At 39.4% G+C, this 288,358-nt stretch overlaps 2 protein-coding genes across 2 annotated transcripts; one reads left to right on the top strand and one right to left on the bottom strand.

Annotated features, from left to right (window-relative positions):
* Positions 1–1,225: 1,225 nt before the first annotated feature.
* Positions 1,226–120,873, bottom strand: LOC133212426 (ras-related protein Rab-3C). The gene is made up of 5 exons (XM_061353816.1): positions 120,723–120,873; positions 112,372–112,599; positions 73,049–73,167; positions 18,499–18,623; positions 1,226–7,976 (listed from the first exon to the last, which is right to left on the bottom strand). The coding sequence occupies exons 1-5, from the start codon at positions 120,744–120,746 to the stop codon at positions 7,789–7,791; spliced, it is 684 nt and encodes a 227-aa protein (XP_061209800.1). The 5' UTR covers positions 120,747–120,873; the 3' UTR covers positions 1,226–7,788.
* Positions 120,874–168,061: 47,188 nt separating this feature from the next.
* PLK2 (polo like kinase 2) lies at positions 168,062–173,874 on the top strand. The gene is made up of 14 exons (XM_061353817.1): positions 168,062–168,385; positions 168,869–168,976; positions 169,152–169,268; positions 169,463–169,592; positions 169,868–169,955; positions 170,355–170,450; positions 170,668–170,866; positions 170,963–171,110; positions 171,520–171,617; positions 172,271–172,394; positions 172,658–172,898; positions 172,992–173,121; positions 173,210–173,320; positions 173,435–173,874. The coding sequence occupies exons 1-14, from the start codon at positions 168,167–168,169 to the stop codon at positions 173,624–173,626; spliced, it is 2,001 nt and encodes a 666-aa protein (XP_061209801.1). The 5' UTR covers positions 168,062–168,166; the 3' UTR covers positions 173,627–173,874.
* Positions 173,875–288,358: the final 114,484 nt, after the last annotated feature.

Consider the following 288,358-nt stretch of genomic DNA (forward strand, 5'->3'; position numbering starts at 1 on the left):
GGGGAAGGAGGCACAGATTGAGTCTCACCCCCTCACAATGTATTCTAAGCAAGTACTTCAACTTTTCTTCAAGAACAATTCAGTAAGTAACCTAGTTGAGGGAGCCAGAACAGCTACATATTTTCAAGGCAAGCATTTATCTTTAAGTATGTAATCACAAGTCTGTAAGGAATAATAGAAATGCTAGGTAAAATAATCTGCCAGCCCTTGAACACTCAGGTCAGTTAGCAATAAAAAGTTTAGGTTAGGCATCATCAGTCCTGCAGCGGTCTGCATATCTGTATTTAAGTGGCACATCCTATTGTGACTGTTACTTGTCTGCTGCTCAGCTACAAAGCTACCAAGAATTACTTCTTTTTTTTTTTTTTTTTTATTAAGCAATCCCAAATTTCTCTCCTCATACATTTTGATTTCACTCTGGTCTAATTTTGCAGTTTTCATGGCAGAAGATATAAAACCAGGGAGAATTTTGTGGGCTGCTCAGGTTACTTCAAGTACCATCCTGCGCTACTTAATGCAATCTGGCTATACTTTCTCAGAGAAATCGTGGGATGACAGGAAAGGAAACTCATTGTACTGATTTCCAGTGGGCCTTAAGAATTTAATTCTTTTCCTGACTAAGCTAATCTAAAAAAAAACCCAAACAAACCTAAATCAACTTTGTATACTGTCATAAAAATGCACCAGATAAAACTGAAAATCTACTTATGTATTCTTTAATATGGTACTAACAAAAATAATTTGTTGTCAAGATTGTTAAGCAAAATCAGTTGCGCCCCTTGGCCTTGACTCAGTGGCACATCTCTACTTAGCAAAGTCCCAAGGCAGATAACACTTCCCTTTGAACCAGAGATGGAGCAAGAATTAACAGAATGAGCTTCTCTTCTGCAGGGTCAGTGGGCACAGCTGGGAACTCACAGCAGATCAGTGAGTCAGGGCTTAAGATGTCACATGTACTGAAGGATTTTGCTGAACAGTAACGTACTTAGAGAACTATTACAAATATGCAAGGACAACAGGGAAGGAAAAAAAAATGCTTGGGTGTCTCCTTTTAATTTTATGGCAAGATTCTGGGCTGCAGAGTTTATACCTCAGCTTTACTGCTAATAGTAGAGTCTACTGCTAACAGCAGAGTTCTTCAACACTGAGTTGTGTGAAGAGTCTGGGTCAATATATTTAAGGATATATCTTCCATCTTTAGGAATAAGTTAAGCTTTTTTAGAAAAGTTAAGAAGTTTAACTGGCAGAAGTGACTGATTAAGGTCACCATACACTATGATGGCCCATTTTCGCTGTGACCTTTAAGCTGTTCCCAAAAATATTAACTCAGGGCATCAACTGAAGTTTTCTGAGTCATCTGCAAGAGCACTGAGTACCCCTATTTAACATTTCAGGAAATTATTATGAGTTAACCGTGTCAGTTTAGAGAATACATGCTACATGATATGAAACACCATCAGAGGAAAATATAAGTGATTCTTTAAGAATAAATAACTCATGACTGCTGAGCTATAGAAGGTTCTTCTAATGCTTCTAGAGAACATGCTTTAAACATGCTTTAAAAACATAGGTAGAGAGTTTATAGCCATCTTCTTACTGAAAGCGCTATCCCCAGTTGTGTTGGTATAACACGGTAATATTCAAACAGGACACAACTCTAAAAGTAAAATTGACATGCACTTGCAGTAAACATACAAATATCTTTAACCACTGGCTCATATATGAAAAATAGTTTAAATGACTTAAGGTTATTTTTACACTGCACTTGTAAAGTGTTTACTATACAAATTTTACTACAAGACATGTATATCTACTGGAAATCTTAAGTCACACAGACATCAACAGCTCATCACACATACATGACACTTCTCCCATTCACACAAGTTTACATACACTGAGTAAATAGTTAAATATTGCACTTATTGGCCCATAATTCCTCAGTTTTGAGGTATTAACAAATAGAAAACTATTTTTATAACACATTTTCATGCAACATTGAAGACATGTGAATTCCACAAACACTAGTATATAGGTTACACATACCGACCGTACAACTGAGCCACAACACATCTGACATTACTGACAAAATATTAAACAGGAGTTACAGCACAAACATTTCATTTAACACGAGTTGCAGGTACATGTCAGAATTACTTGAGGAAATTTATCACCAGAAGTGGTGAGCTATCACTAGCTTTCCTTTCTGCATGTTATGCATGATCCTGAAGTCACTGAAAGATTAGGACTTTTGCTTCCCCCCCATTCAAATATGAGGTACCTTATTCTACAAATGACAAGTCATCTACATCTGCTGGAACCGTGCATAATAAATCTAATTTGGGTCTGGAAATGTTACCCAGGTGGTTTCTGGTGCTAATGTGAATTTATAAATAAATATAGATATATAGATAAATTCCACTGTGGCATTTAGGAAAGTCTGCACTGAACACAAACAAGTAACAGTGGGAACAGAATAAGCACCACAGATGCACTGCTGTGTATATATGTATACTATGCATGTGTAGTTGCAATTTCTGCTTCAATGAACATCCATTGATAAACAAAGTAAAAAAAAAAAAAAAAAAAAAAAAGAAAGCTCATATTTCAAAGGTTAAATATATTCACCCCTCATAAAGAAAACTGGTAGAAATAATTCAAATAATTGAAACAAATTGCCTTTTTAAATGAGACTTGACAAACAATGAACCTTGGAAAATCTAGAATTAGAAGGTTAGGATTAAATGGTGCAAATCAACACAACTCACTCCTCTGCTGGCATAAGTGAAGACATGTTGCTTTATATCACTTGAGGATTTATCTATGAGGATCTACGTACTCGTGGTCTCATATTCCCAAATCTGTTATCCTAAAGAAGAACTAGGCTCATGCAGTGTGTGTCTGTCTATATGAAACAGGACAAAGAGGAATCTGTCCATCAGCAGAACAGTAATTTGGTTGATGCCCTTAAAAATGCAAGTATTAAAACTTGCTTCTCAGAAATACTGACATGGGTAGCTGGGGAGGGGTGGAATTTGAGAGGGAGGCTTCTTTTGGAATGCAGCTGCAGCATCAGTCATCTGCTATTGGAGAAACAAAGGCATCATCACCATACGTAGAATTTGTGCCACTTTTTTTTTTTTTTCCTAAAAATGATAAACTCAAAGCATTCTCAAAGTTAGGATCAAATTCCGGGAGATTTTGTGCACCCTGAAGTAGTACTTAGTTCCTAAAATAAAGAACATGCAGGTGGTACGGCTGAATAGATAGAGTTGAGCAGACTGGAAAGAAAACTTAATCCTTCAGACTGGTGCTCTGGAAAGGCCACATTGATGTAGTTGATCAGGTAGTTTCTCTAGGCATTATATTAAGTATAAGCAAGAAGGAACAAACAGTTTCAGGTAACAGCCACATTCACAGCTGTTCAGAGAGGAGGAGTGATTTTTTGACAGAAAGTCAGGCTAGCTCATATGTATTTCAAACACCAAACAAAACAACAAAAAAAGATACAGTATTAAGTTAGTTACACTATAAGGACCAGTACACTTGTGAACATGAACCCTTATCAGAAATAAACCATGCATCTGAAGGTTCAAACAGCATGGCTTGCTAGCTGTTCAGCACATTGATCAGTGCCAGGAGGCACTGCAGAAATCAGCCACATCCCATGCACTTCTGTGCTCCTGAAGCATTTCCTGAGCCCTAGGCTGACCATACAGCAAGCAAGACACTGTCAGAGCATAAGGGTGGTGCATTACCCATGCACTGGATTAGCCTGCTGCTAAAAGCTTTAGTCCAGGTTGTAACTTGTAAAATGGGTTGCGTAGTATTAATTCAGCTGGAACTATGGAGCTATGAAGCCTCTGCCCAAAGGCATCTAATCAATCAGAAATTTAACGCGGTTGGTGTGTCACCCACTATAGCTCACCATTTGGCCTAAATCTGAAGAGGCTGTCTGTGTCTGGACCAAGGTTCCACGACATTCAGTATTATTTCTGTGCTGAGAGCAACAAAAAGTTAGTACAGTGTGCAAGTACTTTTTTCACCAAGAACTGTGATGAAATTGAAAGTAGTTTTGGATATCCCCGTTTTCAATTTGATCATGCAGTCCTCTTCCATTGCTAGAATACAATGCTTTTTAGCCTGTTACTTTCTCTTGATAGAGCTATGCTGCACCAGTGGATAAACCACGGTTCTAGCCAAATCCTGCTTGTCTCCTCCAAAAATTCATAATCAGTGACTACTGGATATGTGTAAATAATGTGCCATTGATTGACTAAATTTTGGTCCTTGATTAGGGATAGGATTTCCAAAAGTGTTCAGCCTAACTTCAGGTGCACTTAAGAAAACTACAGTTCTACCACATAAGCCAAGAGAAGCCAGCCTAGACTGGCACAGGCTGCTTTTGGCCTTTTGCATTTGCTAAAAAGGCCAATACATCATTTTTAACAGAATGAAAATCCCAACCCTGCTAGTTTCCTCAGCATTCAAACTAGACTTTAAAATGTCTGGGGAAGGGATAGTAAGTTACTCTTTCAAAGCCTGTCTTTTTTTGTTTCTGCAATGCCCAGCTGAGAGGTACATGATCTACATGTGACCAAATTTTTTAGCAGAAATCTCAATATTGCTGTGAGACACCTGGCTGCAAAAGCCAACCTGTAACAGAAATCAAAGCCTACTTTTCAGTAGGTAACTGATTGTTAAGAAAAGTTCTACTTAAAATTCCAACTTTTTCTATTTGAGATGAAGAGATAATAGGATAAATTGTGTTTGATGCGACATCAGCAGGTCATCCTCCTCAACCCCTTTCTCAAAAGTGTCACCTAAGAGGTCTGAGCAGTCTGCCCAGGGCTTCAGCCAGTCTGGTCTTGAAAATCTCCCAGGATTTGATGTGAACACTTAAGTTAATCTGACTAATTCTGAACTCTATGAGATGTCTGAATGCCAATACAAAGATCCTAGGTGTTTTTAAATACTGACTGGTTTGTACTTAGGATGAGCCTTTTCCTTACAACACATGGCTGGCACTCTAATGAACAGTATTACTCCAGCAGCTGCTTCCCTCATCCTCCCCATACCATGCAGGAGACATATTGAAGGCTGGTTGTCTAAGAAATGCGAAGGAGAGATTCTCCCTGTTTGATTTTGCTGATCCTCTTCTGCCCAGGCTCTTGATGCAAAATTAAAGCAGTTAATTCATCCTATTTAAGTAAAGAGCTATTTATCTATTACTCAAATTGTTTAAAAAGATACATGTTAACACGGCTATTGCCATCACTAATTAGAGACTATAGGGTCATAAAGAGGCATGGATGGCCCGGAATTCATTGCATGGTCACCAAGTGGGGTCTGGAATTCATTGCAATGCAGTATAAGCAAGGTGTGGTTGTAGCAAGAGGCATCTTGGAGTCTTTTTTCTTTGTTACGAAGTGCACAGAAAATGAACATTTTGCAGCAAGCACCCCAGAGAAAAGCTGGCTGCATTTGTAGCCATGCTGCATGACCCAGGATATGCCCAAGCTCATGTAAGATGTGACTATGTTCTCCTCTCTCCTTGTCTTGCCTGAGATGGCTCAGACCAATAACACAACCTAAACATTTTCTAAAGGACTTGAGGGCTGAACTTGAGTGCTGTCTCAAGACTTCCCTGCTCCTTTCCCTCGAGCACCAATAACTGCACATAACAAGAAAAGGATGGAAAAACGCCTACACAAAGTTTCCTCAGCTTCCTATAACTTCTTTTTCCAAAGCAGCTGGTATGTAGTGAGTGAAAACATATTGAAGAAAGTCTCTCAGCATAGTTATCAACATGCTGCCTCAGATGTTGGAAAGAAAAGCAGCATCCCTGGAGAGAGACAAAGTCACAGTTGAGGCGCCTCTTCTACCTGGCTGCTCACCATCCCCAAGGAGGACAATGCTTTCTCTGCATGGAAGTAAACAAAGACCAGCCTCCATGTCTACTAGGAAAACAAGTGCTTAAGTAAACTAGCTAACAGGACAGATATGGTTTAAAACCACAGACTGAAGAAAGAACATGTATTCATTTAAGTTAGGTAGCCAATGTAGTTCCCTGATGGTATATCCATTTTACATGGGTCTATAAGCCTTGTTTCAAAATCATTTTTACTGTGTCAAAAGTGTATATAGGTTATTTAATCAGTAAAAAAAATTGGCCATTTCCTCCTACTGTGTTTCAGGAGTTATATAAATTATGTTCAAAAAAAGTAATTTGCGTAGAAGGATTTCTTTGCAGTTTTGAGCAGTTTGCAGTACATTGCGTTACTTCCTTTTCTAATTTGTCTTCTGATTTTTCCCACTGCAGACAGTTTAAGAAATGTCAGCCTTGTCCTAAATTCTGTCTAACTGGAACAATAAAACGGTTAACGCTTCTTCAATTATGCTGTTTAGTTAGAAAAAGTCATTATGACGCAAGTAAAGGAGTTGTACAAAGTACTTCAGGGTACAAATGTAAGAAACTGTCACCAATTACTAGGACTACTTTTAAAAACTGTGAAATATGACTGGTTTTGACATGTTATTAAAAAAGAATTTGTGTACTTTGCTGTCTTCACAGCCTTTTGCTGATCTTATGGATGTATTCAGGCTAACACCAGAAATTGTGATAATTTCTTATTACTTCTGAAGTTTTTAAAATTATTGTGAAACTCTGATTGTCTTGTCAAAATAGATATCCCCAAAGTAAAACTGAGGTCAAACTCCAGTTCACTGAGACCAGCAGCACTTTTGCAATAGGTCTGAGTAGAATACAGGCAGTGTGTTGCCTGTGTTTTGGTGGTCATTGTCTCAGTGACTGAATGACAGGTAAAATTCCTGAAAACTTAATATGCAGGTTTGACAGCAATGTGACAAGACAGTTTTTGGCCATGAACAACCAAGCATAATGGATTTGACTCTGTCACGGGGTAATATAAACCTGTGTGTTTAGTATGTCATGCAGGTAGAAATGGAAAGAGCTACTCAGCCCTCCAGTACTAGGTAGGTACTACCAGAATCTTCGTAATGATGGAATGAGAAATTAAGTTCAGTATCAGAAAGTTGTTAGATAACACATGCAGCTCCCATAGAAATGTAAACATACTAGCTACAAAAAAAGGATGAAATACCTAATATCTGAGTGTCTGCACTGAATACCCATATACAGTTGGATACTCACAGGAAAATCTAGTGGTTTTGGGTGCAGGAAACTGACTTCTAATGCAATTCTGGAAATTCTTCTGCCATTTCCAGTCATCCAGGACGTGTAACATAATGAGTGTAGATTTGTCGAGGCAATATCCTTCAGGAAGTGTCCCTTATACAAATAAGCTGGACAGAATGAGGGATTTTCTCTCTAAAGTAATGTTTCTAAATTGATTTTCAGTCAGGAGAAAATTTAAGTGGCATCAGGAAGTGTATTGTAAGCCATGCTGGCCACTGCCATAAGGATTCAATTATATAATCTGAAACTGATTAAGCAAGAGTCAACTCTAGGCAAATGTGGTCTGAGGACATGGCACCAGCTGAAGTAAGTGTAATGTGAAACAGTAAAAAGAAAAGAGAAACTAATAGCCATCCTGCATGCAAAAGCCAGATGCTAAAAACTGGATCATCCTTTCAAACTAACAACCATTCCATCACCTCCATACGCGTTCTCCACTAGCTGCTGATGTAAAAGAAAAGGTTTTTCTCCCAAATAAATTAATAGGACAGTATAAATAAAGGCATATAGACCATTCACAAATATTCTGTTGGCCACTGAACACACTGGAGCTGCCTTTGCTGATAGCTGCATTAACAGCTGCAGTTGGGCTGCTGTGGAGGAGGGGTGTCCTTTAGCCGTGTGTTCTGCTTGCTGGCAGCAATGCTTGGATCCATCTCCAGGCTTTCTGACATCTTTTCACAGATGATATCCACGAGTCGCTCAAATGTCTGCTTGACATTAATGTTGTCCTTGGCACTTGTTTCAAAAAATTCAAATCCTAAGAAAATAAACAACATGTTTATGTTCAATGCATATTCCAGGGTCTCCAAGAAATATACAAACCTCTGCTGGGCAGGGAAGAGCATAGATACACTCAGAAAGCAAATGCGAGAGCACGCACAAGAGAGAGCGGTACTGGAAGAGCAGTTAAAACTGTAGCACAACCAAAAGTAAGTACATTAGTGGTATTTGCTTATACCAAGCCAGTCAGGAACAGGACAAAAACATTCCCTTAGACAAATCCTACTTAAAAATAGTTTAATTAAAAAATTGTCACCAGCTTAAGAGCATTATTTTTTTTAGAAATGCCCTATGTACCCAGTCATTGAGAAGGAATAATCTGCTGTTCCATCTCTATTCTGAACATTATTCAGCTGAAAACAGACACTTCCATTGTATCATTAACCTGGTGCCAAAAAACCCAACTGTATTTGAAAATAACCAGGTAAAGAAACAAACAAGAAAATTAAAAACTGCTCCAATTTAATATCTACTTATGTTAGAGGTGAATCCATGGGAGCAAAGGGACTCCCAATGCCAGAAACCAAGCTAAAAAGAAAATAAAATACACAAATGCATGTAAGGAAGAAAACTTCCTTAGTTTATGTGGACAGACTTTTTATCTATTTATTCCCAATGACTACTCCAAAGGCAAAAATCTGAGCTATCCTTAACCCAGAAGGGACACTGGAAGCCTTTATGGAACAGAGCCAGCTCTTCTAAGCTCTTTTCTCCATGTCCATTCGTCCCATGTCTAATCTCCCATGTCTGCCTCCTTCCTCTGGGCAAGGTTTGCAACTTGCTGATCAGCCTACAATACAGCAGGCTTCTGCCAGTGCTGGCTCGTCCCATATTCTTGTTTCCCTTGCAAAATGTTTGCAGGAATACTGTTCATAATAAAAAACCGCCTAAAGAAATCATACTGGAAAGAGATTTGAATCTACCTGGCCTTTTTAATTAAGCTTGGCTTACACAAATCCTTTGTTCCAAACTGGAAGGAAAGTGGAGAAAGCCAGTGTAGCTTCACTTGCTGTGCTGCATGCAGAAGACTGTTCAGAATGCTAGGGGACAGCCTGTGGAAAGGAAGATTCTCAACATTTTCAGTGCTCTGTGTTGAAACCCAGCCTGCAGCTCTAGTACAGCAACACACTCAGATTCCACAAGTGCTAGTGTTAGTTCACAGGAAGCAGGAGGAAAGCAACCATTCCAAAGAGGAACAAGCAGGACCAAAGGGCAGAAGGGTTGAGGGACAGTGGGAGGATGCCTGAGAAACAGCACACAAAAGCATTGGAGAAGATGACAGGAAAAAGAATGAATTTTAAGGACATTTATGAGGGGAACAGTTTTTACAGTTAAAAGACAGAATAATAGGCACATGAGATGATCACAAAATGGTAGATATGACAGGTATATGAGTCACAAAGAAGGGAGGAGAGCCATGTCAGGAAATACTGTAACATGGACAGGATCAAGAAAAGAGACCCACTACCACAGTTAGGATGCTCTGCATAAAAATGCTGTGAAAAACTCAGAGGCACCCATTCTCCAAGTAAAATAGAGGCATGCAGAGTGCTGAAGCACAAACGTACCTATTCAGATAAAGACACTACAGCTGTGGTGAAATCCCAGTTTCACTGGAATTTCAGTTATGATTTTGATATAAGAAGGAAATTGCAGTCACAGTAGTGGTGTAGCTGAGTATACAGCTATGCCTGTATACAAATCTCATCAATTTATTTACTAATTATCTGAGCGATCCAGGGCCTCCCTTGCTAGACCCTTGCATAGGTGAGACAATGCACTGACCAGTGAGAAAGTGACAGAACTCCCAGCTGCCTCCACAACAAAGTATTTGCTTCAGTCTTCACAGGAACTGTACAGGTAGGCAGCCCTGGAGACTTCCCCCTCCCCGCGTCAGCCTCTGCTGTGCATAGACGATATTAAAGGAACTATTTATATGCTTAAATGTGCTGATAAACATCCTAAGTAGAGAATGCGTTATGCTGGTTGGCTTCCCCCAGGCAGCTCCTGCTGTGGAATGGATTCAGCTGCACATAGGTAGGACACTTCTAGTTGGTCTGTGGTCTTGTAGAGGCAGAAATGCTCACAACAGAACAGTCTTTTGAAGCCAGTTAAGACAGTTAAGAAATGCCTTGTGTACAGTTGAAAGTAATCACTGACAAATTATCATGGTATGTAGTGGGCAAGTAGGAGTAGCTAGATTACAAGAGTTAGCAGAACAAGAATTCACAGAGTCTCATTTGATGCAGCTGAAGACACCATTGCAAAGACCCTTGCAACAGAAGCTCATGTTGCCGGCCAGCCAGCCACTGAATGTTCTGTGCAGGGGATTCAATTCCTCACTGACAGTTACCTTATGCAAAAGATCCCAGTAGTGGTGTTTATTTTTAATTTGTTTGTTCAACATAAACTCTATCTGTTGAACAGTTTCAGAGCTATGGAACATTTTTTCCCAGCAGAGTGTGCATGTAGTAAATGGCTGAATTCTGATTGTTTTCCATTTTATGTCATATTTTGCAGAACTTGACCTTTCCTCTCCTCCTGACTCATCTTGCAATTATTTTACTAATAGTGCTTAGACACCCAAAGCTTTTAAAATGCATGTGTATGAGGGCCCCAGATCTCTGCCTTTTAATACTTTCTTCAGGTTTTTTTCCCACTGCTCGTTATTGACAGAGAAAAGATCTTCTGTAACACGTAAACCTGAAGTGAGGAAATCTGGTGATGCCCAGGGTTCTGCTCAAAGAACACCATGTTCCTACCACCTGTGATGATCTGTACTGTTTGATGTGGATGAGACCTAGCAGAGCTGAGTACTGCAAAGAAATGACAAAGCCCAAGAGGCAAGCAGGTAAGTAAGGCAGAAGAGAACCTGGTTTCAGCTGGGATGGAGTTAATTTTCTTCCTAGCAGTTGGTGCAGTGCTGTGTTTTGGGTTTAGTGTAAAAACAATGATAGCACACTGGTGTTTTTAGTTGTTGCTAAGTAGGGCTTATCCTGATTAAGGACTTTTCAGCTCTGCCAGTGAGGGGCACAAGAAGTGGGAGGAAGCAGAGACAGGGCACCTGACCCAAACTAGGCAAAGGGGTATTCCATACCATAGAATGTCATGCTCATTATATAAACTGAAGGGTTTTGGCAAAGAGGGACTTATTGCTCATTGGAAATTATTTGGGCATCAGCTGGTGGTGAGCAATTGCAATGTGCATCACTTGTTTATTCCTTCCTTTCTCTAAGTTGTTCTTATCTCAACCCATGGGAGTTTACATATTTTCTGATTTTCCTCCCCATGCCACTGGGGATTGGGGGTGAAGTGACTGAGCAGCTGTATGGCACCTAGTTGCCAGCTGTGCTTAAACCGTGACAAGCCAAAACTGTGTAAATCCAAAATATCAAAGTGCTTCCTGAACATATGAACAGTGTGGATGGAAAATGCCTCACGACGTTCTAATTTAAATGCCTTATTTGTGTTTAATTTAGTTTTCCCTTTGCTGTTCTTACACTATGTCTCTTTCCCTTATCTATCTTCTTCCCATAGTATTGACTCAAAGAAAGCTTGCAAGCTCTCAGCAGCCCCTACAGAGCACTACAGCAGCACGGGGCAGCCAAGACCTCAACAGGGTGCTGTTGTTCATCTGATGAGATATAATGCACACAGAGTAGTAAACACCCTGAAACACATAAACAGCATGAATTACTGACTTTGTTCTCTCCCTGCCTTGTGTTTCTCCTAACTTCAGAGGCTCCTCCATCAATGCTCATTAACTCTTGTTCTTTCAAAAAATAAAGAAGAGAAAAAATAAGGACACCTGTATGTACAGCAAAGAACATTCTGCACCCTCTCATCTTCCTGAGAAAATGTGACATCAAGAGGGCACACAAGACAGCAAATTTTAAGCACAATTCCACAGTCAATACAGACAAACTATGTTAATGTTTCACCAGCTGATTAGGAAGACCTTCTGGTTTCGGAGTGGTTGTCCAAAACCAAGACAATTTTATTTACCACCCCTGATGTTAGGTTTAACAAATGTCCTCAAGGGTGTGTTCCTGCAATAACTATCCTTTCTTGACGACAAGCCTGAACCATGATTTTTAGCACTGGTCTTTCCAGTGCCCAGTTGAACCCAGTATTTTGAGTAGTAGGAGACTGAAACATCAGAGCAAAAAGCAGCTGCTCCCTTCGTCACACGGTGGTGTAAAAAAAGGCAAAATCTAGGAACCCATGGGAATGAATTATTTAACAATGTCATAGCATATAAAGGGGAGGAGCTTTATTTTCTTGGATTTATTTTCTTGGATTTGCATCCTGTGGGTAGTTCTGATGGGGTGCCGGTAGGCACTTCTTGCCTGCTGTGAACAGTATCTAATAAGGTTTGCACTCACTCAGTCAAGGCAACTGCAAGCCCTTTCTCCCCTCCTCAGATGTCCACTTCCTCAGAACTGTTAATATATTTGAGACCTCTACTGCTTTCTCAAAGACAGACACACCTGGCGTGATTGCAAAGGTCAACTGGGAAACTCAGCTGGAAGTAGCCAGTGACTATCAATGTTCTTCAAAGTACCTCCTACACCCACAGCTGTGGTAGCAGACCTGGTTACACTGTGCTCTCTGTAACTCCCTAGTACCTAGTGCAGCATGAACACAACATGCATGGTTTGGACCTATAGCAGGATTATACTTCTGCAGCAACTTTAGGGACACTGGTACACTCTAGTAGCAGTACTTGTAGACCAGTTGGATGGGATCTCTGTGGTCTAACCAAGCCCAAGGGCTGGACTATGTTAAGTATTAAAATGACATTAAGCCCCCGAACTGGACTTTGCTAATATTACCTCAGCAAAGAGCAATGCTTTAGCACCATTCTGGGTAGAAGTAATGTAAAGGTTAACAGAAATGTTTAGATATTTATCCAACCTTTAGGGTGGCCAATTTATATATAAATTGATATATATATAAATATATATAAACCAATATATATTAAATGTATATATACCAATTTTTATATATACATATATATATTATATATACCAATATATATATACCAATTTTTATATATACATATATTTATATATATACCAGTTTATATATATACATATATATATATATATAAAAGGTAAAGGGGGACTCTCAGCTGTGGCAGAATGGACAGACCTGAGGAGCAGTAATGTTCTAATGAACACCTTCTTTTCTGCTCTTTCAGAACAGCAGGTTTCCATATAAATTCCGGTTGTACTAATTTTGATTGTGGCTTCCACGCACAGGTGCATTTGGGCAATTAATTAGATTCCTGCCAAAGCATTTTCTTTTGCTTGTTTACATGAGACTTTTGTGGAGCAAACACAATCCCTTTTTTCTCCTTCTCATTAAGTAACTTTCCTGTAATGCAGTTCCAAATGCATGAAGGCAATGGCAGGTTGGCATTTCCTCCTTGTAAAATGCCATCCTAGGGACTGCTCTGCTGTTCTAAACAAAAGTCTCTGGTGTATGTCAGTCTGTCAGTGTTGTCTGTCTGCTTCCTCTGGCACTAATATTTGCCCTTTAAAAAGAGCTAAAAAACAGTGAAGGATGGAACTATGAACACACATGTTCTTGCCCAACGCAATTATTTTCATGTTTAATGAAAAGTTAGGCGCAGCGTATGTCCATTCTCTGCAAGTTGCTGGTGACCCTGACTTCTGCACCACAGCCTCCAGCCAGCCATGAATGCAAAACAGAACTTGCTGTTCTAGTAAGCTGTGTGCTGAGGTGCCAACTCCCAATTGATTCCTGACTTAGATGCCAAAATTACAGCCCTAAAAATTCCTCAGTTGCTGTCTAAGCTCACAGATGCCTGATATGCCCAGTGTACCCACAAATGCCTAATGTACACATCACCCCTAGGGCTTTTACCCCAATGCAAATGAAGGTTCACTCCGGTCTTGATGCTGCAGAGCTGCTGTCTTGTCTATCAGCTCTGGCAGGATTCAGAAACGAGTCATGTTCCTGCCCTATCTCAGCAGCAGGCCTGGTCTTGCAGGCTTGGTCAGATCACAGAGAAGTGCTAAATGCTAAATTGCACCCTGTAGAAGCACACAGCACTGACAAGTACTTTATTTTCAGGCTTGCTGGGGTGCTAAATGGGTTTAATTTGAAGAATTTGGACCTATGCCTGCTTTGGACCTATGGCAGTATTGTACTTTTGCAGCAACCTTAGAGGCCCTGGTTTAATATAGATCCTATACTCTGTAAATGGGAATTAAAAACTGAGTGTTGAAGTAATTTGTAGCACACACATAACAAACATGAGTTGTGCAGAAGCACATGACCAACCAAAGAACACATATACAATTATGCAGCTAATTTTCATGCGCAGCAAAACGTCACAGAGAAACTCTATGCCAAACTAGATATGCAACTGTCCAGTTGCATGTGCAGTTAGTCTATTCAAAGCTTTGTGCACACTTCTGCCTGCTAATCCTTTGCAAGAACATACATCACAATATATCATACAGACCATGAATAAAAGGAACCAAGAAACTGATGCCATCTGTGAGTCATTTGTTTTATTTTTCTGACAGATGACACCACACTTTCATGAACATATGAAACTTTGAACTCAGCTGAGATAATATGAGATGAATATGTCAGAAAACTGTGTGAGTAATGCAGCTGGGAAGTATGCATATATTTTGCTTGTAAGTTCCAAGCCTGTTTTACTAAATGCTTTGAAGTACGTGAGTACTGACTATACTGGGATTACTCTCAATGGCCAGTGCATATAGTGCTCAGAGCAAACAATGAAGAGACAGGGCTTCCCACACTTTTTAAAGTAATGATTAGTGAATATAATTGTTTAAATGTGTTTGTTGTGATTCCCACGTCAATATTAACATTACATTAATTAGTTCTCTCAACTGGCTGATATGTCACATTTCTGTATTTTCTTGGTAAGATATCTCTATGAGGTAAACTTACATGACTCAGCTGCATTTATTTCATCCTGTCTGTTTTAATCTCATTGCTCTTTTAATGATGCTATTATGTTAATCAACCATGAATCAATTTCTTAAAAAAGCCTGTACCACTTACAAAAATACTGAATAGGGTGACAAGGAATGGCTAAGGTGTGAGATGTTCTTTGTGTCTTGGATGATGAAATAGTCTGGGAATTTCAGCCTGGAGAAAAAGCAGGGGTATGATAAAGGTCTCTGAAACCAATGATGTTACAGAGCAGGTAACAGCAAACAATTGTTCACTGTTTCTCAGAATATAACAGTGAAGAAGCATCAAAAAAGCTATCAAGTGGCTGAGTCTTGTGAATCTTGTGAAGATAAACTGCGTATTTAAAAGATATTGTGGACGGTAAGGTTTTATATGGTTTCAAAGACATTAATGGACAGTCCATGTTAAAAACCATGAAAGGGCAATTGAATATAAAGATACTGCCTTTGGTTCATGAGACCCATGAATATAATCTGCTACAGCCTGGTAAAGTATCACAGTATGTTTGTCCTATTATATCTTACACAAGGCACCTACTGCTTACTGCTATGATCTGTGATGGTATCACCAGCGTCATGCCCTATATTATTAACAACAAACTTAGGAAAAAAACAAAACTAAAGTGGAAAGGAGACAAATCCTGTCTTGATAAACATTCTACTAGTTTCCCCTCAAGGTCAGATCTGGTTTTCTTAACCATTCTTTTTTGTGAACTTCTGTTCATGTTATGATGAGTCACTTGACTAGTTTAGCCAGACTTTGGCAGGTAACGAGGCCCATTGCTGGTTGATCTAAACTACTTGTTTTGAGTGATACTTGAGAATTAAGCCAGCACTGAGATTCAAGGAAATGAGGTCAGCAGCAACAAAAGAGGCCCAATTTTCCAATAATGCTGGTCTCAGCAGGACACTGTGCTTCCTGGAGAGTTAAGTGCCCAATGCTCTTTTCTGACCTTTTGAAAACCCAGCCCAAAATGTACATGTATTCCTTTTGCCAGTGACTTCAAATAAACCAGGGCTGAAAATAAAATCACACTTGAGAACAGCATGTTTCACAACATGTTCTTTATACAGCAGTTGTGCGTTGTGCTTGCTTGTAATTGTGGCTGCAAAACGTTGCAGACCACGGTGTTCAAAGGGCCCACAGTCTTGAAATGTTTCGCTGGACACAAAAATCTATATTATTATTTTTAAAACTTATCCACAAGAGATGTTATCAATTAACTGGCAGAGAAAGAAAAGACAGTCCCAAGTGTTCAACACGTGTTCTTCAAACTGGTCAACATGGACAATTTGGTTCAGGGAAACCTGTTCTGCTTTTCCTGACACCATATCCCACAGCCTCTAAGCAGATTAAAGAAATTATTGCAGCTGAACAGAGAAGATATAAACATTTGTGTGTGCAGCCTGAGCACAGTAAACATGCTGGATCAGAGCCATAATTTATCTGATACAATTATCTGTCCTTGAGGTAGCCACAGAACATATATCTCAAAAAGGAAAACCGCAGAGAAGATAAAGACTGGAATAGAGGATAATCTGCTCCCATAAAGATTGAATTCTAAATCCCAGGAGTTTGCTTTAAAGCTTGAAACACAAGTTTTGATATCTAGCTCATTACTCTTCCTTTTTTGTTTTTGTTTTTGTTTTTGCAAGCATTGGTTATTACAGTTGCGGATTCTTGACAGCATGCAAAGTTCCTTCTTGTCTTGCTAAATTCATGACCTTGGGATTCCTTGTCAACTCACCGCATTAATTTTTCCATAGGATAATAGTTTAAGGAACAGAAATTCAGATTAGTTATGTCACTTTAAAATTAAATAAATATTCAAAATCTACATTGCAAATTTATGTTTATTGCCAGCCATTTTAGTGCCTGGGCTAAATAGGGGGTGAAAGTATAGAGTTACATTTTTTTTGATCTCTCTACCACTGAATACACTTTCCTTGCTCCTTACTAGGAGTGAATATTAGAAATGCTAACAAAGGGAAATACATATTAGAATGTTTAATGTGACAGGTATTTCTGCAAAGAAAACTATCGTCTATTAAAGCAGGTGCAATAGTAACCATTTTGGTTTTGTTGAAACAGTTTTAGAAATTCTGTTTTTCACAGACGTTGGCAATTTTTCTGGACATAACCTGCTGTTAAATCTTTTCTGTCACATTTAAAGGACTAATTTATGGTAATTTTTAATGTATATTTTACCTGTTACTCGTAATGCTGATTTAGACATAATAATAGCTTTTACGCATAATACGTATTTAGACAAATGAAATGGGAAGATATGTTATTCTGATTAAATTATTTACCAGAACAAGTTGTAAAACTAGAAAAATTATTTTAAGAAATAAGGTCAGCAAGCTATGAACATGCATAGGTTAAGAACCACCAGCATGGGATCAGCGCCAGCACATGTAGTATACTATGAAATGGCATCGTCTCTCTCTGTTTCCCATGCAGTTACTCTTACAACACCCTTTCCCCTAAGTTCCTATATAAGAATAATGACGACGAGATCGTGGTTACACTCATGTTCACCAGACTGAGCCTTTAGCACAGCCAGTTGTAAAAATACTAACAAACTTATGCCCAGTACAGCACAGAAATCAACTTCAAAGGATGACAGGGTTTGATTTGCACACCTGCTGAGAATGCTCTCCAGAGACAGCAAGTTTGAAGGAAAAAGAAGGTTGGTAGTAGTATTAAGACGATGCTCTGGAGATTTTCCATTACAGTTTGGCCAGTGTCACCTCAAGAACTTTTCATGCTATGAAAGAATACCACTGCTGGGCAGAAACAGAAAGAATGGAGATGTTCACAGCTCCATAGTTTCTGAGTGGACAACATTTGCCTTCTAGGCAGGGACTTTATGAAACAGAGGTTCACATTATTTACACCTGTGTGAATGTGCAGGAGTTGAACTATTAGCAGTAGGAGCTAGATATTGGTGCCATTCTGGTTTGGATTATTGGTAATCGCAACCCAAATGTTCTCAGCTTGCAAAGACGTGTAGTTCACACTCTCCTTTTTTTTTTGTTAGTTTGCTGGAGGGTTTTTTTTAGGGTTCCCCTCACTCAGCTGCATCTGCCTATAGCTATAACTATCTAAACATACTGTATATATACAGACACGTGCCTAGTCTTGCTGGTTATCACAAAGGCCATAATGTACTTCCTGTCTAAGGATCAGAATTAGTAATGTTTTATCAGATACGCCTTTATTCTAACCTGGCCTCTGAGCCAGCACTGGTCTTGTGGACACTTTTAGATGGCAGACATGTCACAACTCTGCATAAGGTCATCCCTGGACACATGTCCATTCTAATGATGTTACAGTATTAGTGGTATCAATAAGGACATTTCAGACCTCAGCCTGCAGAAACAAAAGGGAGGTGGTGACACATTCCTTTACAGGGAATGTGTCACAAACATTTCATTAAAAGTACTGTAGCAATTAGCGATGTTACTTTGTGATTTCTCACAAGTAATCATAAAGCTTTTGTAATTTCTTACCAAGTTGCTCTGCTAAATGTTTGCCTCTTTCAGTGAAGATTACCCGCTCATCCTCCATGTCACACTTGTTACCGACCAAAATAACCTGGGCATTATCCCAAGAGTATGTTTTGATTTGAGTTGACCTTAAAAAAAAAGACAGACAGAGAGAGAGAGAATGAAGCCAAAGCAAATTCCCCTTAAATCAATTTGAAACAGAATAGTTGCAAGTCAAAAAAAGACAATACTGATTTTGACATCCAGGTTAACATGATTCTGTTTATTTATGGATTTCAACTAAATTAAGGATTATCTGTCAGGAATTATTACTTCAGGAATAATACAATCACAGGTTTTACTTTTGCATGTTAAAACAAAGCAGTTTTTCAATATTTTCTCCTGCCATCAACATTCTTCTTGTATTTTTAGAAAGAAGAGGTGACACATTCACCCACACAATTAGAAGAATTTTCACATGCAAAACTGATTATATAAAACCAGAGCTTTGAAACAAAATCAACAGCTTATTCATTTGTCATCTTTCACTTTTTAAAAATCAGAATCTAACTTTATCATTTAAACTTCAAAACCATTCTGTCTTCCTTCTGTTGTTTCTCTCCAGCATGTTCCAGTATAGGTCTTTGGCCTATATGGATGACAGCAATGTTTACACTGTACATTAAGCCACGGACATGGGCTGAGTCTAAACTTTGATTTACCTCCCATTCAAACTATACAAGTGCTAAACATGACTACAGCTGAATTGGAGTATCTTACCATGGCACCTTCAGTAGTGGTGGTGAAACAGCTTACCGTACAAAGCTCTGTTAGAATCATAGAATGGTTTGGGTTGGAAGGGACCTTAAAGATCATCCAGTTAAAACCCCCTGCCATGGGCAGAGTAAAATACTGCTCTTCTGCAATTTGAATGAAATGAAGTTAATGGGCAACTTGGGAGAGCATTCGAGGCACTCCTCAGTTGCTGACTGCCACCATTCTGCTGATACACAGATCTGCTCTGCAGGAAGGAAAGCTCCATGTCCTGGCTCCAAGCTCAGCCAGGAGTGAAGCTGCTGACTACCACCTTCTAACAGAGAGCAGTACCCGCTCTAGAAGGTAACTCAGGGTGAAGCAAACTTACTCTAAGTATTTTCACTTTGCCTTGGACTTGTGACTATATCTGGCTTTAAGCTCTGAGTCAGCTGCTCAGTCAACTGCTCAATAACTGTAAGACATTACTATCTCTTCTGTCCCCATATGATGTAAAAATATGTAAAGCGTCTCTCACTTCTCCCCTTTTTGAACTATACAGGGTGCTTAGAAAAACTGCACTGAGATAGAAACCAACCTGCTACACGTTTAGGAGAGAGCACCCCGTTGTGTGTCAGGGCCTAGGTGAGAAAATATGAAATAGCTTCAAAAATCTGTCACTTGTTTTGGAAGCTGGTCTGTGTGGATGCTAAGTTCACTAGTGATCCCTTCTTGTAACAGCCGTTATCACTATACATTCAGATCCCTGTTTGTAAAATGCTACATGCACAAAAAAAGTAATGATGTTGAGAGACAGAAAATGGATCAAATTGACTCAGCTGGCTTTGCTTACTGCCAGACCAGAGGGATGAACATGGGTAAAAACTGCTACAGCTATCTTTGTAATCCTGGGTCCAGTGCCATTACACACAGTGCCAGAGCCACAGGGCATGAGTCAAAGCACCTTTAAGCCATGTGTGATGGGTTTGCAGTGCCAGGCAGAGGAATTTAAGGTGAAGGATCACACTGTCTTCAGGGTTGTTTTACTTCATCAGAATGAAGAAAAGGGAACTGAAGCAAGCCCCAGGCATTTTAGTGCTACACATTGTTACCTTGAGCAATCCCTGATCTGTCCTTTAAGAAATGAACACTGTGCTATTTTAAATATGGTTGATAGTAATTTGAGTAAGCCATCATGAGACGGAGCAACCAAAGCACCCTGTAGACTTAAATTTCACTAAAGATACAAGTGCTCAGAAAGAAAGGGCACTGTGCATTCATTTTGGCAGAAATGTTCTCTTGGAACCATGCTGAGTTCTTCTGGAATTTGTGGTCAAGCAAAAAAAGAATTACTACTTCTTTTTTAACCAGAACCTCATTTGTCACCATAGTAACTTTGCAAATACAAGTAGCTCAAACGTCAGAGGATGTTAGTCCATTAAGGTCTCTAAAAGAGCTTAGCTTTGAACAGTTATGAGTTGAGGATCAATTCATTCCTCTTATGTCAGGAGGAAATTTAAAATGTTTCGAAAGCAGAATGCACAGTAAAAATATTAAATTTTACAGAAGGAACTATGTGAGTAATCTGCAAAGGTGAAATATAAGAAATTGATGAAGACATACAACTTGAAGAAATATCATCACACCAGTATAAAGAGAATTCATGCAGCCTTGTTTTTCATACTTTTGCTCCAGAGCCTTACATGAGTCTTTGTTCATGAATGTAATCCTTTTCATTTTACTGCAGTCAGACATGACTTTTCATTCTCTGAACTATGTGCATTCAAATGCTTATCATTCCCAAAGCAACTTACTTTATTCTTAGAATTTTTTAATCTGGTTTCCTTATGTCTTATCTTCTAGTTATGAAGACTTTTTTAAGCAACAAGAGATCTTGTCCTTGATTACAATTCAAAAGGCTTGCATTTTTCATATTGCAAAAATACAACTGACTATGAAAACCAGCCAAGTGTACCCCCACCCAACCCCACATAAGTAGGAGCTTAGATACAAAGAATTTAATACTGTCATGTTTCCTTGTAGGCATTCATTTCCATTAATGGCTTCTGCAGATTTTGATTCCCATAATTCTCCACACAGGTCATTTAAAAAAGGTGTTCACACACTGTGTCCAGGTCTGGACTCCCCTGTACAAGAGAAACATGGAGCTCCTGGAGCAAGTCCAGCAAAGGGCTACTAGAATAATTCAGGGAGCTGCGCCTGTTCAGCTCATGGGAGATCTGATCAATGTTGGTAAGTATCTGAAGGGACAGTGTCAAGAGGATGGAGCCAGACTCTTCTCAGTGGCACCAGACTCTTCTCAGTGGCACAAGGCGATAGGATGAGAGGCAGTGAGCATAAACTAAAATACAGGTCATTCCACCTGAGCATGAGGGAGAACATCATTACTGTGAGGGTGACTGAGCATTGTAATAGAGCCCAGGGAGGCTGTGAAGCCACCTTCCCTGGAAATATTCAAAAGCTGCCTGGACACAGTTCTGAGCAATGTGCTCAAGGTGACCTTGTCTGAACAGGGAGGTTGGGCTAGATGACCTCTGGTGGGCCCTTCCAGCCTCAACCATTCTGTGATTCTGTAATCTATTCCCAGATATTTGCTTGACCCCTATAAAATAATCAGTTTAATAAAGAAATTGATTCTAGCAGGAAGACTGAATCCAACCATGAAAGAACAAAACGTTCTACAAAGCAGGAGGCTAACCTGAGTGCAGCAGTGTGACCCTGCACATGTGAACAGGTAAAGCTTCAAATTATTGGCCAGGCAACGCCAGGGTGCCTATGTGTGGACTAGGGTTCAGAAATATGCAGCCCTAGCTCGTTGAGGTAGCTGAGATGCTAGAAGCCAAAATGCCTAGCACAGAACAATATAGGAGCAATGGTGTGACGTTACCATTGTGGAAACTTCACAGTTCACATTAAACTATGGGGTAAAAGCTCAAAGGAGCTCAGAGACACAATGGCAGTGGAAGAGCCCAAATAACATCCTGGCCCTGGCTGCTTCCAGCTCTATCTCAGGAGACATCAAACTGTCAAATGCCCACATCCACAAGCCCAGAGGAGCACAGCAGCACAAAGTCAGATGACAACCCAAATTAAGGACTCAGGAGAATGGACACCACGTTGAGACCCCTCACAGGGCTGTCCCAGGAGAGCCCAAGCCCCACTCTCCAGGCATGAAACCCATCACCATGCGTCCACATTGGAGTCTTTTATGTCCAGGTGACAGCAACTCGAGAGAATGGGATTTCGGGGGCAGCTACAGGGTAGACTGAGCTGATGGAGGGACCTATGCTGTATGTGTATACACAGATGTGGAAGTAATGGAACTCCATGGTGCTTTGCCAGGGAGGGGAGCAGGACAAGACTGTTGGTGCTATTTGTGTTTGTGGGAGCATTCTGTGTGTCTGTGATGTGTGTGCCTGGCCATGTATAGATGTATATATATGCGTTGTATATGTGCACGTGTCCTGGGTTCAGCAATAGCAGTCACTTTTCTCCTTCTTAGTAACTGGTGCAGTGCTGCATTTTTGACTTTCAGACTGGAACAACGCTGATAAATCTGATGTTTTCAGTTGTTGCTCAGTAGTGTTTACTCTGACCAAGGACATTCTGAGTCTCATGCTCTGCCAGGGAGGAGAAGTCAGGAGGAAGCAGAGACAGAACACCTGACCCAAACTAGCCAAAGGGGTATTCCTTACCACAGCATGTCGTGCCCAGTATATAAAATGGGGGCAGTTACCTGTAAGGGCTAGATCACTGCTCGGATCGGGCTGGGTATCAGTCTGCGGGTGGTGAGCGGTTGTATTCTCTTCCCTTGTTATTTCCCTTATCATTATTATTATTGGTGGTAGCAGTAGTGGTTTGTGTTACACCTTAGTTACTGGACTGGTCTTATCTCAACCCATGGGAGTTACATTCTTTTGATTCTCCTCCCCACCCCTCCAGGAGCGGGGGAAGGAAGGCGGGGGAGTGAGCGAGCAGCTGCGTTGTTCTGGGTTGCCGGCCTGGCTTAAACCACGACAGCATGTTGTGTGCACATGCCTACTGGGAATACATCTTTATCCTTCATGCTGGTTGGAGGCACGGCATGCATTGCCTCTCTCTAGCTGTCAGATCCAGCATGACGTATTTTCCCCTAAGGGTTCAGACTTAATTCAGCTACACACGATAACACTGCATTGTAGTGTTACCCTGGAGAAACTGCAACAGAAGCCAAACCTGCACCTTGCTATACTCAATACGTTTCAGGTTGAACTTACTTGTTGGTATATCTTAGGGTTCACTCTGAACACATCTCCAGAGGATCACTTTCTTACTTACTCATGTATGTCCAGAACAAACATTAATCTAACCTGGAATTATCTCTAGTATATTTGCACCCACAGACAGCAAGGATAGCAAACAGATAAATGCTATAGAGAATTGCCCATATAGTAAACATATCAGGAATATGAACAGCTGCAATCTGCACACCACTATTTGGACCTAGAGCCCTCTAAGGATGCCTGTCATCCCTAGAAGTACAAAGCTCTAGTTTCAGAGAGCTCTTTAGATGAATTATGTAGTAAGTCAAATGCACTGACAGCAGAGAAGCACCCTAATGAAAACACTCCTGAGAACAATGTTTATTTCACCAAGTTCAGGAACATGTTGTACTGCTGATGTTCTGGTTTCAGAAAGGAGTACACAATTAACTGGAGTGCATCATAGAATCAATCATAGAATCACAAGGTTAGAAAAGACCTTTGTGATCATCAAGTCCAACTATAACCATTATCATCCTACCAGAAAAAAAAGAAAAACAAACAAAGCAAAAAAAGAAACCCAAATCAACCCAAAACCGAATTAACAAAATCTCTACCAAAACCTTTTTTTTTATTATTTTTTTATTTTTTTGAAATACTGTTGAGTTCACTGTTTGATCCTTAAGACTGTCATATCCCTGTCTATAGCATGATGCTATAGCAGATTCTCCTTGAAGGCATGCTAAGGCACATGAAAAACAAGGTGCTGGTGACAGCCAGCATGGCTTCACTGAGTGAAAATCCTGCCTGACCACTTTGGTGGCCTTTTATGATGGGGCTACAGAACTGATGGACAGGGGTAAAGCAGTTAATGTCATTTACCTGGATTTGTGTAAAGCGTTTGACATTGTCCCACATTACATCCTTGTCTCTAAATTGGAGAGACATCAATTTGATAGGTGGACCACTCGGTGGATAAAGAACTGGCTGGATGGCTGCACACAAACAGTTGTGGTCAATGGGTCAATGTCTGGCTGGAGACCAGTAACGAGTGGTGTCCCTCAGGGATCGGTGTTGGGACCAGTCTTGTTCAACATGTTCGTCGCTGACATGGACAGTGGGACTGAGTGTGCCCTCAGCAAGTTTGCCGATGACACCAAGCTTTGTGGTTCGGTTGATACGCTGGAGAGAAGGAATGCCATCCAGAGGGACCCTGACACGCTTGTGAGGTGGGCTGATGCCAACCTCATGAAGTTTAACCATGCCAAGTGCAAGGTCCTACACCTGGGTCAAAGCAATCCTAGGCTGGGCAGAGAAGAGATTCAGATCAGCCCTGTGGAGAAGGACTTGGGGATGCTGGTTGATGAGAAAATGAACATGAGCCGGCTTCAGTGTGTGCTCGCAGCCCAGAAAGCCAACCGTATTGTGGGCTGCATCAACAGGAGTGTGACCAGCAGGTCGAAGGAGGTGATCCTGCCCCTCTACTCTGCTCTCATGAGATCTCACATGGAGTATTGTGTGCAGTTCTGGTGTTCTCAACATAATAAGGACATGGATCTGTTGGAACAAGTCCAGAGGAGGCCCAAGAGTATGGTTAGGGGACTGGAGCACCTCCCGTATGAAGACAGGCTGAGAAAGTTGGGGCTGTTCAGCCTGGAGAAGAGAAGGCTGTGTGGAGACCTCATAGCAGCCTTCCAGTATCTGAAGGGGGCCTATAGGGATGCTGGGGAGGAACTCTTCATTAGGGACTGTAGTGATAGGACAAGGGGTAATGGGTTCAAACTTAAACAGGGGAAGTTTAGATTGGATATAAGGAGGAAATTCTTTCCTGTTAAGGTGGTGAGGCACTGGAATAGGTTGTCCAAGGAGGTTGTGAATGCTCCATCCCTGGCAGTGTTCAAGACCAGGTTGGAGGAGGCCTTGGGTGATATGGTTTAGAGCGAGGTGTCTCTGCCCATGGCATGAGGATTGGAACTAGATGATCTTAAGGTCCTTTTCAACCCTAACTATTCTATGATTCTAAGCCTCCAAAGCCCATTAGCTGATCAGAGGTCGCAGTATAGTGACAGGATCTGGGGTGGACTCCTTTCTAAAACTTTCTCAGTTTACTTAAGTAACTGGTGAGGGTGTCAAGAAACAGCTGAATTTGGACATGTGCCCAAAAGCATTCAGTGCTGACAGTTGAACATCCTCCCTTTATTTGCATGTGAGTGTGACAAATGCACTTCTGAGCAGGAAGGCTGGCTTTCCGGCATTTTCAAGAGACATAATTTTCCTTCTGTAATTGAGGGTATGTTTCCTCCCTTGCCCCAGTCCCCATCTTATGATATGGGAAGGTATGGCAAAGCCTTCTCCACCCCTTGACACAGACTGGGATAGCAAGGGAAAGCTTGCTATTGCCGTCTTTTTAGGGGATGGGATTGTGTCAGGAGCCCTTTCCTACCCTCCCTCGTCTGTTATGAGCTCTGGCACTCTCCCCATTAAAGCCATCCTTCCCATAGGATGAGTCTGAGGTCCCCCTCATCCTACCATAATTCTGTGTGTACCATATGCTCCATTTGTTTCCCCATGTCCTATATGTCTCCTAAAATCTTATTATTCGCAGCAATCGTGATAGGTTATTTGCCTTACGAATGTCCCTCTAGTTTTTCCATCTCCTCTCAATCCCATTTTTCTTGGGGATATGATTGAGATGGGCCCCATATAGGATTATTCTATACAGCACATTAAATGATTGCAATGCTCAATCTTGATGGCCATTTGGAAGTTGGCTTCATACCAGCTGCTCTGCACTTGGTGCTCAGACACTGCTGCAGGAAGGGGCAGGGAAAGTGGTTGCTTCAGGCTTTCCATCTGTTCTCCAATAAATAGTCCACTGTTAGTGGGAGACGAGCCATCCAAAATGTATGAACCTACCAACCAAAAAATCCAGCTCAACTTTTTGACTGGGATTTTGAAGACAGTGCTGAGGTTAAAAACACGAAGCACTCTGCGCAATACCAAGGCAGAAGAGCCCTGGAGTGCTTGAATAATAAACTTTTTGTAGCCATGGTTACTGGCATAGAAGGAATATACTAGAAATAATTAGTAATAACATCAATAATATTAAAAATAAGACCTTAACATTTGCCAGATACTTGTTGAAGTGATGAGCAGGTGGCACACAAAGCCCCAAGAAACAGAGCTTTGAGAAATAGCTCAGGATCTTTTCTCCCTTTCTGATGAAGAAGATCTGGATATCTGCAGATTTTAAACTCAAACTATTTTTATTCATTTCACCATTCTGGCACACTCCAGCTGAGGACCATAAAAGCTCAGTGATTGTGCCTAATACAAATTCTTTTACCTCTTGCATTCATGAAGCCCTTTATAATTATTGAAGCAATTAGTGAAGACCAAGACAAGCAATCAATAAAGGAAATAATTATCAAAACAGAAAGCCAAGGTAGATGAATATGTGACAATAGGGAAACTGCACTTCAGTCCTTCTTATCGAAAGAAGGACTAAAATCTAGGGGGTGTCCAAGTCTCTCCACTTCTATTCAGAATAGGTGATATATACTGAGTTTGTGATTCACATTTTCAATGACAGTACCAGCACCTGCTCACTGAAAGTCAGGTTTTTTTCACATATGATAAGAGAACAGACTAAGATGACCTAGCAACACAGAAGTGTCAAATATGGATAGAGGGGGACAACGAAGAGGAAAATTTAACAAAATAAGTTTCTTCCATCTTTAGTAACACAAAGAACAAAGGGAAATGATCTGGGGAAAAACGGATGTAATAGCAAAAATGGGATATACCAACCCCTTCATTATTGCAACAGGCTGTGATGCATGAATATTGGCCAGTACTGACTGTATTTGATGTGTCAGTTATTGTTTATACAATATTATGTTTTCCATCTGGATTAAAGGGCAAATGAATTGGAAAATGCCTTATGATTGTGAAATAAGCTGATACTGAAGAAACCAGAAAAATACCAATGACTCACCACTTCCTTCTGACAGACTTTATCTTTCTTATGCAGGGCAAAAGAGTGCACACCATGAAATGAAACGCTACACCTTTAACCTTCCCTTGGAGGAATATAAATCAGTGATGCAGAAGCTGCATGACTAGCGTGACACTAACAAATTTCTGGTTCATTTTCAGCCAGAAGGCTAGTCAAAATGCATAGTACCTAGTGCATCACAATCTTTCATTGTTCTGGTAGGAACTTTGTCTACTTTAAGGAAAATAAATTTAGCTTTGCCAGTGAATAAAAACCAAAAGCTACCTTAACAGAAGATTCTGATACAAGTTTCTGAGGCCATAATTTCATTTTAAAGGAAACAACTGCTACATTTCAGTTTTGACAGGTTATAATCAAAATTAATCCTGTTCTTCTGGAATATAAAACTGAGCTAATTGTTAATATATACATTTTTATAACACTATGTGACGAATATGACATATAATTTTGCAAAAGTTTAGCTACCCAACTAAAAAAAAAAAAGGGAGAACAGAGAAAATACCTAAATATGAAAGAGCTAACATTCTCTGTGTGTTTATGGCATCTATTATTCTGTATCTCACTGATAGTCCATTACCATGATTGTAATCAGGAAGGATACGCTTGCTCAATAATATCCACTCTGGGTCTGCATTTAACACAATGCAGTAAAACCTGAACATGGCATTGATAGCTGTGTAATTGTGTGTGGTACCAAAGATAGGAGGCAGGCATCACTGACTCCTCAATGAGAATTTTCTTTCTAATCAACCATTTCTATCTCTTCTTACCTTGCACAAAGAAGTATGCAGTTCTTTGCATACTTCTATGTCCAAAGAATCCTCTGCTAAGTATTTTATTGAATGACATTAAATTTTTATTATAATATACAAATATTTTAATAGTTCATGAATTAGATTTGGTGTCATTTCTGTACAGTGTTGTTTCAAATATGAGTACAAAGTGTCTGTTAGAAGATTAGTTTCTGACATTAAAATGCAAATCCACTTGATAATGGTATATGGTATCAAATCAATATATTGAGAGCAAAAGATAATAATGTTCAAACTGTACTTCTTATGTATGCTTTTTTACTTGGAGTTACAGTGAAGGACCAGCAGCCTGCAGGGCACACTTAATTTATATTAATCACGTTGCAGATGTCATTAATTTTTGCATCTTTGGCACAATCGTTGCATCTTACTTTCTTCCTTTCTGTCAAGTACACATTGCAACTACGTTCCAGTATCAATGTGGCAGAAGCCCAACTATGCACTTATTACATTAAAATAAATAAATAAATGAATAAAACTGCTCTCAGAGTCAGCATTATACTTCATATCCCTTCTCCCCCCGTAACTCCTATGCCTGAGCCCTGATGGCCATCTCTTCAGAAGAAAAGCCCACCAGTTGAGGTGTTTTCTTTTATGGGCACGTCCAGCACACCACAATTGGCACTTAAGCAGCTGGCAGTAAACCAAGGAACAGCCCTAGGCAGAGTAAGGTTTCCCCCCCACAGTATGCCACCATACTATGGCACACCCAGGAGGCTTTTTTGTCATGGAGGCAGATGACTTGTACGGAAGATTCTGATCTACTACTCAGCAAGGCAGACTTGCATGAAGGTGTGCAGAATTAATAAAAGAAAGTAAATTCCATGTAAAAGTCAACCATACTTCATTCATTTTCTGATGCGTCATATATACTTCTCTTCCAAGGTTTTTGTTTAGAGAAGTCGAACAGATGTTTACACAGACAGTGGAGAAGAGGCAACAACATGCTAGATATTGAGGGCAGAGAGACCTTCCAGCCTACTTCCTTGTATCTTGTGTCATGATATATATATACATTTCAGTATTTAATTATTATTCACAGGAGTACAAAATCTTTGCCTACAACAAGGTTTACTTATGAACAGACCAACTAACATAACACATTTTTCACACAGGGACACAGTAACGGCACATGTTAATGAAGAGTTTTTATGTCATGTATAATGCCGCAAGCTGTGTCATACTGTGGGAAGTGATTTAGCAACTCACCACACAGACAAAAGGCAGTACGTTTTAATTTTCTCCCTGCTGAGAAACCACCATTAAATTATCATCTTTCAAAGCTAATACTACACATGCACAGTGCCCAAAATTATCAAAAAATAGGGTTTGAAAGGAAATGGAAAAAAAGTATTTACAGGAAAATAATATTCATGGAAACAACAGAAGGCAACACACAGTCTGCACTTGCAAATCTTCTGACTATTGCTTCCAAATGAATGATCCTGTTTATCACCAATTTATGCTGATTGCACTGACTGTCATTGGAACTCTGAGTAATGATCCTAATCAATACAGCTGATCCTAACTCTGGTTATCTGAAAAACATAGCTGTGAAGTAAGGGAGTAGTGAAGTCATTTACTGAAGCAACAACAGCATCTGTTTGAGCACATTGCATGTTTAAATAAAGGAGAAAATTGTTGTCACTTAAAAAATATTTTTTCTTTCCATTTTGTATTCATATCTATATATATGCATATAGATATATATAAGGAAACAGATACAGACATATATGTATATGTCCTCACCTTTGCTATTTTTCTTTCTCAGAGTGATGTGCTTTTAGGTAAACCAGCAATACCAATGCTGAATAAGTTCTTTTGGTCCTACATGCTCCTATTTAACATTTCCCTCTTCACTGCACCAGCAACACTCCCTGAACCCTGGACTGCACTATACTTACTGCTGAAGAGCCTCTTATGCACTTCTGGGTCATCTATTAGCCTCTTGGCTTCAGCCCCAAAATGCACCTGCACAGCAATGGCATTTTAGAAGTAGCAAAGCTTTTACAATTGCAATCAAGTTATTCTGGTTTGTAATAATGTTGATAGTTTTGTCGCTATAATTTATCTGGGTCACACAGTTATTTAGTTTTCCTTTTTCTCTTTTAAATAGCAAATCCAGATTCATATTTGCAATATATATGGCAAGTATCTGGTAACAGGATGTCTCTATTTTAGAGAACTTCTTACTAAACAATTCTCTGGAATTCTGGATTGTCCCTGACTTTTTACTGTCATATCTTATTATGAAATTCATTGCCTATTTGTGGCTGCTAATCCTTTTCTGCCTGCTTTGCCAGGAATGCCTTCCAAGTTTCTCTCACTTCTCAAATCCAGTGGTTTGGATTTTATTTCCTCCATTGTTTTAGCTTTCATTTTTTAAAGTTTAAATCAATTCTGCTATTGCTTCTCTTTTGTCTGATCTTGTTAGATCCTTTTGGGTTATTTTTCTCATCTTTCACAAACAACTCAGTCCTATATCCACACATATTGTATTCTGAAATGCCTGTGTTCATGTTCTAATGAAGGGATTAAAACAATCAGACCTAATTTTAATCACTGAAAAAGCTTACTAGGTCATTGAAGCCACCTGTGATAAATTATCATGAACTGTCCTTGTTAAGAATTCATCCAGCTTGCAAGCCATTTGTTGGGGCTATCATGTGAGACATTTTACTTCTTGTTGGTAAGATAGACAGCATTGTTTTAGTAAAACATCAAGGGTATGTTACTTCTGTAATAGTAAATTTTAAACCAGAACTGGCATAAACCCTATCAGCATCTTGTAATCTCCTGGAAGCAAAGCAAAGGAAACATTCAGAGCTGTACTTGAACCCCAGGCACAGAAATGTGATTCCACCAATATCTCTTTGGAGGTAATGTCCTATATGGCTGTGCACCTGCAAGCACAAGAGACCTGAGGTCTGAAATTTTGAGTAAGGGTATGTGTGGCTTAGTTTTCATGTGAAAAGTTGAGCTTCCTTTTTTCATAGAAACTGGACTGACAAAATGGCAACTACCTTAATCTCACTGTTTACTGATACTGTTTAAACAGATCAGCATGAGCTGTACAATTGTAACTTCTTGCTTTGTTTTGTTTCTTTGAGGCCCTAAAGGTAAACTGTGAGTTAGTCTGGCCATACTTTGCTTTTGGGATACTGCTGATCGAAATCCATTTTGTGAGAGCTGCCGGGAGGCAAAGACAACAGTGAAAACCATTTCAGTGTCTACATCCTGCCTGGCACAGGGGGGCAGGATTGTCTTGCTGACTCACCGTGCAAGTACGTAAACTGCAGGTTTCCACTGACTCAGAGAGGATGACAGGAGGCCTTAGACTATAGATTTTATTTCTAGGATTAAAACTAAAGTAAGAGAAAAGGTTACAAAATATGAAAAGCTGAGTATTCGTTCAGAATGTCTGTAATCCTGCTACCTGATTCAGAAATAAAAAAGACTATGTTTATATATACATATATATATTTGCCTCTCAAGTCCTACCTATTATATACTTGAATTTTGTTTTTTTATCACAGTCTTAAACCAAAAGTAGAGTGCTTGTCCCTGACCCCAGAAGCCAGATTTAAAAGGAAATCCTGAATATGGTGACAACTTATGCAGGCATGAGTATAACTTTTTATTAAAAAATTTGGAGATTAGATTTAAAACTTCCTAACACTTTTGAAAACTGAACACAGTGGCATTTCAATATGATACAAACTAACCTCTCCTAGAGCTCATGTTGAACTTTTATAAGCTGAAGTCCATCTCACTCTGCCTGTGACCACTTTAAAGCATACTAATTATGACACATTAGCTAATACATTTTTAAGATTACAGCTTCTCTCCCTCTCCAGTAATCAAGAAGTGCTTAATATTGTCTTATTGACACTTCCTCACTAACTTCAGCAGGTAGACAAAACTGTCTACTCCTCCCGGAGGACGTAACTGTGCGCATAAAACAAGTGCTTGGGTAGGCAATAATCTTTGGATGGAAAGCTTGTAAGGGCAAACATCATGAAATCAAAAATTCATCAGTGAAATTGTTCTGTGTCCCCAGAGCACGGATCCAGATTCATATTTCCCATATATAAAGTAAGTATCTGGAAACAGGATGTCCCTATTTTAGGAAACTTTGTATTAAATTCTCTGGAATTCTGGATTGTAGAATGTAGAGTGAAATAACGTATTGGAAAATCAAACAAATAAAACATTTCCTACGCACTGTTCCAGAAATGAAGGTCTCTCATTGCAAGCAAGTATGAATGAATGAGCTGGATAGCAGGTCTTTATAAGGCATGGAGTAGAGGAAATGACTGCACTTTACTAGAAAGTGCTTCCAGTGTGAACATAACTATATCAACAAAGTGGTATTTTGCCCTGTAATGTAATAAACTATCATGCACTGCCAACTATGATTCTACAGCAAATCAAAATAAAGCAGTAAAACGTTTGACCATATAACCACATCCCTATTAAAGTTTCCTCTTGGCAGAGCTAGATAGATAGGTTAAGACTCAACTCTTCACAGCTCTGACACAGATGGGCTGGCAGAGTTCTTTTTCAGTGCAATTTATCTGGTCTATTCTAGACAACTACTTTAGAATGAGTAAAGGGTGAAAAGTGTCTCTTGCTATTGACTAGAAAGGATCCTCATGTATTTCATTTGGATATGGACACCTGCAGTATATCAGCTGAATTTATTTTGAGGGGTTTCACCCACAGCTTTGGATGTTGTCAAGGTCTCCAGGGTTACAGAACTCACTAATAGACTGAGATTTGTCAGTCAGCATCAGGAAGATTCCCCATACACCTCTAGTTTACAGGTATAAACTAGCAAACACCCAAATAGACTTACACCAAAAAAAAAGATTTCTGTGGGACTGTAACACTCAGGAGAAAATTGAGCTAGTGAATTTACGTAAGCTTTGCTGTTATGGAACTATTCTAACAAGGCTGATCCCTTAAGGCATGTTTGCTATTTGTAATTCAAGAAGGAAAAACACAGGCTTGGCTTGTGGCAGACTCTGAGGATACCTCTGTGTGTATTGCAGAACTACAGAAGGGTTACAGTCTGGGGCAAGATAGCACCATCTCCTGCCATTCAGCTTCCTTTCCTCCTTTCATTTATAGTCTTCCCTGTCTGATTTCTTTCTCAGAAGGAGCAGAGGACCTCTTTCATCTCTCTTCTTTCATCTGTGCCGTGAACAGAGTATTATTCCCCTCATATTCTTTTGTATCATTTCAGTCTAAACCAAGCATCCCCAATGCAAGTGGTAAAAAACACCTGACGGATGGACATGAAGAATTCTGAGGAGGTCTAGGCACATTTCCTAGTCTGAGCAGATGAGAAATGCCAATGTAACGCTACTTGATCATGTGGAAAGCTTACGAATATAATCCCAACCCTGGACCAAGCTGTAGGACCATCTTCGCCTTTTCCTTATGGTTAGAGATATATAAAAAACACCAGTCTGGAGACAGAAGGACAGCAGGTGCAGGGACCTATATTTCCCACAGATCAGAGGCTGACAGGCACTCTTGACTTGATTAGAAAAATGGGGTTCTGTGGATCATTTACAATCAGTAAGAATCCCTTGTGAGAATCCTAAATGCTGCAGTGATTAGCTCTGTATGTACCATCTATGTCCAGAAGGAGCTGCAAAATAAGCACTAAACATGCCTAAATGTAATCACATCTATTCAAGAAGAAGGCAAATTCTGTCTTCAACCCACAAACTAACCAAACTGCCACAAAACAGATCAGGGTTGGGGGTGAGTGGGTAGAGAGAAAAGAAGCAGCAACAGAACATACTGAAGTAAACAAACCTCATTTCTTCCACTGAGCTTAGATCATCTATATCAAGCCTGCAAGCACTACTCAAGAGGCAGTACTCCACTCCCTGTTTCTAAAGCTTCAGTTCACCACGCAGAATCTCAGCATTCATTATTTTCTCAAAAAGGTAAAACTTCAATCATGTTAAAACTCCTGACAATGTAAGGCAAAAGGAATGCTACTTTTTGTATGCACAGTGAACCAGAATCACAGGTGCCATTAACAGCCTTACTCACTGCTGCTAGAGGTAGCTCAGAAAGGCATATTCCAATGTCCAAGGGGAGGAGAATTTCTCATCTGACCATTTGTCTGTGAATGGCACTTATGTTGGACTATAAGTGTATTTGGAAAATAACCACATTTTCATCAGCAGGACAAGAAAGACTAAAAGGAAGGAGTAATGTATCTGAAAAACCTGATAATACTAACCACCAGGTCCCACAACAGAGGACATTACTGTCTTCATCTAGGAAAATTCTTGGGTTTCACTGAATCTAAATTCTGCACAGCAACATTTTAAAGTGAGGTCTCTATTGCTCACAGCTGAACTGGTTACAGCAAAGCTGGCTTCATTTATACATGTCAGGCATTTATACATGTCTTTTGTCATGGCACTAGAGCAAGAAATCAGTGGATATAAAACCTTTACACCTCAGAAACTTCAGGTAGCCCTCATTGCCTTCTTAGCCATGTGAGCTGCTCTGAGCTATCTAACCCTATAGGTATGAGGGCTGCTGGTCAAAGTTACAAAAAAGAATTTAAGGGTTAGTTCCTAGCCCTGCCAAGTTTTAGTGTGGTGTGAGTGTAGATTCTTCTTCCCAAGATTTGCCCAAGACAGCTAAATGGCTATCTCCATATTGCTATCTAACATGAAGAATTTACCGATAGCTCTCCTCACTGACATGAGGTGTCTGTAAGTAGGCTTTTTGTACTGTGGATTGTGGACTTGCAGACTGGGGAACTGCCAGTGGGACCAAGCAATTGGTAAGAGAAGGTCAAGGGTGCTGTAGTAACGGGGAAAAATAGAAGAAAAAGAAGAAATTTCAAGCAGGTGGCTCAGTCTCATTGGGACTTATGTCCAAAGAACACAAGACTACCTCTCAGATAGTCCATTAAAAGGAATGCATGCAATCCAAAGCCAACTTACAGGACAGATGTGGGAGGTTTGGGAGGGGAAGCAGAATGAACTGCAATGCGACTGCACTGCTCTCTTTTTCTTGAGGGCCATAGAGCCCCTAGGGAACATGCAGAGAGCTTCCAAAGAAACAGGGCTAGTCCCGTGGACCTAGTGCTTCACATGGCAATCCCATGACCACCAAGTGACCATTGGTAGCTTCAGTCTTCCAGACAGAAGTAGAGAATTTAGACAAGGTTTAAATCTATATTATCTTTTCCCATTTGTCATTTGTTTATTAGATGATTGATGAGCAGATCAATCATTTCATAAACAAATTTTAGCTCTGGACATCTGGCAGGGGAAAGACTTAGAATGGAAGAGAAGATGTGACTGAATAAAAATTATGAGTTATCTAAAACCTGTCCAGTTAAGTAAAGTAGGGTATGCATGAACAGATGCTAAGGGATAATCAAGTATCTTTTCTAATGTTTGTGGCAGATAATCTCTGAAGGCTGAAATGCCACACTGTCCTTAAACAGTTCAGAATAAGAAGGTAAATCAGATAAAAAAATAGAGAACACCGAAAGTGACATAAAAGGTCCTATTAATTTGTTGTAAATTGCATGCTACATTTTTATATATTGTGTGCGAGTGAGCGAGTCTGAGAGAAAAAGCAAATACCCTGGTCTTACTAAAGCTCAGGACAAATATGCTGCATTTTTGTTAATATAATATGTTTGCTACACTAGAAAATTTTTCATCCTTATATTCAATTATGCCTTGAAGGTTTTTCTAAAATTTTTGCATAGCATTAGAAAACCCTCATTGGATTCTAAACAATGGCTGCTTAAAAAGAAATCTAATGAACAATCAATATTAAACAAAAAAAAATGTCTAAAGGCAGAAGACACTCATAAATGATATAAACCCTTAACATAACCAAAACTCAGTTTGCTGATTCACTTCCTACTTAGTCACACAGAGCAAAAATAAATACACAAAAGCAAAATAAATTAAGAACATGCTCTCAGACAATGTGTAAAAAAAAGAAACCAAACCAAACAACAAAACAACTTGAATATAAGCAACTCACCTGAAGAGAAGAGATATATGAGAAGGAGTTAGCTGCTACATTGCACACCGAAAAGGAGTTGGGCCTATAGCATACACAAGCAATATGCACAAAGCCATCTTTGGCTGCTTTCAGAAGAGAGGCAGGGGTGCTGCAGGAAGATACCACGGAATCCTTATATGGAAAGAAGACAGTGTGGCACAGCATGCAAAGCAGGATGAATTAAATGTGCTGATTAAATGAACAGCTTGCTTTTTTGTACTTCAGTGAAGTTCAAAGCTTTCTGGCCAACCACTTTAAGCATACCTAGCAATCAAATAAATGACTTACGTTACAAAACCCTCATGCAGAGAAACTGTAGGTAATGCAATAATACAAAATTGATCTTTTTGTATGCCTCCATCCCTCACCTTTGTTCAGTGCTTTAAAAAAAATATGTAATATTTTTTCATGCAGGTATAAATGCTAATGAATGGGGAAAGGGAGAGACCATCCACAATACCCAGGGAATTACAGAGCAGTCAGTGTCACCCCTGTGCCTGGCAAAATCTTGGAGCAGATTCTCCTGGAAGGCATGCTAAGGCACGTGAAAAACAACAAGGTGCTTGGAGACAGCCAGCATGGCTTCACTAAGGGGAAATCCTGCCTGACCAATTTGGTGGCCTTCTGTGATGGGGCTACGGAACTGATGGACAGGGACAGAGCAACTGACCTTGTCTACTTGCACTTCTGCAAGGCCTTTGTCACTGTCCTGCACAACGTCTTTGTCTCTAAACTGGACAGACTTGATGGATGGACCACTCAGTGGGTAAGGAACTGGCTGGGTGGTAGCACGCAGTGTTGTGGTCAAAATCTCAGTGTCCAGCTGGAGAGGTAACAAATGGTGTCCCTTAGCAGTTGGTGTTGGGACTGATCCTGTTCAACATCTTCGTCCGCAACATGGACAGTGGGATTGAGTGTTCCCTCAGCAAGTTTCCTGATGACACCAAGCTGTGTGGTTTGGTTGATACACTGTAGGCAAGGGATGCTATCCAGATGGACTTGGACACGCACAAAGCACAACAAAGCCAAGTGCAAGGTCCTACATCTGAGTTGGGGCAACCCCAAGCACAAATACAGTCTGGGCAGAGACTAGATTGATATCAGTCCTGAGGAGAAGGATGTCGGGTACTGGTTGATGGGAAACTTAATATAAGCCAGCTTCAGTGTGCACTCTCAGACCAGAAACCAGACCAGAAAACAACCATATCCTGGCTTCATCAAAAGGAGCATGACCAGCAAGGCGAAGGAAGTGATCCTGCCCCTCTACTCTGCTCTTGTGAGACCTCACTTGGAGTATTGTGTGCAGTTCTGGTGTCCTCAACATAAAAAGGACATGGAACTGTTGGAACAAGTCCAGAGGAGGGCCACGAGGATGATCAGGGGACTGGAGCACCTCCCATATGAAGATAGGCTGAGAAAGTTGGGGCTGCTCAGCCTGGAGAAGAGAAGGCTGCGTGGAGACCTCATAGCAGCCTTCCAGTATCTGAAGGGGGCCTATAGGTATGCTGGGGATGGACTATTCATTAGGGACTGTAGCGACAGGACAAGGGGTGATGGGTTAAAACTTAAAACAGGGGAAGTTCAGGTTAAATATAAGGAAGTTCTTTACTGTGAGGCTGGTGAGGAAATGGGTTGCCCAAAGAAGTTGTGAATGCTCCATCCCTGGCAGTGTTCAAGGCCTGGCTGGACAGAGCTTTTGGTGACATTGTCTAGTGTGAGATGACCCTGCCCATGGCAGGGAGGTTGCAACTTGATGATCTTAAGGTCTTTTCCCACCCAAGCCATTCTGTGACTCTCTGACTTTATACCACTGTAGAAAGAAACTGAGGACAATGGCCCCTATCCTGACCCCTGAAAGATGTTGCAAACAGTTTACCCCAAATTATACCTGACTCATGCAGCATGCTCATTGCTTCTGTGCATGTTTTTAGCTAAGGAATTCATGGTAAAACTGTCAGTGTTCCTTGCCCTTTTAAGGGTACGACTCCAAGCAGCAGGACACCTGAGCTCTAACCCCAATTCTAACACACAGTCTTACTGCTGACTGTAAATCCACAGCAGGGAGTACAATGGCATAGGTGGTCCTGAGGACCCACTGTGAAGAGCAGTAGGTCTAACACCTCAGGTAGAGAGGTCAAAGCTACACATCACAATTTTTTATTTGCAGACTGTGGACAAGAGGAGTATTTTACTTGTAATCTGAAGTACTGATATATAAATCACTGATAGATCCTAATGGCAGAATCCTAGCAGATTTTTTTTGCAATGTATTTTGTTCTCTTAACAAGAGTTGATGACAATATTTAGAGAAAGGACATCTAAAATTTGGAGTCACACTATCCTGCACTTTGAATTCAGATGTTGAGCTCTATTGAGCAAGGTTAGTTGTTCAAGTGCCTCAATATGGATTTTACAAGTCTATTTTTGTACTGTCAACTGTAATAGCCACAATGGTTAGAACTATGTTCAGCTTGACCTCTCACAAATACACTAAGCGGATGCAAACACTAAACCATTCCGTTCTCTAAGCTTGCCCACAAGCCAGGAGAAGAACAAAAAGTCTCCCATTTTCAATGATTCCTAATGGCCTCCAGCATACTGTGTGATATTTGGATGTCACACATCCACATGTTTCACCTTGGGTAACATTGTCTAGGGTGAGTTGTCCCTGCCTATGGCAGGGGGGTTAGAACTAGATGATCTTAGGGTCCCTTCCAACCCTAACTATCTTATGATTCTATGATCCTATGACCTTGTGGTGATCTTGACATGACCTGGCCCATTCTTTCAGTACCAGAGAAAACAAAGTGAGGAAAGCTGCCATTTTTTTCTCTGAAATCCCATAGTACTCGTTCTGGCTAGAATAATTCTGTACAAACCCCCTCCTGTTCTCCTTATTTTATGATGCCATCACCTCAGCCTTACTGATAACCCCAATCATGCTTCATTATCCTAATAGTAGCATTCACATACTCTCCAAAGCTGTCCTTTGTAAAAAGCAACATGACGTTATCTCCCTTTAAATCTCTGCTGAAAAACAACCTGTATAGTGATGTCTGTGTTTAATGAATGGCCAGCTGGGATGCTATGAATGAAATTATTACACTAATCCTCACTGTTTCACTGTTATCCCATGTTTCTTCATGCTGTCTTATATCTTAATGTCTTATGCTTCTGCTCAAGCTTTACTTTCATTTTTTTGGCCAGGGATTTTTATTTTTATTTTAATTCAGGTATACTGACCAACACAACGGTATACCACATATTCCCTCAGACTTGACAATAACAAAGACAGCTCCAAATGCTGAAGGAAAAGCCTAAGGACTAAATCAGTAGGTTACAGAAAAGCACATGGGATTACAATATAGTATTAGTTTGCAGCTGTCTCACTTTCAGGGCCAAAATAGAGCCAAGTGAGGAAACCAAAACCAGACCTAGATGCAGGAGGAAGACATGAGAATTTTATGGGCTGATACACATGAAGAACTCTGGCTCCTGTTTGCGTCTACTGTGTTCAGGGAAGCAGGACATTGCACATGTATTTGTAAATGAAAAAGATATTATACCTGAATAATATAACAAATTTCTCCATCAGACAGAAACAGCTGTGCTAAAGACTGAATATCACCTAAATGTTTGCGCTAAGGAAAATACAAGAATGATACTAAAAGAGCAAAGCATCTATGCTTAAATGTTGCTCCTAATTATTGCTATAATGACAAAATGATGTAGGGCCCTTTACAGGCACCATGAAATACACCACACCCACCACACCCCCAATTCAGAGCATCTGAGGCTTTGGTAATAAAATATAACCAATATAAACTTGACATTTATTGCAGTTTCAAGGCTTTTATGTGTAATTCTGCAAGGTCAAAGAGGCTAGCATTTCTTTTGCAAAAAAATTATGAAGAAAAAATTGTACTCAGTTCAAATATTCACAAAAGTTCATAAATGTTTTCTATAAAGTTTAATATTTGTTTTCCTCTTTGTTATGAACCAGTTGGTTGACCAGATAGTTTATCTGAACTATTAAAAAGTTTGAAAATTTTTAAAGAAGCTTAAGGATTTGGACACAGGAAATCCCAGTCATATCTTTGCTGTTCCTGCTGGAGTTTTCATGTAAAAGACTAAACATAATGTAGTTATATCAACAGTATATTCAAGCTTGTTTGATGATGAACTGTGACTGGACTGTAAGATCATTGAGATGCAGGTAAGAGTTTTGCTCTGCTGAGTTGTGTTTAGCGGCAATAATATGGAGGAAGAGCAGTTACAGATAGCTGAGGCAGAAAAGTAATGTTTCTGGCTATTACAGCTGTTTGTGTAGTAAATAAAGCAGTTCAGTATAGTACAGGCACTATCATCAAAGGATAGGAGCTGGCTAAGAGACACAAGATGAAGAAGAAAAGAAGACCAACATTTAATTTGGTGAAAAAGGAGCAGCACTACCTTGCATTCTGTGAAACAGTAAAAATTCTGAAAAACCAAGTAATATGAGAACACAAGGAAAACCCATGTTAGATTATCAGGATGGAAGATGACTGAAAAATATCTGCAGGAGTAAAGGAATCTAAATGGATGGTCCTTGCTGCTAAAATCTAGTGTAGATAAATTTAAAACATGCACATTAGAAGGGACAATCTGTACTACTCATCTTCTCTAATGAAGTCTAAATTAACTACAATCACTTAGGAAAAACCTCAAGTGTCACTGCAATCTGCTTAATGAAAACTGGTGCTCAATATGCTGCAACAGTTGAATAACCAAGCAAAATGCTGGCTGCATGCATAAAATGATAGAGGAAAACACTAAAAAATTACTTACTGCCAAGTGTATGGTTTTATAGGCAGCCTTCTTTTGGGGTTTGTTGTTGGTTTATTTACATTTTTATTTTTGTAGTAGAGATATAAACAAGAGTTGAGCAAAAGTGTACTGTATGATATGGAAATCGCAGCTTTTATGTCCTGAACTGCCAGACCTAAAGCAAATGATGGCTTCATTTGTGTTTATTTTTGGTTCAGACAAGTGAATATATTAGTTTCACTGACAGAAGCATGTGATATTCTTTCTGCAAAACTGTTGCTATTTTTTAAATATTCAAAAAGGTACTAACAGTTACTCAGTTGCTTTAGAGTGGACTGAATAACTGAACAGACTACGGATGCGTGGTACTTGCATGAAAGCCTGTCCTGGCGTTTCAGGTGTCTTAGCTACAAGATAAAGTTATGACGATTAGGTCACATGAACACAGAAGATGAAAATCTTCGTCTATTTTGTTGTAACTGATGGAAAAAAAAAAGCATCTTTATTTAATATGTAGCAGATGGAAGCCGAACAGCAATAATTTGTCTGAGAAAAACACGTAACACTTACAAAATCATGGGCCTCAAAAAAGAGTATTTAAAAATATTTTTTTCCAGATCTCAGTCTTTTACATGAAATTAATTTTATCCTTCTAATTTTTTCCATTAAATCAAACAAAGTGGGAATGTCTTCTTGGGTACAGCACTAAATAAATCAAGGCCTTCTCATAAGTACAGATACTAGGGATGCTTTTAACCCTCTCATAGCCAAGTAGTTCTTACAAAAATAGAAAACACTGAAGAGACAAATTTCCAAATAATTGTAGATTAGTGGAACAGTCTGATTAAAAATCTTTGAATCCATACTCAGCAGAAACCTAATGTTCTCTGAAGATGTCAGGAAGGAGAGCTTGAACAACCTGTCATTATGAAAGAGCTAGAGGGAATGAAGTTAATCAGTGCCTTCTTCATCTATCTCACATAGACAGCTGTGGGGTCAGAGAAATGCAACAAAATCCATCCTGCAGGGATTTGTTCAGTGACAGAATACTTTTGGATAGTTTATAGCAAATAAATCACATAGTGGGAGAAGATCCCTCTGATTTAATCATTGTGTAAGTTGGTAAAGTATGGGTTGCTTTTTTTTCCAGATTGCCAATCCTTTCCTTTATAAATATTTGTAACAATATTGTGCATTGTAAACATATCTATTTGTACCCTTCCTTACTGTGGCTTAAATTTAGAGTGGCCTGAGGCAATTCAAAGCCTTCCTTGCAATTTTCAAACACACTGAGTGGCTTAAATAAAATTAATGCCTTTGCATATTGACAACTCTCTTTTGTCTTTAGACCATAACACTTACAATAACACTTGTTCCACTCCTTATGAATGCTGGAAAGGTTTTGGGGTTTTATTTGTGTATAAAAATAAAGGATTTACTCAGACCATCCTATTTTTCAGTTTTAACACTACAAGTGATTCTACTAATTATGTGAAGAATTAAGGAACAGACAAATGCCTAAATAAAACAGATCTTCTGTAGGAGGAGTAAGATATTTTGACATTAGCACTTGGATGTAACATATGTGGTCTTTTTTCAAAATTGTTTTTGTTTCTGTTATGGCATTCCTACTCAGAGAAACTGGGGGAGGCAGAACTGTTAAGTGGGATTAAGAAAGATATGACATTAACTTAAAGTCTGTCCTAACAGGTATGTAAAACACCTCCAGCCATTTGGCTGAACTATCTTTGTTAGATAAAACATAGATGGAAAGTTATGCAGAACTACAGATGACTGCTCAGAACTGTGAGCAACACACATTAGTCAAGGAATCATTGTCTTTCCCACTCTCAATAGAACAGCATTTTATGATATCCCTTGGCAAGAGGCTTTGAAGTCAGTCATATCCAAGGTTTACCCCTGTGCTAAGTGCTTCTGTACAAAGTATGACCATTTTGCCTAGTCTCAGTCAAAATTCAGTTTCAGTACATGCATTTAACCCATTCATATTTTTATGTGAAGAATACAGTTTACTGGTGGTGTTGGCAGTCCTGGGGTTATGGTTGCATTTGATGATCTTAAGGGTCTTTTCCAACATATTTGATTCTAAGATTCTATAAATGTTCAAGCAATTTAGACATATCTAAGCCAGCAGAGCCTGATGCTTCCTACAGTATTAAGGAAATGAAGTAATCTAAATTATTACCGATTATCTTTGAGAACTTGTGGAGTAGGTCCCAAGAAATTAAAATTAAATTAAACTGGAAAGCTTAAAATACATCAAAAAACCAGAAGCCAAGTAATTGTAAACTGATAAGCTCACTTAATGCCTGGAAATACTTAACACCAGAATGGTTTCCTGGCTCCTTAGGTGAAACAAGCTCATAAGGCATAGCCACCATAGATGGGTTAGTGACATTCCTAAGTCAATAACATAGAATGTCAGATCAATTTGGTTGCCTTCATTGATAGGCTAACTAACCTGGCAGGTACAGAGAAGAAAATCAATGAGATTCCTCTTGATTTTAGTAAGGTTAACATGTAAAAGGAATTTTCTATACAGCAGTGAAGGAAACATGCAGAAGAGAAACTGAAAAAAATTAAAATCTGCCCTCAGATTAGTTACAAATGATTAATTGTCAAGCTAGAAAGGCACCCTAAGCATAGAATAGTTAGGGTTGGAAAGGACCTTAAGATCATCAAGTTCCAACATCCCTGCCATGGGCAGGGACACCTCGCACTAAACCATCTCAACCAAGGCTCTGTCCAACCTGGTGTTAAACACTGCCAGGGATGCAGCATTCACAACTTCCTTGGGCAACCTATTCCGATGCCTCACCACCCTAACAGGATATCTAATCTAAACTTTCCCCGTTTAAGTTTTAACCTGTTACCCCCTGTCCTATCACTACAGTCCCTAATGAAGAGTCTATCCCCAGCATCCCTAAAGGCCCCTTCAGGTACTGGAAGGCTGCTGTCAATGCGTTTCTATCTGCTGCTGTATTAATGACTTGGATAACAGAATAAGGAAGAAACTGATCATATCTGAAGACACCAATCAAATCTGAAGACAACAAGCTGGAGGGAAGCATGTACAAGTGCTTCAGACAACAGGATCAGAATTCTAAATGGTCTTGATAGACTGATGCAGCAATCTGGAATCAATGAGATTAAATTTAATGCAGACAAGTGCAAAGTGCTACCTTCTGGAAGAAAAGTGCAAATGCATAAATATGAGCTTTGAAATAGCTCACTAAATGGAGTTTCTAAAGAAAAAAGAGTCTGGGTCTGCAGCAACGGAAAACTGAGTATGTGTAACACAGTGAGAAGACAAATCTGACTCTTGGCAGAGTTAAGAGGTGTTATAAAGAACAAAGATTATGCATTCTACTCAGCACTGGCAGGACTTCTGCTCTGTTTTGCTTGCTACATTTTAAGATAATGTAGGAGGCTTACTGAAACAATACAGATCAGATGTTTAGAAACTTGTGAACAAATATTAAAGGATGATAATTTTAATTTAGAAACAATGTTAGAAGTAACATAATAACAGCATTCTAATACTTAAAAAAAACCAGATACAAATAAAAATAAATTATTAACCTCAGCTGGAGACAAGTTGGATAGCCCATGAGGAACTGTAAACACTGACAGTGACGCATGGGGGATATCTAGAACAGGGCTATGAACCAGACACTATTCTGGGATTCCCAGAGTCCAGTTGGCAGGGAGCATTTTGATTTCATGCTGCATCTTGCTTAGTGATGTAGTTAACAAGTTTGGCTTACTATGGTTCTGAATATCAATTTCTATGGCATATCAGTTTGCTGTGCTTCTTATTAGAGTCACTCAGGCATAGATCAGCATTTCCCTTTGTGCTTTGCAGATGTGCTATGTACACTCTATTTCAGAGAAAATTCCTTCAAATGCATTACAGCACCACATTTGAAAACATGATGAGTCTCCGAATCTCCCAAGCTGTCAAAGCCCGTCTATAATCAAATTGTGACAAAAGATAAAACCAAGATAGCTGACATAAATTGACGGTCCATGTTCCAAGAATGAAATGATATGTTAAAGTGGATAAAACATCTCTGTGCCCCAAATCCACACAAAGTATCTATATCCATGAATAGCTACTAAATGAGTACTTGCTTAGCTAGCTAGTTAAATCCCATGTCTTGACATTTTGATTCTGAACATCCCACAGTATTTTTACATGACTTCTTCATGGAACAGTGAGCAGTCATGCTCCAAAGTAAAAAACAAAATACAGCAAGGCTAGGATTTGGCATTAGTAACTTCAGACTCAGAAAACCCAGGCATCCACTCTAATGGCTCCTGCCATAATCAAAGCAAAGGCACAGGACCTGTCAGACAGCAGCTGATTCACTGTATAATGACTTGTGAAAGTCTGGTAGATGAAATCCCCTCCTGGGTTCTTATTTCTCTTCTCTGACTATAAATAGAGCATTGGTGACTGTCTTAGACTAATCATTTAAATTAGGATAGATTGATTGTATTATAACTAACTGAGCATATTGCTTAATCATCTATATTTACACAGGTCTGAAGGTCAAAGACAAATGAACATTGATTAGTATGCAATAATTATATAAAGATACTTTTAAGAGTCTGAAAATGCTAGATATGAAGAGACAGAGAAAATTTGGACTAGAAATACAACAAGGTATCAAAGGTAAAAACAATCCAGAAGTAATCTGAGCAATTACCAAGACAAACATTCACTGACGAGCTCCAAAACTCCCCCAGAGTAAGAATTTTCTGAACACAGAATCATACAAAGATAGAATAGTTAGGGTTGGAAAGGACCTTAAGATCATCAAGTTCCAACCCGCCTGCCATGGGCAGGGACACCTCACACTAAACCATCTCAACTAAGGCTCTGTCCAACACTGCCAGGGATGGAGCATTCACAACCTCCCTGGGCAACCCATTCCAGTGCCTCATCACCCTAACAGGAAAGAATTCCTCCTTATATCCAATCTAAACTTCCCCTGTTTAAGTTTAAACCCTTTGCCCCTTGACCTATCACTACAGTCCCTAATGATGAGTCCAACCCCAGCATCCCTATAGGCCCCCTTCAGATACTGGAAGGCTGCTATGAGGTCTCCACGCAGCCTTCTCTTCTCCAGGCTGAACAGCCCCAACTTTCTCAGCCAATCTTCATATGGGAGATGCTCCAGCCCCTGATCATCCTCATGGCCCTCCTCTGGACTTGTTCCAACAGTTCCGTGTCCTTTTTATGTTGAGGACACCAGAACTGCACACAATACTCCAAGTGAGGTCTCACAAGAGCAGAATAAAGGGGAGGATCACCTCCTTCGCCCTGCTGGTCACGCTCCTTTTGATGCAGCCCAGGACACGGTTGACTTTCTGGGCTGCGAGTGCACACTGAAGCCGGCTCATGTTCAGTTTCTCATCAACCAACACTCCTAAGTCCTTCTTCTCAGGGCTGCTCCGAATCTCTTCTCTGCCAAGCCTGTAGCTGTGTCTGGGATTGCCCCAACTCAGGTGCAGGACTTTGCACTTTGCACTGTTGAACTGCATGAAGTTGGCATTGGTTCTATAAATTCTGTATGATCAAGATAAGTGGTTTATAAGCTAATACAATTAAGAGGTTTTAATTTAAACTAATACAATTAATTTGTGAGCTAAATTAAATAAGACCTAAATAGGATACTGATATATCAATAAGGAATATTTTAAAACATGTACTTTAAAAATAAATATGCCCATGTACAAAGGATGCATTTTGCTTTCATGCTGATGTAGGCAGAAACAACCTATAATGTATGTTATGCTGATTGTTGTAAGAAATTTTCCAGAAAAGTTTGTTACAGTATACAACTTTTATAACAGAAACATGAATCCATTTCTCTGCTTCTCTTTGAACTGTGCACCCTGTGCTAAGACTCTGGAGAACTTCCATTACACATAGTTACCTTTACTGAAGTTGCCTAAAGCAATTGCAAACCTTAAATTTACCCATCATAGTGGCTTTCTTCTCTAACTCTGTCAATAGAAGAACAATTACAGCACCCTCTCAAACTGAAGTTTAAGTAGACTGTTGGTGTTACAAATTCAATGTAACGCATGGCTATCTTAAGCAGATTGTATTCACATATACATGGAGGCTTTGTCAGAAATTTACTTGGTGACTCACCCGTTTATTTTACTTGAGATGCTGTCTGTCACAGGCAGTATCTTCTATAAGGTGATAAAACTGGGCTCCAGATAAGAAATTAGATTTTCAAAACCTAAACTGAAAATGTGCGTCAATCTGCAGGGAATTATATTATGAATTACTTAAGGCTGTAAGATATACTTTTATTAATGCCAGTGAATTAAATAATTAATAGAATAGTAGATCTAGAGCATTACTATTGGATTATTATATAGAAGATCATGGTTTATATCATTATTAAGTCCTCTGTTAAAAGTGATGCATAGATTTGATACATCTCATGTTGTATGAGATGTTTCCATGTTGCAGCAATTGCTTAGTTTTATTTTACTCTGAGACCCATTTACAAAATCCTAAATTGCCTGTGTCATCAATATTTAAATAAACCAAAAGAAATTATAATTGGTTATGCTTTCCGTAAAATACTGGCAACATTCACAGTGTACATGCTTTTTTCCAGATAAAAAAGGTATTTTGCAAGGCTTTTTTTCAGTCTCCTTCACTCTGTACTCTTTTGTGCTCTCCTTTCATACATTTTGTGTTCCAATGTTCCCAAAGGCTTACTGTCTCAATAGAATAAATGATTAAAAATAAAAAAAGAATTATCTTTCATACTTTTTTCAGAAAATATTTTAATGTGTGTAAAAGTGTGTGGAATGTGCAGAGAACTCTCTAAAGTAAGTCTTCTGCTTTTACATGCTATTATCAGGAGTGTGGAGCAACCACCTAATGCAACAGATAAGATGTCATTTTATGCATTAAATGGTATAATTGAATGTCATTTGCCTCTGTTGACACATCCTCATTACTCTCTATAAAATACAGGATCCTTCCTAGGTTGTGTAGAGAGCAGAGAACAAAGAAGACTGCCGTGACCTGACGTCCAAGTACCCAGGAATTCATCCAAAATTAATCTGCCTTTCCTGTAAGAGCTATTTGTTTGAGTGCTGCTTGGCACCACTTACAATACCTCTAAGCAAGATGCTACTGAGACACCTACATTAACAGTTTAAATATTAACCACCTCCTATTTACCTTTGTTGTCTCCTTCATCGTGGTGAGAAAGCAGCATGTGGTGTGTATGTACATCTTTGTGTAAAAGTACAAACTATATCTTTGGAAATGAAAAAAGCACTCAGCTTTGCAAAACAGGAGTAAGCATGGCAGAGATTATATTATCGAGTATGGGATTGGTTACCTTGGAAACAGGTTTGAATTCTTTAATCAAACAAGATGCTCAGTATTCACCTATTTCCAACTGCTGTGTATGGATTTAAGGTAGAACTTTTGGCAAAGTTTGCACAAAAAAGTCTTCCTATCAACACTGAATATTTGTAAACTGCTTAAATGTATTACTTTTGTTTCTTTTATGCTTTTAAGCCTTTACAGTCACAAATATAGTTGAAAACAGAGGGGGGGGGAAAGTAGAAAGATGCAATATTCTCCCTGACAAGAATTTGTTTCCAATGTATTTGAAGTACTCATGAACATTTAAATATACTTTGGCCAACATATTATCTTCTTTACAATAGCTATTTAATGAATATAGGTACACAATTGTTTATGAAAACAAGCCATTCCCTATTCTGTTATAGAACTTACAAACCTGAGATAAAAGTTCCATCGGATATTTAGCATAATTTTGTCTTCCATGTCCTCAGCTCCAAAGGTTTGTTTTATTGCTCCAAAGGTTTGTTTTATTTTTATAAGAACCAACATTTTACATGGCATTTTTGCATTAAGCCTATTACAACTGCCATTCAGTTCTGATAAGACCTTTAATGCAGAGCATTAACAATAGAGGATAACTGTGACTAAATCTACCTTTCTCATCATACCTTATTAAACTTCAGAGTACAGGAAAATGAAAACAGAAGATAATTAATGTAGGGATTATACACAAACAAAGATGGAAAGCATGTATACCACACCATGTATTACTAAATTAGGAATCCTCCTAGGTTATCTGGATATTTAAGTGATACAATGGAATGCAGCACCACACATGACATCACATCCTAAAAACAGCCAAGTTGCCAGCCTGGTATATTTACCAATTATCATCCAGTCTTAACTATTTTGAGTGAATTTTACTCTGTTCTTGACATCATGGAAAACCCAAGCTGGGGAATGAACAGAAATAAAGGAAAGCAAAAAAACTCAGCAACTGAATCTGAGAAAGAAAGAAAATAATTGTGAAGTGCATAAAGCAATACTGTGAAAATAGGGCTGGACTGCATGCCTAATGTACAGTTAGTTCATATTGTCATACCTAAGTGATAATGTGATTTTTAGAGCCATTTTTTAGGTTGTTGTATAGAACATATTTTCTGAAGTCATCCATTTTTTAGTAATTTCTAGGGAGAACAGATGGATTTGTTTGTGGTAGCGTATGCTTCTTGTAAGGGCATACATTAAAGCATCATTCCAAATATAAGATTTTATTTATTTTAAAATTTCTCATAAACCCCAGCATTTTCTTTGAAATATAGCTTTTGAGATTGTGTTATTAAATTTATTTTAAAGTCATTATCATGGTCCTGTGTAAAGGTCTGAAAAATTTTAAAATACCCAAAAAGGTGTAATAGTAACTCTGAACCTCAACCCATAGAACCCAAACAAAATGGAGTTTTGGAAATGGACTGAAATATTTTTCAGTCAGAATATTAGTTTGGCCACAGAAACAGGACTTGCCTAGCCCAATAATATAGCCAGCTGCAGGTCTGATGATAGGATATGCTCCCTGCCTATATAGAGGGACTTACTTCTCTTTAAAATGCTGCACACACTTCTGGCAAAGCATAGCTGAAAATAATTATCAGAGGATTTATTTCTAGGTCCTTCTTCAGTGTATAATGTGTACAGATCAGATAATTATTGACACTCTTACAATAGAGTTTAAAAATCCATTATAAAAATCATTCATATGGACAAAGTGTCAACAATTAGGCTATAATCTCTTTGCAGTTCATAATGCCCCTGAAGTCCAATCTTCTACTTTTTCTTTCATGTGTTAAGATGTAAGTTATATATTATACAGACCTCATTCTCATATCCTTCCATTATTCTTATTAAATCTGTCTAGTTGAAGATTAATACCTTCCTTCCTAGGACATTTGTCAACAGATGTATCATCACAGACCATATTTACCTAAAGCAGATGTCATAGAATCATAGAATAAATAGTTAGGGCTGGAAGGGACGTTAAGATAACCTAGTTCCAATCCCCCTCCCATGGGAATGGACACCTCACACTAAACCATGTTACCCAAGGCTCTGTCCAACCTTGCCTTGAACACTGCTAGGGACGGAGCATTCACAACTTCCCTGGCAGCTCATCCATATCCTTTATAAATTAGTACTGTCGTGTTTGTGACACCATTCTCCCCTTCTTTTTTTTTTTTCTTTTTTTTTTTCCTTTTTTTGGTCACAGCCTAGTACAAAGGAGCGACATCAAAAATCAGGAGGAAGCTGCTGCTTCAACTGAAGATCTGAAACTATTTCTTCAAGTATGAATACTGAAAAATGTTACTCTACTGGTAGCTCTTCCAAGTACTCCTATAACAGTCATACATATTTAAAAATGACAATAAAGTGCTCTGGACATATCATTTGTTGCTGTCTTCTTTCATGTGTATTAGACACCAACCGTTGGACATGCTTTGCTCTGCAAAAGGCACTCTGGTGTTTGTTATGTTTCTGTTTTATACTGCATTTGTCACCTGTTCACTATGTTACAGAGATAAGATTGTCTGCCATTTTACTTAAAAAGTGGATATTGTGAATTAGCTGCTGCAATGAATTAATGCACTAAAGACAGCAATAAATGTCTGAAGGAAGAAACAACCTCAGCTTCAGCCTATTTCATTTTAATTTTTCATCTCCACAGTTTTATACATGTCAGGAGGCATACATTTTGGCATATTTCTACTGTGAACATGATATTCTGTCTTAGAATTTGTCTGGAATTTATTTAGAACTTGTCAGGTTTATATTCTTGAACCACACCTCATGAAGGGCTAAAGCTCTTCTGATAATGTCAAGGACACTGGTGGTCCAGAAGCTTGGCCAGCCCTGGCATATGCCCTGACTGAGCAAACGGATTCCTGTCACTTTTAAATGCGACAACTTGCTTTGGCTTTAAATTGCCCCTGGCCTGGAGGCTGAGCAATACTGCTTTTTTGTGTCCTGGTGAGCTGGCACAAAATGTACACCCCTTGCCTGCCATTAGCGAAGATACCGAGAGCGTCCCAAAATGGAAAGTGGCTGGAATGAGTACAGCCAATACTACTGACCTGATGAAAACCCATCAGAACCACTTTATTTTTAATTCTCTTCCCTCAAAAAAGTGAAAAGATTCTTAATATTTTTCTTTATCCTTCTTAAGCATGGTTCTCACTGTTCACATTCCTAAGCCCCCTTATAGCCATTCAATCTGTGCCTTTTACTTGGCACTCATGCTTTCTCCTTTATTACATAGAAATCTCCCCAAAAGCCAAAGCCTGAAGAAATAATCTACATCCCTCAAATATTCTTTATGTGTGCAGAGAACACGAAGAAAACCACAACAAAATAGTCACCTGATTTGACAAAAAAGATTGGATATTTTCTTCATGCTTGTTGCTTCTTTCCACCTTATATAAATTCTAAGAAAAACTCTCAGACTTTCTCAGCAGGCTTCATTGCTAAGGCTGAGACAGAAACCAGGTACTCCACAATAAATCATATATACATTCCTTATACAAATACTCTCTTTCTACTCCCTTAGTTCCTTTGTTTTTTCTTTATGAATGCAGAATCTAATGTAAAAACAAATCACTAGGAAATGGTAATTAAAAGAAATGCTAAAAATGCTGATTAATGTCTGAATATTAAATAAGCAACATTCCATGTTCTTCAGGCACATAATTAAGAAGGATTGGCCGATTTCATCTTTGATGGTCTTAGCTGTAACTGCAAATGAGAGAGCAGAAGACATTTTAAACCTGACTTTTAAGAGTGTGGAGGACTTCAGCTCCCTCTGCAGCAGGTTCTTATGTGTATGATATCGTAAAATAGAAAAAAAAAATCGAAAAGGAAAGCAAACAAAGAAATGAATCAATAGTTTTCAATTAAGTATACCCAGGAAAGTGAGACAGTGCCTTCAGCATAAACAAAAACCCCCAAAAGCAATACAGTAAAAATTAAGGTAATTACAACTATATTGATTGATTGACTTAATAATGCTTAAAAGTGAATCCAAACACTTGTGTTTATGAGTATTTCTCTCCCTAGGATTCTCATGCAGAATATATTAAGCTTGTTTTTCTGTTCAAATCTTACCACATCAGAAAGGAGTGCTGCATTTCCTAGAGCTTTTAGCTAAGTCATATCAGTGATCCCTAAAAAAAAACCCTTAAATATATCCAAATATGAAAATGGTTACTTTGTGATGCCATTCCTCACCTTGTAATTTTCACTACTAGGTAAAAATGCTTTATTTAAAAATAGAAATCAGTATCTTTAGTTCAAGTAATTCCAAATCTAGGAGACATTGAGGATGACTCCTCTACAAAAAGACACTATTAATAGGGTGAATAAACACAGGAAATATGGAAACATATCGGGTGTGTACATACATCATAGAATGATAGAATAGTTAGGGTTGGAAAGGACCTTAAAATCATCAAGTTCCAACCCCCCTGCCATGGGCAGGGACACCTCACACTAAACCGTATCACCCAAGGCTCTGTCCAACCTGGCCTTGAACACTGCCAGGGATGGAGCATTCACAACTTCCCTGGGCAACATATTCCAGTGCCTCACCACCCTAACAGGAAAGAATTTCCTCCTTAGATCCAATCTAAACTTCCCCTGTTTAACTTTTAACCCATTACCCCTTGTCCTGTCACTACAGTCCCTAATGAAGAGTTCCTCCCCAGCATCCCTATAGGCCCCCTCCAGATACTGGAAGGCTGCTATGAGGCCTCCACACAGCCTTCTCTTCTCCAGGCTGAACAGCCCCAACTTTCTCAGCCTGTCTTCATATGGGAGGTGCTCCAGTCCCCTGATCATCCTCGTGGCCCTCCTCTGGACTTGTTCCAACATTTCCATGTCCTTTTTATGTTGAGGACACCAGAACTGCACACAATACTCCAAGTGAGGTCTCACAAGAGCAGAATAAAGGGGGAGGATCACCTCCTTCGCCCTGCTGGTCACACTCCTTTTGATGCAGCCCAGGACACGGTTGACTTTCTGGGCTGCAAGTGCACACTGAAGCCGGTTCTTGTTCATTTTCTCATCGACCAGCACCCCCAAGTCCTTCTCCACAGGGCTGCTCTGAATCTCTTCTCTGCCCAGCCTGTAGCTGTGCCTGGGATTGCTCCACCCCAGGCATAGGACCTTGCACTTGGCATGGTTAAACTTCATGAGGTTGGCATCAGCCCACCTCACAAGCGTGTCAAGGTCCCTCTGGATGGCATTCCTTCCCTCCAGCGTATCAACTGAACCACACAGCTTGGTGTCATCAGCAAACTTGCTGAGGGAACACTCAATCCCACTGTCCATGTCAGCGACGAACATGTTGAATAAGACTGGTCCCAACACCGATCCCTGAGGGACACCACTTGTTACTGGTCTCCAGCCGGACACTGAGCCATTGACCACAACTCTTTGCATGTGGCCATCCAGCCAGTTCTTTATCCACCAAGTGGTCCATCCATCAAATAGATGTCTCTCCAATTTAGAGACAAGGATGTCGTGTGGGACAGTGTTGAACGCTTTATACAAGTCCAGGTAGATGACATCAACTGCTCTATCCCTGTCCATCAGTTCTGTAGCTGCATCATAGAAGGCCACCAAAGTGGTCAGGAAGGATTTCCACTTGGTGAAGCCATGCTGGCTGTCACCAAGCACCTTGTTGTTTTTCATGTGCCTTAGCATGCCTTCCAGGAGAATCTGCTCCAAGATTTTGCTAGGCACAGAGGTCAGACTGACTGGTCTGTAATTCCCCGGATCATCCATTTTCCCCTTCTTGAAAATGGGGTTTATATTTCCCTTTTTCCAATCACTGGGAACTTCACCCGACTGCCATGATTTTTCAAATATGATGGCCAGTGGTTTAGCAACTTCATTTGCCAGCTCCTTCAGGACCCACAGATGGATTTCATCAGGACCCATGGACTCGTGCACGTTCAGATTTTTAAGATGGTCTGTACACTGTGCCTAAGGTCTTCATTCTCACAGTCCTTCCATCTGCCTTCCAAGACTTGGGTGGTGCGGTCAGAGCACTTGCCAGTGAAGATTGAGGCAAAGAAGTCATTCAGAACCTCAGCCTTCTCCAAATCCAGGGTAGCCAGTTCTTCCAATAGGTTCCGGAGAGGGCCCACGTTGTCCCTAGCCTGTCTTTTATTCACAGTGTACATATAGAATCCCCTCCTGTTATCCTTAACATCCCTAGCCAAGTTTAATTCTAACTGGGCCTTAGCTTTCCTAACCTGGTCCCTAGCTTCCCAGACAACATCCCTGTACTCTTCCCAGGCCGCCTGTCCTTCGTTCCACTTTTTATAAGCCTCTTTTTTTCATTAGAATTTTCCTCAGCAGCTCCTTATCCATCCAAGGGGATCTCCTGGCTCTCCTGCTGCACTTCCTTCTAGTTGGGATGCAACACTCCTGAGCTTGTAGTAGGTGATCCTTGAATACCAGCCAACAGCCTTGGCCCCACCTGCCCTCTAGGGCTATGCCCCATGGAACCTTACTAAGCAGGTTCCTGAAGAAGCCAAAGTGTGCTCTCTTGACAGCCAGGGCAGTGAGCTTGCTGCATGCTCTTAGAATCATAGAATAGAATCATAGAATAGTTACGGTTGGAAAGGACCTTAAGATCCTCAAGTTCTAACCCCCCTGCCATGGGCAGGGACACCTCACTCTAAACCATATCACCCAAGGCCTCGTCCACCAATCCCTGGGGGACACCACTCCTTACTGGTCTCCAGCTGGACATTGAGCCATTGACCAGAGCTCTTTGTGTACTGCCATCCAGCCAGTTCTTTATCCACCGAGTGGTCCATTCATCAAATTGATGTCTTCTCACTGCCCTGAGGATCTCAAATTCAGCCATCTCAAGATCGCTGCATCCAAGGCTGCCCTGGAGCACCACATTTCCAATGAGCCCTTCCCTTTTGGTGAGCATGAGGTCAATCATGGCACCTCTCCTTGTTGGCTCCGCTATTACTTGCCTGAGGAAGTTGTCTTCCATGCAATAGAGGAACCTCCTGGATTGCTGATGCCGGGCGGTACCATTGCTCCAACAGATGTCAGGGTGGTTGAAGTCACCCATGAGAACAAGGGCCTGTGAGCATGAGGCTTTTCCTATTTGTCTATAGAGTGCTTCATCCACAGGTTCTCCTTGACCTGTAACATATCTCCACAGTAATGTCTCCCATCACTGTTCTCCCTTTAACCCTGACCCACAGGCTCTGTTAACTGCTCACCAGTCCCCAGGCAGAGTTCCATACTCTTCAGCCTATCCCTAAGATAAAGGGCAACTCCCCCTCCCCGCCTGCCGGGCTGTCTTTTCTAAAGAGCCTGTAACCTTCCATTCCAACACTCCAGTTGTAGGAGCCATCCCACCATTTTTCTGTTATATTTATTATATCATACCCCCATAGATGTGCACACATCTCTCTTTCCTCTTTTTTGTTCCCCATACTACGGGCGTTTGCGTAGAGGCATCTGAGCCGAGCTCGAAACGAAGCCAGCTCATTGGCTAGAGAAGCTGGAATATCTCTACATTGCTCCAAGCATTTATTATAGATGCTGGCAACTGACTGGGATTGTTGGGGGAATGATGCTCCCTTCCCCAACACATCTAGTTCAAAGCTTTCTTGACCAGCCTGCCAAGCCTCCTACCAAAACAGCTCTTCCTTTTCATTGCCAAAACAGCTCCTACAGCTCCTCCAGCAGACCTGGTCTCCCAAATTGAGTCCCATGTTCTAAACACCCAAACCCCTGACTCTGTTTCTGTTCTAACACCACTGTTCTAACCATCACAGAATACGACAGATAATGATTCAAGTATTTTTCAAAATGAGAATAAACCTAAATTACATTTTGCCTTGAGAGGCTTTGCAGCTTGTGAAGCTTTATTTTTACTCTTTTTCTCCAGAACCTTCATTAAAGAAAATGAAATCTAGAAACTTGTATTTTGGAGACACTGCTGCATATCAGAAGACCTTTGCCTTTACAAAGGCAAAACCCATGTAATAAAGCTGTGACAGGGACCTACAGCATCTGTGGGATTCTACAATAACACTTAAATCCAACTTGCACAGACAGTGCAACTTTAGACTTAAATGATCCCCTACTTCTGCTAGACAGGAAGGTCTGTCCATGGTTGGGGAATATGCTGGCAGCATATGAGGCAGCTTTAGTCTGGAAGCCATAAGAGCAAATGTAAGTACTTCTTTTGTATACAGTAATAGGACAGAAGAGCATGGGAGACAGTATCCAGCTGTCCTCACTTTGCACACCTCATGGAAATACAAACTGCCTTAACCTACCCAGTAATTTAACATAAGCCTTTAACCTTCATGACCTTTCTGTAACTTATGGGATGAACTCAACCAGTGGAAGTTCTTCCTTCAGAAAGCAGTGTGAGTTACCAGCCATGCTCAGGTTGATCATCTCTTACAGAAGGGTGCTGCCCATTCTTGTGTGGATAACTGTCCTTTCTAAGCCATTCCAGCACTGCTTCTTGGATAGTATAGTTCCCTGCTGGTTTAAGCTGAACATGCTTTGAAAATGCATTCTAGCCCTTAGTGCTCAGGAAGCAATTTTGTGGAGAAAGGCCTGTCATTAATAGCTTCAACTTTATGCTATGACTATACAAGATCAATATTGAAATACCCTTCTTTGGTCTTTTGCTGCACTGCTCTCAAGATAACCTTTCCTGTCAGAAAAGTCAGCTTCAGCTGTTTATTACATAAATTCAGGCTGAAACGTAAGAAATCTGCTTCAGATACTTTCTGGCAGTATGTATGTGTTCAGCAGGGGGCTCTGGCAGAACCTAAGTGAAAAGAGAACCATTCCAAAACTTCTTTAAATATATTTCAACAAGCCTCCTTCTACTTTATGAAATGCTGTCAGTCTGCAGCATTCTCATCCTAACAAAAGCCTTTTCCCTTCCTCCCTATCCCTTCCCATGAAGCCTTTAGCCAGTTTAGTGAGGAGGGGATAAACCCTATTTTTGGAAGAGGAGTCTCAAGAAGATGCTGGTGTCCTGCACTAAGCAGAAAAACTAAGAACACCAACAAAAATGAATATGTCAGTAGGCTAGGGAGTATGGAAGGTAGAGAGAGAGAAATCAGCATGAGGTGATGTACAGATTAAATAAAGATCAGTAACTAGGATTCCAAATAAAGACAAGGTTACAACAGCAGTTCCCCTGTGATTGTGGTATGTGAGCCCTCCTGCTCCATCCCAGTCACAGTCAGAGGACAGGTGCTCAAACTGCAGATGACCACTGCTGCCTCATTCCCCAGCCCTCACTCAGCTCCCTCTGATTAGTGTCACTTTCTGGTTCTTGCAGGTCCCTGTGATACCTCCTGCAGCCCTGTGACAGCCCTGCTGTGAGGACTGTGCCCCTAAGCAACAGCTGCTGCCCTCCACCTAATGTAGAAACTGACTTGAGGAAAGCTCTGAAGGGTGTCTAATCACCTTCTAGTCCTTCTCTACTAGCAATATATCTGCAACATAACCACCACACTTGACAAACACCTTTGCTTCATGGATGACTTGGAGGACCTGTGTCTTTTTTCAGATCCCTTCTTTAAAAGCCTCATTCCTGTGGATACAGGATTTTCTCTCTCCAAAAAGGAGACAAGGCCACGTATCATTTTCACTGTCTGCCTGAACTCCCTTTTTGCTGAGCAGGAGAGCACTTTTGGTCTCCTAAAGAGAGCAGCAGTTTTGCACAGTTCCCTTCTGCTTCCTGAGACATTTCACATCAAGCTGGTTGGACAGCTCTTGTAAGCTCTGCCTGAATTTTTCCTGTGTGACTCTACTGGGAAGGAGAGAACTATTTAATTGGAATGAAAACAAATTAATATTTAGCTCAAGGCTTGCAGTTTGCATAGTCTTATAAAAAAGCTTGTTTCCTATACCAAGCTTCTTCAAAGTAGGAGCCCTGAAAGTTCTCTCCTTTGGGAAGGCAAAACTGAAGACACCTTAACTTAAATGTGAGGAAAAGATTAGTTTTTATTTTCCCAGTAACACGCTGGGTCCAGAAGATGGTTTTACTATGGTAGACAGTAGAAAAAGCCATTAGATAAACCCTAGCCAATGCTCCCATGCTTTTGTTTATGTATCTAAGCTCTGACTGCACAACTAGCACAGTGAAGAGTCTACATGAAGACTGAAATGACATTTTAAAAAACTAGAACTTTCAGAATATAAATCTCTCTTAACAGATACTGTATGAATTTTCAGTTAGAGGCAACACTTCCTGACCATTCTTGGTTACTTTGTATTTTCTGTAATCTACTCATGTGAAAATACATAGGCAAAAAAACTGTGAAGATTATAAAAAATGATTAAGTGTTTATATTCAAGATAAATTACCAATATCAGTTTTCCTTGACCTATGAAGAAAATGTCTTTAAATATGCTTGGGAACAAACAAGAGGAATTTGGGGAACAAACAAGAGGAATTAGAGATGTGGGCACATCTATGGGGGTATGATATAATAGGGATGACAGAAACATGGTGGGATGGCTCCTGTGACTGGAGTGTTGGAATGGAAGGTTACAGGCTCTTTAGAAAGGACAGGCCTGGCAGGCGGGGAGGGGGAGTTGCCCTTTATGTTAGGGATAGACCGGAGTGTATGGAACTCTATCTGGGGACAGGTGAGCAGATAGCAGAGAGCTTGTGGGTCAGAGTTAAAGGGAAAACAGCGATGGGAGACTTTACTGTGGGGATCTGTTATAGACAGCCTGATCAAGGAGAACCTGCGGATTAAGCACTCTATAGACAGATAGGAAAAGCCTCACACTCACAGGCCCTTGTTCTCATGGGTGATTTCAACCACCCTGACATCTGTTGGAATGACGGTACGGCCCGGCGCAAGCTATCCAGGAGGCTCGGTGCCATGCTTGACCTCATACTCTCCAACAGGGAAGGGCTCGTTGGAAATGTGACGCTCCAAGGCAGCCTTGGATGCAACGATCACCAGATGGTCGAATTTGAGATCCTCAGGGCAGTGAGAAGAGCGTGCAGCAAGCTCACTGCCCTGGACATCAAGAGAGCAGACTTTGGCCTCTTCGGGAACCTCCTTAGTAAGGTTCCATGGGATGTACCCTAGAGGGCAGGGGGACTGTCCTGGGTTTAACAGTGGCAGTCGTTTTTCTCTTTCTTGGTAGCTGGTGCAGTGCTGTGTTTTGACTTTCGGGCTGGGAACAGAGCTGATAACAATAATGTTTTGGTTTGGCCAAGGACTTTGTGAGCCTCATGCTCTGCCAGGGAGGAGGGATGCTGGGAGGAAGCAGAGACAGGACACCTGACCCAAACTGACCAAAGAGGTATTCCATACCACAGCACATCATGCCCAGGAGGTAACGGAGAGGGAGCCGGAAGGGCAGGGGGACTTCAGGGTTGGAGGAGGTATCGGTTGGTGCTTGGTCGGGCTGGGGGGGAGAGTTATTGGTTACCTGGTGATGAGGTGTTGCATTCTCTCCCCTTGTTATTTCCTTTATCATTATTATTATTGGTGGTAGCAGTAGTGGTTTGTGTTATACCTTAGTTACTAAACTGTTCTTATCTCAACCCATGGGAGTTGCATTCTTTCTGATTCTCCTCTCCGTCCCTCCAGGAGTAGGGGGAGGGCAAGAAGAGGGGGGGAGTGGGTGAACAACCTGTCTGGCTGGGGTTAAACCACGACAGGGGCCCAAGACTCTTGGTTGATATTCAAGGATCACCTGCTACAGGCTCAGGAGTGTTGCATCCCAACTAGAAGGAAGTGCAGCAGGAGGGCCAGGAGATCCCCTTGGATGGATAAGGAGCTGCTGAGGAAAATTCTAATGAAAAAAGAGGCTTATAAAAAGTGGAATGAAGGACAGGCGGCCTGGGAAGAGTACAGGGATGTTGTCTGGGAAGCTAGGGACCAGGTTAGGAAAGCTAAGGCCCAGTTAGAATTAAACATGGCAAGGCATGTTAAGGATAACAGGAAGGGATTCTACAGGTACATAGCAAATAAAAAACAGACTAGGGACAATGTAGACCTCCCAGGAAGCTCTCGGGAGAACTAGTTACACAGGATTTGGAGAAGGCTGAGGTTCTGAATGACTTTTTTGCCTCAGCCTTCACTGGCAAAGGCTCTGATCGCACCACCCAAGTCTTGGAAGGCAGAGGCAGGGACTGTGAGAATGAAGACCTTGGGCCCACTGTAGGAGAGGAACTGGTTCAAGACAATCTCAAAAGTCTGAATGTGCACAAGTCCATGGGTCCTGATGAAATCCATCTGTGGGTCCTGAAGGAGCTGGCAAATGAAGTTGCTAAACCACTGGCCATCATATTTGAAAAATCATGGCAGTCGGGTGAAGTTCCCAGTAACTGGAAAAAGGGAAATATAAACCCCATTTTCAAGAAGGGGAAAATGGATGACCCAGGGAATTACAGACCAGTCAGTCTGACCTCTGTGCCTGGCAAAATCTTGGAGCAGATTCTCCTGGAAGGCATGCTAAGGCACATGAAAAACAACAAGGTGCTTGGTGACAGCCAGCATGGCTTCACTAAGGGGAAATCCTGCCCGAACAATTGGGTGGCCTTCTATGATGGGGCTACAGAACTGATGGACAGTGGAAGAGCAGTTGATGTCATCTACCTGGATTTGTGCAAAGCAGTCGATACTGTCCCACACGACATCCTTGTCTCTAAATTGGAGAGACATCAATTTGATAGGTGGACCACTTGATGGATAAAGAACTGGCTGGATGGCCACACACAAAGAATTGTGGTCAATGGCTCAGTGTCCGGCTGGAGACCAGTAACGTGTGGTGTCCCTCAGGGATCGGTGTTGGGACCAGTCTTATTCAACATGTTCGTCGCTGACATGGACAGTGGGATTGAGTGTGCCTTCAGCAAGTTTGCCGATGACACCAAGCTGTGTGGTTCGGTTGATACGCTGGAGGGAAGGAATGCCATCCAGAGGGACCTTGACACACTTGTGAGGTGGGCTGATGCCAACCTCATGAAGTTTAACCATGCCAAGTGCAAGGTCCTATGCCTGGGGTGGAGCAATCCCAGGCACAGCTACAGGCTGGGCAGAGAAGAGATTCAGAGCAGCCCTGTGGAGGAGGATTTGAGGGTGTTGGTTGATGAGAAAATGAACAAGTGTGCGCTTGCAGCCCAGAAAGCCAACCGTATCCTTTGCTGCATCAAAAGGAGCGTGACCAGCAGCTCAAAGGAGGTGACCCTGCCCCTTTATTCTGCTCTTGCGAGACCTCACCTGAAGTATTGTGTGCAGTTCTGGTGTCCTCAACATAAAAAGGACACGGAACTATTGGAACAAATCCAGAGGAGAGCCACGAGGAGGGTCAGGGGACTGGAGCACCTTCCGTATGAAGATAGGCTGAGAAACTTGGGGCTGTTCAGCCTGGAGAAGAGAAGGCTGTGTGGAGGCCTCATATCAGCCTTCCAGTATCTGAAGGGGGCCTATAGGGATGCTGGGGAGGGACTCTTCATTAGGTACTGTAAAATAGGACAAGGGGTAATGGGTTAAAAGTTAAACAGGGGAAGTTTAGATTGGATATAGGGAGGAAATTCTTTCCTGTTAGGGTGGTGAGGCACTGGAATGGGTTGCCTAGGGAGGCTGGGAATGCTCCATCCCTGGCAGTGTTCAAGACCAGGTTGGATGAATCCTTAGGTAATATGGTTTAGAGTGAGGTGTCCCTGCCCATGGCAAGGGGGTTGGAACTAGATGATTTTATGGTCCTTTCCAACCCTAACTATTCTATGATTCTTCATGTAACCTTAACTGCCATAGAAAGTGTGGAGCATTTGTGTCTTAAAAGCTTATAGTATAAAGCCCGTACCAAATAAAGAGAGATGCCAAGATGGCCTATTTCAATTTGTGCATCTAAAACTATAAGAAAAAGTGTTATTTCTTATTTCTACCAACTTTTCACAGCTTACACACATGCAATTTTAATCTATGTCTCCCTCTCTTTTCATTTTTTTAATCACAGATGCATTTTTCCTGTGGGTGACTTGTCACTGGGTCTCCATGATGTGTTTGCTGATTCTCTCCCAGCAGACAAAACTTAAAGGACTAATATTTAATATCAGTCAAAGGAAGGTTTGCATCCCCATCATTTCCAGCTGGCTCATATATTGTTCTCTCCTTTTCTCCCAGAGGCTGTAACACTCAGTTCTATAATCTTGTTTGTAGAAAGTGAGGTGTAATATGTTTTCACTTACTAGCACTAGAAAATGCTGGAATTCTGTTCTTGCTTCAGAATTGTTTTGAAACAGGATTTATGTGTGGGTTTTCTTCTCTATTTTTGCTTCCTTTACTACATTTTGCCTCTGCTAATGTATGCACATAAGTAAGTGCAAATTTCATTTGTTCAGTAATATGAATTTCCTACAGAGTTTTGCCCTCAAGGAACAACAGTAAGAACAAGCACTTCATATGAGAGAGGCTAGTTTTGCTGTTTACTGTCTGTCTGAAAGGCATAGTTGAAAAAGTAGATCTGGAAAAACTAGGGACATAATGCAGATCTGTCCCTGTCAAACTGGGCCTGAAATCAGTTTTGTCAGTGTTACGGTTTTCCAAGTGAGCCATTCCCTATCAACTGTTTTCAGTTGATGCAACGCTTTCGTCTCACTTGCTGTAAGCAAAGCACTGTAAATAGAGTTAGCGTGCAAGTGACAGGATGTATTTCAAGATAAAATACATTCAGCCTGAAGTATGTTCCTTTTATGATGTGAACACATGGCATAGTATGTTTGCTATGTGTAGAGGTGAGCTGAGAGCTTACAAAAGCCATTCCTGCCGCAAACATTGGACAGCTACAACTCTTCCCATGATTTCATGTGTGAATAAAACTTTAGCCTCATTTTTAAAAATTTCAATAATAGCAAGAAGGAGTTAAAAAAAGATTGAGGTACCTATTTTCCCAAGTGGAGTTAGAGCTGACCTGATATGTAGCAGCATCTGCTTCTCCACTCAGTGTTTCCAGGAGTTATGGACAGACCCAGGGCCTTATAATTCCCTCTCCCCAATTCCACTACAACCATTGTTCACAATCTCCTTCTGAAGCACCCTTTAGATTAAATACTTGTCACATATGATCACTGAGCTGTCGCTGCCTGACCCTTTTCAATTAACGTCCCTAAATTGATAAGGCTAAGTGTGCCAGGATTTCTCACAGGGAGAACTGCAATGACTTTGCAGGAGTAATTTGTCCATACTTATGAACTAACCACTGGACAGTGATATCCAGGTTTAGGTAGAGCAAACTAGCTTAAGTGTTGGAAACAGTGTTATACCAGAATATCACTGGGGCATCTTAGCTAATTTCAATATTTCTGTTGCAGTTTCAAAGGAAACAGCAGCATCTTCAGCCACTGAGATGGTCCTCAGTTATCTGGTAGTCAGCACAAAAGGCAATTAAAGAAGAAAGACAATGCCTCCTCTGGTCCCTCTGCAGAGTTTTATAAGCAGCTTGTGACCTGCAAGGCTCCCTGTTTTCACTGCCAGTTTTGCAAGGGTATCACACGATGTTTGGAGAAAATTAAGTGCTGTTGAAGCATGCTTTCCACTAAAGCCTTTTAATAAAAACACAAAACTTTGGCCCCAAAAGAAGGCAGGCTTTTCTGTCCTACCTATTATCCAGAAAGATTTCTAAATCATTTAGATTTCTAAATCATTTAGATTTCTAATCATTTAGACCTTATGATTTCTAAAAAATTAAGCCCTCTGTAGACTGTGTCAGATCTTTACACATGGTTTGCTTTATCACTGTAACAATCATAATCTAGACTCAAAAATCACGTGAAACATATTAAAGTCATTCAGTCCTCTGAGGATGCAGATGATGGTGGAGGTGTCCTCGGCCACTGGAGCATCCTGTCTCACTGTCCAGCAGCACGTCCAGCCCAGGCTCCCCAGTGATGACTTCTTAATTTTATGGGCAGTGCTCTGGGTGCAGTTATGCTTCCCTGTTCCGTGATGGGACCACCACATGGCTGGCTGGGTGCCTGGGACTTTCAAGGCTGGTGAAGAAGGGACTAATTGACTTGGCACCCAGGAACCTTGAGGCAGTAGGCCTCAACTAGAAACCTGTTTGGTTTGTTTACTTGGTTCAGAAGACCTTTGAGGCCTGATAATGTGGGAAAAGAGAACGAATCCCTGACCAGCTTGGTCACAGAAATGGCCTTATAAAATGGTGTTAATTATGTTAACCATAGGTGTTGGGCAGCAGCCGCTGTGGTCAAACCTGTATACAATGAGAATAGATTTCTTGTTGTAAACTCCTTCTTGAGGCTGCAATTTTGGACTTTTTTTTGTAATGATCAGAGAGTGCTAGGTTGTAATGCTCTTTTACAGGTCTGCTGCATTTGTACCAGACATAGTCTGCTTCGAAAATATCTGTGTTCTGATCTTCCTAAGAGCTTAAATACGCAGGTCTTCATGCACCATGCAATCTGCTCTGGCAGACAGTTGGAATACACCACCACAATAGTTTTAAGATTCATTTAAGTCACTGTTTACAACTTAATAGAAACTGAAAATTCCAAAAGTTGTTCATGCCCTGATGTACTCTGTTGTCCTGATGTGTGTGGATTTGGCATTGGCTCAAACAACAAATGGGACTGAAAAATAGAACTTTTTTTTTTTTTTTTTCCTAACCAGAAAACATTCGTTATTAAGCATTCAGTATGAATGTCTTAGTTTAACGGTCAAGGTCTTACAATATTCTGATGAAAGACACCATAAAGGTTGTTTCATTTGCAGACCATACCTAAATAGCATTAAGTTATGCTTTGAAAATAACCACTACTACTGATTACATTGCCATGTGACCTTGCAGTTTGGGTTTCAATACAAGAACATTGACAGAACTTGCCCTGCTTGATCAGAGGGCTGAATTCCAATAAAACTTGCTTTACTCATCCATACACAGCCTGTATCTCACATAGTTATCATCCTTTTAGAGCTGCCAGTGCTTGACACTTTAAACAAACCATGTTGAAATCAGATGCAGAGAAAAGAAGGAATCAAAGGCAGAGGAGCTAACAGGAGAAAGGATGCGGATGGTGGTGCGGAGGCTAATGAGGGCGAGGGAACTCAGTTAAACCTCTTCAGCCTGCCCGCAAGGCTGTACACTGCTTTGCTACTGACTTGCAGCAGTTTTGTTGTAGTCTCAGTTTTGTTTGGTTTTTAAACAAATAAATTCTAGGCTATATGAATGAAACTGCAGTCTTTAGTGCTACTGACATATATCCTATTCCACAGAAGATAACTGCAAATCTGAAATACCAAAAGAACATCTAATTCAGTGAATCTCGGTGTTTGAGTTTGGTGCAAGAGCCATGATAACTCCTTTGAAGTTAAGAATGACAGATTTAGAGTACAGAGAAAACCAAATCTTCCACAACTTGAGCTGAGAGTGGGAACTGTTTAGGGATATTACTGAGTCACTGATAAGACTCACATGTTGGCTGGCAGCAGAGCTTTCATTTAGGAATGCTGAGTGACAGTGTAACTTTGTCAACATGCACAGTTACAGGGAGACAAAAAGAGTGTATTAGTTACTGTTCGGACAATAAAAACTATCATTGACACAAGATTTTATGACATTTATTATCAACAAAAATAAATATTGTGAGCTGAAGATAACATGCCAGGTTTTGTTTTATTTGTTACTGGCTGAGTCTCTCTATAAGACAAAGAGATGCCCTAGATTAAATGTTGGAATCAGTCTTTCATGTACCTCCTTTAGCATAAGGTTATATTACCATGGTAAGTTTTTTTATCTTTCAAATAAACTCCACCAGCTTACCACTGACGTCTCAGAGGCATTTTCCACTTTAAGTTTTTGAAAAATAAAAGTGTTATCATAGGAAAAACAGACAAACCTGAAAATCTCATCAAGTGTATCTTAGTATAATTAATAGACAGCAGTTCAGCACAGCAGCATTTAGCTGTTAATCTGATCATCTGGTTTGCTTCCATCTACCCCAGTGCAACTGTCTGTGACCACACCTGAACAGCAGGATCTGGTACAGAATGGAAGACACTTTATTTAACAACAGTTCTCTAAATGGCTGAATGTGTACACTGCCACATCAGCTATGCAATGAAACTCTACTATGAAATTTTCAGCCCAACAAAGCAAGCTTATGTTCACAGTGTCATATATGCACTATTATTATTAATTATTCATGTTCAGTTCAGTTACTAGCTGGAAGAGAGCAGCCTACAAAATGGGTATGTTCTAGTTCTTGCTGTGTGATCATAAAGAGCTGAAATGCAATAAAGTATAATTCTGCCACATATGCTCCTGAGAATTAAAACTGAAGCATGGAGATAGTTAAGTCAGGCTTCTCTTCTTGCCAGATGTAGATGGTAGCTCGAATGATTTGCTAGGTTGTAATAAAAGACTTTTCCCAAATAGACAACCTATCAGACAGGACTGTCACCTGGAAAAACAGCTTAGGAAAGGAGTGATGCTGGCTTCCTTACTACTGCATGGCTCTAACATGAAGAGAAGGAATGAATCCCCAGACCTGTAGCCCTTATCTGTAGGGTGGAGGCTGTGGAGGAGGTGCAGTCATGCTCATTATGTAGTTACCAGTCTGCAGCCAGTGCTAACACAGAGTCTGCAAACCATGAAATCCATGCACGCAATGGTGCTGGAGTAAGTCATGTCTAGCTATGGCCAACAGCAGTTCTAACCAACTACAATGCAAGCTGAAAAGAAAAGGAAGGATAGGCAGTTATTTAAGCCATTTACTAGGCTAGTTAGGTCCAGTGGAAGTCAAGGGTGACTCTGTTGCTGGTGAGTTCATGAAGTGACTGGGCATGATCTATCTGGGTGAGTGGCTGCTGCCCATAACTTCATGACTGTGCCACCTGACCTCAAATTTGAGGGAAAAGAAAGACATGGAGCACCCTGAGACAATTCTGTCCAGGCAGTATTTGCTTTTCGTATTAGACTCCCCACTGGCAGCATTAATACAGTTGGATGCTGCTAACGACAATTGAATAAAGACCCTGATACAAGAAAATGGCACATCTATAGTGAAGGAGATTCAAAAGGGGTGTAGGACTTTCTGCAGAAGTGCTTAGTCCCCATGAAAAAACCAAGTGTGAACAGGAGCAAATAGGACCAAATCCCACATACAGATAATTTCTGTTCCACAAGTGCGTTTCTTTCTATGCTTTAAGAACATAGAAATAGGAAAGAATGAAAAATGTCATGAAAACTTAACAGCTGTCTTTCTTGATTAACTGCTACAATGCATGAATAATTTTTTAGCACTAAACCTATTTAAAACATTTTATGATGTGGTTTGAAATTTTAAGTCACAGGTTTACAATTTTCAAGACAAAAACTACTTGGATAAGGTTTTGCATGAATTTCCATATATAATATGTATATCTAAATTCAGGGTTTAGTAGAAAGAAAAAGATAAGAATATATCTTCATCAAAGCAATGTTTTCCAGGCTATTGTGCTATTTAAGGCTAACATTAGACATTTTATCAGGAAGGGACTTTAAAAAAAAACAGGTGCATGTTCTCTTTTGTCACTGACAGTTTTCCAGGCAAACCTAAAACCATGTATTTCGTACAGTCAGTGATAAGAGGGGCTAATACATCACTCTCTGGCACATACAAAACTTAAAGCAACAAATAAATAGTTTGGATGACATTGAAATTTTTTTGTGGTCCCTCACGGGTGGTCTGCTGAAAATCAAAGAAACCTGTAATTAAAAACATAAACCACTCTATTTGCAACATTTTCCTATCATCATGGATACCTTTTTTATTTAGGAAGATTCAGTTGCAGTATATGCTGCTCCTTCAACCTCCAGGGATCTGCCTGACCTTGAGTTTGAAATGCCAGGATACTGGTTTTTTGGACATGCAGTGGGTCTGTGAAACTGGAAAGCAAGTAGGTGGTTTGGGCTAACACCAGTTTAGCATTTGTGGGCTAAAGTTTGATGACAGACTTTTGAGGGAAAAGATAAAAATCCATCTCAGAGAACTATGTTTTCCATATGCCATTTACTGCATAAGGAATTCCATATCAAACTGGTTGAAAAATGGCTAAGCAACTTGACCTGTAACACAGTTTTGCTTAAATATTTTAAAACACATTTTAAATGATTTAATGTTGCACTAAAAGTAAGTTTATAAATGTCTTGATACTATTTTGAGTGAAAAAGTATATCCAATTTGCCACTGGCCTTAGTTCTTATAGGAATAAAAAGTTAACACAAAAAATGGAAAGAATTTTAGTGTCATTCTGTGCATAACAAAAGTCCATTTCCAATAGTGAACATTAAAAGGGAAAACTGTAAATTTTATGTAATTTCAACTTCTAACAATAGTTCATATTGTAAAATATATCTTTGCTTGCTATACTTAAGTCTATATAAAATACCAGTCCCCTTTCGTAGAAGACTAAGACACAAATAAAAAAAAAAAAAAACAAAAACCACAACTGAACTGTGACAATTTTGAAATATTAATCCTAAAATGTCACCTTTTTATTTTCACAGAATATAATTTGTGCAATATTGGCATTTCATTCTTTTGTTTTAAACTGGAACAATAACATGAAGCTATCCACCAATGTACAACTTCTGGCACCAGATTGGCTAAAAACTATAACTGTGTCAAAAAAACCAGGGATTTTGCTTAAATCCATCCATATCAAGCAGAATTAACATATTTAATATCATCATGTTCCATCAGAATATTTTCTCAGCTGGCTATAAGCTGCATTGCTTTGTGGTAGTTGCTGTCACCAGCAACCTCCCTCAGTTTGTGCATGGATCACCACTGGACATGATGCACTCTGTGTCCAGATGGAGCCAAAAGGGACAGAGCTCCTGAGGACGCACGGGGGATGGCATACATGGTTTGCATTTGGGCTTTGCATGTTAAGTCATATGTTTCGGCAAAGGGTGATGGAGATTAAATTTGCCTAGAAGCATTTTCCAGATTTGTTCTCTGATATACAGCAAATATGGATTTTTCTTAAATGATAAAATTCAGTATTGAGAGGTAAAAGAAAGATAGCCTGTTTGTAGATCAAACATGTGCTGAGCATGAATATAAGACAGAAATTTTAGAGGTGGAAGCAAGAAGAGGTAACCTTTATGACATATGCCCTTTAGAAGCGTGTGTTGTACTGCTGACATTAACTTAATGCACTTAATTTGCCTTCAGGACTTCATACATCCACTCATTAACATGCTAATGTATTTTCTAATTTTATTTTTTCTCTTAATGACAATTCCAAAAAAATCCATTGTGTCTCTTATTACAACAGAGACACTATAGGAAAAAAATAATTCTAGTGCACTGTAGGCATATCAGCTAATTTATAGTTTACTTGAGGTGCTAAAAGGAAAGAGCAAGCTAACAGTTTGAAGAAATTGAACCATTTTTTCCACAATGTTGGCCAGAATGACAACTAATACTGGCATATCCAGCAAATCCAGCTGCCAAATGCCATGTTGTAGTGAATGCTTATAGTTCGAAAAGCCTTAACGCTGCATGTTATTTGAATTGATTGTAACATAGTCGCTCTTTAAGGTTCTGATTTAAAACAATCTCAAATGATAGTTTGAGAAGTTTTTAATTCAAGAATTTAATTCAAAATTAATTTAAGAATTAATTTTAAGAAAAATTAAATTCAGCCCTATAGTTTATAAGAAAAAAACCAGCCCACATTTCTGGTAACAATTGAGCTCATACTGCACGACAGTTCAGGAGGTACTGTGGTCTTAGATGGCTACTGTTCCATTTCTGTGTTTTTTACCCAGACCCAATTTCCAATTAACCATATCCCAAGTGTTACGAGTACAGATGAAGGATGCACTACCAGTATTTTATTCTCTTTGAAATTAACATAATTTTCATGCTGCTCCAAGCGTATTGGTTAGTATTAAATTCTGCAAATAGTTCCTGTAGAAATGCAGACGTAAACAGTAAATGGAGTTCTTAAAATCACTAATTACCTTCTGTATCCTATGCCACTGCCTCCTTCATAAAACAGACAGTTTATATACCTTCTGATAGCTGATTCCTTCTCAAAGGTGATGACCTTGAGCAGACTCATGATGGGGAGCTTTTTAAATGACACCAATGAAAAAAGATGACAGAGAAGTATCTTCCATGGAAGACCCTCTGAATTTCTTAAGACGTGCAACCATAATACTTTCCAATGGGGACATTTAAAAATATCCATAATATCATTTTTGCTGTATATATTTTATTTTTTCAAGAGCAATCAAAGTTTTTCCTAGGATTGTGTTGCCCCTGCTCCCATAGGCCTCAGCCAAAAATGCAGGAAGAAGTGATACTGTAGACCTTGACAGGCTTACAAAACACAAGTTGTAACAGTAACTCAAAGACTCTTTGTTTCCTTCAGCTTTTTGTGCTTCCTGAGGAAGCATCTCTGAATCTGCACCTTCAGCAATATGGGACTCTCAAAATCTGAATATCCTGCACAAGGAAGCCCTCCACAGCATTGCCTTCAGCAAACACCAGACAATGATAAAGATATTGCCAAACACTTGAAGCTGGAACAATGATTTCAGGTGTAGAGGAGAAACTTAAAGTGAGTGTAAACAATACACAGTGTACTCTCTGTCCCTGTCCAGCCTTCAAACATTGCGAAGTTTCAAGTCTAGGGTTTCAACTGAAACATAAAACTTCAGGATTTTAGATCATGGTTTACATTCCTGCTGTTTCTGACCTGGTTAGAGACACTGCATTAGAAATGCCCTGCATGTAAATAAATATTTGGTCATAGAATCATAGAATAATTAGAGTTGGAAAGGACCTTAAGATCATCAAGTTCCAACCCCCCTGCCATGGGCAGGGACACCTTGCTCTAAACCATATTACCCAAGGCCTCGTCCAACCTGGCCTTGAACTAGATAATAAAGCTAGATAATAAATGGCATGCCATCTGGTTTGCCCAGAGATAGGGCAATGAGATCTGCAGATTACAGCTGCTCCTAGATAGGCATTATTACCCAGTTAATCCAGTGCTTGAACAGAATTGGTCCATGAAGAAAGAACAGCAGAAGCAAACCAAGAAAGTACTTCAGTTGGCAGGCCCAGGAAGTAGTGATGCTGGCAGCTACAACTGCAGGTTCACCTGGGAGGATGGGTGCACTACTTAATTTCCCAGGCTTTGCTAAACCTTAATGGCAGCATCTTCGAATAATACTTTCAGCTACCTCCTCTTAGGAAGAGGATTATGTCTTATTTCTTGAACAGAACGGTACTCACAAATGCATAACAGCGAGCACTCAGCACGATGCCTCCAGCATGCACAAAATGGGTAGAACATCCCTTTGGCATAACAAGTCACAGTGAGAAAACATGTCTTCCTCAACTGAGTATCAAGCAGAGACTCCTCTCAGATACATTCAATTGTCCAAAAGCTAGATGTTTGCTCTGTACTAGTCATGCAAGCTTCTTGGTTCTCTAGCAAATGGAAAGAGTTGTTCACAAGAGCAATTTGGTGCAGTCATACAGCCAAAGATCCCATTTCTTGTAGAACAGAATTAAGCTAAGGTTCTTAGTTCTCATTTTCAGAGTGTTGAATCACCAAAAAACACTCTGGGTGTAGAAAGAGAAGGTGCTCCACGGATTCAGTAATGCTTTCTACCACAATAATAAGTAGGAGAGCATGAAATAGAGAAAGTTTTTTTCTTGGAGAGTCTGAGGCTGGGCAACAGTTCCTATTGGAAACCAGTATTGCAGCATCACTGCCTCCTACTTTAAGTGTGAAACACGTTTCTGCCCTTTCTGTCCCAAAAGAAGTACACTGTAGTGCATATCTTAAATAAATAAATAAAAGCCAAAGAAGCATACTTAACAAATCACACAAACTGAACCAAATCCTCTGTCAAACAGTTCTCCCATGGGAACATTATGCAAGACAGCATGTGGAGCACACATGACAAATGCTATTCATATCACTCAGAGCACTGCTAGGAGGCTCTTAGATATTAAAATAACTTGTAAAGGAAGAGATGAAGCTGAAATTAACTCTAGCTTTCCTTTTGGGTTAGCTTTACTTAAAAAAGCCTTAGATTGTTTGGATCCTGAATGACCCACGTCTGATTGAAATGACACACTTTTATGGAGACATCTTGAAATCCACATAAGACAAGGTAATAAAAGTACCATCCATTTTAGGTTCTGTTATTCTAAGGAAGATTGCTCATAATTTTTATGCTTGAGGCACAAGACTGGCAACTGTCTTTCCATAAAAAATCCCAGTGTATATTTGAGTATAGGAATACCTGGGCACTGCATTTGGAGGTAAGTTTTCCAAAACAACTTGCACTGTCACAGCAGGTGAATGATATCAAATATGCTCTGTGCTACTTACTATGAATTCCAAGTTTTACTTACCAATCCTGAACAGCATTGAAAGATTCTTCATTCGTGATGTCATACATTAAAATGAAGCCCATTGCACCGCGGTAGTAAGCTGTGGTAATTGTTCTGTACCTCTCTTGTCCAGCTGTGTCCTGAAATAATAACAAATAGAATTTTTATGTGTTGCAAATGATTGACAAATCCTTATTTATTATTTTTAACAGAAAGAACACTCTGACAACAATATTGTACAACTCTGCAATTCTACTCATAAAACTAATCAAGGGGAAGAAAACTGGGAATAACAGGAAAAAGGAGAATTCTGCAGTGGATCATAATAGGAGGGACATATCCATTCTGTCATGAGGTGAGAGCGGAGAGAAACTGAAAGGCATGATCCTTCTTGTTAGCCAGTACCCCCGAGTTCTTCCTTCTAAGGGCTGCTCTCAATCCAGTCTTGAAAAATGTATTCTTGACTACAGCATCTACTACTTATACTTACTGTAGTCTCAGTAATCCAAGATGTAAAACTAGCAGAAGTTAGACAACATGTCTCACAGAAAGTTAGGTTATGTCTCTGTGGGATAGGCCAGACTACCCTTTAATTTTTCTTTTTCTACTCTGATCTGGATGAGCCTATATGAACTGTGGTCGGGAGGTCAGATAGCTGCTCCCAAATTTTCTGGTGTTATTACTGAATATTAAGGCACTAAAACTCTTTCGCTAAGACTGTGCATATTCCAATACTCAGGTCAGTTCATTCTCAATAGGTCTGCTAGTAAGATAAAGGTATCATTGAAATGTTGAATAAAATAATTTCTTAGCAGAAGAAATATCATATAAAACCATTTCTTTCTTTAAGGGAATAAGGTTTACTGCCACGTTTTGCTGCCTTATTTGATTTGATATTAAAGAAAAAAGCTAGGAGGGACAGAAGGAAAATACGGTTTGTAGCAAGCATGCAGCCTTTCTGTACAGAAAAGATACAATTTTCAAATAAGTTTTCACAGAATAGAATCATAGAATCATAGAATAATTAGGGTTGGAAAGGACCTTAAGATCATCAAGTTCCAACCCCCTGCCATGGGCAGGGACACCTCACACTAAACCATATCACTCAAGGCCTTCTCCAACCTGGTCTTAAACACTGCCAGGGATGCAGCATTCACAACCTCCCTGGACAACCTATTCCAGTGCCCCACCACCCTAACAGGAAAGAATTTCCTCCTTATATCCAATCTAAACTTCCCCTGTTTAAGTTTTAACCCATTACCCCTTGTCCCGTCACTACAGTCCCTAATGAAGAGTTCCTCCCCAGCATCCCTATAGGCCCCCTTCAGATACTGGAAGGCTGCTATGAGGTCTCCATGAAGCCTTCTCTTCTCCAGGCTGAACAGTCCCAACTTTCTCAGCCTATCTTCATACAGAAGGTGCTCCAGTCCCCTGATCATCCTCGTGGCCCTCCTCTGGACTTGTTCCAACAGTTCCATGTCCTTTTCATGTTGAGGACACCAGAGCTGCACACAATACTCCAAGTGAGGTCTCACAAGAGCAGAGTAGAGGGGCAGGATCACCTCCTTCAACCTGCTGGTCACGCTCCTTTTGATGCAGCCCAGGATACGGTTGGCTTTCTGGGCTGCAAGCACACACTGCAGCCAGCTCATGTTCATTTTCTCATCTACCAGCACCCCCAAGCCCTTCTCTGCAGGGCTGCTCTGAATCTTTTCTCTGCCCAGCCTGTGGCTGTGCCTGGGATTGCTCCAACCCAGTATCTATCTGCGTTTTTGTCAGACAAGTATGTTTTGAAACGCAATGGTATGACAAGCAGGAGCCCATTGCTATTGAAGCAAATCTTATTTTGCTGCAGGTGATTTCCACTGAAGATTGTCTGCAAATAAGAGCGAACAGTGCTAGCAATAAAGCCGTAAGTCAGGGATGCTTCCTATACAAGACACCAAATATTTCCATTGTTAAAGGTAGCTAGTGCAGGCTTACGAAGTCTTGACTACAGAGAATATAACATGAGTGTAAAAAGAAGACAAATCCAGGCAAAAGCTCTTACATACACATTTTTCACAAAGGAAAATGAAGCTGCAGATGAATGTCCAAGCACTGACTGACTGTGGGATTGGAGACTGTCCTCTGGACCTAGGCATATGCTTTAGGTCAGTTTGGGAAGGAACCAGGTTTTTGGAGTTGTTCTCAATATATGCATCTAATATGTCCCTGCATCTAATTCTATGTTAATGTGATGATAAAAAAGAAAATGTTGTAAAGTGGTATTTCAGTACATGGCATAGATGGATGACCATGCATAAAGTGGAGTTTATTAGTTTCAAGCATTGATAATCATATTCCTGTTGGTATTATTTTCCTTTCACTTGCTATAGGGATGCAACTAAAAATTCTAATTGGTCTAATGTACAAATTATGCAGTAGAGTGTTTACGATCATGTAAGAAATGAACCGAAATATCAGTAATCAAAGCAACTGTGTTCCACACATTCATAAACATCTCTTTTGTATTCTGACTAGAACATATTCATAAATGTCCTCAAGTCAGCTCCTTTTCTATGACCATTAGGGGTCTCAAAACACCATTTGTCAGGAGAAATTGCATATTAGTCTTAGTTCAAACAAAACAAAAAGGGTTTAGGAGCTGCAATAAATATTTTCAAATATTATATTCACTTTCATAAATTCTGTTGTCAATAAAATTCCCACAATTCCATTAGCTTCTGGTTAGGTGATCCTATCTTAGTGACTCTTTTTTTAATAGGCACTAGATTTCAGATACCAAATCACAGAGTTATAAGGTTTAGTGGACATAGTACTTCAGAAATTATCCAGTTTCTGAGCATTGAATACAGCATGCTGGTTAATAGCCCATGGTCCCAAGCATTTGGAATACTCACACTTGTACACTTGTTGTGCCCCAATGACTCTAGGACATTTTCATTTTGTTTGCTTGTTTATATTAATTATCCCACCCATAACTGAAATTAGATATTTGCAAACATTTTTATGCTCCAGATCCTGGTATGTATAATTTCATATTACAAAAATTAACTGCTTTTTTTTTTTTTTTCCCCAGAAATTCAATACCTAAAAGGACTGGTAAAACTTTTCCACCAGTAAAGATCTTGATCTTGCATAGGGCATTATGTATATATATGCACTGAAATTGGAATGGCAGAGATGCAGATTTAGAGCAAAATAACTTTTCTGTGTCAGGGTGAAGATAGAGATCTCGTATGTATCTGGACGACTCTAGCTAGCTAGCTAGCTACCTAGTTATCATGTATATATATGTTTATGTATATAAATAGCTATAAATGTATAAAAAGTATGAGACAGATAAGTCTAGATTACTTTGGCTCTTCGCTTGGGTTAGTTATGAATTTGACAGTACAATAAACTTTAAAGCCAGGATGCATTAGTCATTTTTATAATAACCACATGAACCAGGTTTGGTCCTGTGCTTCTCCATTGAAGCAACCCTTAAATAATCTTATGGGAAATCTCCTACAGATTATCATTATTGCTGTGTTAACTGCCATGCTATTGAAGGCATTTGTGTAGGGGGAATGTACCAGCTGCTGACAACAATGCTCCCAGAGGAATGGAGAGATACAACATCACAGCCATCTGTGCAAGTGGAAACACTTAGGAATAATAACCTAGCAGGCTCAAGAAGAATCTGTATTCCACATGAAGTTAAGCATTTATGGGGCTTGAAAAGTCTCAAAATACAAAACAGTGAAACCGAGGTTCCGATAGTAATCTTGAAAATATATTTAGGCTTGCAAAGTACACTTAGCTGAGCTAACTCAGCATAAGTAAATCCCCCTTACAGTCAACTCCTGCTAAACTAGATCTCATCCAGCATCTGCCACACCAGCTTAGACTATACCAGTAATTTTGAGAAATATGGTAAATCAGGCCTTTAAATTCATTTGCTGAGTGTGTGCTCTCCCTCCCACCCTTGACTCGCACAGCACCACTGACATGAACAATATTTTATGTAAATAACTTCCCAGCGGAGTTACTCGTTATTAATGCAGACAGTTTTGAAGGTGAAAGAAAACAGCATTTGGCAGCAGGAACTTCTAATGAGCCTGTTATGAAGGAATTCAGTCTGCAAAACACAAAATTATTTTGTAGCATGCTTGAGTGACTCTGTGCCTCCACATTTCTATCCTGTATGCTAAACATACAAATATCATTCTAGATGCACTACTTCCCCCCCGCCCCGTTACAACACAACTTGTGTTATGTCCCAAAACCCTGACAGCAATAGAGGAGGATTTCTTGGTTGGTGTTTATATATCTGCTTTACGTCCACCATATTTGAAGCCAAAGCAAACAGAAAGATAGATTAGAAATGTGAATTGGGTGAGTTCTCACTTTATGGGTCAAAATTCTCTGTTAAGGTAAATGAAACTGGAACAACAATCGACTGCTGCTCCTTTATGAGCTCCATGTTTCTTTCCTGCTCTTGCTGCTTAAAGGTTATTTACATAATCCATCAAAGAGACTGCATTTCTCTAATTTATCCTGTTTCTCCTCGAGGCAGTTAAGTGAATGAAAATCTAAACGTTCTTTTTGGGGCAGCACAAACAATGGCTCCTTCTTTCCTCAGGGACCTCCGGGGTCTCACAGGGAAAAAGGCTAAAAGTATGAAAAGCAAACAGACCAGTAAGACAGCTGCTCTGAGAGGGGCAAGGGACAACCTCTGCAACAACCCTCCTGAGATGGGGAGCAGACAAGCGTAAACCCACCTGAAGCATGCTGCTAACCACCCAGGAAGAGCAGCCATCGGTTTATAGCAGAAGCAACTGGGCAGGGGAAGACACAGAGAAGGAGGAGCTGACTATCCCAGGAACACCATTTCTCAACAAGTAGCACTTCCAACAGAAAGTACTAGGCACGTAGAAACACAGAGATTAACATTTACAACTAGGAATGGAAAACACAGTTCAAAGCAGTTTCTAGAGCTAATGTATGCACACACAATGTAACACTGCATATTGCCTACTCCATCTTTGCTTATGTATCTATCTCTCATCAGTAGCTCTTTCCAGACTTTTCATGGCTTTGGTTTCCTGAAATTCCATCTTGTATATACATACGTGTGTGTGTGTATATAGATGCATATACACACACACACATATATATGTGTTTATATATATACACACACATATATATGTATGTCTGCATTTGAGCATGTGTGCGTGTTTGTAGAAATATGTTTCAAAAAATAAATTGGAGTATGGAAAGCCAGCTACTCAGGCTGCCAGTACACAGCTGCTAGACCTACATGCTAGGCCTGAGAACTCTGATCAAAATCACAGCTGACAGTTCATTCACTGTATGGAAGGGATATGGGAGTATGACAGAGCCATCTGGAAATAGCTGGTGCCAGGGCCATGGGGAGAGGCATTACTCTAAATGTGGCTACTAGAAAGGGGCCTGGGAGGGCTGCCCAGGCAGCAGAAGATGAGGCAGAGCTTGCACTAGATTTTGTCACACAAGTTGGGTTGTAAAACTACTTTACTGCCAGATTTACTTTTCCTTGCTCCATCCATGCAACTGGTGACAGCGCCTGAAGTTAATTTTCTTTTAAATTTACCAGTTTTCTCTTTTCCTTTTCTTTCTTCTCTCTCCTTTATTTTTAAGACTTGCATAAAGTGTTCCTTCTCTGCAGTTCAGCACCATGCCTTACTAAAACACAAAATTTAGGAAAGCCATGTATCCCTGCCTTTCTCCAGCACAGCTTGATGCCAGCTGCTCTCAACTCCTTACACAGGTTTTGAGTCCCACTGCTATTTCAGCACATGCCTCTCTCCTTCCCTGCCATGAGCTGCAGATTCCTCTGGGTCCTGTCTTTGCTCAGATCATGGATTGTCCTGCTCTGCTGCAGGTGAGGATCAATTCTTCTTGTCCTTCTTCCCCATCTTTGGACATACTGTGTAATGCAACTGTCAGATCGTTTGGTTTTAAGCTCCTGCTCCCACAGTCCTGTGATTCTACAAGACCAGCAACTTTTAAATTTTTTTTTTAAATCTTTGTAGTCAGAGACCAAAAATATGTCTGCATAATGAAAAAAAACAAAATGCATTTTGATCGTCTGAAATGACTGTATTATGGATAAAACCTTTACTAAAACCAAAATAATTTTAGAATGCTGATATCTGGCACTGAATTCTGTCAAAGCTTGAGAGAATCAGAGCAACCTACTTTTGAGACAGGACACAAAGGAACGTTAAATCTATAACAATAACCTTAGAAATCTGAAACTCAAATACACTATGGATACTCTTCAGACTTGCCAGAAAGTCTTGTAAGCTCTATGAGTGGACTTGGTAACATAGATGCTAAACAATCTGTGGTCATCATGCATACAGTGGGATGAGGATAGGTTGCAAGAGTCAATCCTAATGCTGTGAGACTTATGCCTATTAGGAAAATAAGAAGCAGAGCTGTTTCATCCATAGATGAAGCAGGCACTTCAGTCCTTTTCTCACTTGGCTTTGGTGACTGCTAGAGGTACTTGCAACTTACAGTGTTCCAAACTGGCTCTTCTAGCCTCAAAGCACTTGGTAGCTATGATAAATGTGGGGTGTTTCTGGTTGGTTGGTTGATTGGTTGGTTGGGTTGGGTTTTTGTATGTTTGTCTGTTGCGGGGCCAGCTTTGGGTTGTTTGGTTTTTATTTGTTGGTGGGGAATTTTTACAGCTGTACAAAGCTTCTACATCTTTGTGTGATCTTCCACCAGTTTTTAAAGGCATTTGCCTTTCTTTTAGCAGGCAGAGACAAAAACACTGGGCTTTAACTTCAGAGTCAAGCTGATTATTACCACAAAAACAGAGAACAACATCAAGGTATGTTGGACTGCCCTTCCTCTTCCCATTTCTGTACTCTGATTATATGCTTATAAATATTTTGGATTAACTACTTCTTTCTAGAACTTGCTATGCATAAAATAAGGAGAATAAGCTTTCAGTTTTCTTTCGTCCTTGTCATTTTGTCCTATTCTGCATCTTGAAGATGGCTTTCTCTATTGATATTCATTACTCATGTTTAATTAACCTGCCCTTATTATTCAGGATGAGGTGGGCTCATTGGATAGAGTTTGACCAGCCATTTTGAAAACAGCTTTATGCTAGTGGTTCATTGCACTGAACAAATTTGCATAATAATATCATCATGTTACAATATTATGCAAATCCTTGTCTGCTGATTAGCTAACAAGTACCTCTTAGCTATTGAGAACTATGAATATAATTCTTTCCTCATGACAACACGGAGCTTACCACATTTTTGTTCTGAGCTTTTTTTTGAAGCATAGTTTTGTAACTCCAGCTCTAAGAGAAAAATGAATTAGTGGTACAAAGTACCTTTTAGAGCCATAAACCAATCATTCTTGCCATAAACTCTTTCTCCAACTCTGCTTTCTCTTGTGATAAACCTCTGTGTTTAAATCCACAGTGAGGTTTCTTTTATGGGTACATTCCTTTTAAATATTAATAACCTCCCAAAGCTTCCACAAGTAAAAAATGTATTTTTGTGCAGAATATTGTCTACAAAACACTTTTAAAGGCTCATTAGAACTACTATTATCCTTTCTACATAAAAATGTTTTCAAATCTCAGTTACCTACAAAACAGAAAAGAGGCACTCTGTAAGACAAAACAAGCCACATTTATTTTAAGCAAGAAACTATAAATACAATATTTCTAGAAGAGTTCAGTCACAGTTGAAGTCCAGTTCCATTCAGAACTTCCATGAGGGCTGCTAATGGGCATAGCTCAGTGTTTTAGAAAACCTGCAGAATAAAGGTGCTAGGGTACAGTGTGGTCTGTGCTAAAGGATTCCTCCTGCTTTGGGGTACATAATGCTACTTTAGAGCTGTCTGGAAGATTCTCTGTAAGAAGATCTGTAGGCAACCTGTTTCTCTCACTGTACCAGGCGTTGTCTTCTGGGGCAGACATAAAACACACTTTAAGAAATTCTGGTAGCTCTTTGCATATCATACCTTAGGCAGGTATTTTAAGATTCTAAGACTTAGCTGAAAAAGCTCCTGGTGGTTTCTGGAGAACTTCTCCAGTGCTGTACTGAAGGCACAGAATACCCCCATCTTTTCCCCTGTAGCAGTCCAGCCCCTTCATGATTTCCAGGGAGCTGTTCCCTCCTCTGACACAGGAAGAACTACTGAGAACTGTGTTTGCAGGAGTCTCTGTCAAACTCTGTGTTCTTGCTCTGTGTTCTCTTGCTTGCTAGTAAATACCTCTGCATCATGGCAGCATATAGAAAGCTTATGGCTAGAACACTTTTCGAATGTCTTGCTATTTGATGAGAGATTTGTAAGTTAAGAAAACACAGATTATTCTCACAAGAAAGTATTCATTTACTCTGAAAATGGCTCAAGAGCTGACATAGCTTAACCCACATCGACTAATCGTGAGCTTTATGTTGTTCTAATTTAAAACTGTAAATTCTTAAAGAAAGAGTTATAAATAAAAATTAAATATGTCAGGTGTGATTAATTTATGAATTTTACATTATTTTAAGTACAGTGCCCTTACCCTTGAATTGTCTTCTTTGGCAGTTGTGGCAAGAAGTGTCACGGTTAAATTAAATTTCAGCTAAATTGCTGTTTCATTTGTTCCCCAGTCTCTCCATGTGCTATGAGCTATGTGTTTAGCATACATATAATCATGTTTAGTGATTCTGATTACTTCTCTGTAGTTTTAAACTCAAACTTTTGAGAAAAATACAGTCTTACTAGAAAGCATAATTGCCAGATCTATTAGAATAGAACAGAATATTTCAGTTGGAAAGGACACAGAATGATCATCTAGTCCAACTGCCTAAACACTTCAGGGCTGACAAAAAGCTACAGATAGCTATCAATGGCATTGTTCAAATGCCTCTTAAACACTGACAGGCTTGAGGCACCGAGTAACGTTAAATTTTCAAGCAGAATTAGAGAAAAAAGTTGTCTTGGTTACATAGCTGTAATAGCTGTAATTATATCTGTGCTTATTTTTTCTTTCGAGCAACAAAATATATGTTTAAAAACATAAAACCTAGACCATATAATTAGTAAATTAATTAATCTTTTAGGAAGATCCAACATTATTTATTCTGATCAAAATAAGTGGGGAAATTCTATCAGTCCTGAAACTGCAATGTAATAAGAAGGTCAAATTAAAGACCAAAGTAAAATGGAATTAAAAGATTTTTAACCTGTTAAAATAGAAGGCCTGAATGAAATTTGCCTTTCTTCCCAAAAACATTCTGTAATGCTTATACGTATTATCAGACAGAATGATTACCATAGGTTATTTGATAAATTTTGAATGGATTTTTTTCAATGAAATAAAGCATGCTGTTATAAATAATTACTTGAGGTAGGATTTAGATCCCATATGATGTACTATAATTAGTGTAATTCTTCAGCTGTGATTTTCGAACTAAAGGTATTTTTCCAGTAATCAGACTTATTCTGTCTTAATGCATCATAAAGGAATAGGAAATTACACTCTAATGGAAGCAGAAGAATGACCAGCTGTGAAATCTGTAGCAAGTATAATTATAATCAGAGCTACATTAAGGCACCAGCTACTACAGAACCAGACACTGGGCTTATACACAGTCAAAGAAGAGCCTAAAACCAAATTGAGTGTAAATAATTTTCAAAGGTCTTTTCTGCTAACAGTGATGCACTGACTACTGAAGCAGTAAATGTTTGATGACAACAATTCTTCTTTAATTTATACGCTGTGCTATTTAGTCTCTAATTTAAAAATTCAGTAAAAATAAGAGGAAGCTTCCTGAAGCCACCATAGTCTACTAGAGGAGCATCCCACTGAAATTTGTGTCTGCAGTCCCAAAATCCTGACTGACCTCATCAAAGAATGAGGAGAAGAAAGTACACCTATTCATAATTGTTCTACAATATATATATTGTTCTACAATATATACATTTACATTTCATTAATTATAAACAAAAAGTAGAGTTACCTTATGGGAGATCTAAAGCTAGGAATACGAATCAGAAATGAAAGCATACTAACACATTGTAATAATTTCAGTTCCATATATTATGTACCAAAGAAAATATAAAGTTCAGTGCAAATGACAGCCAATCAAATGAATCTTTTTCACGTACAGATTAGACTAATTTCAAAAGCCATGTTAAGTAATAATAGAGCAGCTGTGAAGTACCCAGCAGAGTTAAAACAACTCAGGTTCCTTAATGTGCCTCTCCAGGCCTCTTTCACTGCAAAAGGTATCCTTTTGGGTGGACATGCATTTTTACTGCATCCAAGCTCTGCCTTTGGCTGCTGCAACCTGAATAGAAACCCCAGTAATCTTTTCACGGCATATAGCACTGACCAGCATATTAACTGTAAATTGCATTATTAGACACTCAACCATGTGTTCCTTGATCCTAGATAAAAATTGAAGATTATTTCTACTCTGATTTGATTAAACTGTGGGACATGCTCTCCAATTGTGCAGACATAACTGAATTATTGTCCATCAGCTGACAAAATGCTATTGTGACTGACAAGACAGAGCAACAGCCCAAGAGGAGACTTGAATAAACAAAGATCAAAGTGAATATTTGGCACAGAAAGGAGTTTTTTTCTGATATACTTTTAAATATAGAGGTGCAGGGCAGGGGGTTAAAAATAAATAATTTGAATTCTGATCATTTCATGTGTAAGACTGCTGCTTCAAGAAAGCAGGGAATTTGCTAGAGCTGTTTACTAGTCAGCTCCAGAAGGGTTCGCAGGGGTTCGTGTTTCAGCCCACAGCACATAGCTCAAGCAGAAGTTGTTGATTTTGCTAAACCTAACTAATGCTAATGGGGCAGGAAGGGGGGGGAAACAGGCCCTTTCCAAACACCTGCCATCACAAACAGCAATTTTAGAAGATGACAGAACTAACTACTTAAACCTGGAAATTATAGTTCTTGAAAGAGTGAAATATGCTTTTCATTTCAAAGTCACCTTTACTGATGGGGCACAGATAAATGCGGGGAACATAATGAATATGTGATCTGTATGACATGGAATTTTCGCCAAGGTGGAGGTACTTTGTTTTACATTACATTTTGTACTGTGTTTTGTACTACATTTTCTTTGATGCAAAGTACCATCAAAGTTAATGGATACTGCAGGAAGTTACATATTGTCCAAACTTCTAAAATCCAAACTTCTCTTCTGTACCTATACAAGATTTTCATGTTGAATTTTTCAATTTTCAGCAACTTGTCTAAACAATTCTTTTGATTTCATCTAAAAGTATGGTAGTGAATTAAAATATACAGCAGTTATGATCCCTGTACCTGCTTAAGAAAAAATGCAAACTGATGTGATAGGTTTCTCATTTGAAAAAGACATAATGAATAATCCTTAAAAGTCCTTTGAAAACAGAGAGTTGTCTGACCTGATATAATTTATGGGTTAGGTTATAGGTTGGATTAATATAACATGCACTTTTACATACTATATAACAATGGATAGTATTTGTGCAATCACAGGTAATGAGGATGTGTTGCAGTGTGAATTCTAGCACCATCAGTGGAAAAGCCAGACTGGACTGTGCTTTGAGCAATCTACTTAAGTGGAAGGTGTCCCTGCCTGCAGCAGGAGGATTGGACTAGGTTATCTTTAAGGTCCCTTCCAATCCAAACCATCCTATGATTCTGTGATTCTAAGAGGAACCTGTTACACCTCTTGTAGATGAGGCTTCCTTGTTCAGCTCCAGTGCAGTGCAGCATCTAAAGTTTTCAGCTCTGAAGAAAGTTCCCCTGTTCAATCTCACCATCTCTTGTCCAAGCTGGCAGCCACCACTCGCATATGGCAGCCCAACATTTGTCAGTTTGGGTACCATCAGTTGGATGTTGCAGCTCTGATTGTACATCACATGCTACTGCACTAAGGGAGAAGAGATGGGGATTGCAAAACAGCAAAGCACCACCAAATTATGCTTACCAGGTATGGCAGTTCGTCCGTTCATTCATCCACACTACTGTACTTTCATCTGCTTCTCTCCTGTGTTTGCTTCCACTTTGCATGGGCTCCCTTAGCTCAGCACCAAGACCTTTAGCCTTATTAAACTTAAGTCCTCTGCTATATTCTTCTGTTACACTGCTTACAGTGAGCCACTGACCTCTTGTACTCAGCTATTGCAAACTACCCCCTGCTATACCTGTGGTCAGCAGTACACTGAGCTGCTTAGAGCAAGAGTTCAGCAAGTCTCTGGAAAACAGGAAGCACAGCGTGGACACTGCTGCAAACAAAATGCAATAATATAACTGTGATTCGGACGTTGTCTATGCAAAAGCATGTATCATGTAATATGAAGTGGTGCTCTGAAGCTAACCCAATCGTGAATTGCATACTGTTCCCAACACTTGCCAAATGCTTTCAGAAGGCAATTTATAAATTACATTAACATAAGTAAGGTCATTTGAACTACATAGTCAATGAATAGTTGAAAACAGAAGTGTTGGCTTTATTTAAAGAAGATAATTCAGTGTAAGGCCAAATTTTCCATTCCCCATTTAATTCCATTCCCTTATTTAGTATGAGCTGTGAGTATAGATATTACCTATTTGGATATTCGAATATATTTCCTAATGATCTGTGGCAATTTACTTGTTAATACTTATGGTATTTGGTATTATCCAGTTTTTGTAGAAGCATCACATACATACATGATTAAGATTTCTCTCTTAAAGCCCAGGAACTGCCAAGTATCTCCTGAGTTGCTCCTGTGCTGTGTGGTATGGAACATTTGGTCCAGCACAGCACTTAAATACAATCTTAAACATAGTGTTTAGAGAATCCTGTTAGTAGAATTAGTCAGATACTTAAAGGTAAAATAAGCCATAAGTCATTACTATTGCCTAAGATGAATTATAATGGTGGGTTGGAGTCATCATTTCTATATAAAATTTTGACTCCTAGAGTCATTGAGCAACTGAAAAAATGACAGAAAAAAACTAGTATAAAGTACTGCAGGTATTGCCACCTCTTTTCTAAAAATGTTGTGATTCAAACCATACAACCAATATTTGTCCAAGAAGGACTGACCAAACCTGCTGAAAACCTGCAGTAGTAAAAAAGTAATACTCACCTCTGTCCTTTCAGAGTCCACTTTTTTCCTCTTTCTGGAACTCCTAACCAACTGGGGGGAAAGGGGGGGGGTGGGGGGGTGGGGAGTGGTGTCAATTATTTGTTTATCTTTGTAAACAGCACAGCTAGTTTATCTTAAAGTTTTTCCCTCTATACATCTTTTATTTGCTTCTTCTCATGAGCTATTGCAAGGTTCTGTATTGATGTGCATCTCTACCAAGACTGTCCTCAAGACTGCTGAAATAGATAAGTCAGTTTGAAAAGGCTATAAAATTAGGCTTATAGCACCTTCAGAATAATTTCAGTTACGCCAAATTGAATCAACACCAACTCCTTTGTTTTTTATTTTTCTTTTAGGAGTTTGTCTTTTTAGGTCCTTAAGGTACAGCTCAAATGAATGCAAGTTCTAGCAGTAGAGCACAGTATTATTTTAATTATTTACTTTCCTAACGATTTTTTCAAAGGGGGGGGGGGTGCTGCATAACAGCATTTGCATTACTAAGGTTCAACTGCCTATTTTGCCAAGAGTATCATTTATTTATTGTTTGTTGTGTAAATCACTACAGAAATTACCTTGACACAAGACACTTAAACAGCTCTTCATGTCCTTTAGAATAGCTATGGTAGGCCATATGACAGAAAAATTTAAAATATTTTTAACAAATTATGTATCTTCATAAAAGCATCTGACAAGAAAAATGTAAAATACCTCTGTACTCTGAACTCACCAGAAAAGTTTCAGAGTTTTCTTCATACCAGGCAGTTTAGATTAAAACAATGACTTTTTAAACAGAGATATTCCTGGATTTGTACCAATAATTTTTCAGGTAAAGGATTTATTTCTTCATGCTGCAATATATATACCCATAGCTTCCTACTAAGGGAGAGGAAATGTTTTAGACTATTTCCATTAAATGCAGATGATTTATTCCAATTCAGCACTTCCACAAAAGCTCCTACCCTAAAAGCTGTTTCAGTTTCCTGGAAAACACATTGACATAATTCTCAGCTTAAATATCAAGGCTACTCTACTGAAATACTAAAGTTCCATATGTCCATCTATGAATGAAACCTATATCTGAGAAATATTAAGACAGTAATATACACCTGCAGCCTTTCTTTATTTTTTTATTTCTTTTAAAGAGAAAGCCCCTGTAGGTTATAAGGAATTTGCACTACACTTTGATACAGAAAATATCGATCTTCCCTGCACCTATCCAAGGCCCAAGGATAGCAGCAAATGAATGCATTTCTATTGCTTTCCTCCAGGAGCTTATGACTAGGAAGGTAGCTTTGTGCATTATAGCTTGATGTTTATATAGTCTGTTTTATCAACCCTTGTGGAATATATATGCAGTTATTACAGCAACTGCATTCTGCCAGAAATTTTCAGCTGTATTTTTGGAACTTTTATATTTCAGCTATATTTTAGGAACTTCTGAGATATTTGCTAATGACATTTATGTTTCCACAAATATATGGGAATACATTTCAGTATAAATATGATCCAGATCCTGAACAGGCAGCTTGGTACATTTGTGCTGAACTACCCAGAATGCACCCTTATAGAAATTAATTTGACATCATGATTGTATATAATTTGCACAATGACAGACATTATTGATTTAATGTGAGGTTAGAATGACTCAGGTAAATATGATATAAAGCTGTCTTATACAAAGGAATTACAAATATTTATCAAACAAATTAGATCCAGCAAAAGGGTTCATACAAGATCAGTGCTTTCTTATGAAATAGTGTGACGGCAACAGTGGTAAAATACTCAAGTGCTCTACTGCCAGCACTGTTTTCTTAGAAAACCACACTCTGTCCTGAGAAAAGTGTGGAATTTGTTATTTTAGCACCTTTAGCCTTGAGCATTCCCCTGCTTCAGCAAAATTAGGGTTAAAACTAATGTGGGTGTAAAATCAGCTCTGAAGTGGACAGAAAATGCCTGAAAGCTCATCCACATTAAAAGCCTCTCTTCTACAGATTCTGCTGGGCGTGAAAAATAAAGTTGTATAAGAAATATTGAGAAAACTTACAGGCTTGCTGCTGTGAAAATAGAAGAAAATGTGAAGAAGATTTGGAGAGTATCTAGTCAATTCATAGATACATGCATGTAAACAGCCCTTCTCCACAAAAATTTGTTCAACTTCCTTCTTGTTTTATCTTTTAAACATCAGCATCCTCTGAATTTTGTCCTCACTGTTGGAACTGGGACTTGAAGGCTAACCGATAACACAAATTAAGCTAGCACTTTAGGGAGGGAAAAGTTGAGCATCAGTGTGCTCCAGCTTAAATATAGGACCTTGAGATGAAGCAGCAGAAGTATGGCCAAACCAGAAAGAAAAGCTAAGCAGTCAAGCAAATGAGTTATGAGAAGTCTGGCTAAGGAGCACAAGCAAAGGTGTAGCTGGCTGCAATGCCAGCTACAGTTTGAAGGCAAGCAAAAGGTAAGGAATGCCAACCACAGAGTAATGCAGGGTCTGCACCTACAAGCAGGCATGACAGAAGTAAGACTAAGAAAGTCAGTCAAACAAAGAGGTATCACCATCAACATGATAGAAGATCAGGAACAAAGATGATGGTAAGACCTAAGTGGGTTGGGAGAATATGGTGCAGAAGCTGATACACAGTTCACAACAGAGCTAAAGACAGAAGCAATAAAAGTCTAGGCCAGTCCTCGGCTGGCAGGGACTTGCAAGGCTGTCAGCTGCTAAGGATGCTAACTGAACCTAGCTGAATGGCTGACAGTTGAGTTAGAGCATGATAATGACATCCTTTAAATGGCATACAAGCTTTTTAAACTGGGTTAAGTCATATCCCTTTACATTCTCTATAGAAAAGTAACCTAAAGTTAACATAAACATGGGATGAAAGAATCTACTGGACGTTTCTTTAATAAGGCAAAGTATATGCCTCATAGGTCTCAGGGGAACACAGGGAAGACAAAACAGAATATGGGAATTCTGACAGGAGTGTGTCATTAGGAATTTATGATTTAATAATCCTATTATTTTTCAGTGGTTTGAATCAGATTTGCTATCTCGGAAGAAGAGTGACATTACCTTTCTTGAAATATTTTCCTCCTTAATCTCCTAACTATAATCCATCTGATCTGTGATTCCTTTCTTACTGCATCCTTCAGGAAATCAACACTGAGAGAAAACTTTTCCTTCCCTTTGTTGCCCAGGAAGGAGATCTTGACACTGACTGCAGAGAGCCAAAACCACTGCTCCAGTGGAAACAAAATTTCCAGCTCTTTCGGTTCAACAATTCTTTTTTCCACACCCTTCACAGAGAACAGTTTTCCCAACATGTGGCAACCAAAAGTGGTAAGCAGAAAGTCCTAGTCAAGAAAAGTCAGGAGGATGAGAAAGGTTGTGGTGTACTCCTAGTCAGCATTAAGAAATCCAAACCCCAGCCCTTGCCAGTTTTGTTGTTTTGAGCTGACAAAAATGCCAATTGATATCTGAGACCTTCATTCTTAGGTCTCAGCTTCAGGATCTGCTAATTTCTGTTCATCTCAGCCACGCACAGAACATGAATAATTAGCTTTACCTTCCATTCTGCTACAACAAACAAATATTTTCTGTAAGCTTATTGTCCACAGAGACATCTATATTCCAGTAGAGTTATTCCATGCTTCTCCACTGAAAATAAAGCATAACAGTTCACAGTGAAGATGGCCATCTGCACATGCAAAGCTAGTATTCAACTCTGTAATATATCCGTATATTAATTAAAAGATTAGAGGTTTCCTCAGTTGCTAATTACTGAGGAGCAGATCTGGAACAATAGTGAAAATAATTATTCACAAGCAAGTTAAACGGAATCCAATTCAAATGCAATTGCTTCTGTTCTCCACTGCCTTTTCCACAGATGTCAGGCATTTTTTGTGTGGGGAAGAGTAGCTGGAAAGCTGCTCAGCATAAAAGGAACTAGGGGTGCTGACTGACAGCTGCTCACAGCAATTTGTGTCTAAGCCAACAGTCTTGTCTATCACTTTATTCTCGTATCACTCACCTTAGATGGATTTTACTAATATAATAAAATCCAAGTGGCTCAGCATGAATAAGATGGTAGTCTGAGAAGGAACTTAGATAAATATTTAATTAAGATGATAATTTGAGTTGGTTCCTATGAGGAGTTGGGTTCCTCTATATGATACAACATACAGGAACATATGTATGAACCTTACCAATATGGGCAATAAGCTTTGGCTCCCACAGTTCCTTCTGGTCCTCTGCTTTATCTGTTTTCCTATCACATGCTGCTTTTTCTTCCATCTGCTGGTAGCCTGGCACATGATACCCCATTCAGAGTTGTTCTTCCCTTCAAACACTGCAAGTGCTTCTGGGCCCTGCTTTCTTCTCGTAGGGGAAAGGAGAGGACTCAGACAAGAACAGTTAAGTCCAGCTCGTCCATACTGCAGCACACAGCAGAGACTTTCTCAGGATAACCTATAACTGAGTAGACTCCCTGGATGCTGTACATGTAGGATGCTGTTCATGAAGAACATATGCATCATGGTTCAGTGGCAGCTTGGCAACAAAATCACAAATCTGCCACTTAGGAACCTTAGATATTGGTGGGTATGTAGAAGGACTCCTGCAATATTACTGAGTCACAGTTCAAACAGCAGCTACTAATGTTGTTCTGTTGTGGAGAAATTCGAGTTCTTAATCTGCTCTATTTGCTATGTTTAGAGTACTCTCCCTGCTCACAGTTTTCTGAACACACTTCTTTTGTTAATATGAAGATGCACACAACTGTTTTTACTGCAGCCTGCACACATACTTTTTTGCATGCCATGTCAGTGCAGCTTAATTAGACCCATCAGACAGTAAACCAGACAGGGCTCATCCCTCTTCACATATTGGCTTCGTTCTGATTTGCAGAGCATATCTACTGGGATGAAGCCAGAACTGAGATAGTTCTACAGTGCTCTACTTGAGCAAATACATCCTGTCTCTTAAACTGCCTCTATGAACATATCCTTAAATGTTTCTTTCCTTTAATATGCAATTAAGTCATCCAGCCAGCAAACAGAAATGATGATATTGCTTTGCTATGGCATAAATCAACTGATGGAGGTTACACTGATAATATTGATTTTACTTTGTAGATTTTAGTTCATTAACTTTACTTTCTTAATTTTACTGGGCTGTTGGGGTTTTTTTGGGGAGGGTGTTGTTTGTTTGTTTTTACTGCAGTGTAAATCAACTGATGAAGCTTCTTTGGATAATACTGATTTTATTTTACTGTAACAGTTGGCTGAGGTCTAATATTTGTCACACATCCCAAAAGGATTCATAAGGGTCATTTCCAGCATCCCCATTCCACGGATGTCAGGAATATATACTATATAGTCCCAGAGAGCAAACTTTTATCTTTTCTCTGTGCCATGTCACTTAAAACTTAATTAGGTCCATTGGGCAATAAACCAAGCAGGGCTCACCCCTCTTTGCACACCAATTTCAGTCTGATTTGCAGAGCATACCTACAGGGATAGACACAGAACTGAGGTAGTTCTACAGTGGTCTACCTGACCAAATACATCCTGTCTCTTAACTTGAATTTATGGGCATATCCTTAGTTACTCTTTCCCACTACACCATTGGAATACTGGCACCCTACAACAGGAAAATACCATAGCAGAACTCTTTTACATACACACAGCATATAAGAAACCAGAATACCTACACTTTATCCAAAAGAATGCTCTTCATATAACACAGCTATACCTAAGACAAGACTACTGCTGGGACATTGATGTTAGCTGACAGCATAGTAATAAATAATTACTTCATTCTCAGCCAACAGAACTACACCAGAAAAATCTTATAATTTATAGTCAAGTGTAAAGAAGATACTAGAGCATAACTGCATTTCCAGTTTCATACCAATTTATTACAAAATTCTAAGCATCTTAAGAATTTAAATCCCATTGCAGCAACTTTTTGCAGAAAATCATGACCAGTCATGGTCATGATCAGTTATGCAGTTTCTCTTTTATGGTTAATGGTAATGACAGATAATAATCCAGGTTGGAAGGAACCTTGGGAGATCATCTAACCCAGCCCTCAGCTCCATGTAGGGTCAGATGCAAGATCAAGCCAGGTTGCTTAGAGCTATAGCTGGATATTGAAAACTTCCAAACTTAAGATGGTACAAGCTCTCAGGGCAACCTGTTTTACTGCTTTACTGTTGTGATGGTGAAAAAACATTCCCTTATACAAAGCCTGATACCTCCTTATTGGTATGAGAAGGCTCCTCTGAGGTCCCTCTGAAACCTCTCTTCCAGGCTGAGCAAGTTTCAGTCTCTCCCTCAGGCTCTGTTTACAGGGCAAGAGCTCCATCTCCCTGAGCATCTTGGTGACCCTCTGCTTGTACCTTGATGGACATGGAAAGGCAGGGGGAACTCAACATAGTATCATGGGTACAGTTTAATGAAGATGGGTCTGCTCCTACTAAGTCTCCAGTGTTACAGATTTCTTTTATAAATAAATTTACCAGCAGCATGAAGGGTCAATCACTATCTAGTATGTATATTATTACAGACCACACAACATGTATACATGTGTACAGGGATTGAAGTTAACCAAAGGTAAAAATTATTTTATCTGTTAAAAGATACAGTAACTTAAAGATAGCTACGGAAAGCAGTTCCACTTAACTCCCAAGGACTTTTCTGGCCATTAAAAGGCAACCCACACTGGATGAGGTTCATCCACTGGCATATTTAGGAACACTATTCTTTGATTTTGGTCTCTTAACTCTTGAGCGCTCCCTAAGAGACTGATACAAACACCCCCAGTTGTCTTTCTCTGTAGCTGGTAAATGAGTCTGACTTTTACTCTCTCCTGCATATTAATTTTTCTTGGACTCACTCCAGCTTGGCCCCACTGGCCAGGATGCCTTCTAATTAGAAGCTTAATCTGTTTTAATTCATGGCATTTATCTTTCCCCATCCTTCTTAGACAAGAAGCCTAATACTTGGCTATTCCTTTGAAAGAAGGTTCTCCAAAGAATCTGCAGGATCATAATTTCTTTTGCCAAGATGGACTGAAGTTGTTGGGCCTTAAGGGGTATCAGAGGTGTCTAACATATTCAGAATTCTGGTGATGATTAATTACCAAATTAAAAAAAATAAAAAATAAAAAAAAGCAAACGGATTTCTGCTACTACACTGCTGTAAGTATAAATAATGTAGTTCAGATTTGAAATTCCACTGAATCGTATAAGCAAAGGACCAGAAAAAAACCTCATTTCACCTACACTGAAAAAACCCCCACTCAAATTAGCATAGATTTTAAACATTTTTAATTACTATAAATATATTACAGCTTCTTTCAGTTGACAACACAGTAACATTGCTATTGTTTTATGCATGTTCTTCTTGCCCAAGTTTGCAAATTTATTCAGATTCCATTTTGAGTTCTGAAAGGTCTGAAATGAATGCACCTGGAAAACTATACCACATGTACACAGGTATAGTTTTCCCATCCTGCTGACAATGACTAATTTAAATCTTTTCTTTTCTGGCATGAAGACAGTGGAAGAGGCATAAAGTGTTAGTATGATAACTGTTGCTTATGAAACAGTTGTTAGATTGTCCCTCCCAGAGAATCATGCCTGGAGAGGCAGGCTTACTATTATTAAGATGTGGCAAATCATTCTTGATTCATCTCCCAGTACGTTTACATAATACAAAAGAATCAAGAAAAAGAAATACCTTCTAGCCACTGAATGCTCTTGGGAAAGCTTCAAATAATACCAATAATTCATGTTGCCAAAGTAACCTCAGATTTCACAGTGCAACACGTCTTAGGTTTTGGTGCAGAAAGCCAAGAGGAAACATAACAGGGAGAAATATTATGATTCACAAGGCTTAAATGACAGTCTGTTGAGACCAACCTAGAGTTCAAAGTTAAATTGGTGAAGTACATTATTTTCCTGACTTAAACACACAATAATATAATGTATTGTTATAATGAAATTTATGTGGTTTTATGAGACAAGGAGGCCATGGAGAAACAAGCCAAGAAAGAAACCAAGTAAAAAAGGAAATCAACATTAGTCCGTAGTGATATGCTATTATAAGGACTGGTTGCCCTTCATTATTACATGGCTACACCTCTCACTGATCAAAAGCACCTTGTGGTAATGGACAAAATTGAAGTTTTAATGTTTCACTATACATTTAATGTGGAAACAAATTACACAACTTTGAATAAGTCTCTCACATTCTAGCAAATGACAGAAGTATCTTAGGCTTGCTACAACAGTCTAACAGAAGCAAATGAATCAGGTTCCACAAGCAGTGTCAGGACATAGATAAAGGCACACTGCTTTCCATATTAGACTACTCTTGAGACAGCACCTCTGTTATAGCACAAAACAACTTGCTGTGCATGGTAACATATATCAAATCACCACAACGGTAACCCTATTTAGGACTGTCATCCTTATGGTTTCAATGTTGCCAGCATACAGAATCTTGACACTGCAAGGTTTGTCAGTCGCGCAGCCTGACCAGTGAAGGCAGCAGTAAGTGCTAAACTGCCCCAAGAAATACAGTGATGTAAATACATCCAAGAAGTGAGATCTTTCAGTGACTTATGACAAATTTGCCTTGTCCTTGTTTTGTTAATATCATTTGGACTCATAAGCAATTAATTCTGGTTTCATGAGAACTGCACGGCTGTGACAATTGCAAGAAACTGACCCTTCAGAAAACCTATCTCAATCTGAAGATACCTGTATAAATAATATACATTGCTCCATTAGAGAGAAGTATCAAATTTGATGTTCATGGGTTTTTTAATTAATTAGAGGCAATGAGGAATAAGGAAGATAATTTTCAAGTATATTAGCTGATGTGTTAATTGATATTGGGCCAGATTCTGTGCTTATCTAGGTCAGGGTAGGTCCACAAAAGCCAAAAAAATAACACAGACTTAGGTGGTCATCTAGTGTCCTACTCTAAAACTGTGAGTTTTCTTAAATAAAAAAAAGTCCTAATCCAGCTGCCTTATACTTGGACAGCTGATGAAAGAATTTGGAAACACCATGAAAAAATTTATATAATGAAGCTGTAACTAAAATGCTTTGAAAAAGTCTAGGAAAAGCAAGACTGTACAGATTTTATAATAATTGGTTAGTAACCCCAAACCATTTACAGCTCTGGGTGGATAATGGATGGATAATGAATCTACTTGCCCAGACTGATTTGGTTTGGCAGGAATATCACTAATACCACACTTTTTTGCAAGGAGCATATAATATTCCTCTAACAGAATAAGCTTAAATTCCTTTGACAGAATAAGCAGGGATACTTACGTCACACTGACGACCCTGAAAGTTTGTACGGGATCTATGATGCCATACCAACTTCAGTATGTGTCTATTATCTACCCCATACAGAAGGGATATCTGTTTATATCAGGTGATAAAAATAACACATTGCTATCTCAAGCCCAAGAGCACCATAAAGATGTCCTGAGGCATCAGTTCCAATGAAGCATCTGCACACCAGCCTTGCTCCAGTTGCTGCCACCTTGGAGACAGCACAGACAAGAATGTACCTGTGTCATGCACAGTTCACGCAGACCACCAGTCCACATCCCAGCGACAGAGGATCTTTATAGTAAAACCGAAGAACATGCTTAAAAATTGAGTTAGTTTTAAAAAGAACAGTTGTGACCTTTTACCTATGCTCGGGTCTCTATTTAAAATCCAGTCACTGCGAATGCAGAGATCCGATGAAGATCAAAACAATGATAGGAGGAGGAACCTAATGAGCTAATTACTGAAAACGGAGCAGACTAAATGAGCTACTTGCAGTATCCATCCAATTGGAATGATTAATGCTGTTAGTTCCACATAATTCCTACCATCGTGGAGTTTAACTCTTACGAACAGAAAACACGAGGAACAAATATGTTTAGCTTACAGTAAGTGTGTCAAACTAAACTGAATCACTCACTATGAAGTCTTGAAAAGCAGCAGGGAAAGAAACACATGAAAACAAAGCAAAACATATGCATGCAGAATTACTGTTTTCTGAAGTAAAAATGGTATTTTCCAGTTTCCTAGTTGCTATTTTTCTCAAGTACTGACAGATAGGAAAATTTTTTCCTATTTTATCATGAAAACAGTTCAGTGACTTCTGCTGTTCTGTGGGGAATCTCTGGGAATTTAGAAAGTCTTCACTATTTAAATAGTCCCATTTTCTTCTGATATCAAGCCAAAGTTTTAGGATTAGAAGTGATATCTATCCCTATACAAAGAGTTAGCACAAGATCTACACACTTTTTAGGTCCATCTAACTTCTACAGGATCCATTATTTTACTGTTATAATTATGCCCTAGTATGTCCTTTACATCAAAGGCCTGAGGAGAAATGTTGCTTTAAGCAAAAGCTATCAAACTTCTCTGCCATGCTAAGTATACCCTGCCCACTGAATTCCCTATTTTCAAATAACATTAGAGAATAACACTGCAAAGTTATTAAGCCACAGTATTTCATAAAGTGCTTGCAAGTGATTAGAAGCCCAGTGTAAAGTAACGTAAAAATCACATGCAACTGGAATTTTGTTCTGTAGCTTTTAATGAGCTCATTAGCAATCACATAGGAAGGCCATATGCTGATTACTTCACAGATGTTCTGAGAAATTAATGGCAATGGGTGGAAACAATGTCAAAGAGGAGAGCTGATTAATGACAACTTTGTTCTGTAATCCTGGGCAAATTGTGACCATCTTCCATGCCTCAGTTGCTTTGTCAATACTGTGGAGAAGACACAGTGTAAAATGAGGCACTCACAGGAAGAAACAATAATGAGAGAGGAGACACTTTCAAATTTGAGACTATTTTAAGAGGGGGAAAAATACCATAGCATACTTCTGCTCCTAAATATAGTTTGTTCTCTTTTATTTCATCCTACCTAGCAGCTATTTTTATGCAAAAGGGTCACACTCTAGCCATACCCTACGTAAGCAGGTGATGTGTGTACAAGCAAGAGAACTAACACGTCCTGAGGTTATGACAGTCTGTTGTGGAAAGCAGTAGGTTTCCTGAGTCTGTAAGTGCATCCCTCAGCTAACATTATTCCTCCTTCTTCCTTTCACAAAAACTCAACAGGGAACCTAAAGAGCACTAACATATCTCACAAAACATAACAAAGTTTTATGACAAGTAACAAGAAGGAACATATATATTCAACTAACATTGATATTTCAGATATTCAATCACAAATGACACACCCCAGAAATATATCAATATGAATTTTTCTTCTATTTCTGAAGTTCCTGAGGTGTTCTTGTCCTCCACAGAATGAAAAGTAGATGCTTTCTTTCTCTATGTTAATTCTTCAGAATTTTCTCTATGCAGACTCAATACTACACAGATCACACTAAGCAGACAACGAAACCAAACACAGGTAGCGCTGCATGTAGTTAATGAGAGCCTCTAAGTGCTCGGACTCTAATAATATTTCTAGGTCCTCTGTCATAATTAACTACATGCATTGCAGGCACATGGGTACAGAATGTGATTTGAGAACAGGCAGCTGCTACCAGGAATTACTTATTATTAGGCAGAAATATATTTAGCCATTACTCAAATGAGATAAGTTGATGGTAAAATTCAAAGCTGAATGACTGCAAATGCAGATCTCAAATGGGTAGGTAATATGGACCTGATCTCACAGACATTATTTGCTTGTGTAACATCTTTATTTGCAATAGTCTAATTTGTGTGACCAGGAATCACTCACATAAGATGACAGAACTGAGGTCTAAGACTGACAGTTGGGATTTTCACTTGTAAGTGATTTCAGTTCTGGAAGCTGCTGAGAGAAAGGGGGAGTACAAAGGCAATTAACACAGCTTGTCCTGAACACATACTCATCGATGGTAGAGGCAAGCATTTCATTTTTATGCAAGTGAGCAGCTTACTGGCATGAAGGCTAAATCACAAAAATGAGTTATAACTCTTCCTTTTGAAATGCTCCAGAAATAATTTTGAAAAAACACAGGAAAGTACAGATTTCTGCCAAAGCCTATTATGGACTGAAAAAGAGAAACCAAACTGATTAGTCTCACAAGCAGCTCATTTACTTGGGACATATGCTGCAAAGTCTTGGCCTGCATTCAAGGGAAATGCCTGGCTTTTAGGAAAAAAATACTGTTTAAGATTTCTGATGCAGAACAATATAAGGGACAATTAAATTACAGTCCAGATAATTAACAGAAAGGATTGCAGCAGGCATTACACAGTGTTCTCTGACAAACAGAAACAAATCAGAAAATGGATTGGTGAGCAGAACTGAGCACTGAGAGGATTAATTACATATTCTTGTCCTAAGCCATGGTTATGAAGTGCTGACTTTTGCTCACTCCCACAGGTAACAGGAGAAAACAAGGAAATTCTTGCCAGGTTGCTTTAAAGCTCTTTCTTATTCTCAGCTTTTCCTCAGGAGTCCTTTGGCTGCCTGGCTCACTGGAAAAATCCATGTGATTATTTTCCAAACATGAAAACATGCCCATTTACAGAAGATTCTGGGGAAAGAGGACAACTTTTATAAGCATTTTTAAAAACAGCCATTCAAAAATTTTAAAAGGTTTAAGAAATCATACTACCTCTTTGCAAGTTCTTTATGAGGCATTATGCCACTGACTGAAACAAAAGTATTTTTTACTTATGTATAATCTGGCCTAGAAATGCTTGATAAAATAGCAAATTTAAGGAAGTGCTTCCTCTTTCTCCATGGTAAGCATCCATCACAAGCACCAGCTCCCTGTAAACGATTAGAAATTTACAGAGGATCTTGAATATATTAGTTTGTAACAGGTATTTATGACCTATTTTCAAAAAACTGAAAAATATATCCTGAACCCAAAACAAATTGTATGTGCTCTGTTCTTAGTTCTCCAACTTCTTGTAAAAATATAGCATCAGGAACATTTTCTGGACCTAAAAGTACAGGAGCTTTACAGACATTCTGGATTCTGCCACAAAAGTTTTTTGAGCTAGATCCATGAGAACAATAAAATTTAGACAATCATTTGGTCTTCATAGACACATTAGACAAAATCATGAAGGTATTTTTTTTTTCCATAAAATGGATGCTACTGTCTATGCACACATGGTGGGATTAGAAAGCTTTGTTGTTTCGGTTAATAATTCTGCCTTGATGTTCACTCTCTTTATGACCCCCTCCCTCAAAAATTTAACAATTCCAGCTAGTTCATGTGTTCAAGCTCTAAAATTCCTGACTCATATTTTTAGTTCACATCTTAATTTTCCTTCTCTGACAAGGAAAAAATCCTTTTCTTCTCCAGACAATTAAATTCAAAATAAGAACATAGGAACACGGTTCTAATAAACAAAAAATGCTTTATGTTAACCACTGGCATCATCTCAGGAATGGCATCCAGCTAAAGGAGGCTTCTGCATGCATAACACTGATTCCTCGGTTAGTGTCTGTCTCTTTAATATCATTTGTGTTAGTCATAACCTGTCCAAAATGATCTCGTGGTTGTTAATTTACAGCATACAGATTTTTGCAAAAAGAATGAAAATCAGTAACTAAACCAAGAGTAATCTCTCAATCACTGGTTGTTCTTGTTGTTAAAGGGATACCTTTGACATCCCTGCTAAGGGTGGGATTCAGCCATCTAAAATATAAGTATATATTTCACTACATTTCAGGCCTACTTCTTTCTCAGTTTAATACAACATACACATCCAAAAAGGATTTTTACTTTACAGGTAATTTTTCTTTGAGAGACCTATTCTAGGACAGAATAAATAATCTTCTGAAGATAGATATTCGACCACTTGTTATAAAGCCATGAAGTAGACTTGAAGCAGATAACTGAATCTTAGCTAACATCTTAAGTTTCTGGTTCCACTTTGTTACTTCTACCACCCCATTTTCCATTATAAAATCTGTATCTCCACCTTACCAAGCGTGTTAACTTGGCCCTTTCCATTCTGGTGGAACGACACTGATGTATATCTACTGACAATCTATACCAAAGGGTAACAGTTAAAATTCCAGAACAGATAAAACAAGAAGTTACTATTGTATGCTTTTCTGAAGGTGTTCAAACTACTCAGGAACAAACATCACCAGTTTGGAGGTTCTGTCCACAAGCTTATCTGAGTGGAAATCTTATGAGGATAGGTCCAGAAAACATCACTCAATTTGGCTTTGTAGGAGAAAATAGTCAGAGGCTGACTTACAACATAGCTGCTGACTGAGTCACAATACAGACAGCACTTGATAAAACTGTTAGTTTTTGAACTTAATAAATGTCAAATTCATCTGTTTCTTTGCTGAAATTAAGCTAAAATCTTTCCTAAATCCTTACTTGATTTTAAGGAGTTTAGCTATACTTGCTCACGAGAGATGCAAATTATAGAGTAATTGCTTAGCTAGATTTCCAGGTGATTCAGTTCTTGATGAAGGACTGTTAAAAAGTTTAATTAAGATCTTAAAGGACATTAAAAGTTATTAAACATTTCTTTACTCTGCAGCTTGTTTAAGGCTAGGATACAAAATCCGTTCCAGAAACAGAAAGCAGAGCCTATTAATCTCCAAAATGCTGCACCATTGGCAGTCCTGGAGATACAATTTGGGTGACCAAGAGGATGAATCACAGTAATTCAGCATTGGTTCTTCAAGACTTGGAAATGGTCTGCCATAAACGAGGATTTGTTCTATTATTAGAAGTTATATTTGATAAAAAGCTATGAAACTGTCAACCACATTTAAAACCCCTGTTCATATACCACTGACAAAATACACACAGCAGTTGGAAAAAAAATCCTATATTACTTAGATTTGGAGTTATATTTAGTTAGACAAATTAATGGAAGGTATGCTATATGGATGACCTTACCAATTTAATTGTTAACATAAAATAAATTCATTCTAAGTAGATTATGTTTGTAAACACACTAAACAAGATATTCCTGTGTCACTGGAGCATGTACCTGTGGATTTAACTATATGCTTCCAAAGGAAACAGACATAGATGAATGCTACTCTTGAAAGCTCAAATTCTCACAAGCAAAACACATTCATTTTTGCCTGTTTAAAGTTATACTTGGGCAAGTCATTAACATAGGCTCCTTTCTGCACAATCTGAAAGAAACAGCTGCTGGAAGTGAATTCTCCTGGGCCGCAGAATTATCCTATTTCCAAAGTACTTCTGCACATAGTGAGGAAAGAAATCCAAATTTATCTGGATTTCAATTTATCTGGAGTTCGGCTGTGAATTAGAAAAATCCACAGAGTACTCTATGTTCTCACTGTAGCACACATAAGTAAATCAGGTTAAAAAAGCAAAAGGGAAAAAAGAAAATTTTTAAATAGCTTAGAAAAAAGTTGCCTGTTTCTAGTACATGACAGCTGCCATGATGTGCTCCTGTGTCATTGCTTGTGTTTGAGACCCTTTGTGTGGTACCACCGTGGGCTGGAAACTCGGCTTTATACAGTGATCACACTGAGATAAAAGATATATTAGATGATCGTGTTTTAGTCATTGTCACCAGAGACAGCCTCTAGCATCTTTCCATAACATTCAGAATAAAACAATCTCTTTATCTAAGCCTAAGTCAGTCTTCCATAAAAACTTTCTCCCACTTTTATAAAGAAGTTGCACACATTTACTTATTTTTTATATGCAAAGACAGGGAAAGTCATACGATTTCACTTCCTAGCTGGCAACACAAAATGGAAAATCCCAAAGAATTAAGTCTGCTGTGGTCAGACTGAACTCCTTAGCTCATACAAAGGAAGAAGAAAAAGAAACTAAGAGCTCAAGAGAGAACAGTTACTGCAAGTCACGTAGAAGGTAGTAGCATTCCTATCTGCAGAGGGAAAATAGGGCTTCCTAAGTCAAGGCTACTAAAGTTATTTTTCAAAGATGCCCCAAAAGAGTTTTATTTCTAGCTAAATACAAGTTGAGTTAACGTAGGCTACTAATATTCCCTCATTTTGTTTCCTTGCTTATATGTGTAAGTCTGAATTTTATATTTCAATCTGCAGTTATTTTAAAGACCATGCCTAGCTGTCCTACAGGACACCATGGATCCAAGTGTTAATGGTTAAGAACCACTACATTGGGGCTTAGGATTTCTAAAGGAATTCAGAAGGAAATAGTCTGTCATATGAGCGGCTTAAAAATAAGTAAAGAAATCTTATAATTTAACAAAAGAAAGATACTATGCAAACTATCAAGAACTACAAAATAGTTACCAATTTTAGCTGCTTAGCAATCCTTTCAAAATGGGAATCAAAGCACAGGTACTACCATAAGATTTCCTGGAAACTACCCAGCTCCTAATCCTTCCTAATCATCACAAGATGAAACAAGACTGCAGTCCTGCCATGCCTCATCTCCAACCTCTTCTGTGATTACTTATGAGCTACTACATGACAGCTCTCAGAAAACCTTGTTGTAAGGGATAGGGAGGTAAAATTCCTATTTCCCTAGACACTTATTTTCAAAGTATTAAGGCTAATTCGTACATGACAGAGACCTGAGTATTAAAATGTCTGTGACTGAATTTTCTTGCACTCTTCTAGCTAGGAAATACAACTTCATAAAAAGCAGGAAAGCTTTTCCTGGAAGAAGGAAAAGAACTGACCTGTTTTACAGGTACATAAACATTTATGTACGGAGAATCTTGCTTGATCGGATCAAAAGTGTATCTAGTCAGTAGCCTCTGTAACAATGTTCATGATCAAATGCTGAGGGAAAAATGTAACAGCAAGGTGGACATACATGATATTTCTTTTTAACATAACCCTAACCTCTAAACACATGCAGTGCTGTGATTTCCTGAGCTAGAAGTAGCTTCTACGTCTGTAGCCATTTTCAGTGAGTACTAAACTTCTGGCATGTGCAGCAGTCTTTCAGCAAAGACTTCCATTGCTTGTCTACATGTACGGGACTGAGAGTGTAGATGAACAGATTTCAGGTTTTCTTTTTTCAATCCTTTTAAAATCACAGGCTCATTCCTTTTATATAGATGAGGCCTTTTAATGGGTAGTTTACAACAGCACATTTTTGTAGCTAGTTTTAGCTGTTCAAGTAATGCCGACAATGCTCATGATTTTAGCTGTAAAAATATATGGGTTTAATCCCCAGAGCTCACGTCCAATTAAGGATGTTACATATAAATGTCACCTTCAATCATTGTTTCCTCCACTTACCTTTTAAGACAATCATAATGGCATTCATTATCTTCAGCACAGAGGCATTTCTCCTGGACTATCTGACTTTTCTATAAGGTCTTTTTATCCTTCAGGCTGTTAATTACTCTCTTGCTTCAGGTCTGACATTCATTTTCACAGGACTCCTCCCATATGCTTCAATCACATAATTTCTTCCTCTCTTCCCCTCTAATTAGCACAATACTTTTTTTCTCAGCCTTTCCATTTCCCAGTCAAAGCTACTCTAACTCCTCCCTTGCTATTTTATGACCTTTTTAATGCCTTTCTGCCTTGATAGATTCTATAATACCTGCAACACGGCAGACATGTTCAGCCTCAGCTGCTGTCTCATGAGTTTGTCTCCCAGCCAATGACCAAATTGATTTCCTGTTGATCACTCATGAGTCACACCTCTGTTACGATTCTTCCTAACTTCCACCAACAATTGTTTAGGGGTTGCAGCTAACCAATGACACAGTTATGACTCCCTCATTTCATTAAACTGCCTGAATAACAGTGCTGTGGAAAAAAAACCACATTCTTAGGACCTTGCATGGATAGACTTTCCGAAAGAAACTCAGCCTAAGTAGTAACAGGAAGAAGGGTGGTAGCTCACAGACATGAAGCAAAACAAATACCTGAGTTCTTGAGGGACTGTAAGTAAGACCACTGCCATATTCAAACTGTTATACAAGCATTAATTTCCACTGTATGTTTGGAGAGGGAACAACTGGAAGCTTTCAGAAGAGTGCATGTGCCATTCGTAAGCCCAGCTAAACACATGCTTTCTAAGGAAATTCATGAATGCTTCTGTCTGTTATACAGACCATCAGTCCAAACCCTGTTTGTGACAGGTTTCTTCTAACAAAACAATGATGTAATGTAACAAGACTGCCCGCACATTTTCCCCATTCAAACCATTTCTCAGCAGAGAACTACGTGTTTTGGACATAAATAAGTATATTTATTGAAATAAAAGTTACTTAGTCAAAAACCAAAGCACTAGTCTTGCCTTTGTTTCTTGAGTAAAAAAGTCACGCTTTTTGTTTCCTCCTGTTTCCTTTAGTTTCTCTACTCATTACAATAGGGCTTTTCTGCACCTGTCTTCAGGTTGAGTTTTCTCCATAGGAAGTATCTCCAGGGCAGTAGATTATGGAACAATCCCATTTCCTATGGAAATACTTCACCAGGCTCATGCAAGACCCATATTAACCGGTTTTCATTGGATGGTTGGTAGGAATGCTTTCTTTTCTTGTATACCCAGATTGTGCCTTTCTTCAGTCGTTGCTAACTGAGTAACTTCTAGTTTCTTATCATTGTTCCCCAAATGTCCAATTTCATAATGTTAAATCAAATTCCATTTATATACTTAAAAGTCACTATTTTTTTCCGTATGATATACTGAATCTCTTCCCTGCTGTTAACACATCCCAACTTGCCATCATTTGAAAGTTTTATTAGCATATAACTACTGCATATTAAATTTACTTACTATTGGAGTTCTAAAACCTTTCCAAAATGCATTCTAAGTCTGATGTCTTCTCCTTTCAAATCATCTTGTCATTAGTTTCTTCCCTGCCCTTCTTTCATTACTAAACTCCATCTTCTTCAGGAAATTTCCTGAACTTCTTTTGTTCATGCAGTTAAAGAATCTTATATTTACATCCAAATGACTGAGATACTTCCACCTTTCACTCTCATATTTCTAGTTCACAGCACAGCTGAAGTCATCTCACTTGTGATCGTATCCTCTGAAATCTAGGAACCCTAACCACAAACAGATTTGTTCAAAGAAATTCTTGAAGTAAATTGTACTTATCACTGTTAAGAAGTCTCATATGATGATTAGAATTTTAATAACTTTTGGAGAAGATGTAGGAAAAAGCAGTCCCAGATTTCAGGACACTACGGAAAGTACAAGTCCTAATATGGGTGAATATAAAGGTGCATAATGTTACCCTTCCAGGCTTTTTTTTTTTTTAGCTCAGCTCATTCTAGAATGATTTATTAAGCTGAACAGATATAGGTCTTGCTAGCCAGTGTGACAGACCAAACCCTCTAGAAGGGAAAACCAGAGATCCTTGTGAGAGGTTACTTCATATTCCTTTCCTCAGGATTGGCTTTACCTCCAAATAAAAACCAAAATCAATAGTACCCAATCTATATAAGGCAAAACTTTCCACCGTCACTCTTCCTGTAACATACCTAAATTTCTTTTTATTTTTAGAAATACACCTAAATAATAACATGATGGGCACAGAAGTAAGAACTTTCTATACCAGTGGAACATTCTAATTTTAGTATAAACAAGTTGTCTAAATTACACCATCGACAACTTCTGAGTTGTTGATTGAAATCACTGAGGCAGAATTCTCTGTATTTCTCAAACTGCAATAAATGAATAGTCATAACAGGAAAAAAAATAATTTGTTTATAAGCAGTGAATAATAAAAAAAAATATGAGTTAAATGAGAAAATATCTAGATGATTACAAGAGAACAATATATTCAGAAAAGACTGAAGGAGATTAGCCTTCAATTACAATTAACAGAAAGCAAAGTGGAAAAAGCAACTTCTGTATTACAAAAAAAACCGACAATATTCGGATTCTTCTTAGCTGACCAAGAAATAATATAAACACAGAACTAAATCCTCCATAGATGTTATTTTGCCTGATGTAATCATTTCACATATAAAAGCTGGGTGCATTGTCCATAATGTATTAGCTACTACAAACATTATCCTGACATGACACAGAGCCTATTATTGCTCTTGGCTTCTTACAAAATGCACTTAAGCTTACTTCCAGAACATAATGCAAATTGGGTAGCATTAAATAAAAATGAGCTGCTTTTGTGTGACCCCCATCCTCCCTCAGTCAGTTGTGCCCCTTTCAACCCAGCATCATTTCAGAATGGCTTCAAGCTGTTCTACCACAGCACAAGGAAACAGCTTGCACTGAGCAGCAGGAGAAGGCAAAAGTGAGCTTTAAATACTGTTTCTACATTCCTCTTTTCATGATACTTAGATTATGGCTCCCATCCAAGGCTCTGGTCCTCTGATTTCAAAGCAACAACTGCACAGCAAGAGTGCAACATTTTGCTCTGATCTACAACAGAAATCTTATTAAAATGCAGTGAAGAGCCTGTATGAGCCTTTTTTTCTTTTTTTTTTTTTTTTTTTGTTTTGTTTTGTTTTGTTTTTGGTAGAGTCACTGCAGCTGTACAGATGTCTCAAATGTGCTGCTAAAACGGTTCACAGGACCTGGCAGAACAGCTGATTTCACTTTAATAAATGCTGTCAACATTAATTTCATATTAGAAATAGACTTAGTCTTGATTCTTAAAATGATAGCTTAGTAAGTATATGTTGCATCTCACAGTTTAAAGTACACTGTCAGATTTCTCTGGATTTTACTGAGCTTGAACAATTAAGGTAGATTGTTTTTCAGTCTTAGCCCAAGCTTATTGTTCTTGCTTTGGACCCATGTCACAGCAAAATTCTTCCATTCTCTTTTTCCTTTCCATCCTGACTCTTCATATTGAAAAAAAAATCAAAAATCTTGCTATTCTGGTACACGTGTATGAAAGACCTTTCTATCTTTCTCTTTCTCATCACCAGTTTTTAAGGAGCCTATGAAGCAACTATATGATGCTTGCATATATGCAAGTAATGGTCCCTGGCAGTTCTTCCACTGATATATGCTTCCCTCCATGGGAAAAGCTGGTGGCTTGCAGATCATGATGTGGAAGGCAAAGGCAGAAGAAAAAAGGTACTATCAGACTGCCTGGTCACAGGTTAGGGGGAGCTGCAATCACCTTAGGTCTTGCAGGACAGTGATTTATTGGCCTAAACAATGGCAGGATGCATTTTCCAGGAGTCTGATGAGGAAAACATCCTAAAACACACTATAAAAAAGAGTTAGAAAGTGTTTTAAACTATGTCACTTTCTTATAAATAATCCGCATTGAAATTTGCACTTAAATAGAGAGATAATTCTTAGAACTTTAACAATGCTAAACGCCATCTTCTCTTTCCAATTACATCTTTGCTTTTGAATAAAGATGTATCATTTTAGGAATTTATTTAATTATTTGATTATTGATTATTGATTATTTATTATTATTATTTATTAGGAATCTTTGTCAGAGAATATTTAAAGTCCAGTGATGGCAAATATAGTGCTAAGCTGATCACAGGAACTTATTTCTATATTGTGAGCAAAGCTACACAGCAAAATTGTTGAAGTAGGCAACAGAGGGCTTTTTAAACCACAGAACTTTGTAAGAAAGTAAGGTCTTTGACCAAGTATTTCAGAATACTTCCACAAAACCATTGGAATATTGAGAAAAATGGTGGAATTTAATGCTAGTTGCAGTTGCAGGGCTTTTACCTCATTTCCTCTCCAAACTATCTGAAGCCAGGAGTTTGCAACCACATTGGTGCGTGCAAGTCTAGCAGCCAGAACATGAGATCAGGCTACAGGGCTCTCTAGCCAGGGTGCTGAAGTGAAAACCCAACTTTTTTATAAGTTGGGTTTAAAGCCAATGTTTTAAAACCTCAAGATGTGCTTTTGCAGCAATAAAACTGTAATGTCGCATAAATATTTTAATACCCAGTTCTACTTTTTTAAATAAAAGCATATAAATTTTAAAAGTCTCTCACTGGCTAACATGGCCACTCTCACAAAGCGTACAGTATATACTCTTTGCACTGAAGTCCACCTGAACTGAGTATGGCTTTTACATTGCCAGGACCTCTTTTGGCACTGAAGACTGGACCCTGGTTCTACACAAGAAATACATTGCGTAGTTTTCCAAGATGTGTATTGTTTATAATGGATGCATCTAATATATCCATTTTTCTCTTGGTTACTTACCTAAAACAGTGGAAAGCTGAGCTGAATTGGATCCATGGGTCCAATTTTAATACAATGGGTATAAGAAACAGAACACAGAATAAACAGGGCAATGTAAAGAGAGCACTAAGAATCCATTAATTAAGAAAGATACACAACTTCTTGAAGTAATTAAGATCCCCAAGAAATACAAAGATTAAAAACTCCTGGCAGTTCTCTGACTGAGACTTAAACACTATAGTACTGTCTGTACTGTAATGGGCTTTCCCTTGGCTGTGCATCTTTAATATTTGTTGTTGAGAACACTGGCCTACAAAACTAGGGAAAAAAACCCCAACTAACTAATGATTAATGAATCCAGTATTTCTAAGAAATAAAGTACAGCAAGAATACCATTTTTTCAATTCAACATAATTTGAAATCTAGCAGTTTGAAAGAATCTTATAGGCTTCCGGATCCATCCCTTTACTATTATTAGGTCAAAACTAATGGAGGAAAAATGTATTGCTATTTATTATTTGACATTGTAAAACATCCTAAAGCCCTCTGATGGACTTCCATCCTATGCACATACGTGCTGCACCCAGACACAGTTCCTTTCCAAAATTTCTTACAGTTTCTGTTAAGAAATCAATACCTTTTTAGGTAAAATGCTTTTTTAAATGGATTTCTATGCTTTAAGAGGTAACAACCTGTTAATATGCTGTCTTCCTAATGTCCATATGAAAATTGTCACATTATTTGTTGCTGTGAAACAAAATCTCAGGATAGCTGATGGTCCTATGACAAGGTAATGTGCTATCATTGATGAATACAACACTTGAACTCCAAACCTTTCTCAATTTCAGTAAGAAATGCTGTGGAAAGGTCTTTGGCTCGGAAGAAAAAAACCCCAAATTTTACAGTGCTCCCAGCAGTCTCTTTCTGATCATATGGAAAAATATAAGTACTGGAGGTAGCCCCATCCTCCCTGACTTAAACAATGAAAGAAGACAATTCAATTCAGGTCCTTTGAATCCTAGAAGAAGACAACATTGCCTCAAAGCAAGAAAGAAACTCAAACTAACAAAAGACCTGTAGGGCATACTACTATGTAAGACATCACCTACTTCAATCTGTTAAACCTGGCTAGTTCATCTGTGATAATCACACAGTGAATTTTATTAAGAAATAATGACTATGCTTCATGATTGCCCACGATGACTTTCAAACAAATCTGTACCCTTCACTAGCAAGCACATGAGAACCTTTTCCTCAGGAAATCAGTGTTTCTAGCTCCAACAAGCTTCAAGTTGAACACAAAATGTCCAACTGAAAGGGCTATTAATCACAAAGCTTAGATGTCTACCCAAGAACAATATGCATAAAATTACAACAGGACACTTTAGATTAACTGTACTTCTAGCTAGGGAATTTTGGTGACTTAACAGCATTGCTATTTACACATTTCTATATCTTACTGCCAGGCAAGGAGAGCAGAGCAGCAGCATTCCATGTATTTCTTCAGTGCACTACATGGCAAAATAATACAGTTCTGATCTTGTCATTCACAACACACTTTAGAGTTGTACTTACAGTTTCTTCTAACTATTCCAACCTGTGAGATTTTTCAGCACATTTTATTTCACATAAGCTGAATAACAGTTACCACATGATGTCACCCCATAATTTGCTAGTTATTTTAAAGGAAGTGTTAGCCTCTTACATGTTTCTATGCAGAATTAGCATCAAATCACGCTATGATTAATTCAATTTCATATTTTATCTAATATAAATGCTCTTTTATAAATTCAGTTTGAAATGGGAATGGATATTGCAGGACTACTGTTCATTTTAGAAAGACATCTGCATAATTAAAGTAATAAAGCATAATGTAATATAGACAGATGTTACATACAGAAATACTACACATTAAGTATACGATTGTTGATATAGCTTACAAGATGGGGTAATAGCGCTCTATTTCAGATTCCATGCAGTAGAATAGCTTTCTCAGATACTTAACAGATATTTAAGCTCCCAGAGGTGTAAAAGTCAACCAGTTTAACAGCAAGTATAACTGCAGCACAATGCTCCAGTGCAGAATGCTCCATCTAAAAAGTGCAAACAGCAATAAAGAGCTATTGCAGTTGGAGTTAATTTGAAACGTCGAGGTCTTTTAAGAACCAGCATTAAAATTCTCATGAAAAACCAAGAAAAAAGAACCCCAACAAACCGAGATGCAGCACTGACTGGGAATAAAAAGCTTTAGCATGAAACTAAGATCTGAAGACCTGTCTCAAACTCTATGTCCTGGTAGGTGACTTTAGGAAGGTCTCTCCCATGCTCTGGGCCCCTGTTCCACCACTCCTAAGGGACATGAGGCCTTGTGTTTGTTACACTGACTTCAACTGCAGATTTCTTCAGGCAAGGACCGTCAAGAGTCTGATTGGACTCTGTATATTATTTCATAAAAAGAACAACAAAATGTCCATTTTGCTAAAACTGGAAGCTTATTCCAGCTGGCAAGAATACAGTTGCTGCATCCTCCCTTTGCCATGGGTAGCCCTGAACACATTTAAATTAACTGACTGATTTTGAGCCAAGCACATATTTATAGTCTGCTGTGGAAAGGCATTATGAGAAATATACTGTTGTCAAACTAATCACATTAATACAACATTGTAAACTAATGCTACTTTTGCTGGGAGAGACATAAACAATAAAAATCTATTGTAGAGGATACTTGCTGATTAAAAGAACTGTACAGACTAATGTGAACACAATTTTATTGTTCCATTATAAAAAATTATAAACTAATGTCAATGCAACTTATGTCAATGATCTCCAACATTAAAGTACTACAGGGAACCTAGCAAGCTATTGCAGTGAAAGCATGCACATGACATACAGTTACCTAGTATGTAGCCGTTATACCCATGATAATAGCAAGAATCTAAGCTTAAAAATTCTGAGAGGCAAAGTTTGTGTTCAAGTTCCCTAAGGGCACAGAACAAATAATGATTTGAGATATCAAGGGCTGAAGCCTACCTAAAGAGACATGAATGAGACATAGCCTAGGAAACTGGGAAAATCACTTTTTGCCATATTAAAAATATAATTTATCTGCTGTTCCAAACATGTTAGATTCACTTGTCATATTTGAGCTGAGGTTTCCTGTGGTTTAATGGCTACCCATCATTAAATAATTTTTTAGATTACTTGTATTCATGCACAGAAAAATAAAACCTTGGTTAATAAGGCTGTTATGAATACCTTACTGAGGAAACATTGCTCAAACTCTTCATGCACCCACAAATAACGGCAAAGACCTAAAGCTTTAACTGCAGGTCATGCATTGCTAAATGTTCTGCTATCCTTGCCTCTCCTTTAAGTGAGTATCAACCTATCACCCAAGAATTAGGAGATGTGAGCATCAGTGGCTCCAACATAAATAAGTTTTGGCTAACCTTTCTTTCTGAGGATGGTTTACATAAAAGAACACCTATTTGCTGACGTCACACTTCCCTACAGTTGGCATCTTTCTACCATCTTTAAGGTACAGGCAAGAGTTGAAGGGTTTTGTATATCTGAGCAACACAGCTGGTACATTCTCTCTTTCCACATATGTTCTTCATCAACTGCAGGAAGATGTTTCAGTGATCAGGATGGCCAAAAATTATGCCTTCCATTATTCAGCCACTATCATAGGTCCTATGCGAATTTATAATTTCTGTGGTAAGAAATGTAATACCTAACTGGTATTTCAAAGCACTTTTTAATAACATGTATCACTTTCAAGAGCCTACATATTCCACAGTTGCTTATACCTCACTGCCTTTCTATTTATTTGTCAACATGTGCTATTACTTAATGGAATTTAATTCAGAATATATATTCTGCTGTACTTCAATACCTAAAAAAATACTGTCTATATTCTATTATTCAAGACACAAAAATCATACAGGAAATAATTAACTGCTTTTTCATTACTATGCCATATATATATCTATCTATATATATATAAAGGTTGTGATACTCTGTGCAAACCTATGGTAGCTTAAATGCTATCTATCAAACTGCTACAGCTTGCTTAGTTCATAGAATTATTGGTTTTGGCTTACCCAAATCTGTAGCTTAATTCTTTTTTCATTTTTGAAAACTGTTTTTACTTTGAAATCGATCCCAACTGTGCTTACAAAGGCAGACGTAAAGGAATCATCAGCATATCGGAACAAAAAGGAGGTTTTCCCAACACTGCTGTTGCCAATAATGAGCAGTTTGAACATGTAATCAAAGTTCTGGTCAGATGTTTCTTTTTGGCCATATCTGGAATCTTGAGCGGATGCCATCTGTAATTCAAAATGAAAAGAAATTGTTTATTCTCTCTTGTATAAAACGAGAAGCATTCAGATTTTATTGGAGTTTTTGACATCAGATATTAATGAACTCAAGAAGTTCACAGTTGTTTAATTAATTTCATGGTTCTTGTATCCAAGGTAATAGTTCTGGTTGCAAACAAGAATGCAAACATCTGTGGTGGTTGGTACCAAAAAAATAATTCTAAAAATCTGGGGCAGTTCTCAAGTATTTAATTAAAAAGAGCTACATTCAGAAGATGTGATGAACTAGCCAGACAGTGACAATACAAGCAAAAATACTTCACTTGAACAAGAAAGAAATAAGAGATGCATGCTGTGTTATGACATGAGGTATATTTCCAAACAAAAGTTTAACATGTTTTAGATCTGATAAAATTTTTGAACCATTTATTTTACTGTAAATATGCTGCTGTCTTTTGTAATGCCTATCACTGTATTCAAAGTATTTTGCCTTTACCAGTTTTCAGTTTATCATACCATTAAATAGTGAGTTTGGTATATACCTCTGAAATACCTTTTTTTTTTTCCAGTTTTACTCTATTTATAGTTTGGAATTTGCAATTATTATGAGCTATCAGTTGTTAATGTTTTCAAATTTGAGTCCTTTAAATACAGTTTCTAATCCATATAAAACAGTTGAATCAGCACAGATTAATGAACACTGCTAAACAGCAAGGCTATTTTGCTCTAGGACTTCAAAAATCACAGGTTCTACTTATAAAAAATACACTTCTGGCTTTCAGAAGAGTTGCAGAAATTAACTTTAAAACCTGACCAAAATTCTGCCTGAGATGTTAAAAAATCAGATGGGAGAAATAAAGACCTTAGAACTAGGTAGTGTTTCGCCTCATGTGCTTTTTGGGAAAAAATCTTATGGTTTTTTAAAATCTGGCATGATTTTAAATTCTTGGAGTTTGGCAACACCAAGGTCAGCACTTCTGCATGCTGATTTCAGGCAGAAAGACAGACATAGTATCCTAACACAAAGGTTTATAGAAAAGCAGCTCACCTCAAACCTTTCTAAGCTAGACATCTGGGAGTACATGCGAGCAGTCAGAGTGGAGAGCTGGAACCAGTGTGAGGGCTACACAATAATCCACTTTCTCAGCAGAATTTCAATTACTGCACAAATTTTCTGAGCTAATTCTGCTGTCTCACAGCACAAATAACAGTATGCCAGCTACTGAAGAGGGATATAGAAGTGGGGACAAAAAGCCCTGAAGGAGACAACGGAAATAACGAGCTTATATATTACAGAAAAAATGCAGTAGGGAGCGCTTGATTTCAGAATTAGCCTTTTATTTGGTCGTGACTAAAGATCTTGATTAAATGTAGTCTTGGGTACCTATGTGCTTGAACCCTGAGTAGTTGTATTGGCTAACATTTATTCACTTTCACAGACATGCAACAAAGAAGTTTTAGAACAAAACCCTAAATATTACCTAGAATACACACCACTATTTTTATAACTTTCTTATTTCTAGACAAAAGGAGATCCTGTTAGCCTTCACTACTCTCCCTCATTTTTAAACTATTCAGGGACATTTTGCTTAGAACCTGAAAAAAAGAAAATCAAATGCTGCTTATACCTGTTTAATCACAACTGGCAATAAAGTGGTAAAAGTATGTTGATACTGTGTTTCCAACACTTTGCAACAAGTTAATAATTCCAGCAGCCAAAAGACTGTGAAGTGGCTGGGGATGCCAGTGTGCAACCTGTACACTTCCCAGCAGCCTGCTCTGCTGCCCTTCTGGCTCCTACCTGCAACGCAACAGCTGAAACCGGAGGTTAGAAACCACTTCTAGCAAGAAGAATAATCTCCTTTCTTGATTTTTTTTATGTCCTAGGAAGCCTCCCACATAGCTTTTTCAACTCACTTAAGGTTTACAAAACGGGAGTTTAACTTTCATTTCATTGCTGACTTCAGTCTTAAGTGCCTTACAAATCATCACCATGTACTTTAACGCTTAATACTTCAGAAACAGTATGAAATAGTATGATTCAGTCAGCAAACAAATCAGGAGACCTGGATTCTAACAATAGTCTCGCTAAATTTTGTACATTATGTAGCCTTCCTGAGTAAGAACTTGTTTCCTGTGGCTGGTTTTAGATGCAGATTTTTCCCACAGAGAAATTTTAGTGCTCCTCTAAATTTATGTGCATTACCCATGGAATAGTTTCCTTAATAGTTCTTTAAAAAAAAAGTAATAAAAATAAAACACACACACACAAAAAACAAACAAACAAAAACATCTTCACTATGCCTTAAGCTTATGGATTCATTACTTGCAGGATCATAGGCAGAATTATGGACAAGCTAAACACAGAAGTGCAGCCAGCTTCTATTTCAAAGCATGCCTGCCCATTACAGAAGGCAGAAGGCACAGGAAAGGGCTAATTTCTGTACCTCCCACCTGAGGAATCATGATCTCTTGATAATAATTCAAAATGTTTGAAAAGACCAACTTTAGCCTAGGGAGACAGTCTCCCTAGATTACCAATAACAATCCTTTCTTGTGTCCAAAACCCAAATGACTTTTAGAAAAGTACTAGAGTCTTCATGAGTCTGAAGGAACATCAAACTCAGTACGTGCGTTAAGACCTTGCTATTACTCCCCCAACTTATTCATTCTGTACTAGGCACAAAGATAGATTCTTCAGAATACAAACTCACATTACCTATACCAGGCTCCCACCCTAAATGATACTCTAGAGTCTCTATTTTTTTTTGCTGACTATAAGGGAAACCTGAGATATTTGGTCCTCTTGAACTTCTGGAATATGTCTTCAGTGCTTCTCTGTTTTAAATGCAAGCTGCTGAGTTCCAGTAACAATGGAATGCACTGCAGCCCACCTGCTCATGTATTAATATGTCAATTCACTCCTAACAGGAGTTGTCCCAACTATGGAGGCATTTGGCAAAGAAACGTGAAGAAGATAGTGCTGATGCTATGTTCTTCCTTTGGAAACAATGCTGGAAATAATCACCAGGAATGACATGTTCATACCTGTAATTAAATAATACATACATGGACAAGAACCAAATAAACATGCCAACCTCACTAATGTTATGATATTCTGTTTCCAAGAAAGCAAAACTCTTACATACATTTTCACAAAATTCTCTCATATGATTGAATGCATATATTAAACACCCATCACTTTCAGCAAAACACATTAAGTTTTCTCTGCCATAAAATTTTGTCCTCATTTAGTAGAACGGAAGACAGAATGTATAAGAGTATTTTCATTAGCATACTGCATATTTAGGTTTTTGTAGAAGGAGTCCCTATTTCAGATCCCTACATCCATTAGGATTTTAGTACCAAAGGCAGTCTCAGACCACCTCCTAGAGAATTTAGGAGTAGGTACGATTCCCCAGCCTCCTAGAGGACTTAGGAGTAGGTATGTCCACAGCTCGAATATGGTCCAAGGACAAAAAAGGATGGCTTCCCTGCTTACAGCGCATCTTGAAACACCTAAATGTGCATTATTTATTGGCATAGGAGAGTTTTATCATTAGGCAGAGTTTTCTACATCAGACCCAGGTACTTTTCAAGTCTTGTGTTCAGCTGTTCCCTTGATCTCAAAAGAACAGGTTAAAACAGGGCAGGGTTGAGAACCAATGTGAAAAAGTATGTGTTCACCTTCATAATAATAACAAAACACTTGGCTGTGTTAATCTCTTTATGGACGTATAGGACCTCATTCATTGACAGAATTAATTTGATCAGCTTTCTCACTTAAGCAAAGCAGTATGCCATGAAGTCCCTGGGCTGCACATAACTTCAGTTTGTACTTAAGTATACCCCCCACTCTGAATGCCAAATGCAGGATGAATTTGCGCTGGCAAATATGATGCAAAAGGCATGAAAAAGTGGAACTGAAAATATTGAGGTTCACTCCTTTGTGCACTTCACAAATACAGTATTTTATTTAAAAAAAAAAACAGAACTTCCTACAAACTCAATTTCTGTGAGGTGACATTTTTGCATTTTGTAAAATATAGTTAGTTAAACGTAATAAGTGGATATTGAAAAAAATGGGATACAATTGGAAAATTTAATGTTTGTAACTCACTCGACCGCATGTAGGACGCATCACAAGTGAATTGTCTTTAATATGAAGATCAGATGTCACCACCAGAGTCAAAATGTTACCATGATCTGTATTTATAAGAACACTATGACAACATAACCCAGTCATGAAAAGCTCAATTATTTTCAAGGTACACCAGATGAATAATCTAGAGATTGGGTTTTATTTCGAACTCTTTCAGGGGTATCATATGACTTTTTTTCCCTTTTTTCTATGTCTTGGGCAAGCTGCTTAAACTCTTACTTCTGGTGTTCTCTCAATTAATACCTCAATATCCACAGATGCAGGCCACAGCCAATTCTCACAAATCCTTATCATCTAATTTGTAACTGAGCATTTAATAATTAATTTACTGTCCATGCTTTTCTGTACCATTAATCGCAAGATACATCATAGACAAGAGGAAGTTCTGGTGGGAGAAAAGATGTGAATTAGTTTCTATCAAACATGGAGATTTTTAAACATGGGTGGGGGGGAAGGAGGAACCCAGCAAAAAACAGAGCTTTGTCAGATCCATAATATACCAAGTCACAGTGCTGGATGGTCAGTGGATGACGCGGATGACCCAGTGCTGACAACAGCTCAGATCCATCAGATGACCTAGAGACAGGGGTTCTGGGGCTACTGCTCTTGCAGGAATTTCACACAGTTCCTCCTGTGAACCAACCAGGCTGATTTACTGGGATTTTTTTACTCTTGGTGTAAGGCTGGTTGGTTAAAGAAATAATCTTAACTTTTTTTAATCAGATACACACACTGTCTATGAGACTTCCAGTGATTTTGTGTTAATGTATTTTGCATCTGATTTGTATGTCTTTCCTCAGTGTTAAGGTTCCAGTAATTAATAGAAATTACTGTCACACACACTGCTATAGCTTAATAAATTAAACTAGTAATTCATAAGACTGAAGAGTTCAGTGGACAATGCGCCAGCCACTTATTTGGAATATACGGATTGCCAGACATCTGCAGAGCACAGCTTGTGTATCAATGTACTTGGCAGCATCAAGAGAAGCTTATCTGCTTCAAGGTATTATGAGGTTAGATTCATGAATATGTGTAAGCATATTCAGCATAACCAGCATAACCCAATCTGAAAAGTTAGACATGCAGAGTTTTATTATAAGCAGTGTACTGAAATGCCAAATTGGGGAATATCAAGAAGATAGAGAGAGGTGGAATTCTAAACCAAAGAAACTCTACTTGCTTTGTATCAGTAGAAATAGCATGGATGTGGCCACAGTGCTGGCAGATGCCTAGGACTGCAGAACACAACAGTAGAGAACAGCAGTAAAGAATAGTTTTGGCAAGGCTATAGCACGTGGATTCTGATGAATCTACTTTTGGTGAGTTAGAGCATTATCCCACGCTTGTAATTCTTTAACCTAAATTTACCTTCTCCATGAAAAGGGTAGCTTAAGAATGCTACAATCAAATAAATTAAGGAGTGAAATTTGAAGTGAATGAATCAGTGCATGAATCGCTGAGAAATTCCCACTAAACCTTCACTTCTGAAAGTATCAGGAAAGCCTTACAGAAAACTGCTGAAAGCTACACAGACATTTCAACAAATTCAGACGAACTCTTACAAGAATGCACAAACCATGCAGACTTCCACGTTTTTAAGAAAAAGAGAGTTCATTGCTTTTGACTTCTAACCCAAAGTCCTCTCCATGGCCATAACCACTACTAAGACTAACTTCTGATTTTGAAAGCATGGCAAGAAAAATTAAAAGTAGTTACAAACTCTGACACAGATCCGATTATACCCAGCAGATGACAACAGCAAACTTTTATACCAGGTGACTCCTCTTCTGGAAGGACTTTTTGGGCTTCCTTTCTTGTAACTGTTGGCCCTTCTTGTCTACAGATAAATGGCATGAGCTTCAAACAAAGTATTCATATAAAGACAGTGACACCACACAGGCCCTTTTTCTCATCCTGCCAAAATACGTTAATTTTTTAGTTCTCTATTTAATTGCTTCTTGATGGAAATTGGAAAAAAAAGGCTTAAACTCTCCTCAGAGTTGCTTTTGTCATGATCAAGACATATACTTGATAACTCCTTCTGTTGTTCTAGAAGTCAGAGATGGTAGCTCTGTAACTCACTGATCTATAAATCTGTTGTGTGCAAAAAAGAAACTACATTTCATGTAGTAGGAAATCAGATAGCTAAAAGAGATAAGTCAAGCAATTAGGTCAGCCAGTCTATATTACATTTGAACAAGGATCAACCATACTAGCTAATGCTGGAAAACAAAAGGATGCTTAAGAAGAAGAATCCTCAATAAATACAGTTTTACTGGAATCTGTAATAAGACAAAATGTATGCTGAGAATAGTGTAAGTAGAAGAAAGAAGAAAAACCATACAGAAACAACAGAAAATTAAGCCTCATCTGCCAGACTGCATTTTCATATCTTGGAAAAATCCAGATGCTTGTGATTGTAATTTTGGATAAGATATGCTTAAAAATAGACAGTGCTTGGCCATTTCAGCAGCCTTGAAAAAGTGGCATTTTTAGGGTCTTTTACAGCACTCTGCTATCTCTTTTTACACTTAGGCTGTGATTTTTGACAACTTTTATTCCGTTATGTTTAACAATAATTCTGTCTGTACTTTTTATGATCTGTCCAATTATATAAAAAACCCAAAAAGCTGTTCTCTGATGTGTCAAGTACGTACATTTTTCTTTTCTATCTGGATTTTAGATTTTATTATAATGCTGTGCCATCATTTTGTTTCCACAACTATTTAACAACATCAGTTCAACACCTATCAAAACCACCAAATGCAATAGTGACCAGTGTGTAGTTGTCATCCTTTATTAGCAGAATCTGCTTTTCATGAAATGCTCTCCAAAGCCAATATGTACTAGGCATGACTTCAGTACCTCAATAAGCGTGTGTACATAAGTTGCAAATACCACAAAAACATTTCCAACATATGCATGCACCATGCAGAACTGGGTATTTTAAAGAGCATCCTAATTATTGTTGTTCTCCCATCAGAAAACTGAAAGACCTTCTTGCTGAAGAATCACTTATTTATAGTGCATTTCTTTAGCTAAAAGGTTTCAGCATGTGTCATCTAAAAAATTGCTCTGCAAAAGATTTATAAGATTATCGGTTTCTCTCCAAAGTCAAGCAAACCCAAGTCCTTATTAAGATAACTTAAGATTTCAGATTTCTTTTTGAGCATGCGTATTGAAAAGATGTTGATCTTCCCATCAGGCTGAAATCTTATTACTGATGGAGTAGACATCCATCAGGAAAAATATCAGCAAAGAAAGCTGTACTTTATAACTTAAATCACAATGGCCTGCAAAGTACTCTTTCCGTTCTTTAAAATCAGCGGGATTGATTGTTACCAATTCACTGGTAACATGACTGATCTTCCATTAAAAAAGTAACTGAAGTACAGTTCAGTGTAAACTGGTCTGTTCCATAACGCAGGAACTGCTAAAAACTCTCCATAACCTAACCAGTATCTGTACAACATCTGTTTCTCCAGTGCTAAGAGGCATTATATTTTTACAGATAAATGAGCTGCTAAAAAGGGGCCATCCCTTTGCTACCCCCAGTTCTGGCCATGAGCCTCGCGAAGGAGGATAACCGTTCACTGAAGAAACAGGTGGAGATACCGTGCAACTTCCTGTGCATCCAGGTAGGACCTCATCCCCTAACACGATACACCCGCTCATTCCCAGGGGAAAGTGCTCAACGGGCAGTGCCTGTAGAACACAGTTCAGACTGCCCGAATGAGGCTGAAACCCATCCGCGGCCGGCTGGCGGCAGAGACACGGCTTTCCCGGCTCCCCTCACCCTCCTCCTCACACCCCCTGGCCACCAGCGGGAGAGCCCGGGCTCGGCGGCCCTGTCATGCCGCTGCAGCTCGGAGGGGCTCCTGCTCCGTCTTCCGGGCGCCCGGATCTCGGCCGCGCTGCGCCTGCCGCCCCCCCTCACGGGTCGCTCGGCCTCGGCCCTTGGACCGACCTGCATGGGCGCTTCGTGCCTCATGGCCGAGCGCGGCCCACCGCTCGCTCTGCCGCCGCTCGCTCGCACACGCCAACAGACACCGCCGCCGCCAGCCCGGGCTCTGCTGAAACCCCGCGTCGCGATCAGCACCGGAGCTGTCCCCGCTCCTCCCCGGCACCGCCCCTCTCTCCCGCCTACCCGGGGGAGCTGTAGTCCCTCTGTCCCGCTCCCCCGTGCCCGCCGCCGCCGGGGAGGGAAGGAAGGACTACAACTCCCGGCGTACCCCGCGGAACACCGCCAAAGAGGAGGGCACAGGGGGGCGGTGGCGGGGTCAGAAGAGCTCTTTGAGAACGCGTGTCGGGCCCACGGAGGGCGGTCGCGGAGGGAAAGCGCGGGCGGCACAGGTCACGGTGGCGGGGCGGGGGGCGCGGCAAGCAGCAACGGAGCTAGAGGAGCGGGCAGGGTCCCTTCCGAGTGCCGGCGGCTGGCACGGCAGGCAGCGTGGTCTGCGGGAGTTGCTCGAAGGAGTGCCGCAGACAGTCGCTGCTCCCGGGCCGTGGCCTGCACCACGCCTTTCGACGGGGTAGTGGCCGGGAAGCCGACGGTGCGCGGCCAAGTCTCGACCTTGTGTTCCTGGACCGCAACCAGACCTGGCCGGTGTCGCTCCTCCCCGCCGGCAGGGGGCGCCCTGGAGCAGCGGGCCTCCGCACTCGCGGGCTCCCTTCCCGTTCTTCCCGTTCCCCCACAGTCAGCCCCGGGGCTGAGCGAGGCCGAGCACCGTTTGGCATGGTGACTGCTGGTTAATGCTTTTTCTGTAGTGTCAGCCCCTACCTACACCAAGACTTCTCTTGGTCATATCTGGTTGTCCCTGCTTTCTCTTCCCTCACCTGCTTTTTAATCCAGACTTTGACAAACGGTAGGAGGCAGGCGTCAGGGTTCTTCAATGGCAGTAGTCCAACATGGACATGGTGTCACTGCTTCTGGGCAGTGACACTCGATTTTGATGGCAGTATGGAGGTCATCGTGAGGAAATGTTGACAAGGCAGCCAAAAAAGCACATCTTCTGCATGGTTTTTATAGTCCAAAAAGGTGTTTTAAACGTCTTTGTTGGCATGTCATACTTTCCGTAACCCCATCCTCTAATGCATAGTCCATACATATTTTGGGGCCCAAATATATGGGGCCATAGAATCATAGAATGTTTTGGTTTGGAAGGGACCTTAAAGGCAATCTGTTTCCCCCTGCCATGGGCAGGGAAAACTTCCACTAGACCAGGTTGCTCCAAGCCCCGTCCAGCCTGGCCTTGAACACTGCCAGGGGTGGGGTATACAGCTGTGTTCCGCAGCAATGAGGTATCTGTTGTAAACACTCTGTGTATAAGGGGTACTGATTACAAGAATAATGGTATTACAGGTATAAACTAAACCAGAGACTTCAAGACTTCATAATGCGAAGATGAGTTAAAGGACACAGCAACCTGTGAAATAACTTGAAATTCTTCCTTATATGATGTAGGACTCTGTTATGGGAGTGCATCGTACACAAATTCTTACGTAAATAAGAGCCAAAGGAATAATTCAGAATTTTTTAAAAGTTCCGGTTTATTTGGTCCTATTTGGGAAGTTTCATTCATACTGGGAATGTCAATCCATAGTTCAGATGGGGATTAATCCCTAGTCGAAAGGATTACTCCCTAGAGCAAGGTCAACATGACTAAATCCTGGATTTCTCACTCATACTGAAAACAAGCCAATAAACAGATCAGTCTTGCAACCTATTTGTGAGTAATACTCATACATGCATGTGTCTTCATAGCCTGCATATAAACAATGTGTGAAAGTCCAGGCTGGGCCCAAAAATCCCTGGGTCATCTGATGTCAGGCTGCTAAATCTGGCGTCAGGAACTTAATAGTTTGGTTCCAGTCAGCTAAAATTCTTCCTTCCTTCTAAATGACAGAATGTGTAAATACTGGTGTATTCAGCTTTTAGATTTGGCTTTTTCTCCTCTCCTGAAAGCACAAAGATGAACCATGGGTGTAAGCAGCAGAGGTGTCTCATGCTGGGATGTCAGCCCAAGGGCTAGGAGCTGGATGCTGTCTGGGCAGGGAGGGAAGGGAAGGGGAAGGCAGCTGCGGTGGTTGAGGCATCAGGAAAACATCAGCCTGCCTTGTGGGATACCCACTTCTGTGTATGCGGTATGCGTTGTATAAAGTAAATCACCTTTGGGAGCTAGGACATAGGAAAATTGTATAATAGAGACATCAATATGGATTAAAGTGTATGTCAGAAGAAATTTCATTCTAGCTCTGCAGGTTTTTAATTTCTTCAGAGCTATTTAAATCTACCTCACCATAACATGAAAATAGGAATTAAGTGGAGGTTTGTTCAAAGGAATGATATATGCCATCATGCATTTTTGCAGCCAGTTCTTTCTGGCATAAACACTGAATGTTACTCTTTCTGATAATACAGGCATGTAGACATCATCAATTTTCAAAACATTTTAGACCATCTGTATGTGTGCATGCATGCATGAGCATGCTGAGAGTAATTTTCTTTATCCATGTGATTTATTCTTCCTTTTGGTTTTAGACGGATACATGCCAAAAAAGTCATGAATAACAACCATTTCTCTCTGAAAGCATGGCACGTTATATTTGCTATCAGTCGCAATTAGGGAAAACAGAGAAAACTTCATTTTATTTAAAATATTGGTTTATGGAGTTTTATTTTTAAGAAAGTAATATAAATGTACTATGCTATCATGAATATATGAAACTATAGCTTTTCATGAAACAGTTCCCATTTTGGAATGTTGTTTAAATTTTAGCTGAATAGATTTTTGAAACAGTGGATTAAAGTACTCAGAGAAGCTTTTTATTTCAGAATTTAGAGAACATATACTCTGAGTTTATTATTCTATTAAACTTTTAAAGTAGATTTGCTGCAGATACTGTATTAGAGATTGCAAGACTTAACTGGTGCTGGGTTCCCAAATTTATCCCAAGACAAACATCCTCCACATCTTTTACTGTATTGACATTTATCTTAGCATTGAAGTCTCTAAGCAACCTCTCACCTAAAACCTCCATACAGGGAACTATCAATAGAACATAAAGTAGGATTAGTTTTTAGATTGTCATATGTTGTTCTTTAAAGCAAGGGATAGGATTTTTTTTTCACTAAAAATGTCAAAGTTAGCAGTATCTCTGCAAAAATAGCAGCTTTTTGTTTCTTTGCTTAATTTTTAAAGGCATAAAAATGAATGCAAGAAGTAATGGTGAGACTTTGCATGTGAGCTGGAGAGACCATACTAGGGGTTTTTTAATTCCTCAGATTTCGTTTATTATGTCTTCTGGCAGTAACTTTGTCCTTTTCTTGCTGTCTCCTTCAGAGGCTTTTGAAGATGGTATGGAAAAGGGATCGACCAGAACTGAACTCTATAATGCTAGACAGAACTACAGTTTTATATCTCAAGCATCTTAGTCCAGTGGCATGGTGTGACGATACACCTGAATTCCTTTGTTCACAGAGTGCTATTTTTGTCGGGGAGGTTTTTCTGTTGATCACTAATCACTGGGTTACAATATGTTAACATTTTTGGAACACTGTGTATTTGAAGCTCTCTTCTGTACATAATTACTATGAACTAGCTATTTCACCAGGTGCTAACATACAAGAGACCCAGTTTAATAAAATACCTAATTCTTTTAACCAGGAATAGTAGAAACACTGCAGAAGTAGTCATGAACATCGGTTCAGGTTTTCAGTTACATTGATTATACTACCTCCTTCTCTTTTGCTAAGACTCAGCAGAGTGATTTTTTTTTTTACTTTTTTTTTTCCATATCAAATGCTGGATCATGGAATGCACAGAACAAATTAATTATTATTTGCTAATTTGGACTAAGGAAAAAAGAAGAAATTTTCATTTTCCTTAGGTGATGGCAAATAGTCATTCAAATAATATATGTTATCACAAAAGCTAACCTAGAATGAGCATGCTGCCCAGGTGATAGCTAGTACGATCAGTCTGCCTTATTTAGATGTAGGACAGTGTAGTTTTAGGACATTTTTCAGTCTTTGTAATGCAGTTTGTTTTTGCTAAAAACACTAATTTTACAGTACATGCCCATTGCAAAAAGTGTGGGGACTTCTCATCAGGCTGGAAGACAGATAAACTACATAGAATATTGTCATGGGGTAAACCATGGAAGTTGCTACTTTTTCAGCAGATGTGGATGCTTCGCTGCTGTATCGATGCTTGGTTTTGTGACCTTTCCAGACTCTGTGAGTCCTTAAAATCACAACGGATGATACACATCAGGCCGCATGACAGGATGCTGCTGATGCATGAACTGGAGATGCCACAGTGGGGAATAAGAAAGCAGTAACTAAAGGAGCGAGTCTGATGTTCATCATGTGAGACTTGACAGGTCTGCATTACAATGAAAGACAAATAAATGGTTCCTGTCAGTGAAGTTTTGGGTTTTTTTTTTCCTTCTACTTCTTCTTAGAATAGATGATACTGTCAGTCTCATCCTTGTTAAACTCTCTAAATGTTAAAACTGTGACACAGAACTGAAATGCAGGTTTTAATTCCGTGAGTAAGGGACCAGTGGAAATGACTACAGTTCTGCCACTGATGGAAATGAGTACTGGGGTAATCTGTTTTTGCAGTGTTGTTGCCATGGCTACGGGGTCATAGTACCAGATATGCCGTTACATTTCCTGCATCCTCGTGTTCTACGTGCAATAGTTTCATTGGTGTTTTGAAGCGGGAAAGCTTGTACTGTGTTTTTAATTTTCTGTTGCATAGCATGCTGTCTTGTCTGCAATAAGCTCACTTGGGTCTGTGGAGATCAAACAGGCATTTTATACATCAGCCTTTGTAGGTATCTCCCTTTGCTACATGTGCTGGGGCTGGAGAAATAAAGCTTCATACTCTTGACTTCAGTCACCACCTAATCTGAGCATTCACACCACTGTGCATTTGCATTGCCTCTGCAGGCAAGGGACAAACTGCTACCTGGTGTGGAAGAGGTACTTCAAGTCTTCCAGCACAATTTTTGGTACAAAGTGTAACACCACTGTGCATTTGCATTGTCTCTGCAGGCAAGGGACAAACTGCTACCTGGAGCGGAAGAGGTGCTTCAAGTCTTCCAGCACAATTTTTGGTACAAAGTGTAACTTTTAACAACCTTGAAAATGTCTTCTCAGCTGTTTTCTGAACAAGGGCTTTAAACTTAGGAACTGCATACCATTCAAGATGAAGACCAAAGCACTGTATATTCTTCATGATGGAACAGGTTATAAAGGTTATTGAAAATACAGAAATAAACCCAACTTTGGAATTGTGCATAAATCTGTAGAGATACTTAGCAGCAGTGCCTGCGTCATCTATGTAAAAAATACACCTTAATTACAGATTAAATTGCTTTTGTAATGCTTTTGCAGCAAGCTTCCCATTCATGGTAAAGTGTCCTCATCCTAAGCTTTCTGTATATCAGGTTCTTTGACTGTCCATGCTTTTCTGTACCATTATTAGCAAGATCCATCATAGACAAGAGGAAGTTCTGATGGGAAAAAAGATCTTGCATTAGTTTCAATGAAACATGGAAATTCTTAAACACGGGAGAAAAAAAAAAAAAAACCACAACAAAAATCAACAATAAACAGAGCTTTGTCAGATCCATAATATACCAAGTCACAGTGCTGGATGGTCAGTGGATGACGCTGGTGTCCCAGTGCTGACAACAGCTCAGATCCATCAGATGACATTGAGACAAGGGTTCTGGGGCTACTGCTCTCACAGGAATTTCACACAGTTCCTCCTGTGAAATCGTTTGTGCACTGCTAAAACAGTTGTTAAAACAGCATAACAGCAAATGCTGTGTAAGGAATCTGTCTGCATTGAGTTCTGCAGAATGACCAAGGGAAGCAGCAGCCATAAAGGGATTTGGCCTCTCAGACCAAGCAAGCTGATTTGCTGGGTTTTTTTGTACTCTTGGTGTAAGCCTGGTTGGTTAAGGAAATAATCTTAACTTTTTTTTTTAATCTCACACACTGTCAATGAGACCTCTAGGGATTTTGTGTTAATGAATTTTGCATCTTTTTTGTATGTCTTCCCTCAGTATGATGTCAGCATAAAGCTTCCAATAATTAATGGAAATGACTGTCACTGCTACAGTTTGCTGGTTCATCTACAGTTCACTGGATTTTCTTTTGAAAGTTTATGCTACAGTAACTATAGACTGAAGTAAAAAAGAAGGTGGAAAGGAGAAACAGTTTAAAGTGTATAGGCAGATGGCATTTTTTTTTCAGCCAAATATGTAAAAATGAATGAGGAAAAAAAAACACAAATATATATTCACCTCTAGCTCTAATATAATTTAATTTTGCTTGGTTTTTCTCATCTAATAAGCATTCCAAGATAGAAACACAGTTGCTGCTAATGATATGGTGATTTTATCAAGTACTTCCCATGAATACCCTGCAGCTGTGTTAGAAAAGGATGTTGTGGCAGGAAACAACCAAATAGCTATTTTTGGGTCCCTTAGCTATGCATGACTCAGGAAGAAAAAGAATCATTACTTGATTTTCTATTCTGCCTAGGTACTTAAAAAGCCAATCACTAGGCCTACTCAGACATCAGTCTTGTTTCATCAGGCCGATGAATAAGCCTCTAGAGGTCAAATGTGAGGATGTGATTCTGTGAGATGCTGATCCCCTGTAGATCTCATTAGCTTTCAGTTAGAAGCATCTACCTTCTCTCAAGTCTGAGAGAAATTCAGAATCAAGGAAGGAGCCCCAGCTTGGTCTTACATGTCATATCAGCTCATAAGCATTATTTGGAGTCTGTAAAAGCAGCCAGTAATTTTTTTTCACCAGGGTAGAAATGTTGAGTAGTTGGTAGATCCCATACATGATTAACGGCATGTAGTCTGCCTCTATTTTACTCCTTATTTCCAAGTTAAATGCTTCCACACTTCACCTTCTTCCTTGATATATGTGCAGTACATTATCATGCAAGAGAGCTGGCAGTAGCCCATAACGTTAGGTCACCATTATTTTCCATTAAAGGATTGCTCTTTAACTGTTCCAGAAAAATCACCACATCCTATATTCCTATATCTTTTCATCTGTTTGGAAAAAAGCACCGAGGGAGGTGAAGGGGTGTTGTCACATGTGAGTATGTCCGAATTCTTAATGTCTGTTTCCTTCTCTTGCTTTTGTTCATTGCAGAATTGTACCTATCACCAAAATAATAACTGAACATGAACATCTGAATCTAAGTGCAGGCTCAGCCATAGTAACATGGTTTAGCTCATTTTGCCTGGCAATGCTAGGGGAATGCTCATTTGGCACACAGAAGAAATTAATTAGGAAGGCAATCAGGCTGTTTGCATGGCATGTCCCATGTGCTCTGGAACCTCCAAAATATGTAGAAAGTGAGACTATAAAGTCAGGTATATAAAGATGGGATATAAGACATTAATATTTGGCAAACAAACCCAGTTCTACCATGATGGCTTCTGTATAAGGTAGCAGGCAAAATATTGGCAACTGGCCAGAGACTCCACAGTGATACTCACTGCAGAAACCGTTGTGTCATTTTAAGACATTGCACAGAGCTGGCCGGTTTCTGACCAGTTGATGATGGGCACTCACACAGACCATTCCATTAGCTCTCCACTGCAGTAGCAACCTCTAGCGAGGAGGAGTAACAGGCAGTCCTCAGGGAAGGATTTCTTACACCGCCATGCTGCAGTGAAACTTTCAGTACTCAGCTTCCCTGTTCCTCATTTTTAGGGTGCTTAAGGCCCTGTAATCTGCATACATGTTTAGTTCTCACAAGTGCAACCAAAATGCCAAGCTGCATGTTCTGGGAGTATGAATGTGCCTGGAAATTTATTTGAAAGTAGGCTTGGGTTCTACGTTTACCACTGATTCATTGTATGGCTTTAAGGAGGTCTTTTGGTCTCCATTTTCTTTTCTGTAAAATATGATACTATTGTTATCCTATCATAATTGGTGCTGATGTTGAGGATGCTAGGGAGGGAAAAAAAAAAACAAGATTTGGGAGGAATTAAAAAAAAAGACAACAGAAAAGGTCTTGAGGAAATTAATAAGTTTATGTTATTTGAAAACAGTGCTTAATGTGATTTAGTAAAAGAGAGATAGAATCATAGAATAGTTAGGGGTGGAAAAGACCTTAAGATCATCTAGTTCCAACTCCCTCTGCCATGGGCAGGGACACCTCACACTAAACCACGTCACCCAAGGCTTCGTTCAATCTGGCCTTGAACACCGCCAGGGATGGAGCATTCACAACCTCCCTGGGCAACCCCTTCCAGTGCCTCACCACCCTTACAGTAAAGAATTTCTTCCTTAGATAGATAGATAGATAGATAGATAGATAGATAGATATAGATGATAGATAGATATAGATGATAGATAGATGATATATAGATACAGATGACATAGATATATAGATAGATGTAGATAGATACTCACAAATAAGGGCAAAATCAATTATGATTCAACAATTATTCTTGCAGCAGCATCTACCTATAGACTTTCTGAAGAAGATAAATCAATTTGGCAGTTGGAACTCTATACTATGAGAAGCTTGTTCCTATATTTCTGGCAACCATATTGAAATGCAGAGGAATGAGAATGTTGTGCTGGAACAATTTTTATTTTCTTTTGAGTTTGCTAACATTCTCTGTGCTATATTTTCAGACAACGTTTTGCCAGTTCAAATAACTTCAAGTAAAAATATTCCTTCAAGAAAATGCAACATTCTAGGCAACGTTGGTTTTCTGGTGGTTTGGGTGTTTTGTTTTGTTTTGTTTTGTTTTGTTTTTTGTTTGTTTGTTTTGTTTTGTGGGTTTTTTTATATATATTTTTCAAAGTCTCAATAGCAGAAGGAAAACAGAAGTCTTCATAACATACAGACTTCAAAACTTACCGACAGATATTCTGGTTAGATTTCAGCAGGACCTGATGGTTTGTGTTTGCTGTTTCTTCTAGTTTGTGAATTATTCTTTATGTTTTTGGAATAGGTACATGCATAAGGAAGAATGTACCTTAAGCTCTCTCTGCTTCCTCAGATTTTAATATATTATTACTCTCATTGGGTTAGAAAAACAAAGCAAGGTTATGTGGCTCTACTTTCAAGAATATAAAAAGTAGATTTGTGGTTGGCAATCTCATTTGTCACTAGGACTGCCTTCATAATTACTCACCCGTCAGCATTGTAAAGTAAAAAACATATGTACTGTGGTAATGTCAACCTCTTTGTATTCATCCAGTGTCCCAGATCATTCTAGCCCTATGACAGCTACTGAAATATATGACAAGTTCAGTCAACCAACAATGGCAGTGAACACTCTAGTTAAGGACATGCAGAGAAAGCATTACATCAAGAGTTCTACTGTTCAAATAGCTGCAGTGTCAGACATTAGTAAAGAGGAAGAAAAATTCATTCAAAGGAGAAACATATACTGCATCTTTCATGCATGGATCTTTTGCCATCACACCTCTGAGTTCTAATAGCTTTCAAGAAGCCTTGCAAGGGCAAGAAATTCCTTTGAACTGAACTGAATAAAGAAGTCATCTGTTAAACCCAGATGGCCTTTTAACTAAAAGAACGTGAAGATGAAGACATATATTTTCTGTTTTATCTGAAAAGTGTAATATCAAAATTGTGAAGTGTAACTAAGCACAAAACTTGTCTTCCATGTGTTTTTAAACCTTTTGATTTAATTTCTTATGTGAATAATGAGACTGCTGAACCTGTTTTTCTGCCTGAGACCTGCACCCATGTATTCTATCACATGTGCTTACTGCATTTTGCAGTCCCTCTCAAATGCAAATGCATGAATAATTGGCTTTACACAGGAAACAAACATAATGTTGCTATCTAAAAGCAATGCATCAGGATGCAAAGACAAAAGGCAGCAGGAGCTTCAATTATATAGAGGAAAAGCAGATATATTGATCAGTATGCTATATGTTTGTAGGAGGTCCTGAGTCAGCCATGCCAGACAGTGTTCAAGAGGCTGGTTTACCTAGCTTCTAGAGTCAAGGTTTGTCACAGAGATGGCACCTGCTGCTCTTCTTCAGTAGAAGATGGCTCCATATTCTATTTGATTCGCAGCAGCAATATTTACAAAAGAGAGAGGGTTGTCACATGGAAGAATTCTAAGAAGTCTACTTTAACTTCCTCCACAACTCAGGGAAGTACACTGGTGCAATGCTCAATGGAAAGAAGAATGAGAAACACTCGCATTTCAACTGTGTAAAGAACTGAGACACTGAAAAATCATGTAAATGTGGACACTCAGGGGAAACTGATTTTCTGTAATGACTTTGTGCAGAAGTTACTTGTGTTTGTGTAGGGGGCTGAAGGCAGAGAAATAATAACAAGAAAGGTAAGAAACATTATTTCCCAGTGGCTGGTGAGCACGTCATCATGCTGGTGTTGACAACAAGGCACAGTTTGTAAGTGCTGCACATCATAAGCAAAACCATCCCAGATTCAAACCCAAACACGTTAGTGCTCTCTGCTTCACAACACTTTTCCATGAAAGAACAAACCTGGTTACCCGCTATGCACTTTTCTGTTCCTGCAGGTTTCAGCTGTCTGAGGTAGTCTGCTTTTCACAAGTCCCTAGCTCTGTACTCCAAGGCTTGAGTACGTAGTCTGTATCAATATTTCAGGCTCTGGTAAATGTTTGTAATGTTGTTGAGTGCATCTAGTAATGAAAGACACTTACTAGTGCAGCTTTGGCTTGTATGGTGTCCTCAAACAGGTTTGACCTACGTGGTGTCAGACACTAGCCATGATCTTTAAGCTTTCCTCATGATTTTCTGTAGGTCTGCTCTCCCTAATAACCACCTTCAGTTGCTTCTTGGTAAAAACACTGAGAACAGACAGACTTAAACTCTGAAGGCATCTTCAGTATGGAATATTTTTTCTGTGCTAAGTAGAATTGCATATAGATTAGATATACATTATTTTGAACAGACACAGTGGAGGTTTTAATTTACATTCATGTTGCATATCTGTGTATTGCAGATACCAGTGTAACTAACAGAGGTCTAAGTTAGGAGCTCTCTATTACACAATAACAGTAAGCTGTGGTGTATTTATTCTGCAGTATATTGTAGAATCCATTCTAAAATCAGAAATAAAAAAGGCAATTCCTAAAATTTAACTTTTCATAGCTAGTTTTCCTATAAGAAGACCAAACTGTTGAAAGCATCAAAAATCTCTTAAACGCAGAGGAAGCAGGCATAAAAAAGTCTGTGTTTCAAGGTAATAACTTAAAATAATGCTTATACTAGTTTAGAAAAGTGGTGATTACTACTAGCTTCTGGTGGGCAATATCTTTTGAAGTATATGTGTAGTTATTATAGGTTATTTCCTATTTATGGGTGGCATTTTTGATAAATTGAAAAAAGACAGTATCATTAACTGTGTATAATGTACATTGCCTTCAAATTCAGACCAGCCAATGTTTAATTCCTGGGTACACAAATAAAGTGTATGTTTCCCTTCTTTTAGAATAGTTTTGGCTAAGATTATAAATATAGATGGTTAAGGAAAAGAGTGTTAGAGTCTAGTCATTACACTGTGATAAACATGCAAGTGCTAATAGTAACTTTTTTATATAAAACATAATTGTTTTGAAAAAGGGAGATGGAAGATGATTTAAGCCTCGTGAAGTGATTGCAGGCAGGTTGAGTTTCTTTAGGATGCTTTAAAATATCCTCCACATTCCTTTCCTGCCAGCTCTTTCCCAGAATCCCGATAAAGGCTGATGTCGCTTCTGGGCTGGCTGGTGTCATGGTACAGTTCTTTCAGGCTGGTCTCCAACTCTTACTACTTCATTTCCCCTACCTTTTCTTTCTGTATTTGCTAACGGAAAATGTTGGTATTTACTTTCAAACGGAAGCTGGAAAAGCTGACAAGTCCCTTCTCAAAGACTTTTACTGGAGAAACAATGTCAACAGCATAGAACTCTCTCTTACAAAAGAAGAAAAAAAGTTGTAAGTGGGCAGTGCTGGATCATATGCACTGTCTCTTTTTAAATGCTCTTAACCCAGCAAGAAATGAGAAAATAGCTTAACTCTCTCTCTCTCTCTCTCTCTCTCTCTCTATATATATATATATATATATTAACACTACCAAGCAAGGTCATGACTACAACCCCCCATAATTCACCTCTGAGCAGTCAGAATGGACTTCTCACATGTTATTATGTCCAGCAAAGATACTTAAGTTGTCTGCCTTTGTGCCTGCGACTGAGCCTCACATAGCTCTTTCAGCAGACCTCTGGTAACTCCAATTGGTTGGAGCAGTGAACAAGAAAATAATAAGCAGCTACAAAAAGCTCTTGGCTTGTGTTAACAGATATAAATTATGTCATTACAAAATGTCCCCCACTGAACATTTCTCCTCCAGAAGCTGAGACAAATGGAGAAAAAAAATCTATGAGTATTTTAAATCTTATTATCTTTCACTGATGACCTCTTCTATTTCTTCTTTTTTTTTTTTTGCAGCTTTCCACCCAAAGAATCCTGCCTGTATAAGCTGAGGAACAGCTTAGTTTATATAGGCTAAACTGTATCAACTTAGCTATATAGTGGTGAAATGCTGGGTTGCCCAGAGAGGTGGTAGATGTCCCAGACTTCCCCTGGAAATTCTGGAAGGTCAGGTTGGACAGAGCTCTGAGCAACCTCATCTAGTTGGAGATTTCCCTGCTTATTGAGGGGTTTGGGGCTATATGATCTTTAAAGTTCCCTTCCAACCCAAACTATTCTATATTATGCTATAATTGGTTTATATAGGCTAATACAGTTTGACTGTGTGGTCAGATATACTGTTCGGAGGTTTGCAACTTGCAAGCTGACTGTATAGTTGAGAGGGTTAGTCTCCCATATTTAAATGGAGCAATGACTTTCTTCTTTTTAGACTAAAACTCTTTTTAGTTTTTAAACTGGGGTTTAAAAAATAATTTGCACTGTTTCCTCACACTATTTGTTTGCCCCTTGTTTAGTAGAGGCTCTTCCAGTTAGGTAGGCTAGAAACAAGATTTGTCAGGATCTTAATCATCATTGTCAGTACTGTGACAGTAGTTTTTGTGTTGCATAGATCATTCCCCTAACAAGGTGCATCAAAAGCATAGGGAATTCTGCTTCTGAATTAGTGTAAAAATTACTTCAGATGAGCAGCTGAAGTGTTGGAGACTTCATTGAATTTCAGGTTCATAAAAGTCACTAGTTTTTCCTCTAATTTCCATGAGGTCAGCATGGCTTTTCTACTGAACAGCCTCTTTCGAAATGGGCTTGGGACTTGTTTTCTTTTACTTCTAATCAGCATTGTAGGATAATTTTACAGAATTAACTAGTCTTTGTTCATGTTGCTTGCCCTTTGAAGCCACAGGGGTCTGCTTCATAAGGGATTCATTCTTCATACCAGACTCCTTCTGTGGCTTTGCAGGAGTTAACTGCTGCATGCAAGTTCCTGAATGCACAGAAAGGAAAATAAACATTCCCCATAGCCACTGATTATATTTGACTCAATCTCATTATCCAACTTGTTTACACTGTTTCAAAGTAAACACTTACTAAAACAAAGGCTCATATATCCAAAACAATGTTAATGTATTTGTTTGTATTCACTACATTTTAGCTACTCAACAGATGTTCTTCTCTTGAAAATATAGTGTCAAAGTGCTTGGGTCTGATGACAATTAGGTAAGACCATCAACAGCTTTGTACCATTCCTCATGTCATATATTACGTTTGAGTACTCATGTTACTTTTTTCTTCAGAATATGCCCCAATATTTAGAATCATAGAAGAGATTCATAGACTAATTGGGGTTGGAAAGGACCTTAAGATCATCTGGTTTGAACCCACTGGCCATGGGCAGGGACACCTTGAACTAAACCATGCAGCCCAAGGTTCTCTCCAACCTGGCCTTGAACACCGCCAGGGATGGAGCATTGACACCTTCCCTGGGCAACCCATTCCAGTGTCTCACCACCTTCACACACTTTAAATATAAATCTGGGCAGCTTTTTAACTTTCCTTCTTAAAACAGCTGTCCCATGTTTGGTGATGGAAGGCTCCAAACAGAATCTCCCCAATCCACCCCATGCTATACAGCCAGGTGGAAATAAGAGGGATGGACATCTGTGCCACTTCTGATCATATTCTGATCAGTGTGGCATGTTAACTTTTCTCCTGAAGTTTTTGTTCATAGATGTTTCACATCATAACAATTTTACATCCGATCATTAAATTTGTCCATCAGATTTTGTGCAATTTTAAGAGTTAAGAGCTCCCAGCTTTGTGTTCATTTCCACACCCTATGAACAAATTGGAACTGGTTCTCAGTTATCCTTTTGACAGCTATATTGTTGTAGCTAAAAGGAACCAAGAAAGGAATCTCAATACAGAAATTTCATGTGTAGGGAAAAATGACCACATTAAACCAAAAGTGGGTAAATATTTTAACATATTAGCCAATGTTATACTGGCTGAGATTTCATTTTTCTTCATTTGCTTTCAACTGTCTAGTTTTGCAGCAACCTGATACCTAAGTAGCTTTCTGCTATCTCTCCTCTTGCAGGCGGTCTGGTGTCTCATTTCTCCTCTGTCGCTAATTACTGTTTTATTGAATCCTTAGTTAGAGGATTGATTTTTCACAAATCTATTAGCAAATATTTTCTGGGTTTATTCATTTCTTACTGGAAGTTAAATGTGCGCAGTACTTGCTAAAAACTTACTCCATCTTCTGGAGTAAGAAGACAGTTACTAATGAAGAACTGAAGTTCAGCTTCACATAACAGACTGTTGAAGAAGAATGCTTTTCACACACCCACATACGCATACACACACTCATCCAGGCCATTCTCCCTCACATCAGTATCGTTTATCTGCAGACACGCATGCAGGATTTTTTTTTCATTTAAGATTGCTCTTTTCTGAGGTGTTTTTAGTTAAGTTTTCTGTTATTTTTTTTTTAATTCACTGAATCAAATAACTGTTAAAGTCCAGATTGCACTGACTGCAATCACTCCTTCCATTTCTCAAGATTGACTAGGTCTGTCTGGTATCTCTTCTTCATACACTGATACCATTTATTATTTTTATTGCTGTTAACTTAGACCGAATCTTTCTACTGTCATATGTGCATTACCTTCAGAGGAGGTAATATATACTTTTTTCGTTTGGAATAATTTTAGAATGGGACTTAAGTACATCTTTTATTAAACTTTTTAAAAAATCTTAATTTCTTCCTTGCAATTAATTTGGTAGCTGTAAAAACACTAGTTTTGTCTAGTCCATGCCACCTTCATTATTCTTCAGATCTTGATTTTCTCTTATTAATTAGAACAATGATTCTTGCCCTTGCAGCTTGACCTTCCACACAGACACATCTCTGCTCTCCACACTTACTATTTTCTTCCCTCATCTTTCATCAGATCCTGACACAAGTTCACTTTCTTTCTGTCTTAATTTCAAACCTGAGAGTCTTTGATTCTGTGCTCACTTCCCCTTTCTTTGTGCCCTTTGTAACCCTTCCAGTCTTCCAAGCCTTTTTCTGAATTAGCCACAGTATCCAAAGGTGTGAAATGCAGGAAAACTTCTGAATCATTTCTAACAGTAAGAAAATCCAGGAGGTCCATGACAGAGGGACAGCCAAAATAAATAAATAGACTAATTAGTGCAAATTACTCAATCAGGTCAAAGAGTAGCATCATATATGGATGTATTAGATACCCTACCATTAAATCTCATGTCTTCTGAATAAACATTTTGTTTCAGGACACCATGTTACTTGGAAAGACCATTCCTCCTTTTTTCATGTGCCAGTTGCTTATTTGATAACATTTGCAATTATCATTTTCTAAACGCTTTCTAAAGTGGACTTTTCCCGTTAGACAATTCATCAAAGGGCTGCACCTGAGTTTCAGATCTGTGCTTAAAATACATGGGAATAGTGGCAGTCTAGAAGTACCTGCCCATCTTAAAAATCCTGTTACTATACTTTCTCTCCCAGCCCTCTAAATTAGATAAGCAAGAAATCCAAACCAGGGCACAAAATAAACTAGAAAAGTGCTCTTTTGCTCTATGGTGGGCGCCCAATTTTCAGTATTCAGGTTTTGAAAAGTCTTAACCACCGAAAGTCCTGTAAGTCCACCCTGTAAGTGGCAAAGTGCCTGCATCTGATGTCTCATTCAGCAGTAAAGGCTGTCATTTCTTTACAGCTTTGCACAGTATGTACTCATTTACACCATTACTCTCAAGGGTAACCCATTCCACTTGAGTTGCCCAAGAGCAGCCAGTCATACAGAGTTTATAGGAGCAGAGAATCAGATTCAGCAACTCTGTTTGCTACTGCAAATGTCTTTTCATTTCTCTAGCTGATCTTCTTTCAAACAAGCTTATGAAGTAACTCGATTGTATGTGTATAATTTTCTCAGAAATGCTTAGCAAAAATAGTTTAATACAACTATCGTGATAGGGCATAAATCATAGCCTAGGTTGAAAATTACTTAGCAGGAAAAGACTTAGTCCATAATTTTCAACCATTAAATGTGGAAAAGAGGGTCTTAAAAAAAAAGTCTAATTAACAGCAAGCTTAAACTCCTTGCAAAGTGGTCTGACCATCCACTAAACAATGCTAACGTGGTCTGCAAACAAAATTTTGAAATGTAAATATGATCAGCTCTCTTCCATATGCATAAAACTTTTAAATTGATTAAGAATTTTTTATTTAAGAGAAGGAATTTGCTTACAAAACAAAAGCATGAACACTCCAGAATCTATAATTTCAGCAAGCCAAAACACTTAGACAATGAAAATATAGTCTAAAGAGATCCTTACATTTGCTTGAGCTAAAAGAATTTAACCCTAACTCCTTTCACACAATTTTTCAAAACAGTGGCTGAGATTTTTTTTCCAGCTTGCATTCTGGCAACAGCAAACTCAACTTCATTTACTTAACAGGTATTGTTGATCACTGGGGACTTTGCCCTAATTTTTTACTGTTCATTAAATACGTTTCCTCAAAGACGGTTCAATTAAAATTTTAGTTTTATGAACAAAGGGGAAGCATATTGTTATTGTTACTGAACACAGGAATACAGTTGTGTAACGAGCCATTCTCAGTGACTGTTAACCTCTGTACATCTGAGCACTAAGGGAAAGCATATTAATTAAAACTGCTTTTCAAATAGATGCCTTAAGAACCAGACATCAGTGTAAGTTGAAGAGCCTAACATGAGTTACCAAAGTTCAATTCTAGCAGCTGTAGCAATTTGAAGAAATACAGACTGGAAGCTTGTAAGTAAAAGGCTTTCCATGCCCTTTCCAGCCATGGATTTCACAAAAGCCATGAAATCTAATGCAGGAGTTACCTGGAAAGGTCTGGCAGGATTATGATAAAAAAGTTATTGATTTGTTATAATCAGACTCCTGAAATCCCTTTTGTTTTCTTTTACAATGGCAAAAATGAATGAGATAAATGGAGAAGCTGGCTTCAGTCTGCTTCACAGCAATTAGAAGTGAATGGGACTGATAGCTTACCCCAGTACTGCCAAACACCCACCATTGTAAGACAGTTGTCAGCAGCTTCTAATGTTTGTGAAATTGTGCTAAAATTTTCCATTTCTGTGGGCAGAAAATATCTCAAAATTATGAATTATGAATGCAATCTAAAATTGAGAAGATTATAATAAATGTAGCCACATAGAGATCGAATTTTATTGCACAAACAGCCGTATTTTTATTTTTTTATTTTGGGATGCTTAACGCATTCATGTTTTCTGGTGCTCATTGCATGGAGTTTGAAATTGTAAAGTTTCCTCTATATATGTCTGTACAAACTGATCTGGAAGAATTGAAGTCCATGAAACACTGGGTATCCATACAGATTTAACTTTGCAGAGAGTGAGCCCTCCTCTTGGCTGCAGTGATGGCCATGTAACAACTATTTTGAGCTCATGCGTTACATGAGATAGTGGTCACCCCAATTCTCAGAGGTCTTCTCAAGGCAAGTTTTACCGGTTCTTCTGCCCAACACTGACATATCTCTGCAAAAGACCAGGTACTATTTCTGAATTTGGTCTACCTGAATTTCTTCTGCCCACACCTTGTGTTTGAAAAAAGCAAACTCCAAAGAAAAAAGGAGTTTTGCCCAAGACCTCAAAAACCCTTGAGCTGTGTTCCCTCTTCCCTAGGCTGGACTTAGAAAGACACACTCAAGAGATGGACATAAGTACCTGGATGGAAAGGGTTGAAGAAAATTATCTCAGGCTTCCTTTCACAGCATGGAGTCTGTCTGCAGTGGAAAATCCTGTCAGAGACAAGGCACAGGCGGGTTTTGTCACGACACAAGCAGAATGAAATAGTCCACTCCATCACCATGGGACTGAATTTTCATCAGACCACATCAACTCAATTTTCCAGGAAAATGTCCCTCAGAAGGTCACAGCTAGATTAAGCAAAGAATAAAGGCCAGAGCTGCCCCGCTTTCGTTGCAGTACGAACCCTGGGACATCTCCGGGGATCTGCTGGCTCCTGACCAGACACCAACATTTCTCGGCTTGTGACGTGTTTCACATGCTGATGATGCTGTGCCTTAACATTAAAGCCAAAGTGCTGCAGCACTTGCACTGAGTATCCATGGGCTTTGTGCTGCTTGCCTGCAAGGTCAAGGCAGACATGCTGGTAGGCCTTCAAGTCTTTCACTCCCTCTCTCAGCTATGTCCTGCTCATCTAGGAGAAAAGATTGGAGAGCAGCTCAAACATTTTACAAATGTTTTCTCTCCCCCTCCACAATTTCATGTGTGTAGAGGGAAAGGTAATAAAGGGAAAAGAAAGATTAAGGAAGTTCTGCTCTCCATGTATCTTAATCTCAATGAAATCAAAATGCTTACAGATATCCTTGACCACCTATTTTTTCCACTTCTTGTACCTTTAGAAGATTAATATAGCACAAGCATCCTTTCAGCTTCCCCACCGCCCATAGTTTTGCCTCATCTCTTGTAATCTCTTTTCTGTTCAGCTAGTATTTCTAGACAAGTCTTAGTCCGTTCTGCAGCTTCTGCTTCATTCCTACCACTCTGTCTAGCACAAGTAGAAAATGTTTTACCTTCCTTGCTAATCAGCCAATACCTGATGTTCATTAATAGCCAAGTACAAGAAAAAGCTCTTATTAAAATAGTCTTTTGAAAAGTTAAAAGAAGAAGTACAGACTAATGAAAAACACAAAGCTGGGCACATCTCCATCTCCATCTTTTATTAAGTTCTAAAGCTGGTAATCTCTAACAGGCCCTCCATATTAATCATGCTGTTTACAGGTCATGATCTGTCCACCCCAAACAGTATTGTTGTCTTGGTATAACTCTTTAGAGTCTTACTGAGTAATGTATTTCTCTTCCCACTGAATTTTAGCTTCCTTCCTTCACACAGATCTGCTTTCTTCTGTGGTGGTGTTAGCACAGTGAGAAATTACCTTATCCTTCATGTGTTACAATGTTCTCAGCAGCACATAGCTCTTCTGCTTTTTATTGTTGGCCTGAGTAAACTCAAGGACGCTTCTGATCTTACATGACTTCCAAAGTTTTGCTGGGCCATTTCAAAGGGTTGTTTTTGTCTTGAGCAAGGTGTGAGTCTCATGAAAAAACTCTGCTATCACTTAAATACAATCTTGAAGAGTCATTTACCCTCCAATTTGGATCCTATTTTAATTTCTGTATGAATATTATGACATCACTAAAGACTACAACATTGAAAAACTGATTGCCATAAAACACTGCATAACTAAAAAACCTGAAACAGGCGAGACCTGAGAAACACCACGTTTTCCTGATCGTCACTTGTGTGAAAGAGGAGGCCAGCCATGGCAGCACAGGTGGCCAGGCATTCAGCACTCCTGGCATGCAGGAAGCGTATTTGCACAATATATTAGTCTTTTCACAAGGCAAAGGATCATTTTCCTCCTGGCAGCCACTTTTCTCGGTGTATCTATACGTTTCAAATCCTGCCCTCTAGAGTTGAAAGCTGGAGCAGCATCATATGCTGACAATAGGTTACTGGTTGAAAAGCACTAAGCACAACAAAACCTTAATTCAGATTGAAGGTTTGGTATAGAAGTAACGTAAAAATAGTGAATACCCTGCCACAGAATTATATTGTGAAGAGTCATAAAATTACTCTTATGCTTCTGCCTAAGCACTCACAATAAATATGAGCAGGTCTGAGTCCACACTTTTTGACTGTTCAAATGGGAGAGGGATATAAAGGAGAGCTGCTTATGTGTCCTGCTTCTGTTTCTTCCCTCTTGGTCCCATGGTATCCTTCTGCTTTCCAGGCTAGGTGTCTTGAGCACTGGCACCAGAAAGACTAAAAGATCACCATCCATACTTCAGTGTAAGCAACTCAGAAAACAGTGAGAAGAGCAGGGAATGAAAATATGTGGCTAAGCAAAGGGACTTTAAAATCAAGGGTGGTTTTTTTGAATAACACAGAAGCTGAGAAGAGGCCATATCCTGTCAGAGGTGCCTAACACAGACACTCTGAATATTGCTTTTCAGTTAGGTGGCTTATCATTTTAATATTTTCCTCCTGTGTGCACTAAATTAAACCAGACGGATATTTTATAGCTTCTGGGTTCAGCCAGTCTCTTAGACGTGGAGGGCCTCTAGTGGCTGGTAGTCATATTATATTAAAAATAACAGTCTTTCAAAATACTGTCATCAGGCATTTCAAGGTGACACTTTCTCTCTGCCTGTTGTCTTTTATACAGTCTTAACGAACAAAGAAACCTTTGGCAGAAGTATATTAAAATGTAGGATGCTGATGCTATTCCACATACGATAGAGTGATATGGAAGGTCAGAGGCTGACCTGCACCATTTCAGGCCAACAAAATAGTTTATATCCATTATATATATATATATATACATACATATACACACACACACACGTATCTCCTTATATGTATATGAGTATATATATAAAATATACATATATGGGTCTCTTTTATACAGTCTTGCTATATCAAGCACATCACTTAACATCACTCACCTGCACAGGAGCTAAAAACCCTTACTTCTCAGAAATGCCAGAAAAAATGCTAGAGTTTTTGTTTGGGTCTTTTCTGACTGATGCCTAATTGATTTAGCATTGAGAGAGAGGGTAAGATGATTTAATTTTACTCTGCAGACACAGCTAATGGAGCTAATAATGTGCTCTGATGGTAGCACATTATTTCAGTATAGCAGAGAAAGGCAAGATATAAGAAGGTTGAAGATGAAGTCAGCAAAGCTCAAACAGGAAATAGTGCAGGATTAACAGAAAGAACAATTAAGCATTTAAACAGGTAACAAGATTAAAAAAAAAATCGAAGTGGTGGAAAGCAAGTATCAACACTGTTGACTTTTTAAAATTACTTAAAACCAGCAGGTCAAGCAAAAGATAGTTAGGGCTAAATGAAACACCACTAAGCAAAATTCTCAGATCTGTATTTGTATTTTTAGGACAGGAGAGACTTAATTACCATTTCTGAACTAAAAAAAAGTTACTAGAATTTTTATCATTGTCTGAGATTTGAGACCAGTGCTAGGAAGGAAGGAAGAAAATAGGAAAAACTGAAAATGCAAGGGACACAAAGCATTAGGGAACTAACAAATAGATAAGCCATAGGTTTATTTATCTGAGAAAGGCAGATGAGCTGTCCTTACTGGAGGGTAGACAGTGTCATATGAAGAGACAATGACATTCATTTCATTTCGAGACAACCCATAGGACTGATCATTGCAAGATACAAAAGTCAGTAAGTTTGATATAAATGCCCTATAGGTTAAACTGTAGAATTAAAGCTCATATCTAGCCATTATTTTTGACATTATGGGAAATTAGCATTGACACTCACATATAATCTTACTTGACGCTCACTGCAGGGCAGCAGTTGGATAAGGCACCCAAAAAAGTGTGCAAAGAAACTATATCCACCAAGAAAACAGTAACTATATCTGAGGCACCAGGATCTTTCAGGCTAACCTTGTTTTACAGGTTTCCTCAGTTGAAAGGTTTTTCAGGTAAGAAGTCAAGCTAATTTTAACCATTAGTTCCTACTAATGGATCAATATTTTGGTCAGGCTGATTCAGGCCTGCTCTTTCCTTTTTAAAAACAACAAGAATCCTGCTGAATACAGTAACTGTTAATAAAAACCAGCATATGCTTCACAGATGAATAAGGTATTATGCTGGTCAAGACGTGAAGTCCTGAAGGTTTCAGTACCATTCTTATATTCACAAATACAACTACTTTTCAAAAATCCACAAGCAAAGTATTACAAAATGTGTTTGATAAGACTACATCCATGAGCCCAGATATTTAGGACTCACCTTGCTGTCTGTGTTTAGAGTTCAGACTACAGATATAGAAGATATATAAGTGCGTATATACATATACACATATATTTTAATATGTATACATTATTATAAGTATATATAAATATTTTAATAAATGCTAGTTTTCTACTCTGGAAGCCCTGTTTGTCTTGACACTCTTGTCATTTCAGCTTAGATTTTTTTGTACTTTTCTCTGCATGTCTGCTGAATTAGCAGTGCTCTTTATGGTAACTAAATTACTATCATGGATCTTCGTGGGAGTGACAGTTATTGGCAGAGCATGGGGATATATAACTGTCTGCCTATTTCTGGGTTTTTAAATGGCTGATGGATGCTAAGTGCACTGTTACAGCAAGTCACTCTGGGCTATTTTAATCACCTGCAAATGCAAGGAAAAACGTGTCCTGTATAGTCTGCTTTCAGGGCATTGATGTTGAATCTTTAGATTCAACTGATTTAGGTTTAGACTGATTTAAGAACAAAGCAGAGAGCTCGCTGGTGCCATCACATTGTAGGTCACTGTAAGTCCTGGCGAGCAGAGGATAGCAAGCTGGCTTTATAAGCCATCATAAAATGCATCTTTACCTACAAGAGATTGTGCTGTGGATGGATATTATCCTTCCAAAACTAGGATCCAGGTTACAACTGTTCAGCTGCTTAGTCATGATTATCAGGGAGGTTGAATGGTAAATTAGCAGTGCAGCAGCAAGTAAGCTATCAAGCACCAAAGGGATCTGCAGCTACACCTTTGCAACAGACCTAGAGCATGGGCTTGAGCACAGGAATGAGGTCTGGCCACCCCAAGTATTTAACTATTAGTGTGCTTCACAGCTCAGCCAACCTGCACCCCTAAGGCAGTGCCCAGGCACAGCCGCAGGGAAGGCATAGGATAGGGATGCTTCACAAAGAAACATACACAGAAGGCCATGCAGTTTCACTGGTAGAGTGCGATTTTGCAATATAAAGATCCCATCTAAAACCTAGATGTGATCTCCATGTTTCTCTGTGGAACATCACCACAGACACAGCCTGCCATGTGTATGTCTCTTCCTTGTCCTTGATACTGCCCAGAGTTACCCTGAGTGGTGAATTCTCTAGCTTTTGCCACTTAATCGCCCTAATGCAAGAGGGCAGAGTTATGAAAGAGGCTTTTTTTCTCCAGTTAAACTACTGAAAATACCAACTGTGAAAGCTGTGCAAGGTGTTTCCGTCCCTGCCCTACTTCCCCCACCACAAAAACCCCAAAACCCAACAAATTGAACTGAATCAACTGGAAAAAAAAAAAAATAGAATGGAACAAGTGAAGGGAAATCAGTAATTTCCACACATGGAAATAGGAACAATCAAGGGCATGGACTTACGAAATGGAACTACTGACTATCCTGCACTTCTATGAAAGAGTATCCAGAGCTTAAAGAACATTGAGTGATTAACACCACTATACAAAAACAAAGCAATACTTTGAAAAATAGGATCAGCTAAAACATGATGTCTAGGGCTGGGGAGATATACCACAGAGTCCTCCACTGCATGCCAAACTTGCAAAGCTTTGATTGCAGTTCTGAAAAAATGATCTTGCTTCTGGACAAACTGGAAAGTATCCAGAGAAGTCCAGGCAGCAGATACAAACAGACATCTAGACACTGTGTGAGGGAAGGAATTTAAAAAAGTTTGGTTTGGAAAGCAATACAACATTCTTCAAATATCTGAAAAGAAGGAAAGTAAGGAATTATTCTCTGTATTCACCAGAAAGGGGGTTGGGAATGATGGCCCTATACTGCAGCAAAGTTTCAACCATGAGGAAAACTCTAACAGAAAGGCTAGTTAAGCATTAGCAGTATCTGTCTATTAACAGGATGGATAGTAACCTGCAAGGAATAGTCTTGGTGTTGTTGATTCACTTCCTAATTGCAGGTGGGTTCCAGTTCAATGTTATCAACTACAGGTCTACCTTAAAGCACAAGTTTTAAATGAACCCTGCAGATGGTATCATGAATGCATATACACTCAGTATAGCACTATTTGCCTCTCTCAACCTTAATTTCACTCTTAGGAGCTATTTACAGCTTTCCATAAACTAGACAAATAACAAGATCTTTGGAACTCACCAGCTGAGGCTAGAAGGGAAGAGCTGCTAAGGCAGTGTTAAACCGGGATTGCTCTTGTCACAGAGTGGACAGTTCTGTGAAAGATAATAAGTGATTGGTCATCCTTTCAGCCCCTGGTCTTCAGGCTAAAATGCCCATTTCAGTGATTTTCATGCTACACATGTTTGCTGGAACTAGAAAATGACACTGTAGATGCTTATGTGATTGGTCTTATATTAGATATGAGGAGGAAAGAATATAATTTTGTACTTGCTTTTGTTAGCCACTTTTTTATTCATTTCCCATCTCACCTCATTTTCTTCCTTTCCTTTATTTTTTATCATTATAATCTCTTGCTGGAATTAGATGTTTTCCTGAGTGCTGTTTGTCTAAGATCTTAGAGCTTGCATTACAGCTTATTAAAGCAAGTCTTTATCACTGTCAAGGTTTCTGAAGCTTGAGGAAACTTGCTCCATTTTTCCCTTACCCTGAAGGACAGCTCACACAAAAAGCAACTTTTGGGACTGCACAGCTGAAGTACATCTTCCAAGATGAAGCGAGGTCAAATTATATTGCACAATTTGATATACGAGATGAGCAGATCCGTCCTTGTCATCATTTTAAATCAGAGCCACTTTGTCATCTTATTAAAAACAGAAAAACAAAACACAGCTGGGGCAGTCTACAAATGCTTTATTGAAATCTGTCCAGCAAAAGCAGATAATACCCTTTTGTCTGATATTTATTTGTATGCTTCCATAAGATGAGGAGATAAAAATCTTATTTATGTCTTTCAGCAGAACAACAAGTATGTACCATCTGTAGAGGTAAATGTAACGAAACCTGGGGAATGTGAAAACTTCAATTCAGGGTGAATTAATGGAAGCTCATTTTAATATCACTTGCTTCTCTCTATAAAACAAGCAAAAGCAAGGTACATAAGTGGCATACTTATCCTGCCCACTATTTGCAAAAAATATTCCTGCAAGGTGTCAGAATTTATTTAGCCATCTGGGATTAGGGCAAAGGGCTCATGATCTGCACCAGACAGCTGCAATTGTTATTCCAACTCCCAGGCAACAGAAGCAAACCTAAATCTGATAAGAAAGCTGCGTCACTATTGGGTCTAGTAAAAAAATATATCCTGAAGGAAATAAAACCCCTGAATATTGTATATTCTCTAATTGCGTTTCATCATAATTGCCAATGACTTCAAAGTAATCAGAGACTTGGAAGCTGCTTCTGAATAAATAACAGCCTCTGCAAGCCATAGAGCCTTGCATCAGGATTACACCTTGTATCAGCAAAGCCACGAGTTCCTGTGGGCTCAGAGTCTTCCCCTGTATGGAGCTTGTTCATGCAAATAAAACTCAGACATAGATACTTACAATTGGCAAAGTTTTTTAAGAAGACAAATAGAAACTCTTCATTACAGCTTCAGACCAGACTGCTAAGGATATAGCCTGAGGGTATGCCAGAAAGTAGGGCTTGGTTTTGGGGTAAGGAGGGGATACTGGTAAAACAGCCAGTTCTCCCTATTAGAAAGGGACTATTAGAAAGAGACAGCACTGATCTCACCTGGATGATCTGGGGAGATAATTGAGTCATCAAGCACTGCAAAACAAGATTTACCTTTCCTGTGTAAGCTGATTGGCATGGTGAAAATGCCTGTGAAAGGCCTGTTTGTCAAGAGCGGGTGCTGAGGAATGTTAGAAACAGGCCTTGGGATGGAGCTGAGGTGCAGGAAAGGTTACTGTGGTCTGGGACGCCTATTGCCATTGAAGGTAGGAGAAATAGCTTAAGGAGGAGTAGCAAGTATCACAAGTCTAACAAAAGGGTCGCTGGGGAGAACTGCAGAGGTCGAAAGGGTTACAGCTGCAAAGTATTCTACCGTTTAATTTTCCAGTTAGCCTCCTTTAATAACCAGCCTATATTTTGAAATAGATCAAGATTCAGAACCTTCTGCTGAATCTTTCTCTGATGACTTATCTAATTTTTTTAGTATTGCATAATATAGGTTTAGGTAAGGAGCTTACTAATTCTGCTAAAGGAAAGACAATGCATGAATAAAGTATGCTGCATCTTATGTTTAGAGCAGATAATAAAGCTTTCATTACCTAATCAGGTATGACCATTCAGGTCTGGCTTTTTCTAGCCAAAGATTTTCGTTCTGGGAGATCTTCTATTCCATATAGGGAGGACATTATGAACACCAACCCTCTGGCATTTCTTGATCTGGGATCTAAATTATTATGCACTGTAGAAGTCTAGCATAATACAAACAAACTTCAAAGGAATAGCAGCATCATAGCAAAAGCTAGGTCTCCAGTTTCACTTGTTGATTCTTCCTTCTCTACACTGATTTGTTTGTTGTATGGAGATAGCATGCTTTGCTATATACAGATTTAGGTGAGAAAGCTTGTAATCAAAATGCTTAAATCATGTTAGGCTTGCTGACAAAAACCTGTAGGTTACCTGCTGCTTTTTCAACTTGTGATGCTAACACAAGCATCGTGATGTAAAATTACAGCAATAACAATGAAAACTGACATTCCAGTTATGCCTCTGTATCACACATAGCTGGATAAAGCGTGAGGTATACTTCAGTATAAATCTGGGCAGTTTTAAGATGAATACCCCACTGGCTAAACTACGTTTCATGTGGAGAAAAGTAATTTTTAGGTAGGTAATTTACTACCTGATATCTCCTTTTTATTCAGTTCTGATTTTCAGGTAAAAGGCAATATGCAGTGTATCCAATTTTTTTAATCCTAACTACTCAGAAGAGGAAGGAGCTCATTTTGTTGATGCCTGCTGGTAACTCTGAAATTGAACTGCTGAAATCTGTCTGAGAAGTTCAGACAAATGGACATAGACTGGGAGACTACCTTCCCTTGGCAGCTTCCAGCAAGCAGAATATGAATGAGGTCTGGCTGTAAAGTCAGTTACTTTAAATCCTCTTCAGGACCATATCATACCATTGTTTTCTTTTTCTTTTGTAAGATTTTGAAGACATGATATTGGTAAAGGACAAAACAAAACCAAACCAGGTCATTTGAATAGTAACATCCTTTGAAAAAAAATTCACAATCGCAAAAACTTCAAATACAAGAAATAAAAACCCTTTTCCCTGCTTCGTAACAGTTAACAAGAAAGTTGCATTAAGCATACGTGGGGGCTCTCATCACAACCTGGATCTCTGAACAAGGCAAAAGGCAGGAAGTGGAGCAGTTCAGCAGACTCAATATACTGTGGTTTCCTTCCTGAAAAGATGAGCTCTTGCAAAAGCAGTGAATCAAGGTCTGTAACATGGAGAGGTTGTCTAAAGCAGTGAGCAGGCAAGACTGCTCACCTGAGTGAAAGCTGTCCTAAACAAAATCATGGCTATTCCTGCCACTCAGATGGACCTGGACAGCTTGAGAAGTGGGCCCATGTGAACTTCATGAAGTCCAACAAGGCCAAGTGCAAGGTTCTGCACCTGGACTGGGATAACCCCTGGTACCAATGCTGGCTGGGGATGAAGGGATTGAGAGTACCCCTGCAGAGAAGGATTTAGGGGTACTGGTGGATGAAAAACTGGACAAGTGACAACTGGCCTTGTTCAGCCTGGAGAAGAGAAGGCTCTGGAGAGAACTTATTGTGACCTTTCAGTACTTAAAGGGGGCTTACAAGAAAGATGGGGACAGAGCCTGTAGTGAAAGGACAAGGGGGAAAGGTTTTATTCTGAAAGCAGGGAGATTCAATTATATTTAAAGAAGAGATTTTTTTTGCTGTGATGGGGGTGAAACCCTGAAACAGGTTGCCCAGAGCAGGAGTAGGTACTCCAATCCTGGAAACATTCAAGGTCAGGTCCAACATGGATCTGAGCAACCTGATATAGCTGAAGATGTCCCTGATCATTGCAGGAGTGCTGGACTGGATGAGCTTCGAAGGTCCCTTCCAGCTCAAAGCATTCTGTGATTCTCTGCCCACTATTACCCTGCAACAACATACCATTAAAGTAATTGTCCTTAGGTTAGACATCATCATCCACAGATCATAATTTGTGGTGCTGCGCAAAAGAGTGACACTGCCTCTGTAGCTCTCAGCCATTCTGGGAAAACTCTCTCAATGGTATTGACAAATGGCAATATTGATGGCAGAATAAAAGCAGTACTGTAAACTCAAAGCCAGATCTCTATTTCACTCATCGTAAGATTCATTGTTTTCAAGCCTTTAGGCTCATCCTTGAGAACGGGGAGTGCTTCTTGTACCACCTTGCTGCCCAGACTACTGTCTAGGTTTCTGGCTGCTGGCAGATAGGCTTCTGAAGAAGTCAGCAGATAATCCAGTTTTGAGACATATAACCCTCCTACTGGTAGTTAAAAAGCCTTCTTCCTTCTTGTCACAATCTTGTTTAGATAGTGAAAAGTCTTTTACCTTGTCCCTGTGAAATTTGTACAATCTCATAATAGCTTTGATTTTTCTTAATCCTATCATCAAAATAGTTAACTCATATTTGAACTATGCTATTATACCTAGGCTGTAAAAGTCAAAACAATCAAGCTATTTTGGAACAGCCACTAATACACCATGTATTTTTCTCTCTGTGCATTCCTCATCTAGTCTATTCAGAAGAAGGATAAAAGGCTTATTTTACCTTGTTTATTCCCATTCAGTGTACACGCAAACATTGAACACAAACATCATCTCTTCCTAGAGATTATGAGTCACCCTGCTTCAAAAGGTGGAACAAAACCCCAGGTGTTGACAACCACACGTATTGTGAGAAACAAAGTACTTGAGAAATTGTAAGACTAGAATGTTCATAACCACATCTCACCTCCCCAGAAATGTCTGGTTTGGTTTGTGGGTTTTTGGGGGGTTTGCGTTGGTTTGGTTTTTCTCCCCTTGCTTGCAGAAGATGATACAATCTTTCCTTCTTCAAAGTTTCACATCAGATGTAAGTCAGTCTACCTGAGACTGCATACCAATATGCTGCTAAAGCAATAACTAAAAGATATTTTTCTAAGGTTGACCCTCCCCTATGTCTTCTCTCTAGTTAATCCTTAATGAAAAAAATCCTTTTTATTTAGATTTAGTTTCAAAAGAGAAGCCTGCATGTTTCAGCAGTCAATCAGCAGAGAGGCTTAGGTAAGTCTGGCAAGCCCAGGGACAGCACCACCCTCAGTAGTCTCCTAAGGCCAGTGTTTTCTGGCAACTGGTCAGGTATTCTTCCCTTTAAAGTCTTTGACTTAAGTACTTGCACAGAACATTCCTTGAACTGAATTAGACTGCTGTTAAGACATTTTGACTCTCGTACAGAAAGAACACAGATTAGCTGTGTTGTACATTTTGTAATTCCATAGACTTCATCTAAAGCCCCTTTTCTTGCTGCAAATTACAGAAAGGGATTTCTGTTCCTTCTTTCTTAACACGTCAAGTTGCAGTCTTTAGTGATAAGACATTGATTCTGCTTTGCTCTGTTTCATTTCTTATTTCTGTGTAACAGAAAGCTGATGGACATCACCAGCCACTATGCAAGGGAGGGTGGCTGGCTGCTGTAAAGTGCTCTTTGTGCTATTGGGCTTTTATCGCTTCCAATTGTAATTAATAACAGATAAAACTGGAAGGAAAGAGCTGAGTAAACAAGCTGGAAAATGTTATTTTTAAATGTAGATATTAAACAATGTGAAGCCAGATAAGGAACAAAAGGTACTATTTATAGTACTACATATCTTACAACAGGTTATCGTGTCAGTGTCCAAACAACTGCCTGCTAAAATTAGTGTCTCTTCTGCTTTTGCTTTCTTACAGCTCAAAGGAGGTTTTCTTTACTTTTCCTTCTTCTCTTCTGCCACTGACACAACAGAAAGCTTCCTTCACAGGTGTGCTGCCTGGAGTGGCCCGGCTGTGCTGGCTGCATCAGGTGCATAGGGAGGGCAAGAAGGAGTGGCAGGCCCCAGGAGGTCCTGGTAAGCTTGGGCTGCTCTGCTCAGTCTCCCAGGAAAGATGGACTTCCCAAAGGGTCTGTCATGGGACCAGCAAAGGTCTCTTGAAATGGCATCACTTTTTCTGCCATATTTTTGATAAAAGCACAAAAAAATATCAGGGTGCTGGAGCTTTGATTAATGTTTGCATGAATAAAAACATGGGATTCAATAGCTCACCAAAACTGGGCATTCAAAAGCAGATGTTTATGGTCCAGACCTCATTCTCATTTATAATCCACTGCAACAAGCAAGACTGCACATGTGAAACTGTAATCATCTTCTCATTTTGCACCTGTTCAATGATGAGTATTAAAGTTGTTCTGTGTTTTGATGAGCAAGGGATGTTGTGTGTATCAATATTTTCCAAGGTTCTGGGAAACACGGGTAAAAAAAAAAAAAAAAAGCAGTTAAAGTGATTAAGTGTAGGGCCAGTTATTCTGACTGCTGTGATTATGTTAGGCTCATACTGAAAAAGAACCCCTTTGCAACTGCCTTTGCAATTCCAGTTTCACTTGGAGAGTCAGGACAGAGGGTCTCTAAATCCAATGTCCACTCCAGAGATGTCCAGAAAATTACATCTGCTGCTGGCTACATCTCTCATGACAGTCCAGCAGACTTAAGTGTTGTTTGAAAACACTGAACTCAACATTGACAGTCTTTAATGCTCTGCTTTTGAACTGTGGGCAATATAAAGGAACAGATGCCTGATGTTAGAAGACAGGCTGCCTTTCTCTGCGAGAAAAGGGTACAAATATCTATTCTTGCTTTTATTGAGCATTTGCTGCATACCAAAAATAGCATACCTTAAAGGGATTTGGACAGTGTGGTTGTGACTTGGAAATACGGAAAAGGGAAAAGAGGATACTAGTAGAATCATAGAATGGTTTGGGTTGGAAAAGACCTTAAGATCATCAAGTTTCAACCCCCCTGCCATGGGCAGGGACAATTCACACTAAGCCATGTCACCCAAGGCTCTGTCCAACCTGGACTTGAACACTGCCAGGGATGGAGCATTCACAACCTCCCTGGGCAACCCATTCCAGTGCCTCACCACCCTAACAGGAAAGAATTTGCTCCTTATATCCAATCTAAACTTCCCCTGTTTAAGTTTTAACCCATTACCCCTTGTCCTACCACCACAGTCCCTAATGAAGAGTCCCTCTCCAGTGTCCTTGTAGGCTCCCTTCAGATACTGGAAGGGACTATGAGATACTGAGATAGTCTTCAGATACTGAAGACTATGAGGTCTCCACACGGTTTCTATTCTCCAGGCTGAAAAGTGCCTATCTTCATACAGGAGGTGTTCCAGCCCCCTGGTTGTCCTCCTGGCCTCCTCTGGACTTGCTCCAACAGCAACATACTGCAGGGCAAAATGACCTCTGTACCTTGAATGACTGAATAAGCTGAAATCAGAAACTGATGTAATATATGCAGCTTGGAACTAATGATTAATAAATGCATGCAAAAGCTTTATATTTTGAAAGCAAATATATGAATTTAAGGTTATACAACCTGCTGGCTCTTTAGAGGCGTATCAATGTTTTTCTTTGGATATAGGTGTCCAATTTGAGCATAAACATTTGTTTTTCACTAAGTTCTTCTTTGAAAAGAATGAAAATCTCAAACACTTAGATTACTCACAAACAATGACATAACAAGTCTGACACAATGTGAATTTAATAGAGCTTTCATTAAGAAAAATGACCTCGCACATAGTATTTATAACAATTTACTGGTTTCCTATCTGAATAGAAAAGAATAATCAACTAGATGACAGATAAATATCTGCTCTATTTTATTCCCCTTCAGTTTCATTACATACTAGGACAAGAACTTTTAAATAAAAAAATAATGTTAATCCATGGTAAAGATTTAATGTTTAACCCCTTCAAACTTAGGAAGTGATGCTATTACCTATCGCAGCTGTAGTTTACCTGTATAGAAATACTTGTCTGGCTGATGAGTATGTAAGTGTGGAAGACACTGCTTTAAGAAGATGGGTCTATGCAAAATGAAACTTAACAGTATTTCATTGTGGTATCTTGCTTTTCTGTATTTTTTCTTCCAAAGGTGAGAAAATCTTGGGCATAGGGATTGGAGCAAGCAGAGGGAACGGAGTCTTCAGGGAAAGAACTGGAAGGAAGCTGATTATCCTTCAAAGCTCATGTGTTTCCAAGACAGTATCTATTTATAAGGGTTGAAAATTGCCCTTGTAACAGCAAAATGCAGACTGTAGCAGTAGCCATATCCCTTAGTAAGACAGCCTCTGAATAAATGATCACCAGTCCAGGGCTGCACATTCTAGAACAAAATCATTATCCTTACTGTGCACTACTGCTGAGACATCTCCCAGCAGGTATGGGCTTACTTTGGATTATGAGTGTTATTTGCATAGAAAAATCTAGTGATTCTTGCAGTGGGTGAATCCTTTAAGAAGCTGAGGAGACATTCTTGCTAAGCACTGTCTGCTCTGCGTATGTCTCTGGGTATGTCTTAGTATTAATGAGGTTTTCCACAAGTAGGCGGAAGTGGTAGCCTGCATATATATGGTTTAAAACTGAACTGCAAGTTGCTGTGCTTTTAGTAAGGTATGAGTGCTTCTTGCTAGTCAGACTTGATTTTCATAAGCACCGTCACATGAACTAAAGCCTTTATGAACAGTGGTTTCTCTTTCATAAAAGGTATTCTCTAACATCCTTGAAAGGTGGAACCTGGAAATTTTTAGCAGGTATCACTGCTTTGTTCTTAATCTCCTGTCGTCTTCTTTTCCCCTTTTTGAATTTCGTGTACCTGCATCTGTACACAGTCTTCCTGATGCCAGTATTTTTCATACAGATATTTTCTCAGGTCCCCTAAATTTTGCACGTTTTTTCTCCTTCTATAGCTTCAGCTATTTGAGATCTGTTTGAGCACCAAATGTGTTCAGGCAGATATTCAAAACATAACTAGGGCTTAGGCCTGCTACTACATTTTGTTTATTGGAAAGAAAGGTAAGTGTAGTTAATTATGAGCTAACACTGCACCTGGAATGCCAAGTTACAATTTTTAACACTGCTGATACTAAAAACTTCCTTTAATCATCCCTCAAGGTCCACATAACTTTACTAGCTAAGAAAAGACAATAAATCATTGTATTGCTTTTCCTTTCATCAGTCACAGTTCACATAATTTGTCATTTGAGCTGTTTGAAGGCATTACAATTAAAGAAATACCTGACCTGTTGGCACTGGGGCTATTAATTACATGACCATGGGTCACTTGTTGAGGACAGAAATATACCTTCTTGTCTGCTGGTTGAAAGCGGTTGAAAGGAACAAGGTTGGAAGGAAGCAATGTGTTTCTTGAGAGTAATATGCCATGTTATGCCTTTCAGTGCATGTTCCACTTAAACTTAGACAGGCAGACTTGAGAAAAAGTTGGACTCAAGGTCTTTATTCATGCCTTGAAATGGTTTTGAATTCAGAGTTTTGAAGATGGATGATCTGACTGCTTCTATAGGAAGTTTTTTTGCATTTTGAGGAAGCCAGGAGGCCTTGCACCAGACCTGGACTGGTGAGTTGTTCATGAGTCTGTGCTTCACAGTGAAGAGAAGCATTGGGCTCTATTTCAGAAACAGGGGACTGAAAATACTCAATCTCTGCTTCAGCTGCTTGCCTTCATTGCTATTTCCTGGCACTATGGAGGGAGATGTACTTTGGCTTTCTTGCTCAGAAGGAAGTGTTAAGAAGGAGAAACCTCTGGTGTTCTCACCCTGGCAGTGCCTGCACTTCCTAATAAGCTGCAGAAGGGGAGGGTGGGCTGACACAGGTGTGCTCAACATCTATTTGGAATGATTTATGGCAAGACAGTTCTTAGAAAATTCCTGTGGCTCTGTACTTATTTCCAGGAAAGAAAAGAATCCTCTCATGGAATAGGAGAAGAGCAGTTTACTCTCATTTACTGTTAGGGCTTTCATTAACAGATACACAGAATCATAGAATCACAGAATAGTTAGGGCTGGAAAGGACCGTAAGATCATCAAGTTCCAACCCTCCTGCCATGGGCAGGGACACCTCACACTAAACCATATCACCCAAGGCCTCCTCCAACCTGGTCTTAAACACTGCCAGGGATGGAGCATTCACAGCCTCCCTGGGCAACCCATTCCAGTGCCTCACCACCCTAACAGGAAAGAATTTCCTCCTTATATCCAATCTAAACTAGACCCAGCTGTAGGACCTTGCTCTTGGCATGGTTAAGCTTCATGAAGCTGGCATTCCTTCCCACCTCACAAGTGTGTCAAGGTCCCTCTGGATGGCATTCCTTCCCTCCAGCGTGTCAACTGAACCACACAGCTTGGTGTCATCGGCAAACTTGCTGAGGGCGTACTCAATCCCACTGTCCATGTCAGCGACGAAGATGTTAAACAAGACCCGTCCCAACACCGATCCCTGAGGGACACCACTCGTTACTGGTCTCCAGCCGGACATTGAGCCATTGACCACAACTCTTTGTGTGCAGCCATCCAGCCAGTTCTTTATCCACCGAGTGGTCCATTCATCAAATTGACGTCTCTCCAATTTAGAGACAAGAATGTCGTGTGGGACAGTGTTGAACGCTTTACACAAATCCAGGTAGATGACATCAACTGCTCTACCCCTGTCCATCAGTTCTGTAGCCCCATCATATAAGGCCACCAAGTTGGTCAGGCAGGATTTCCCCTTAGTGAAGCCATGCTGGCTGTCACCAAGCACCTTGTTGTTTTTCATGTGCCTTAGCATGCCTTCCAGGAGAATCTGCTCCAAGATTTTGCTAGGCACAGAGGTGAGACTGACTGGTCTGTAGTTACCTGAGTCATGCATTTTCCCCTTCTTGAAAATGGGGGTTATATTTCCCTTTTTCCAGTCGTCAGGAACTTCACCTGACTGCCATGATTTCTCAAATGTGATGGCCAGCAGCTTATCTCTGTATCCTCCAGAACAATCACTGGCATCACATTTCTTCCTCAGAAACATTCACAATCACTGGAGACTTTTGTAATGATGTTTTCCCAATGTACTCTTCAACAGAATTATGAGATGTGTGTGTGCTTGTGCATGTGCATGTATGCACTTACCGCTGGTATGGAAAAAGATAACACTGGGTCCTCAAGTTATTTCCATAACCTACACAAAGGTTTTCTGAGAGGGCATCATATATCTGTCAATAATAATTTTGCAGAATGATTATTTTTATTCAAACCAAATTCTGAATCTACAACAGTCAGGTTTTAATGAGACCTTAATACAAGCATCACACTGCCCTGGATATCCTTCTTGTTCTCCTTTGGCACTCTTACTGGAATTAAGATAACAGTAAGAGGTTTAAATCCTCAACCCAATAAAAAATATTTTTGTTTACAAATTGGATCCAGCTGAAGCTTTTGTACCAGGTTTCCCTTATTACTTGTTGACGGCAAATGGAGAGACCCTTTCCACTTAATTATCTCATTGGATTGACAGCTGCATTTGTAATGTACTATAGGACTACACCTGTCATACAGATTTTAGATCTGGATAGCTCATTCATATCTGCCTATACACCAGTAAATCATATAATCATAGAATAGTTAGGGTGTTCTTTAGAACTGAGCACGGATGAATTCCTTGTGTCTGGGGGAGTTTACACAAACAGGGGAGTTTTCTGGCCTAAATTTCTAGTTGCATATTCAGAGTTCACAAGGGTAAAGTGAAATGATGGCTTTTTAAATGGCAGCTGGATGTATTTATTGGACTTGTTTGGAGGCACCATTGTTAAGCATCATACATCTAGAGATGAAGATGAACTGTCATGCTCCTCTTGGGAAACACTTCAATGACATGGCAGTTCAGCTCACTTAAAGCTGTTATGGCTGCCAAAGGAGATCATTGCTAGGAGGGTACCTGCAGAAATATCAGTGGGAATCACTCTCTTGGGTAGTGGGGAATCACTCTTTTGGGGATTGTGATACCCAAAAAGGGTAGGAGTATAAATTTGCCTATAGATAAAAACCACATGCAAAGTCTCTCAGTATTCTTTTCTTCCCCCTTGCCTTATGTGGGTTTTTTTCTACTGAAGTATTTTCAGTGGAGCAGTTGGGAAATGGCCAACTGGTGCCAGAGTATACCAGTTTGATTGAGGGGTAGTGATGCAGGGATCATAGCTGTGGACCCTCAAGATTCAATCCCTGAAGAATGGACCAGAAGCTTACCTGGTCTGGGGCTCAACACAGTCATGGAGAGAGCTTATATCATTAAGTTATCCCCTTCTCACACTGTTTGAAATAGGGTCCTCTTTAATGGTAAAAAAGCATTTTTCACCCAGCAAGAAGATCCCTCCTATCCTTCCACTGCCCTGCTAGTGGACTTAGCCTGTGTTAACTCCAGGAAGCCAGATGAGTTTCATGATTGTTGTCGGTGGAGCTGTGTCTCAGTTGCATGTGCACACACTCTCTCTGACCCTGGTACAGTGTAACTGGGATATCCTGAGCAGATCACTTAGCATGTCTCTACAGGTGCAAAGCTCCCTCTTCAGTTTGGGGAGAATATACTCATTTTAGCCATGAGGCATGCATACAAGAAAATGTAGCTATAGATAAAAACCTTACAACTTTCCCAAATAAATCTGTTGTTTACAGTCCCTGACCAAGGAGCTGCTCATAATTTCCCATAAGATTATAAAACAGGTGACAGATTTTTATTATCCCGTTTCCCCTGAGATTAATTTGAACACTAATGAATCAAATCTGTTGAGAGAACGTGTAATAAATTAGTGTCTTCATAACAGTTATTTGGAGAGTATCTCAACTCCCTCGGAGATACTGCTTTGTTCCGTTGATGAAATGGCTGTTCTGTGAGGCACAGAATGATGCCCTCAAACAAGAAGCTGTACAACTAGTGTTCACAGAACAAGGTGTTTGCCAATGCCTGAGCTTGTTGCTGTTTACTGAGATGTGCACTCTCTCTATTCTTCCCTTTCTAACCCCACTGTAATTCAGTAAATGCTGCTTGATGTAGGATCTCAGGAGGGTTGTTGAATATATTGCTCCTTCTTGGGCAGCAGTGAGGAAGAAAGCGCCTAGAAGTTACTTCAGGCAAGACAACTCGCATCCATCTGATCCCAAAATTGTTAACCTTACAGTTCACTAGCTTAGTGCTTGGCATCAACTTATTGCAAAACAACAATTTCAAATACCGCCTCTCTCAATTTACTGCATTGTTTTGTTCTTCTCACTGGTTGTACAACTTGGTTACTCTCAGTTCCTTTCACCACAATCTTAATTTTCTGTGTGCTTTCACACATTCTGTTTCCTGATGTTTCCAGCGTTGGTTTTGAGCTTTTTCTCAAGAGTGTTACTTTCCCTTCACTTGAAAATGCTTCTTTTCAAACTTTGTCCTTGAGCAGAGTGAGATGGGTGAATTAATGCAAGTGGGAGATTGCCCCAGGCAGTTGCTGGAAAGGATTTAGACTGAGAAGGACAGTTTGAAAGCTGCCTGAGAGACTGACTCATGGAGGTCAGCTTGGCTTAAGAAATTAGTGAAGCACAGTGTATCACTCATCTAAAATGCATAAGAGGGGCACAGTGACTCAGAGAATGTATGATAGTTTAAAAGCAGAAAACAAACAAACAAACAAACAAAAAACCTCCAAACAAAAGAACGGTCACACATAGGGGAAGCAGGTAAAGGTTAAGAGACAGAATAGTTTTCTCCCATCAGTTCTAGAAAAAAAAGTTTTAATAGCTGTATCTATTTTTCAACCCAGAATAAATGTGCATCAGTCCAATGCAAATTTCAGGTGTTCTTTCAGTTGTTTCTTCAGGCAGAATACAATACTTTTTTTTTATTTTCCCGTTGGTCAGTTCTGTGTTCTCATCAGTGATGAGACTGTGCATTGAGTTCATCACTATGACAAGTCTCAGTTATCTGGTGGTAATCCATGGGGAAACGTCGTATCAGAGTTTCTCTGAGTCAGAATTAGACCTGTGCTTGCAATGTTAGAGCAAGTCTTCCAGGAAGTAGTAAATATTGTCAGGCATGACAAGGTCTGTGCAGGAGAATGATTTCTGCTGGTAGACTCACGTGACAAATGTTTCAATGCATTGAGTTGACAGGGGAGAATAACCTGGTAAGCTTGGGTCTGACAAAGTCCAATGAAGTCTGTAGGCTTTGATGTGTATACACTTGGGCATGCACACTTCTTGGCCAGAGACATTGTTAAGCAGTTTATCTGTTTTGTTTCTTTCTGCACGAAGGCACGCTTGGGGACCAGTCTAACTGAACTCAGGATAGCTCTGAAGTAGGCGTTTGATTAAGTGCTCTGAGTGGGACTGAAGTGTGTTTGAAAACATTTTTTCCAACCATGAATGGCCACGTATATTTAATATCTTGGTACATCTTTTTAAAGCACTCTAATGTAGTTACAAAACAACACTCAACCACATTGTTTTCCACTTCGGTGACCTTTTCCTGTTTTGTGCAAAGTGCATACAAACGTGAACACCCTGTCTGCTGAAAGGACAGGAACCACAGTTTCTCGTCTTAGGACTTCTTAATGCTGCTCACTCTTTCTACCCTTCCCAATCAGTACTGCTCTTCTAGAAGACGTATTTTGTTAAGCACTGTACGTCTAACCACAACCACCATCACCAAGGAACCAACGAGCCACAAAATAGTTCTTTTTTTTTTTTTAAATAGTTATTTTCTGTGGAGGTGATTTAGAAGGTTTTCTTTCATACGTTTTACTTACTAACTGGGTATCACTTGGAACCCTGAGTCCCTGTCACCATTTGGGAGATGACTGAAAACTGTCCATGTCTGTTAGAGCCAGAAGTTTCCTGATTCCATTATACTCAAAACTGCATATAAGGCTAACGACAATGAACTACTTAACTAAGAATATATCAGCAAGCTTCTGGAGGCATTATGTCTGCCATAAGTGTCTAAAGATAGAAGCCAGACAAGCGAGAGGTGTATTTTTTATTTACTCAGGTTGAGGTATCTAAAAAAAGAGACAGGTCTTCTATCACTCTCAAAGTCTAAAATAGAAGCAGAAACTTTGAAAGCTAAATGAAAATTCGATGGAAAAAACTCACAGTTCACTGTGAAGGTCACTGCTAAACTTTCACTGGAGGAAGTATCTGCTCTGCTTGAAATGAGAGCTAAAATTAGCTCAGCTCCATCTCAAAAGTCCAATAATCCATGTTGTGGGCTGAGCTATCACATCCTGTTGCTAAACTTCTATTTGCAATATTTTACTTCCTTTCTGAAGGCTCACTCTTTGCCAGGTACCACAGCTTCTCTTGGCATCACAGAAACACAGCTACTTGTGTTCACATTCTTACCTTGTTGTAAGTTCAATTGAGCATTACCTTTCTGCATTATTTTGCATCTGCTGTGGGCTATAACTATGCTCTTTAGACAAGAAAGTGTGATGTACTTGTTACACAATAAATTCCCTGTGGTTGATATGAGCCAACAGTGACTGCTCTCAATACTTATAAACAACTGCTCCATGTCAAATGATGCAGCATACTAAAGGCCAATTTTAAAGAACACACAACCCAGAAGTGCTCAAAATTTAGACTTGAAATAGAGATTAGATAGAACTAAAGTTTCCCAAAATGTCCCCTGTGCTGGAAAAAATGCCTGGGTCAGTTTTTAGCTGTGGAACTGATTTATCATTTTCCCTTTTGGTACTCCTGAATTTCTTCTCTTAATGCAGCTCTGCAGGAAAGTGGCTGCTATGGTGCTGTGAGGCACGTGTATATTTTATTGCACAGCCTGTGACCAGCCTGTGCGGTCAGTAGCTGTATCCAGACAAATTTTCCTTGTTCAGAGGGCAATATTTACCCTTCTAGCTAGTGGATTTAGTCATTTTGCCAGCAGGTTTTCAGTCTTAGTTCTAGCTTTGTTTGCACTTGACAAATACCTTCCCCTGTTCTTTTTCCCTTGTACTGATGAGGAGCCTTACTCAAGGTACTGGCTTCCCTAGTTAAAAAAACAGATGTCCAATAGCTGCTCAAGGTCTTTGGCCATTGGTGGACCATGCAGCTAAGGTCAGGAAGAGAAAAGTACCACACTGGCATACCTACCTTCCCTGGGTGACAAATGCTAATACTAGCCTCAATCAGAAAAGAATGGTGGAACAGAAAGACCAAAGGGAGCTGCTGGAAAAAGCATCTAGTGGGGGATTTTAACTTTCAGACCTAGCTATTTAGGGCAAGCTTTTATTCATGTTTTCTTTTATCCATCCTGTCTTATGCACTACTTGCCCTCGTTTTGATTCCTAAAGAGGCCAGCAAAGCATATATATATATCTTTATTTCCTAGATACTTTAACTTTCATTAGAAGCCACATTTCGCATGTGATTCTTTTTTTGATACAGTGACTTTACTAAACACATGCTTCAACTCTTCAGATTAACAGTCAGGACAAGTGTCTCCAATAAATGAAAGGTAGCGCCAGTCACTTTTAAATATTTACATAAATACAGAAAGTACTCTTACCTGGAAGAGCTGTAATGCCCTATGTATAAAGCAAAATGAAGTTAAAGTACATTTAGAAAAAATTCTAATGTATGCAAGACAACAGCTTATTGAAAAGCATGGTTCTCAACTCTACAGAACCTCTGAACATGTCATGTGTGTCATGTTGTGCCTTCTGCTTTGTTCAGGATTGCTTCTGGCATGTCTTGCTTTGGTAGCGAAGAGCCTCTGTAGTACCTGCAGTGTGAAAGGAAGTGCTGGCTTGCATCTGATTACCCAGTAACATAGTTTTCTGTAAACTACCAACTCTTCTACCTTCAACTGTAACTTCTCAGAGTTCCTCTGTATCTAGGCATGCATAAGACACGCATCACTGTCTTGCTGAGTCTGAATATTGTATACAACTGTTGAGGAACAGGAATAATGACTTGTACTCCTGCCTGCCAAAACATTAACTCATTTTGTTCCACAAGCTTAGTTAATTGCAGAAAATAAGGCAGTAATGTTTTTAATCTCCTAAATACTTGTTCTTCTCTTTTGTGCTTCATGTTTATAAAATATAGTCAGATATGGCCTATACATGTCTAGTTACTGGCACCATGTGCATGAAAAACAGGTATGTTTTGTCTTGACTGAAAGAAACACCATGGAGACAGATAACCTCTGACATGTGCTCTTATCCCATAAATGTCAGAACTCTGTTCCTGTGTTATTTGTGTTATCTGAGAACCAGTAACACTAACTTCTACTCTATGGATTCAGGAAACTGTTTTTCTACCCATAGAAAGGAAATCAATGCTAAGCCTAATCAGTAGGAAACTCTCTCCTGTCCTGTGTCTTGCCATAGCTGAAGACTGAAACTGGAAAAGGGGAGCAGGAAAGGAAACCAACTGACTGAAGCAGTGAACTCTTTGTTCTATTTAGAGGATTCTGACTACCCTTTGGCATAATTCCCTTTAACAAGGAGGTTTTATGTTTAAGGCATTTGGGCACTGCAAAGGGCTACAGGAAAAAAAAAAAAAAAAGAAGGAAAAAGAATCTAGATAGCTCTTTTAAGGCACAAACCACTACTCTGATTGTTCCTCAGGTCTGAAGCCAAGTGTGTCTAATACTGGCCATGATACTTTACCATCAAAGGCCTTTGTTCCTTCTGCATGATTGATGCAGTTGCATAATGGGCCAAGTGATCTTTTATATGGGAGGCAGGGTAACTCTGGGCATAACTGTTATTTCACTGGCATGTGATGTCTTAAATTCTGGTCCCACCAAGTTCCAGCAGCATACTGAAAACCACCAGTTCTTCAGCAGAAGCAGTAGCAGCATCTGGAGAAAGCTGCTGCTGGTAGAAAGGATGGCCAGGTTGCCAGGTTACTAAATATCTCCTGGACAGACACTCTTTGACTAAGTGAGCACTTAGGAGCTGTTCACACTGAAATGCAGAGTCAAGGGTGTGTGTGATTCCTACAGGACACTGCATGAGTATTTGCATGTGTCTGTCGTTAGGTTAAACTGTTTCTTATGGATAGGTAATACAGCTGGCACTCTTGGTTCTCTCCAGTACATTTGCAAGGGGTCAAATAGAGGCTGCAGAGAATCTTATTGAGGGAAACATGTATCTGACAGTATTGTCTGTGCAAACACGTCATTAACTATAAACCTTGCAAAGTTTAATATCACAGTTTTGATCAAACTCTAGAAGTAAGGGCAAAGGCTTTAGGGCCTTTACTTTTGCAGTACTGTTAACTTTGAGGTCAGTATAATCTTTGGTTTGGTCTGGGATGTACAAGAAAAACAAGTCAAGCTGTGAAAAAACAAAATGAGAATACCACAGTGAGCAAACCTGTGGTCTGACTTCACTCTTAGAAGTAGGTGCTGTATGAAGGTGTTACTGCACTTCCTGAGTGCAGGGGCTAGTGTCTGAAATCAAGCTGTGAGAGAAATCTGAGTCTCTTTGACACTGACTTCATCTGATACTAACACTTGATTGGAGCTGTATTATTTCCCATACTCAATCTTTGCACTGGCGGAAGACTTTTCAGAGCCATCCATCCATCCTGACCATGTAAGTACTCATTAAACTCCAGAAAATAGAGTTTTGTGTCCTTGGGAACCTAATTCAGGATCCTATAACCAGCACAACTGCAGTCCTGCCTTCTGGCTGGCCCCAGCGATCCCACACTGAACCAACAGTGTGGGGACAGACTAGTGGCACCAGCTGAAGAAACAAAAAAACTAGCACAGTCTATGTGACCACTAGGCTAAGCACCCTCTTTTCTTGAGATTTTTTCTGTGAAAACATAGGATTGCCTTAAGCTTTTGGTAGTTTACCTACTTTTTAATTAGTAGATCACTTCAAATAAAACTGTGAAAGAATTGAAGTCTTTGTAAACTTTGCCAAGCTTCAAACAAGGGAAGTGAAGACACACAACTTACAGCAGAAACAAGTGCTTTGTGCTAGCTGTGCAGTGAGTTAGGGAGGACAAATTGTACCATACCTGTACATGAGGATGATCTGTGACAAAATCCAACAGAGGAAGTGGCACACTGAAACTGCACAGGATCATCAGAGCAATATTTAGTTCTGTATCTAGCTCAGTTTTCATGTGTCTTGAACTTTATTTGGTGAGGCAGCCTATGCCAGATACCCCACAGGCTACACAATGAATATGTTACTGGAAGCAGAACAGCAAGTGCCCTGGTGAACAGAGAAAGCGTGGAACACAAAAGCAGAGCATGTACAGACCCGTATGGGATGGTGGGAAGATGATGGTATGAAGCTGGTGGGGTTGAAAAGGATAAACTGGAAGAATGAAATGAGGGGGATGAGCTAGGGAAGGAGTCAAAAAGAGAAATGAAAGTCAATCACTAAAATACAGTAAGATTAGCACTAGTTTCTCCAGACATAATTATTCTCCTCTGACAAGTCTCAAAGGATTGTGAATTGTGTAATTCTAATAACAGTTTCTGTAGGGTGATGTTCTAGAAATAAGCTGTGTAATTTTTATCACCCACATATGTTGGTACATATTCCAGTAATGATGCTATTAGTGGGGCTCATAAGTTTGTCCCATTTTTCTGTAGAATACACTTCCTTTTTCATACAAATTGTCATAACTTCACTTCAGCAGCTGAGGGCACTCCATGACAGGCTAACTGAAAAACACAGTTCTGACGGTAGCTAAACAGAAGCCCGAGAGCAGACGTTTCGGTAGCAGAGAACAACTGAAGGGACCAGCCTGGTGAAAGGCCAGCTCTGCCCGCCAAGTCAGCGCGTGCTGCCGCCTGAGCCCAGTAAGGGCTGCAGGGCAGTCGGTGTGTGTGACTAAGGATCACTGTGAACTGGCTCAGGCTGGAACACTGGTGATGGAAATGAATATATATTAGTGTCATGGCAGGAAGGAAGATGAACTATGAGACAGTCTGGAGGCCAGGTATATATACAGTGTTGTTTTCACAGGACTTGGTTGCCCTGGCAAATTCAAGGCTCTCTAATATGGAGGGAGCTGGACATCTGGGATTTAATGCATTTATTTCTGGAAATTAAAGTCTTGAAACACCTTTTTTCCCCAATGCTAGAATAAGAATGAGTGGTTCCTGCCAAGACCTTCTTTCCACAAGCCTGTAATTAGGCCACTTAGGACTGTCAAATTCCCATTCCTCATCTGACCCAGGGATTTATGCATGGCCAGTTTTCCCCGACCTTCAATAATCAGGCTTTTATGAAAAAGCTGTGCACTTGTGTCAAAATTAAGCTGTAGGGATAAGGAATTACTTTTTTTTTTTTTTTCCTGTGGCCAGGGACAGAAATATGTCTGAAGCCTGAGTTCAGGCTACATTTGCCCTGTTTCTTGGCAGGGTAGCTGCAGTGCTGCATACTGATCTGGCTACAGAGCTGCTGCTATCTTAGCTAGCTTGCAAATGAGCTTCGCATCCAGGCTCCAGGTACACCTGAGCACTCTGCTGATGTAAACTGGAAGAAAAAGTGGAAGATTACAGTGCTCTGACTAGGATGGATTTCCTTTTGCAAGATACAAAAGGGTCAGTTTCAAGCCTTTGCATCAATGTTATTTTATCCAAGAGAACAGCTTTAGAAGGAGAAAGTGAAGTATATTAATTGCAAAATATCCAGTAGCTCACCACAGAAGCTAAGAAATGTAAGCAGCGTAAGCGTAAGAAATGTAACTGCCAGCAGATAAGCTTTTAGACACCTTTGTAGCACTTAAGTATTGAGTTTGGTACCTAGAGCTAAAGTTACTTGATAAGCTGTGCATATTTGGACTTGGAAGGAAAAGCAGAACTTGCAAGATGGTTGAAAGACTGGGGAAAAGAAAATACGAAGGAGCAAATTCAGAGGCAGGAAAGGCAGAAACACAATTTATTATCGGGTTTAAGAGTGCTGTCAAAAATTCTTTTATTTGCAACAGGCTTTCCTTTTAATAGCATGCTAAAATTGGCAGCATGCAGCAAGTATTAAGTAAATACTACCTGTGCCAAAGTGGGAGAAGCAGTCTTAGAATAACTGAACTGCATGGGGCAGCTCAGCAGCCTCCGTGTTTTTGTAACTGAGAGGGAACACAGCTTCAAGACTCTGCTTCAGCAAAGAATAAAGAGTCGTAGTCTTGCCTAGCAAGCTTATTCAGCTTTAACCACGTGCTCGTGCCCTCCTGAAGGCAATCTTAACAACCTCCCCTAATCCTTTACCAGGCAAAGCCTGATACTAAATTCCGTTTTTGCCATGTGCAATACCACTTCTTTCCAGTGGAGGGAAAACGTGTACGTCAATCCAACCTGTTTTTCCCTTTCTTCACACGTCTTTTCAGCCCAGCAGACCAAAGCAATTTACCGACAGAAAACAAAGCATCAAGAAATCATGTTGACGTTAAGTAACCTATTTCACAATAACGCGTACTAATTTGGGGAAAGTAAAATTGCATGAGGGAAGCGATATTTGCCTGGGAAGCCAATGCTTGTATGGCCAAGGGGTGAGTGGCACAGGACTGAGTACTGTCTATGTATCCCAATTTTTCCTTTGTTAACCTCTAGCTCTGTGGTTAAACACTGAATACTGACATGACTTGACTAGACTTTGCAGAGAAAGACACCTGAATGCAGGATCACATGTCCAGTAAAATACTGTGGATGGGTAGGAGTGTACATAATCCAATAAATTAGACACTTGAGCACTGTTACCTTCATAATGTAATACCTATGTCGAGAAATGTTGTTCTGCACTTTTGCTGTTTTGAGGGTCTTCTGTTAAAGCATTCACCCTAATGTTGACATTGGAAAATAAGTATATTTTGCTGTTATTTCAAGACCTGAAATAAGGGATGTTCAGAGAGTGACGCTAAAATGATTTATACAGTTACATGTGCTAACAGTCTTTGTTTTAAATCAACTAGACTTTGATTTTTACCAGCAATGAAATATTCTTTGTGTGTGCCAGCAAGCAAATAATATTCAGAAATGTGCAACAAATCAAGGAAGTAAGAATTCAGCATTTTTGCATCTTCAGAAAGAGAGAAATGCAAAACTATTTCACATTTCACAACTTTCTCCCATACACACACTTCACTCTTCAACAACTGTCTGTATGCAAACATCTATATCAGAGGTCCTGGACAACAGTTGCCTTCAGGGGTCTTCAAAATCAGTTTATGTGTATTTGGGATGCTTCTGCTTGTGAGAAGAAAATTTTGGAGCTGGCTGTTGTCAGAGAGCTATGGAGGGTGTCACTAGACATAGGCTCTCCATGCAGAAGGAGGGTCAAAGTAGCTCCTTGGCACTGGGGCATGCACCCCAATAACCTGTACTATCTGTGTTAAGTGTATGAGCCTCAGCTTCATGCTGAGATAAAAACAGGCCCTGGCTCTCTGCGGTGGTGGAGTTGCCTAGGCATAGGTGGGAAAGCTCCTTCCCATCCTCATGTGCAGCAACAGACACTTGTTAGTGGGGCTGCTCATACGGACCACAGCATTGATCATCTGTTAGAACTGCCGTTGCTCCACACGGAGCAATAGCAGAGTCCGGAAAGCACACTTTGTGCTGAAGCTGCACTCGCCGAACTCTGCCGCCTGGCATTGAGGGGCACAGCGGCCACCGCAGCTGCGGAGCGACTCAAAGGCGCCCGGCCACCTGCCCCACGGCTCGGGTGCGATTCAGCCTCATCCTGCTGGGCTCCTGCGCTCCCGCCGCCACCGCACGGCCGGGCATGACCGAACACTGAAAAGCACAGGGAGGCAGCCCAGCCTGGCCCAGCTACCTCGGGCCACCCCGGGGCTGGGCCAGTGCGGGCGGAGCAGGGCTTCGGCAGGGGCCGTCCCGCAGCACCGGGGCGGAGCCGCCATCCGCGATATAAGGGACGAGCCGGGGCGCTGCTCGGCGTTGGGAGAGCGTCGGGAGTGAGGTGTGGAGGTACAGGAGGGCAGAGCAGAGCAAGTCGGGCAGAACGGGCAGAGCCGGCGAGGCGCAGGGATGGAGCTGCTGAGGACTATAGCCTACCCGCCGGGCGGCGGCAGCGGCGGCGCCAAGTGTTGCGAGGCGGCAGTGGGCAGAGCGGCCGGTGGCGAGTCGCGAAGGAAGAAGGCGGACGAGCAGCTGCACCAGCACGGCCATCCCGCCGCCGAGGTCTCCCGGATTATAACCGACCCCACGACGGGGAAGCGCTATTGTCGCGGCAAGGTGCTCGGAAAGGTAATGGTCACGGTGAACCGTGCCCTCCTCCCGGGCGGCGGCCTCGGTGTGCCCCGTCCTGGCCTCCCTCCCCGCCGGAGCGCGGTGCGGCAGGCCTGTGTTCTGCGGTGACAGGATGCACCGCGCTGCCAGCCCCAGCCTGGCCGCCGATGAGTTTGCCCCCGCGCTGCCCCGTTCGGTCGCAGCGGGTCCGGATCGTCTCCGCCCGCAATGCAAGCGGAATTCTGCCTTTCAGTTCGGGCGAGGCCAGCGAAATGGCTTTGATGTTGAATGCGGGGCTGGGGGGGGGGGGGGGCGTACTGTGGCAAGGAGTGCAACGCGGCCCTTCTGATAGGCGATGAACTTAAGACCTTCGGTCTTTTACCGAATTGTCCAGTGCAAAGGAAGTTGTGCTCCTTGACTAATACCTGAGCTGGTGAATGACTAAGTGTGAGACTTCTCTCATACCTGCTATAATTGCCTTTTTCTTGTGTGTCTCTCTAGGGTGGATTCGCCAAGTGCTATGAGATGACGGATTTGACAACAAATAAAGTTTATGCTGCAAAAATCATTCCTCATAGCAGAGTAGCAAAACCTCATCAAAGGGAAAAGGTGTGTGTGTGCATGAATGATTATTTTTTTCTTTTTCTTCTTCTTTCTTACCTCCCCCAGCTCTTTTTGCATGCTGGATTGCCCAGCCCTTTTCCTGAAATGGTTCTGATACACTTGTCTGCTCAACCTTGTAGAGGCCAGGCTAACAACACTTTCTCCCTCCTTGTCTCTTCAGATTGATAAAGAGATTGAGCTGCACAGAATGCTTAATCACAGACATGTTGTGCAGTTTTACCACTACTTTGAAGACCGAGAGAATATTTACATTCTTCTGGAGTACTGCAGTAGAAGGGTGAGCATCAACTGGGAGAAATCCAGTATTTACTTACCTGGAATCTACAACTAATTTGAATGTGTGATGTGTAAAAGGTATTTTTTTATGGCCTCTTTAGTTCTCGTTTCTCCATGTATTGATTTATCTTTGCTTAAGGTAAATCTTATGTGTGAATGTTCAGTGACGTTTCTGCTTTTGTTTTTCTTCTGCAGTCAATGGCTCACATCTTAAAAGCGAGGAAGGTATTGACAGAACCAGAAGTACGATACTACCTCAGGCAAATTGTGTCAGGGCTAAAGTATCTTCATGAGCAGGAAATCTTGCACAGAGATCTTAAACTAGGTAAGTTCTGCACTTTGACTACTTCAAAATACACTCCTATAGCCCTGTTGACATTGTACCACTTTACACTTGTGTGGTGATAGCTTAATTCATAGAATCAGCTCAGTCTGTCTTTACAGTGGAAACTTAGAGTGCAGAAAGAGTGACACTAAGCATTCATACTTAAAAAAATCTTGGCTAGCTTATGGATTTGAATAAAGTATGACTCAGCACCTGTGGCAAATGCATTCCTACCTTGCAAGAAAAGGACTAACTGGAATTTCTCTGTCTGCTAGGCAACTTCTTCATTAATGAGAACATGGAACTGAAACTGGGTGACTTTGGCTTGGCAGCTAGGCTGGAACCACTGGAGCACAGGAGGAGGTAGGAGCATCAAAAAGTATGAAGTCTAGTAGTAAATGAAACTAAATTCATTTAAAAATGAGAAATCCTATTCCATAGCAAAAGATATTTGCTTCTGGGATCAAGATTTCCCATTCTAGAAAACAGGCTTTGATTTCTGCTTTCCTCTGAGCATTTGAATAATAGTAAATGCCAGAGGCAGTTTACCTGACTGACGAATAGTGCAGACATGAGCCTGCTGTTCTTGTATCATGAAGACACCATGAAACACATCTACACTATTAACGTTCATACAGCTCCTTTTTAGGAGTCTCCAAGTTCTTGTCTGAACTTGAGAGGAAAAACTGCTCTATGAGAAGTAGCTTCTTTCCTCTTTCTATCTGAAATACTAACCAGCTCCATGGCCTCTTTGATTTGCAGAACAATATGTGGCACACCAAATTACCTCTCTCCAGAAGTCCTCAACAAACAAGGGCATGGCTGTGAATCTGACATCTGGGCTTTAGGCTGTGTAATGTAAGTACTTCTCTTTTGAAATGAAATATTTCTGTCATGAGCTTAGGCTTCTTGGATTTCAAAGGGGATGCAGTACTGCATCAGTTTGCAGCACTTCTTGTGTGTGTAGCCCAAGTGCAGAAATTCTCCTGAACCAGACAAAGCCTTTTCTGTAGTTGTAGAAAAGTATTGTGCATACGTAAAATAAATAAAATTGGTTTCCTTTGCTTTTCAATAGGTATACAATGCTCTTGGGAAGACCTCCATTTGAGACTACAAATCTTAAAGAAACATACAGATGTATAAGGGAAGCAAGATACAGCCTGCCGTCATCTCTCTTGGCACCTGCAAAACATTTAATAGCTAGTATGTTGTCAAAAAACCCTGAAGATCGGCCCAGCTTAGATGAGATAATTCGACATGAATTTTTCTTACAGGTTTGTGCTGTTTAGTGTTCCGGCTGAAAAAATATTCACCCCCAAAATGCACTGTCATCTAAAAAAAAAATTTTTTTTCATGTATCTTTTCCACAGGGCTTTACACCTGATAGACTTTCTGCCAGCTGTTGTCACACTGTTCCCGATTTCCATTTGTCAAGTCCTGCTAAAAATTTCTTCAAAAAGGCAGCTGCTGCTCTCTTTGGTGGTAAAAAGGATAAAGCTAAATACTTCGATGCACATAGTAAGTGAATTGTAGCTATGCTTGAAACTTATCTCTATGCCATCAATGTCATGCTAGTAATGTACAGCTATGACATAGCAACGGAACACTCATATTTCTCAGAGCTTCTCTGGGTTGGTTTCAACATCTTTATCAATAAGTATACGTGGTAGCCTGCAGCCTACACCAACTTACATAATTAAATGCTTCTTTTCACACCTTGACCATCTGTTAGTCTGTAATGCCTTTTAAAATGTAGTCTTTTACCAGTCTGTATAATGGCACTGCTGTTCTCAGAAACTATGGCAGGTTTGGAAGAAGCTACTGGTGGAGGGAGATGATGTACTTTGTGCAACTAATTTGTTAGGCTTTCTGTAGTTGAACAGCACTTGCAGATGTAGCATAAAGTTTTCTTTTTCATGTATTACAGACAGACTAGCTAAAGAAGATGAAGAAATCTACAAGCTCAGACATGATTTGAAGAAGACATCGATAACCCAGCAGCCCCACAAACACAGAACAGACGAGGTAAATGCAAGCGTAGTTCAATTCAAATCCAATAACAGTTGGGTGGAGTAGCTATAATTAAATTATATTTGACTTGGATATCAGAGCTGGGGCTGTACATAGCATAATCAAGCTTAAATGATTAGCAGAGTTGCTTTAAGAGGGTTTAACCAAGCTTCACCAAGGAATGGTAGCCTTTGTATGGAGACTATCAATTTTGGCTTTTAAGTAATTATAGTATCTGCCTAGATTCCATTGTTGTCTGTGTGGTAACTTGTCTGTCAGGTGCTCTTTCCCAATATTCGAAATACAAGGCTTCAGTTCATGATTAACTAGGACTTCTTAAAGACTAAATTGCTGAGATCTAACTCTTACCATTTGGTGTTCAGACCTGCACACAGCTGTTCTCTTGCTAGGACAGGAGAGCAGAGAACTGATTACTAGCGCGTAAGATGCAAATTGAAGATCTAAAGAATGGAAAGACCTGGTGTGTTTCTTTAAGCTCAGCTTCTTGAAACTCAGTCAAACAGCAGCTCTTTGTGCTTGCTGGAAACATTAATACCAGTTTCCCTGGAATTTATCATTTGTTGAGAAACAGGAGAGCCATGCAAAACTTGTGTATAAGCCTTGGCTTGTGTTATGTTTGATGTTTACATGTCTGACATCTCTTCCAGGAGATCCAGCCTCTTACCACAACAGTAGCGAAGCCGGGAGCATTGCCAGAAACTAAGCAGATTGGAGACTCTATTCGAATGATAGTCAGAGGAACTCTGGGAAGCTGCAGCAGTAGCAGTGAATGTAAGTGCAGCAAAATGCAATCTCTAATTCTAAATCCTGCCTTTACTTCATGTCTCAGACTAAGCAGCTTCAAATAATAAACAGGTGCTTTCCTCCTGACCCCCTATTTTGGGTAGATTTTAGAGCCAATATTTTTGAAGAATTAAAACTGGGAAGCCATAAAGGCTAAAATTTTTAAAATTACAGTCTAGATAACTGGAAGGTTTAGAATGAAAGCCTGCTGTCTATATGCTCTTGTCACTCTAAAAGTCCTTCCCTTTCAGGCCTGGAAGACAGTACCATGGGAAGTGTTGCTGATACAGTTGCAAGGGTATTGCGAGGATGTCTGGAGAACATGCCAGAAGCAGACAGCATTCCCAAAGAACAGCTGACAACATCGTTCCACTGGGTTACAAAATGGGTGGACTACTCTAACAAGTATGGCTTCGGGTATCAGCTGTCAGATCACACTGTTGGTGTCCTTTTCAACAATGGGGCGCATATGAGCCTTCTGCCAGACAAAAAGTAAGAATGCTTACAAAACTGACAACTCGTCTAAGGAGACTTAAACATGAAATGCTTTTATGTCATCTCTCTTACTCATTTCTCCTCTTACAGGACAGTCCACTACTATGCTGAGCTAGGCCAATGCTCTGTCTTCTCAACTGCAGAGGCTCCTGAACAGTTCATTAGCCAAGTAACTGTACTGAAGTATTTCTCTCACTATATGGAAGAGAACCTCATGGATGTAAGTTCAGCACCTTCTGGATCTTGAACTGTAAAAATACACTAAATGTGATCTAAATGCTTAACATAATGTCTCTTTCTTTCCCTAGGGAGGAGATTTGCCGAGCCTAACTGATGTACGCAGACCCAGGCTTTATCTCTTACAGTGGCTTAAGTCTGATAAAGCCTTAATGATGCTCTTCAATGATGGCACGTTTCAAGTAAGTTTGGTAGCAGCACTGGATAAAAAGTTTTAGAATACTTTATTGCAATAAAACTAGGTAAGTGCCAGAAACTGAGGAGAAAGTATGCAAACAAACTTTCTTCTTTTACAGGTGAACTTCTATCATGATCACACAAAAATTATCATTTGCAATCAGAGTGAGGAGTATCTCCTTACCTACATCAATGAAGAGAGGATATCCACAACGTTTCGTCTGACAACTCTTCTGGTTTCTGGATGCTCATTGGAACTAAAACACAGGATGGAATATGCTCTGAACATGCTGCTTCAGCGATGCAACTGAAGGGACTGACTCATTAAACCAAATGGACCTTCTTGTTCACTGTGAAATCTGCAGTGGGGATATTGGAGCAACTAGTATGATGATGATGGATGTGTGGTGGTACGAAAACTTGACTATCCTAGTGTGCTGGGCACACATCTATTAGACAGAAGCCTAAACCTACTGTTGGACTAAGATGGTGTGACAAGGAGTTTTTCGGACCATAGTTTTCCTTGCTTCGTGTTTGTTAAAGATATTTTTGACTTGAACTCTGAGCAGAGTGTGACTGCTTGCTCTGTAGGAGAGCATTTCTGGTGGAGTTAAACTGTGAATATGCATCTGGAAAGGGAGGGACGGGGATATCCATTATTGTGGAATAGCTGTAATAAGCAGCTTCTGGCTGCTTAACTGTGAACTATGGCCATACTATCTTTTTTCCCTTGTTTTTTGAAAACTCCCACCCACACCTGTGGCTGGCAAAGTACATTCCTTGTTAATTTTTTTTTTTTATTTATTACAGCCTAAAGTGAAATATTTATTACACACCTTTTTTTTTCCTAATTCTTTTTTTTTTTTTTTTTATTACCTTGGCATTTTAAATAAAGACAATGGAAATCTGAAGCATCATTCATGCTCCACTCTTTTTTACACTACAACTTAACCTGTTTTCTTTTCATTACCAAAAATCTGCAGGTCTCCCTTCCTTATGCCATTTTTGAAAAGTCTGCTACAGGTCAGGATACGAATGACTCTCATGTCTCTAACATGGAGCAGTCTGTCCGTGTCTATGCACACTTGTAGTCACAAGCACCAATATGCTGCTGCTAATTGTAGTAGCAACCCTAAACAAACTGCTGATGGAACCTATGGCATAATGTTGTAGGCCTTGACTCTTGGTTATTGTCCTAGGGGGTAAAAACGAAAGTATGGATCTTTTCAAGATACTACATTCCAGCATTGATATGATGTTTTACACTAACTGAATAGAATTCCTTGTTTTGGGCTGGGACTTGGTGGACAGTAACTACGATAACTAGCTGTATAAGCTTCCTTCTCTTACGTACCATGGAAGCACTGCTCGTGTTCACATGGGGATTGAAGTATTCTGACACCTCAATGGTAGAATGAATTGTCCATGCCTATTGCTGCCCTCTGTTGTGCTCTGTTGTATGTGTCTTTTCTACACTTGATTAAATGGTAACCCCAGTGAAGTAAAATCAAAATGGTGAGAATATTAAAGGCTGGGTTTGGGCTTATTCTACCAAGTTGATAGTAACACTTGTGGTCACCTAATGCTAAGTCCCAATACCATTTATGCTGTTGCCAGAAATCCTCCATAAAGTAGTTCAGAACAGCTGAAGGCATCATAGGAATGGCCTACTGCCTAGTGCAATCCTACTGCTGCTAAATATACAATTATTAGAATAATTGTTTTCCTAAACTGAAGGAAATGCCATTTGTCAGTTAAACTTTACAAATAGATGGAACTATTGAGGACTCAACTGAGGGCAGGGGGAGGAATGTGTGCTTGTGGGTTGGGCTTGTTTTCAGGTATTATGTGGCACCTGGACCCACGTAAACAGGGAAGTCTTCAAGCAACTGTTCTGATGCAGCAGCAAGTAGTTAAATTGCTTTTTTGGATTAATCTTTGTATAACTGAATTAGGTCTGTTCAGAAAGACACACCTCAATTGCTATCGGTGTTTCAATCAAAGTAGCTGAATGCAAGGAGCAGACAGTCAATAGAAATATAAATTGCAGACTAAACAAAGTACAGATGGCAACCCAAAATAGTGAGCAGAGGAGATAATCACTGGCTTGCTTCCTCTTGTAGCAAGTGTGTATAGATGTGATTGATTGTTTTGCTTGTATCGAATACCATGCATTAGGTAATATTTATTTACTTCTCAAGTCTAGACAGGAAGACCTAATTGAGTTCTTCAGATAGATTCATGAATGTAACTCTAGGCAGTTCAGTGAAGTTAAATACATACTTGCTATTGTGAGCAGAATTCAGCTTCCCAGATGTCTGCTTGCTTCAAGGGGTAATGGTTGATTTTATCCCTGGGAGGCCATGACTTACTCTCCTGCACACATACAGCCACTATTAAGCCTTTTTCTCTGAATAAGTAAGATCTTGCTTTTTGTTTATGACACCAGTAAACATGTGTGTTTGAAACACAAAAATTACCTGAACTATAGTACTTCTTCAAATGGAAAAACAGTTCTTTCTTTGACTGTCTGTGTGCTAGAGAAAGTATGAACATTCAGCTGTTATAATTTCTTTGAGCAACAGAATTACCTTCTGGTGGCTAAAATTCTGTCTAGTGTAAGAAAATAAATTGACTTCAACTGTAGGATGTTTAACAGTGGACGTAAAGGCTCCAGATCCAAATGTTGTAGGATGCTAGTTGGTTGTGGGCAGCTGTAATGCACCTCATGCAAATACAGTTAAGGGAATCAGTTATTTGTATGCAATATGTATGTGGGGAACTAGGATGCTTGGAGCTTTCTAAATCTATTTTCTGGTTGGTGCTATGTATCCCAACCTCACTTTTTATTGTCATACTGCAAAATGAGAGAGGTGTTTAGATCAGGTTAATCTGAAATACCTATTTCAAAGTACATTAACTTTGCCCTAGTTCCTCAGCCCAAGGAGGGAAAGCTGCTTTAAAATTTGTAATAGAAGAACTTGCATCAGGAACAAAGGTTCTGAAATTCTTTCCCAGGGTGGATCCTGTCTTAAATAAGACACTGTAGTGCTCTAATTGACCTTCTTTACCCAATTAAATAACACCCCATTTGTAATTCTGCACATAGGAAGATTAATATTAGAAAAATACTCGTCCACTTTATATAACAAATGTCTTGCCTTCTCTTGCAAGAGAAATATATGGTCTGAATTTTATGCTTGTCAGACAGTGATTCTAATCTTTTATGTTGAAAACAACAGCAGACACAGCATAAGTGTGTAGCTTGGAAGCATATGTACTTAAATGAAAATGCGGAGATTAAAGGATTAGGTGAATGTTGGCACAAAGGTTTCTCAGGTATTGCTGGTGGACACAGGAAATAAGATTGCCAAGAAAAAAACCCACTCTTGTACTCTTCAAAACATCTTTATCAAATCTTAAGATACATTTTTTGCAGATACTTGAACAGCCCAGTGTGCTAACCTGCCAGCAGCAAACAAGTCGGAAACAATTCAAACAGGTCATGCTTCGATGTTAATGTAATGTATTACCCAGTGATGCCACTAGTCACTCAAGTGTTCTAGGGCATTCAGTAATCATTCCATTTCATTAAATCACCTCATGTACCATATATGAGAAAAAAAAATATTGAGAGTTAGGGTTATATTGCAACATTGAACAAACTTTCTGATATTGTCTGGCTTACTCAGGAAACTAGAAAGACATTCAGTCACTTTAAAACTATTTTATTTTTGCTGAGAATAGATTGGATGAATGATCTTTCAGCTGCCCATAACAACCAGAACCATGCATGTCTTTAGTTTAGTTTTATATTCTTTATGCCTTCCTAACATCAATAGTGGCAAACATATCCTCGATTGAATTGCCACAATGTTAGACCAATATACACAATTTAAGAGGTTACGCTCCATTTAAATATACAGTATTGGAAACAAATATCATGGTTTATCAGTGTTTGGAAATCAGTATAGTAGAATGTGAAGATTTAGCCTCTGGGATTTATCTGTGTAAATTATTTTCAGTATAGAAACAAAATTGATTTGAAAGATTCTATTACACTGACACAGATTTGGGCTAAGTTTGAACCTGTTGCCTTTTTTTTTCTACTGTGCAATCACAGGGAAAAAGCTACATTTTACATTGTCTGTATCATGTATATGTGATCTGAACAGAAGTAAGGTATTGTCTTCATTGACCATTTTCTCCTCTTTCCTACTTAGTATTTGAAGAAACACCTTGAATTGCCATGAAGGAAACATTAAAGAATTGATGAAATCAATAGTACCTTACACAGAGGCATTATTGATACTCAACTGGCTCATATAAGGAGTTACTAAACACTTTTTAGTCAGAGATTAAAAAAGAAAAAGGTACTTTACAGAAGGATTCTGAGTGAAAGAATTGAATGAATTCCTCAGGATTTTGCCAGAATATAGTACTGCCTTATTTTGAGGCAGGCCAGAAATGCTTACTCACCCACTCCCAGCTAAGTTTCAAACACTGATTTCACAGGTACATGCATTAGAATCAAATTAATAGGCAAACTCTGACAATTCACAGAATTTCGACATGCATGAAAATTTCTTCTCTTAAAAGTAACCTCTATAATTTGTAACTTATGGTGGTAAGGATTTTTTTTCCTCATTTACTAGAAATAAAAATGTTGAAAGGTTCTAAGGAGATTTAGGGGTTTGAATCGGCATTCTCTGGAAGAGGGAAAGTGGCACGGCTTTTGACGTGGGATTCTGGCTCCAGTGAATGAAGACTGCTGGTTCTGACTGGGAGGAGAAGGGGGAAGTATAGTGCACTATAAAGTAAGCTGCAGCAGAGGAGGATAGTTAATGGGAGTGGAAGAAAGGAAGCAAGGTTATGCCATCAAAGCAAGTTTAATCTTCTAAGGAAAAAAGCCAATTTGCTTATCATCCTCAAGGCCAGCTTCTCATGCCTGCCATCACATTAAGCTACAGTAAAAAATGCATGAGAGGTACAGTAAGTAGACAGAACTGGAAAGGCTGGACTTTTTAGTACAGAGAATCCAAGGCAGCTGAGACAAAGCTCATAGTAATTTAAATGCTTTTTATTATATATTAGCACAGGCCTCAACAGTTGTGTACGGTGTTTTACATAGAGAATGAAAAAAGCTAGCCCACGATTCTGTGATTTTCAGATGTCCTGATCTCTGTTAGTCCTGAGCACCTATAGAAATGAAATTGGGTGGTCTCTGCTTACAGTTGAGGTTAGGTACCTCATAAGAGGATGCAGGGCATGATAGTGTCAGGCAGGGGTTATGGAAAGGGGAATATACACAGAGTGATTATAGGATTATTCAGTAGTATATGATGCTGTTTCTGTCTCTCTAAGCATTTACAGAGAGTTTCTCAGCCTCACATCTGATCATCTCCACATCATGTCAGTTCCTTCTTGTTATTGTTAATTATAAATAATTAGAAGGCTAGCTTGGGAGGGTGAGTCATGGCATAAGAGGGTATGTGGGAATGTACGGGTTTACAGAGGGGTTCTGGAAAAAGTGAGGGAGCTCATAACACCAGGAGGAAGGGAAGGTGCTGGAGAGCCATGACTCAGGGGAGGGAGCTCTGGGAAGAGAAAATGGGGGGAGGCCTGGAGATCCTGGAAGGCAGAGGCACCTGTTTTGAACCCTCCCTCAGAGCAAGCATGTTGTGAAGGAAGTGGAGGCAGGGAGAAAAGAGCTAGCCAGGTGAGACACTTGGTGTGCAAGCAGCAGGGCAGACCTAGCAGCAGGCCCAGAGGCCTGCTTTCAGCCATCTTTGCCACATGTATGAGGGTCGTTGCAGCATTGGGAGGGGAAGAAGACAGGGGTCTTTGGAGGAGTAAACTATAGTGAATAAAAGCCACAGAGGAATAGACCCATTATCAGTCACTGAAAGGGAAGGAGTGGGTGGGAGCTCACATATTTGGAGGAGGGGTGTGAACTCGGGCATCTCCTAAGTTAGTATCAAAGAAAGCTGTTAAGAGTTGGTACTGTAATGGGAGATGACAGCCAGCCAGCACTCTGTGCTGGTGATAAAAGCAGTCATGGACCAGCGAGGAAGGGGAAGAAGGTATTGTGATCAGGGAAAAGACTGCAACAGGAATCAGGAAAAGAGAAGGGAACTGGTCAAGTGGAGAAGTTCAAAATCCTGGAAAAATTAGAGCCTTTTCACATTAAATGGAGCTGAGAACAGAAGGGAGATACTTGAAGTTACTTATTATTAGGTTTTTCACATGTGCTTGTAGGAGAGCTGAGAGAGTAGTGTTGAAGTGGGTCAAGTGGAGGATTAGCAGTGTGAAAGTGAAGGCAGTAAGCACAGTCAGTGTGCTGTCAGGAGGAGATGGGAGTCAAGCAGGACAGGCAAGAGCAGGAGGCACACAGGGAGAGTGAATTCCCTCCATGTAATGGAGAAGGTGCCATGTCAGGAGGCAGCACACTTATTACACACAATGTGCATCTCTGAGGAAATTAAAGGTGAAGTAAGTGTTTAGAAAATTTTCACATTCTCAGTAAAACAAAGGATTAACAATGATCCAGTTAGATTAGAGGTGCTAGCACTGGGGACCAGTATTGCAAGACAATGCATTACTTCTCTGAGTCACTGGTTTCGTTCTCACATCGGCCTTTATTAACTGCAAATCTTTACCTCCTGATGGTTGCCTCATGTGAAATGAGTTGGTGGCTCATTCCTGTTCATACTGAGAAGGTATCCACATTACAAAAATCGCCGCTAATTACAAGCCATTTGCACTAATTGGTATCCTTGCTAGAAGTCTTCAGAGGGAAGAAGGCAAATGACTAAGCAGCAGGCATGGCAACTAAAACACCATCAAGTTGAGCTCCTGACTGGTCACAGAGTATGTGGGGTGGGGGACCAGGGTTATGGTGGGTTTTGCTTGAGGTGCATGGAATAGGAGTAGCCTTTTTAGAGCCAACTATTTACTTTCTGAGCCTAAGCTTTTAGCAGTGATTTGTGACCTTTGTATGATGTACCTGTTCCATAATGCTATTTTCAGTGGAAAGAGCTTTCTGTCTCCAAGTACTTTACCATGGTTTATTTTCTTTCTGGTTGCTGCTGCTTTCATTTGATTGCTCATCATCTGCATAAATGGGAAAGTAAATAATTTCAATTTTCTAATTTATATGTAATTTAATGTCTTTATAATAGATTGTTTCTTTTGCCTCAGGTTTCCCATTTCAGATTGTTTCAGGCATAGAAGTACAACAAAAAGTCACTGTAACCATCCATCCTTTAATGAGAAAAGTGAAATGAATAAGCCTAAGCTGCTTGTCTCCTGTTTTACAAGTGTAACTGGAGAAGTAGGGGGAAAACCAAACACACTATCTAAGTAACAGCAACAGCATATATACCACACAGCTGGAGACTTAATGTTTCCTGTTATCTAGCTATCACAAATTTGACATACAGAGCTCAGATAATCTGAAATATTTGGAACAGACAAACAGAAAGGCAGTTTGTGGGATAAACAGATTTCAGGGATGCTTGTGGACACTGGAAATACAGTTACCCAGAAAGAGTAGCAACTCAGCAACATGAAACAGGGGCCTTGCCCAAAATGAGAGCCTGTAGCATCATTGTGACTCACAGTGTGGTTCTCCTTCTTGAATGTTATATCCACCCAGCTCATACCTGGATGCTGAAGGTCTCTTTAGGAATCTGTTTAGTAATTAGGAGCTCCTCTACAGGGCTTGCCACTTCACAAATTCTTCCTGGATACTAACACACTGCTATGTACAACAAGCTTGACAGACAAAGGGGGTTAGTATGTCCATTTTGCGAAAGTAAGACAGAGCTCAGAAGGAATTTATCAGTTTGAAATCTTTATCCAGTGTTTCTCAAATGTTCAGAGATCTTAATGGCATCAATTGTTCTTTCTCTTGCTCAGTGTTTCTTCTAATCTGGTCTTGAGGTCTCAAAGTAGAAACTTGCAGGATGAGGAATTTAAGAATAGCGATGTCCTCGTTTTGGGGGGAGAAAAAGAAAAATGCAGTCAAACACATGAAAAGGTCCTGTAGACAGACATGGCATTTTCTAATTAACCCCAGTTCTTTCCACAAGCATTGGAATTATGCTGTGGATTTACTGAAACCAAAGGTCTGAGAAAAACAAACGGTGATCCTTTAATCATGGGATCAGTTTATGTTGTATAAACAACCTTTGTTCTACCATTTCCTAAGGTAGAGTATTGGACATCGTAATTATGTTCACTAGCAGAGGTTCATAAATGCTGGGTTTTAACCCATTTGGATTCTGCAAACTAGAAGATGGAGGAAAATGTCATCAGTGTATTTTCTGCCTTTTAGAAGACCTTTAGACATTTCATTAAATTAATTCTCTCTTTGATAGCCAACAGAAAGAGCATTTTCATTTTTTAATTTCAATAATGCTTATAAAAGGCTTTCTGACTTCACTAGATAGAAGGGATCAGCTATTCAATATTTTATAGTAGTGAACAGATGTAAAAAACCCATAAAACTGCAAGTCTTCTAAATTTCATGCTTTCAAGAATTCTTAACATATAAGCTTATAGCAGGCACAGAGAACAAGTGAAATGACTCTACCTAATATTATGTATGGGTGAGTAGATACATAACATGGTTTTAAGTTAAATTTAGAAGAAACCTTTCAGTATTTCAGGTACTGCACAGCAAATTGCAGTAAAGATTTTACTTCTTTTCTGAATAAAGTAATGAAGAAATGTAAAGGAGTCTTGTAATTTTCTCTGAACTTCACTTACTGCTCTCACTGTAAAAAAGATATTCTTTTTCTTATTATATGATAAGTGCTTCCCAACAATGAAGGAATAGATGCTTCTTATTGCTTTAGGTGCTTCTTATGGATAAATGACATTCACCTGCATCACATTAGCACTTCCACTGATATCAGGAGAACTGCGGTGAGAAAGGGAAGCTGTATTTGTTGCCAGTGATTTCATTAGCTAAGGGGCTGAGGTAGCAGACTTTTTGGAATGTGGCTAGTGCTGACAATTTCTATGGGTGTTTAAGTGCCTTTCTGAAGAGAAGGGACATCCCTTCTACTGAGGGACTTGCCAAGCAGTTGCCACCAGTGGCTGCTGTCCTCTGTGTAAACCCTTCTGATATGAGGAAAAGCTCAGGGATATGAGGAAAAGCTGAGGGAGCTGAGTTAGTATCTCCTATTGCAGCAGTGTGAACTAATTATAGACACAGAATAATTATTGAGTAATATGGTGGTGAGGAATGACAGGAGGAACAACAATAAGGTTATGTGGCCACTTGACAAGGGATGGCGCTTGCTATAGTGCAGTTAAGGGGGTTTGTTTGTTGTTCTATTCTAGTTAGGGCATACGTCTTATTTGTTGATGTTATTGAGGTATTGTGAAAGGAGTGTGTCTGGAGAATGGATTTAAGAGAATTCAAGACAGCGAACTTGCAGAACAGCTCAGCATAGGCACCCTGTGCAGAGGACGTGATGCAGAGAAAACACAGGGACAGATGTTGGACCATGATACAGAGACTGCTGGCATTGGCAAAGTAGGAGACATAGGCCATTGGATCACACACCTGGGTAACAGGACACAGCAAAGTGGTGGTATGGCCTGATCTGACACCACTAAGATCCATTAAAACCTGAAACCATTAATCTGAATAAAAAGCTTGACCAAGTTCAGAGACATGATTTTTGAGAAAATGTCTCCACAGGCAGAAGCAGGAGGGCCGTTTACTCTAAGCTGATCAGTAGCAAACATCTCTGGTCCTTATAGCTCTTAACCCAAATGCACCCTGAAATAGGATATCTTGGGTATATCCGCTATATGGCTTGTGGATGAAGCTGGCTTACACTCAGTCTGTTTGGAATGGGCAGTGGAGATCACACCTACGGTGTCCATATGTGTAAACATACTGACTCTGCCACCAACTCTGAAATCTTCAGTTCTGGATCTAGAGTGTTTTCACACAGTGTTTACATTTGCAAAAAATGGGCAGTTCTAAACATGTCCTTTGAAGTATGAATTTGCATTCATGTGTTACCACCTGGGAGCATACTTGAATGAATGTGCTCCCTCTCACTCCTCTGCCAAAGCATGGCTTGAATATGAAGAGGGTGAGCTTTGGAACAAAGATTCAAAGGCTGTCTTGTGAAAAGCTGTTTTTTGGTCCTGATGCTTGTGGTTGAGTATGTGTCCCTCAGGAGAAATGCAAAACTTGCCTTCTCCTGTGAGGCAGGAGAGTTGCCGTTTTTTTTTTTGAGCTATGGAAATGGGTGATAGCTGCCTGTACTTTGTCTTTCTCATGAGTGCTCCTAGTTTTTACCAGCCCTCCTAATCTTTGAATTTTTTTTTTTTTTTTTTTTTTGTATGAATAGCTGATGTGGAGAGCTTCCAAACTCAAATAGACAATAGTCCACAATTCCTGGTAAAAAGTTTTGTCTGATAAGTTCATATTCAGATACAAATTCCAGCTAAGACCAGTGTTCTTTCTCTGCTGGTTCCTGTGCTAGGTCTTCTGACTCTCTTTTCAAAGCTTTCTGAGATATTTTGCTCTTTCCACTGTCAAAGCACAAGTTAGATGGAAGTTAGTTTACCCAAGCATGGCTCCATTTCCTTTTTCTGCCAAGGGACTGTTATCTTATTAAGACAACTTAAGAAAGGTGGTTTAAAAATAGAGAGAAATTTTCTTTTTATATCAGAGCTGCTAAACATTTACAAGCATTCAAGTGTGAGTCAATCTGAAAGAACATATGCTACCGTACATGCACATCAAGTGTGACTCTTTGGGTTTATTGTATGGGAAACATAGTTAACTCTGGAAACTCCGGATCAGTTTGACCTGCTTCAGTTAGGGAAACGTTGGGTATTAAACACTGGGAAAAGCAGTCAGTTACTGAAGAAATATGATTAAGGTCCTCTCACTTGTACCTTTTTTTTTTTTCTTTTTTTTTTTTAATGTGTGTGTGTGGTGTTGTTTTACATATATATACTAAGACCTAATACTTTAATACAGGACATACTGTTACTGTGTAGGACAACCTGACAAGCATGGCTGACATCCCATCTTTTCTGCGCTTCTTTATCAGCTGCTTTCCTTGCTGTCTCAATTGATTCTTACTTTGGTGCTCTTTAGTCTTTGCAGCTTGCTGACAAAGGGATCACACACCTTTGGTGTGAATGCAAATGCCTTTGGCTTCCCCTTCATTTGATTTCGCTACGGTTCCTCAGAAAGCACAGGGTTTTTTTTTTGCCAGCCACACAGACTTATTCTTTGCTCTGGTCTGCTAGTATTAGAAGTAGTGCCAGTGCAGATCACAAGTTAAACAATCTTTCCGCTATATGTGGCTTATAAATACTATATACTTCAATATATATAAAATTATAATACTACAACTAAAATGTCATTAATTACAGAAAAAGTGATGTCACTCAGAGCTGAATTTTAGAACTCCTGAATGTAAGCATTTCATTTGGGTTAAAATGAAAATATGTTTTTCAGGGGTGGATGAGCATTTATGGTTCCTGTAAGAAGCCTCATTGAACAAACAAAATTGAGATATTCTAATTCATTGTTGCCTCTTGAAAATCTAAGAATGTTTTCATTGTGCTACCAGATGATTTAACACTTCTTTTAACATATTGTTGGCTTATCTCCAGCTGCTCAGCTAGAAGACTCATTAGTTTTCACATGCTAAATATTTCCCATTTTCTTTTTGTGGTTTACACCTTTATTTTTGAAATTAATTTTGTATTGAAATTGCTCACACTAAAATTCATCTATTTCTTCTATCTTAGTTTTTATTCTCTCTCACAAAATATAGTGTCATTTCTTTTTTTGTTTACCCCATGAAAGAGCAAGAATTAATGCTACACTGAAACATAAAATCTCTTATCCATCTTCTATTTGTGTGAATCTATGAAAGTAGAATATATCTGGAAAGTGGGGGAAAAGGGAAGGAGAGGTGTCAGTTCCCTGGTATGCTATGGACAAATAAAACTGAACAGTTAAATTCTGATAACTTCCTCTCCTTGAGGTTTGTCAATTTTGATTAGGATTGCATGGTGATTTCCTGGATGTGGAGACTGTGATGATTTCTGTGACCTTTTAATATCATTTATAGGTAATTTAGGGAAGCTAATATAGAGGAATAGTGAAGAACTCTTACTGAATGAATGAGATGCCTTGGGTAGAAGGCTGCCTACAGTGGGAGCACAATGCCCACTCACTTTCCTTCAAACTATTTCGTTTGTTTGGTTTGTTTTCTGTTTATCGGCTTTTTTTTTTGTTTTGCTTTGTTTGTTTTTTTGTTTGTTTCTTTGGTTTTGTTTGGGGGTTTTGTTGTATTTTTTTGTTTGCTTTTTTAGATTTACTTTATTGTAGATAGCATTATCCAAATAAAACCTGGGTGAGTACTTTGCACACCAGTGCAAGCTTCCTAGGTATGTATGGATAGTCAGGTGGTTAATTCACAGCTTAAATTGAAGTTTGACCATGTGCTCAACAATGTAGCCAATTTGTATGAGGAACCAAGCTGTGGTAGTATAATAGTGAAGAAGAAAGTTGAGGCATTTTAAAATGAGTTGACAAGATTGCGGCTGAAAAGGAACACAGTACTTGCCGATATGCCCTGTGGGGCTAGGGAGATATGCTGTCAGTGCCATGCCTCACTTCCCAGCCCCCCTATGGCAGTTCTCAGATCTTTTCCCTGCTGTGCCAGTACTCTGAGGACATAGAAAGAATTTCTTGCTGGACACTGTACATGCATCCTATTAACTCACAGTTGTCTAACTGTAGAGGGTTGCTCTCACTTGGAAATAGATTCTTATATATTCTCATTGGACATAAAGGCAACCACAGAGTAATTTTTTAGGTTTTTTTCCATATAGGTAGGTAATTGCAGGAATACTTCAGATTGTTTCCCAACATAGGCAATATATATGATAGTAGTATAAAGAAGTGTTTTTAGGCTTGAGGTCTGATAAAGTCTGTTTATCTGGAAGAGGAGGTTGTAACACAAGGGTAATTCTCATGCAGATTTGAAAGTACCAAGGGGATTTCGGTAGGAATTCAGTAAACATCACTGGCTCACATCTCAATGGTTTTATGGGACTTTGCCTTTAGATCACTCATAAACTGTTCGTTATTTGGTGTTTTCTTACATTCAGGCTCTTTAGAAACTTCCTTTAAGTTCACGCAGAAACATACTGACTGCATCAGACCACTTAAAATTACTAACTGTTCTGCAATGACCTAGGACACTAATCTAGTATAAGAAATGTAAGTTGTGGTTAGCATGGCATTATCAAGTAAGCTTTCTTTATATGATGGTGGTAAGCAAGGTTCATAACACAAGCTTTTGCAGGTTTGAAGTACTTTAAAAGTGATACTAGACATTAATGTTACCTTTTTGGTGTTTATATGAAAATTTGTCTTAGATTCATGGGTGAGAAAGCAAAACCTTTCTTCACTGTGCAAGGTTCCATTAAGAAAACAATTTCAGGAAAGATCAGTTGCTTTTCTAATTTATACTAATACTCAAAGTCTAAGGTGTCAGAACAATGTACTAATTTTCATTTATCTATTTTTATACAACAGATTTATAGGGCAAGGCTCCAAATGTCTTTCTTCTGTTGCCCAACCAGAAATGGATGTATTTCCATGCATGTGAGTTTCATAGAATGCTGCTTCTAACTATAGAATGCTGCAATGATAAAACCCTCCTTACTAGCCAATTCTTCAGCCACTTTGCAGTCTACTTACCCAAAATTCAGCCTCAATTTTGATATAAATGTTCTGTGGAAAAGCACACCAAAGCCTTGCCAAAACCATGATAAACAACATCCGCTACTCACCTCATCCAGAGCCAGTCATTTCTACAGAGATGACACTCATGTTGGTCAAATGTGATTTTCCTTTGACAGATACATGCTGGACACTCCCAATAGGTTGAACAAGGGCATAATCCCATGATGAATTGCAAAACCACCTACAGGAGACCTGCATAAATATTTCTGGACTGTTGCCAGCATGGTTTCTTCCCCTCCTGCCAGTCAGATAATGTAACATGTTTGTTATCCCTCTAATGGACAAGAAATATTCTCTACTCTCTGACATGCCTCTTCAACCTTCTCTAGTTACAGACTCCTCCAGGATTTTTAGGTGTGGAGAACACATTTCGCTCTGCTACAGTATTGTTAAGAAGAGCTTTTGCTAGTTTGCAGAAGTAACAGCTCATCCAATCCGTACTATGACCTGAACATCCTTCCTGCTGGTGAAGGATAAAATATTTTTTAGAAAGTAAAGGGAAGTCTTGCTTCAGTGAGTACAAAGTTAGCAGATGAAGTCAGAAGATAAACTTGTGATTAGATGTAACTTTCAGCGTCTCTGGTGTTGGACTGGTGGTCAACAGTCTGGTCTTTCTTAGCTCTGTGAGTTACTGGCACAGCGAGGGAAGCCTATGGCAGAGTTATGGGAGAAAGGCAGCTGTAGGCAACTGCCTCAAAGTGAGGTTTCAGACCTCTCAATCTTTAAAAATATAGAGCCACCACATTGATACAGACTGGGGATGTTTTCCAGGTTGTTGTCAGAAGTATAAATCTTAACACTTGTCCTTCTTGATATTCCTTGTTGTTAAGTTTGTCAAGTTTCTATGCCTCATTGTGCAGAACTTTTTGGAGGTGTCTTGTTCTCATGCTTACCCTGGGAATGTGGATCCCACTTCTGATAAACAGCTAAGTGTTAAATACTCAGTGCTCAGTATTTTAACATTTCAGTCTGTTTCAGAGTTGTCACCTTCAGACTTCTTTGGAAGTTCCTTGCTGATTAGGCTTTCTGAAGCAATTAAAATGTTGCATGTGATTTTTAAATTTTAGTGGTTCAAGCTTGAAATAAAAATTTACTGTATGATCAGAATATTTTAATTTTGCCTTCTTGCTACTGACTTTTAAGCCTCTTGCCATAGAGTAAGGCTTGATATTTATTTTACTTAGTACTTAGAAGTAATAAAGTCAGGAATTTCAAAGCCTTTTTTTAAGCACTGCTGTGAGTTTTCTAAAAAGCATAGCACTCATAAACCAAAGATGTTATGTGATATATTTCCAAGGTCAAATCTACTGTAAATTCATATTGTCTTTGAAGATACAGATGGTTCTGATGTACTGTCCAGTATATGCATCTGTATATGCCTGGGTATTTTGGAATTATCATGCTGTATAAATTAACATTATCCAACAGTAATGTTGCAAACACATTGATTATTTTCTTGCTAAAACTCATGAATTTTTTGTTTTCTACTGAAGTACGGTTATTCATTGGGTAAATGTAAGCCACCTCATGTTTTATTTCAGCTTTCTAGAGCAGAGTTAGAGCAGATTTACCCATATGACAGTTCTCCTGTGCCAAACCAATATCAGCGCGAATAATGAAAAGTGTCACGATAAGCTAATTTTTTACAGCAGCAACACCAGTATTGTACTTTTCCACCCTCCCTGATCATTTTACACTGTCTTCTTCTGCACCTTTAATAGCCATAGTTGCAATCTAAATTAATATTACATGTTATCAAACGGAAGGCCTTTTGTAATTTCTTATTTTATAGAAGATAACCCCTCTTCTTATATAAGTGGTACAAATCAAGTGAAAGGAGGCCATAGAAAAATTGAAAACATTTAAAGAAGAGGACTAGGATTACTCCTTCAATATTTTTTACTAACATTAGTCCAAACTGTGAAATATTTCTTAGATAAGTATCACAGTTAATTTGTTTCCCTCAACATGGGCTCTCTCAGATGAGTACACAGAAAGCAACATGATTCTTTCAGTCAACTGATGCTATTCTGAATAGTTTATAAATTACAAAGGGGAAAACATCCTGATTTTATTAAATACCCCATGCTTTCAAGAACTGGTACTGGAAGGAAGTTGTTAGAAAATGCTGTAGAGAGGCAGACTACAAACAGAATATAGCCTACTTATATCACCTGATGTGTATGGATGGAAAGGTGGCCAGAAAGGTCTGAAGCAGGGTTAGAAGGAAAATTAAAAACAACTACTCTGAAAATGTAACTGCTTTTCTGCAGAGGCATTGGGAAAACACCAATTTACATGTATATTTAATCTCAACAAGCATCATGACAAAAGGTTTTGGTTGAAGTGGAGAAGTCCTGTGTTTGAAAATTGCCTGTGAGAATTTAATTTCATTTGCATTCTTTTATGCATGGTTAACGAGTATTCGATCTTATTTTAAAGTATAATGATAAACATGTTGATACACTTTTTGTTCTCCCCCACAGTAACTGAACATCTTACTGCTGTCTTCTGGGCTAATACAATGTGAATATCTAATACAGGAGTTCATGCACTCTTTTATTTAAACAGCACAGTCTGGACACTGTTTATTTGGAGTGAAACCAGTGTGGCACACATCAGATCCTTGATCCTTCTAGTGCTGCACTGGGCACAGTTCCTGGCTGGCTGAAGTGGGATGTCAGTCCCTTTACAATGCAAAACAGTGGGTGAAGACCCAGTGGAAAGCAAAACCAATAAGGTTACTGCATCGAAGCTATAGAACAGTTGGGACAACTCTATGCCAACTCATCTAGCAGCTGCTAACAAGAGAAGCATCTTGAAGGTAACCACAAGATGCTGTGATCTAGGCTGGGGGCTGTAATGTTCCAGTTCTGTGATGCTACTTCCAGTGTGTTGGATGCTGTGGGAACAGACCACAAAAGCAGCCTAGTAACTGTTTTGCTTGATGTTGCTTTTTGAGCTGACTTCTGATCACTGGCCAGAATGAAGGAAGAAAGAAAAAATACAACAAAACCTCCAAACAAACAAACAACAACAAAAAAATAGTAATTCCCTCTACCTCAGGGATAGCATAGGCCTCTAATTTCAGATCTTTTTAGAATGGTACTAAAGGGAGAAGAAATAAGTGCCTTTTCTGTCACCAAGGCTGACAGAATGTTTCACCTGGCTGCTTTACCCTTTCCTCAGGATTAACTGTCCCTAGTCTATTCTTCCAGTTTCTTCTTTCTGTTCTTAAAGCAATGTAACAAATCTGAGGTAATACTTTTTTTGCCTCATATGCTGAAGGATAAATTAGCTGCTCTAGATGAAGAACAGGGCAATTAACTTGTTATTTAATTTTGTGTGTTGCATTTTTAAATTGATGTTTGATAATTAGTTTTGAAAAAATGCTTTTGTAAGATACACTTCAAACCATATCTGATTTGCACATAATACACATATGGTGTCCCTGCTATATATTTCAAACACCCTACGGGGATGAACATGTTTTCTTTAACTTCTGTTCAGCAGTACACTGTGACTTTCTTTGTCATTGTATTAAACTGTCTAAAAATATCTTTCAGCATTTTTTCCCTTATTGTATTATTCTCTTATACCCTTAACACTGCATTTCTCAGCTGACTGATTTGACAGTTAGTGAAAAGGGTAGAAATTATCAGCTGAAACTAACAAGCTCGTGTTATTTCACCAGATTTTATTCTCTGCAGGACAACTGCAAAAGGATGACCCATTTTCTTCTCAGGATTAAAGGCTAACATTTCAAGAATCCTGAAGCATTCACTAATTTGCAGTGATTTCTGCAGGCCAGAGATGCTTCTATTTATGTACTGTACCCTATGCAGTTTGATAAAGACTTCCTTGCCTTGCTATAAAATGAGTTATTGACAAAGACAGGGAAGCATGATTAAAAGCAAACACAGGCATAGTAATTTGTTACTAATATGGTCAATTTGTCTTCAGTGATCCACACGAAGATATACACTTTGGCTGACAAGGTCGAAACTCCTTCAGTAGTGCACAACTTCTTAGTGCATCATACCATCTTCCACATCTGTGCAGCTCCTTGCTCAGGAGCTATGTACATTTTTCCAGCTCTTTTATAACCTTTATTCACTGAAGACCAGATTCTGACCCTCATAAATGCCTTATTCAAAAAACTGGTCTGTTGATGTTTCTTTGTAGAGAAAGGAGATATGCTACAACATGCTCTATGATGCTATGCTATGAAAGGTATCTACAGGAACCCTCAAGGACCAGGTTTAGATCCATAAGTTAAATATTAGCATGTCGTGCTAAATTCCCTGGTAACACAGCCTCTGAACAACAGATATTTGTGATTGCATTTAACAGATCTTACGCTTAAGTTCATTTCACAGGTTCTTATGCAGTTGATAAATTAAAGGAAATAAGTTGGCATTTAGAAGCTTCTCTACCTGGAGAAATAGTTCAACATAGCTATTCAAGGAGGCATTTGTAAGAATAGAACAGTATGAAATCTTGTGAAGGAGCTGTTTGAGGTTATTTGTCTGTGTCAGAGAGTCCTTCAAGGTTTATATCCAAGCAGAGTTTGCAGCCTCCTCTCTCACTGTCACCAAACCTGCAGAGAAGAAAAGGAAAGAGCAGGACTAACATCCTGGCTTCTTTTTGTTCTTAGGCAGAGCGTATAATTGTAATTTGTTTGAAAAGCATACTGTTTCCTTTCCGCTTCAGGCTGACATTCAGAGCACAAAGACAGACATTGCATTAAGTATGCATGTGGACAGAGGTAACATATTCTGTTGTCTCATGACTGATATTTGCCAATTTATCCTTTAATAGTTATTGATTGCTAATTATTGTTATTTCTTACAGTTGTTCTTCTAAACAACATTCGACATCATAAATTAGATTTTTCCCAACAAGAGTTCTCTTTTCACCTGAATGAAAAATTTCTCAATATATATATATATAAAAAAAAAAAAAAAGAACCCAAGACCCTGGATAAAAACCCAAAGCACTTTCTAATTTATTACAAATCTAGCAACATCCACACAGATGGTAACCATTTTCAAATCTTGATGCAGAGTTGTAGGGAGTATGTGACATATCCTGTCAAGTATGTACTATTGAAAGTTTCCTTCTAGAGTCTGGAAAATGCCGGCAATACTTAGGTAAGAAAACAATTAAGAGGGAGATGATACAGATAGGAATAGTTGAGTGAAAGTAAACTGTGTAGTCCTATATCCTAATCAAAGAACATGCCATAGGGAGAGAAATCCAATGATGCTAAAATTACAGCATACATTAAAACTGAAAAGATACTTAGCCTGGAAAACTATTTGCCAAAAGATTCAGCGATGCCAAGACTTGGAAAAAATTCAAAAGCCACTGGGAACTTGTACAAATGCAGAAGATGGTAAGTTTTTCAGGGGGCATAAGAAGAGTGTTGCTTTAGGATGTGAATCAACTAAGAATTGCCTGAGAGTGGAATGAAACTTCCTGCTGTAGATTTCTCCACTGTCTGTAATGGGGTTTCTCAGACCTACATCTTGTAGCAGCTAGTGCTGGCCATTGTTAGTGATAGGGCAGAAACCGTGTAACTCAGTAATTCATCTTTGTTACTAACATTTCGGTCAAAAAGATAACTGAAGTATTTACGCAAATGCTGTTGAATGAAAACCTTGCAAAAAGGCCTCTTAAATAGTTCATCTAGATGCCCATGTTGCTAAATCTATACTGCTGTGTAATAATGTGCAGCTATCTGAAGTGTTTAACAATCTCCACAGGACTGCTGTCACTGTGCCACTTCTGTATGATCACAGAATACATAAATGGCTAAGCCTCTGAAGAGAGCCTGATCCTGTCTGAAATCAAGGATGCTTAATGTAATGTACTACAGAAGCACTTTTAATGTCTGCCAGGTAAAACAGAACACTGCAGCTGGCATTGAAGGCTGTGGGTAGAGACTGCAAGATGCAATGGGGCTACTCATGCCACAGTGTCTTTGCAGTTTCCTTTCAAATGATGTCTAGTGCTTGGAACAAGACAGGACATATCTTATCTACACAACAGCAGTTTATGGTGCTTTTAAAGAGCAATTTGATTAACAGTTCTGTGTCTGCACCACAGAGCTCAGTTCAGGCTCCTCAACCCTGACAGACAGTCAGGGTAAATACAGCTGTCCAGAAGTCTGTATTCTCAGTGGTAGACTGTTGGACTCCTCTATACAGTTCAACTAAAAAGTGCTAGACAGCATTCCTGGGCACTGAAACTCAATTGTTTGTACTGTTAGATCATTATGCTTGGGCACACCTTTAACCTGAGCCAGCTAACTCTGAGCCAAACGATTCCAGATCATGGCAGGGGAATTAGCGTGGTTTGAAGAGCATTCCCAGAAGGCAGCTGGGGTGTGATAGTTGTGTTTGGGGCAGTGAGGGATCTTAAATTCTGGTTAATTTCAGACAGCTAATTTCAAATCTTAGTACTGGGGATGACCCAAGAAGTTAACAGAATAGAGGCAGCCTTATCTGCTTTTGATCAGCTTAGCATGCTGGCTTGAGTATATGTATTTGTGCAGGGGAGACATACCTAGCATCTTAGTAAAAAGCTATTAAAATTCCTATATTCAGAAAGAGCCAGAGGGAAGAAAATAAAAGCCTTGGGTGTATGAAAATTGAAAGATATTCCACAGAGGACCAGTTGATTTCAGACTCTGACCACCATTATGAGAACAACTTTCGTATGTTTCACAAAAACAGATGCAAACTTCCATGTTTCAGAAAACACACCCGAAAGGCTTAACCCAAAAGCCTTGATACAAATCATAAATCTGTTAGAGATTTTATGTTGTGTTTTTATTTATTTGCTTGTTTGTTTTTTGTTTTGATGGGGGTTTTTAGTTTTATTTTGTCTTTTTGCTTGGTACCTGTTATGTTGCCTGGGGACATGGTCTAATGTGAGGCATCCCAGCCTGCAGCAGGGGGGTTGGAACTAGATGATCTTAAGGTCCGTTCCAACCTTAACTATTCTATGATTTTGTGAATATTGGCAATGGGTTGATTAGGGGCTGTGTAAGCATCCACTGGGTTTCCTTTTAGGAGGACAATGTGTAAAAAGGCAAAAAAGTATACCACATAAACTTCAAGATATGAAATGACATATTTTTCTATGTTCTTTTACCTGTGTTATTAGGAAAGTATTGCTGGCCATTCAAGCCATTTGTGCTAACAATAGATAGGAGGATATGAATCTAGTTTGTTGTAGTGTGTTTCATCTCCCTGTGTCTTTTTCACATCTCTATATTTGGGAGATAAAAGGCTCTGCTACAGGGAAAAAAATAATCTCAAGTCATAATTTAAGCATATGCTAAGAGCTTTGATGATTTAGAATTTAAGCATAGGATAGTGTTCTTCACTATCACATTCTTTAGAAATGATTTTGCAGGGTGTACACCCTGCAACTCAATGACAGGCAGAGGTATCTGAGCTAATGCCAGAACTGGATATGGAATTGCAATGTCAGCACAGTGCTACACCCTAATTAGTTGTCACAGAGGAGTTAGGTAAATTAGCTTAGGTAGCACCATACTAATGTAGATCTGCATCTTCTCAGGCATACGGTATCTGAACTGCACTGGACCAGGAAGAAGTTTCAATGTGTTCAGAACCTGTAACTTGGTCCTAGATGGCACCATGTATCATGTCTGTTGGGTTCCTGGTTTTGAATCTTTGGATAAGTAATCTAGATTTGTAATCAAATTTAAACACCAAGAAACAAACAAACAAACAAAAAAGAAAAAAAAGTTATATACTTCAGTACTCTTTCAGAATTGAAACAGAAAATTATTTGATTTTTTTAAATCAGATGTGTTTGCATCACAGACGCTGCTAAAGCTTTTCTCAGTACTAACATTGTCTCATTCTATTTATAAAAAATCTGCAACAGAACAATGTCCTTCATCTGGCAAAAATGCATTGAATGTGGCCAGAAGAAAACTTCTGTTGTCTATTTGTGACTAAATAGACCCTACTGTCATGCACCTAATAAGTGATTAAGGAAATGCAAATCCTGTCTGGATGGTAGCAGTTTCTGAATGTCTAGTAGGGCAAAATCTCTTTGAAAACATCAGTCAGAGCATGCTCTTCCTTGAGAAGGATCTAACCACATTTCAGGAAAACATAGGCAAACACTTTTTATCCATTGTATTGCTTACAAATCTTGCTTTATAAAACTATCTTCGGTGCAGAATTATAACCACAGTAATGTTATCACTTGATTCTCAGTGGTTTACAGTTTGACACCTGGAAATCCCTTATGGCTTTACATCTTTTATATCTCTGTGATGGACACCTATGGAGTGAATCAATCATTTCATAGGAAGTTTTCATTTCCAACTGCTGATGAATTGTTCATAGAACTGAAAACTGGAGGTAAGTCACTTGGTTATACATTATGATGACAGAATCTTCTCAGGCACCCGCAGTCTAGTTAAGCAGGAAGTTATATAAGAGGCTCAACCACTTGCTAAAATTGTGTTTGCATTATGTTGTCCAATTTCTATTAGACAAATTAGTTTTACTCCTATTTCTAGAAGCTGTGTTCTTTTCTCTTATTAAATTGTTTTCATTAACTTACAACAGCAAGATGATCTTCACAGTCCCTTGTGCTAGTGCAGGTTGGGAACAAATGCTTGTGACGCACTCGCTCTCAATTCCCCAATGATATTTCCATATATTCTTACAAGTTCTGCTTATTCTTTTATCTGTTAAGGTTTATTACATTGTGATTAAAATGAAAAATTATTTTGTCCTGCAATGTTTAAGATGATGACAGCAATACTGAAGTTTCACTTGACACAAAAGTGATAGATTTTAGGGTGCCACAGCCAGTAACTGCAAAAGTTTCACTTGACACAAAAGTGATAGATTTTAGGGTGCCACAGCCAGTAACTGCAACATACGCCAAATGGTAATAGTATCGTTTCATAGGAAAAAACTTGCAGAACTTCGGAGAAATCATTATTCTGTAAACTGGTATGACTGAAACTGAGTCAGATTATCAATTATCAGGTCTTGTCTTCTCTACAGCATGAGACAGAATGGTCATTTTTGGCTGATTGAGATATGTGTGTGGCTGCTCCATTCTGCTGTCATACCTCTTAATATTCATTGTAAGGGCTACTCCTATGGCAAGTTTCATGTTGTTGTGCCACTAACTGCCACCAAAGTGAGGAAAATAACCTCAAAACAGAGCTCCTCTGAATACTGGACAGAACTCAGCACTGTGACTTCTTTCCTGCTCTCTCTCCTAGATGCAAACAATAAGGGAATCACGCTAATCTGCAGACCAGCTGCATCTGGCACAGGGGATCATAGACAGAGAGAGGCCATATCACCATGCTGCATAAATGCAGTAGCTACACTCTTCACTAGGTGCATGACAATTTTCAGGAACGCCAGACACTCAGTGTGTCTCTGTTTTTCCATTCTGTACAGATGAGCAAAGCCATTACACTCCCACAGGTAAACCCCAAGTCAACTAATGATAGAAAACCCTTGGAAAAAAAAATATTCTGAAAATAAAAATTTTCATAATTATGAGATTCTTTGCCTTTTCCTTTGAATTTCTTGATAGTGATCCTGAAATCTCCAGAAACAAAACACAGTGTAACATGAACTGCTTACTGGTCACTGGAGATCAAGTAGTCATTAGCAAAGTCTTGCCCAATACAGGGTTAACAGCCTTCTCTTAATGGCCTCAGTTATACAGCTCTCCACACATATTGCCACTTAGCTCCTTTCCCATGACATTGTCACAACAAATTAAAGCCCCCATCCTGCAAGCACTTCACACATGTGGGTAGTCAGAGTTAATCACATGCATGAGTGTTTGCTGGATTGCAGCCTGAGAGATTAAAATCTGGAAAAGCAACCACATAAAATGACCTATTTTGAGCAGGAGGAGAAAGGCCCTCAACAGAAGTTCCAAGGACACTTGGATATAGCATTCACAAACGTTCTCTCTTGCTTTTTTTTCCAAAACACCTTTCTCTCCTATGCAACCCATATCTAAACGCAAAACAGCAAAGCTTGAAATGTAAAACTGGCACTCTGCTACTGCCTTAAATCTGTTGATGTGGCCATGATGCTAAAACCCAGACACAGGAACAGCTGTCTGGCACAGAAGTGTCCTAGGCTTGTTCATTGATTAAATTTTCATGCAACATTTGTCAGTTTTGAAGATTAGTTGTGATTATGGAATAGGAACATAACCAAAAATAAAACAAAGGTAAAAAAACAAAGGGAGATGCTGTCACTTGCTGTTTGTTATGAACTCAGAGCTTCAATGGCCCAGTTAGCACCTGACTCTTTAATAGGTTTTAGCAAGAAGGCTGGGACAGACCCTGTTTCTTTGCAGAATTAGTTTGTAAATCAGCTCTACTGGCTTTAAAAAATGTGCTATTTACCCTGCTTTCTTTGAAGGGGAACTGCTAAACAAGTGTCTCTCTTAAATTCTCTGGCATTATATATATGTACATATATATGTTTAAGTAGATGTGCATAACTGAAAGGATAAAATGGTACTTTGTGGACTGCCATTGCATTGCCTACATGTTGCTAAATATGTTACATTGTATTGCCAGACAGAACATAATGTGGCAGGAAACAAATCTGGATTTTTTTTCTCAAGCAACTGCTAAATTACTTTAATTTTTCCTCCCCATGTCACACCTTTTGGAATAAAGCTTCATTTCCAGTACCTTTTTTATACTAATTTGTTCTGACATCTTTAAATTCCACCACTTGACACTGATGTGGAGATGTGGATGTAATGCTTATTATGAACAGTTAATCATGATCATAGAATCACAGAATCATAGAATAGTTAGGGTTGGAAAGGACCTTAAGATCATCAAGTTCCAACACCCTTGCCATGGGCAGGGACACCTCACACTAAACAATATTACCCAAGGCCTCGTCCAACCTGGCCTTGAACACTGCCAGGGATGGAGCATTCACAGCCTCACTGGGCAACCTATTCCAGCACCTCACCACCCTCACAGGAAAGAATTTCCTCCTTATATCCAATCTAAACTTCCCCTGTTTCAGTTTTAACCCATTACCCCTAGTCGTATCACTACAGTCCCTAATGAAGAGTCCCTCCCCAGCATCCCTATAGCCCCCATTCAGATACTGGAAGGCTGCTATGAGGTCTCCACGCAGCCTTCTCTTCTCCAGGCTGAACAGCCCCAACTTTCTCAGCCGATCTTCATATGGGAGGTGCTTCAGTCCCCTGATCATTCTTGTGGCCCTCCTCTGGACTTGTTCCAACAGATCCATGTCCTTTTTATGTTGAGGACACTAGAAATGTACACAATACTCCAAGTGAGGTCTCACGAGAGCAGAATGAAGGGGCAGGATCACCTCCTTCAACCTGCTGATCACGCTCCTCTTGATGCAGCCCAGGATATGGTTGGCTTTCTGGGCTGCAAGCACACACTGAAGCTGGCTCATATTCATTTTCTCATCGACCAGCACCCCCAAGTCCTTCTCCACAGGGCTGCTCTGAATCTCTTCTCTGCCCAACCTGTAGCTGTGTCTGGGATTGCTCTGACCCAGGTGTAGGGCCTTGCACTTGTCATGGTTAAACTTCATGAGGTTGGCATCAGCCCACCTCACAAGCATGTCAAGGTCCCTCTGGATGGCATTCCTAATTCCTAATGATGGCTGACATAAATTCTCTTTTTATGAGAGAATTTTAAAAAAAAAAAGAGAATTTAAAATTCTCTTTTTATTGTATTTTTTTCACTAAAAAATCACAAATCAGACTAACTCTGTATCTGGTGAGGGACTGGGCAGATAATATCCTTGTCTAAATTTATGCACATTAAAATCAATCAGAAATGCTTTGTTCAGGCTGAACAAATGATTGGGGTCTGTGAATCCCAAGGAGTACTATCAGTTGTGTTTTCGTTTAGAAGTGTTTTTCTCTGTTCGTAGACAAAGTTAAAATTAACCTATTTGGATAATCCATTTGTTAGCACCATTTTCAGTTCCAACATGGCATATAAGTGAGCTCTGCAATAAGGTTACCTTTACTTGCAAAAGCACAAATGATGATCACGACTAAGCTTTCACATGTTCATGCTGCTGGAAACTCCCTTAAACCACTGTAACATGTAACTGGATTTACTTCTTTGGAACAGAATCTGAAGATATTTTTGTATGAGTTACATCTGATTCAGAAATACAGCAAGAGCTACATTTTTGCCTCCATTTGGCATTACATCTTCTAGTTGCACATGGAGAAAAGAAGAGGACAACAAAAGTATATAATTTGCTCAGCAAGCAAGAATAACCAAAAATCTAAAACTTCAGTGAATATTTTTTACAGTATTTCATGTCTTGGTTAAGTGCTATGAATGCAATTGCCACTGCAGGAATTCCAATGTGGTTAGCTTGCATGGGAGTCAATGCTTGTAATTTAGAGGTATGACCTGAGATATCTGTTGTAACTTGCCTTTAAAAGAAAAAGCTCTTGGAAAAAAATCCTATTCACTGTAGCTCTCAATGCCTCCATGGTGGCTCGCAAAGGCTCTGTAACGAAACCTCAGAGATTTCTTGTTGTGTAAATTGCAGTCAGGACTGAAAGTAATAATTTTATGTTGTCTATCCTCATAGCACCCACAATTAGAGGCATGGAGGTGGAATTCTGCAGACTGGAATGATTTTGGATTGAAAAGCACCCCATATGGTCTCAAAGGAGTCACCAGTGAAATGCAGTGGGTAGTTATCATGCTTTCACAGTGAGCAGATGGCTATAGTTGCTTAACACAAGATCCGTTTCTCAAGCCCTCTTGGGCTAAGCTTTCTGTCCTGTGTCTTCTAAGTCATACAGTAAAAAGTATACATTTTTGTCATTCAGACATACAGACATACAGGTAGAAGTACATGAAGGTGGCAGAAATTGTACTGCAGGTGCAATTAAACATGTATTTTCTGTGTAGGTTGGGTCTGAAGAAGACGAAACAATTCTTGAATAATTGTGTAAATACACCAAATTCAGTGGTTTCATTGTGGCAAAAGTCTCCTTTAAAATGTTGAGCTAGTTCTATTTTTTATTACATAATAATATAACAGGGTGATTAGACTAGTTTGGTTTGTTGGATTTTTTTTTTCATACCACAAGAATAATTTTAATTAATGCATATCTGAGTTGCATTTAGACGTCAAAAGGAAAATCTGCTTTTAAATGGTCATTGGGATTTATTTTTTTGCAGGTGCCTCTTGTGCGTAAGTAAGGAGTGCTAAGTTCTCTGGGAGCATTTATCATTTCCTCACTTGGATGACCTAATAATAATTTCAGCCATTGAAAATAGTTATGCTTTCATTCTTTAGAATATGGTCACGATACACAACTTCTTTCATTATATGTTGTGGGCTGATACTGAAGATAAACACACTAACAGAAAATTCTAATAGTGGCAGCTGCTGTCATCCCTGACACTGGTGTAGTCATGTATGTATTATCTATTTAAATTTGTGGCATAACCACTCTGCATTTGCAGCAAAAACAGCTGTTCCTCTAAGAAATTTTAGGTGTCAGTATCATCTCGTTTTTCTGGAGGTAGAGGTACAAATCTCTAGTTGTTATATTAAAGATTGTTTGGATAACTCAAGGAACAGCTGTTTAAAATCTTGCTGCAGTATACACATTTTAATTGCAGTTAATGAGTTCTATATGAAATACTTTGTGCATTTAAAAACCCGGTGTATAAGCCATAGTATAAGTTAAGTAACAAATCCCCTAAACATTCATTCAAGTACTGACTGGAATCTTAGCTTCTGTAGGCTCAGTTCCACACTGCATGTCACACTGTGTGATTATGGAGGTCTTAGCTGAAAACCATGGATGTGGTGGGGTGAAACACACTGCAGACTTCCTGCAGGAAGCTGAAGCACGAAGCTGGAAGCACAAAGCTGAATTGTTGATGCTTAAGAAATTTTGCTCAGTCCATGTCCAGTAAAACACTGATCCCAAAGACTCTGCTCTCAGCCCTTTATTTTTTCCTTTCAATGATAGTATTACCAGTCTGGTTGTTGTCATTTGTTTTGGCATGGGTTTTGTCATGGGTTTTGGCTGTCATATCTCTGTTTAATTAGTGAATTAGTGATGTGTCATTAGGAAGTGCCTAAGGATACTGAGGTGGAGGATTATTTTAGAGATGAAAGGAAACCGAAGGGTACTCTTCCAATCTGTATTGTAGTGCTTACAGGAGCCATAGAGTGTACATATTTGCAGCAGAAGTTAGAATAAGTAAGAAGTTGAAGGAAGGCTGTCCTCTTCCATTTCATACCATCCAGGCACTGAAAAGAAATAGACCCTATCCAGCTGGCAAAATTTGTGTGGTGGGATCCTTAGAACATGGTACTGGTTTTGCCAACAACTTTTTCTTTCCCTGCAAGTTCCAGCACAGGCATGGAAAAAAGAAGCATTCAGAAATGACGCTTCATGGCATACCTTTCTGAGGGAATATAAGTAGTAAATGAAAGTTATAGCCATTTCTCTGTTACACTTTCCCAAGCTTGGGAAAAACTTTACCATAGTAGATCAGTCTGTTACTAAGATATGGTACTAGATCTGCTTTACTATCAGGTCTAGTCAAATAAATGGTCCAGCATCTATCTACCTGCATTTAGCAAGGAATAAGGAACTAAGCTGCAAAGATCATCCAGACTCTCACAGGTACAGGTGGAGAAGCAGAGCCCAACCTTGTCTGTGTTTCAGCCTTAGTGAATGTGTACAAAATAAGGCAATGCCTGCACAGGAAGATGGTCTGCAGGTAATTTTCAATACCTGAGGGCTAGATGTGTCATTCAGCAATGTACTTAGCCTTCTATGTGAATCCAGGGTTTCCTTTCTGAGCTCAGTGCAGCACTTTTTAATATATTTGTGGTCTTTCTTTTATTTCTCTTTTTAGTGTTTTAATTTTTGTTTTAAATGTGAAAGTGAGACCTGGGCTGAGGCTGAGACTTTCTGCCAAATGTTACACTGCAGTGAATTTTTATGGCTAAGCTATGAGGCATAAAAATAGAGATTTATAGGAGAAGTCTGACAGACTGTTAATGAAAGCAGAGCTGGAAAGCACATTAGAAATACATCCCTATCGGTATGTATTTCTGTAAAGTACCAGAACAGCTTTGCACTGCATGTTCCCTCCTGCCTTCAGGAAGAGCCAAGGCTCTGCAATGTGAAAAAGGAATCCTCACTATTTTAAAATGTGTTCAGACATGTCCTGTACCTTCTGTTAGGAAATTTTACAGTCAAGTGCTTACTAATGCAGTGACTAACCTTCCATTGAGCTAACAGTGACACAAGCTTTGTGTCAAAGCTTTCACTGTGCAAGCATGACCTATCATTGTCACGAATTCCTGCTGTGAACTTTTCCTTGTCGTTGACTTTACTTAATTATTTCTGACCATATTCAAATAAGGCAGTTTTCCTTTCTGATATAAATGTTCCTTTTCAGAGTGTAGTTACTCCATGCACTGACTGACCTATATAAAGCTGAGTGTCTACCAAATGGATAACGCTTAAATAGAGAACAAAGAGAGCTACAGAAGTCCTGTTGCTCTGAGACTGTCTTTCTCTTAGCAAATGCACTCATATTTGAAAATGTTCCATTGCTTAGAAAACTAATGAGAAAGCTTGGGTAGTGGCTAACACGGTGTCAGATTTTCACTGAAGTGTTCCAGTTTCACAATTTTGCCGTCGCAAAACTTTTGGTCATTGCAGCTTTGGATTTGTCCTGGTTATAACTGAAACCATTATGTTCTTCAAGCCTGCAAGCTTGTCATTTTAGGAAGAATTTAGTTTTTTGCAGGTTCAGATGCCAAAATTTTAATCTTCAAAAACTCTATTGCTCACAGAAATGAAGATATACATCGTTATTATTTATTACCACAGAGATATTACCACACGGTATTTTTTTGTCTATCCAGCCACTACCATCTCCGTATGAATCTACTGCTTTGTGGTGATAGAGGCCTTCATTAAAAATGAGACTGAGGCTGTCACGTTTTTCAGTGCTGCAGTATTTATCTTTCCATACCTGATGTTACAGGGAATACAGAGCCTTACCTGCAGTCTTGATACAGTGTATGTGGAGTGCTAAACTTCTTGGAATGAGATCTGCTTACGGAAGAGATGTAAATGATCTCTGGAGTACTCCCAGGTGAACTGTGACAACAAAAACGTGTCTTGAATCTCATGCATCACCAAGGCTTTTCCACCTTTGTCAGTCATATCTGGCATCCCTCCCCCTGTGAAGGATTCAGAACCTGATAGTCTGGAGCAAGGTACTTGGCCTGTTCCTCCAAGCCTATTGCTTCAGGAATGCATGCTCCAGTCTGTGCATAGGGCAGAGAGGGAGTCCTCATTTCATGTTGTGCAGTCACTGGGTGAAATACTAAAATGCTATTTGGGACCCAAGAAAGGCACAGCTCACATCACTTTCTTGCCCAATGTGTCTTTAATCTCTGCGCAGTAGTAGGATTTCAGTTAGAGTGGGGAGCACCCTTTTCTCCCAGGATAGCTTGCAGATTGCTGTAGTGGCGCTTATTTATTTTTTCAAATGAGTTGCATATACTTCTTAACAGTGAACATTTTAACTGCTTATTCTGTTGATATTTGAGCAATGAGTTTATCTTTCCCACCTAAAACTCCTGTCCTCCTTAATGTTGATAGCACAACATGAGCTCAGTATGGATTGAAACACCAAAACTTTAGTCTTCTTGTGACAATTCTGTAATTATAAATCCATACTTTCAGAATAGTGTTTTTAAATGTGATTTGCATGGCAGTACTTCTGGAGCCATCCAACATAAGATGACATGACACTACAAAATCTGGTATCAGTATAAAGAAAATAATTAAATAGAAACCACTGGTCTGATTTTACTATCAATTTTCACATTTACTTCAATGAAATCCTAGTATTTTTTTACTCTTCCAGAGCTGCCATATGATTAGCAGTCTGAGGGACTGAAGAGCGTCAAGGAAATAAATGCTTTGCTGTAGAACATACAGTGAGATTTCTGAGGGAATTGAGGGACCTTGGAAATAAGAGGGGGTAGTGTCTTATTTTAAGGTTTCTGAAAAAATATAAACTGACACTTTTAAAGCATGTTTGTATGAAAAAGCCACATTATTAGATTATTGAATTGTTTCCTCTTTTAGTTTAATTACATTCTTGAGGGACTTAACAATTGATGGTCATCATTGTTGGAAGCTCTAGTTCTCCTATTGATTTGCTGTTTAGATCTGCTGGCAAGTAATGTCTTTAAGTGTCCTTTCCTGATAAATAATTAGGTTAACAATCACGCTCAGTACTGCTGTATTTTAACCAATTGCAAAATGTCAAACAACCATATAAAAATCAGATCTCTAGATCATAGAAATTACTGTAATAAATATTATTTTCATGCACTCTAACCTTCATTCCATCAAAGTAAAATTTGGGGAAATTGTTTTGAGAAAAAAAGGCAGATTTTGTGTATCAGCTGAACATTCAGATTTTTAGAATACCTCTGATTCTTATGAATCAGATTCTATGTATGCTTGTGGTTAAAATGAGTAATTTCTTAGGAATAAACAGTTCATGAATAGATATTGGAAAGAGTGCTGACATGCCCTGAACTTAGACAGTCTCTTCAGTTCCAAGGGCCCTTGCAGCCACAGGGTGTCTGGGAGGTCTGAAACACCAAGTGTACAGTTAGCTGTAATGGCACCATAAGGCACTGTGACCTTGTCACAACTCCAAAGAAATTATTAGGCCCATAACTTCACCCCTAAGGGTGAATTTTACAATAAATTATTGCTATCTGGATAGGATACAAGCTCAAGAGTGTTGCATCCCAACCAGAAGGAAGTGCAGCAGGAGGGCCAGGAGACCTCCTTCGATGGATAAGGAGCTCCTGAGGAAAATTCAAATGAAAAAAGAGGCTTATAGAAAGTGGAAGCAAGGAGAGGCGGCCTGGGAAGAGTACAGGGACGTTGTCCAGGAAGCTAGGGACGAGGTTAGGAAAGCTAAGGCCCAGTTAGAATTAAACTTGGCTAAGGATGTTAAGGATAACAGGAAGGGATTCTACAGGTACATAGCAAATAAAAAACAGATTAGGGAGAACGTAGGACCCCTCAGGAAGCTCTTGGGAGATCTAGCTACACAAGATTTAGAGAAGGCTGAGGTTCTGAATGACTTCTTTGCCTCGGTCTTCACTGGCAAAGGCTCTGACCGCAGCACCCAAGTCTTGGAAGGTAGATGCAGGGACTGTTAGAATGAAGACCTTGGGCCCACTGTAGGAGAGGAATTGGTTCAAGACCATCTTAAAAATCTGAACAGGCAGAAGTCCATGAGTCCTGATGAAATCCATCCATGAGTCCTGAAGGAGCTGGTGAGTTAAGTTCCTAAGACAATGGCCATCATATTTGAGAAATCATGGCAGTCAGGTGAAGTTCCCAACAACTGGAAAAAGGGAAATATAACCCCCATTTTCAAGAAGGGGAAAATGGGTGACCTGGGGAATTACAGACCAGTCAGTCTCACCTCTGTGCCTGGCAAAATCTTGGAGCAGGTTCTCCTGAAAGGCGTGCTAAGGAACATGAAAATCAACAAGGTGCTTGGTGACAGCCAGTGTGGCTTCACTAAGGGGAAATCCTGCCTGACCAATTTGGTGGCCTTCCATTATGGGGCTACAGAACTGATGGACAGGGGTAGAGCAGTTGATGTCATCTACCTGGATTTATGTAAAGCGTTCAACTCTGTTCCGCACGACATCCTTGTCTCTAAGTTGGAGAGACATCAATTTAATGGATAGAGCACATGGTGGGTAAAGAACTGGCTGGATGGCCACACACAAAGAGTTGTGGTCAATGGCTCAATGTCCGGCTGGGGACCAGTAACGTGTGGTGTCCCTCAGGGATCGGTGTTGGGACCGGTCTTGTTCAACATCTTTGTCAGTGACAAGGACAGCGGGATTGAGTGCACACTCAGCAAGTTTGCCGATGACACCAAGCTGTGTGGTTTGGTTGATACGCTGGAGGGAAGGAATGCCATCCAGAGGAAACTTGACACGCTTGTGAGGTGGGCTGATGCCAACCTCATGAAGTTTAACCATGACAAGTGCAAGGTCCTACACCTGGGTTGGACTAATTCCAGGCACAGCTACAGGTTGGGCAGAGAAGAGATTCAGAGCAGCCCTGCAGAGAAGGACCTGGGGGTGTTGGTCGATGAGAAAAGGAACATGAGCCAGCTTCAACGTGCGCTTGCAGCCCAGAAAGCCAACCGTATCCTGGGTTGCATCAAAAGGAATGTGACCAGCAGGTCGAAGGAGGTGATCCTGCCCCTCTACTCTGCTCTCGTCAGACCTCACTTGGAGTATTGTGTGCAGTTCTGGTGTCCTCAACATAAAAAGGACGTGGAACTGTTGGAACAAGTCCAGAGGAGGGCCACGAGAATGATCAGGGGACTGGAGCACCTCCCATATGAAGATCGGCTGAGGAAGCTGGGGCTGTTCAGCCTGGAGAAGAGAAGGCTGCGTGGAGACCTCATAGCAGCCTTCCAGTATCTGAAGGGGGCGTATAGGGATGCTGAGGATGGACTCAGGGACTGTAGTGATAGGACTAGGGGTAATGGGTTAAAACTGAAACAGGGGAAGTTTAGATTGGATATAAGGAGGAAATTCTTTCCTGTGAGGGTGGAGAGGCACTGGAATAGGTTGCCCAAGTAGGTTGTGAATGTTCCATCCCTGGCAGTGTTCAAGGCCAGGTTGGATGAGGCCTTGGGTGATACGGTTTAATGTGAGGTGTCCCTGCCCATGACAGGGGTGTTGGAACTTGATGATCCTAAGGTGCTTTCCAACCCTAACTGTTCTATGATTCTATAACCATGAAGGCTGTTAGTTGCATCCTCCCTGTACAATAGCAGCTTTCAGGAAGTGTTCTGTGCAGGAAAGAGTACTGTATGAGACCGATAGGTAGCTGAATGTAAGTGACGTGCTGTGTTACCCATGCTGAGCAGGGCTCAGAATATGGAGTGAACCTGGACTCTGCCAGAGGCTCGTCTCTGATTGCTGAGTGACCCAGGAATACAAGTGTCTTTGCCAAGAGTGCTGATAAAGGAGGAGGGATGAAAAAGTAGAGGAAAAGAACCTGAGTAAAGATAGCCGTTCAGAGAACCACATGCATCCATGCACTGTGTGGCATAAAACTAGCCTGAGGGCCCCTGTTAAATTCATGTCTGCTAAGGGTGGCTCACTGTCAATGAAGCGACTTGCAGCATGCAAGCTTTTGGGACTGTTTGGGATTAGCTGATGGTCCATGTGAAAGGTAAGAGGACTTGCTCCATTTTCTCAGTGAACTTGGTCAGAGATGTGAGGGAAGCTTCTCATTTAGTGGAGCTTTCCCTCCCATTTAGCTTGCTGTCTGTTCCAGCAGTGCTGTGGGGGAGCATGTCCTCAGAGTGTTAACTTGTCCCTCTTCTGTCTGTCCATTTATTCCTGAAGTCCATATGTCTTAATCACGTGAGAGGCAGGAAGCACAGCCAGAAATGTTTTCCTAGCTGATGTTCAGCTCCCTACTGTGTTTCATCAATGAATGAAGCTGAATGGTGGATTATTGATGGGTTGCACTGATACCTTGCCAGCAGATCAATTGCTCTCACGCTGTGCTGCCATTCAGTAGAGAGTTAACTGCAAACTTTGACAAAGAGTGGGCTGGGGAATAAAGTATCTAAAGTTACACAGGAAGTGAGGACAGGTTCTGATTTAGCAGAATGATTAGCACTGAATAGATCTGGGTCTGCATTTAACAATTTGAGGGCTAAACCTTCACCCCAGACCTGATCCTTACATTCATATTTGAATGTCTTAAATATTGGGAAACCTTGGCTTTCAAATTCACATGACTGGGACTCTTTCTCTCTCTTGTTTCCAGCAATTTGGTACATTCATGCAGGTTAGCTCAGTAGTAATCACAGTCATGATTTTGTACTCATACTGGGATGATGAAATGTAGATCAGAGTTATTTATTGGGTTTGTAGATCCACATTGTTCTATAAAATTCTAAGTGATAAATTTCTTGCTAAGGCTGTATGAACAGGGAAAACCAGCTTTTTCTACCAAGAGTTACAACCTAAACATGAGTTTTTGTCAGGACTTCTCCCAAGTGTAAGTGCTGAATGAGCTCTTTCCTTTCCTTTCTCCTGTCCTTTTTCCTGTCCTTTTTCCTATCCTTTTTCCTGTCCTTTTTCTTTTTTTCTTTTTCTTTTTTTTCTTTTTCTCTTTTTATTTTTCTTTTCCTTTTCCTTTTTCTCTTTTGTCCCTTCCCTTCCCTTCCCTTTCCTTCCCTTCCCTTCCCTTACCCTTCCCTTGCCTTTTATCATTCCCATCCCCTCCTTTTCCTTTTACCGTTCCCTTCACTTCCTCTCCCTTCCCTGTCCTTTCCTTTCCCTTTCTTGTCCTTTCCTCTTCTCTTTCTGCGAAGTGTTTTGTATAAATAAATTAAACCTGAAGACACGTAGCTATTTAATTGATTTTGATTATGTCGTTCTTTCTGAAATTTTTTGTTTCCAATTACATGATTTGAACAATCAAAATAAGCATTTGGCACAATAGATATATGATGGTAGATTTTTTACTTTCAGTGGCAGCCTGGCCTCCTCATAATACATCCTCAAAGATGACCCAGAAAAGGGTTTAAATGTTTAATGACTGTTTCTTTCTGTCATTGTTTCTGTCAGTCGGTCACTGAGACACATCTTACATTCAGTGGTACATGAAAGACAAATTATCTGAAAAGAAACGCATCTCTACCAAAGAAAAGGGTCTCACATGTATCAGGTTGTCAGCAGCAATTCAGGGTCATTATTGTGCTTACCTACACTGTCAGCTAAGTTATGTATTTATATATTTATTTAAATGGGGGAGAAATGATATGAGTTTCAAGCATGCTGAAGAAACTGTGAGTTTGTAAGTCCTATATGAAAAAATTGTCCCTTCAGGATAAGGTGTTACTGCTTTTCCACTGGGATTGCTACAGCCTTTTATTCTTTGTATGTTATCTGCATCCATTGCTCTAAAGAACTGTAAGGGATTTTACTTATAATCATAAAATCATAGAATGGTTTTAATTGGAAAGGACCTTAAGATAATCTAGTTCCAACCCCCCTGACATGGTCAGGGTCACCTCACACTAGACTGTGATGCCCAAGATTCTATCTAACCTGGCCTGAAACATTCACAGCTTCCTTGGGCAACCTGTGGCAGTGCTTCACCACGCTCACAGTAAAGAATTTCTTCCTTTTATTTAATCTAAATCTCCTTTGTTTAAGTTTGAACCCATTTCTCCTTGTTCTATCACTACAGTCCCTGATTAAGAGTCCTTCTTGGGCAATCCTGTAAGCCCCCTTTCAGATACTGGAAGGCTGCTATGAGTCTTCTCCAGACTGAACATACCTAACTTTCTTAACCTGTCTTCATACAGGAGATGCTCCAGCCCGTTAGTCATCTCTGTGGCCCTCCTTTGGACTTCCTCCAACACTTCCATGTCCTTCTTGTGTTGAGGACACCAGAACTGTACACAGTGTACAAAGTGAGGTCTCACGAGAGCGGAGAAGATGGGCAGGAACACCTTCAACCTGCCGGTCATGCTCCTTTTGGTGCAACCCAGCACACGGTTGGCTTTCTGGGCTGCAAGTGCACACTGAAGCTGTCTCATGTTCAGTTTCTTTATCAGCAAAAACCCCCAAGTCCTTCTCTTCAGGGCTGATATCAATGTAATCTCTGCCCAGACTCTATTTGTGATTTGGGATTGCTCCGACCCAGGTGTAGGACATTGCGCTTCACTTTGTTCAACTTCATGAGGTTGGCATCAGCCCACCTCACAAGTGTGTCGAGGTCCCTCTGGGTGGCATCCATTTCCTCTAGCGTATAAACTGAACCACACAGCTTGTTGTCATCAAAAAACTTGCTGAGGGTGCACTCAATCCCACTGTCCATGTTGCTGACAGAGATGTTGAACAGGATTGGTCCCAACACTGACCCCTGAGAGATACCACTCACTGGTCTCCAGCTGGACATTGAGCCATTGACTGCAACTTTCTGTGTGCGGCCATCCAGCCAATTCCTTATCCACCGAGTGATCCATCCATCAACACCATGCTCTTCAGTTTAGAGACAAAGATGTGCAGGAGAGTGATAAATGCTTTGCACAAGTCCAAGTAGACAAGGTCAGTTGCTCTGTCCCTGTCCATCAGTTCTATAGCTGCATCATAGAAGGCCACCAAATTGGTCAGGCAGGTTTTGCCCTTAATGAAGCCATGTTGACTGTCACCAACCACCTTGTCTTTCATGTGCCTTAGCACGCCTCCCAGGAGAATCTGCTCCAAGATTTTGCCAGGCACAGAGGTGAGACTGACTGATCTGTAGTTCCCCGGGTCATCCATTTTCCCCTTCTTGAAAATGGGGGTTATATTTCCCTTTTTCCAGTTGTTGGGAACTTCACCTGACTGCCATGATTTTTCAAATATGATGGACAGCGGCTTAGCAACTTAATTCGTCAGCTCCTTTAGGACCCACGGATGGATTTCATCAGGACCCATGGACTTGTGCACATTCAGGTTCCTAAAATGATCTCAAACCTGATCCTCCTCTACAGTGGGCCCAAGGTCTTCGTTCTCACAGTCCCTGCGTCTGCCTTCCAAGACTTGGGTGGTGTGGTCAGAGCACTTGCCAGTGATGACTGAGGCAAAGCAGTCATTACAAACCTCAGCCTTCTCCAAATCCAGGGTAGCCAGTTCTCCAGTTTCTTTCTGGAGGGAGTTCACATTATCCCTAGTCTTTCTTTTGTTGGAAACATAGATACAGAAGCTGTTCTTGTTATCCTAGACATTCCTGTCATCCTTGACATCCCTGGCCAGACTCAGTTCTAAGAGAGCCTTTTCTGACCTGATCCCTAGCTTCCTGGACAATGCTCCTGTATTGCTCCCAGGCTCCCTGCCCTCACTTCCACCTTCTGTAAGCTTTTTTTATATTCTGAATATGCTCAGCAGCTCCTGGTCCATCCATGGAGGCCTTCTGGCCTTCTTGAGCTATTTCCTACTTGTTGGGACACAACGTTCCTGAGTTTGGAGCAGATGATCTGTGAATATTAACCAGCACTCTTGGGATCCCCTGCCCTCCAGGGATCTATCTCATGGGACCACACTGAGCAGGTTCCTGAAAGTTACTTTCAGCAATATATAATATATTTTAATGAGGCAACTCAATTATCATTTGAGATTACAATGAGGGACTGTCTCAAAGCGACAGTTGAAGAGGCTCTAAAATAAATCAATATAATGAACACTAACTGCTTAAGGCAGATGGTATTCTGTCTAGACTTCTAAAGGAACTTGGATATAAAATTGCTGAACTGCTAACTGTGCTATTTATATAAGCCTTACACTGGCTGCTCTGTCACCAGTGGGTTTGAAGATGGCTAATAGTTCACAGGTTTTTAAGTCCTTTCAAGGGTGATCCAAGGAACTACAGACCATATTGATAAAACTGATAAAAATCACACTACAGAATTAAATTTATTAACAAAATTAGAACTATGATATGATGGCAAATAACCAAAACTTGTTTTGTACAGAAAATAATATCATTCTGTCAGAATTCTTTGAAGAAATCATTGATGATATGGATTAGTTGGCAAAAATATAAAAATTCATTTAGATATTCCAAATATCTTTAGCATAGTTCCCCTCCAGAAGATTTTAAAGAAACCATGGTGTGATGGAATAAGATTTTGCTGCCCAGGATATATCCAAGACAGGAATTAAAAAAATAGAAATATATTGTGAGATTTAAGAGTGAAAGGAGCTTCTCAGTATAGTCCATAAAAAGCAATTGTGGAGGCTGTGCTGTTAAACATAGTCAGGAATAATTTGGGCACAGGGTGAACATGATTATGTGTGGTGATCCAAAGAGTTACAGGAAAGTTCCTCAATCAGTAACTGCACTAGGAAATGGCAAATGAAACTAAGTGCTGATAAATGGAATGTAATGTGTTGAGGGAAACCGTCTTGAGAAGCTATATATAACAAAACTATTCCTATTAGCTGATATCACTGAGAAAAAACTATTTTTAGGCCACAGTGGGCGGTTCACTGAGAACTTAAGCTTAGTATTCAATAGCAACCAAAAGCAAACAAAAAACCTGCATAGGATATTAATGTTCAGAAAAGAAATAATGAACAGCACAGAAAATATCCTGTGGAAATCCATGATATACACTTTCATTGAAACCTCCAAATAGTTCCAGTTATTCACCTCATCCCTTAAAATAGTAAAGAGAATAGAGAGAACAGCAGGAAAGGGAGGTTAAAAAATTACATACATATACGACATAACAGTATTCAACCTGGGAACAAGACATTTAAGGAAGATATAAGGATGTTTACAAAATCATGACTGCCAAGGAGAAGACAAAGGAAATTGTCAAATAGTACTTCCAAAACAAGAAAAGAAGATACTTATCCAGATAACATGTAGTTTATCTGTGGAGTTAGATGCTGCAGGATGATGAGAATGTTGAATGATTGCATGCTGTCAGAAGCCAATTAGAGAAAACGCAGAAAAAGGTCCATCACGACCTATTAATTAGGAAGACAAACACCTATGAATCAGCAGTTTCTTAAAATGGAACTGGGGAGTGCATTGTGATAACTGTCAGAGTACATTTACCATCTTCTTACTGGGCTTGGTAAGCATCCACTCTGTGTCACTGCATCAAACAGGGTACAATGCTAAACAGATTTTTAATTCACCCAGGCCACTTGTTCTTATATTAGATTTTTAATTAAAAAAATCATTCTGTGATTCTGCATATTGAATGCTTGGTTCAAATGCATGTCTTTATCATTGTGGTTTTTGGGTGTCCCTCTGGTATTATAAAGCATATGTGCACATAATAATGCTCTGTGCCCCAAGGATTTCAGTTGTCCCTGTACTTCAGACAGCACTGGAAGAGCTTCTGCTCTGGTATTTGGGTCCACTGAGACACAATAAAGAACCAGTGTACTTTGGTGATCAGGGAGAGCCCTCCTGCTGCCACAGCCTCCTTTAACTGCTTCCTGCTAGGACATTGCCATAGCTTAGGACATGTTAAGAAAGCCAGCATAGGAGAAGAAAAAAGACACAGGATAATAATGTGTTTATCAGAGAAAAAACATGGTTGCTAATGCCCCTCTATTATTACAGTTTGACTGACCCCTTTCATCATCAGTATGGTCCCAGCTATGACATTGGAAAAAAAAACCCAAATTCTTGACCTATCCTTTCAATTAAGTATTGCTAAACAGCAGTTGAAAGGACTTGGGCACATTTAAAGCTTATATACTCACAATTTATTTGGAAAACTACTATGTTGCATTTGTAGCTTGTTCCATACATTTTGATAGAGTTGGAAATAATCCCTGAGAAATTGGTCAGAACACATAATCACATACCATGCTCAGAAGGATTTTCTCTTAGAGTGCCTAGGGTATTTAATTATCTTTATTTCCATTTTTAAATTTTCCTGAAGCTGTTTTCCAGACAGAAAATCAGCCATTGTCAGCTATGAATATGGAGACTTTATTTTATATCTTCTTTATTTTCCAACTCCAGGAGAACCTTAAGAAATTGTCTGAGCTTTTCTTTTACATTCACCTGCATGCTATTATGATGTTGGTTTTGAGACTGTGGATAGATGAAACTGCAAAGCAAAGTTTGATAGTGCTTGTTGTTAAATCACTTCAGTAATCATAATAATAATAATAGCAATAATAATAATAATATGTATACAGGTCTAGTGCTTAATTATAGCAATAAACCAGACCCAGGGTAAGCCTGATCCATCTGTGTATGCTTTGGGTGTGTTATGAGACAAAGGATTCATCTGGACAAGTGCTCTTTGTAATTCAGATTTTATGTGACAAGCTTAACATTTTTCAATTAGTATTGAAATAGAAAGACAGATCCCTCTACTTATAAGGAGTTTCTTAGCCTGGAATTTCTTCATGTGTATTCACAGCGATCCCAAATGAGAGACAGACAAGTTGTTTCGATGCATTAGAAGCAAAGAAATTAAAAATCTCCTTAGCAAACTTGCTGCACTGGTTTTAAGTGTGAATCTGTAAATGTAAAGTGTGCTTCATATTTAAGACTGCAGTGACTGAAGCCAGGGTGAGGTAACTTTAAAAACTTTAAAAATGGATCTTTGAGCATGAAGGATCTCTTAGCAGATCTCATACCAATCTTTGAAAATACTCACAACCTGGTCAGCGTTAATTATTCTATAGTGTACCTCTGCTTGTCAAGCCTGAGTATTGAAACTGGGATGGCTAACAGATGGGTAGTTCCTGTCATTTTTTATTTGGGATAGTTCTGGCAGCAATCTCCATGTATTTTCTGCCAGATCTTTCCTTTACACTCATGGGTCTGATTGCAGATGTAAATTGAATACTGTGTGATTCTATTTCTATTAGATCCTATCACTCCACTTGAAAGGAGCCGTGGCCCCATTGTGCAGGAATGGGGTGACCAAATTAAAAAAAAAAAAAAACCAACAAAAAAATAATTATTTACATAACCTGTATGTATGATAACGACACAGACACATTGCAGGGCTGCATCCTTACCATGTTGAGATCACACACTCTGGCTTAAGTGACAGGGATTTGTTCCTACAAAGAGTCTCTGTTTTCTGTTTTCCGCTGAGCTCTGGCAACAGGAAATTTTTCAGGATTTGGGTTATGATGTGGGGTCAGAGAAACATACTGTGCTCTAGAGGGCTCCAGAAAGAAGACATGTAGCATAACTGTCTTTGATCAAGGGAGTGGAGATGGAAGGATGTTCAGTTAGAAGTTTAATTACCAGGGCTGTTCCTGGTATCTCAAGATGCATAATCACCTGTCTGTGCTCAGGTATTTTCCCAAAGAACACAAACATATGCAGGGCTAGAGGCAGGTTTATGCAGGTTGAACCTGTAGGATCTTGTTTTCTGACTTTATTCCTTTGAGGGCAATAGGATTTGCACTGTTATTATAGCTTCAAGATAGCATTATAACTTTTGGAGACCTATTCTTATATTCCAATATATTCAACTGGGGGTGGGGAGTGTTAAGATCCTCACCCCTTTTATTGTTTCATTTAATGCTTTCATTAACAAACCAACCCTATCCTGGGCTGCGTCAAGTGTGACCAGCAGGGTGAGAGAGGTGATTCTGCCTCTCTACTCTTTTCTAGTGAGACTCCACCTGCAGTATTGCTTCCAACTCTGGGACACTCCAACACAAGAAGGATGTGGACCTGTTGGAGTGAGTACAGAGGAAGCAGTGAGGATGATCAGAGAGCTGGAGCACCTCTGCTTTGAAGACAAGCTGAGAGAGCTGGGCTTGTTCAGCCTTGAGAAGAGAAGGCTGCGGGGAAACCTTGGAGCAGCCTTCCTATACCTAAAGAGGATCTACAGGAAAGCTGGAGAGGGACTTTTGATAAGGGTATGTAGGGATAGGACAATGGGCAATACCTTTAAACTGAAAGAGAGTAGATTTAGATTACATATCAGGAAGAAATTCTTCCCTGTGAGTGTGGTGATCCGCTGCAACAGGTTGCCCAGAGAAGCTGTGGCTACCCCATCCCTGGCAGTGCTCAAGGCCAGTTTGATGGGGCTTCAAGCAACCTGGTCTAGTGGAAGGTGTCCCCTGCTCTTTATGATTGCTTACAACCAAAACCATTCTGTGATTCTATGATTTTCAGTAACAGTGAAATAACAGTGACACTTGCAGCAGGATGCAGCATACAAGTAATAGAATTATGACTTAGATTCTCTGGCCTAAACATTTCCTCTGCTTTAAAACAAAATAAGCCTTTGTTGTAACAGTTGTCAGGCTCTCAACTAGGAAGCTCATGGATTCATCAGGGATGCAGATGTCTTGAATGCAAACTTGATTAAAGAGGCATATGTCTAATATGTTAAGAAGTAACTTGTGATAATACATGTACAGTACAGTATTTGGCAAAAAAAAGAAGGATAATTAAGATATATTTATGAGAATTACACCATAGTTTCACCCTCTCTTGATTTACAGCCTTCAAAATACAAGTTAATGCTATTCCCACCCTGAATACTTTTCAAGAGCAAAGAATATGGGCAGAAAACACTGAGGTTTTTTTCTTCCTAATTATGATTCTATTTAATGTATTCCTTGGAGGTATTCCTATCAGCTAATTTAACTGCACATGCTCACATGGCCCTGTTTGGGTAAGAAAATAATGAAACTGGAATAATTCCCCAAATACAATATTGAGCTCTGCATAACTCAATAACATCACCATCAGTTTTTCCAAAAAAATTTTTCAAGACTTTTTTCTCATTGAGGACTGTTTTTTACCTCAGAGTATTTATCTTTCTCAAAGTTACTTGACCAGCAATGAAAACATATCATTGTATGGAAAGTGTTCTGGGGTTTTGTTGTTTTGGTTTGGTTTGGTTCTTTTTTCTTCAGCTTTCTCAGATTTAAAACACATTTAAAGACAGTCCCTTTGCTGAAATCCTGAAGCAGAATGACAGCTCTGGGCAAAGACTAGGCCAGGGCAATTATAGTCAAACAATTTCAGGAAGCAATGAGTAAATTGAGATAATTTTTTTAATGGAAGAGCTGGCACAATCTTTGGCTTGGTCTGCAGCTAAATCTGATATCCTAACTGACACAGCAGAAATCTCTTACAGGCACAGATAACATCTTTAAAGAAAAAGTCTATTTACCATCAAAGCTTTTCATTCCAGAAATTAATTTATGCCAAGGAGTGGACTGTCCTTCCAGTAGACTTGTATAGAGCAGGATAGACCACCAGCACAGTTGCATGGTATTTGCATAAATTTGCATAGAAAAAGTTAGAGAGGCTGATACAAGAAGCACATGTTTCTAATACTTCATACCTAGAGCTGCTCCACACATTTGCTTTATTATCCTATATGTAAAGATTAGTCAGTGAACAGAAAAACCCTAAAAAATGTGGGTATTTCGTAAATCTACTTGTTTGATATTTTCTTTAAAGGTTATTTGTTTGAGTCACTAGAAAACATTGAGGCTACAGCATGTCATGTACACAGCATGTTAAAAGAGAAGGCACAGTGACTTATATTAGGTTTCAAGGCAATTTACTGGCAGAATAAGTAATAAAACATGTCTTGTTTGGTCTTTAGGTCTGTACACTAATGCATTGAACCACACTGATTCTTAACAAAAAATATTTTTAGATAGAGATCTAAAGACACATATTTTACCTTCATTGTGGTCTGGTTTCAGTTCTGCCTTTAAAAACTAACAAGGCAAATAAAAGCCAAGCAAATGATCATTAAAATCTTGCTTCAGCATTTACTGTAATAATTAAAAGCATCATCTTTAATTTTAGTGGGGAACAGCATTTGCTCTTCTCTGACATAACTCACAGAGTGATATAGTAGTTCTGGAAGAGTGGTGGAAGAAGAGTATTTGCCTCTGATCTCCCCTGTCTTTTTTCACTTTGTTCATGTCTTAGAAGTTGTGGGCTAACCCACAACATAGCCTAGTAGGATCTTGCTGTGACTGTTTTAGACTAAGTTATTAACTGTAGCTTCCTTTTATCATTAACTACTATCAAAACAACAGTTCTTCAGAACTAGTTGGGTGGGTCCTATTTTTCGCAAAACAAGGACATTTAGGAATAAAAGCACATTTGAACAGAGTTCGCATATTGGGTATTAAGTCCTTTCCTTTTTATCACCTAAAAATTAAGTCTCTGTCTTTACATTAGTTAAGATTCTTGGACTGCAGCCTCTATGGAAAATTGTTCCAAATTTTATAGTAAGAAAATGGCTTCTGCTTCCCAGCAGAAATAAGGAATAAAAATCTTATTTATCAAAGAGATAAAAGTAGTGTTACAGAATTTGGGGCATAGATAGGATTGGTAAGGAAATTAACTAATATTTGTGTGCTGTTTGACAGGTTTTAAATTTTCTGTCAAAGTTTGGTATAAAGCTATGGCCTAAAAAATGGAAGTCTAAGTCCCATTGGGGAAGGCATCCTACACAGTACAAGAACATTCTGTCTCAGGAACTTAATATCTGTGCTAAGAGATTACAGTAATGTCACTAACAGCTTTGGAAAAAAAGAGATTAAATAATAAATTCTGCTGCACTGTGCTATAGTTCATTATTTATTTCTATTCCAAGTTGGTGTTAAGGCAGATTTACTCCAGAGCTACACCACTATGAAGTGAGCAGGATTTGGCCAGCTGATTTGTTTTCTGCAGTGTGTACTCACAGCTACCAAAATTTTCAGCTACCAAAATTTTCAGCTACCAAAATTTCTTGGCCAGTAAGCATGGAGGAATTAATTACCAAACATAGAAGTGCTAGCAAAGCTAAGGAGTATGGATAGCTCTACTTTATTTCAGTTTCCTGAATAAGTACACAGTCCTGTATCTGCTAACAAATGATGTTTCACATCAGCAAAATTGATTTCTAGATATAGACTTAGTCCTCACATTTGAAAAGTCACATTAGAGATCTCAGCACTTGTGCCAAGAAAGATGGGCATGCATCCTGGGAGTATTTGCCAGGAAGTCCATAGTTCTGTGTCTAGTTATCAATGTACAAAGTCAGATACAGGTATGGGGCAGGGCTTTCTTCATGGTAAGCGTTCTACATCTCTGAATGTGAGAAGTGGGAGCAGAAAGAAGGTTGACAGAGCATTTATGTTTTGTTAAGAACAGATGGCAATCAATATATGTTTGTGCAGGTATTCTCAGACTGCAATTAGAAAACCAGCTGAATGGTTAAAATACAGAACATTTCCATTTTCTCTTAGAAATCTCAGCAATAAAAAGCCTAATCATAGGTGTCTGGTTAGTCGCAGACATAATGACATTTTTGAAACATGCTCACTTAAAATCTGATAATGGATTTCTTCAGTCTGCATAAAAGGCATTTATGAATGCCATAAACTAAAACCTTGTCACAGGTTACATTCTCCATGTTGCAAAAGTTGAGTTCATTCATTCTCATTGAGTGTAGTGAACACGTTGGCATACAGTAACTCTCATCTTTGGTGGTGCAGAGGTTAGTTATTGGATTTGGCTGGAATCAGCTCTGTAACCTGTGGCCAGATACAGTGACCAAATGGAGAGCTCTCTAGCCTCAAAGCTGCAGGGCATGGTGTTGCTCATGTCCATAGCCTAAAGTCTCTTATGTTGCAAAATAAGTTTGCTGTGTTCAAACTGCTTTTTCAGAATCGTCCTTGGTCCCTTGGTCCTCTTTTCTTTGGAGACTGCTGTTTGGCATGAGCCAAAATCATGCCAGGAGCTGTGTTCATAAAGTAATGACAAGGGTATACCTGTGCAAGTACTTTCACTGCAGTCTTGTTTCACTAGCAGTGACAAATTCAGAAAGACAAAGGCATTTCTGATGGACCAGAAGGTTGAGGGAGGTGGTCCTTCTCTTTAACTGAGCTCTAGTGAGGCCACATCTGAAGTACTGTGTTCAGTTCTGGACACCTCAGTACATGAAAGTCAAGGAGCTACTGGAGAGGGTCCAGTGGAGAGCCACAGAGATGATCAGGGGTCTGGAGTATCCTTCTTATGAGAACAGACTGTAGGAGCTGGGCCTTTTTAGAGAAGAGAAGACTGAGAGGGCATTTCATTAATGAAGATAAATATCTCAAAGGCAGGTGCCAGAAGGATTGTGCCAGATTCTTTTAACTGGTGCCCAGCGACAGAGGAGCAATGGCCATAAACTAAAACATGAAAAGTTTCATCTCAACATGAGGAATAACTTTCCACTGAGGATGGCAGAGCACCGGAACAGGCTGCCCAGGGAGGTTGTGGAGTCTCCCCCTCTGGAGACATTCCAAACCCTCCTGGATATGTTCCTGTGTAGCCTGCTCCAGTGCAATATGCCCTGCCTTGGTGGAAGGGTGATCTCCAGAAGTCCCTTCCACCCCTAACAGTTCTGTGGTTCTCTGATTCAGCTTTTCTTAAAGTACATGTCTAAAACAGGTCAGATGAATCGTGCCCTTAAAATGCCAACAGACATTCCACTACATTCACTGCAGAGGAAGTCTGCTAGCTTGGAGATAAGTATATACATTGTTGATGCAAAAAGTTAGAGATGATGATTATACTGGCCATGTCTGCAGATTCAGCAGTAAGGCAGCAAGCTCAGGACAAGCTGAGTTATGAAATGTTCAGGGGCACTGTTAAAGTATGTTTCTTTTAAGGCCTGAGCAACAGAAGAAAACCATAGTTTCATGGTTTTAATATACAATATGCCAGTAAAGTCCATAAGATGACTACAGTTTCCCTTGTATAAAAATGCTTAATTTCAATATATGATTATTATTTCCTTTCTTGGTCTAGAATAAGAGAAGCACTTTGTGTATAGAGATAATTACATAGAGCCTGTCCTGGTTATATAGCTTGAGCTATTGCTTGCCCAGCTGAAAAATTACAATTCTCTAAAGCAGAGAAGGGAACAATGCTTTCCTTACACACTTTGCACAACATTTCAGTATTTAATTTATTATGTTTAATAATGTTGTCAAAAAACATTTACAAATTAATAAACTTCAGAAGACTTAAAAACACTACACCAGTATGAAATGAAAAAGATGATAGCACAGCATTCTGTTTTTAAAAGACTCCATCATAATAATGAGTGGGTGGGATTCAGCTCATCTTCAGAAATCTATAGTGTAGGTTTCTTTGATATCTCTGAGCTCTTCTAAAAAATGAAGAAAAATAAAAGCATTCAGAGAGTGATTCATCTCGTTCTAAGACAGATGTCTAAAATAAGCAAGATTTGTTGTGTTTTACAAGTGCCTGTTTCTTTCCTCACATTGCACAGGGAGTCCAGATGACTAGCTCTGGTGTAGGTGGCTACAGTGTAGACATTTATAGTTGTGGAAATTAATCCTGTTCCACATTTCTCAAAGGGGTAGCCAAAAATGGATAACCAAATAAGGGATAGCCTGGTGCTAAAGCTGTTCCTCACATAATCCTGGACTTCTTCCAAAGTAGCATAAAACCTTTCCTCTTAACTTAGCAAACAAGCAACCAGGTTTTGAAAAAAGGTCAGGCCGGGTTTGTCATATGTTAGTTCACAGGGCTAAGCAGAGAACAAGACTCAATGTATTTTAAATTAAACAGTTCATTAATATTATACATGTATATTATGTAGAAGAGGTGTGCTATGGGTCAGAGGGAATGGTTAAGTGAAGATATGTCTTTCCCACACTTGTGTGACAACTGCAGAAAGGCCTTTCTTCTCAGCTCTGTGGTATTAAAGAAATTTGTCTTTGAATTTTTGGGAAAAAGTTATGTGTAGAGCTGCCAGAACTGTTCTTTGCTGCTAAAACTACAGCAGTGGGCAGAGGACATGTACTGAGAATGGGTCTGGTGGCTCTCTTCTCTCTTCCTCATTATCACTAGAAAACGTGTGTAGCTCAGAGCAGGTCCTAAACTATTGCAGAAGATACTAAGGGATCCCTGAATACCACTTAATCCAAAAGTGAACAAGGGAGAGGCTGATTAACAAGAGTTGAAAACATTATGTAATATATCTATTAATAATCATACTTACTTCACCAACATCAAGGAAGAGAAATGGCACTGCGCTTTCACTCACTTCTCTACCTACAGGCACTTTTATATAGTCACAATCCTCATCTAACTCCTACTGAACTTCATTCGGAAACAAAAATCCCCAAATGTACACAGAAGGATGAAGCTGGTTAATACTTACATCACGTAACACTCTGAACTGTTGACATGTCTCTGTATAGAGATTAACTATGTGATATAATTCAAGTAGCTAGAAGAAGTGTAGTGCTAATATGGAGAAGTTTGTGCTGGGTGGGAGAGTGGTACTTCAAGGTACTGTTGCCTCTACTGCAGTATATGATCCAGACAGCACACCAGGCTGTGCTGCATCTTGATTCTATTGAACATGGGTCGCCTTTGCTCAAGCAAGGTCAGAGAGGTTGGTGGAATCTGAAGCATGATCCTGTTTCTTATTTCTCCTCTCTAGTCTCCTCCTTTAGTCTAAAATTGCAGGGATGGTTTTCGTGCTTAGGACTATGGACAGTTCTGTAATGGACCAAGGATGTCCAGACAAACAAAGTCAGGGGTCATGAAGACTGTCATTTTTGCTGAGTCACTAATAAAAATTACCTATGGGACTGGTGGCAACATAATAAAAACTTAAATGAGTCACAGAAGAGAATCACAGACATTTGTTTTGGCCATAAACCTTCTCAATTTATTGTTCACACTAGATCTGTTTTCTTAAAACTTCATGGATAGTTGAGGCCCTTGCATCATTCTAGCTCTTATCTGCCAAAAGATCTTCCCTAAAATATATTAATAAAATAATGGATTGTTGTAAAAGTTTGAACCCTAGTTTCACAAGTCATTGTCACTGGGTGAAAATGTTACCTGGTTTTCTGGTCTAGTTATACTGGAATTGTTTTATCTTTATTTTTACCTTTCTCTCTCTCTTTTTTCTGAGTTGGATTCATTTTAAGTTTTGGAAAACTGTGAAAATTGTATTGAAATTCAAATCAAAAGGATCCAGTAGAGTAGAGAATTAAATTCTTGATTCTGGTATTGGTAAACATAAATTCCTGATTCAGGTGTTAGACTGTCACAGTGAAAATGTCAATAGGCCATGTTGCTTCAAAATACCATTTACATAGCTCCAGAAAGGGGTTGAATGTAGGTCAGGGCTTATTTAACAGAATGAAGGACCAAACCCCTTGAAGAAACCAGCCTCACATTTGTTGCAAATTGCTTGTGCTAATTTAAGGAATGAGCAGTCTGTGTCGTTTCTGTCTGTGCCTTGAGTGGAGATATGTAACAAGACAATGTTATTATAATTGTAATTATAATAATTTACAATTATTTCATTGGAAATCCATATTTTTAATTTCTAAACTGTTCCTTATGTTCCATTTCTTCTTGTAACACAGGAGGTGGAACTGGCCACTTGTATTATGATTTCTTGCATCTGGGCTGAAACTTCTGTTAATCTTTGACTCTACAAGCACTTCCAGGGTACCAGTTTCTTGCACTGACAAACACGTGTTTTCCAAATGTTCTTTGTCAGTTTATGTCCATGAGATTTCCTGGAGATTCAGGTTTCTTCACCTTTCCGCTGTGTCCAGTTTGCATATAGTATTTATTACTTGCCCCTGGCATGAAACTTAAAGAGAGGATTATTACTGAACTTTCATAGCAGGTCTTTAACTCTCTTCTCTGCATCTGCTCCTGATGAGAGGCTTAAATGTGAGAGAGCAAAAGGATCAGGCCTCAGGAAAAGGCTGTTAAGACTTGGTTTCATTTTGTGCCAATTAATTCAGTTCATATAACAACAACTTTCTTTTCTTTCTTATCCTCCCCACTCCCTCCCTTTTTGTGGCAAACAAAACTATTCCTTGAAAAAGCAAAAGAAGTTATGCAGATCCAGGTTATGTGTAATCAGAAATAAGAAGGACCTTGGAAATTCTGAAACTTCTTGTTCCATCAGTACATTATACCATTTGTGTAATTTAAAAAAAAACAGTTCTTGAAACAGATGCAAGCAGTGGTGAACTGAATAAAAAATTTTAACCATATATTTCCTTGTTGCTCATGCTTTCCCTGCACACAAGTTATTTTAATTAAATTTTATCAGCTGACGTAATGCTGAAGAATGCTTCTCTGCCTTGTTTGGCAAAAAAATACAGTTTCTGACATCTCTCCTATGAAGGCAGGCTGAGAGAATTGTTGGACTTGTTCAGTCTGGAGAAAAGAATGGTCCAGGGAGAACTTAGAGCAGCATTGGGAAAATGCCTAAAGGAGTCTATAGGAAAGCTGGAGAGGGACTTTTGACAAGAACATGTAGTGACAAGACAAAGGGTAATGTTTTTAAACCGATAGGATAGATTTAGATTAAGTGTTAGGAAGAAGTCCTTCCCTGTGAGGGAAGCTGTGGCTGCCCCATCCCTGGCTGTGTTCAAGGCCAGGTTGGAAGGGGCTTGGAGCAACCTGGTCTCTTTCAACACAAACCATTCTATGATTCTATGATTCTGTGGTTCTATATGAAAGCTTTTCAACCCAATCAGTACTTCAGAAAGCATTATTGCAGCCCTAGGCTGGGTTTCAGTTTAATGCCTTCAGTTTAGCATAACTGGGTAATATTAGTGTAATTTATTCCTTCTGCACTGGGTAACAGAGTGTGACACTCTCTGGAATCAACTACTCAAGAAATGTGACGTGGTTTTGTCAGGTGATAGAGGATTTTTACATATCTGACATAATGTGGAAGTTAAAACAAAGCCTTGATGGAGTAGGAGCACTAAAGGAAAAAAAAATAAGAAAGATGCACAGCAGGCAAGAAGGCTTTGGAAAGTGATGAGAAAGAAGTAAAAGTAGCAAGAATAAGTTTCCAGTACCACGAGATCTTTACCTCAGGTTATTAGCTTGTTGAGCTGATGGAGGCTGATATATACAGGACTGCGCTACCTCATGAAATATACTCAATCATGTATGAGTAGTGCTTAGAAAATGAGAGTTCTCTGAAGAAAAACTCCTCTGCGTGGCATTCTGTTAAATAACTAGGAATTATCTGTACTCTGTCTCTGCGGTGGCCACCGTAGGCACTCAGAGCCGATGAGAGGGGAGGCTGCAGTGCAGACTTCGGGGTGTAGAGAGTGCCTGCAGTGCTCTGGTGAGGGAAAGGTGCACAATGGGCAGGGCTGCACTGGGTGCTCCCTGGTGAAGGCTCTCCTGCAGCAGGTGGCTGAGCTGCGGGAAGCTATTAATAGGCTACAAGATGTCAGGATAGCTGGGAGGAAGCAGGAATGCTTGCTCCCTGCCCAAACTGTGCAGAGTCCTCAAGCTTCCCCTGTAGCTCATGGAGGAAAGAAGGAGGTTGTTAGCTGTCGAAGCTGGGAATTGGTGACAAAAAAAAAAAAAAAAAAAAAAAAGGGGGAAAAGGACAATTAAAAGCAAGGGAGTTCCTCCTGAACCTCTTGCCCCCACACAGAACTACTTTGCTGTCCTGCAGGGGGCTCATGAGGAAACGCAGTTGCGCCAGAAACAGCCTGATGATGCACTAGTAAAGAAGATTTCAACTGGTGCTGCCAGGAAAAAGCGATGGGTCGTAGTAGTAGGGGATTCTACTTTGAAAGGGACAGAAGCACTCATCTGTCGGCCTGACCCGGTCTCAAGGCAGGTGTGTTGCCTACCAGGGCCACGGATCAGGGATGTGGCAGAGAGGCTGCCTGCTCTGGTAAGCCCCACGGACTATTACCCACTTCTGGTGATACATGTGGGTGCTAGGGATATAGACAGTAGTAGCCTGGGGAGCATAAAGAAGGACTACAGAGGCCTGGGAGAAGTGGTTAAGGGCGCTGGAGCTCAGATATTCTTTTCGTCTATTCTCCAGGACGCAGGGGAGGACCTAAAAAAAACTAGGAGGTTTAGACAGGTTAATAAATGGTTAAAAGGGTGTTGTCATAGTCAGGGGTTTGGGTGACTTGAACATGGGACCCAAGTTTGTAGGCCAGGTCTAGCGGGGGCTGGTGGAGCTGGTCCAAGGGGAAGAGCAGTTTGGGTAGGAGGCTTGCCAGACTGGTCAAGGAGGCTTTAAAGTAGATGTGTTGGGGGAGGGGGGCATCATTCCATCCCAACACTCCGAGTCAGTTGCCAGCACCTATAATAAATGCTCAGAGCAATTCAGATATATTCCGGTTGCTCCAGCCAATGAGCCGGCTTCATTTGAAGCTCGGCTCAGATGCCTCTATACAAATGCCCATAGGAATGGGAGCAAACAAGAGGAATTAGAGATGTATGCTTGTCTACGGGTGTATGATATTATAGGCATCACAGAAACATGGTGGGATGGCTCCTATGACTGGACTGTTGGAATGGAAGGTTACAGACTCTTTAGAAAAGACAGGCCTGGCAGGCGCGGAGGGGGAGTTGCCCTTTATCTTAGGGATAGGCTGAAGAGTATGGAACTCTGCCTGGGGACTGGTGAGCAGTTAACAGAGCCTGTAGGTCAGGGTTAAAGGGCAAACAGCGATGGGAGACATTACTGTGGGGATCTGTTACAGACTGCCTGATCAAGAGGAAATTGTGGATGAAGCACTCTATAGACAGATAGGAAAAGCCTCACACTCACAGGCCCTCGTTCTCATAGGTGACTTCAACCACCCTGACATCTGTTGGAATGATGGTACAGCCCGGCACAAGCAATCCAGGAGATTCCTCAATTGTGTGGAAGACAACTTCCTTCTGCAAGTAATAGAGGAGCTGACAAGGAGACGTGCCATGCTTGACCTCATGCTCGCCAACAGGGAAGGGCTCATTGGAAATGTGGCACTGCAGGGCAGCCTTGGATGCAGCGACCACAAGATGGTTGAATTTGAGATCCTTTGGACAGTGAGAAGAGCGTGCAGCAAGCTCACTGCCCTAGACTTCAAAAGAGCAGACTTTGGCCTCTTCAGGAACCTGCTTAGTAAGGTTCCATGGGATATAGCCCTAGAGGGCAGGGGGGCTCAAGACTCTTGGTTGCTCTTCAAGGATCACCTGCTACAAGCTCAGGAGTGTTGCATCCCAACTAGAAGGAAGTGCAGTAGGAGAGCCAGGAGACCTCCTTGGATGGATAAGGAGCTCCTGAGGAAAATTCAAATGAAAAAAGAGGCTTGTAGGAAGTGGAAGCAAGGACAGGTGGCCTGGGAAGAGTACAGGGATGTTGTCCGGGAAGATAGGGACCAGGTTAGGAAAGCTAAGGCCCAGTTAGAATTAAACTTGGCTAGGGACATTAAGGATAACAGGAAGGGATTCTACAGGTACATAGCAAATAAAAAACAGATTAGGGAGAATGTAGGCCCCCTCAGGAAGCTCTCAGGTGAACTAGCTACACAGGATTTGGAGAAGGCTAAGGTTCTTAATGACTTCTTTGCCTCGGTCTCTAGCAAAAGCTCTGACTGCACCATCCAAGTCTTGGAAGGCAGATGCAGGGACTGTAAGAATGAAGACCTTGGGCCCACTGTAGGAGAGGAATTGGTTCGAGACCATCTTAAAAATTTGAGCGTGCACAAGTCCATGAGTCCTGTTGAAATCCATCTGCAGGTCCTGAAGGAGCTGGCGAATGAAGTTGCTAAGCCACTGGCAATCATATTTGAAAAATCATGGCAGTCAGGTGAAGTTCCCGATGACTGGAAAAAGGGAAATATAACCCCCATTGTCAAGAAGGGGAAAATGGATGAGACCAGTCAGTCTCACCTCTGTGCCTGGCAAAATCTTGGAGCAGATTCTCCTGGAAGGCATGCTAAGGCACATGAAAATCAACAAGGTGCTTGGTGACAGCCAGCATGGCTTCACTAGGGGGAAATCCTGCCTGATCAATTTGGTGGCCTTCCATTATGGGGCTACAGAACTGATAGACAGCGGTAAAGCAGTTGATGTCATCTACCTGGACTTGTGTAAAGCGTTCGACACTGTCCCACACGACATCCTTGTCTCTAAATTGGAGGGACATCAATTTGATGGATGGACCACTCGGTGGATAAACAACTGGCTGGAGGGCCACATGCAAAGAGTTGTGGTCAATGGCTCAATGTCCGGCTGGAGAGCAGTAACGAGTGGTGTCCCTCAGGGATCAGTGTTGGGACTGGTCTTGTTCAACATCTTTGTCGCTGACATGGACAGTGGGATTGAGTGCGCCGTCAGCAAATTTGCCGATGACACTAAGCTGTGTGGTTCAGTTCATACACTGGAGGGAAGGAATGCCATCCAGAGGGACCTTGACACGCTTGTGAGGTGGGCTGATGTCAACATCATGAAGTTTAACCATGACAAGTGCAAGGTCCTACACCTGGGTTGGAGCAATCCCAGACACAGCTACAGGCTGGGCAGAGAAGAGATTCAGAGCAGCCCTGCGGAGAAGGACTTGGGGGTGCTGGTCAATGAGAAAACGAACATGAGCTGCCTTCACTGTGCGCTTGCAGCCCAGAAAGCCAACCGTATCCTGGGCTGCATCAAAAGAAGTGTGACCAGGAGGATGAAGGAGGTAATCCTGCCCCTTTATTCTGCTCTCGTGAGACCTCATTTGGAGTACTGTGTGCAGTTCTGGTGTCCTCAACATAAAAAGGACATGAAACTGTTGGAACAAGTCCAGATGAGGGCCACGAGAATGATCAGGGGACTGGAGCACCTCCTATATGAAGATAGGCTGAGAAAGTTGGGACTGTTCATCCTGGAGAAAAGAAGGCTGTGTGGAGGCCTCATAGCAGCCTTCCAGTATGTGAAGGGGGCCTATAGGGATGATGGGGAGGGACTCTTCATTAGGGACTGTAGTGATAGGACAAAGCATAATTGGTTAAAACTTAAACAGGGGAAGTTTAGATTGGACATAAGGAGGAAATTCTTTCCTGTTAGAGTGGTTAGGCACTGGAATGGGTTGTCCAAGGAGGTCGTGAATGCTCCATCCCTGGCAGTGTTCAAGGCCAGGTTGGACGAGGCCTTGGGTAATATGGTTTAGAGCGAGGTGTCCCTGCCCATGGCAGGGGGATTGGAACTTGATGACCTTAAGGTCCTTTCCAACCCTAACTATTCTATGATTCTATGATTTATGACTGAACTTTAATGCATGCTTTTTTCTCTTAGTTTCCTCTGCCCCTATTTCAATAAGATACTAAATATGTTCCTGTGTATTACATTTCCTTCTATAAGAAAAGATACTTTATATGCACAGATTCATTTTCAATAGGTTAATAATTAAAGAAACTCTTCTAATAAGTCTTAAAGAACGAAAGGCCAAATTCTCTGTTGTTTTTAGTCTTTAGGTTTCCATATTAAATTGCATGATTGAGATCTTCTATTATATTGACTTTACATGCTGGGATTATAAAAAATATATTTTTAAACGCCTTACAACTTAACTTAATTTCAGGTTAGGGTAAGAATGAAGTGAAATACAGAAAAGCTCACAACAACATGCAGCATTCAGAACTGCAGAAGTACATCTGCACCCACATGCCTTAACTAATTGCTGCATGACTTAGAAATAATTTCTTCTAAGGCATGTTCAGACAAAAAATGGAAATGTTTAGTCTGTGCCAGCTTTTCAAAGTACTTGCTCCACAAAAGAACTTTACTGTGCTATACCGTATAGCCCTTGTAAGGACTGAACTCTGGAGAATTCTTACACTGTGTTGCAAGGGTTCCGTGCAGTAAATACTGTTGGTGCTCATGTACAAGAATCATGCTCAGCACCAGGCCTTGTGTGATAAAGACATTCATTTCAGGGAAAATGTTGTTCAGTATATAGGGAAAGGGGTGCTTTTAAAGCATGTTCACTGTGGGAGAGCTTTTAAAAGTAAAGGTATAATCCCTAGTTCTGGAATTCTTTAACATTAGCTTATTCAGATTTCTACTGTGGTGACATCTTTAAAGGCAAGGGCATTTTAGGAAAATTGGCTACTGGGAGACCAGTGCTAGTGTGCATTCCATTGAACATTAAACATGCACAGTGCCCACTTTCACACGTGTGGTGCACCTCTAGATGTTGCACAGAAAGCAGTAACGGCTTTAAAGCCATGACATGGATGATCATAAAAGAGGTCTGGAGAAAAATAATCTGTTTAGCCCATTTTATTTGTGACTATTCATGGATATGAGTGTGTTTGCCATTTTACTCTGAACAAGGTCTAAAACTTCTTTCAGAGTCAGTTTTAAATATCTCACATTTAAGATGTTGTGACTGAGTGTGCTGCTTTATCTCCTTTGTGTTCTGTTGTTGCATATGGTACGTACCAATTTTAAAAATTCCGTTTACTTATGTATTGGCATTAGAATTTATTGTTGTAGTGAATATTAATTTCCTCCATAACTACTGTAAAGTACAACAGGGATGCAAAAACAACATCAGTGATTTCATTTTATAGCTTATATGAATATTAGTAGGGATTTCTGGTTATTTTTTTTTTGTGTGTGTATGCATAATTATTTGTCTCCTCCACAAGCTATATGAGTAAGTGGGGCACTGTATATCTTCTTTAAAACTACTGTTCTTAGGGTTCTGGCAAAACTCAAACCAAGTAGCCTTCTTGAATGCTGTGAGGGTAATCCTAAGAGCAGTAGGAAAACAGCACATCAGCTTTATATTAAAAAAACATACACACAATACCTGAAAGGAGGTTGTAGTGAAGTGAGTGTTGGTCTCTTTTCCCAAGGCACAAGCTACAGGACAAGAGGAAACGGCATCAAGTTGTGCCAGGGGAGGTTTAGACTGGAGATTAGGGAAAATTTCTTCACTGGAAAGGATGTCAATCATTGGACCAGGCTGCCCAGAGAAATGGTTGAATCACCATTCCTGGATGTATTTAAAAGATTTGTAGGTATGGCACTTAGAACCATGGTTTAGTGTTGGGCTTTGCAGTGCAAGGTTAATGTCTGGACTCAAAATCTCAAGGGTCTTTTCCCACCTCAATGAATGATTCCCACCTAAACCTATGATTTCCAGAAGTAAACAGGTATAAGAAGGAGCAAAATGTTGTTTTAAATCCCAACCTTTGAGTATTTTAGGAAGCAAAGCCTCACGTACTACTAGCTTTTGTTCTATTTTTGTCCACTGCTTTGCCTTTACGGGAGACTCAAATTTACTGCTGATTCTCCAAGACTGAAATTATCCCAGTGGGTTAGCCTAATTCTGCAGTGATATTCTAGAGCTTAAGCAGTTAGTTCAGTTCATCATAAAGAAAGGGGGTAATTTGCACTTCCATGTTGTAAGACAGAAATTATTCTTTTATGTCTTAACTTTTTGTGTGCAGCCCGCAGCTGCCAACAGCAATCTCCATTTCAAAACCCAGAACCAATAATGTAGGCTAAGTCTGATTTAAAAGCCATTGTGTTTGTATCTTAATTAACAGTTTAGAGGAATAAATTATTGTCTCTTCCTAGAAGCTGTCTCCTCAGAATATAGCCGGTAGTATTAAGCAGCAGCAGACTTAATTGAGAAAGGAAGTAGCATTTGCACTAGCCAAATAGTTTGTCTGTTACATCATAGCAATTAGTCTACATCCCGCCATGTTACGTGCCATTCAAAAATGCCAGACCACATCTCAGCCATTGATATCTTGAAGTAAGTGTATATGTTTACAGAAAGAAGATTTTTATAGCCCCTATTGCATTAAATAAAGAAAAAGATGAAACACATGAAATAATAAAAAACAAATTACAATATTTCTGATCTACCTTTACACTGAAAAGGGGGATGACAGCACATGATGCATAGTAAAATAAGATAAAAAATAAATAAAGTCCTTTCAGGAAAAAATGAATAGTTCTATCAAAGCAGTAAGTCACTGAAAATGAGATAACCTTTACATTGAAATTTTAAGGGAGAATATTGCTATTATAACAAGCTTTCAACAAAATTCAGTAGGTACCAGAAGTATTTCTCTTTTTTGCAATAACAACAGTCAAGTTCTCAGTGGAGGTATGTGCACTTCTTTGTTCTTATTACCTCAAGATGTCCAGCTGTGGCAGGGAATGGCACCAGCTTCTGCTCCACTGATATAACCAAGATCAGCCCTGGCCAAGCAAATCAAATGCTTCTCTAGGTGTGGCACACATTGGGTCCCTGTCAGCCCTTAGTAAAGAGCTTTTATGTTCCAGCTATTCCTCAAGAGATACGAATAAACAACTGAAGAAAAAAGAGGGAAGCTACATAATCTGAAGGAGCAAATATGTGATATACATCTGCAGACTTGTCAGTCTCAACACCTAATGGCAGGCATTGGTGGTTTCTCAGTATAATATAGTTTTTCTGTCTTCATTTCAAGTTTGTATACTTCAGTACTGGATCTCTAGTAAGGAAAGTGTAATGCACTGATTTACAATACTAAAGTGTACAAATGTCATTGATTAGTTAAATGATTTTGCACTACCAATTGTTAGAATTTAGGCACAGGTCTCCTAGGATAAAAGGCTTCTAATTACTCCTTATGTTTCTACATCTAGGATATCCATTCTAGTTTTACTATAGCCTCCTAAACAGCTGAAAAAGTGTGACTCTTTATGAAATGATGTATAATATTCCATACGAAAGGGGATTTTACTTAAATTGCTTCATTTACTAGAACATTTATTTTGCCCATTCTGGAAAGAAAACACAAAACAATATTCATACCAACCCATTTGCCAAGAAATGGTAATGGAAAAGAGTACAAGTAGAATCACATCACTGCTGAAAGTGGAAATGGAAACTCAATTCAAAAAATGCAATCTAGCTGAATCACAACAAGCAAAAAGATGGATAATGGGATTGCTCAAACAAAATGGGGTTCTTGGCGTAATGCCTTATGATACCACAATTAAGACTTCAATTGAAACATAAGAAAATAGTCAGCAAAGGCTTAAGATAATACTCTGTAGCACCATTAAGCTTGTCTTTCAGTCTTCAGGCCAAATTTAGAACTTGAATTTGCTGGAAGTAATGATCCCAGAAAGCAGTGACAGATAGGAGTGTTATGGTTTGGGATAGCCTGCTGACCAGAGACACAACTGTCTTTGTCTGCATCTTTTAGGCTTCTGTATTAAGTGCATTGGAAAATAAAACAGTAATAAAGGAAGGAAAGAGAAATGCGCTGGTGGAGAGCAGCCAAGATTTCAAAATGACTGTCTTATTACCTCATTCCTTCAAGACACACCATATTCTATGAACATTTCAGGAAAATTATCCTAACTCCACAAGTTGCTCCTCTCTCTAGCACTGGAGAATAACTGCAGGTGAGCTTTCCCATCAGTGAGGGAAAATGCTGCCTAAATATCTGCCTTAGTTCTTTAATTTTCTGAATGACAAAGACTTCAGTCATTCAGCAGTCCAGCAATTAACTTTTTTATCCCATCCAGTACTTATTTCAACCATGTATTGAAGAAGCTAGAATCAGATACCCTTTGGCATTAGGATCATTGAGAAATTAAAGGTCTGGATTTTCACACCTGAGTTTGGTAAGCTCAAGCATTTCACATTGCTACTAAAATATGAGGGAAAACCTGAGAAGTGCAAAGACTACAGCTGCAACAGGTTAGATGGGATGCTTCAAAATACATTTGTTTTGAATAGTGGAATAGCTCTAATAAATATTGTCTACCAGATTTTACATGACATGTTATGTCCATACATTGGAATTTGGAATGATTTGCATGTTTCAGACGTGTCACACAGAGGGACTTCTGTTGGAGTCATATGAGTTTCTTGAATGCAGAAGATTTGCTCTTTAGGAGCAAATCACGTTTTTTAGCAGCTGTTAAAAATTTAATTTTAGAGTAGCAGTAAAAATAACATGCTTATTGTTTTAATTTGTGGACTGAAAAAGTGCTTGTTGTTCAGTCTTAATGATGGTGTCCCTCAAAAGGAAAATATTGGAGTTTTCTCCTGAGATCTTGTTGCAATTGAGGTATATTTTGATTGTTATAAAGAACAATATGCTCATTAATCAGTCTCTTTCTTAAGGCTGTCATAACCTCAAAGACTACACTTAAGACTTTTTCTTTAAGGGCTCCAGTTAAAGGCTGCATAAGAGAATTATAAATCACTACGAACTATGCTTTAGCAATAGATATACTTAAGGTATTTCTTTCCTTTGTTGAGTATTGTCTATGTTTTATTGCAGTTTTGATTAATTATCTTTCACCTCAGAATGGTCTTCTATTTTAAAATAAAATGTTTTAAGCTTTCTTTGTGGTCTTCTTTTTCATAAATATTATTCCTTTAGTACCTTTTTTAGTACCACTTTTTATAGCTTTTTACTTTTTAAAAAGAAGCGAAGATATACTTATGCCTGTTATTTCAAAAGCCTTCCTAAGAGTTTTGCTGCACACATGATACCAAAGAAAGGACATTACAAGCTCTTACATTCATTGCACATTGAAGTAACGTCATATTATCTTCTGTTAGCTTTCTTTTCCTCTCTGTTCTTTTGATCAATTGAAGTTTATCACTTGCTCTTTACATGGTGCCTTGTATGCCAAAAGCTGATAAAGTAATGAAAATCAAATTTGATCACACTGAAACTTGCAGAAAATCTGATATTGAAAATGGATGAACCTTCATCAGAAATTGTGGGCATTGCAAAAAGGTGGGGTGGAAAGCATAAAAAATTTACTGACTGAATAGTTAGATAAGATGCACCATGAGACCAATGAGAACATAAGGTCCTTCAAAATGCACTTCTTAAAGAAGCTCAGGAAAATTTGTCAGACTGCATGGTGCTGAGCCAGACGTGTTTTTAACAGGAACACATGACAGTATAGCAGCAGTCACAGTAAAGAGCCAAGTTAAAAGAAAATACAGCTTGTTCTTCAGTTGCTCTTCTTGAAACAATTCCACTTTATATAAAATATTGAATATTCATTGAACCAGAGAAAACTAGTGAGAGGAGGACCTTCACTACCCAGCAGTTAAGAGTATTCATTTGGGAAGAATGACGTTCAAATCTATGCTCAAAAAAAACGTTTAATTATTTATGCAATCAGAATTCAACAGGATAACTTCAGTCACAACTTGTCACATCAGCTTAGAAGTTAGAACAGCTACTGGGAGACAGAGGACCAGAGAGTCATGCCACTAAATAATGCATACAAAGGCTTATAACTGGATTTTCTGCATCCCAAACCAGATACCTAATCATTAGGCTTCTCTGAATGACTTTGTACCTATTATTCCTTTTTTAAGTAAAGATTTTCGTATGCATTTTTTTTATTATTTTCAACTATCTTGGTTTTATTCTGACGTGGAATGGGAAAATTATAGTGTTTAGAACGCTTTTACAGCAAAGAAATAAATGAACGTTCCTAAGCTAAGTATTTGCTATTTGATTGTGTGTGTTTTGGAGCGTGTTTCCCTAATTGCATCCTGTTGTCAGGAAATTCACTTACTGTGAGAAAATTTTCCAGTGCATCAGTAACCATTATGATGAATACACATCTTCAGATGAAATACATCTATGTTTTCCTAAGACACTTAAGGTTGAAATGATGACACATGAGCAAAATTCTTAGAATGTTGAAGTATCTGCTGATGTGCAAGAGTGTGACTAGATCATGGAGTGAAGGATCGTAACTTTGGAATAACATTTTAAATAGAACCCATATCAGTAGTCAGTGAGCTTTTTTCTATCTGCTAGATGCATTTTCAATCAATGCATCCTGATGGTTGCCAGTACGATGAATACCAAACAACTTCATATGTTTTTAGGGGAAGGTGCTTCTTATGCTTCTTATGTAAAAGGTTTTTACATAGACACAATTCCAAAGAGGCTTTCACTAATATCAGCTGCCTTTTTGAGAATAGGAAGCATTCCATAGATGAAATTTATCTAACGGAAAAAATGTACCCATGGTATCTGTCTTTATGAAAACTGGAGCAGAAAATAGATCATGTCTTATCATTTATTTTTAGCCTCTTCTAATTCCCTTTGCATATTCATATTTTGAATGTATTTGTGGAATTTTTGTTTTTATTTTTTTACATGTTAAAAACTGTATCCAGTTTTTACTTTTACATTATAAGATTGGGCTCTGTTGGCTACCTTCACCTCTGTGCCTTCCAATCTTAAGTTCTTCCTTATTTTAAAATAAGTAAAATGTTCCTGATATGTCAAATAATGCTTATAAGTCTCTTACTCATAAGGCACTCTCAATACATACCCTGTATTTCTTCTTTTTTTGGGTCACACCTTACTGCTGCAATTTGAACACTTCTTAAATTGTAGCTAGTGGTCCTTGAATCCTTGGGCTATCTATCAAGAAATAATGTCAATCAATTTTCACGTCTCAAGTCTGCTTTTCTGTAGGACACTACCCCTCTTTTGATGTTTCAATTTCCTAGATTAATATGTAATTTCTCATTAAACTCATGCAATTTATTTTCCATCTTCAGGTAATTATTCTTCTTTCTTTAATACTTTTCCTTTGTTTTATCCTGTTATCTCTTAGCAAGTTTGTCTAAGAGGGTATTTGATTTTTATTGATGTTGCATTAGACTTATTACATACCCCAGTAGAAGTTTAGATTGGATATAAGAGGAAATTCTTTCCTATTAGGGTGGTGAAGCACTGGAATAGGTTGTGCAGGGAGGTTGTGAATGCTCCATCCCTGGCAGTGTTCAAGGCCAGGTTGGAAGAGGCCTTGGATGAAATGCTTAATGCGAGGTGTCCCTGCCCATGGCAGGGGTGTTGGAACTTGATGATCTTAAGGTCCTTTCCAACCCTAACTATTCTATGATTCTATGACATTACCCTTATTTCTTCACACTTGAGTTTACCCTTTGAGCTTTTTTTGATGCTCAAAGTAAGTACATGTACTGAAAAAATATATTCTTGGATTTTCCCTTGTGTTCTTTGCAAATAATTTGTACTCATACAAATATGTCAGAGCTGTCATGGCTTTGGCTGTATGGTCAGCTTCTTATTGCATCTCTTTATTTCCTATACCCCTTACATATGTAAAGATATCAGAATGTGGTCCAATAAGTCTTATTCTTATCTCCCACATGGTCTTTTTGCTGTTTTTTCCCCTAGAAGCTAATTCTCTGACAAGGCTATTTTACCATATTTTGCTCTCTTCTAGTCCTTTACTACCTACACCTTTAAATTTTTAAGTCTTTCCTTTCTAGAATTGGGAGTATATACCTGGTCATTTCTCTCCTCCTTGAGAGCAGAGCTCAACGTTTTGCTACAGGTCTTCCTTCCTGGGATGTTCTTCATCAGGGAGGCTAAAGCTTTCTAGTTGACTTTGGTGCAAAACAGTTTTGTTTCCAAAATGCCTTTTCACCTGACTGACCTTTACTCATGTGTTTATTTCTACATTTATTACTCCAACTGAGCTTCCAGCATACTGAAGTCACTTCTGACGTGCTATGGGTCACCTCTAGCATATTGTTAATACTCACATAGAAAATGCGTGTACCACTAAGCTGGATTGATTCAATATAACACTCCTTGCTCTTCAGGAGACAAAACCTCTCCCTGAGTTATAGGTCTAATCAGGAGGCAGGTTGCTTTACTGCTCACTGGGGAACTTGTAGCCTGCTCTACCGTGTGTTTCTCTTTTTGGAGTTGTGGCTGTAGCTTCTTATCTGCCACTAAAACTCATTCCTCCACCTTAATTGTCATGATTTCCTATTGTTTTTTACAAAGCAATAAATGGTTCTTGAAGCCAGTGACAAATCCACTTGGGTAAAAATTGCGTGTCTGCTTGCTGGCTGGGTCAGGCAGTATCTGTACTCCTCAGCTGAAACACAAGTGTTTTTCTCCTGATGTTGATGTAGATGGATACTACAACATGAGTTCGCAATTCTGTCTCTCTATGCATTTGGGTTGTGGGAGAAAAAAGGGGAAAAATATTCTAAAAAGGTCGTCTAAATTTCTGTGCTATGTTGGCTGATAGGCTTCCTTTTTCTCATGTAAGACACAAAATTTAAAAAGCTCCTGCAAAGTCTCATAGCTCTGAGAATACATTCCCTTGACCACATTGATTGCATTCTCCCTTGTGACATATATTCATTTGCTGCCTTTAGTAGTTTACCAAGGGCAGAAGCAGTAAGACAATGTGTACATGGCAAAAACGCATATATTGTAGAGGAATCTGTATATAACAGATGATCAGGAGGTGCTAACTTTGTTTAAAATGTCACAAAAATTACAAGAAAGCAAAACATATGTAAATTACATATATGCAACATACATAAACTCAGAGGGCAGAAAGATTTGTAGAGACACACTGTCTCTTGGTCAGCAGAGAATTGGGATGTAGGGCTCAGACCTGTATTGTAGAGAACTGCCAGGGAGTCCCTCTGGGGATAAGTTTTTTGCCTTGAAATAGTCACTAATAGAAGGTGTTTCTGAGTTGGTACTTCATATCAGATATATTTTTCAAATTGTGTGAACTACATCCCAGTTGAAGATGCACATGCTTTGTATTCCCAGATAAATAAAAAAAACCAGGCTAATCACATGATGCCCTTAAACTGTGAAAGATTTCAAACTATGTTTATAGAATGTTATTATTTTAGTATATCTTTTAATATGTTTTTGCAGTCATCAGATCAGGTGTTTATTTAGATTCCTGCCTTTTGACCATCTCTAAAGAAGCTATACAATAGAACACTAATATCCTTAACTTGCTATAAAGAAACAATTAATAAATTTACCATTTAAAGTCTTGTATAATAAAACCATAACACAGAGATGGTGCGTTTCATTGCTGTTACAGTTTGGGAACTAGACTCTGTCCTACATTCACAAAGAAGCAGATGGCATAACTGTTTCAGGATGCTGTGTTACACTGAAGATCTATATATCATTTGAGCTAAACCTAGCTAAAGTTGACGCGGCACTATAGTGATAATACTTTAAACTTATTTATTTATTCTATGACTTAACTGTGCACAATGTACAATCCTTTTATTCCAGCTAAAAATAGTTTGGCATTTTATTAATTCACAGTTATATTTCATAGAATCGTAGAACTGTAGGATGGTTTGGTTGGGAAGGGACCTTAAAGATCATCAAGATCATTTCCACTAGTTTTATATAAACCTGTAAGTAAAATTAAAGTGGATATAAATCTGTTTTCACGAAGTCTGATTTTTTCACAGAAACACAGGTATCACATAGGTTTCTACTTCATATAATTATATTCTGAGAAATGTGCACTGCTTTACCATTACATAACTTTTTTCTCCTTTTCAAACATACCTCTCCCAGACTTTTTTTCTTCAGTGAATCAAGATTCATGTTTACAGTACATGTGGCAAAGAAACTGAACATCATTTTAAGATACTCTGCTGATGTTACACTTTGCATGAACTGGGTTTTTTTATAGTTTGGTCAAACATTAAAAATAGAACTTGGTTATGCTTTAAATATTTGTTTTCTGGAGAGTCTGTTGAGCCTGAGGAAATTGTTAACAAGAATGCAAGTGTGCTTTATTTGTCTCTGCAGGTTTCAACATGTGATTTTTGAAGCATTTTGCATGTGTTAATGATGACTTGAGCTTCACAGCACTCCATGGGGAAAAGAAAGCATTAGCCCCATTTAGCAGTGCAGGAAACGGTATTAGGTGTCTATCTACATGATGCAGTGCTGAAATGCTTAAAAAAATTTTGGCCCACTGAAATTTGATGATTTAGTCAAGAGCATGCAGGACATTTGTGACCGTGCCAGGAATCCAGAACCCCTAATCCCCAGGGCTCTAGTCATTATTCCTCTTCTATCACTATCAGGACAGTGTGCAGATGCTGAGGGTAAGGAACCCTGTTTTTTCCAGTGTCTATGTCCAACAGGGAAAGGGTTGAAAAGAAAGTTCACTTTGAGCAGCAGATTCTTACCGTAGCCATGCCATGTCTATTGGCATCGGTGGAAATACCATCATTTCTTTTCTACTGAGAGGATGAGAATCTTATTTCTATCTGTGTTGCTTTTTAAAGAAAACATGTAAAATATGTAATAAGGGAAGGAGGAAAAGAGACAGACAAATTCTATTTGCATTTTTAATTCTTCTTTATGAAAAACAGTGTCTTAATTCTTCATGGGCCTGCAAAGGCTGGTGGATTCAAGTCTAATAGCTAATTTAAAATGTTCTATACATATTCTTCAGAAGAGAAAAATCAAATGCTTTAATCTTTTCATAAGTTTTGGGGGAGGGATCAGAAGACAAAATAGATGAAAACAACCATTTTAAACAATTACAGAGATTTATGTAAAGTAATAACGATAAAGTAAACTCACTTAAATATTTACAAGACCAACCTGAAACCAAACGATGTGAGATTAAAGGCTTATGCAAGTCTTTTTTTAACCTAAAGACTGAAATAAATCCTCACATTAGCTTATGATAATATCCAATTATGAAAGAAAAAATGATATAAAAATGCAATTTCTTCTTACAGCATTATGCTGTGCACATCACTGACTCAGCATAGTGAAGTTTAGACAGGACTGCCTGCTCTTAGTCTGCTGACTAAGTGTTCAGTCCCTTAGTTTCTGCTGAAAAGTGGATTTCTAAGCACAGTTTTTTACCTGGAGCTACTAGTCCACACCAAAACCCTGACTGAATGCTAAGACTCTCACTATCTTTTGCAGTTGCAAATTCATTCCTCTAAGCACTACCAAATCATGGACACTTCCCATGAGATGTAACATATAAGAAGGCTGAGATTTTTGGAACATGCCGATGTTTAGGTTTGTTCTACTCAACTGCCCCATGTTTAGAGTACAGTGATGGATATAAGTGGCTGAGCTTCGAATCCTTACACTGTCTCTTAAGAGGCAGGACTTAAAACTTGGTGTCCACATGTGATAATCTTTTGGTTGTTGTCTATACTTGAAAGAGTCTTTCTAAATGTTTTGGAGATGTTCTTCTTTATAAATAATTAAATATTTAATGAAGTGAAACTGGAATCTCTTGTTCCCACCTCAGTGCTCTAACCACTGAGCCTGAAAGTCCTCATCTACTGCTCTTTGGCTCAATGAGTATTTAATTATTATCCCAAGTGGGCTAATGCCAACAGATTAAGAGCTTTTCTATGATACCCAATAGTCTGGTGGGTGGGACACACTCCTGGGATGTTTCTGCTCCTGTTTCACTCAGTGGCTTGGAAAACAAATTTCTGACCTGCAGAAGGGTTACCTGATGCTGGAGTAGTCCCTCCATGTCTTTATTTTGCTTGAGCTTGAACAACTGACTCGTGAAAGGAGTCTCACAGGAGTCAAAATGAAGCATGTCTGTAAATGTTTTGTGTTGAAGTTTCCAGTGGTATTTTAATTAGTAACATAGAAGTTGAAATTGATATAATCAATTCAACATTACATGGTATTTGGCTTATAAATAAGCAAGAACACCTGCAACATAAAAAATTCAAACAAAAAGCAAAGGTGAGGCTGAAGGTTGTTTCTGAAGAAAAGTGGTGGGGTAGGAACTGCAGCTGGGAAATTAATGCAACCCATAGCTGTTCGAGGAGGCAAGTGGATCTTTGGCAACAGGCTGGCCAGCTTTGTGAAGTGGGCTTTAAACTGAAGGACTCGAGAGAAAGGGTCCAAAGTGTCAGTGCTTATGCCATTGTATCTAACTGGGGAACAAGCTAGATCAACCCAAGCAGAAACAAATGTTCCTTAGCTGCCTCCCAAAATGAGAACCAGAAGGCAACCCACCTCAAGGATGTGTATGGCTGTGGTAGACCCCCTTGCACTCCTCCTGCAAAATCTCTATGCTCAATGAACTTTCTGAAATGACTCTACACCCCTATACCAATGCACACAGCATGCAGAATAAACAGGAAGAATTAGAAACCTATGTGGTTGCAGGGCCATAATCTCATTGCAATTACATAGACATGGTGGGATAGATGGCATGACTGGAATGCTGTCATGGATAGCTACATACCTTTTAGGAAAGACTGGCCAGCAAGATGAGGTGTTGGAGTTACTCTTTATGTGAGAGTGCAACAGGAATGTATTGAGCTCTGCCTAGAGGTGGATGAAGAATGAGTTGGGAGTTTATAGGTGAGAATTAAGAGGTAAACTAGCATGGGTGGTGTTGCTGTGGGTTTACTACAGACCACTTGATCAGGAGGAAATTGACGAGGTCTTCTACAGACAGCTGGAAGTAGCCTCATGATCACAGGCCCTGGTTGTCATGGGGGCTTCAAACACCGTGATAGCAGCTGGAAGGGCAACACAGCTAAACGCACACAGTCCAGGAGGTTCCTGCAAAGCACAGATGACAACTTTTTGACACAGGTGGTAGAGAAGCTGATGAGGAGAGATGTGGTGCTGGACCTAGTACTGACAAAGAAGGACCGGCTGGGAATGTGAAGGCTTTGGTCAGCCTTGGCTGCAGTTATCATGAGATGGTGGGGTTCAGGATACTGTGTGGAAGAAGCAGGGCAATAGGTAGGATTACAACCCTGGACTTCAAGAAAGCTGACTTTGGCCTCTTCAAGGACCTACTTGGAGGAATCCCATGGGTTAGGGTCTAGAAGGTGGTGGGAGTCTAAGAGAGTTGGTTAATATTCAAGCACCCCTTCTATAAACTCAAGATTGGTGCATCCTTATGAATCAGAAATCAAGTAAAGGGGGCAGGAGACCTGCATGGATAAGCAAGAAGCTTCTGGAAAAACTCAAACAGAAGAAGGGAGTTTACAGAATGTGGAAAAAGGAACAAGTCACTTGGGAGGAATATAGGAACATTGTCACAATATGCAGGGATGTGATGGGGAAGGCAAAGGTTCATTTGGCATTAAATCTGGCAAGAAATGTTAAGGACAACAAGAAAGGGCTTCTTCAAGTACATCAGTAGTAAAAGGAAGACCAGGGAAGAAGATCGCAGCAGTGGAATCATTGCTGAATGAGGCGGGTGCCCTGATTACGAAGGATACAGAGAAGGCAGTTACTGAATACCTTCTTTGCTTCAGTCTTTACTGCTAAGGCCAGCCTTTAGAAATTCCAGACCTTGGAGGCAAGAGAGGAGGTCTGGAGTAAGGAAGGCTCTCCTTTGGTCGAGGATGATTGTGTCAGAGATTATTTAGCCAAACGTGACACCCAGAAAAATATGGGCCCCAATGGGATGAACCCACAAATGCTGAGGGAGCAGATGTTATTGCTAAGTCATGCCACATCATCTTTGAAAGATCTTGGAGAACTGGAGAGGTTCCTGAAGACTAGAGGAAAGGCAAAATCACTTCAGCCTTCAAAAAGGGTGAGAAGGAAGACACAGGAAACTACATGCCAGTCAGTCTCACCTCCATCCCTGGAAAGGTGGTGGAACAGCTCAGCATGGATGTCACGTCTAAGATTGTGGAAGAAAAGAAGGTTATCACGAGTAGACAGCATGGATTTACCAAGGGAAAATCATGCTTGACTATCTGCCTTTTGTGATGGAATGACTGGCTGGGTAGATGAGGGGAGAGCAGTAGATGTTGTCCATCCTGATTTCAGCAAGGCTTTTGACACTATCTCCTGTAACATCCTCATAGGCAAGCTCAGGAAGTATGGGTTAGGTGAGTGGACAGTGAGGCGGATTGAGAACTGGCTGAATGGCAGAGTTCAAAGGGTTGCGATCAGTGGTGCAGTGTCTAGTAGAGTCCTGTAGCTAGCGGTGTTGCCCAGGGGCCAGTACTGAGTCTGGTCTTGTTCAACTTATTCATCAATCAATGACCTGGATGAAGAGCTAGAGAATACCCTCAGAAAGATTGCTGATGGTGCAAAACTAGGAGGAGTGGCTGATACACCCAAAGGCTGTGCTGCCGTTCAGCAAGACCTGTACAGGTTAGAGAGTTGGGTAGACAGTAACCTAATGAAGTTCAACACAGGCAAGTGCAGGGTTCTGCACCTGGGAAGGAATAACTGCATGCACCAGCTCAGGCTAGGGTTGACCTGCTAGGAAGCAGATCTGCAGGGAACGACCTGGGGGTCCTGGTGAACAAAAACTGTCCATGAGCAAGCATGTGTCCCTGTGGCCAAGAAGGTCAAAGGTATCCTGGCTTCATTAGGAAAAGTATTGCCAGCAGGTAAGATTGGTGAACCTCACCTTCTACTCTGCCCTGGTGAGACCAGATCTGGAGTATTGTGTCCAGCTGTGGGCTCCCCAGTTCAAGAAATTCAAAGAACTAGTGGGGCTGGTCCAGCAGAGGGCTATGAAGGTCGTAAGGGGTCTGGAGCATCCCCTTCTAGGAGAAAAGACTGATAGAACTGTGCCTGTTTAGTCTGGAGAAGAGATGACCAAGAGGAGATCTTATCAATGGCAAGTGTCGAGAGGATTCTTTTCAGTGCTTAAAGAGCAGTGGGCCCAAACTGAAACACAGGGAGTTGCATCTCGATATAAAGAAAGGCTTCTTTACTTTGAGAGTGACAGATCACTGGAACAGGCTGCCCAGATTGGTTGTGGAGTCTCCTTGCCTGGTGATATTCAAAACTCATCTCTGATTCACCTGCTTTAGGTGAATCTGCTTTGGAAGGGGAAGTTGGATGAGATGATCTCTAGAGGTCTCTTCAAACCCCAACCGTTCTGTGATTTGTGACAACTGTTCAAGAGAAAAGATGGTGTTGAAAATCAATAGCTTTGAAAAACATAGGCAAATAATGAGCTACAGCAAGGTAAATGGAAATATCTGAGCTTACAACAAGGTCTCTAGGGCTGCATTTAGTCCTTGGTTATTTCTTCAGTCGTTATCTTCTTTTCAACATTGATTTTTTTTTTAATCTTTCTTTTTTCTTTTTTTTTTTTTTTGGTGAGGGAGACAGCGTGTTAAGTATTAGATTTCTACCTTCAAATGCAAAATGAAATGAATAGCTGACACTATCTTGGATTAGTGATGTCTAGATACTATCAGACTGTGTGTATACCAACATTTTAATGTGATATTAAAGTGCAGTAGAAACCAATCAAGTATCGTTATTCAGATAGGAATGGAAGCTGCTGCTGACATCTCCTGTTAATGTCATTTAAATTTGAGACATGGCAAGGAAAAGTGGTTCTTGAATGGACTGAAAATACTTAGGGGAAAACACAAGAATGAAAAATATTAATTATTTGACAATATTTTTAATCAATATGTCTGACTTTTATAACCTGACAAATTATTGCCATGTTTAATTTGGATTAGCCAACGTTGTTAATTATCAAGTTTTTAAGATCTGCACTTCTCCAAATGATTTTAACATGCTTGGTCTTGTCTTTGTCATTGAAATGCTCTTTGCCTCTTTTTTCATTTCAGCTCATATTATTTATTTTTAGCTACTTTTATCTAACTATTTTTAGCTTTCACTTACTTCTTTCCACCTAAGCAATAATGTATGTTGGCTACCTCTGTGCCTGTACCTGTAGCTGAGATCTGTTGTTACCAGAAAGTTATTTAATAGAGAAGGGCTGGCACTGAGTAAGAAAACCACATGAAAAATATTTGCACTGATGGTTAGACATCCACCCAAGCCCATTATTGTATGTTCTCTCTCAGGTGTGAGAGCGCAGTGGAGGTTGTGGTGAGTCTAAGAACAGCCACCCTGATTTATTTGCAGGCATAGTGACCTTAACAACACTTTGCTGGGCACAAAAGCTCTCAGTACTTCTCAAAAGTTTACATTTGGAAGGAATGTGCCAGTTGTATTATGGGGAGTTAGGTAAGTCTCGTAAGCAGCAAAACCTGGCTGGGTTGTACTAGTTTAGGCTGCTAAAACCTTAGCAAACTAGAACTGCACTCAAGTCTTCCTGCCTTCTTACCACAGGCGAAGAGCACTGCACAAAGCCCAGTGTACCTAATTTGTGGTTCTGTCCTGTAACTTCCCTCACCAAGGAATTCTGCACAAGTGATGTAGAGTCCACATGACTCCTGCTAGCACAGAAATGAATGCCAAAAGGAACCTGTATTTCTTCTGTACAGCATGTCCTCAAAGAAATGAGAAAAACAATAAAAATAGGTATTAGCATTAATTGTAACTGAAAACTAGCAAAGCAAGATATACTGCACATGGAGATAACAAGATGAAAGCTTTGTTTGCACAAGATAAATTTGTTTTTGTGGTGCCTGTGGTTCTCTTAGCTTGTGTTGCCTCTCTCAAAGGTGAAAGAGGAAACGAAGAACTCCAAACACAGGGAAATTATGTGAAAAAGCATCCATATTGTTTTTGTACTTACTTCTAAGATTTCTGTTCCCAAACATAAACCCTAAGAAGCCTGCAGTATTTCAAAGACAATAGGGATAAACTCCTGTGTTACTGCAGGGAGAAGAAATTAATAGGGGACAACTAATTCAAAGCAAAAGTGTTAGATGTCTTGCTTTATGGAGTGTGATCATGAGCACATGGATTGCAAAAACGTGCCTATGTGTATTAAAACTCCTACTTTGTATTCTCTAGGATATTGTCAGCAGCTGAAGTAGAAAAACAGTCAGCTGTTGTTTGGTGCAAGTATAGACACTCAGCTGATGATCAGGTTTGCATTCATTGTTCAGAAATTGTAATGGAGGTCCAGGTATAGAAGTACCCAGCACCTGTGGTAAATGTTTTGGTTCTGTCTTCCTTTATGATTATGTTAAAAAACAGTTCAACTGCACTCATAAATGTGCAATATTATATTTTCTAAGGTACGCCTTTCCTGATGCTTTCTGGCATTTGTGAGCTTTGAAAAACAACTTGTCTGCCATACACCTGATGTGACTGTTCACTCCTCTTAGAACCAGTTAAACTCTTCTCTGCAGAAGGCTTTCAAATTTGAATCCATTTAGCAACCCCCAGCTATAGGTTTTAACTCTACGAAACCTCTCTGTAAGCTCCTTCAGTAGTATCAGCTAAATGTATTTTTCTACTGAGTTCTACCTTTTATGAAACAGGCTGCAGAATATCAATCTAAACGTAAAACCGCCTTGTTTTCAACATATTTTTTTTTTTCATAGACTCCATTAGGTGATTTGGTTGGTTAGAATTTAACAGTAGACTAGCAGATTTTTTTTATACTTTCAATTAGAGACCTGCTCAAACTGAAGTATGAACTTGTCTATGGTGGAAAATATCAGTTTGGACGACTCACTCTTTTCCCTCCTTATAGCAAATAAAATATATAGCATTTAAGTATCTGAATTGCCTTAGGGTTTAAGTCTTCTGCTTACTGAAGTTTTCCAAATTAAAGTGTAATGTAATCTATCTTATTTTATGGCATTATAATAAGCTAGATTTCTGGTTATTTAGGGAGTACACAGGTCTTGACAATAAAAAAATAATTGTTGTTTGACATCAGAGCATTTAATTTATCTACACTTAAATCTTACAGGATTTGTGAACTTATTTATATAGATATCTCCTATCAATAAAATCAAAGTAGAAAGGACTGGATATCCTGAGCTTGAGACTTTGAAACGGGTCTTTCTCCTTTATTATATTACCACTGTCTTTTCTTGCAAGGTAGACTGATGCTAGGGTAAGATATCAGCAAGACAACATTGTATTTTAATGTTATCATAATATGAACATCTATTCCAGGATTTCTATGAAAATCTGTGCATGTGTACTTCTCAGACAGCCCTACTGACTTCGAAACGTGAATGGTTATAATGCAGTTGTTTGGCCATAACAGATAGGCCTGGAAGAATATTCCTGGAATTGCAGTTAACCATGAAATAGACTCCTTGTCCAGAAAGACAAACTTCCCATTTGAATTGTTGGCTGATCACAACCTGCGTACACCCCCAAACATTTAATAATGAATCGAATACATTGCACAAGCCTGCTCTGCAGAATTGCTGGCATGCCTTTGTGAATCCAGTGCATATCTGCTGTACTACCGCTGAGAAACAGCCTGACTTTAAAACTGTAGATCTCAAGAAAGCCAACTGTTAACTTTTAGGTGTGTGCTTTACCTGCCAGGGTACAAATAGTGTCTGTGGCTCTGGGCAATCTCTATTAAAATTCCCCTGTGAAAGCAGAGGTAGGGGGATTTCCTTCCCCCTAAAGAAGCCACTGCTTTGATGAATACTGCTTTATGATCCTTTTCAACAGCAGCTCATTCCGAAGGATCAGGTCAAGAGGAATTTTTTATATTTTATCAAATGCCAGGTTCTTTTTAAACACCTGGAATGAAACTACCTGCAGCCTCCCAGCAAACATATCCTTCCCTTTTCTTTAGTTTATTTAAAACACTAAATCAAATGCTGATGGAGAATGTACTGGTTCATTTCATCATTCCCGTTTTAAAGGAAAAATCTGCAGCTGCTGAGGATCTATTCTCCTTTATGACTCTTTCTGTTCCTACAAAAGCTGATGGGAGGTCTGACCAAGAAGCATAGGATTTCACTCTCTATTGGCAATGTCATTGCCATCAGGCTACCTGTTTGGTCCTGTATGACAGACCTGTGTCAGCTAAATCATGGGTGACAGTTTAGCATTATGATCCTTCTGCCAAATCACTTTTGCAAAGCACTCCTATGTGCAAAAGCCCAGCATTATGGGTCCTACTGCTTCAGTATTGTTCATAACTTTAGTTGCACATGAAGGTTAAAGGAGAATGAATGGAGCAGCTCCCCAGGCTCCATGGGGAATCTCCTGAGAACTTCTTAATCTGAAATCAAATCAATCTTTGTAACTAATTAAGATTTAAACAGATCTAAGCAGTAATAAAGCACTTAAATAAATTTTCCTTATGTGGGACCTTGTTTTATAATTTATATGCAAACTTCTTAAGGACTTCAGAACATGCTGAACCTTCAGCCTCTGGTTTTTTCAGTATTAGTCCTTTAATTTCTCTATCATATTCCTTTGCCATTGTTCCTTAGGTGCTCTTTCTGCAGTGTTGCTGAAAGGCTTTCATAAGGTTTATTTTCCAGCATCTGATTTGTACTTTCTTGAAAAAAAAAATTTGCTCTATAAACTGCACTTTACTCTTTTCATCTTCTTCCATTTCATCAGAAAAGTTAGGGTGTGCTTTACAGAATGTTGCCACTACTGTTCACTTCTTCAGGGATTGCTGGTTTTTAATGGCTGCCTCTAAGTCGTGGGTGAACGTAGTTGTTACACCCCTTCCTCACTTTATGCAATCAACATGACACAGAATGTAGTAAAAAGACAGTAATATACATATAGGTTTCTAAATCAAACATAAACATGTTGTTTTATGCATAAAATACCAAATAAATTACATTTTGTTTTCAATACTTAGCTGATGTTTTCCTAGCCTTGCATGAGAATCATATCTGCCCATGTCATTTGTGATTGAACTTACCTAACAGTGTTCTTTTTATGACCTTGATGTCTGGTATAGCTGTAGAACATAGTCAATTCTTGCACTCTCTTCACTGCTTATCTGAGCAATCTGGGTACTATACATGCCTGGGCATGTACAGTACAGACTAGAGTCATAGATGGAGAACTGTGATATTCTTATATGATTTGCAATGCTAATGACAGCAATTTAAAAGAAAGGTACAGAAGAATGTATGCATTATGCATTCATACAGATATGTATAATTAAGGCACTAAATTAGAAGAAAATATCAAAACTTAAAAACCAAACCCAAACTGTTCCTGGAGTTGTCCCACTGATTCTATGCAACAGAATCATTTCCTGAACAGTGATTTACATTTTTATTTTGCATGTCAATCATGTTTTGCCATGAGTTTAGAGTTGAAATCAAACTGTTTCTTCCTACATAATAACTATTACAGATTAGCTTCATCCTGGACTTACGTAGTTTTTTGAGAAGCCTATCTTGGGTACATTCAAATGTTAGGTCCTCTTTAAGAATAGCAATATCTACTAAAGAATGATGATTGTATTGCTGTACGGTGAAAACATTCATTCACAGATCAAAATAAATGTTAAGAGTAATCTGACATATGAAGGTTAAATACTATGTTAAATACTAGATAGTGTTTCAAATCCTAGTGCTGACTGATTTAAGACTTTTTTTCTCAAAGGTCATACATGATGCAGAATAGACAAAAATTCTACAACCATGGTAAAGGCTGTTCTTTATGCTATTTGTCTTTGCTTGACTAAAAGTAGCTTTAGAATAGATTCAGATAAGCTGGTACTTATATCTGTGCTTGCGAACTCTTTTTCACAGATGGCATGGATGCTTAGAAATGTATTGAAATAAGAAAAAATAATTAAACACATCTAAGATCTGCACAAGAAAAACTATGAAATTAGTATAGTTAAACAGTTTTCCATATATAAAAATGTAAAGTGAATGGAGCATGCTGACCTTTTGTAGACAATTTGAACAAGCATGAAGGCAGAGCACAGAACCAGGCTATGTGGAACATATTCTAGCTCCTGTAAAGTGATTCTTTCATGTCTACTTATATATGTATATAAATGTTATACATGCATAGCATATATACTACTATATTCTGTATGACAGAGTTAGAGCATTGCATCAGCAGGGGGAAAATAATCTTAGTAAAGGTTAATTTACATGAAGCACCTTGAAGTTTTGAATACTTCCATGTAAAATGAAAAATAGTAAATTGGAAAGAGGCACAAATGATTTAGGTGGGTATTTTCAGGAAAATTCAATATTTGGAACTTGTCATAATTATTTTGCAGTTCTATGGCTGAAATACCCAGACAAGCTCTGATTTTTTTCCTCCTTTATTAAATAAAGAATATCCAGGAATACTGAAAAATAAAGTTTCAGATCTGTGCTGCTTGGAAGTATCAGGCTATTTAACATAGTGGGATTTAATTTTAAGTAGAAGCTGGTAAGAAGATTATTTTCTTAGTAGTGCTGTCATAGATGCATAATGAAAGCTTCTGCTGAACAAAGGGAACAAAAAAATGCATTTGACCAGCTGCTGCAGCTTGTTTAGCTCTAGGGTTACTGATTATCCTATAGCACATCAAATTCTATTTATGTGACTGCATGGTTTTTTTGGTAGTGTTCGTCCTGTACACCAGTTTTGGTGTTTTCAGGTTGTATTATTTATCAGCTAAGATTTTTACTTTACAAGAATACATGTATTCAGCTCATTTGATACACAAATGCACAAGCACATCCTGTTATGAGCTGTTTTCTTCTAGTTCACTAAGTAATTGGCCTGCAGAGAAATCACATAATTATGAATATCACTGAAGCAGTTCTATGCTTCAAGTTGAAAGTTAATGATGCCTGATCCCTGTTTTACAAAAAAAATCTTATTCAGAATATTAAGGGGAGAAAATCTGATCAAGAAACGTGCATGTTAGTGTCAGATCAGGAGCTAGTGTTAGCGATTTGTGCATATAATTTTTGTTTGTTTATATATGACTGCTAACTCCAAAATATCATCGTGAAGTTGTCTTGGCTTTAGAATTATGATCACCTTTGGGTTAACATATGCTTGATTTCCATCCCAAGTGGTTTCCTGCTTATGGTATCACTGACCTTAGTTGTCCAAAGTTGTCCAAACTACATTTCTTATGCATGTTTCTGTCTTCATAAATACATAGAATCATGGAATAGTTAGGGTTGGAAAGGACCTTAAGATCATCAAGTTCCAATCCCCCTGCCATGGGCAGGGACATCCCACACTAAACCATATCACCCAAGGCCTCATCCAACCTGGTCTTGAACACTGCCAGGGATGGGGCATTCACAACCTCCCTGGGTAACTTATTCCAGTAAAACTGATGTTGTGTGATCTTCTCAATCTGACCTAATTCTGGTGTACTACTGAAAGGTGAAGTTACTGGCCATATAAATCAAGTATAGGACTGTAACTTGCTATCAGAGACTTACATGTACCTCCTGCTGTGTGGGACAGATGTGTGACTGGACTAAGCAGTTAAAGTCAGTAATACCACAAACTGCTAAAGCCACATCTATTACAGATTAAGTTCTCCATGTTGTGGCCACCACTTTGTCTCACACAGGTGACATAACTTGGAACTTCTACAATATAAAATAAATTACTCTTAAAGATTAAAAACAGCTTCTTGATCAGAGGTTTGAGATAAAATCAGCACAGATTTGAAATATGGCCAGCACAGAAGAGATCCAGCACTCCCTGACATTTGTGTTATATGTGTTTCAGTATTTGCTTTTACAAGTCACCATGATGCCATCTTCCAATATGAGAAAAAGGTTCAGTCGTGACAGAAAGAGGGCTAGGGCAGACAGGGAAAACAATTTATCAAGACCAGTGTTGTGCTGCACCAAGGGTGATTAATGCCTTGCGATTTAATACTTCTTCACAGTAACTAGAACTTCTTTAATCTTTCACACGAAAATCGTATCAGTCAGCCGCTGGGTCAGCAACTGGTGGCCACCAAATCTTGTTGCAATTCATGCCCTGAGATCATGTCTGCGATGTGCTGCATCAAAAAGTTTCGCCCTGACACCTGCATATAATGGAGGAATCCTGATCGTCTGGTTTTGCTCTCTGTTAAGGAGCAGTATATTCTGTTTTCCTTCTCTGAACTATTCCAGGCCTTTTAGTTCCTCTGTCAGCTTTCTGCTTTTGTGTTGGTTTTTGTTGGATTTTGCTGTTTGTTTTTTGTTGAGGTTTTTGCTTTCAGACAAGAACGTAAGTTGTAAAGATAAAGCTGAGAGGCTGGTTCCAGCTCAAGGATTCCCCTGAAGTCAGGTGTTCTCTATAAAATTGTGCTATTTTCAAGTTTGGTCTGCAGACTAAGTTCTTTGTGCCATGGAATGCCAGCAGGAAAAGTAGGGCCTCAGCACAAAACAGCAGCGAGAGCTCCTATGGGCTCTGCCTGCAGTTTTGCAGATAATCATCATAGATAGCAATTGTGTTAACAATGTCTAATTCCTTGGAGTTAGACTTTTGAAAACAGTGTGTAGATGAACTGCTGAGGAAATATGCAAATTTGAGTAGAAATTTCCATTACAGACTCCTCCCAGAAAGTGGCTGTGGCTATGGGGGGGAAGATTGTCTGATTCTAACCTTTCTGCACAAGGGCCAGCATGTGTAGCAAGGCCTGGGGGTAAGGAAACTGATGGGAGGTGCAGCTGACCCGTACAGGACTGAATGTGTGGGAGGAACACAATGCAGTTTTGAGTTAACATTCAGCGTCTTTTCATTAGCTCCTCTTGTAACCATTGCTAGCTGTTAAAAAACTCTTGTTTACCAGTGAGTCCCATTCCTTCTGTATTTTATTTTCCACAAGAATTTCACATTTCCTCAATATTGCTGCATCTTTAACACAAGCCTTACTAAAAAACCCAACTGCTATTTTCTCAAGTTCTGACATCTGCAATCAAGAGGCAGGATGCTGAAAGCTGTTTTACAGGTTTGTCAGGTTTTAAGCTGCTTAGTGTCTTCAGACTCACTTTTATTTTATTTTTTTCCTTCAGAAAATGTATACACCAAAACCCAGCCAAAATAGAAATAAAGTAACTGTGATATCTGGAGACTGCTTACAGCATAAGCTGGCAGCTTCTGTCTGTTTCTTCTCATGCTTTTTAATTTTTTCTTCTTTAATCTCACACCTTTCCCTACTTAGGATAGAGCACTGCTGGGTGAGTATACTGAGAAAATGTCAGAGCTTTTGCAGTGCATTACACTAAGATCCTCAGAGCTGCTATACTCATCTATGACCTTAACTGCTTCTCACAGCTCCATTGAATGGATACCATTTGTCTACAGCTACAAAACGAGTGTGAGATACACATCTTGCATGCGTATGTTATCACTAAAGTGTACGTATCTTTATTCTGTTAGCAGGTTGCTCCCTGTAGAGGAAGCTACTTTCAGGATAATGAGAGATGGAAGCCCTATCCTGTGCTTCTTTTTAAACAGCCAGTTTTGACTGGACTGTTGCACCACTCTTGAGCAATGACAAGTAGACGTGTGATGGGAGTTCCCCACATAGTGTTTGTGTTTCCTGTATCCAGGACTGACTCCAAAATATTGAAAGAATGGAATGCTTGTTATAGATACTTACATGCTCATGCTCGGATATATTGCAGTCTTATTGCAGCCTGGTCCTGTTCAAGGTTAATAGTTAGGGCTAGCTAGTAGGTTTGTTCTGCATGCCTGGAAGTGAGGTCACTGGTTTGCTGGGGTTTCTTTTGGCTACAACTGTGCTCAGCAGCAGAGAATTATAACTAAAAGCATTCCATGCAATACATTAGAAGTAAATACTGTGTAAGTTAAAAAAAGCATAATATGTGGGTCTAGATTGAAAACAGATTTATCTGAACGTTATTTTCAACTCTGTTTTAAAGCCAAGCTGAATGACACACTGTTGGAATAAGCACATCTTGCCTGCTGTGTTGGTAGTTAAGTAATTTGTCTACTATGGAGAACAGTAAAATGTTTGTCTACTTGGGCAGGTACATGCTACCAGTATCACTGGCCCAGTTCCCACTAGCTGTGGTTCAGACAATGTTTGAGATGCATAGCATTCGGTCTCAGGCAAATATGCAACCTATCCCAGTGTACTCCTCCTTAGATTCTGGGCTTATTAACTATTTACACAAGCCTCCAGATTTGCTTGTGAATTCAATAGTCTCTGGGGAAAATTACAGCTGAGTCACCCTGAATATATTTGTACTTGGGGACAATTTTGAAATCTCCAGCAAACTAATAGGGTGAAACTGTGTACTGATGCCGTAACTACAATGCTCTTAGAAGTGCAAAGAAGCAGGAATGACTGCCTGAGAAAATGAGCACGAATTCCAGGTATTATGTATAGCTGAACAAACAGGGAAAAATATAAAAAAAAAAAATAATACATTTTAAACAGTTTTAATCAATTTCAAGACAGAATTTTTAAGTACTGCATTAGGTAAGTTCTTATCTTGGTACTTCCTGAGAGTTTTACTTATTTCTTGTGTAGCCAAGCTGTAAACAAACTAATTTGCTGATATCTCTATCCAAGAGACAGCTGTGGTCAAGTGCTACTACAGTCTGGTTTTCTAAATGGCCCATAAAGCTTTATTTGTATGCAGTGACCCTGGAAGGAGAGCTGATTCAGGTATTTAAGGTGCGTAAACACAATTCTTAGGTAGGTCTTTGATTTCCTTTGCCTGTAAAACAAATAGACGTGCTCTGTATGGAGACTGATTTGGACACAGAATTGTCACTCTTGAACATGAGTAGCAGCAAATTTTCTTATATCTTTTGCAACTCAGAGAAAAGAATGTGGTGCCATCTACCCCTACAGTGCTTTCACGGGCCTGACTGAAAGTGGCTCAATAGGTTTGGGTTATATTTTAAAATCCTGAAAATCTAGACTGAGGGAAGGCACCTGACATGCTTCCAGCTGTACTGCTTGTACTGAAAAAACTAATTCTAATAATGAAGTTCAAACATACATTTCTTTCACCATCTAATTCCCTTTAGGTATTGTTTTAGTAAGGCAAGTTTTCTAAGCTGAAAATTTTCTATGGGGTTAAGAATTTGTATATCAAATTTCAGTCTAATGAACTTGTAACGGCTGGAAACAGGGATAGCTTTTGTATACAGTGTTCGAACTTCACTTACAGCTGAGCAATGTAAGAACGTCTTACACAGTGTGACGATAGTATTTTTTTTCTGACAAATTTTGCAAATTCAGATTTTGCTGTTGGATATAGTAGTTGAAAGGAGATTAAACAGGTGGTCTCCAAAATGCTCTGTTCTCTGACTACTGATAAACTAACTTTGTGATGAAAGAGCAACCACAGGGAGAAAACAAAAACGGATCAAGGATATAATTTTTCATTTAATGACTTTTACTTTCAACTGACTGTTCTGCATTGGTGCATACAGAAGTGAGGAGTTCATTTACTCCTCATCTGCATTTCCCTTTCTGAATGAACCATGTGAGTATACTGAGGAGAAAAACTTGCACTGAAAAATTTAGCTAGACAGAAGACTACAGTCCACTCACTGTAGATAAAAGAAACACAAAGGTTTTGTAGGGAGGTTAAATAGATGTGTTAGCACAGGACTATGCTCAAGCCAGTAAGTCACTTCTCATCAGTTTTCACTGAAAGTAATAGTATTCAGTGATTGTCTAACGAAATAATAGGATTACAAAAATATAGGAAAAAAATCTCAGATTTAAGAAATATGAACACTGTTCAGTAAAAACAATGGCTGCCTACTAGCTCTTTCTTTTTTAGTTTCTTCACTTTTTGATTTGGGAAGACTGAAATAGGTGACCTAAACAATCCTGTGACTAAACCCATTGAAACCTTTGAAACTGGTAGAGGATAAAATGTAAGGTCCAAATCAGTGGTTGTGCTTCCTCTTTCTTGGACTCCCATGATCAATGAGCTTGTGTGGTTGTTCACCCATCACTGCTTGTTTCCTCCATGCGTCTTCTTTTACTGCAAACACTGAGGCAGTATTTGTCTTTCCCTGGCAGAAAAGGACAGTTTGCCTTTGCATCTAAAGATCTGCTTGGCATATAAGCAGGCTCAAACTGGTATATAATTAAGACATGGTGCCGTCATCACTGTGAAAGTTACTACTTTGTGGTTTCCAGTTTGTCTGCTGGGCTCCTTGTTCCTTTATCTTTGAAAAATCTCTTCTACAGCATTTTAAAGATTAGGTTTTCTGCAGTAGTGAGATTAACTAGCATTCCTATCTCTGTTCTATCTAAGGCAGTCTAACACATGTTTTTAGTTTTTGTAGCAGTCTTTTTACACTAGAGGTCAACAAGAAGAAGACTACGGTTATTCAAATATTAGTGAAAAATGACACGGAGGAAGTTACTGTTGGCAAAAAAATAAAGTGTGCGGATACTAGAATCTTTAAAACAGCCTAGCAAGTATTTCTATCTACAGTGAATTTTAACTGGATTCAGATATTCCACTCATTTGAACACTGGTGAAAAATCCCAGCCTATGCTACTCACAATTTGAATTTAATGAATCTGGAACCTCTTTGATTTGAGTTCTACATCTCCTTGCCCGTTTTCTGCTATTCTCTGTCTCTGTGCAGTGTTCACTGAAACCCTGATTCCATGCAATGACAACTGTTTGCTTGGGCCTACAGGTAGTTACCAACATGGCAGGACACAAGACAGTTTACTTGTGTAGACTGCAGCTAAGAGAGTCTGTATTTAAAAGTATTGGACTGGTGTGCATTTACAGTGTATTTCGTTCAAAGGGTGATTGGTAGATGATCTAGGAACAAAGCTGTGAAGATGGGTTTGGCTTTCTAAGGATGCCCAACTTTGTGTAAGAAGACAGCATGGCTGAATTTACAGAGCAAAGCATGCCTGATAGGAGAGGTAGTGGTAAATCCTCTCCGCTGACAGTCGCATGTGTCCCCTTCCAATGGAGCATGAACTCTGCTGCACACTCCAATTCAACAGCAGATTTACTGGCTTCAAGTTCCATTTAGTAAAGGAATATAAAACAATTCTAATGCTTTGAAACTGAAATATTTATGAACTTACAGTTTGCCCTTAGTTGATTGCAACACAGTTCAGTGCAAGGGTGACATTTTGAAAGGAGTGCCAAGGAGCAAAATGCAGCCCTGCTGAAAGGCAAATACATTCTCAGAGACAGCTGGCAGACAATGTATGAAGAAGACTCAATGAATACTTTAACCTATATAATCACAAAAGAGAGAAGGAGAAAAGAAGGAATAATAGACATATTTTCTGGTGAAGAAAATGAAACGCAACTGAATCAATTTAATTAGGGTAGTTTTGGAGTGCTCTGCTGTTTTTTGCCTCATTGAAAGGGGGCTGGTCTGGGATAGCAAAGCTGTCCCTAAGCTCACAGTAGTTCGACAACAGTGTTGAGATTATTTTTAATCTCTCTGTTTAAGATACACACAATTCATGCAAGGCATAAGAGGGTAAGAAGAAGGAAGTGTTCAGCCTCAAGGATGGGGCAGAAGCTGCCCCAGAGTTCCAAAGCTGTGACACACTCAGGCTTTATTTCAGTGCTGGACAGTATAACCAGGAACTGGGGTTTGTGAGGGGGATAGGGCAGGAAATGAGAGATAAACTTTAGCTACAGTTAACCCAGGTCAGGGAAATTCTCAGGACAGCAAAATAATCTGTAACCTGACCAAGCACTGAGGGATGCCTCAGAACATCAAATGTTCTGAATTATGTTTTACTTCTTAAAATGGTTTTGTTATTCCTGTGCTGCTCTGATGCCTGTTCCATATCTCTGGGGTAAGCAGGCAAACAGTGTGAGCAACAATTAAAAGCTATTAGCTAAATTACCTATACCACTGTGGAAGATACTCTCTCTGCAGTCAAAAATACTGAAATTTTTGCCTTTATTTATAATGCTTAGACTGCTGAGCTGCATTTATCTTTTATTGCAATAATAAAAAGAATTTTACTTTTGTCATTAACTGCCATCCAGGTTCAAATAGGCAGTGCACATAGGCCAAGTGAAGAGATGCAGCCCCACACCAGGGATGGTATGTGTTTGTGTCTCATTCAGTGAGTAATTCATGTCAACAGGAATATTTACTGGGACAAAGGAATACACAAGATCCCAGCATGGCTGAGTTAAGTGGGATTCTTTTAATTAATATGATAATTACTAGAGCCTGAAACACTTAATGTTGTTCGGTTGTAGGGAAATAAGTGTGGGGAAGAAAATTGCTGTCCTTTATCAGCCATGTAATATAAACTATAATTACAAAAACCTAAATAACCACAGACCAGTATTGACTCCATTATTCTTTCTCTCAAAGGGATGGGTATGAGTGACTCAGCAATTCACTTGTGGAATTAAAAAAGTATATTATGTTTAAGGTGACCTGTTTATCTCAGACGCTTGGTATCTGACTTGTAAGCTTCTGGAGATAAGCTGGTTAATCAGAAATAGTCAGAATCACAGAAATCTTCATCTGAGAGGTGAATAAGGCTTTATTTCCTACTGTGTTGGAAAGTGAGATGTGTTGACAGCAAAAGCTGTCATTGGTGCTCTCTGAAGTTATGTGCAGTCTCTCAAAAAATCAATACGCAGTCGCCTTTGTGATCCTACAGCTTGCTTTGGCTGATCCAGTGTGATAATACAGAACAAAGTTCACTGTCTGGATTGTTTGCTGTTAAGTACTGCACTGAAAACACTGCAAGGTGAAACATGGTGCAGGACTTTTCAGATGACCTTTCCTTTTCGGAGATAGTTACCATTTTATTTTATGGTTGTACCTAGAGGAACAGCTGGGCTTTAGGAGCTGCAAGACCTGTGAGCTGAATACTGACAGAAATGTATCTGATAAGTGGTACTTGTGGGTGTGTTGGTAAAAATCTGTGAACTGGGAGATCACTGGGAGATTTTGAATGCATGTCAGTGTGTTATACAGGTGTCTAATCAGGCAGAAAAATGAGAAGGAAGGTACCTGTGTGCCAGAATAGCTTTTTTTCTGGTGCTTTTCAGCACCAGCTCTTTGTTTGTACAGGTCTGGAATCAAAATGAATGTTGAACATATGAATAGTTCAACAAGACTTATATGAAAGTCCATCTATTCTCTTAACATGTCTCTGGAAGTGGTTGCTAGCTGGTGCCAAGCAATATATAAAAACAGGGAAACTGCATAGCTCTTATAGAGAGCGGCTTTCTAGGCTGACACAATTTATGGCCAAAAGATTCCCTTAGCCTACAGGATCAGCATTCATGTGAGTGAAGGCTGCGAGGCATTATTTTTCTTCCTTGAACCTAACCAAATACTTTCTAAACCCATGTAAGTGTCTGATACCTATAAGGTCCTATGCTTGGAATATCTCCATTGCTTAACTACTGTACTGAAGAATGTTGGGTTTTTTTGAGTCTACCTCCTGACGTTTTCGTTTGATTGCGTTGAGTTTTGTAGAGAAGGTAAGGAGCAGTCATGCTGTATTCAGCTACTCATAAGTTTATAGCTTTCTATTACGTCCTCCTGTTGACATCCCTTCCCATACCCACCATCACTTTTCTAGCCTAGTTTCCGTAATCATAGAATCATATATTAGTTAGGATAGGAAAGGACCATCATTCACTGAAGTTTTTTAGAGCTTTTCTAGTTGGCTTTGTTGCTCTTCTCTGTTTTTTCCCCCCAATTTTATAGGACAAGAACTGCTTTCCTGTTAGATTTTTGGCATGTAATGGGTTTATAATGTGGTGAATTATTCTATCCCCTTCCTCACAATTCTTGAACTGGAACTTTTGACAGAACATTGAGTAGATAATTTCATAGAACAGCTTATCATCACTAAAGATCCTATTTTGACTGGAAGCAAATAAGGTATTTGGATGTCAGGAAGCCTGATTTGCTAATGTGAAAAAGATTACAACATAGGAATTTTGGTCATTCTGGAAAGAGAGAGGGAAACAAGAGTTGGACAAGTTATGCCTTCTCAGCTGGAGTTAGAGGTGGACAAGTTACACCTTCTCAGCTGGAGCTAGAGGTGGACAGGGTGCTACTCTCCCCTTGTTTTGGTATGGCAGCAGAGCTGTAACTTTTTTTGCTGACAAATGAGTTGGGGGACAGAGAGGCTCTTGGAAGCTGTCAGCCAGCACTGACTCAGCTGGAGCAGACAGAGAGGAGTGGTTTCATATACTGCTTGTGCCACCACTGCCTGGGTGCACTTCTGGGCCATTTTATTTTGAATGCTGAGATCCTGTGCGTAGCAGGCTGTGATGGAGATCTCCCACAGTATTCTGTCGCAAAATGACAGTTTTGCAAAACACATAAATATCCAAAGAACTTTCAAGTATTTGGGGAAAGTATTTTGCCTGAAAAACAGAAAAGCTGACCTACCTGGAATATACACCTAAGTTTTATTTTCGGTCTACTGGAAAGTAAATCTGAATGGACAGTCTATACAGGCTACTGGGAAGCAAAAAATTTAGTTTGATGTCTGTGTCTTTTTCTGTATGTGTATACCTGTGCTGGCTTCTTAGCACTACAACTTCTGAGTATTGCCTATTTAGATTTTTCAGTATTTATAGTAGTTTTTTATGTTTTTGTTCCATTATCTCCCCCTAAAGACCTATCAGTTCAGATTACCTCCCAATGATACTGTTATCATTAAAAAAGGTGTTAATTACTATAGTTATTGGAGGTTTGATCCAAAGATTCCCACAGTCTGTGGTATAACCGTTGCTCATTTCCTCCATTTTTCAAGAAGCCAGTGACAGCCCTTTGTAAGTGATGAGAGGCTTGCTTATGGAAATGGCCCATGAACTATGATGGTAAGTAGTGCAAAGCATGCAAAGAAAGAGCTAAAAGATTATCTTTTCAGCCTGTGTGCATCTGAAATAGAAAAGCCTGCACAAATATCTGTGTGCCTGGCCCTTGTAAAGTTCCTACCAGCTTCATTTTTACTCTGCAGAGAGGAAGTTAAAGACTTAGACTTTTGCAGAAAACAGCTGGAGATTCGGATGCTGGTCAACATCAGGATCAATAGTCAGCAGGCAAGAGGGCAAACTGCACCCTGGGTACTTCAGATAGTATGACCAGCTGGTCAAAAGAGGTGATTCTCCCACTGTATTCAGTATTGGTGCAGCCTCCCCTGGAGCCCTGTGCGCTGTGCTGAGCCCCATCATTCATGAAGAATGTGAAGGCCCTCAGATGCCTCCAGAGGAGGACAACAAAGCTATTGGAAGGGCTGGAGTGCATGTCCTGTGAGCGGCAGCTGAGGACTTGGGGCTTGTCTAGTTCGGAGACAGGGAGGCTGAGGGCTGACCTCATTGCTTTTTACAGTGTCCTGAGGAGGGAAGGGGGAGAGGCAGGTAGTGATCTCTTCTCCCTGACATCCAGTAATAAGACATATAGGACTGGGTCAAAACTGCACTAGAGGAGGTCTAGACTGGACATTAAGAAGAATTTTAATGAGAGGGTCAAACCCTCAACAGGTTTCCTAGAGAAGTGGCTGATGCCCCACACCTGTCAGTATCTCCTGTCCTCTTCTCTTCCCTCTTTTTAATTTTCCCTGTGTTTTTTTGTTTTACTGTTTCTTAAACATCTGTTTAAATATTTGGGCACACAAACTACCTCTGGAAATCTGTCAATGGTTGTAACATAGGTTTTGCAAAGAGGGTTTACATAACATCATCCAGCAAAAGACCACATTCAGTTGTTCAAACAAGCTTTAGAAGACTGCTTCACCAAAAGTTCCAAGAAGTGATCTATTTCTGGGCTTGAAAGATCGATTCCAATAACACAGGCTTCTGATCTAACCTAAAAGAGACTTATCTAAGCATATTCTCTCCAAAGCATTTAGGACTGGAGTGTTCTAACACTAACCTAACACTTAAATTTGAGTATATGGAGACTGTACATGTTCTGAATCTTAACATTTTTATAGTAAATTCCCACCTGTGACATGGGATTGCACTGTACTTCACAATGCTGCAAAAATTGCTAAAGGAAAATATCTAGTATACCATAGTATACTGTAACACATTTTCTCTCTTTTTTTGGTGGTACTTTTCTATTTTTCACAGTTGGGTGTCAGGTTTGTGTTTCTTTAATTGTTTAGGGTCTAGTTTTAACCTTGATTCTATTTTGTCTATGTAAGCTTCTCTTGGGGAGGTGAAGCAGGTTTGGTTTTACCTTGAAGAGTCACTACATGTAAATGCTGTGTTAGTGTCTTGGGTTTCAATCATAAAAGTGACAACGTCCCACACAAAGGCAGTCAAGCAGCCCATATTTAAGCAGAAATCTTTGAACTGCCGGAATGGCTGGTGAACTGAGAGAGGTCAAACTTCAACTCTTTTAGTGAGTGATTCACTGATGCTTTTCATTACGTAGACAACCCTGAATATCAGCTGAAGCTCTGAAGTCTGATGCCTAATGTTAAGACGATGGAAATATCCTTCACTGAAGGATACAGTCATAGTTCGAAAGATTAAATATCAGGTTTGTTTGTGCAGAAATGTCTCAAAGAATGGGATGGTGAAAGTCTGTGGTCTGGAGAGCACCCCATCAGTCCTGGAATTTGGATTCTGATCATTCAATGATTCATTCCATTCTGATCATGGACCAGGGCAGCTTAGCTCATATGTGCTCCTTGACCCTTTCACCTTGCTGTCCTGGCACTTCTGGAACTAGAATAAATTTTATTTCTGTTGTAGTGTAAATTGCTTTGGGGCTACCACAAAGAAAAGATAGCCAAGGTTGTAGCTAAAGAAAAAAGCTTTATTCTTTTGAGCACAGACCTTCTTCTTCACAGCCACAAAGCCAGGTGCACTAAAGAAAAAAGCTTTATCCTTTTGAGCACAGACCTTCTTCTTCACAGTCACAAAGCCAGGTGCACTATCACCCCACATTGCTTGTCCTTTAAAGAAGATGGGAGAGGAAAATAATAACAAAGCATTTCAGACCTGAGGGACCTTGACTACCTCGTTCTAGGATCCTATAGAGGGAGAGTTCACTGCTGACTAGTTCTTGATTTCAGTTGCAGCTCAGTGTGGTAGAGTATCATTCAAACTGCTGCCTTCCAATAGAGGATTATAAGCTTCAGGACAGGAGAAGTTTCGTTGTTAACAAATACTATATTAATGAAATATTGTTTTGGAGCATATATTTTTTTTATTTTATTTTCATAATGATTCCCCTTGTCTTCTGGAATAAACTTAAATATAAATATATACAGGTATTAATTAAACATCAAGTATGTGATGTTTCTGCAGATTCAGGAACATATTTGGGAGCCCTGGATGGAAGATTTTCAGTGCTGTTCCTATGTCAGAGGCATGTTGTTGTTATTTTAATGGGCAGATTGGTTTTATGCTTTTTTTTTTTTTTTTTGGTCAACCTTTTCTTACATATAGCAAAGAGATATGTCATTCTGGGCACTGCACTAGAAAAGCAACAATGGAAACAATAACTGTCATCAGGTGTAACTATAGGCAGCCTCTGGAAAAAGAATGAAAGAAAATAGTAATAACACAGTCAAAACAAATAGAAATATGACCCATGAATGTAAAAGCTCCACCAGTAGCAGAGCACATGGGATTTTCATTTCTATTTTAACTCAGCAGTATTGTCCTTTAGTAGCTGCTCAAATCCAGCAAAAACTTTTGGAAGTGAAAAAGTATTTGCTTAAGGTAGTTATGAGTAGAAAGCCTGGAATGAACCAGGTGGTAGAGGTTCAACAGTCAGAGCTCAGCCCTAATGTGCCACAGCTGAGCTGCACTTTGGTAAAAGGATGACAGCAATACAGTTCTGTACTCTCCACTTCTTGGTCTAACCTGTGTAAGTCCAGGACTAGCACTCCTTAAAGCAGCCTAAAGAGACTTAAAAGAAGCAGATGTCTCTAAGAGCAGGAGACATTATACTATGTTCCATTTGCCCCAAATTCTTCCCTTCTATCAATGTGAAATGTTCAAACAGCAAAGGCATTTCTTTCATGTCTCTGGATTACCTGAGTTTTGCCTTACATAAGGAAAATTCTTAAGGAGCTCAATAAACCAGATGAAGGCTGCTTTGTTTTGCAAAGCAGTTTCAGTTACACTGAAGAATTTGGACCTTTGAGACAATAAATTCTTAAAGGTAAACTGGGTGAGCACTGTGTGGAGGTAAATGGAGACAAGCCATATTCACAGACATGTTCTGTCCTCCAAAAGACCCTTTGCAGGAATACAGCCTCCCCTTTTTTATCCTGTAATGGTAAAACAAGGAGGAGTTACCTTGTGTGTACTATTGGGTTAGACAGTGTGCACTGTCACACTTGGAGTGCCTCTAGGCTGCCTTCCTGTGTTCACAGCAGTAAAACTGATCTTATGAGGTAGCAGCTAGGGAATGTTTGCTATTTGTATGATAGCAATACCTAGTATCGTAGCATGCAGCCAATCCATAAATATGCTGCTTCTCTGTCTTTCAAAAACTGCTTGGTTACTCATTTACACTTGGGATCATTGTAGTTCATATTGTCATGGGTTTGGGGATAATTGTGCAATAGTTAAAAGGTCTTAGCTGTGTCAATGGCAGAAAACAATACTTTTTTTCTTGATCTTCCAGGTAACAGGTGCACTTAACTGATTTGTACTGACTTGTCCAGACTTGGACATCAAGTGCAGAGTTTTCCTAGTAAGTCACTATAGGGCAGCATAGTTGTTATTGTTTCTTGGGAATATTGTTGTGCTCTATGGAAGACCTGACTGACTGATGCCTTCCTTCTGAACAGGGGCTAGTAACTGAAGGAAAAAAGCCATCAGACAACATGAAGCATATGCTGCCTTAAAGTGGGTATCACATGAAAGATAATTGCAAAGGTATATAATTTCTAAAAAATCAGGTAGAAAGTCTTGTAATGTTAATTTCCCAAAGGGGGAGACATCAGATGGCGTATTAATTGCCATAATTTTTCTTCTTTATCACTTGTGCTAGTCCCCACTGTTTCTAACACAACATCAATCTTTTAGTTAATTTACAGAGCTGTTCATTGCCTACGGTAACCATCTTTAGACCATCTAGTGGAGCATAAACTGACTTAATCCATAAATCCCATAACTGTATTTTTACTTTGAAAAGCATATAGACATCCCTTTATTGTAACTGCACGTATACGTAGGTATGATATCTGTAATCCTTATTCCTCTGCCGTTCCTAATGTGCTTCAAGAGATTTCTTCTTGAGACATTAGTCTCCTTTATATGGATGGATTTTCTTTTGAACATACACACTGCAGATGCAAAATCCAGCCAGTTCATGTGCTTGTGTTTTAGATAATGTTGTTTCATTTAAGCCAAACCCATGCCCCAGACTATTTTAACAATATGCATGGTGTTCAGAAATGTTTTTTAGTGCTATTTAATTTACTAACACAGATGTAGCCTAAGATGATGCACTGCATTTAGTTCATGAGTTTGGATTTGCTTTTCTGCTTTGATCCTTTACAGGAAGCAAAATTCTCCTCTTTCTTCCTGCCCCTGCTTTCTTTGGGAAGGTTTAGGTCACACAATTCACCAGTCTTTCAATCCATGACAATAATCCATATGGATGTCTGTCTGCCTTGATTCCACATTCCTTGACTGGAGATGGCAGAGCAGACACATTAATCTCCATGTATAAGGGCTCCTGCAGAGCTGCCAGATGGTACCATGGACTGTCCAGTGTCTGGGTTCAGTTTGACCAGTCCTTGACCACACTTATGCTTAGATGAGCTATCTAATACTGCATATTTTGACGAAAACCTCCTGATATTGATAGGCATTAAAGACAATATTTTTTATGCATTTTGTAGCCCTGAAGCACTTTGTTGTTCAGAATACTGAAAAGCATTGAAATATCCTCAGAAATTTACAAAACATGTGAACGGGAGGGTAGGATCTGGATGTCGTGAAAATCATTTTCAGAAGTTTCTCTTTTTTTTGCAGAAACTGTAAACAATCTTTCAATTGTTTACTCATTGCCTATTCTTCAGGCAACGTAACATCCTCTGCATTTATGCATTAGTCACTGAGCATGGGCTGTCCAAAACCTTAGCCATCTGGATTTCTTATAAAAGATAAGAAAGACTAGTGTGGGAGCTAAAGAAAACAGGAAGATCCCACGTAGAGAATAGAAAAAGCAACTGGATCATACTACCTCTTAAAAAGCAAGCAAAAATATTTTATAACAGATAATGTCATCTCTGAGACCTTAAAAAAAATATCTCTCAGCTATTGTTTGGTTTGGTTTCTTTTTTAATGTTTTCAATCTGTAAGAAGAAGATTTGTGTTAGCTGAGGGGATGAACAAACATTGATGAAAACTCTGTTTACTTCTAACGGTTTGAAATGCAAGAAACCTCAAAAAGGGCAGTTTTCTCAATAATTAAGCTTGTGATTCCTATACACAGGCAAATAAATACAAATTTATGGATAAACCTTAACAGGAATTATGTTTCGAATCGCTAGTATTTTATCACAGAATCATAGAATGGCTTGGTTGAACGGGACCTTGAAGTTCATCTCATTCAAAGCCACTGCCACAGGCAGGGTCACCTCCCACTAGGCCAGGTTGCTCCAAGCCCTGTCCAACCTGGCCTTGAACACTGCCAGGGATGGGGCAGCCACAGCTTCTCTGGGCAACCTGTGTCAGCGCCTCAGCACCCTCACAGGGAAGAATTTCTTCCTAATATCTAACCTAAGTCTACCCTCCTCCAGTTTAAAGTCATTCCCCCTTGTCCTATCCCTACATGCTCTTGTAAAAAGCCCTTCTCAGATTTCTTGTAAGCCCCTTTAGGTACTGGAAGACTGCTCTAAAATCTCTTCAAAGCCTTCTCCAGGCTTCCCCAGCAGTCTCAGCCTGTCTTCATAGGAGAGAAAAAATGTATTTGTTTGATAAATTTCAAAGCAAATGTGGCACAATTGTCCTCTCATCCCACTTTACTTGCTAAGCTAATCTGCTTTGGTTTTTGTCAGCCACTGTTTATCAAGCACTCTGCTTTTTCAGTAAAACTCAAATGAGATAAAAATGTGTTTAGTGTTGTTGACATCAGACCCCTGAAACCAGCTGCAGAGTTGCTATTGTTTGGTTTTAATGCTCACTAAAATGAATTTCCTTTCTGTTGAATCTGAGGGATATGATGAGTGACAGGCCATCTTTTTTTCTCTTAATCACACAGATCTGTGTGTTCCTCTAGATGCCCTGATAAACAGTGCATATGTGTGTGAAAGGAAGGGAAACAGGAATTCCTTTCGGAAGGGTGACAACCTTAGTAAGACTAAAATGAGTTCAAGGCAGATGTTCCTGGCAGAAATCAACTGAAAGCTTGCTTCTAAAAACTTGCACAGCTGCCAGTAAAGAGACTTACATTTATTTTGGCTGTTTTGTCCAAACATTGATCTTGCTTAAGAAAAAAAAAAATCAAACAAAAGTTCTATAAGGAGTTAGTTTTGTGCCAAGTATGTAGCAGGGCTGACATGCTGTACCATGAAAAGCAGGACTAGGCAACAGAATTCCAACAAAATGTCATCCCAGCAGCCATGTTGCTATTCTTTGGTTTAATATGTGAATGTTTCTATCTTACAGAGAATCCCAGGGACAAACTGTTGCATTTAACTGAGCATTAGTTGGTATTGTAATTAGTTGGTATTGTAATGAAAGTGGTGGAAGTGAGACAGAGGTCCTTCCTCCCAGGAAAAAAAGAAGGCTGTGCTTAATGTTACATCTACAACTTGATTATGGAGTCTTTTCTCTTTCAAATATCCCAAAAACATGTCACAGGCTACACTGATGTCCTTAGACTCCTGAGCAACACGTTGTTCTTAAGACAAGCTTCCTCCAGTGTTTTGCCCAGCACCAGGCTGAACAAATGTCAAGCCTTCCTCCTTCCTCTCCTTGTCCTATGCTCCTGTCACACAGAGCATTACTGCTCCCTTATTTTAAGACATCAGGTGACAATAGTTAAAAACTACTTTTAATGCTCCAAACATGAGAAGCAGTAGTAACGGATAAATGACTGTGACAAGATGGGAAGCAATGTGCCCTGGTATTTCATGCCAGACTGTCACAGGCTGCTCCAAGTCTAGAGAAACACTACTGAAATTAATAGGGCTACTCTGGAAATCTGGTACTTTAGCTAACAAAGAGTTAAACATGAAGTTCTGAGAAAAGTTGGATTTCAGGAATGCTATATCAGATGATCCAGCAATTAGAAAAGCTAACATTTATGATAGTGGGGGTTAAAGAAATGCTAACATAGAACAGAAGTGCCTAATTATTAAGGTTCAGCTGCTCTTGAAAGGTGGGGTTTAGGGGAGTGTGAAGTTTAGTCGCACACTGGGAAGGGCACTAAATATGAACTCTGGTATATAGAAGTGGAAAGCAAGGTATATTCAATACCAGGATTGCTTGAGACAAATTATAGTTTGTAGGTTAGCAAATATCTTGTCTTTGTTTTTGTTCTGTTTTGTGGTTTTTTTTCACAACCTATGTTTTCTCTGTAGTATATTTTATTAAACAGCTTGTTTCCAGATAATTAAATAACACTGTTATTTAATAACATCTTCAGTTCTGAAAAAGACTAATTACAGAACTACGTGAAGACATAGTTCTAAGGCCCAGTTAGAATTAAATTTGGCTAGGGATATTAAGGATAACAGGAAGGGATTCGACAGGTACATAGCAAATAAAAAACAGATTAGGGAGAATGTAGGCCCCCTCAGGAAGCTCTCAGGTGAACTAGCTACACAGGATTTGAAGAAGGCTGAGGTTCTTAATGACTTCTTTGCCTTGGTCTTTAGAAAAAGCTCTGACCGCACCACCCAAGTCTTGGAAGGCAGGCGCAGGGACTGTGAGAATGAAGACCTTGGGCCCACTGTAGGAGAGGATCTAGTTCGAGACCACCCTAAAAATCTGAATATGCACAAGTCCATGGGTCCTGATGAAATCCATCCATGGGTCCTGAATGAGCTGGCAAATGAAGTTGCTAAGCCGCTGGCCATCATATTTGAAAAATCATGGCAGTCAGGTGAAGTTCCCAGAGACTGGAAAAAGGGAAATATAACCCCCATTGTCAAGAAGGGGAAAATGGATGACCCAGGCAATTACAGACCAGTCAGTCTCACCTCTGTGCCTGGCAAAATCTTGGAGCAGATTCTCCTGGAAGGCATGCTAAGGCACATGAAAAACAACAAGGTGCTTGGTGACAGCCAGGATGGCTTCACTAAGGGGAAATCCTGCCTGACCAATTTGGTGGCCTTCTCTGATGGGGCTACAGAACTGATGGACAGGGGTAGAGCAGTTGATGTCATCTACCTCAATTTGTGTACAGCATTTGACACTGTTCCACATGACATTCTTGTCTCTAAACTGGAGAGACATCTATTTGATGGATGGACCACTTGGTGGATAAAGAACTGGCTGGATGGTCACACACAAAAAGTTGTGGTCAATGGCTCAATGTCCAGCTGGAGACATGTAACAAGTGGTGCCCCTCAGGGATCGGTGTTGGGACCGGTCTTGTTCAACATCTTCATCGCTGACATGGACAGTGGGATTGAGTGCACCCTCAGCAAGTTTGCCAATGACACCAAGCTGTGTGGTTTGGTTGATACGCTGGAGGGAAGGAATGGCATCCAGAGGGACCTTGACACAGTTAAGAGGTGGGCCAATGCCAACCTCATGAAGTTTAACCTTACCAAGTGCAAGGTCCTACACCTGGTACCTACACCCAGGCACAGCTACAGGTTGAGTAGAGAACAGATTTAGAGCAGTCCTGTGGAAAAGGACTTGGGGGTGCTGGTCGATGAGAAAATGAACATGAGCCGGCTTCAGTGTGCGCTTGCAGCCCAGAAAGCCAACCGTATCCTGGGCTGCATCAAAAGGAGCGTGATCAGCAGGTTGAATGAGGTAATCCTGCCCCTTTATTCTGCTCTTGTGAGACCTCACCTGGAGTATTGTGTTCAGTTCTGGTGTCCTCAACATGAAAAGGACATGGAACTGTTGGAACAAGTCCAGAGGAGGGCCACGAGGATGATCAGGGGACTGAAGCACCTCCTGTATGAAGATCGGCTGAGAAAGTTGGGGCTATTCAGCTTGGAGAAGAGAAGGCTGCATGGAGACCTCATAGCAACCTTCCAGTATCTGAAGGGGGCATATAGGGATGCTGGGGATGGACACCTCATTAGGGACTGTAGTGATAGGACAAGGGGTAATGGGTTAAACCTTAAACAGGGGAAGTTTAGACTGGATATAAGGAGGAAATTCTTTCCTGTTAGGGTGGTTAGGCACTGGAATGGGTTGCCCAGGGAGGCTGTGAATGCTTCATCCCTGGCAGTGTTCAAGGCCAGGTTGGACGAGGCCTTGAGTGACATGGTTTAGTGTGAGGTGTCCCTGCCCATGGCAGGGGGGTTGGAACTTGATGACCTTAAGGTCCTTTCCAACTCTAATTATTATGATTCTATGATTCTATTCTATATCTTCCATACGTTTTGTTATTGAGCCATAAGACTGTTTCTACTAGGGGTATGCATTCATCATTCAGAACCACTTCTGATAGTAGTCAGTTAAAATTTCAGTATCTCTTTCTTGATTTTTTACTTTTATTCCATTTTTCAAGTATAGGGTATGAGACACTGGAGTTTTACTTGCCTGTACTGTATACACCTATCAGGGCAGTTTTCCCAGGCTTTTCAGAGCCAATGGAGAGTAATTTGTACTTTAATAATATAATGCCTGTTGTCTCTACCTTGGGATAAGATTATCAATGAGCTAGAACTGCCTGATTCTTTCACTGATTATCAACACCCATTAGTAGAAAACTATCTAGTATATTGACAACCTAAGATAGTCAGATGAGCCATGTGTTAGGCAATCTGTTCTGCATAAGGTTGAATGTTGAAATCTTCACCCACTTCTTAAGATAAATACTCACTGAAAACAAGGTATTATTACTTTAAATATGGACTCTGGAGCCTGGGGAAGAAATACGAGGGACGGAAACTTGTCTGTGTCTGTCCATCACAGTCTTTAAACTGGGATGATTTTTAGCTATTGGAGGGAAGTCGAGCCTGTACTGGTTATCTGTAACTCACTAGCACTGGTGCGATAATAGCAGTCGTGTCCATATGGTCACAACCTATGTGGTCAAGAGAAAATGACTGGGTAAAACAATATTTGTGAGCTATTGTTATGTTAGACATCCAGCAGTGTATGTGAGAGGGCTGTCACATTGTGACTGTAGGAGAAAGTCTATAAGTCACTGAAATGCGGAGGTTGCTGCCAGATTCAACATATTTGCTGTCCATTCCCTGTGGAGGAAATCCTAGGTCACTTCTACACATTTATTAAATGGGTGGGTGAGTGGATGTATGGGAGGGGACAATTTATTATGACACACAAGCACTCACATGGAGAAGAGGTTTGCCAAGTTCCTGCAGAGGCCAAAGTGACCAGGAAACAGGCTTCAAGAGTGACGTAGGGGAAACTTGGTGGGGTTTCACAAGCAGAAGACTTAGTGAGGAACAGCAAAATGTCAAAGTTAGCAGGATGGAGGCTCTTTTGTGTGCCAGGGCAGACCTTTCTTTCTCTTCAGCAAATTCACAGCGATAACAGAGTAGACAATATGATTTACCTCTGCATCTCCTAAAGACAACAAATGTAGTTGCTGGTTTACAATTGGTTATCCTGTTTTAAGAAATGCAGCCTGTTTCCTCTTTCTCATCCAGAGCCTGGAAGCCAGATGCTGCAGATGAAGCTTCCTTTGCTATCACTAAATGCAATCTGTTAGTATTTTACGTTAAATTGAGTGAAAACAGTAGTCACACCACACCAACCTCGTCTCAACAGTCCACGTCCTAATGGGACAGATGGGGCAGGGGACCACGGCCCTGAACCAGAATGGTGTGACTTGGCAATATCCCTGGCAAAGGATTTGTGGAGTATAGAGCTGAAGGGAATGCCAGCAGCACACTGCATGCCCCCATACTGGGGAGCACATAGTACTTCTTCCCTTCTGTTGTACTGTTTGGAGCAGAATAAGGCCTGCAGCCAGAGAAGGAACAAAGTTAGACTTGCGTGAATGTTGCATTTGAGTAGAAATTGTCATTAACACTGGAATTAATCCAAAATCTCTAAGATCTTCTCAAATGGTTTTGGAAGCTTTTGTCTTCGTGCAAAGTCTCTTTCCAAATTTGCAGTGTTTTGGCTCTGAGCAGGAACTCTTTTGCCATGCTCTGTTAGCTTTTAAAAAGTGTAAGATCTTTCAGTGACCTGCAACATATGGAATCCAACACAGGACAGTATTTCTGGATGTACTGCTACACATTTTTATTACTTATTTCAAAGAGTGGCACACAAGATATATTAAATTAGCAGGATCTGCTTAAATATATTGAAAGCGGGCCTTCATTGCTATGCTGAAATCTGTCTTGTTTAAGTTTCTTTGGTAAGAGAGTGAGCCCTGGTGCTTTTACACTGTTAAAATGGCTCTGAGACATGAGAGATGGGGAAGCATTTGAATATATCTTTAGGAATTCTCATGAGGGTTTGGTGCAAATTTTATGCACTTCTTAACTTCCAATGGGTGCAGTACTTAATCCAGGAATTTAAAATATTTCTGCCTCTGTCTGTATTATTCTTTACTCTTACAGTGGAATTTCTTCAGGAATAGCTCCACTGAGCAAGGAGTTTATTTTCTTTTTAAAAATCCATTCTTTTTCCAACCCTGAATCACATTCTTAATAAAATAAATACATAAATAAATCTTTTTAGGTTTTATCCAATTTTTATGCTTTAGCCCATTACTGCATTCTCTTTTTTTTTTTCTCAGATTCTTGTGCAACCACATTAAAAAAAAAAAAGTTACCTGTTATAATGGAAACCAATGTTTCAAAAATCCAAGTACTAAGCATTGTACTTACCTCTTCATGTCTGGTTCATTCTTTTGTTGGAAGTATATAGGAAAGCCAGCTGGGCCTGACTAACTATGAACTACAGTATTGTATTAAAATAGTAGTTATTATTACTACTGTATTAGTCCAGTTTTGCTAGCACTGGAAGAGATGACATAAATGCTGTCGTGTGCCTTGCAAGTCACAGGAAACTTTGCTGTACTGCTGATATTCAAGCTGGAGGGAAAAGTAAACTGGTGAGGTATTTGCATTCCATTGTGTTCGTTAAGTCAGTAAGTTTGCAAGTATACACATTGTTATTTATATTCTTGATGACCAAAAGGCAACTCTGAATCACCTGCTTTGTTCTCCTGTCACATGGACTCTATTTATGTTGCATGTCATAGTTTACATTCAAGTGCTGCTCTCTTTTGATTAGTGTAACACTCCTAGAGCTGTATATACTTTTGATATGAAGATGTGAAATGCAATGACACCACCACAGCAGTTTGAATTAGCTTAATTTGGAATGGACTTCTTGAGGTGATTTGGTCCAACCTGCTCTAAGTAGGAATAACTTCAAAGTCTAATCAGGAATCGGAGGTGGGGTTTTTGAGTGTTAAAAATCTCTGGGAAGGGAACTCTCACAGATCTCACAGGGCAGCCTGCTCCAGTGCTTGACCACCCTCCCTGGGAATAAATTTTTCGATAGGTCTAACAAGAATTTACCTTGCTGCGCCTATCTCCTCTTTTTGCCCCCTTTATTAAGGGACAGTCCCCTTTGCCATAAATTTGTGCTGTACCTCTAATTTCTCCTATCTAGCTTCTGTTCACTGGTGCTGGTTATACCACTTAGATGTAGGTCGGTTCCTTTGCAGACACAATTTTTTCTTCATGAAGGCAGACATTGTGAAAAGTCAGCTGAGGTCACTGTGTGAAGAAGGAAATGGACTAAGCTCTTCAAAGGTCTATCTACATGTACAGATCTTCAAAGATGGCTTCCTTATGCATAACTCTCACACATAAGTAGTCTTATTCTTGACTATGTATATCATACTCTTGCTTAACTTGAATTTTTTGTAACATGGAGAAGAGTCCCAGGGCTCCCATAACAAAGCATATCTGGTTTGGGGCTTTTTTTTTCCCCAGCTATTTGCAAAAACTAGAAATGTTATCCCTGGACCTGAATGCAACCTATCATGGCCTATCTGAAGGTAGGACTTCTTTTATTTTCTACCTATCATCACATCATCTCTTGTTTTCTCTGCCTCCTCTGCATGCTTATTCTGACTCTTACCACTCTTGCATTTGTGAAAGCATTATTTAAGGTAGAAAAGAGTGAACTGATAATTTTTTCATCAAATGATGAAAATTATATCAAAGGATGTTCTGGATACTTTGGCAACACAATTATTATTGTACTTAATTCAAGGGTATTACAGCTTCTGAAAAAAAAACCCAAACAAACAAACCAAAAAACCATCAAATATTTCTTTATGAATTTTCTTGTAACAGTATATTTGAAAATCTCTGTAAGAAATTCTTGATTTATTTTTTTTCCCATGTTCATTGAGGATATCTCTGCTACAGTGCTTAGTGCATTAAACCGCAATAACTTTTCTGAAATCTAGCATAGCAGTGTGCAAAATGGAAAGCAAGTTACCCCCTGTGCAAGTGCAGTTAAGTGTTAGGGCTTATTTAAATGTGAACCTTACAAAGGTACGGTTTGAAGATGATGGCACTGGCAATGCAGTCTTGTGCCAGCTGTTCCAAAGACAAGTGTTTAGTTCCACCAGATTTCTTTGCTAACCTGAAGTTGTTGCACAGAGCATCTTAATTTCCTCCTCACAGTCATCTGCAACAGATGAGAGCATATGATAGTGGCTACAGGGTGATAGATATTAAAAAGCATAGTGCACATTTCTGTGGCATGCAGCTAAAACTCTTACTGGAAAGTCGCTTGAAAGATATAGAATATTTTAGACAAGTGTCATAAGGGTCCTCATTTTAGTCCTTTCAGAAGACAGGTCCATGAAACCATAAAAATTCCTAACGAGCTTAAATTGGAGTGGTGGATCATTTAAAATGTTTGTTTCCTTTTCTATGTATAAACTGTTTCCTTAGAAACAGAGAAATTAAAGCACATGGGTAGCACCTTGCCAAGATTTATTCTCTGGAGTTTATCAAAGCAAAACATTATGGGCTTGGTAATCAAGAGCAACCCTGTCCAAGGCATTAAGAATACTAACAGATTTAATGTGAGGAACTAGAACTGGCAAATCCTCATTATCATAGATATGAACCAAACATCAATTCTGAAACACAGTAAGCTTTCTGCCTTTGCTCTAGCAATCTGTTTAGTTTAGGAAAAGTAAGAAGACTTCATAAGAAAGTCAAAAGAATGCTGATTACATTTTTGAAGATGTAATATTCACAGTATGTGATACAAATGAAAATACCACAAATAATCTTAATATGAAATATTGGATATTGTAAGGCTTATGTATTGGCAAAGAGTGGACAGAAATAAAAAGACAGTACACCAAAAAATGCAGGATGTATTTACTTGGAGTCCATGTAAAGTCCAATGAAGTTGGACTTTATTCCTCAGTTGGTGGTGGTATGCACAGTTTGCATATCTTTAACTTCACACTTCCTTGCAGAATTTTTTCTTGCTGGATAACCACTTCTGAATGATTATTTCCTTTCTACTTTTGTGGGAGAGGGTGGAAATAAGAAAGAAAGGTTTAACCTTGCACAGAAATGAGGCTAAGGGAAAAAAAATCCCTAATCCCTGAATGTGTCAGATTGTTATTTCATTTCAGGAAACTTTTAAAATAAAAGCTCTAAAACCATCACACATCAGTCAGTGAGATTTGAAATCTGGTAGGTACAGGCTGCAAATCCCCTCTTGGTCTACCTACCCAAGGTTGGACAATTCAAATTTGTATGTGCGTGCCACAGATTTAGATAGACTTTCACAGTGCAGTGTAATGCGCTATAGCTGGAGCAAAATGAGCTGTCGGGATACTTAAACCTGCATAACTGTAACAGTGCAAACTTCTTATTCTTCACTCAAAGCAACCTGACTTGGTCATCATTTACTTTTGTGAAGATTCTGAAGTATCCTCTAACAGAGTCAGTAGGACTTCAAAGTCACTGCAATTTGGATAAAACTCAGTCCTATATATATTGCAGAAAAGCTTGGATGAAAGAGTCACCCGTTAGGATAATGTGTCCTTTTTAACAGTGTAGTCTCTCCAGGTTATTGTAGGCCACACAAAACCTTTAGCAGTACAATTACTGAACAAATATTTGACATTATGGATTTAAAGATCAGTCTTCTGCAGCTTAATAACATAACTAAAAAAACTCAGGAAAGTTACTTACAACAGAGTAAATAGCTTGTGCATATCAGAAAAACGGGCAAATAACTGCATCTCCCTACATAAAAAAATCAGAGCCATATCTATATAAGGAATATATTAAAATAAAAAAAAAATGTTCATTGTAAATGGAGTATCATTTGAACTAAGTGTATGAAAGGAACTTCAGAGACTACAGGTTTATCTGGAACAGGTGGCAGGTTTACTGTTCCCTTGTGAGATATCTTGAGGATGATGCTTTCTGCTTGTTTGCCTGCAGTTCCTATTTCTTTGTTCCCTTGAGGCTTTGTTTTTTTTTTTTTCTGTGTGTTTTTTTTTTTGTTTTAATTTACCAGCTAAAACAAAATGCAAAGCAACAGCTATCACTATTGAAATGTCCCCTTCGCAACAGCTCTACCAAATCATAAAAAGATGTAGATGATTATGAGTTTTTTGAAAGCACAAAGGGACTTTGTACTGAGTCAGTGAGAGTCGTTTGATTAATTTTCACATTTAGCTCTGACAATCTCTCTCTACTCAACAAAACCCATGCTTGCATTTACATATATATGTATATATGTTATCATCTTGGTGTTTATAAAAATAATTCACAGTCTAAAATCTTCGATCTGCATTTTTATTTAAGCAAAACTCCTACTAACTTCAGTGGCAGCACCATTCAAGTAAAGAGTTCAGGATCAAGCCCACATTTTGAGGAAGATGTATCTTTTGGAATTGTCTGTCCAGAACTTGGGTTCAGTCCTTGCCCCTGGGGATTTGAAAATGCATTTGTTTTCCTTGCAGGACTTTGTAAGGGAGTGGCATGAAGCATAACACAGTTTCAGAGATCAGCAAAGAGAAAGAAAGTAGGAGTTATGACGAGCAGGCATCTAAATCAAATGAGATCACAGGCAGTGCGTAAAAGCAAACTAAATTCTGCTCAGGGCAGAACTGAAACAGAGAGATCAACATGAGATTTTTTTGAATCCCTTGCTACTGTCAAGATTTAAGATTAAAGATGGGAGGGCATTTTATATAAATACATGTTTTATTGGTAAAACAGTGTAAACATATGGAAGAGCTACTCGCACACAAATACAAATATAGGAATGTAGTATTTAAGCAATAAGCCTTAATTTGAGTCCCTGACAAATGAGACTCATTATCCTCTATTTTAGGTGTCTGCTTCAAACTGGTCATCAATGCTCCCTCCATAGTCACTGGAGAGACAGAAAGAAGGCTTTGGAGGCAAACATAGCATTCAAACATTTTACATCTCTCTAGACAGGATGTAACACCCATTGCAAGTAGAAAAAGCCTAGGCAATCAGCTTCAACAGAAAGCCTTTCTGAAAGTAGATACCTGTGACAAAACCCACTTAGATAAGGCAAATAAATAACCTCAATCTGCCATTCCAGAGCAGGTAACTTGAGGCACATAGAGATTACAGAGCTGCTTAGCGTCATGCCATGAGATACTGTCAGAGAGGAAGGAATAAGAACAAACCTTACCAATTTGCCTTATCTCAGTTATTTTCAGGCAGTATGTCAGTTTTACGAAATACTTCAAATTTATTGTGAAAACTTCCTCTGAAAGACATGGTCTTGGGCCAAGTTACATTTTTCCTCTATCTACAGTCAGATCTTTCTTTAGTCAGTCTATGCACACTGCCTGACTGATAAGCAGCAACCCATGAAATGACATCACCCTGACATATTTTCCACTCTTTTTCTGTCTTGTCTAATAGTGAAAATGACACCAGTTTTCTTGCGAAGACGTTTTCCTCTCATGTGTCTTTGCAAACAGACAAGCCTGCGTTCCTCCCACTGAGGAAAGACTTTCACCTCTCCCTGATGGGAGTTTCCCATTGCACCCTTTCCATATTTGAGAATGGCAAAATGTCTTCACCATAGAGCCTAAAGAGAAGAAATGAGTCGTTTAGAATAGCTGTAGAGAAACAACAGAAAGGATGTCTGTAGAATATATCTGTGTATTAGTATGGGAAACTAAGACAGGAAAACAATTTGTAGTATAAAATAAACAATTGGTTTTGCTCTGAATCAAGCACCTTATGATTAGGATATATTGTAACATTTAGAAGTCCAAAAAGCATTTTGAAGGTTTTGGAGATTTTATTCTCTTTTGCTTTTTCTAGTTACAGTCCAATCCTGATGCTAATGCTGATTTTTCAAGAATTTAATTGAGGTGTTGATCTTCCACAACAGTGCACTTCTTCACATGTGTGATTCACACTGTCACAAAAAACCCCAGCTATGTAATAAGTTCATAGTATGAGATATGAAGGCCAAGAGCAAAAATTTCATTGAGGTTGCCTGTCTGTAGATTGATTCTAAGGTATGACAGAAAACCAATCAGTGGCTGATGTTGGATGTTATGATGTTGATAAGGCATGGGAAATAAACATGACCTCAACATGTATGAAACTGAGGTGGAGTAATGTAAATTAGTGGTCCACGTACATTTCTGTTTTGGAATGTGGTCAGCTGCTGTGAAATGTGTGATATCAACACGTACTGTTTTATATTACCGGTATTTCCATGGTGCTACATCTATCTAAAAGCTTGAATGGAGAATATTTCTTCCTCCGTCATGTGGAAACATTTGTGGAGGTGTTCTGGGAATTCCTAGGTACCTGGATCTGTGCCATGTATTTATTTGCAATTTGATCACGCAAAAGCCATCTAATTATGTCAGAAAGCTAATTAGATATGTTGCTTTAACATGTGCAACACTACACAACCCAGTTGTGAAATACAAAGTGGGAGGGAGATTTTGTTACCTCTTACTTTATTCTTGCAGATTACAGCTGTATTGTTGCTGCTGCTGTGACTGTAATGAAAGCAGGATGTGAAGTTCTGTCATTTTTTCACTTTTTGTCTTCCTGGATAAGGAAGAAGAGTAGGCTTTCTGCATACGATTCTAAATGATGAAGTATCTTTCTTTTAAATATTCTGCTCTGTGTGTCTACTTTATACTACTACATATAAATTACAGGTTATTTTATTCCCAGGTGGCATAATGTCACCCTTTCCCCTTGTTGAACAATGCATTTTGTTGGTTACAGACCTTGAACAGTAGAACAAGCTAACAGTTAGGCTGCAGGTGTTCTTCAGTGACTAAAGATTAACAGAAAAGCCAAATGTTGGCTGGCCTGTACACTTCCTTTCTGAACAGAAAATGGGAAACCATCCAACACGTCACATTTTCCTTTGAGGAAACTAGTCATAGGAACAGGAAGGCTGTGTCAATAAAAAAAAGGTACAGCTAAGTGTTTAAGGATTGTTTTTAGCCTCTAAATGTTGTGCAAAGGCTAAAACATATATATATGTTTGATATGTATATGTATCTTAAACAGTTAGTGCTGTCCAGTGAAAATAACAACTACAAACTTCAAAAAACTGATCCAAAACCCAGGCCAAATTTACTGATTTTTATGAAAAAGCCCACTATAAAAATAAGAAAGAAATTGCTGTAAAACTGCATAAAACTCAATAACTGATTTAGACCTAGTCATGCTCAAATTCCTGTTGGTAAGGCACGCCATCCTTTCGTGCCATTCTCTAATGCAGGCTTGTATATGAAAATCACATTAACCCTGCTATGTAACTTCTCATCTTCCAGATGACTGGCTGTTTGGAAAGGTCAGCTGCTCTGGAAGAGCTCTTATCTCGCGGTCCAGTTTGCTGAAGTTGCGTCAGTATTCATTCTTTATTAGAATAGCTTAGGAAGAATGTTCAAGATAGTTCCCTACTATTAAAAGAAATGGACAGGATTTGTTTACAAACATTTTTGCTTCAGCCTGTCAGCTCAGTTTCGAAAAGCTGCCTCCTGATTTCTTCTGCAATTTTTGGACTGAAAATGTGCTGAGGTAGACATGATGTCATTTACACATTTAATTCATTTGCTGCCTTGGCACATGGAATTGCAAATATATAAAATACATAATTTTCACTCCTAGACATCTGAAACTGACCCTTTCTTTTATTCTAGCCTGGAAAATGATAACCTGATTTTCATATACTTCTTAAAAGTATCTCCTTTCTGCACAAAGCATAGAACTACCTTCCCAAGCTCTATATCCCTTTCACTGTAGCTTTCTGCCTAAAGGCTGGAAAGTTCATCATAGTAATCGTGTTTTAAGTGCTATATGTGCTTTGCCTTAAAATACATGGGTGTGAAAGAGGCAATCTAGGAAGTATTAGCTCATGAAGTAAACGTATGTAAACCAGCATCCTAAGATGTTTTGTCTAGGGCAACAAAACACAACTATCAAATGAGAAGCAAGAGACAAATTACTTATAAAAATACCATACCAGTGTCTGGTTACTGGAAGCAGAAAAAAAACCCTAAACAATCCCAACAAAAAAACAACCAACATTTTTATTCTAAGGTAATGCATTTCATTCCAGTTCCCTCTTAACCCGCCCTGTGGGATATGGAAGGAGGAGAATGCATGGATAGAAATAATAGTGTTTGTCTGTGGATGGTTCTCAGGTGATTACAGGAAGGAGAAGGAAACAATCTAGAAACCTCTGGTAGAAGCAAGTACAGACCTTTTCAAACACTGTGGAGTTTTTTATTCCTGTTACAGAGGGTTGGGAATATGATCAGGAGTGGATGTCACTGTGATATGGGTTAGCATGGGGTGGGGAATGGTGGGAGGGGAAATGACTGTTTAGCTAACCCACAGGTCATCATACCACAAGATCCCTATCATGTGTACTGCACTGTTCCCCTTAGCAGCCTGGGGTGGGATGTAGTGTCCCTTGGTCTTTTTAAATCCCCTATCTACCCTTACCCTTATCTTTAGACCTGTTACTATTGTTCCCATCACTGCATTAGAAAGAAGCACACAAGCCATTCAATAAGATGTTGTACTTGTGGACATACTCTAGTGAGTATATGTAGGTTGGTATTGACCTGGATATGTTTGGAAGAGGCAGGCACTTTTAATGATCTTTGCAGAGCTGTCAGTCTTCCATGGTCAAAATGTAAAATGAAAGTGCTTTTAGAAACAACATTCTGCTGCTGCAATCAGTCTGTTGTTATGATTTAGCTTGATGGCCAATTTCTGTAGCTTCCATAACCTGTAGCTTTCAAAGTACACTTGAATGAGCATTGCCATTTATAGTCTCTGAATCGCTGGCACATAATGTCCTAGCATCATAAACACCTTTTGCCTCCCCACAGCAATGCTAAGGAAAATGCAACACTGTTGCTAGCTAAACCGCAGCAGGGAAATGGTACAGGTAAAACACTATTTCATCTCTGAACAATTACGAAGTGTTCTTCACTTTCCGTGAGAGGAAGGAGGGGGACTCCCTTTGTTTACAGTGCTGTTATTTTAAAAACACAAAAGATAAAGATATCTGTGTGAAACAGTTCATAAAATTACTCTGTCAATGGAGGCTCATATCATTACAGCTCTTATACAGCCAGAAATGTACTGATTTTTTCTTGGAAACGCATCTCTTGGGGTGTTAGGCATGAAAAGTCATACCCCTGACTGTAAATAGCAGAGCTATAGAAGGACCAATTTCCTTTTCTTGCACTGCATGGATTTCCTATGAGAAAAGGAAAAAAAAAAAAAAAAGAGAATTTCCTATGAGAAAAAAAAATAAAGTTGGCATTTGCTCTGCCAACAGCATGATTGATTCAAGACCTTGCTTCTATTCTTTTAGCTAGGATGTCAGTTCAGTTTGTATCTTCTCTCTCCAAGTCTTTCTTTCCTGACCCTGACAAAGGTGTCTTATCCTCACTTTCACTTATGTTATGTTATCTTGCACCACCTGAGTTGTTTTGGGTAAAACTGGGTACATGGGAAGCTATCACTAAGAGGCTGCATAATTTCACAGTGAACTAGTAACCTTCTTGTGGCTGTATTGCCTGGAGTGTGATTCCTTTTGAAGTCGAGATTACTGGTGAGTTGAGAGATACTGATGGGTTGAGACCCAGATAATCACAACAGTGTCATAGAACAGTAAATTTTCTTCTTTTCTATAGGGACAATAATCAGATTGGCAATTAATATACTCAGATTCACTGAAATCCAGTGAGAGTTTTATGATTTTATTGGGCCTATGATTCTACCTGAAGTGTCAGGAGGCAAAAATCATATGCCGGTTAAAATGGATAAATCCAAAAGAGTCAAGGTTTATACCCGACATGTTGAAAAGTTATGTTATTTCATACTTTGACTAAATCAATCTACAGCTTACTCAGATTTTTTTTAATTCTTTAAATAAGAATAAATCTAAAATGTCTATTGCTGAAGCTGTTACCCCAAAGTTGTATATTCTTTTCCAAAAGATGTATATTCTTTCTCCAAAAGAGAAATATACTATTCTGTGTTTTCAATTGGGAATTTGTAACTTTCTAGTATTATGATGTATGTTTTTTAATATAAGCTTCACATATGTAGAATTGCTACTACTTTACATGGAAATGACCATTCATTATCATGATTTTAAATATCATTCAGTTAGTTCCCTTCCATGACACAAAATACCATTTAAATGATTTCTCCTAACTAGCATTTGGCAAGTAATTTTTTGACAATTGCAGCTGTTGGAAAAAAGCCAGCAAAATTTATCAAAAATAATAATAGGTCAGGAATGATAGCACTTATTACTAAGACATCCTCCTGTGCCCATGCAATGCCAGCCACTCTCGCTATTAGTCATTTGATAGGGAAACCTCTATCACAGTTTTTCTTTCCCAGAGCCTTGAGAATGAGTGAAGAATATGCCCTCTGCTCTTTTCTGAGTGGCAGAGTGTACACTGGGGCACTCAGTTGCATTTTTATGTACATAAGTTTTTTTTCCAGAAGCAATAACAGCCTGCTTGGCTTGTATAGTGGCTCATTACTTCCAAAAGGCCCTGTATGACAAGCCTAAGCTCCCTTAGATATCCACTTTCTCTGTAAACAAAACAATAAGAGTTGCATATCATTACAACTGACCAGTGTAATGGTCTAAGTAACTTTCCTGTTTTGTAAGCTTCATGATACTGCCTGCAGTTTCTTAGCTGTGTTTCTGGAATCTGCTAAACTCAGGACAGGTGAGAGCTGAAGCAGTGCACAGAAAATGGACAAAGCCATAGAGCTTTGCTCCTCTAGCTACTTGCTACTCAGCGGATACTGCTTTTGAAATGTGTGAGAGACCTAAAAAGTGTTCAGAAAAGGCTGTAACTGGCAGCTTACACTCACCTTGCTGTCTGATATTTACTTGTGTACCAGCTGAAACTTGCCCAGGCTCTATCATGGCAATCCCACTGGGCTGTAAAAGGAGGATATTTGCAGAGCAGTTACTTCCACATACTTGCCCAGAGGAATGCAGAACATTTTTCAGTATGTGCGGTGCTGAGTGTGCCTGGACACATCCGTATGTGAACGTGCTCTGAACTAAGTGTCTTTAGGCAAAATCAAATACCTGAAAGCTTCAGAAAATTAATTCTTCAGGCTGCAGTTCCCTTACAAGAAATGCAAATATAATAATGATCAATCTTTGTTAATTGTTTTGATGTGCTTCAATGCTGGAGATGACTTAAAATGTCCTTAGAATAAAACAGAATCCCACTATGGTAGTGATTGGAAAGACTAAAAGTGTACTTGCCTCACAGACATAACAGTTCAGTTCACACATAGTAAGATAACTGTGCCGCAACTAAAATAAACAACAGGTCAAGAAGCTCTATCAAAAGGCAGAAACAGATGTTGCTTTGATGTCATGTAATTTAAAATATTAAAAGCAAGACATATTGGCTTTCTATGAGTCAAAAACTAATTTGTGTTTGAAATGACTCATTGCCCTTATAATGGCAAAAGATGTGAGTATTGTATCCTGTTTATAGGTTTTATTCTGTTTATTCTGTTGCCTTGGCATTGAGGATAATAAGATTTTTATGTCAGGAGTAACAGAAGATCGTTTAGAAGAGAGAGAAGGCTTTAAAGTAATTATCAATCATGTTAGTTCACCCTTTAATTCTCTTCTAGATAACAATCCATATAGTAATACTCTGTGACTTATTTGTAAAATCTTAGATCCTTGCTGTATATTAATACTCTGTGACTTATTTGTAAAATCTTAGATCCTTGCTGTATAGTAATACTCTGTGACTTATTTGTAAAATCTTAGATCCTTGCTGTACCTCTCTGTCACCCATTTACCTGCATGTACATATTTAGGCAAATATTTTCACATAGCTATTTCTTTGAGATTTGACAAATTTGCATATAAATTTGGAATTTAATTTTTCACCTAGGAACTTATGTACATTTTTGTCATATAAACCTTTCTCTGAATTTTTTCAATTCATGTGTCCTGCTCTATGGGAAAGGGATATAATTATATGCAAGGGGTATTATGATAGTAGATGAAAGCCGATGTGAAAGCGGTATGCTTCTTAATCTGATAAAAATGTGTGTTAAGTCTTATTTTGCACACTTTGTGCACAGGTTTTCTTAATAATAGTTGCAATAGAAAGACTCCAGCAGTACATATTGTAAGATGCAGGGATGTTAATTTTATGGGAGTATGCTTCAACCTAAGAAAATTTTTCAAATATTCAAAATTGTTTTCTGTACTATCAAACTTCTAACCAGGGTTTCTTCTTGGTTTAGCATTGCTTTTAATGTTATGCCTGTTTCATGAGTGTGTTTCATTTAAAAGTTATTCTGATTAAAAGAAAAAAAAAAACAACAAAAACCCCTGTCTGAAGACACCTGTCCAATGCTGTTAAGAAGTTAGATTTGTAGCTGTTCCAGGGCTTAGTGCACTTTTGCAAGGAGGAATGGCAGAAGAATAAACCTGGGGAAAAAGAAAAAACAACACCTTCTTGTTTTGTCAAAACCACTAAAGCTTACCTCTTTTCATCACAATTCCATCACCCACATTCAGAAGCCTACCCATGGATGAATCAGTTCCTGGCACGAAGTTACAATAGCCTGGAGGATGCCTTGATTTGAATTGGCTGAAATTGTTCCTCTAGACAAAGTTGCCAGATTGCTCACCTCCTTTCAGTCAGGAAGAAGTGTCCACTCAAAACACCTCTTCCTGTCCTAGAATGCCCACTGTCTTTCTTGATTTATGTTTCTGTGGGGTGGTGGCATGTACATAGACTGATAGAATAGGTCACCCTCTATTGCTAGGAAGTCTGAGATTGTTAGTAAGAGACATGTCTGTGTTGAACTGATGAGGTATATTGCTCTTACAACTAAGAATCTTTCATAGGAAGCACCCTGAACTTGACCTATTTGAAAAGAAATAGAAAGCAAGAACTGTTTTTCCAAATTATTAGCTTTCACATACCCTTTCTGTGTAGTCTAAAAATAAAGAGCTGTTACAGGCTGTTGTACTTTGTGCAACACACACCTACTCTGTCATGCAGGTAAATCGAGGAAGGTTCTAAAGCATCATATGACCACTAAACGCTACCGGGATCCCTCACTATGGGAGGAACATGTGAGGAACAGGCAGGTCTGGTCCACACATGTGCCATGAGGTGTTCAGATCCGGACCAGGTACCCATGATACTTCATAAGGCAGTGTGATCTACTCCCCTGGAGGCCACACCCCAGGGTGTTGGCCTGTGCAACTCTTTGTGCTTTCCTGTTTTTACAGTTTCCTCCCGTGCAAAAGGAATTTTAAGCCTCACTTCCCCTGTGGAATTGACAGAGTGATGACAGAGTGATGAAAAAATGCTGCGTATTTCTGTGTCTGATGGCTGAGGAGGCTGTGACTGTGCATCGGAAGTGGAATCCTCCTTGCATATGCAAGCCATGAAGATTCATTCCATTGCATGACCACAAAGCAGCTAAATCCTAAAGCTACAGAAAGGTATCCTGGAAATCTGTCTATTGTCTTTCAAAGATTTCATGATTATTCACGATTAAAATAAAATGGCTACGAGCTTTGCAGATTTTAAGGTGGAAATTCACAAATTATTTTGTTGAATCAATTAGGGACAAATAGACCACAAAACCATGAAAAAAAAAAATAAAACACTTTCTAGGTATTTTTAGAAGCTTACCCTGAAAAGCACACTAAGTTGAAATAGTAAAACTAGACCTTATTGTAGATATATTACATTTGGTCTAGTACTGTGAGCTACTGAGTATGCATATTTCTGTTTCTTATAGAGGATATTGCTCACTAGACTTACACCTATTATCGATAGAAATGGGGAGCATTTCAATCCAATTACTGTAATTTGTTTGACAACTTGGATTTAGTGAAATAATTTTGATTTTTTGCTTTTGAACCTTTTCTTGTTACATGCTTGTTTTGAAGCAATTATATAACTAATTTTAAAAATATTTTTTATATTTCAACTAAATCTATTAACCAAATATCTGATCTGATTAGTTTTAACAGGTTCAGTACCTCCCCAACTAAGTGATTCATTAAACTTGATGCCCATGATAAAGAAAAACTAAATCCAAAATTTAACATGAAGATTTGCTTACAGAGAATTGCTGTATATCAGTTTATTGCGTTGTGGCCTGGGATTTGCAGAGTTCCAACTGCAGAACATTTATAGCTACTGCACCAAAACTGTAGTTTTGGGGTAGAGTATGTATCAGAAGGAAGAGGATGAAGACCTATGTGAGAGTTAGGGATAGGGCTATTTGCAGACTGTTACGTAGTAATACAATAACAAAGGTTTTCTTAAATAACATTTACCAGTACAAAAATATACCTGTCCCTGTTCACCACTGTGAGCTCATGCTGTGTGCTCATAAAAAAAAATCTCTTTTAGTTTCTGCACAGTAGCTACATGGTTCAAAATTTGAAGAATACAATAACGTCTGTAAGAGCACTACTAAATGACAGCCTCTGGCAAGCTCTTTTGCTCGTCATGCTGAGGTAGAGACTTACCAACATATTTCTCATTATGCCACATCCTACCCTCATTGCTGACAGAAGCTTTTGCATAGATGAGAATGAGGACAGTTTGGGCCTTAAATTGGTTCTTTTGAGAAAAGGAACAAGGGTTTGTTAACACTGCAACATTTAGGCTCTGATATGAAAGGAACGGCAACTAAGGGACTTTAATCTCAGCCCTGCCACGTTTGATTTTATTCATGCATAAAACTGAGCAGACTCATCAGACCAAATGCTCAGCAGTGATGCAGCTGCTTTCTGCCAGTGGGATGTCTGAGTATCACAAAGCTACCACAGGGACACATGCCACAGATCCTCCTTTGTCAGAGAGGAAGACGACCATAATAGGAACTGGCAGATCTGTGCCAGGGCTACACTTTAGCTTCACACAACCGTATAAGGCTGTTGTAAAAATAAGAAGTGCTTGCCACAACACAGAAGGATGGTTTGTGCACAAAGCAAGAAAATGCACTAAGCGTGCTTTTTCTCTGCTTTGTAATTCTTAAGTATCTCCAAGGTCCACAATTGGACGTGCTTGAAACAAGCAATAGAATGACTTATTCTTTTGGCTTGCGAGGTTTTTCTGGATACTTATTTCCTTTGTAGGTAAATCAAAGAAGGTTTTGTCTTACCCAAATTTCCAAAGACAGTTTCAGCAAAGCCAGGAAGAAATAAACCAGCCTGATTCCTCCAGGGAAAAGTAATTTTTTTTTCAACTTGCCCCTTTCCTATCTGTCTGTGCTGTGATGTTCGTAATTGTATTAGCATCATGTCAGAACATGCCAGAACAGTTCTTTTTGAGAGTCTGCATTTTATGAGCTCAGAGCAAAAACTATCAAGTTGTTCCCATGCTGTTTCCATGCTATTATGAGGCTTTGTTCAGCTTTAATGTGAGTACAACTGATATAAAATTATTTCAAAGGATCTTAGCTGCAAAAGTTGTTTTTCAGTCTGTGTTACAGTACTGTATGCTATGTGATAGACTTTATTGCAGATATTTATACATTATGAGAGTGTAGTTACAGTATGAATGGGTATTGTCTTACAATGGTCGTCACTTGGCATAGGACATTTAAACAACTGAAAAACCATGTTGCACTATCCTGCTTCACACACTGTAAAATACTTATGATTTGAATTAGAATTAAAGTCATGCTAAAGGTGAAA

This window comes from Neopsephotus bourkii, unplaced genomic scaffold (assembly GCF_033783945.1).
Source record: "Neopsephotus bourkii isolate Nb327-2 ecotype Australia unplaced genomic scaffold, CSIRO-AGI_Nbou_v1 NB_698, whole genome shotgun sequence".
Lineage (NCBI taxonomy): Eukaryota > Metazoa > Chordata > Aves > Psittaciformes > Psittacidae > Neopsephotus > Neopsephotus bourkii.

What these genes read in the sequence shown, in the direction of transcription:
- LOC133212426 (XM_061353816.1), bottom strand. Translation starts at nt 120,746, where the DNA reads ATGAGGCACGAAGCGCCCATGCAG. An exon ending in GGCACGAAGCGCCCATGCAG is followed by an intron (nt 112,600 to 120,722) that starts GTCGGTCCAAGG and finishes TTTGAATTACAG; the next exon opens with ATGGCATCCGCTCAAGATTC. An exon ending in ACATTTAGCAGAGCAACTTG is followed by an intron (nt 7,977 to 18,498) that starts GTAAGAAATTAC and finishes TTATTTTCTTAG; the next exon opens with GATTTGAATTTTTTGAAACA.
- PLK2 (XM_061353817.1), top strand. Translation starts at nt 168,167, where the DNA reads ATGGAGCTGCTGAGGACTATAGCCTACCCGCCGGGCGGCGGCAGCGGC. An exon ending in CCACTGGAGCACAGGAGGAG is followed by an intron (nt 169,956 to 170,354) that starts GTAGGAGCATCA and finishes TTTGATTTGCAG; the next exon opens with AACAATATGTGGCACACCAA. An exon ending in TAAATACTTCGATGCACATA is followed by an intron (nt 171,111 to 171,519) that starts GTAAGTGAATTG and finishes CATGTATTACAG; the next exon opens with ACAGACTAGCTAAAGAAGAT.